Source organism: Acipenser ruthenus, chromosome 5 (assembly GCF_902713425.1).
Source record: "Acipenser ruthenus chromosome 5, fAciRut3.2 maternal haplotype, whole genome shotgun sequence".
Taxonomy (NCBI): Eukaryota; Metazoa; Chordata; class Actinopteri; order Acipenseriformes; family Acipenseridae; genus Acipenser; species Acipenser ruthenus.
In genome coordinates this window covers 54,763,543-55,041,380 of record NC_081193.1, presented here as the reverse complement: position 1 = coordinate 55,041,380, position 277,838 = coordinate 54,763,543, and the positions used below count along the sequence as shown (strand labels likewise).

At 41.0% G+C, this 277,838-nt stretch overlaps 2 protein-coding genes across 6 annotated transcripts; one reads left to right on the top strand and one right to left on the bottom strand.

Moving 5' to 3' along the window:
• Positions 1 to 47,336: 47,336 nt before the first annotated feature.
• LOC117403299 (pro-opiomelanocortin-like) lies at positions 47,337 to 54,353 on the top strand. The gene is made up of 3 exons (XM_034005350.3): positions 47,337 to 47,544; positions 52,442 to 52,596; positions 52,913 to 54,353. Exons 2-3 carry the CDS (start codon positions 52,468 to 52,470, stop codon positions 53,576 to 53,578), a joined length of 795 nt encoding a protein of 264 aa, XP_033861241.3. The 5' UTR covers positions 47,337 to 47,544; positions 52,442 to 52,467; the 3' UTR covers positions 53,579 to 54,353.
• Positions 54,354 to 55,492: 1,139 nt separating this feature from the next.
• LOC117402952 (protein EFR3 homolog B) lies at positions 55,493 to 270,448 on the bottom strand. 5 transcript variants are annotated; one of them, XM_059024327.1, is made up of 24 exons: positions 270,101 to 270,448; positions 269,493 to 269,658; positions 214,113 to 214,189; positions 213,470 to 213,597; positions 213,074 to 213,224; positions 202,265 to 202,386; positions 195,480 to 195,629; positions 182,474 to 182,608; positions 182,301 to 182,379; positions 181,648 to 181,783; positions 154,315 to 154,476; positions 141,383 to 141,494; positions 132,034 to 132,085; positions 125,787 to 125,959; positions 125,361 to 125,436; positions 111,111 to 111,272; positions 107,198 to 107,329; positions 106,639 to 106,706; positions 95,307 to 95,434; positions 94,689 to 94,780; positions 94,201 to 94,249; positions 86,065 to 86,171; positions 78,351 to 78,400; positions 55,493 to 69,837 (listed from the first exon to the last, which is right to left on the bottom strand). In XM_059024327.1, exons 2-24 carry the CDS (start codon positions 269,497 to 269,499, stop codon positions 69,732 to 69,734), a joined length of 2,454 nt encoding a protein of 817 aa, XP_058880310.1. In that variant the 5' UTR covers positions 269,500 to 269,658; positions 270,101 to 270,448; the 3' UTR covers positions 55,493 to 69,731. The 5 variants fall into 5 exon arrangements, with proteins under 5 accessions (XP_058880310.1, XP_033860566.1, XP_033860565.1 ...); XM_034004675.3 differs by having other exon boundaries at positions 269,493 to 269,595; XM_034004674.2 differs by having other exon boundaries at positions 269,493 to 269,595; positions 270,278 to 270,448.
• Between the last annotated feature and the right edge of the window lie 7,390 nt (positions 270,449 to 277,838).

Sequence of the window (277,838 nt, the reverse complement as noted above, 5' to 3'; positions counted from 1 at the left end):
AAAGAGACTTTGTTTTCTGTACTGTATACTTTCTAATCCTCTCAATGTCAGATTCAAATGGCAATTGAGCAGGTTTTCTGAGCTTTTCTTGTCTGCTTTTCACAACTGCATATTCAGCATCACCAAATACAAAGGGCCATCTCATATTTAGTATTGACACAAATTTATCAATTCCTTCAGCTTTCTGATCTTGATCTTCAATAAGGGACGTGGCTTTCATGATTTTGGCAGCTGTTTTCAACAGATAACCTATACTGAGTTTTAGGCCAGACTTAATTCCATCGTCTTCATTCAGAGTGAGTTCTGCAATTGCCTGTTCTAAAACTGGAAAATAGGATCTCTGTAACAAACATTCAGAAGAGCTTACTTGATTTCCCTCTTGGTGAGCGATGTTTTTGAAGGCAATATATAAGTTCCCAAGTCTTCTCATATCACTCATGGTAGATCTTTTTACTTCAGTTTTTTTTTAATCTTTTTTTCTGTGGAGTTTTTCGTATTGCTTTCTTCCAACTGTTTTTATCATGACATCATTCCTGCAGATCTCACCAACCTCATCATTTTGAAATCTTGATAGAATGCAATCTCTAAAACTTTGTTCATCTTTTGCAGTTGAAATCAATGACAATGGTATTGAAACCGCACCACTCTTTTCACTTTCCCCTTCATTACACCTCTCTTGATGGCGGTGAAAATACTCACGAGCAAAAAAACCTTTGCATTCGCCACACATTATCAAGTCAGAAATCCCCTGCTCTCTCTCTCTCTCGAATATATTTTACACCACCTTGTTTCGTTTGACTTTTGTTAAAGTTAAGCAATCAAAGGATCTATCTTTTTCTGGTTTTGGTAACTTGAGAGCAGCTGATACTTTTTCTTCATTTAGATTTTTGTTAGCTTTGACTGAAAAGATTCACAAAAGGGAACCTTCACTTTTTTTGTTAATGTTTGCTGAATATTTAGTGAAGTGGTACAACTGACTTGACAAATAGCTGTGTATTTCTTCAAATCTTGCATTTGAGGAACTTGGCTCTGGAAGAAAAACAAATCCAAATAATTAAATATATAAACTTTACACAATTTACATTTCTTTAAATTAAAACTAAAAAAACTATACAGCCCACCCTTGATATTAGTGTAAGGTCTGGGGTAGGCATTAAAATAAAGCACACAGTACAATACTAATACATGAGTTAACAAACTGCAGTTCAGGTTTTAGATATTTACAAATACTGTTTCGTCAATTATCATTCATTCATTCTGATAGGGATAGATGCACCCTATGGTAGATTTGCTATGCCTTGATATTGTGAGAAACACTGGCGATATGTAAGTGTGGCGATATAACACATACCTGAAATGTGTATGCTTAATTTGACTGATTAAGTGCATCTATGAAACCATTTTGCATTATGAAACAAAGTATCAGCTTTGTTTTTGCATGTTATTTTTCAGTCTATGCATGTTATGTAATATGTTGTTGCTTTATTATGAGGATGTCTCTGCTATAATGTATATCTTTCACCTGAACAATTATTAGAAATTACAGAAATCACTTTAGTTTTTTATATATACATTTTTTATAACTGGCCAAATACGTCTGTCTGCGACTATAATTGTGTAAATCATTGATTGTCAAAAAAAAAAAAAAAACTGATCAGAAAAAGACAAAACAAGACCGGTTGTGTTGAAAAATATTTAAATAAGTTAGACAATCAAAATTAATGTTGAACATTTGTGTCTAAAACGAATTACTGAACACAGGAAAGGGACTAGTATAATACTGATAATTTTACATACCAGTAACATCTGAGCATTTCTGCATGTGTAGTTTTTCCTTTTGCAGTGTTCTCCGCTTAAAAGAAATAGTCACAGTATGAACAAACTTTTTTATTTTTATAAGTCTCAAGAATAGTGTTTGTTTTTTTTCATTGGCAGACAATTAATATAAATTTAAAACGAAACAATACTACTATTGATAAAGAATATGGTTTAGATAATTATGAATATTTTCTGTATTTGACATTTTAACACACTTATTTCATTAAACTTAAAAATATATTAGACAAATTATTAAAGGGTATATCTATTGTTACTCATATTCAAAAACAGTAACTACAGCAGTTTGCCAAGTATGACTTATTATTATCATCATCATCATCATCATCATCATTATTATTAAAGTAGTAAAGGCACGGCAGTGAATGTCACTTTTCTAAGCCCCGCCCTTTTGATTGACTTGTGACCATAAGCCCTGCCCCTTTCACACAGTTTGATTGATGTATGACCCTAAGCCCTGCCCCTTTTCACACCTCTGAGATGTATGACCATTAAGCCTCCTTGCTTTTGAGTGATTTATGACCCGCCTCTTTTTTTCTGACATTAACCGGATAGCCATCAAAAATAGCTCTCCCTAAAAAATGGCATCTGTTGTGCTCTAGTTTATATACTATTACATATAAAAAAACAAGAAAAAAGAAAGTGAAAGTTGCAAGTGTGCATTTCTTTTCTTGACCATGTTCAAAATCCTCCATAATAATAACCAGGGTTATTGACAAACAGAAAGTCTCTAAACATATTAAGGAGTTTCATAATCAGTATATTATACACATATTATACTGAGAATTAACCCATAATGGTATGATGCAAATGTGTTGGGCCCTACATTTCTGTTGGTTTTCCAGGTCGTGGTAGGTATTGGTGTATTTCCATAATATACATGGTTCTATATAATGGTTGATATTAATATTACAATGTACTCTAAAAACGCTTTAAAGTTGTTTTTGAATCCAATAAATGTTAGCACAGGTTCGAATTGTAAAGGTTTTAGGGTTGTATGAGCCTAACCATAATGCACCGGGATCTGCATGATGGATTCTATTAATATTACAGAGAACTCTAAAAACCTATTTAATGTTATTTTAGAAGCTAAAGGATTTTACCACTACATTCTTTGGCTTAATATGATTATTTTAAGACCAAATAAGACGTGGTTAGGAATAAGGATAATCTTTTTATGTTAAAATGGTATAAATGCGGGAGGATAAGCCATTCCACATATTGCCATCTGGTGTTTGATTTTTAATATTGCAGCGTCCTCGAACTGATGTCAAAATATAGTCTAAAAGTCTAAAAAGTTATTTTAGATGTTGATAAAGGTTAGCACTACATTCTTTGGGTTAATACGATTATTTTAAGACCAAATAAGACGTGGTTAGGAATAAGGATAATCTTTTCTGTTAAAACCGTGTATATATATATATATATATATATATATATATATATATATATATATATATATATATAAAAAATACACTACCGGTCAAAAGTTTTAGAACACCTCAATTTTTCCAGTTTTTATTGAAATTTACGCAGTTTAATGTCTCAATGTACTCTGAAATTAAAGCATAGAACAAATAAACAATTGGAGATTAAAAAAGAAATCATGGAATCGTTTTGTTTAACAAAATTTAATCTAAATTTTTGACTCATCAAAGTAGCCACCTTTTGCAGATATAACAGCCGAACACACTCGTGGCATTCTTTCTACAATGGAAATCAAATATTGTTCGGAAAGTTCTTCCCAACACTGTTGCAGAAGTTCCCACAAATGTGTTGCACTTGTAGGTTGCTTTGCTTTCACCCTTCCGTCCAGTTCATCCCAAACAAGCTCGATGGGGTTTAAGTCTGGAGACTGTGCTGGCCATTCCATGATTTGAAGTCTACCGTCTTGTTCTTTTCTTCTAAGGTAGTTGTGACATAGCCTGGAGGTATGTTTTGGGTCATTATCTTGCTGTAGGATGAACCCCTGACCAACTAGGCGTATACCAGAGGGTAATGCATGGCGCTGCAAAATGCTGTGGTAGCAGTTTTGGTTCAGGGTGCCACTCACTCTGTGCAAGTCGCAGACTCTGGATCCAGCAAAAGAGCCCCAGACCATCACGCTTCCTCCTCCTCCTACTCGACAGCGTACAAAAACACTGCGTGATGAACCGAAGATTTCAAATTTTGATTCATCGGTCCATAAGACCTTCTTCCAGTCTTCAGTAGTCCACTGGCGGTGCTTCATGGCCCAGGCAAGCCTCTTTTTCTTATTTTGCCATCTTAGCAATGGCTTTCTTACTGCCACTCGACCTGTCAAACCTGCAGCTCGAAGTCTTCTCTTCACAGTTGAAACTGAAACTTGCTTACTTCGACCAGTGTTAAGCTGTGCTTGAAGCTGTTGTCCTGTGAGCCGCCTATCACGCAAGCTGTTGACTCTCAGAAACTTGTCTTCTGATTCTGTTGTGGCTTTGGGTCTGCCAGACCTCTTCCTGTCAGAGTTTCCTCCAGTTTCCAAGTGCCTTTTGATGGTGTAGGAAACTGTACTCACTAACACCTTGGCTTTCTTTGCAATTTCTCTAAAGGAAAGACCTACACTTTTAAGGGTTATAATGGTCTGTCTGTCTTCCTTTGTTAATTGCCTTTTCCTCGCCATTATGAGAGCAATATACTACTTCCTGCAGTACAATACTGTCCAAATAATGCTTAAGAGGGTGTAGTAACACAGTCTGTTCCAACACTGCTTTTATACAGACAGAGGGTTTGTAAGTAATCAACAAAAGTTGGGACACCTGTAGGAATTGTTAGCATCAACTTTCAAGGCTTAATTTACTTCCATTGCTGCAGAACAGCTGTAAGTTGTTAACCCATTACTTGTTCCCTGAAAAAGGCCTTTTTGTATAACTCTGAAATGTACATTATTTTTCAGTTTTTGGTAACCTAAACTTTTTTTTTTAACCTCTGGCAGTTTACCGCTTACCTTTGTACCATTTCAGGTTATTCACTGGACTTGAACTGCTTAAATTTCAATAAAAACTGGAAAAATGGGGTGTTCAAAAATTTTTAGTAGTAGTATATATATATATATATATATATATATATATATATATATATATATATATATATATATATATATTGTAGAAGGAATGAGGTATACAGAGGGTACAATAAAGTAAATGAAGTAAAAAGAACGGTTGTACCAAAACGAAAACGCTGTATAAATGGGAAGTATTAAGAAGAATGTGTTGCTGGTTGTTTTTAAATCCCGTTGTGAGAAGTAAGGGATAGAGTGAACTACAGAACCCATAATCATTAGCGTGACCAGTCAATGCGTACTGGGTAATTAGCGCAGGTTTAAATTGACTGGCGAAGCTAATGAGGGGGGGTCGTAGGAACGGTGGAGAGTTCCGTGTTGATTGTAGAGACGGCGAAAGTCTACAATATTAAAATTGTTGAAGTAGTTGGAGATGGCGTACGGTGGAAGATTTAAATTGAACAACGAAGCACAGTTCAGTTTATGAAGAAGGAAAGCTGTAAGCTTTCTTTTATTAACCTGAAGAGGCACTTCGGATTTATAAAAACAACCAGCAATTGAAACGTCTTTTAAAGTTGGACGAAGTACAGAGGCTTAAAGAAAGGGTATGTAAACCCAGGTTTTTGCATTGTTATTCATTCGCTGTTACCAGACAGACAGCCTGTGTTAATGTGTACAGGGAACTGGCGTTCTTTGTGGGACTGACTGATTGTTAAGATTCTTGCGGTGCACTAACAACACCGAGGACGCTGCTGGGAAGTACCACACTGCTTGTGCACACAGAAAGTGCGCGTCTGTTCTTGTGAGACGTGAAGTAACAGCGTGTTTAATTATTTTACTCAACGGAGTGGATTTACAATGCATATAAGTCAGTGACTGTTATATCTCTGAGCTACGGGGAACAAAGGCTGAGAGAAGCAGAGATTGGCGCACACGGTGTACAGTGGAAGAAAAAAACACCGTGTGCTTTATTTGAAGTACTGTTTTATTAGTTGTTAGGATTGGTCTCTGGACGGTATACTTTTTAACTTTAAGACCTGCAGCATATAAAGGACTTCCACCAAGTACCAGGAGGGGCAGTCGTATCCACCTTGCAGTACAGGACCTCTGTAACCCAGGAGCAGCAGAGCTGAACCAACGTACTCGCTGGAGGAGGGGTGGCCTGTCTGTGCACTGCCTCTAGAGGGGACTGGAGGAACTGTATGCAACGCAGGAATAAAGTAACTGTGGTTTATAAGGGTTGGGAGTGCCCACTAGAAAGCTGAACCTACTCACCTTGCAGTTCCACGCCAGGAGGTTTAAGTGGATGGTGAGCGACGGACCTGAGACAATCCTGAACTTTATTACGTGTATGATTTACTCCCTCAAGACTACAGGGACACTCTATGTTGTGTTGTGGATAACGCAGAAAGAGCAGCAGCACAATAAAAGTTACTGTAGTTTTGCATTTCCTGTGTGGCGTCCATCTGTTCACCCTGTTCTACACCTTCTGGCTATCCTACACATTACGTAACTAATACCAACCGGGTTACACTTGGTGGCAGCGGTGGGATTGCCAAAACTGCAGGATTCAACTACAGTACCCACCTGACCGAAGAACACCATTGAACATGGCAAACATGGACGTCTTGCTACAGACCATGATAAACATGGCCAGTGCGCAACAGGAAGCAAACCGGTTGCAGAATGAACAGATACATGAAGCAAGGGTAGAAAGAGTGGCTATTTTTCAACGGTTGGAACAAGTGGCTACAGCCCCTACTTCCTCTACTCCATCTGCAACCAATGCATCAATCAGGTCAACACATGTCCTGAACAAGATGACGAGCGGAGACGACATCGAGGCCTATCTCTTAGCCTTCGAGAGGACTGCAATCCGAGAGGGCTGGTCACGTGATAAGTGGGCCGGAATTGTCGCACCTTTTCTGGTTGGAGAGGCCCAAAAAGCTTACTTTGACCTGGCTCAAGAGGAAGCTGACAGTTACGACGTACTCAAAGCTGAGATCTTAGCCCGGGCTGGGATTACTACTGCTTTGAGAGCCCAAAAATATCACGCATGGAGCTTCAAGATGTCACTACCGCCAAGATCGCAAATGTTTGATCTCATCCACTTAGCCAAGCGGTGGCTAAAACCAGATGAGAACAGTAGTCACCAGGTTATTGATCTCCTGGTGATGGATCGATATCTCAGAGCCCTTCCATCGCCTATGAGAAAGTGGGTGGGCCAAGGAGATCCAACTACACTGAATGAGTTTATCTCATTGGTGGAACGCCAACTAGCGGCCGAAGAGTTGGTGCGCACAACTGCGAACCCCAGTCCTAAAACTTCAACACCTGACCCGGTGGAAAGGAAGCAGCGCGTCTACTTCAAGACGGGTAAGCCCTCTACAAGGGGTAATGAAGAGCGGCATACAGTCGTGAAGGGACAAATGCAGGGGGCGGGGCGTGGTATAACATGTAAACGAGAGGGAGTTGATTACTCTTTTTACAAATGTTATAAATGTAATGCAATGGGTCACATTGCTAGGCACTGTCCGCAGACGGAAGAGCCTATGCAGTGCAATATGGGGCATCACTTTTGTGGTAGCATTGTAATACCAGGGAAGCTGGAAGGCAAAGCTCCCTATGTAGCAGAAGTAGGTATAAATGGAACCATAGTTAACGCTCTCATTGATACTGGTAGCTCATTAACGTTAGTAGCAGCAGATTTAATAGCTACAAACCAATTGGACAATAATTTCACCATAGGTATTACATGTATACATGGGGATGTGAAATGTTACCCCACCACTCTGGCTACTGTGTTATTTCAAGGGCAAGTGTACACTCTGAGAGTGGGTGTGGTGCGCAGTTTACCCCATCGTGTAATCCTTGGTAGAGATTATCCAGGATTCAAAGACCTGGTAACCATAAAGAGGGAATTGGCATGCCCAAAGCTAAAAGGTACAGTAGGGAATACTACTGATGAGAGTCTAGTAACGTTGTTTCCATTTAGCGATGCATCCTTGTTTGAAGGGCCACGGCCCCATAAAATTTATAAGAGTCGTCGACAAAGACGCCTAGAAAAATGGAAAGTGTCACCAGGTAGAAATGTCTTGGTGGGAGAAGTTGGAAAAAGGGCGGGGAAAGGTGTAAGCACCCAGTGCTCCCCCAATGACATATTAGAGGAAACTGGTGAAGAGGTTGTGGAGATAAATGACGGTGGGGTAGATAATTGGTATGATACATTTTCTCCTTCAACCAGGAATTTTGGGCGGGATCAAGCGCAGGATCCCACGCTAATAAACATTAGAGAGAAAGTGGTTTCTATTAATGATGTGCCCGTGGAGAATGTAACTGTTAACCCACAAGAGCATTATCTCATTAAAAATGACTTGTTGTATAGGGTTACGGTAATTAATGGTAATCAAGTAGAACAGCTGTTGGTACCCAAGGCATATCGTTTACTGGTGTTAAAATTAGCACACAATCATTTGTTTGGTGCCCATTTGGGAAGTGAGAAAACATTACAACGTATAGTGCAAAGGTTCTATTGGCTAGGGATTAACAAAGAAGTAGAACGGTTTTGTAAATCCTGTCCTGAATGTCAAAGAGCTAGCCCCAGACCTAGTTTCAGAGCTCCTCTACAGCCTATGCCTATTATAGAGGTACCCTTCGAAAGGATAGCTATGGATCTGGTAGGTCCGCTGAATAAATCAGCTAGGGGACATGAATATGTTCTGGTAATTTTAGATTACGCCACTAGATACCCTGAAGCGATTCCTTTACGGAACATGGCATCAAAAACCATTGCCAAAGAGTTAATCCAGGTATTTTCTAGGGTGGGAATCCCCAAAGAGATCCTGACGGATCAAGGGACCCCGTTCGTCAGTAAACTGATGAAAGATTTGTGTAAATTGCTGCAAATAAAGCCGATTAAAACATCTGTTTACCATCCACAAACGGATGGATTAGTAGAACGTTTTAATAAAACCCTTAAATCAATGTTAAGGAAGGTGATATCCAAGGATGGGAAAGACTGGGATTTACTGTTACCCTACTTAATGTTTGCAGTTAGAGAAGTACCCCAATCTTCCACAGGCTTCTCGCCATTTGAATTGTTGTATGGGCGTCAACCACGGGGAATATTAGACGTTGCCAGGGAAACGTGGGAGGAGCAAAACAAAGTAGGTAAAAATATAGTGGACCACATTATCCAAATGCAGGACCGGATAGATAGGGTCACTCCCATTGTCACTAGTCACCTTAAACAGGCACAGAGGAAACAGGCAGTGCAGTATAACAAATTGGCTAAAGTTCGTCAGTTTAACCCTGGAGATAGAGTGATGGTGTTAGTCCCTACTCCAGAAAGTAAGCTCTTTACCCATTGGCAGGGACCTTATGAAATTATCGAGGCAGTGGGGCCAGTAAATTATAAGGTGCGCCAACATGATAAGCGTAAGAAGGAACAGCTATATCATGTTAATTTATTAAAGCCATGGGTAGATAGAGAAGCTTTAACAGTTGAAACTGGACAGGCAATTCGCAGTCCAGAGACACCCGTAGAAAATAATATGGAGAAAGGTGGTAAAGAGGGTCAAATAAACGTAGGACCGGACCTTGCAGAAAAACAGGTACAAGAAGTACGTAGAATGGTACAACGGCACAGTGAAGTGTTTTCCTTAACACCGGGCCGAACAAGTGTTATAGAGCATGACATTGTGACAGCCCCGGGTGTTAAAGTTAGAGTCAGACCATACCGCATACCGGAAGCAAAGAAAGCAGATGTTCTGAAAGAACTAGAGTTAATGAAAACCCTAGACGTAGTTGAAGAGTCGCATAGCCCATGGAGTAGCCCAATTGTCATGGTGGCTAAGCCCAATGGCACTTGGCGCTTTTGTAATGACTTCCGACAGTTAAACGCTGTATCAAAGTTTGATGCCTACCCCATGCCAAGGGTAGATGAGCTTATTGAGAGGCTAGGTAAGGCGAGGTATTTAACAACGTTGGACCTTACCAAAGGATATTGGCAAATCCCATTAACACCGGGTGCACGGGAGAAAACAGCTTTTTCCACACCGTGGGGATTGTACCAGTATAAGGTAATGCCTTTTGGGTTGCATGGCGCACCGGCATCGTTCCAACGCCTAATGGATAAAGTTCTAAGACCTCATTTAGAGTATGCCTCTGCGTATATTGATGACATTGTCGTGTTTACAGAGTCGTGGGAAGATCATTTAAAAAAGGTGGAAGCCGTTTTGGGTAGCTTAAGGGACGCAGGTTTAACAGCGAACCCTGAGAAGTGTTATGTAGGCTTGAAAGAAGCAAAATATTTAGGGTATGTGGTAGGTGGTGGTATTATCAAACCTCAGGTCAGTAAGGTAGAAGCCATAAAGAGCTGGCCAACCCCGCAAACGAAAAAACAAGTGAGGGCATTTTTAGGTTTGGCAGGGTATTACAGGAGGTTTGTACCTGACTTCTCAACCATTGCAGCACCACTAACTGATTTAACTAAAAAGTCAGCTTTGAATAAGGTTAACTGGACCACGGAGACGGAGGCAGCGTTCCGTGAGATCAGTAAAATATTGTGTAGTGAACCAGTATTAACGGTACCTGATTTTGCAAATAAATTTATCTTGCAGACAGATGCGTCTGAAATAGGACTAGGAGCAGTACTGTCGCAGATAAAGAATGGTGTAGAGCACCCAGTCATGTATTTAAGCAGGAAGCTCATGCCTAGAGAGACTCGTTATGCAGTAGTGGAAAAGGAGTGCTTGGCTGTGAAGTGGGCAATTGAGTCCTTAAAGTACTATTTGTTAGGACGAGAATTCATCTTAGTCACTGATCACTCGCCGCTGAAATGGATGAAGGAAAATAAAGAACGGAACGCGAGAGTGACTAGATGGTTTCTAGCTTTACAGCCTTACAAATTCACAATTGAACATCGTAGTGGTAAGCAGAATGCCAATGCTGATGGCCTCTCTAGAATACATTGTTGGGGTAGTAAGGTCGCTCGAACCGGTAGGTTAGAGCTGAGTGGGAGGATATGTAGAAGGAATGAGGTATACAGAGGGTACAATAAAGTAAATGAAGTAAAAAGAACGGTTGTACCAAAACGAAAACGCTGTATAAATGGGAAGTATTAAGAAGAATGTGTTGCTGGTTGTTTTTAAATCCCGTTGTGAGAAGTAAGGGATAGAGTGAACTACAGAACCCATAATCATTAGCGTGACCAGTCAATGCATACTGGGTAATTAGCGCAGGTTTAAATTGACTGGCGAAGCTAATGAGGGGGGGTCGTAGGAACGGTGGAGAGTTCCGTGTTGATTGTAGAGACGGCGAAAGTCTACAATATTAAAATTGTTGAAGTAGTTGGAGATGGCGTACGGTGGAAGATTTAAATTGAACAACGAAGCACAGTTCAGTTTATGAAGAAGGAAAGCTGTAAGCTTTCTTTTATTAACCTGAAGAGGCACTTCGGATTTATAAAAACAACCAGCAATTGAAACGTCTTTTAAAGTTGGACGAAGTACAGAGGCTTAAAGAAAGGGTATGTAAACCCAGGTTTTTGCATTGTTATTCATTCGCTGTTACCAGACAGACAGCCTGTGTTAATGTGTACAGGGAACTGGCGTTCTTTGTGGGACTGACTGATTGTTAAGATTCTTGCGGTGAACTAACAACACCGAGGACGCTGCTGGGAAGTACCACACTGCTTGTGCACACAGAAAGTGCGCGTCTGTTCTTGTGAGACGTGAAGTAACAGCGTGTTTAATTATTTTACTCAACGGAGTGGATTTACAATGCATATAAGTCAGTGACTGTTATATCTCTGAGCTACGGGGAACAAAGGCTGAGAGAAGCAGAGATTGGCGCACACGGTGTACAGTGGAAGAAAAAAACACCGTGTGCTTTATTTGAAGTACTGTTTTATTAGTTGTTAGGATTGGTCTCTGGACGGTATACTTTTTAACTTTAAGACCTGCAGCATATAAAGGACTTCCACCAAGTACCAGGAGGGGCAGTCGTGTCCACCTTGCAGTACAGGACCTCTGTAACCCAGGAGCAGCAGAGCTGAACCAACGTACTCGCTGGAGGAGGGGTGGCCTGTCTGTGCACTGCCTCTAGAGGGGACTGGAGGAACTGTATGCAACGCAGGAATAAAGTAACTGTGGTTTATAAGGGTTGGGAGTGCCCACTAGAAAGCTGAACCTACTCACCTTGCAGTTCCACGCCAGGAGGTTTAAGTGGATGGTGAGCGACGGACCTGAGACAATCCTGAACTTTATTACGTGTATGATTTACTCCCTCAAGACTACAGGGACACTCTATGTTGTGTTGTGGATAACGCAGAAAGAGCAGCAGCACAATAAAAGTTACTGTAGTTTTGCATTTCCTGTGTGGCGTCCATCTGTTCACCCTGTTCTACACCTTCTGGCTATCCTACACATTACGTAACTAATACCAACCGGGTTACAATATATATATATATATATATATATATATATATATATATATATATATATATATATATATATATATATATATATATGTCTTGAATAAAAAAAAATAAAAAATGTAATATTATAGGCTATTACATAGAAAAAAGATGTAATATTATAGGCTATTACATAGAAAAGAAAAAAGAAAGTGAAAGTTGTGTGTGTGCATTTCTTTTTTGACCATGTTCGAGACCCTGCATAACAATAACCGGGGTTATTGACAAACAGAGAATCCCTAAACATATGAAAGAGTTTCATAATCAGTATATTATACACATATTACACCATATTACACAAATTACACACATATTACACCAAAATTAACCCATAATGGTATGATGAAAATGTGCTGGGCCCCTACATTTCAGGGCAGAGTTCAGAGCTCAGGGCAGGAGCATCGCATCTCTTGTGGTGGCAAGAAGGCAGCTCTGACTCTCACAGGCGAGGGTACAGGAGCCTGATAAGGTCCCTTTGCTGGATGCTCCAATTTCACCGGGGCACACATTTGGTCCGGCGGTGGAGGAGATGCTGCAACGCTCCATCAAGGCGCGTGAGGTGTCGCAGCAGATGGCAAGGATGTGGCCAAATAAGCCGCTCCAGCCAAAGCGGCCACAGGAACACCAGTGGCGCAGGACACCGCCACAGCAGGAGGCGCAACCACGGGGTAATAAAGCCTCCCCTTCAGGTGCATCAGCGTGCGGCCAACTCGCGTTTGTAAGACTGCAGAGAGGAGGGTGGCGCCCTAGAGGAGGTAGCAGGCCACGCCCTCTTGGCTCTGGCCAGGCCCCTCGCGAACGATCGACTTGGGAAGTTTCAGAGATGATGCCATTTTCTACAGATTCTGATTGAGTTGACTGCTCGTCTGCTAAAACTGGAAGTCAGAAAAATTCCGTAAATATTTAAGAAATTAACACCCCCTTGAAAACTTGTACCTAAAATATTTACAGTTGGTTATGTATACTATAAAAATACATTCAATACCAACCGTAATATAAAACAAAATATGACGTATACTTTTGGTTGAAAAATGTATATTAGGGAGACTCTAATATCTGCATATGAAATGCTAGTGTATGGACTCATCACATGCTAGGATGAAAGAATTGACATGTGACCTAAGATCTAAATCAAATTGTATATACCCCTCAGAATTAGGATCAACTTAAAACATTCCCAAAATCATTCCAATAACTGTGAGTTATCAGTTTATGTTTTTTTTTCTGTAACTCTTTTTAAACTTTAAAAGGGACATCCATGACCATGAATGTTAATTAATGTACAGTTTGTATTTAAAATAAGAGAAGGTACAAAGTGTTTGATTTACTACTTGAAAGTGTAATTTGGACTAATTATCCTTAAACATTTGGATATGCATGGTCTCCCTCTCACAACATGAAGAAAACAAAATATCTATCTATCTATCTATCTATCTATCTATCTATATATATATCTATATCTATATCTCTCTCTCTCTATATATATATATATATATATATATATATATATATATATATATATATATATATATATATCTATATATATATATCCATTTAACTTGGTTCTGTTCTTATATATTGTGTTCAGCATTCAAAATATTGAAATGGACACTGAACACTCCAAAAATGACGGAAACTAAAAGTTTTTTCCTTGTGCTGCAATCACTTCTGATGCTTCAGAGATTACTTGTTGACTGTTGACTGCTTTTCTTATTTTAAAAAAAAAACATGTTAATCATCATAATATTTAAGTTGTCAAAAGAGAACAAGGGGCCGGATTAAATCAAATCTTTGACCCATCCGGTAACAGCACACTACAAACAAGTACTTGATAGCGGTTATATTTATGTGTGAAGAAACAAGCATCTAGCGAAAAATAAAGCTGCCACTGAGTACAGGTTTGTAGTTTTCTATTAGCAGGTGGGTCAAAGTTTTGATTTAATCCCAGCCCAGGTTATGGAGATCATTAGACATTAAATGAAAATCTCTGAATAAGAATAAAAAGACCTTTTAACCTCAAACTCTTAATGTTTCTTCAGCCTCTTAAATCTTACCATAATGTGCAATCAAGACTAAAAGGAATAATGCAATATCACATTTGGAGGAAACTATGTTTATTTTGTTCTTATCTAAATCCACTCACCTGTTGCATAACTTTCAAAAGGGTTTTGCTGGAAAATAAAAACTCTGAATTAGTTGTTTAAAAAGAAAAAAGCATTAAACAAAACTAAAGATGAAACTACTACTTCAGTTTATCACCACTTCTAAAATATAATTTTTCACACCCTTTTAAATGTCACACAAAAAAAATCCAATATAAACATACACATTTATCTTTGCTTAATGGTTATAAAAATTAAACCAACAGTGCAAGTCTTTTTCTTAAATATTTGAAAGTGCAACGATGTGTGTGCATCGTTTACTTTTAAGTATTTTAGTACAAGTAGTAATGTGATTTTCTATGTTTATATCACCTCAGCATTCTCAAATGTCATGGTATAATAATAATTTATGAATGCATAAATTACCTTTCTCCACCAATACTGGTGACTGGGTCCACCATAAATTGTATTCAATTTCTTCGCCTTTTTCAATATTTCTTGCCGCAAAGAATGCAGCATAAGGCACCCCATTCCACATTAACAAGTTTGACAACTACATTTGGGGATTGATGATTATCGTTAATTAGCCTGGCATAACTCCCATCGTCCACAGAAGCATCAATCGTAAAAATAAATAAAATGCAAAGTTTTCATTTTTTGCTAATAATATACCTTCATGTTGAACTATAATTAAAAAAGTTTGAATCTTTGGTTGTTTTTTTTTTCAGACATCTCTACAAAGGTTTAAAAACCGTCATATTTTGAAAATATAAATCTATTAATTTGAACATGTTCAAAAACATATTATACTTACCATCTGGTCCTCCTCCCTGACATTAACTCGAATACGTAAGAGTCATCCTCGAAGGAACACTATCCTTCATTTTTCCCGCGTAATAAAGTACATAGTCCCCTTGTTTGATCTCTTCTGTTGTGACAATTCCTCCTCCTTAAACAAAATATGGAATTAAACAATAGTAAATAATCAGTAGTCCTATTTAATTATAACTCAATTGAAAATAAAAACAACTAGCTAACATATTCAAGAATAATATAATCTGGAAATACAAATTCGGTAATATTAAAGTAGGACAAAGTATTATCCAAATGTGTATACATATTAGAATTGGATTGTATTACATGCATGTGTATTACATACTGTGGTAAAATGTTTTAGAATGGCTGAATAAATTAATATTTTTGTTTGTTACTGCACCATCAAATATAAATGCACAATTTATCTAGCTAAAGTTGTACGATGTCAGTACAAAAAATACTAATTAAATGTTTGTTGTAAATAAAGCACTTTTAGTTTTAAATGATATATTACATTGAGTCAAGCACAAGTTTTGACAAATTTGAAAACATTCTATATTTTAAAAACGTTGATGTCCCCACTCTTACACATAGTGGTTAGATAAACAGATGGATAATTCACAGATCTATCGGTGATTCTACAGGTTGAATTACATAATAGTAATATTCATATTTAGGCCTGGACCAAATCAAAACTTTGACCCATCCGCTAATCACAAATTATAATATAGTCCTTGATAGCGTTTTTTTTTTTTTTTTTTTAAATGAAGAACCATCTGACAAAATAAGAAATGCCACTGGGTACAGGTTTGTAATTTTTTATTAGCGGGTCGGTCCAGGCCTTCATATTATTAATAAACATTTAACCAACACCAGGACAAATAAAAAACAGACTTATCTTTCTTTCCACAGTTTTTTATTTCAAGGTTGTCAGGTTTATTTTTTTTTCCAGATGTCTTCTAAAAAGCACCTTTTCTTCCTTTTTGGTCTTTTCTATGAAATCATTTCTTTTAGTTCGACATTTTGACACTTTGCGCCTCTCCTCGTGCTCGCCATTCTTCTTCGTTTATGGCGCGATTTGAACAAAACGTCATAATATTGATGATTTGCACCTGATGTCACAAGTCATGTGCCAGCAACTTGTCGGCCATTTTGGACGTCAAAAACCTTCAGACGGCATATTGACAGCCCGTTTACCAGTGTTTTAAAAAACTAAAATAGGAGATGGTTGTAGCGTGTTGTGCTGTTGGATGCAGCAATAGACACAAAGCCAAAGCTGAATCTATCATTTTACCGCATACCAAAAGGTGCTGAGAGACGAGAAAGATGGATTACTGTCATCCATCGTAAAAACTGGAAGTCAACAACGTACAGTTGTTTATGCAGCGAATACTTCATAGCTGGTAAGATTCTGCTTTTCAAAAATATATAACAGTTATTTTGTAATTCAAATTAACCTCTATATATTTGTCAGAATCACGTTAAAAATAGATTAGAATTATTTATTTATTTATTTATTTATTTTGATGTGTAGGGTTCCCGCCAAGTCATGCTAACAGTGGGTCAGTTTTTTGTTGCTGAGTCGAAGTTTCTAGCGTTTATTATGTATATAAAATACTGTACACTTTGCAATCAAGTTGGTCTTATATAATGCGGTTATCATACTACAGTGTTTCCCCTAGCATTCGGGCACAATCCCGGGACACTTTGAGACAGAATGGGACTTTAAACTTGCTGCTATATTGAAATAAATTAACGTGTTAATTAGCCCTACACCTTTGCTAAAATGAATCCTATTGCTGAATTACTGTGCGCAACAAACAAGTCATTCTAATCAGTTCAACATACTGCCTCCGAACAGCTGAGCAACGTTACTGAGAGTAATTGTACGTTTTAGCGATTTATTATTAACAAACAGAAAGTAAGCGACTTTTACGTATCAGTGTCTGCAAATAAATAAATAAAATATTATTATTATAATTAATAATAATGAAATACATGAAAAGTAATATATTGTATTCATTATTATTATAATTATACAATTGTTTGCCGTGCATGGTAATTAAGCACCATCATTAATTTGATCGAAGGTATAGGAGCTAATTAACACGTTCTTTTCTCTCAGTTAAGTAGTCTTTTTAAAATCCTGTTCTGTCTCAAAGTGTCCTGGGATTGTGGGGCCAGGTGGCAACCCTATCAGTAAGCAATATTATTTTAAATTTGTATTTTAAATAAAGCGCACACCCTCAGAAAGGCGGGATTCTTACACAACAATGTCACCCTATAATTTGTATAACTTAAAAACATAACAAACTACAACAACAAAAACCTCTGAATTCTTCTTTGTAATTCTGGTCTTATATTTCCTTTGGTTATATTAGTGCTGTCACTGTCATTGCTAGTTTATCAAGTGAAATTGAGACGTGATTACCTTAGCCATGATAACATGACGGACGCGTCCCCCTGGTATTAGCCACTGATGCAAACATGTCACCCATCCTGATACGAAATACAGGTATGCATCAAGGCTTTTGTATGCCTTGAGATCTTGGCCGGTGTACGGGGAGATGTTGTTTATTACATAGTGATATATATCGTGAGGCGTGAAATCAGGCAGGGATGACCTGTCACATTTGACAACCTCAGAGAAGAGACCAGCTGGCAGCAAATACACATCATTTTGAAGCCCGGCGAGCAGAATTTTCTCGATGTATCTATCTCGATGTTCACCTCTGAGATGACTGACTTCATCGGACAATGTCAAGTATGGTTTTTCGGACTGCATGAGTTGAAAAATAAAGTGTTTTAAAAAAAAGTTCTACGTCTTCACAGGTTGTCAATAGGACGTCCAAAGCTTTTTGACGTCCAAAATGGCCGACCACACTTAGGTCACGTGATTTGGTGACGTATGTGCAAATCATCAATATCGGTGCGTTCACGGGAATCATTCTACGCAGACTCTATGCAGAATCTGACCAATTTAGCCAATGGATGCGTTCACGGAGATCCTTCTTTGATCATTGGCTAAACTGGTCAGATTCTGCACAGAATCTGCGCAGAATGATCCTCTTGAACGCACCCATCTTCTCAGCTGCAATCTGCAGTCCAGTGTGCGCTGGGTAATGTAGTTGTGTAACTTTCTCAACATGATCCATGGGAGGCTTGACTTTGTAGTAAATACAACACTTTCAAGCGCACATTAAATACAACACTTTCAAGGGCACATAGCCTATCCATATTTGTGATAACAATGGGCTCCTCAAAGGGTAATTTGCAGCGTACCAAAGTTAGTCCACTTGATGCGTCTAACTAGTGGATTAAACAGCTTAAACATGTTCTTTAAGCAAAGTAACACACTATGCAAGACTGAGAAGAGTCGAAGTCGTGCTGCTCATATTTATAGCCTTTGTTGTCTTGGCACATGCGCACTGATCGACTGATCACTGTGTTCGCTAACCAGCTGCGCTCCATCCAGACATTTTTAAGCCAATCATAGCCAGTCCTGGCTGACGGCAGGCTGCTACTGTGCATGTGCACAGCGGATTTGGGTACTCGCATTTTTGAGTGAGCCTGGCTTCAGCCCATTAAACAGATGGCATTGTTGATGTGCCAGTGATGTGCCAGTGTCACGTGAGAGGGGGAAATGAAATGCACATCACCCAGAAGGAAGTTTTACTTTGGGGTTAGTTTTGGGGGTATTGTGTATCATTGTGGAGTAGTGGTTAGGGCTCTGGACTCTTGACCAGAGGGTTGTGGGTTCAATCCCCAGTGGGGGACACTGCTGTTGTACCCTTGAGCAAGGTACTTTACCTAGATTGTTCCAGTAAAAACCCAACTGTATAAATGGGTAATTGTATGTAAAAAATAATGTGATATCTGTATAATGTGAAATAAATAATGATAATAATAATAACAAGAGACTGGGGGTTCGACGAGCAAGGGAACATTGTTAACCGGCTGCCCCTGGTTGGTCTGTATGGCTGGAGGATGTCCCATGTGAAACTCATCTGCTGTATGCGGTCTCTCTGTTCTGTACACCCTTTGCTCCCCTCTCTGGAAATGTCTAGGTGGACCCTATCCCTGTCTTACTCAGTTAGAAAAATATTTACTTTCACTGTTGGGACAGCTATGTACAGTCACATCGGGATGTTTGCATATGTAGCAATAAGTGTTTTGTGACACCATGTGTGTAGTTGGTTCCTGAGTATCTTCAGCTGTACTGGTTCTTATTTCTGTATGGAGTTTGTGTACAAGCAGGTCTGTGATACTGACCACTGGAGACATAATGAGCAACTTTGTATTTTTCATGTGTGTGCCGTCTAATGATTTCTATTTGTTCAACTTCTGAAGGTAGATTTTTGAGTTTACGGAATTCATTTACCATGTGTGTAATGAATGTTGTAAGTGGTTCATTGGATTTGTGCAGTTTTTCCAGAATATTTTAGTATGTGTTCCTGGTTATCTACAGGTAGAAAAGCTTGCTTGAAAATGTTTTCAAAGTGTTTCCAAGAGTTAACATGGCTTGACATTGCTTTAAACCACTTCTGGGGTTCTTTGCCCAAAAACCTAGTAAGTTCTCTCAGCAACTGAATATCCGTTAGACGTAGGGCAGTAGTATAAAGCTATACTAGATATCACCATGTTAATTTTTAACCAATGAGAATGCAGCATTTGGTTTTGACGGGTCCCCTTAGCCAATCAGAATCGACCGGAAGTCCCGCCTCCCAGTTCCGGCCATTTTAATGCAAATATGGAAATCCCCCCCTTCCTGTATGTAGTTTTTAATGCATTTTTGGAAACCATGTTCCATGATTGTAGTTTATCACATTAAAATGGGGAATTAAACAAAGGTTTGGGGTATTATTTTTAAATTTAAATGTATTTAAGAGTGAAATGGGTAAACGGGTATACAGTTTGTTATATTCTTTATTTCAGAAAAATAAATGGGTTGGTAAAAATGAGGAAAAAAATAAAACAAGACTTTTTAGAAAAATAAGTTTGAAAACAGGGGGTATACAGTTTTCTTTATTTCAGAAAAATAAATAGAATGGTAAAACAGGGGTAAAACAAAATAAAAATGAGTTTGAAAACAGGGTTATACAATTGCTTTATTTCAGAAAAATAAAATGAGCAGTAAAATGGGTGCAAACAAAAAGGTTTAAAGCGGTGAACAAATAAACTGGCTTGAAATAGGGCAATTAGTAAAAGGGAAAACTAAAAATGTATAAAGAGTTAAAAACCATAGGAAATATGGTAAAAGAGTTAAAAACCATAGGTAAATATGGTAAAAGAGTTAAAAACCATAGGTAAATATGGTAAAAGAGTTAAAAACCATAGGTAAATATGGTAAAAGAGTTAAAAACCATAGGTAAATATGGTAAAAGAGTTAAAAACCATAGGTAATATGGTAAAAACAGGGTTACAAGGCATGTACTTAAAAGCAGAGAAATGCTACATGGTACAGAGAACAGAGACGGGTGTTTGTTGAAAAAAGACTAAAAATGTGCTACACAGTTTAAAACACATACATAAATAAATTAACAAAACTAAATAAAATGGGAGAACCTGTATACACGGCTAAGCTAGCATTTTTAAAAAACCTTTACTGCCTTATTTATTTTAGACAGCTTTTGCGGGTCTGTGATTGATTCATCTTTAAATGAAGCACGTGTAACGAAACACAGGACTCTTCTGAACTGCGTTACAAAGTGCCTTGAGTTTAAAACATTTAAAAAACCAGTACAAAAGAATACAAACATTGACTATGCATTGTTGTGGCGATGTTAGACTTGTTACAATGTATTTGGTTAAAGAAAAAAACATTTTTTAAATAAAACGCTACAAACCTAAACGCGGCTGTGCTTGACGGTGTCTGGGGCAAAGAGAACGATTTAAGAAAAGATGCCCCAGCCTGGAACTAAGAGGCGTCGCTCAAAGATAAGAAACTAGGTGTGCCAGCACTGGCTAACAGCATCGCTGTTCCTCTGCTAAGGGGGGTCACCCAGTATAGAAGATAGTGGTCCAGAACCAACGGGGTAGGGGTGGGGGCCCCCTTGAAAATGTTTACCAAGCTGGCCAATTAGCAATAACTGCAGGGGGGCAGTGGGCCTCTGTTTTGGGTTATAAATATGCGCAAATTCTTAATGAAAAGTCTTGTACAAGATCAAACTACTCTTTTTTGCTGTTAGTCTGTAAGTGCTGTTGGCTCTATATTTTGTTTTAAATAATGGCTCTTCAAATGCAAAACACTAAAGAAAACATTGAAGTCCTGGCCGAGATCGAAGAGGAGACTGTGTATCAGACACCCGTGAAGAGTGAACCGGCGACTGATGACGACCAGGCGGATGTGGAGGTAAATATTTAACTTGTACATAGCCTTTAAACTATTTTAGAATGTTAAAATATATTGTGCATAGCCTTTAAAGTATTTTAGAATGTTAAAATGTATTGAGCATTTAATATTTTGTTGTTTGCATTGTTAGTGGGAACGCAGGGGACCCCTTGAACAGGAGGTGGTTGCTGCTGACTCAGAGGAGGTGATGAGTAACACCTCCGGAATCGAAATGCTTGATTCGACTTCCGACGAAGAGGGATCGGTGGTAAATATAAAATTATTACAACTTAAAATGGAGGGTTGATTTTGCCTAAATTTTTTAGTTATAGAGTGTTTTCTTTTTCTTATCCGAATAAATATGAGAACGACGCTGGAGTAACTGAAACAGCGGGCTGCACAACTCCTTCTAAAATGAACTTGTCATGTTTTTGTGCGTGTCTTGCTAGTAGCAAGGAGAACGATATGCCGAGTAGTTTTAAAAATGACTATGCTCCTGTACAATACATAATGACCAACACTGTAAATGCTGTTATAGGCTCTGTGTTATTAAAATGTGTAAAGGGCACTCTGGTTGATGACTGCTATGCTTGTGAAATTGATGAACTGGGGCAAAAGTACCACGCGTGTCTAAGCTTTGAAAATGATCAAGGAGATGTCTGTTCAACTGTGTCTATTATCTGTAACAAAATAAGCATCACACATCTGATGTCGACAATACTCTGCATAGCAAAAGCCAAGCGTGGTGTATATGTTACAGCCGAAACAGAAAAGGAAATTGTTAGACGTTTAAAAGCTATTAGGGCAGATCACCAGCCATTGGTGACTATTAAAAACCTTCTTGAAAATGCAGACAGTGAAATATTGGAAATGGCTAATCGTGTTGTTAAAAAGAAACATTACAAGATGTTTTACAAACGCAGTCGCAGATATTAGAAAATGATGTATAAACGCTTGTGTGTGCGTGTGTGTGTCCTGTTGTAACCTGTTACATTTTGCCCTATATTTACAGGATCAAGACAGGAGCCCTTTTCCTGAGAGAATAAGTGTACATACATTTCATGAATCTGTCCTGGAAGCTGTAATTACTAATCTAACGTGTAGTAAAATGGGTCGAAAAATGATCACATTGGAACCGTCGGCTGCCAAACATTTGGCCGATGTTGAAGCATTCATGCAAAATATACCAGAACTGATGCTGGATTTATATTTTTCAGAAGGGTCGATGAGAATGGCGGGTGGTGTTTTCATGAGGGTTCAGAGAATTTTGCGCCAATCATTTGGAAATGCAGTCCCAATTGTTACAGCAGGCACATTTTACTGCATGTTAGAAAGAATAGCTATGATCTGTGCTAAAGGTTACAAGGATGAATGCTTTGGAAGATAGTGCCTCATTTCTTTGTAAAGTGGCTGTTACTAATCAGGATTTTGTGGTGTCCCGTGTGAATATATAACAAGTATATGTATGGTTTAAAATGTCTTCAACATTATTGTTTAAAATAAAATAAAAGCATTGACAAAGAACAAATGTTATTGTATGTTTGTGTACAAAAATAAAATGTTTTAATCATTTACATTGCCTGCTATTTGTCTGTCCCTCCTTTATATATATCAACAAAGATTTGACTTTTGATGTGTTTTCAGAAACTACAAGAGCCGTTAGGACATATGCCATACAGAGAGGATATTATAAAACTATAAAGGACGTGTTAGATGAAATGAATGGATCTATCCTGTTAAGTCCAGGTTCACCCAAGGTGATGTTTAAATACAACCCCATCAGCAGAAGTGTGAGACTCGACGGCGATCAGACTATAATGTTTTTTACAAGGGGTGAACTAGCAAATGTGTTGGGGTTTGAAGCAAAAAGTCACCCCACCCAGCTAATGTTACTTCTGGTTTTAATACCATGTATGTATATACCGATATTATTGACCATCAGTTAGTTGCGGATGCATACGGCCCTCTGTTACGGTGTGTTATTTAAAGGGAGACGATGGCAAATTTATCACATCATTGTTTGACAAACCTCATTATGTCACAGTGAGTGCGCATCATTTTGGAACTGTATCAGTTGAAATAAAGTCAGACCAGAACAAGCACGTGTCATTTGCATTTGGGAAAGTTATTGTCAAGTTGCATTTTCGTCCGGTGAAAGCTACAAACTTTTAAAATGATGGTTGTAATTAAAACCTACGGAGACCCTGCTTTGTACAGAAATTATTACAAGAGCCAAGCGTGAAATAGTTTACTGCGTATTTGTTATTGTTTTTATATTTTAAAAACTTCGTGAGGATGCGTGGCTGATCAGCTACTGATTATTTAACTAGCTGACAGTCACGCATCCTTACTAAACTCGTGCAGACTGTGGCCGAGGGGTAATAAGATAATTATCAACTAGTTAACCCCTCGGCCAGAATATAAGAACCTGCAGCTGTCAGTGCTCGGGGGAGAGTGTAGGAGAGTACGGGGAGCGGAGAGAGCGAGGAGAGAGAAAACAAATTAAAAAACAACTGCTAAGTATCGTGCTGGTGGTAAAACCAGCACGCTTATTTGTTTATTTCTATTTGTTTGGCCAACGCGCCTTTTTGTTTTGTGTTTTGTTCTGTTTAAATCTTTTGGTTTATTTATTTAATAAAATGCTGATCGACGTTGCGTTCAGCTTCACCACCATCCATTCATTGTTTCTGTTACTTCCCGGTCCGTGACGTCACCACACACGCCACACAACAGCTGCTCGGTCTCACAGGGTTTCAGGGACTGCCTGTCATGTACGGGGCAGGTATTGGAGGTTTGTTTAGGGCACTGTTTAGGAAGGCTGTACCTTTTCTGAAGCGAGGGTTTGAAATTGTAAAGCCGCATGTGAAATCAGCTGATAGGAACATCTCCAAAGATGTGATGGGTCAGGTTACCAGCGCTGTAGTGAATAGGGCTATGGTACCCCAACAAGAAAGTTCGGGGGTAATGTTTATCAGAAGGGGAATCAGGAGAAAGAGAAAGACGTCACAGCCGCTGCTTAGGGGGCCACCTGCTCCTTGTAAAAGACGGTCGAGTAAAGGCAGAAACACTCATAAAAGCAAAAGAGGGTCTAAGAAGCGGACACGTATAGACAGAGCGGGGGTGATATTTTTTAACAATGGCATTTGTTCACTGATGTTCAGATGAATGTGTAAAATCAGAACGGGATATCTTTCAGATGGCCCCTACTCAAACTAGCATCAAAAAAAGTATTTACGTTGAAGTTCCACCACTTACAGCTCTTTCAGAAAATGCCCCTTTGGAATTTTACATAGCCGGGAATGGTGAAGATTATTTAGATTTAAATAACACTCTGCTGTACCTGAACTGTAAAATAGTTAAAGACGATGGGTCACACATTGCGGCGGATGAACGCGTGAGCCTGGTAAATTACCCCATAGCCTCTCTTTTTAGTCAAGTCGATATCACAGTGGGGGGACCGTCTTGTCAGTCAATCAAACAACAGTTATCTTTACAGGGCTTTTATAGAAGCTGTTCTTAATTACAGCAAAGATACTCTGAAAACACAATTTTCTACAGGTCTGTTTTACAAAGATACCCCAGGACATCACGAAATAACCACGCTGACCGGAGCCAGCAAAGGTTTTTAAAAAGGGCCACGCTGATTTGTTTTTTCAAGACAAACTAATGCTGAATGGTGTCGATATAAAAATTAAACTCACTCGTAATAGAGATTAATTTTGCTTAATGAGCAACGCAAACAAGCTGGTTATTCTCAATGCATTGTTGTTTGTTAAAAGAGTTATTGTGACCCCTGGCTGTATTGACAGCTAATGCCAAATATCCGATTGATCGGGTTCAAATGAAAGTATTTGATTTAGCCGCAGGCAGTCGTGTATGTAATCAGGAAAACCTGTTCTTGGGACAATTAGCAAAAGTCGTGGTAGTGGGCTTTGTTGACAACGAAGCATTCAGCGGGAGTTACACGCACAACCCCTTCAATTTTAAACATTACAACATACATTTTTTTGCTCTGTATGTTGACGGTGAGCAGCAACTGACTAAGCCTCTACAGCCTGATTTTCAAAATGGAAACTGTGTGTGTAAATACTTTCAACTTGTGGAAACAGCCGACAAGCGACTGAAAGACAAACCGCTGCTGGTGGATCGTGAAGAATTTGCAAAGGGGTATACATTATTTGCATTCAACCTAAGTCCCGACCAAGAATGCATGGGTCACTATTCCCTTATTAAAATAGGAAACCTCCGAGTCGAGTTACATTTTGAGGCACCATTACCCAACACCGTGAACATGATTATATATGCTATTTTTGATAATGTGTTGGAAATCAATATGAGACGCCAAGTCCTGTATGACTTTAGTTGAATCTTTTTAAAACAAGAAAAAAGAAAACGTGATTCGACCAACATGGACACGACACAGCTGGATAATATCTTATCAGCAGCAGCACCAACCAGAGAGACATTTTTAGGTGTATTTCCCTGCAACATGTTACCCAAAGATGAACAGACGCAAAGACCTTTGTGTATAGTGGTTAATACACCCCCCATAACTTACCTGGAGAGCACTGGCTAGCTATTTACTTGACAGACCATGGAAGTGCAGAATTTTTTGATTCCTGTTTTTTTGCCAGACAGTTTTTTCTTCCCAAAATCTATTATGACATTATTAAACACCAATGCAAAATGCATAGTCGATAACAGTGTTCAATTGCAAGATGTGTTGTCTGTTACATGCGGCCACCACTGTGTTTTTTATTTGCTGCAGAGATGTAAAGGAATGCCTTTTAAACATATTTTGGAACTTTATTCTGGAGATGTTACGTTAAATGAATGAATGGTTAAGCAATTTGTGCAAAACATGTCTAGACAGAGTCACACGCCTCAAAGCTTATTTAACCCTAGTGAATACGGGCATGCTCAGGCGTGTATTGGTTTTTGTGAATTTAAAGTGTGTCATGACTGTTAAACTTTATTTAAAATGTTAATAAAAAAAACACTTATTATATAGTGTTTACGGATGTTTATTAGTGCTATGAACACATGTATGGATAAATATTATTAATGTACATGAGGTTAAAAAAAAAACACTACACAAAAGCTATAATAATTCGAAATAGTTTTTATTACAATTTCAACATAAACAACCTAAATGCACGGCAAGCATATATAATATGTAACACTTTGTTACATTCACAACAATCTCATATTGCATTTACACATAAGAAACAGAAAATAGAAAAAACAAAACAAAAACATGCACATCCTTAAACAGATAGCCATCCAGGCCTTTTAAACAATTTATGTTTTTTAAAAGTTTCAACCCTATCGGCTGTATCATATACCATTGACATAGCGCCCAACTCTGAACTTACAGAGACTAACCCACTCATGCTAGGGTTGGTTTTAAGGTTTTCCAAAAGTTCTCTGTTTGTAGCATTGCCAAGAACTGAGATGGGTTCATTAATTTCAGCCATGGCTGCCATAAAGTCATTGTAACCTTTTGTTTTAGTGAACACTGCGTGTTTGTATTAGGGACCTAACTAAATCAATCATGTGTGATCCAGTAAGAGGCATGCCGTTGTATACAAATTCACCTTTATCATTCCAAGAGGCTGTAGAGTGGCTGTGAACCATTCTTTTCAATAATATTTCAACATTCTTTCTGTAACGCGGTGACACACTGTCTACAATGTCTAAATAAACAGCATCTGAGGCCTCTGCGTTATCAGCAGGCACGTTGGCAATCTGGTTAGTTTCAGCGGCTGTGCCCTGCTCGGGCATGTGCAGTGTCAAAGATTCCTTCTCAGATTCCCCGTCTTACAAAAGTTAAGTAACGTCGCAGTATCTGTTCATAACATAGCCTTTTCATATTCGCTATGATGTTTATTTTGCAGAATGTCTCTCATTTCCTCGTCCAGTTTGTGCGTTGCCGATTTATGAACGTCTGATCCATCGTCAGAACTCCCTCTAAGCATGTCTATTTGCCTTTGAGGAATAAGATACATTTTCTCAGAGTGCTCCAACATTTTAACCTTTTGAAAATAGACTACTAAGCAGCGGTACAGCCACCCTCAACAGGGAACCGATGGAACCTCCGGACTGCTTAATCAAAAGTCTTTTTCTTTTGGCCGACACTGTCTTGTTACTCAGCGCCTTTATAATCTTTCTTTTTTTCTTAAAACTTCCAAATTGTATAACTGTCAGTGGTATGTTACCTTTGAGCGTGTTCAGACAAATTTCAGTTATAGTGTCTATTAGGTCGTTAGAAGCAGTGCACAGAATGGCTTTCCTCTGCTGCGGTTTTGAGCTTATCAGTAGTTTTAACAGGGTTTAACACGTGAAGACATGGTTACTGTCGGATCATCATCAGTGAATCAACCGATAGTCATCGGGAGTATTAGCATTTAAATCAACAAATAAATAGCTGTAAGGCTTCTTACAGGCGTCTTCATAGGCTTCTAAGAAGAAGAGTGCATTTCTAGGGTACATTTGGCAAGCCAATAATGCAATCTGTAATTTATCTCAAGGATTTTTGAACAGAACCATGTATTTTGTGTTTAAAGTTATCGTTCTGCCTTTTTTTCCCTGACAAAAAACATTTTGTACTATGTACATAATCCTAAGGTTTCGGTGAATAACGTACTTTGTGAAAGCCTTTTCAATTTCGTTGCTGCTTCCATCAAATCATCCACAACAATCAGGTTCACTTTATGGGGAGGTCATCGTTAAATGTTTCTGGCAAACCCTCTATAAACTTAATACAAGGGAATTTTAACAACAAGTCTTTGTAGAGAGGTTGCCAGCAACTATTACACCACACAATATTATCAGGCTTGCAGATAACATATATTCACCTCTTTATAACAGCTGTTTTATATAATAGCTTTTTCCACAATTAGACGGCCCTGCCAATATGCGCAAAAAAGGATGTTTCGGTCTAATATCCATAGGGTAAAGATGTAAAGTTTTCTGTAAGCACCCTTTTATCATACACAACCTTGAACGTTTTTTTTTTAAAGACCTGGTTTCTAGACTCCACTTCTTTTTAACTCGAACTATCCCTTGCTGCTGCAAGTTGATTTCTTTCAAATTCCTCTCTGTTTCATATGCGTTTTTAGCAAAGTCAAAAACCAAATCTTTCAAACATTTAAAATTAATTTTCTTGCAGTTTTCAGCATTCAGAGTGATGCCTTTCACTTTTAAACATACGGATCCTCCTGAGAGTTTATAACCGTATGATTTTGGACCTGTCGCTGCAATCTCTGTAATAGACAGCTCTGCTGGCAGCTCGCTGCTCAGGTCACCTAGGTGATCACCCAACGGGGTTTCCATTGCCCTTCCCTGCTCACAAAAATTACAGAATCTGTGTCGTGATACAAACAGCGCTCTTTTAAGCCTTTCAAAAGATCGTACAATTCTAGTCTTGCATCGACAGTAGTAAAACTGGCAATGAAGATGTTGATGTTAGAATGTCTTGTATAATGGTCTGCAGTGTATTTCCCCGATACACATTTTGATTCGTCATCTATAAAATCACATGTTTAGATGACCAAAACCAACATTTAGATGACCAAAACCAACATCAAGAGAATAAAAGAAACAACACCCAGGACCCTATAAACAGTGCTGACCAGGCAGCAAAAAGGGAGGTCATGATTGTTGGGGACTCCATACTGAGTTCAGTTCGCAGTTTGGACCCCCTTACTACAACAGTGTGCTGCCTTCCAGGAGCCTCAGTCAAGCACATCACTGAGAATGTGGACAGGCTCCTAGAACGAACAGGAGATGACCCGTTAGTAGTCGTCCACATTGGTACAAACAACATTGGTAGAGACAGGCCAAGATCCCTGCAAAACAAATTCAGAGAGCTAGGAAGGAAATTAAAAGACAAGACCAAAACTGTGGTATTTTCTGGGATACTGCTGGCGCCTTGCAAAGGACAATATGGACAGCTGGAAATACAAAATCAAAATGCATGGCTGAAATCGTGGTGCACACAGGAAGGCTTCACCTTTCTTGAACATTGGAGCACTTTCTACAACAAGGACTATCTATACAGGTGGGACGGACTGCACTTAAACAGAAAGGGAACCAATCTACTCGGAGAAAGGATCCTTCAGGCGGTCCAGAAGCATTTAAACTAGAAAGGAAGGGGGGAGAAAACAAAAAAACTGAAGGGAGACCACATCAAAACAAGGGCAACAACTCAGGTAAGACCACTATTAAATGTATTTATCTTAATGCTAGAAGTCTCAGAAACAAAATGTTAGAACTTGAAGCTACTGCACTAACAAGTAACTACGATGTGATAGGTGTTACAGAAACTTGGTTGTCTGAGAGTGATGGAGATGAATATAATATTAGTGGGTACACACTGTATAGGAAAGACAGGCAGGACAGAAGAGGCGGAGGGGTAGCGCTATACATAAGAAATAGCCTTGAAGCCCAGGTGTTAAATCAGGACAAAGAAAACAATGCAGAATCAATATGGGTCAGAATAATGGACACAAATTCAAAGGGTATAATAATAGGAGCATGCTATAGACCGCCAAATTCAGACGCTGAGCAAAATAATCTGTTGTACAATGACATTCGAAATGCGTGTAGAAAAGGAGAAGCCATACTAATGGGGGATTTCAACTAACCCCATATAAAATGGGAAAACAAGATGGGGGGCATGACGGACGAAATTGCAATGGTGGAAATGACAAATGACTGCTTCCTAACGCAATTTGTCAAGGCACCGACTAGAGGGGAGGCATGCCTTGACTTAGTCTTTTCAAATAATGAAGACAGAATAACTAAAACAGAGGTCAGAGAGCCATTGGCAAACTCAGACCACAACATGGTCTCATTTGAAATATTTTTTAAAACCCCAAAAGTAATGACTAAAGCTAAGGTTTACAATTTTAGAAAAGCAAACTACGAAGGTATGAAACAGAGACTAATAGAAGTAGATTGGAGTAAAATAGAGAAAACATCCACAGAAAAAGGGTGGCTGTTTTTTAAAAATGTAGTACTAGAGGCACAAAACAATGACATCCCAAAAGTAGACAAATCTAAATCTAAAACAAAATGGCCAAAATGGTTTAATAGATCAATTAAAAAAAATATTCTGCTATTCCTAATCTACGTTAATGATTTAGACTCTGGTATAGTAAGCAAACTCATTAAATTTGCAGACGACACAAAAATAGGAGGAGTGGCAAACACTGTTGAAGCAGCAAAGGTCATTCAAAATGATCTAGACCGCATTCAAAATTGGGCAGACACATGGCAAATGAAATTTAATAGAGAAAAGTGTAAAGTATTGCATGCGGGCAATAAAAATGTGCATTATAAATATCATATGGAAGATAGTGAAATTGAAGAAGGGAACTATGAAAAAGACCTGGGAGTTTATGTTGACTCAGAAATGTCTTCATCTAGACAATGTGGGGAAGCTATAAAAAAGGCTAACAAGATGCTCGGATATATTGTGAGAAGTGTTGAATTTAAATCAAGGGAAGTAATGTTAAAACTCTACAATGCATTAGTAAGACCTCACCTAGAATATTGTGTTCAGTTCTGGTCACCTCGTTACAAAAAGGATATTGCTGCTCTAGAAAGAGTGCAAAGAAGAGCAACCAGAATTATCCCGGGTTTAAAAGGCATGTCGTATGCAGACAGGCTAAAAGAATTGAATCATTCAGTCTTGAACAAAGAAGACTACGCGGCGATCTGATTCAAACATTCAAAATCCTAAAAGGTATAGACAATGTCAACCAGGGGGACTTCTTTGACTTGAAAAAAGAAAAAAGGACCAGGGGTCATAAATGGAGATTAGATAAAGGGGCATTCATAACAGAAAATAGGAGGCACTTTTTTACACAGAGAATTGTGAGGGTCTGGAACCAACTCCCCAGTAATGTTGTTGAAGCTGACACCCTGGGATCCTTCAAGACGCTGATTGATGAGATTCTGGGATCAATAAGCTACTAACAACCAAACGAGCAAGATGGGCTGAATGGCCTCCTCTCGTTTGTAAACTTTCTTATGTTCTATGTTCTTATGTTGAAATTTGCTAGTATGGCACAAAAACATATTGAAACAATTGGTCTGGGTTTCCCACTATGGATGTGTTCAACAAATTGGATCTCTGGGCAAATTTCCCCCACAATACGTTGAGAAATAGTTTTGAAATGTGTCTTTTGGCCTGATTCTTGTTAATTTTATCAGCGCGCAAATGAACCCCCTCTTTTTCATAGTAATCAGCGATATAATGCTCTTGTTTTGCATTGTCAGTACACCATTCAGGGTAACCCGATGCTTCTTGCTTGCCTGAGATGTAATTTGATATACTCTGAAAACAGACTGCATGAGGTTTTCTCAAAATGCCAAACCTCAAAGATTTTTGCAACCCTGTAACCCTGCTCTAAAGTGACCATCAGCTCCGGAGTACACCAAATGCCTGTCAGCGCTCTGTCTTCATCACTGTGTGTGCAGGGGAGCTTTTGTCTCTCTGGTGTGCATGTGTGACACAGGGTGAAGAACAACTTCTTATCTATCCTTACAGGCAGAACTGGGAAGAAAAGACCCCGTGGTGGATACACTTTAACCTTAGCTAAACCAAAGTAATGACTCAGATCTTCAAAAACGTTGTCAATTATTTTAGGATATCCCACTGGGTATCGCTTGGTTTTGTTAACAAAAGGATATAAGCTGGTAAAATTGTAGTACTGAATTGCTTCACCAGGCTGTGGTTTGTAATACATAGAGATAGCATTTGTTCTACCACCAAACAGCGAATCTCTAGGGGACATGGGTTCGGGCAAACTGCTGTCTCTGAGAAAACCCTGAAGCTCCCGATCGGCAGCTAACATCGCTTTCCATTTGTACTCCCACAAAACTCGCACATCAAACCCTTGGAACTTTAGAAAATTTGCTTTTATCATCGTCTTTTTATAAAGCCAACCATATGTTGTACTTGTCACAGAATTGAAATCATTTTTGCAATAACAGTTTCCACATTCGTGGTAATAACAACCATTGTATTCAAAAGCAGTCTTTACACCGTTTATTACTGCATAGCCGTCTAGAAAATATGGACCAACCCTGAACTCACCACCGGGTTTCAACGCGTGCTGTATATTGATATGCTCTGTGTGTTCCACATACATTAACCATTGAATACTCGGTGTTGAAAACCTCTTTTGCTGTCTCTGGTAATTATATATATATACTGTATATTGTAGCGTGCACGGAGGAAGGCAGCAGTAGGCCTGGTAGGTGACGTAATCACACACAGAGACATAAGCTCGATATACGCTCCCTGCAAAAGAACCGGCTCTTTTGTACAGTGGTATCGGCGCTATGCTTTAGTGCGAGAGGTCCCGGGTTTGCGCCCGCCCTCCGCCTGTGTGTGGATTGCCTCGCCCTGTGTGTGCGCCTGCCTGCGGGAACCAAGATCGCTACAAAAAAAAAAAAAAAATATATATATATATATATATATATATATATATATATATATATATATATATATATATAATCAGACTTGTAGTCGAGTCCTTAACTTCGAGTCTCAAGTCTGAGTCCTTGAAACAAACTCAATGCGCTGAGTACCACTACACAGGTAAGATATTAAAGTTACTTTCACCTCTGACTATAGGATCTACTTTGACTTCAATTTGGGTAAAATCTGCCAATCTGACTTAGACATTGCCAGAACTGTATATATTCTGTGTTCTTAATTAGTGAATTTGTATTATTATTTTTATTATTTTTTCTGCAAAACAGAAATGTTATGTTTCACTTTCATTGCATTTGCACTTTTATTAAGTCTGTAATACAATGATGCATTTACAAGATTGTGCTTCAGTTCATTTGATTTCAGATCATGTATTTTTTATCTTTTCTCTTTTACACATAAACATTATGTTTATGTATTTCCCAGTGTTGTCTGGTGGCCAGAGTTTTTGGGTGTTCACACCTCAAATGCAAGTGAGGGTGTGTGGTCAGGGGGGCAACCTCAATGGTAGAAGCACTGTCCAGCCAGACGCGGCTATCAACCAGACTAAAAAAAATGATAATATAAAATATTATATAAATAAAACTAAAATAATACAAATATACTGTATATTTAACCCTTTGCAGTCCATTTATTAAGTGCGCGTCAATTTATTTTCACACACGCAGTTAATTTTAGACGCGCTGTTTAAAAGTATTTTTTTCCACAGTCAAACGGGTTTAAAAGGCCCTGCATATCAACAAAGCACTCACTAGACATCTCCAGCCCCGCCCCACCCTTTCGTTCGCTATCGCTTTCACATATGCTAAGAAATAAATAATAATAATAATAATAATAATAATAATAGTACATAGTGATCAATCATCTCCTGATCACTCGTTTTATCACCAAACTCCTCAATAATGCAATCCAAGTCATTATTTTATTGCTATAACATATCAAAAAAGCTCTGCAAATGTCCGTGATAGTCTCTGTGCGCTGATACAGTAACAGCCAGTTTGTTTCCTTATGACCGCCCATATGGGATGCCAGGGGCAAGTATGACTAATCATGAGATACGCCTTGCGTGCTGATCGCCTGATCACTGTGTGCTAACCGGCTGCGTTCTATCCAGATTTTTAAGCCAATCATAGCACATCACCCAGAAGAAAGGAAGCACAATTAATAAGAGACTGGGGTCCAGATATTTGAAAGGTTTGCACACCACACGTCGCAAATGGCCTTTATTCGTGAATGCACAAAATGTGCCATATTTGAAACTTCTTTTTGCGTGCCACAATCCGTTTTGCTCTGTGCACAAATATAATGTATGCATGGCACAATTTGGCAGGAGTGGCCTACAATTTGCGAGATCTTGCCATGTTTGAAATTATGCGCCAAGCACAAAACCAGTTTTGCAAGGCACAAAATAACGCTTTTAAAAAGCAAGTCTTAACTCGGCGCACATCACTCCAGCACTCACTCACCCAATCACTGAAGTGAAATGCAGGCACTTTCCGAGGTACTACAACAATGGAAAACACCCAGTGATCATACAAGGTTCCGTGCACATCTACATAATGGTTATATTCAAAAGAACGATTGTGATAGCAGCATCACTAGTTTTAATACATGTTTAAAAAATAAACAGGGAAGCTGCAATCATGATCGTTCTTTCGGACTGAAACAAAACTAATCACTTTCCCAAGCACGCTTTCTTGGTGCTGAAAGAATAACTCCCAGCACGGTATCACATGACATACCGTCGGTGTGTAACATAGACCGAGCCGGCAGATACTGAACAACTACCTGTATAATGCAGGAAAGCTTTACTTTAATAGACACATACAGCAGTATATCAACCCTAGATCGATCAAGCAACAGGTTGCACCTCCTTACCTTGCATTTACATAGATTTCAATATCAAAGACACTGCTTATACAGTAGTAGGCTAGGCTACTGATTACTGTATTGGTAAATTTTGTTGGGGTTTTGAATGTAAAATGTACAAAAGGTGCTCCTTATTCCACTGCCTGTTAAGCCTGTTTTATTTAAGTTGAATTAATTGCCCCCCAGGTTTGGACGGCGGCAGCTCCTCCCCCTCTGGCTCGGGCGGCGGCAGCTCCTCCTCCTCTGGCTCGGGCGACGGCAGCTCCTCCCCCTCTGGCTCGCGGGACGGCAGCTCCTCCCCCTCTGGCTCGCGGGACGGCAGCTCCTCCCCCTCTGGCTCGCGGGACGGCAGCTCCTCCCCCTCTGGCTCGCGGGACGGCAGCTCCTCCCCCTCTGGCTTGGGCGACGGCAGCTCCTCCCCCTCTGGCTCGCGGGACAGCAGCTCCTCCCCCTCTGGCTCGCGGGACGGCAGCTCCTCCCCCTCTGGCTCGCAGGACGGCAGCTCCTCCCCCTCTGGCTCGCAGGACGGCAGCTCCTCCCCCTCTGGCTCACGGGACGGCAGCTCCCACTTTTGTAGCAGCAGCTCCTGTGTCTGCCTCTCCATTTTCTTTGTCTGCTCCTCCTGAGCAGCGATGTTCTTATTAATCATTTCTATTAATTCTTTAAAATCCATTTTTGGGTCTCTAGGGGCGCCCACGCTCACTGCCACCATATGTAAATGACTAGCCCTCTCCGCGGTTCGTTGCCCCTTTAAAACACCGACCCAACACACAGAAATGGATTTTTGAAAGCGCGGTTGCGCAATTTTTAATAAACAATACAAAACAAAATAAACACCTAGCTCTTCTACGAGCACTAACTAACACACAGGAACACCCTGACTACAAGTGGGACAGCTAGGCTGTTTCCCCACCAAACAGTAAACAAAACCACACAGGTTTAATACAACACACTTTACCTCACGCCTGCTGGGAAGCAGAGTACCTCTTTCTGCCTCCTTCTACTCAGCAGCCCAGAGCAGACTGACTGCTCTCCTTATAAACCCTGCACCTGGCTCTAATTTACAATCATAGCCAGGTGCAGGTGATAATTAACAATAAAACAATTAACAGAAAAACAATTAAACAAGAAGCAAATTAACAAAATGTGCATACGCACATGTTTTCTGCGGGGAGGATATTAACTCCCTCCCTGCTGTGTTACAGTATAAATATATATATATATAGGGTGGGTAGCAGTGGGGTATACACCACCTGCGAGATCTACAGCCTTCTGAAAATCCCAGTGTGAAAGGTTTTCGTTGTTGGAAGTTTTCTTGCTAATTCGCTTGTTACAAAAAGTAAGTCTCTTGTGTTAAGAACCAGTTTAATTTATTTGCTGTTTTCGGTGCACTGCAGTAGTACTGTTTAATATTGTGAAAACATTCCGGTTTATTTGTTTAGTTATAGCAGAGAGTATAAACTCTGCATAAGAGAAAGTACACAGATCCCGTCTCTGGTCCTGGCGGGGCCGGCGCCTGTGATACAGTTTAGAGACGGGACACGTTTGATTTTTGTGAAAGTGTACTGTGTGGAATTTGGCAAACAAAACTCTCAGCCAACCGGACAGAATTTACAAACATTTATTTGGGATTGTGTACTGTGTGGAACTGGACAAACAAAACACACAGACAACGGGACAAAGTTTTTAGATCTCTGTTTATTGTTTAAACACACACCAGTTTTACTACTGTTGTTACCACTGTTCCACGATAGCAGGAGCTATCGTACTGTTTCAACGCACTCCAGTTTACTTACCTGGGATAAAGTTTCACCACGATAGCAGGAGCTATCGTATTGTTTCCACACTCTCAGTCAACTTGACTTTGGTTACTGACTGTTCTACGATAGCAGCAGCTATTGTACTGTTTCACCGTGCTCCAGCAGAGGGAGCCAGTTCCTGTAAACTTACATGTGTGCTCGCCATGCTCCAGCAAAGGGATCCAGTTCCAGTAAACTTACCTGTGTGCTGGCCGTGCTCCAGCAGAGGGAGCCAGTTCCAGCATACTTACCTGTGGGCATACTGTGTGCGCCAGCAGAGGGAGCCGTTGCCCACGATCTCACTTACCTGTACCAGGTACTCCATAAGGAGGAGCACCGCTTAACAAAGGGACAGCTGTCAAGAAACCATCCAGCACGACAAAGTATCTTCCTGGGGTAGGCCTAGACAGGGAAACAAAGTGAGACAGTTAGAGGCCCGTACAGGGCATGTTCATTGGGTGGTGGGAAACACAGCTTGTTTTGTATATTAATAAAGTTACTCACCGGTGTAATTACACGACTCCGTCCAGTTTCTGCCAGAAATACGGTGCCCTCGGGAGGGCATCTTTCACTTTATATATATATATATATATATATATATATATATATATATATATATATATATATATATATATATATATATATATATATATACAGTGCCTTGCAAAAGTATTCAGACCCCTGACCAAGTCTCTCATATTACTGAATTACAAATGGGACATTGAAATTTCGTTCTGTTTGATATTTTATTTTAAAACACTGAAACTCAAAATCAATTATTGTAAGGTGACATTGGTTTTATGTTGGGAAATATTTTTAAGAAAAATAAAAAACTGAAATATCTTGCTTGCATAAGTATTCAACCCCTGTGCTGTGGAAGCTCCCAGTTTACACCTATGAAAGAAAGTGCCCTAACAAGGACATTGGCCTCCACCTGTGAACTATTAAAGTTGCTGTCACATTTTCTGGATAAAAACCCCACTGTTGAAGGACCATTGGTCAGGCTGTGAATCTGAAGGAAAATGAAGACCAAAGAGCATTCTACAGAAGTTAGAGATAAAGTAATACAAATGCATAGATTAGGGAAAGGGTACAAAATAATATCCAAGTGTTTGGATATCCCAGTGAGCACAGTTGGATCAATAATCAGGAAGTGGAAGCTGCATCACACCACCCAGGCACTGCCAAGAAAAGGCCGTCCCTCAAAACTCAGCGCTCAAACAAGAAGGAGACTTGTGAAAGAAGCCACAGAGAGGCCAACAATCACTTTGAAGGAGCTACAGATTTCAGTGGCTGGGAGTGGAGTAATGGTGCACCAGTCAACCATATCAAGAGCTCTGCATAACACTGGCCTGTATGGGATGGTGGCAAGAAAGAAGCTGTTACTCAAAAAGTACCATCTGAAAGCACATCTGGAGTTTGCCAGAAAGCATGAGAGTGACCCAGCTGCGATGTGGTCAGATGAGACCAAGATAGAGCTTTTTGGCCAAAACTCAAAGCGCTATGTGTGGCGCAAACCTAACACTGCCCATGCCTCAAGACACACCATCCCTACAGTGAAGTATGGTGGTGGCAGCGTCATGCTGTGGGGATGCTTCTCATCAGCAGGGACTGGGCACCTTGTTAAAATTGAAGGAAGAATGGATGGAGCAAAATACAGGGAAATACTGCAAGAGGACTTGCTTCAGTCCGCTAAAAAACTGAAGCTTGGGAGTAAATTCACCTTTCAGCAGGACAATGATCCCAAGCTCAAGGCCAAAGCAACATTGGAGTGGCTCAAGAACAAAAAGGTGAATGTCCTACAGTGGCCCAGTCAAAGTCCTGATCTCAATCCCATTGAGAATCTGTGGCACTATTTGAAAATTGCGGTCCACAAGCGTCGTCCAACCAACCTGAACAACCTGGAGCAAATCTGCCAAGGAGAATGGGCCAAAATCACTCCAACACTGTGCAAAGCTGGTACATACTTACCCCATGGAAGGGGTTTTCAGCAGGAGTATGAGTAAGGGATACACATGTGCAGGCTGCATCCACAGGCAGCGATCTTGGCCGGCTCCATGCTGAGATTCCCGTCTTCGGAGCTTCCGCATTGAGTAGTTTTCATCATTATGGTTTTGTTTTACAGTCCACACTTCTGTAAATATGTTGATGTATAGTGTAAGGCACACTGGCTGATAGGCGCGTTTCTGTAAAATAAAGAGTGGAGTTTGATGCTACAGAGCTATTTTGTCTGTCTCCTTCATTTGACACTTATCCAGTTAGTTGCTACAATATATTTTTATTTAAGTTATATGTTGAATAGCCTACACTATCCTGTGGTCCATTGTTTCATTTCTCCATTTAGTAGCTTATTTACATATTTGTGGAGGTGGGCATGCAGCTTCGGGGGTGCCAATGCTACCGATGTGTGTTGAGCTTTGGTTCTGTATTCCATGTGCAGGTTACATTTGAGTGTAGACTCAACTGAGGAATATTGGTATGTACTGTACACCTATGATAGCTGCTTGGCAGGGTATTATTAACAATTCTGTGCATTCACGTGTAGCTCTTGTACATTTCTGCTATACTGGTAATGAATGTGCAGGTGGTTTTGGGAGGCACAAACACATTTGCGAATTGAGCAAAAAACTGCTATTTTCCAACTTCAAGCAACTGTTTTGACAGTAGGCAGTTTTTGACTGAATTTGCCAGGTGAATTCACTGACGTTTCTTGCAAACAGTGATGGCGTGTGCTGGGAACGAGTGGAGATTAGAAGCAAAGCACAGAATATTTAATCACGCAGCGAACTTCTGATATGAATTAAGAAGCTCTAAAAGTATGATTATAACTTACATGATTATTATTTTTCATTCGTTTTTGTTTTCAGTAAACTCAAAATTAAATTATGTATTTTTCAAGAATGCTGCTTTAGTAATGTATGCAGTGCTTAAAATTAGTATTAAGGATAACTAACTTGTTTACTATGCTGACATCATTTATTCCTTATAGAACTTAATCCAAAAGAGGTGTGTTTTCCAGTTGGATTTATGTGTGTGTGTGTGTGGGGGGGGGGGGGGGGGGGGTGTTATGCTGCAACCTAACTCGCTTCCAATTTCTTATTCTTACTATGATTGACTGCAAAGACAACAGGGCTAACCAGTGACTGGATAATGTTTAGTTGGGTGGGTTATTATTGTGCACATTTTCTAGTAACTGTACTATTATATTTGTCAGAACAGAATTGTTTTTTCCACACATGGTATTGCAGCCATGTGTTGCAAGTCCAATACATTGCTTTGCAGGCAGCTTGTTGTTTTGCAAAAACTCAATCAAGGCCTGTGTATTATTTGCGGTTGTGACTCCAGTCCAAGTCCGAGTCAAGAAAAATGCGACTCGAGTCCGACAATGGTCAACGGTGCTTTGGTCTGTTGATGGATGGACAACGACACCTTATGAGGACACTGAGGTTGTGTCCACAGTTGTTTTTTTGCATCATCAATTCTGATACTCATGTAAAAATTCTAGCATCTGATTGGCTGGTTCCATCCTGACTACCAACAAATCTGTTTTGAAAATGCAAAATTCGATGGGGGAATCTAGTGCATCTGCTGCCAAAGCAACAGTGCTTACAGTCTATAGGAACAGTAGAGGGGCTTGCAGTTTGGGAGTAAACTACAAGCAAATTGTAGTATGGGGGGTGGGCTTTAAATTTAGTTTTTTTACCACACGCATGTACAGTTGTAATTTCACGGGGCATGAGCTGTGGGGTGTAAGGATAGGGCAGAAGAAGCAGAATGGAGCAGTTAATAAAATAGAAAGTAGACGCTGATTAAAGGCAGTGATACCGACACATCCCAGGGGCAAAGGACCCAGCAACCGAAAACACATACAAGGGTTATGACTCAGGAAGACGCCCCTCGAGAGGAAGTCGGTCTTGGAAGACCGGGACACGAAAAGAGATGAGAGAGAGAGAGGTACCCAGCATCTGAGACTTCTGTAAAGGGGCGCTCGTTAAACCCCCGATTGGCCGAGACGTCACGCTGCCTGGGACCTGAAATAAGGACAAAGCATAGAGGTTAGTATGGGACTCGAGCACGAGTGGCCACGTCCTGAAAGAAGGCAGAATAGAACAGCGCCTCGAGTGAGGTAAGATAAGCGCAGGAGGTGACAGAATATGGCCAGGGGTCTGCTCTGACTCACATGGTGAAAACCCCCCTGAAGGTAAGGGAGGCAGATGCCTAGCCCTGAGGTCGGGGAAGTGAGACTCACTTACCCCCCAAAGGATGGACCCCCCGCACCCCACGAAATCTCCCACACAGTGAGACAAACAAAAGACAGCACATGCCAGCAAATAACAAACAAAATACCAGAAGGACAAACAGAGGAATGGTTAGTGTGTATATTAGTAGAATGTGACTATGTGTATATCCGACACTCAGTGGAGAGGAAAAAAAAAACTCTGAGACCGATTAGGGGAAATCCTCTGGTGGCCCCGGTGGACAGGAAGGACACTCTGGGCATACTAGCAATTTTAAAAATGAGCAGCAACTGTATGAGAGGAGGATGAATAAATGTAAGAATCTGCCGCAGAAGAGGACCAGCTCCCCACATTCATGATCTGGCTGTGATTGATGTTGGCCCTCGTGGCAGAGGGGGCTGTGGGGGGGGGGGGGGGGGGGGGGGGCATGGTCGTAGGGAGGAGAGGTGGGTTAAGAACCAGTGATGATAGGAGCAAGAGGAATCAATGAACAGAGGGTCCGAGGGGGGGGGGTGTAGAGTCGAGGAGGGAGGCCTGCTCTAGAGGGTGGAGAGGTGGGTTGAGACAACAAACTGCAGGAATGGATAGAAAAGCTGTAGTGTCCTGTAGGCTCTGTGGGATCGGGGGAGGGGCGTGTGATTGCAGGCGAGGAGTAAAGAGAGATTCCGCAGACAAGGCTTCGTGGTGGATTTAATAGAGCTAAAGTAAGGCAATCACTGACAACGGGAATGTCGATGTCTTGTCGAAGGAGCTTGAAAGTTTAGCGGAGGACCAGTCATTCTGATAAATTTGCAGACAAGTTGAGTAATGAAGCTGCGCTTTGGATGGCGCTGTTGCTGAGGTGGAGACTGGATGGAGCAGCAAAGACTAACGCTGGAGCTCTTGGAGACGAAAAGAGAAGCTGAATGAAAAGGATCACCTAAGCAGGTAGGAAAATGATTGATAATATCTTGCTAGCGCTGTGCAGAGAATGACCTGCAGCGAGCAAGGCAACGAAGTTTAGATATTAGCGATGAAGCACAAAATGACGGCATCTGAGCATTTGCTACAAAATTAAACACTAGATAGCAAAGGTGCAAGTGATCAGAGTTTAAATAGAAAATAGATACTAATTAACAGGAAGTTAGAAGCCCACAGCTCCACGCCCCCTGAACCACGCAAGCTAACATTTAAGTTTTTAAAAATGTATTTAGAATAGAAAGTCGCTAGAATGTCACCAGATTTTATTAAAGTAGCTAAATTAGCTACTGTCAGCTGTGACTTGTGTTCATTGACAGTCCGCCAATACTACCTTGCTACGGTTTATTTTTCTAATCGCAGTAGATTAGAAGGCACCTCTATATTTTTTACATCTAGTTATTAAAGTGGGCTCAGAAAACAAAAAAAGGACTCGGGGGACAGTAGTGCCACAGACTCTGACAGTAGACGTGTAGACATTCCCAAAGGAGAGACCTTGAAAGTGGAACTTAAAGAAACAGGCATTCTTTACAAATCAGAGGAGTTACAAGTAGACAGTACCAATACTATATGCAAGTTTTCAATGCTTCGCTCCATTTCTGATGGTAAAATTAAATCCTGATTCACACAGAACGACCATCTTGAAGCAGAAACACACAAGTGAAACAATGACAGGTTTGCTGTTTGAACACTTGTGCCGCTGTGGGTCTAATATTATGCCATGGTTTCATTTTGTAATTTTTTTTTTTTACAGTTGAGATGTATGTTTGGTCAAAATAAGTGTATTTTATATTAGCTAAAAATATATATCTTTTTTATTTATTCCTGAAAACCGTAGTGGCACGTGTGCTGTCAATTGCTCTCAACACATTGGTGAAACCAGAAATGTCATAGAAATTTGTTTTCAAGGGACTTCGGTGTTCGCCTCAAATGCATTGAGCACAACTGGCAACGCTTGTGAAAAAGTGGACTGGGAAGTGCCAGCAACAATTGCAACTGCTTAAAACATGTTTTCAAAAGTTCTTAACAAAATGATGCAATTGTAAGTGTTGCAATTGCCAGCCGCTTTAGTACATCTCATTATAATATTTGAGAACTCTCATTTGCACTATCTCTGCCCACTTTTTGCAAATTTATGCAGGAATGCCCATAATTACATATTCATCTAAGGTTGAACTGCAAAGAAAAACTGCTGCCGCAGAGCATTCCCTAAAAAGTAGAACAGCAATAGTTTGCAACTATTGCGACAGGCGCAATACTTAGTACATCTGCCCCTCTGATGTGAACTGAACTTTTTAGTCTAAAGGACTCATGCACACACAATGCTTTAACCCTTTGTTTTTTTAAAAGGGGGACATGCAACACTGTCATTTCAGTTTTGTTTTGCTTGTAAAAAAAACACACACACACACAAACACAACAACTTATCAAAAGCAATCCTAAGCAAAAAAGTTTGTTTTGTTTTTTTTCTTTTCACACAAAAAGAGGGATGTAGTGTTCACATGTCCACTCCAGAGTGGTGGACATGTGGTGTATGGAGGTATAGCACTCCCACTCTACCCACTGGGGTCATTCTACACTCTGATACCGAACCAGCAACACGTCTGCATTTGTATTTCTACCGTACTCCCAGTAAACTTACAGTTCAACCTAGCATGGTGTCCGTCTCATTCTCTGCAAATACAGAGCAACACACCACAGTCTGCATCTCAAAACTTAGTTCATAGTACAAATGCATTCAAGACCTATCATAAGAAAAAACAGCATGTATTAATGAATGCGGTAGCTGAATGCAAAAAGTCCCCACAAAAAGTTTGTTTCAGTTATTCAGCATATCCATATTGAAAATATGGTACAGGTACATAATTTTATTTCATTTTTTATAAACTGAAATTCATAAAACAAATTAATAATAATACATTTCTTCTTTGTAAATAATGTAAAATAATAATGAAAATACTTGGATTTCATCAATAAAAAGTTTACTTGTCTTGCAAGTCTATTTTCAACCCAGGGTCAACAGTTCAATTGCAGCAGGTGTTCAGGGACGTCAGAGATGGGAGAATCACCACCAATCAGGGGCTTGGCTTCCTGCGCAACCCATTTGCAACACTGCTGAAACAAACCAAGGGACGAGATGTTGCAACCATCAGGGGATGGAGAGTGGGAAGCTGTGACTGCTTGGGATTGTTGGCTGGTGCACCGGGGGTGTTCCCTGGACGCAGGGATAAGTAAAGGGCTGCTGCTGCTGCTGCTGAGACAGAGAGACAAGCTGGAGTGAGACAAAGAGCACAGAAAAAACAGCCAAGGAACCAGAGACTGCACTTTGTGGCTGTAGCACACAGTGTGTTTTTGGACTTTCTTTTCTTTTATTATTTGTCACAGTCTGGGTAGCACTATACTGCTCAGCTGTAGTTGTACCACTGGCTGGTAAAGCAGCACGCTTTTACCTACCCTGCGTAGTCCCGGCTTAACAAACCGTGAATTCGAGAACCTGCAAGCCAGAATGGACAAGCTTTTATGTACAGTAAACAAAAAATTGGACCTAAAAAGGAAAGGTCTTGTGGTAATTGCATTACAAATACAGTGATACATAAATAAACAACAAATACATGTTAAAACAAAAACTAAACTAATTATGAAGAGCTGTACCCTTGAGCAAGGTACTTTACCTAGATTGCTCCAGTAAAAACCCAACTGTATAAATGGGTAATTGTATGTAGAAATAATGTGTTAAAAAAAATGTAATTGTATGTAAAAATAATGTGATATCTTTGTGATACAATTGTAAGTCGCCCTGGATAAGGGTGTCTGCTAAGAAATAAATAATAACAATAATAGTGCAAAAGCTGAGTTGAGTGAATTTGTGACCTGAGCTGGAGTCACATCAATGTGAAATGCTTAGTGATGTAAGATTCTTATAAAGCATCCTAATAATAAATGCCACCACCATACTATCTATATTTAAAAATCTCATAATGTGTCAAAAATAATGTAATTGTATGTAAAAATAATGTGATATCTTGTAACAATTGTAATTCGCCCTGGATAAGGGCATCTGCTAAGAAATTAATAATAATAATAATAATAATAATAATAATAATAATAATAATAATAATAATAATAATAATTGAGTTTTACTACCTGTAAATGTTTCTTGAAATATGTAGCCCATTGATGAAATCTTAATATGTATATTTAAATTGTATTTATTTATTTGAAGGCTTTAAAATGTAGATTGTCAGTAATGTGCATGCCGGCTGTGCGGATAAATGCTATTCAAACTGAATTTCATGGGATTTGCAGCGAGTATTAATCAAATACCAACCTTGACACATGAAAAGTGTCTGTCAAAAAATAATAATATAAAAATGATGTCATGAAAAAAAGATTAGACATTGAAAGATGAAAACCTGCCTTAATAGAGTATTAATTAAAGCTCCAGCCCACTCTAACATGCAAGGCTAAGCAATGCTTTGTTATGAACCAACAAGCAGAGCAACAGTCCTAGTCCTACTTAAGATCCAAGGCTATCTGACACTTGTTGATCTCTTTCTCATCCATGTTCTATTACAACCAAATTGAAAATAACTTACAACATGATTCATGTATTTATTTCTCTGCTGTGCCTAAGTGATAAATAATGTGATATTAACTGTGCTTTACTGCTGTAAACTGTTTACAACACAATGTCAGATTCCTCTTTACTTATGCAAATGCAAGAGCAAAATATGATGGTTCTAGTCTGGCGTTAATGCTGGCATAAAGGCAGCAACAATGGTTTAGGTTCAGAGAGGTGTATAGAATCTTTTAAACAATCTTCCCTTTTTCTTTTAATGTTTATATATCTTCTTGTATATCTTCTACATGCATCAAAAGTTGATTTGTGTCTTAAAAGTATGTTCAGATCAATTTTACCAGTCACGTAACAGTATTCCCATACTTTACATTGTCATTTACCTGAGCACCCAAAACAGGATTCTTAATCAGGCAACAACGACATTATGATGTCACTGCCTGGATACCCTTTCAAAGTAAAGGAATACAATCGCTATGTAAACATGATATACAAACAACAAAATGGCAGGCCATTAACAACAATAAAAAGTACTAAACAAAGCAAACTAAGAACTATACAAGCTGACTAAATCTAAATGTGTTTGATAGTCATCTCTCACCAGACAAATTTCATTTTTACTAATTTAATTATATCAGTATTATAATTATTTGTTTTAATCAGATACCAACATTTCTAGTGTCTTCAGAGTACATATAAGGTGACAATATAGTTCACAGACTGCTAAAACAGCCGTTATCCAACCTTTTTAAAACACAAAAGAAACTCTGAGATTTTTAAATGTAGATAGTATGGTGGTGGCATTTATTATTAGGATGCTTTATAAGAATCTTACATCACTAAGCATTTCACATTGATGTGACTCCAGCTCAGGTCACAAATTCACTCAACTCAGCTTTTGCACTATTATTGTTATTATTTATTTCTTAGCAGACACCCTTATCCAGGGCGACTTACAATTGTATCACAAAGATATCACATTATTTTTACATACAATTACATTTTTTTTAACACATTATTTCTACATACAATTACCCATTTATACAGTTGGGTTTTTACTGGAGCAATCTAGGTAAAGTACTTTGCTCAAGAGTACATCAGCAGTGTCCCCCACCTGCGACTGAACAGAGCCCTAACCACTACTCCACACGGCTGCGCACTGCACTAGTTGCCCTTCACATGATTCAGTCTGATGCCAAACAATGGCAGACAATTATATTTTAACAGTATACGATGTGCCGTTAGGACAATAAAACCTTGTCTGTTAAATTCAATTTTCTCTTTGTTTTGCATCAGATCCAAACTCTTCACTTTTTTGCAGAAGTGAACAGTACAAAGCCACTTTCCATTGGAGTGTAGGTGGCACAGTGAGTGGAATACCTGGGTTTTATTTGGCACAACTGGTGGTTTTAAAGTGAAAAGCTACAGAAGTGCTTCCTCAAACCCTAAGGTAGTCTAGGCTTGTGAAACATTGTAGGGAAACTCACATTGCCAGTGCTTGTGATATCCTTGCTCTTTGGTTAAATACATTGACTCAATTAACCACACCGTTTAACACTGCAATGACAAGGTTTCACAACTTATATCAAAGGACCAGCTTGTCCCAGCAGAGCTGGGTTGAAATAACATAACATTCCTATTAAAACTGTAACCCTACCTGTTTACCTTTTAATAATTGTATGGAACAGGTAAAACATATGCCTAGCCTTTTCATTTGAAGACTACTTGCTAATCCCCCTATATCTATAAGCAGTGACGTAAAAAGCCTGAAATTTAAAGGATTTTAATCTTTTATTTTCCTGAACTTTATTGAGCATTCTACCCCTCCAGCCTCCCCACTGTCCTTGAAAGGTTGGTGCGGAAGGTTATCTGGATGTGGGGTTTCATTGAGTGAAGCAGCAGGTTGGTATAAAAGGAGTCACTTGAGAGCAGAGACCTGAATAAGAAGGAAGCAGTGATCAGAAATCTGAGCAGAGTCAGTAAGGAGAAGGCACTGGACCAAGTGACACTGCAGCAGGTGAGACACTCTTACCTGTCCTAAGCAAAATTATTTGTGTGTTGAGTTTAATAATTCTGAACTGCAATAAATTGTCCAGGATAGGGAGATGCAATTCTTACAAGAAAATGTAATGTACCTGAAATAAATCACATATGTATTTGATTTCAAATACATAGTTAATATACTGTATAATAGATATGTTGTAGTTTATATGGAAATATGATTGGTACATATCAATGGTATTATATTAAAATATTATTTTATCAAGACAATATCTTGCTGCAAAAGCAGACTATATTGTTTATGATTTTTTGGGGATCTTTGTTTATCAGAAATATGTTTTTGTGTTTTACTTGCCAGATTTATGTATTTATATAAAAAGTGTATTTCAGAGATATAATTTTGATATAATAGAATTATCTGAGAATTTTTCATCTTTCAGTTGTGTTGTGTAATTTTCTGGACTTAACAGTTAAATTGTCTTGTTTTAAAAGAGAAACAAATATGCAGATCTTACCTATGGAATAACACACAGTAAGTTATTTCATTCACCACACATTGGTGCAGTAACCAGTGGCCGGTTTCATATTAAAACACTATACATAGTATAATTAAGGATACAATTAAGGATACATTTACCTACATAAGATATTCATTTAAATGTCTGAGATATTTCTGCAGCACCCTTAAACTCAAGAAACACTCAAGGGCAAACTAAGGGGATCTGAGGGTGTCTTATGTCTATAAATGCCCAAAAACTAAACAAGGTGAAATCCACAAGGAAAATACAGTGTATTTATATATAAATATTATATAAATCTGATATTTCTGAAAGATTCTGAAAACATATATTTGGCCTAATATACAGCATTTCAATTATATTCTAAACACACTGTACATTATGACCTTTATATAGCTTAAATATGTTAAAACTATTTTCTAGAATTCCATTTCATTTTCTATGTATTTAATATCTACACAAGACATTATACAAGAGATTGTAACATTGTTGCTTGGTGAGACCCAACATGAATCAGAATATCATGGGTCTATTTGTGGTTAAGATCAAATTACAATTAACACCTGATTTGCAGTGACCTTCACTACATTGAACCATTTTTTAAATTATTATTTACATTTAGATGTAAAGTGTTTTTTTTGTAAATAAATAAATAAATAAATAAATAAATAAATAAATAAAACATATGTACTGCTGTATGCTATACATAAATGTAAAAGGCAGTATTATAACATATGTTTTGCAAGATGCAACATTACATAGAATAGACATGATCACATGAAAACATTACATTACATTAAGAGAAAAGTACTACCAAAAGTAAAACGTATATTGTTAATTCACAAGTTCCTCAGCTATTAACAATTGAAAACAGCATTCAAATCTATATATATGCAGCAAATAGCAGTTTAATTAAATTTTGTTGCTGTAATACTAATTCACTGCATGTTCATAAATGTAATTTGTTATTTGGGATAAGCAAAACGTTACTGGCCAGTGGGTTCTGTGTAATGCAACAACAAACCAGAATAGATTTAGTTTACTGTCCATGTGGAGCAGTATTATTAAAAATAATGTCAGTTAAATTGATCTGTGAAAGCAAGGCATTTTCCCCAAGTGTAGAGCTGGAAGCACAACCAGCAGTAACCTGAGCCACCAGCATTGAGATGTAGAGTATATTGCCCTCATCCGTCTCAAAGAGCCTGTAACTGATCAACTATTACATATGTACAAGAGGCAGAGTATTACAGGATTTTATAACCTTACCTGTTCCCTACACACAGACTGCTGAATCTATGCGCTCTGAAGTCTGAATTTTATCATTAGAATCTGGGACCCAATATATACTTTGGGGTTAAATCGATCATCCTATATTCAGCCAGGATAAGTCACAACTGGATTTTTAGAGCATTTTACAGCACTGAGAAATCACCTTGGACTGCATCAGCCATATGTGGATATCCCTGTGTTTAATACAATACTGGTAGATTTCCTGGTGCTGTAAAATGTTCAAAACAACACTAAAAAAAATCAACCTGCGTCTTATCCCGGCAGGTTATAGGTTGATCAAATCAAACTGTTAGTTACACACGCACAACAATACACAGGTTCACATTTAATTAATGAAAACTCTCAAATATGCTGAAAAACAAGTATAGAATACAGATTGCACTTTGCATAGATGCAAGGGATAATGTTTGGACCTGTTAGGCAAGATACAGGGAATATGAATAAAACCATCTCATAACAAAATGTCAATGTTTCAATATAATCCAGACAATAGCCAAGGCACGTCAGCACTGCGCTACTCCTTCTGATTAACTCTGTAACTAGGGGCTCAGTAAGTGGTGTTAGTGCCTGTTTTCGAAAAAGTTAAACTAGAAAAAAGATTTAGAATTTGGTTTAAATGTTCCTACATGCATCTGAATATTAGCTTTTCTATACCATTTACTTTTTCTATATCATTGGTGCGTTTACATGGGATCAATGTTGTTGCCTACCAATATTTTTACATTTAAATGTCAGATGTCTGTTCCAAAGCATAGCAAGTGTAGTGAATTATTGTGATGGAATGGTATAACACACATGGTAAAAACTGAATCAGCTTTATTGAGCAACAGTTGTATAAAGAAAATTCATAATTGTGGTAGTTTTGAGCTAGAGCCACTCGTGTATTACGGCTCAAAACCAACTCAAGACATATTATTGTGTGGTAATATATTCGGACCCATATATTATTCTCTATATATACAGCCAATTCTCGTTAATACAAATTTCAAGGGGCCAGGAAAAAAAAAAAAAGTTATTATCAGTAATTCGTATTATCAGGAGTCTAAGCCAAATGCATGCTGTCCATTACAGGAACACTGAGATCGAATTATTGTATATTTAAAAGTACTGTTGTAGCACTGTTGCTACATATGTGGGTGTAATTTTTCTTTTGTTACTTTTTGGGACTTCAATACTATTTTGTTGATTTATATTTTGTGTTGCATTGTTCATTCATTCCGTATATTCATTATCCTCTGTGTCAGTAATTGTTAATTTGTTGTGAATATATTCTAAGCTCTGTTGTGTATATTCATTTCTAATCTGTTTTCCTGGGTTTGTTTTCACTATTTTCTTCCTTTTCACTATGTCCCTAATTTAGTTGTTTTCTACTGTAATTGTTTAGTCTGATTCTCTTTGTCAAGCTTTGTGTTCCTTGGAATAAACCAGTGTTTGTGTAGTTAAATTGGCGCATTGTGACGACCCTGTTTTACTGTCAGTCACCCTTACTGAATTATTTAGTTTTAATTATTTGGCCAGTAGTATCTCCTAAGGGAGGACAGTACAGTTGCCTATCAACTGTGCAGGGTGACCGTTATGCTGTGCATTTTATTAAAAATACAGTTGGAAGTGAACTTTTAAAAAGTATACATTGCAAATGAACTGCACTTGCAATCTGCCTGTCCCATTCTGATCAGGGGCATTTTTAAACCCCTAAAGTAAAGGCGTCCTCAAGTTCAACATCAGGTATTGAGCAAATCGGACTTGCAGCCACAGTTTGCTGTTCATAGGCCTGTATTATTGTACCCCAGTTTTTCAGAAAGGTTGAGAAAGTATTTGTGGTAATGTTGAAATCTGCAGCAACATTTTTTTTTCTCTATGGCGGTGCATTATCCATCGTTTTCAACACCTGCCCTTTTGTCTGCAACGATATGATGTATGAGCACTATGGCAACTCAAAGTGCATCTGTAGTCCCAAAACAGCACTAAAATACACCACAGTGGCACTAATCTGAATGCAAGTTAATACATTTCCCAATATCCTTTACACTCAGCTGTTCAACCTAGAGCTATTCATTTAATTAACATTTGCCCTGGGAGGATTTCAAAACAATTCGCATGAACAGGAAATTTGTGTTAAATGAGTTTGTATTATAAGAAGAAATTTCAGTAAGAGACTGCTAAATTTGGCAAGGACCATGTACAAAATTCGTAGTATCAGGAAATTAATCTAATTCAAGTTCGCTTTAACGAGAATTGACTGTATATATATGTGTGTGTGTATATATATAATATATATTGTGGTGAAGTGGCGGGCGGTCAAGGCTGGTCAGCGGCGAGAATAGCAAACACAGAGAGAACTGGTTTTAAGAGCGTTTGCACACTTTATTCACAATAAAACAAAGATGTCACTGACTCTTTAAGAAAACAAACAAAACAAAAGTCCACCAAGGAGTACTAACTAAACTTTTATCAGTTCTATCTAATAATTGGATGGCTAGGCCGTTTATCGATTTCCCAAAACCACTTATTCACAAAGACAAGTTACACACAGGTCATTCACATTTATCTTTTCTTACTGTCACAGGTCTATCCACAGGCCTCTTACTCATAGGCAGACAGACCACAACCCACATTTCAGACCTGCTTATATAGCATGTGCCAGGGTTAATTGACAATCATTAGATCAATCCACACCTGGCCACATTCCACACTTTTCTAGTTTACAATTAAACAATTATCCAATTAAACTTTATTAATCCCCACACACACTCGTGTCTCTACTCTGCTACAATAATAATAATTTGGACCCGGTTGCCCACCCCCTCCCCAACTCCCATGTGTGTTTCTGAAGCTGATTGTGCAAAAGTACACCATGCTCTACTCACCAAAACTGCAAATTCATGGAGCCGCTGCCACTTCCACACCTTGGAGTTGGTTGCACTTCCAAATCATAAAGAAGTGGACCCGAGAGAAATCTCTCAAAAGAATTATGAATGAATATGACAGCTGTGATTTTCACTTCCTTGGTCAGCTTGACCTGGTGGATGAGAGTTCTAAATGAAGTGTTTCACTAACCCTTGTTACTCTGTGTTCCATGTTTTGTGTTGGCTTTTGTGAGGACAGATCATTTCAGAAGTTAGGTATTGAAGATGCTGCGTCCAGTTTGGGGCTGTGTTGTGGTTGTGCTGGGGGTGATGTGGTTCTACAGCAGTGGAGTGCAGAGTCAATGTTCGGAGCACAGTCAATGCAGAGACCTTTCCTCAGAGGAAAACATACTGGTGAGTAAAACCATACAGACTGGCAGAAATCTCCTGTTGCACTTTTTAACAGCATGTCCAAGCTTTTTGCCATTGCATGATATGCAACAGAACAAAAATGTATGGGGAACTGTCCTGGGAAACAATAATTTTGTTTGAATTCAATGTAGCTTTGAAAAGTGAGGAGCACTGACCACTCTTAAGCAGTGACAGAATTGTGCTGAAAGAAACAACAGAAAAAGAAGCAAACTCCAAACACAGTTCTATATACCCTTACATTTAATTTATATACACAAAAAATCCTCATTATCTCATTCTCCCCTCCCTTACTCCACAGGAATGTATACAAGCCTGTAAAGTCAACCTCTCTGCTAAGTCCCCCATCTTACCTGGAAATGAGCATCTCCAGCCTACCTCCGAGGATATTCAGAACTACATGATTAGACACTTTCGCTGGAACACATTCGGTCAGAGAATGAACGGCACACCTGGAGGCAGTAAGGGGGAGAGTGCCAGTACCATCCTTAACGTTCTCCTAGCAGCGTTATCCCAACCCACAGATGAAGTTGAGAGGGAATCTGAGGAGGCAGAAGGGCTGCAGCAGCACAGGCGGGATGACAAGAGGTCTTATTCCATGGAGCATTTCCGCTGGGGCAAACCTGTGGGTCGCAAGCGCCGTCCGGTGAAGGTGTACCCCAACGGAGTGGAAGAGGAGTCTGCTGAGAGCTATCCTGCCGAGATCCGCCGGGACTTGTCACTCAAGCTTGATTACCCCCAGGGAGAGGAGCTGGAGGAAGTGTTCGGAGGGGAGAATGACCTCCTTAACCTCCAGGAGAAGAATGGTGGCTCCTACAAGATGCATCACTTCCGTTGGAGTGGCCCACCCAAGGACAAGCGCTATGGGGGCTTCATGAAGTCTTGGGATGAGAGGAGCCAGAAGCCCTTACTGACTCTCTTCAAAAACGTCATGATCAAGGATGGCCATGAGAAAAAGGGCCAGTAAAGGGCTATGCACTTTGTTTCTTTCTCTCTCTCTCTCTCTCTTTCTCCTTTGTTGCACCGATCTCATAGGTAGTCAGCAGTTAGCAAGAGCATCCATGTTGGAAACAAAGCCTTCATTCATCATTTCTGACAAAATCCCCTGCTTACAATGTAGTCACCAATAAATGATGAATATTGTATATACAAAATAAATGCATTTGTGAGTAAGTGCCTAGTTTTGGGAGGGGAGCTACACGTAAAAAAGGAAGAGCTATTTTCTTATTTGTTGAACTGTACTATACTGTAAATGAATTAAACAAAAATGCAAGCTAACAAAAAGTATTTTTTTATTTCTATTCACTAATGGTGTTTCAGACCTACAGGTCTTAGCAAAGGGCCAACTCTGGCGCAAAGTATTCAACACACTGTAAAATATTGTATTCAATACAATTATATATTCACACACACACACACACACACACACACACACAGTCAGCACTCAGATATACAACACTCAGATACACGTCGCGTTTTACTATCCTTGTATTAAGAAACAAATCAATTCCCATTATATATGTAACAAATGAATGCACTTACCTGTCACACTCGATTTCCAACTCCAGCACCATCTTTCTGATACAAAGCCCATCTCTTCAATGTTACAATTTATTTGCAACACAGGCCGCATTTTTTTTTTTCTTTCATCTCTTGCATGCGCAAATCAGTCTGTCTTTATTGTGCAGTTCTGCAGCACTTCCTTCAGTTCCACCTGACGAAAATGCAGCAATAACAAAGAGAACAAGACCAGCTACTGTGATGTGAAACAGTTAATCATTAAACGGTTTTAGAAACTATGATGTCTTTTTTTTTATTGTGTAATGCTTAGTTGCTTTTGCGCATTTTCATTTGCAAGTGAACTGTGATATTAGGGACTTATCGAGCACTATATTCTGCAATTTTGAATACTGACTTTGGATACTGTTTTAATTATGGAAACTTTTTTTTATCTTTTGATAAAAATGGAATTGACTTTTACGTTTTATGCAGTTCTGTGGGTAACATTTTGATTTAATTTTGCTGTGGTGTCGTTAATGGGGAATTTTACATACTGCTACAATACTTATCGGATTTAAAAGTATGTACTGTATTACAGTCCACGTGTCTTTTGGCAAGTGATATTTTCAGAATCATATCGTTCTGAATTAAAATACCTCTGTTGAAAATATAGTACTGTACCAAAAACCAACTACAGTACATCTAAGTGGAAGCCTACTTCTTTTAAAACACAGTCCTTTCAGCTATGTATTTTTGACATTGTATCTTTTTTGTGTTCTCTGAAAAACAGACAAGAGTTGGAATGGACCAAAATGAAATAATCAGATATGCGTCACACTCTTTTAACCGTCACTGAAGTCTACATTTTATAGGGTTGGATATGTGAGTGCTGATTATATACTGTATAAAAATCCACTTATTTAAGCAACTATAGTATTTTAAATCTGAAGTAGCCTAGTCACTACCACATGTCTTTGTATCAGTCACAATAATTAAAGTTAGTACAATCTGTATAGCCACTTTTAATTGATTTACACACAGTCATCCCTATTTAAGAATCTGCTGTGTTCTGCAAGCCCTTGTGTTTTAATAAAAATCTCCTCAGAGGGGAAGCAGCAAGGTGTGGTTCAAGAAAAAGTTTAATACTCTACAAGGGGAAAAGTGTAATCATGTATTAATTACACCCGGCAAACTCCCCCCCCCCCCAAAAAAAAAAAAAACAGCCGCCAAACAATAGCAGACAAAATAAATAGCACACAGAGGATACACAGAGGCTTTCCAAAGAAAAGGCGATTGAATTGAAGAAATGCATGGATCAAAATGGAGGATGTTGACCAACAAATAGCACTGGCAAATAAAAAAAAAAACAGACGGTGCTTAGTTTCTTTTCTATACATCATATATATTTAATGGTTTACATTTTGTTTTCATTTGTAGTTGGTTGCCACAGGTGACAAAACAGAAAACAGAGTACTTAAATAAAAAGCAATTGGCACACTTACAATACAACCAGCAGACTAAAGCACAACAGAGTCAATAGTTTTTTAAGCCAACCAGGATAATTTACCTTTGCTGTTCACTCAGCAAATACAGCACCCATACCACAGACCCTCCTCACTGCCCCAGCAACAGTATTTTTATTACATTTTATTAACAAGCTGTCTGTTGCACAGCGTAGCACAGGGGACAGCAGAGTGGCATGGACATCGACAAGTGGGGTAGCTCTGACTAGTGATAGAGCAGAGGCAATAACCATGCCAAAAACTGAAGAGAGTGAGCCATTTGGATGGTATTCGAAGCATTTGCTGAATTTTATTTTATTATGGAATTTTCAACCATTTCGGTTCAGTTTGTACAAAAACTTTGTACAAAAAGTTTTCCAGACAAAGTGTTGAACTAGGGGGCATCCATAAACACGGTGGTCAACAAAATCAAGTATAGAAACGTTCTGGCAAATGCATTTATCAGTGTTGATAAATAAATCAGAACACCAACAAAGGCATTAGCCCAAATCTTTTTGTCTGTTGTGGAATTAACTACATAGTTTAAGCAAAATAAAATACCTAGGCTATTACCTTAGCGAACAGACATTAAATACAAAGAACATTTATAATAATCCATGACATACTAATAAGGGACCCACCATGACCAATATTGAACAAAAATGGCAAGTTGTGGTCTGCAGGAACATATATATTATACAGCAATGATGTATCATAAGTTATAGCATTTCACATTTTGTTAGTATTTGACCATTCCACCTTGGAACATGGCACAGGGTCTACCTGTCTAAAAATACAAATTGGAGCAAATTACATTATACTACACACATATATTTAGTGAAATGGGTGGTAAGGTAACTGACCATGGTAGAAAGTTGGGCTCTGGAGGATTTCTTTTAGTAACTAAACATTTGTTATTATATAAAAAAAAACAAAAAACAGGCATAATCCTGTGCAGAATCCGATTCTGGGGTGTTCCTGTGTCCAGGCACCTTTGTGACTCTGCCACAGGAACTCCCCAGAAGCAGTGCTAACTGTACTGACCCTCACCACTGCTGTTTAAGAAGCATAGAGATCAAAACTGAGAAGAAAACAAAACACAAAATAAACTCAAGAGCTGTCACTGATCCTATTAAAGCAAACAAGACAAGATTAGCTCACCACATAGAAAATGACTGCATTTAAATGTACTACAGTGAAAGTGCATTCCATTGGTACAATCTGCAAAAGGGTACAGCAGCAGAGTTTCTAACAAAATAATTAGCTACAGTACTTTTTATTCATTTGATGCAGGACAAAATAACATTGGAAAATGGAATTATACAAAAAACGACTATGGTTGTAGTTATCTTTTCATTGGGTGACTTATAAACTGCATTTGGTCGTGTGTCAATTGGAGTGAGAAAGACTCTGATCAAGATTATTTCATGAGTTAAAGTCAAAATTTGTACCAAATTAAAGATATAGCTGTAAATTAAAAATATATTGTTTTATTAACTTTTTGTCACATTATTTTTGAGTGACAATTGCCAATGAGTTTATTCTATTAATTGCATCATTAGAGTATACAGCTTAAACCTCCCTGTGTTGTTATTGTTGAGGTATAAAGCTCTACTCTTTTTGAAAAGCTCTTTTGAAGCGGGACAACAACTTTCTTTCACAATGAGAAAAGTCCTTTAGACTGCACTTTCATGCAATTGAACTGCAATTATTTTTTACATAGGTCGCAGTACAATTTCTGGTTCAATAATGTAGAAAGTGAAAAAAACAACCCACAAGGCAGACAGACAGACAAGCTACACAGCAAGTCACAATCTTAGATTGGGAGCAGTGTAGGGATGGGCATTTCCCTGTTGATAATTGAATACACATAATTTACTAAACGATTACACTGTTATGTTTTACATCAACATGCCACTGGCTAAAAATAATGCCTACATACACTACCAAAATTTAAGTAATACGTAAAAAAGTACTATTAATACACACATTAGTAAGGGCAAATCCCAACGTATGCATAATTTCCAAACAGCAATTAAAAGCAACATAATAACTTACAGATTATAATAGATCAATAAATGATGTCTTCATTGGACAACTACAAAATATAAATAAATGTTTACATCAAGTAACATATCATATTAAATACGGTATATACAGTGCCTATAGAAAGTCTACACCCCCTTGAACTTTTTTCACATTTTGTTGTGTCAGTGCCTCAGAGTTTCATGCATTTAAATGAGGATTTTTTTCCACTTATCTACACACCATACTCCACCATACACTGTTAAGGGGGAAAAAGTTTTTATTGAGAAAAAAATGATACATTAAAAATACAAAACATAATTGGATAAGTCTCCACCCTCCTGAGTTAATACTTGGTGGAAGCACCTTTGGCAGCAATTACAGCTGTGAGTCTGTTGGGATAGGTCTCTACCAACTTTGCACACCTAGATTTGGCAATATTTGACCATTCTTTACAAAACTGTTCAGCTCTGTCAAGTTCCTTGAGGAGCGTTTATGGACAGCAATCTTCAAGTCATGCCACAAATTTTCGATTGGATTTAGATCGGGGCTCTGACTGGGTCATTCAAGGACATTTACCTTTTTGTTCCTTAGCCACTCCAGTGTAGCTTTGGCTGTGTGCTTTGGGTCGTTGTCATGCTGAAAGGTGAACTTCCGTCCCAGTTTCAGCTTCTCTGTACTTTGCTCCATGCATTTTCCCTTCTATCCTGACAAGTGCCCCATGGTGTTCTTTGGGTGATGCGCTGTGTTGGGTTTGCGCGAAACATAATGCTTTGCATTTAGGCCAAAAAGCTCCATTTTAGTTTCGTCAGACCACAAAACATTTTGCCACATGGCTAAAGAATCTCCTGAGTGTTTTTTTTTGCATACTTCAAACGTGATTCAAGGTGGGCTTTCTTGAGTAATGGCTTCCTTTTTGCCACCCTACTATACAGGCCAGATTTGTGGAGTGCTTGGGATATTGTTGTCACATGCACACTTTGACCAGTCTTGGCCATAAAAGCCTGTAACTCTTGCAAAGTTGCCATTGGCCTCTTGGTAGCCTCTCTGATCAGTATCCTTCTTGCTCGGTCATCCAGTTTGGAGAGACGGCCTGATCTAGGCAGGGTCTTGGTGGGGCCATACACCTTCCACTTCTTAATAATCGTCTTGACCGTGCTCCAAGGGATATTCAAGGCCTTTGATATTTTTATATACCCATCCCCTGATCTGTGCCTTTAAACAACTTTGTCCTGGAGATCTTTTGAAAGTGCCTTGGTGCTCATTGTTGAGTCTTTGCTTTGAAATGCACTACCCAGCAGAGGGAACCTACAGGAACTGCTGAATTTATCCTGAAATCATGTGAATCACTACAATTTAACACAGATGGAGGCTACTTAACTTCGTGTGTGATTTTGAAGGCGATTGGTTACACCTGAGCTAATTTAGGATTGCTATTACAAGGGGGGTGGACACTTAGTGGTCCATTTATTCAGCGTGTCAGGTCCAGTTTATTTTAGACGCGCTGTTTAAAAGTATTTTTTTCACAGTAAAACAGGTTTAAAAGGCACTGCATATCAACAGGACACTCAATACTGCATCTCCAGCCCTGCCCCACCCCTTGTTCACTTTATTTTTTCACATACCTCTTCATAGTAGTGCATACCGATAAATCATCTCCTGATCACTTGTTTTATCACCAAACTCCTCAATAATGTGATCCAAGTCATTATTTTATTACTATAACATCTAAAAAAAGCTCTGCAAATGTCTGTGATATTCTTTCAGCGCTGGATGCAGAAGCAGCTATCTTGTTTGTTCATGTCCGTGTTATCTATGTGGTGTCGGGGCTATCTGTATTCATGAGATATGCCCCTTTTTTTCGGCTTCTCTCGGCTCCTATCGGTCTCACTAGGCCATTGAATGGTTTTCTCAGCTTTTTCTAAAGAAAAACACGAATAGAGACCTGTTTTTTACGTCTTTTTGATGATGTCGATGACATTGGACCGGAAAGGGAAAATTGCGATGTCGGACCAGGTCCGACATAGGACCGCAAACGGTTAATTAATTTTCTACAAATTTCTAGAATATTTTTTTCACTTGGAAGTTGTGGGGTAGGATGTGAAGATAAATGAAAAAACAAACTATTTTAATGCATTTTTAATTCCAGGCTACAAGGGAACAAAATGTGAAAATTTTGAAAGGGGGTGTAGACTGTCTATAGGCAATGTAGCTCATGGTGACATGGCAAATTTCTACACAGGTAAAACGTGCTGCTTTATCAGCCAGTGGTACAACTACAGCTGAGCAGCGTAGTGCTACTTGTGACAAAATAATACAAGAAAAGAAAAGAAAATCCAAAGCACATTGTTTTGGCCGTGTGCTACAGGAATCTACGTGCAGTCACTGGTCTTCTTTGACTGTTTTTTAGTCCCGCTTCCTTGGCTGATTCTCTCCAATCTTTCTCTATGTTCTTCTTACTCCAGCAGCAGCCTGTTTGTCTCAGAAGCCTGCTACTTATCCCCGCGTCCAGGACATGCCCCCCGTGCACCAGCCACCAATCCCAAGCATGCAGTTTCCCACTCTCGATCCCTTGATTGTTGCAACATCTTGTCCCCTGATTTGTGACAACAATGTTGCAACTGGGTCCCAGTCACACGGCAAGCCGATCCTCTGATTGGTGGCGATTGAACCTTTGACCCTGGTCACAGAACATGAACGTGGTTATAGCAAACCCAGGGCCTTAAAGTCCCTCGTTCCTGAGGGGACCAACTAAGTCCCAAAAACGACGTGGGGGTCTGCGTTGGCATCGGTTTGGTCTGTCGAGCAGGTGGTGGTCTGTTGAGTCCAGGTGGAGGGGGGCTGTCAGGCAGGGCAGGGACAGGGCTGAAGTGTGAAGGAGGTCGTCTGTGTCTTGCAGATGCCCAGCCATCGGCACATCTCTGCGAACACACGGGCGACCTGTGTACGGAACCCCCTCCACTCGGACGGCAATGTGGCCAAAGTCCCCCAAAGAGGTCTTCTCCACAACAACTGTAAGCCCTGTTGGAACTGTGGCGCTGTCAGCTACTTCTGGAGGGAGTGGAGCCCCACTCCCCCTGCATTATTGTCATGTTCCCCTAGCTGACAGTGGCTGTAGCAGTGGCGCTATGCAGTGCGATGCTGCTAGTGCCCTCAGTGGCTCCCCCGGCTTCCTGCTTCGACTCCGGAGTTCGTTGTGGAGCAGCCCGGGCTGTAGGTAATGTAGTCAATGCCCCATAGTCCAGCCTCTGCCCCAGTGCCAGGGTAAATAGACATGGCAAGGCCTCCTCTGTCAAGCCCGCCGCCAACTGGAAGGCTTTCTCCCCCTCAGCCCAGCCCCCCAACTGCGCAACTGGAAAGCCTCCCAGTCATTCTTGCCATTGAATTTGGGCGGCTTTACATGGATCCCTCCTCCGCTCCTGCCCATTTTTCCCACAGCCGTCGGCCCACAAGTCCCTCGACTTGCCAGCGGTACCCCAGGAGGACTCTCTCTTGTCCCGCCGCTCTTTGCAGGCGCCACCACTTCACCTCCACTCAGGTGCGGTCACTCCTCCGTCCCCAGTCGCTCCATACCAGCTGCCTTTGCTGTTCGCCTCCCCCTGGGTCCTGTTTCCCCCGTGGCTGCTTCTCGTTCGACCGCACTTTGGCAACCTGGTCTCTCAGCAATCCCGAGGTCACTTTCCCTTGGCCTCTCAGGCTGTCCCAGCTCGAGTGTTCCTCTCGTCCCTCGGTGCTGACTGTCCATGTCTGCTCACTCTCCGCGGCACCCGGCTCCCACTACAGCCGCATCCCTCTCATCACAGCCAGCTCCCGGAGATCACTCCATCCTGGCCTTTCAACCCTTTCTGGGACGGTGTCATCTCCATCCCCGCCCAGATCCTCATCACCATTTCCTGCAGTGTCCGGTCCATAATCCCACTTCTGTACACCAATGTAGTGTTGCGTGGAAATGAAAGCGGTTCACACAGGTTTTGAAAATTCTAGAATGCAGCAGTTCATTAAGCAGGGACTCTACACTTGACAGGTAAAGCGTGCTGCTTTCCCAGCCAGTAGTACAACTACAGCTCAGCAGCGTAGTGTTACTCAGACTGTGACAAAATAATAAAATTAAATAAAAGAAAGTCCTTGTGCTACAGCCAACTAAGTGCAGTCTCTGGTCGTCTGGCTGTTTTTTAGTCCCGCTTCTCTCCAATCTTTATCTATGTTCTTCTTATTCCAGCAACAGCTTGTTTGTCTCAGCAGCCCGTTACTTATCCCTGCATCCAGGCCACGCCCCCGGGTGCAACAGCCACCAATCCCAAGCATGCACGGTTTCCGCCAAGAAAGCAAAAAAGATGGCAACAAATGCAAAGCACTGCATTCTTCTGTTGAACTTACAGCTAAGGTACTGCACACAAGCCGGTGCTTTCTTGAAGTAAGTAAACTACATGAATTAAGTATTTAATTATTGTTTAATTTCTTTCTTTCCACTCTACCTGCATTTAATAAAGCTATAATTAGCAAAGTTAAACCATGACCGTTTCTTAATTAAATAATATTACGTGATGATGAAGAAATTAGCTGAAAGCTATAGCTACCGGTATACATTCCTTAAAGAAAACTGATCGCTTTACTGTGTAAAGGATGTAGTCACAACACTACACACCATTTTGTTTCATAAAGACATTAATTCTGTCTAGAGATTGTGTCTAACTAACCTACTTGACTTTTTTGAGGATACAACATAGACAATGGATAACTGTAAGCCAGAAAGCTTTTGAGAAAGTCCTGCATAAAAGATTAATTCTCAAACTGAACGCAGTAGGGATTCAAGGAAATGCATGCACATGGATTAGGGAGTGGTTAACATGTAGAAAACAGAAAGTACTGATTAGAGGAGAAACCTCAAAATGGAGCGAGGTAACCAATGGAGTACAACAGGGATCAGTATTAGGTCCTCTGCTATTCCTAATCTACATTAATGATTTAGATTATGGTATAGTAAGCAAACTTGTTAGATTTGCAGACGACACAAAAATAGGAGGAGTGGCAAACACCGTTGCAGCAGCAAAGGTCATTCAAAATGATCTAGACAGCATTCAGAACTGGGCAGACACATGGCAAATGACATTTAATAGAGAAAACTGTAAAGTATTGCATGCAGGCAATAAAAATGTGCATTATAAATATCATATGGGAGATACTGAAATTGAAGGAGGAATCTATGAAAAAGACCTTATGTTTATGTTGACTCAGAAATGTCTTCATCTAGACAATGTGGGGAAGCTTTAAGAAAAGCCAACAAAATGCTCGGATATATAGTGAGAAGTGTTGAATTTAAATCAAGGGAAGTAATGTTAAAACTCTACAATGCATTAGTAAGACCTCACCTAGAATATTGTGTTCAGTTCTGGTCATCTCGCTACAAAAAGGATATTGCTGCTCGAGAAAGAGTGCAAAGAAGAGTTCCGGGTTTAAAATGCATGTCCTATGCAGACAGGCTTAGATAATTTAATCTATTCAGCCTTGAACAAAGAAGACTATGCGACGATCTGATTCAAGCATTCAAAATTCTAAAAGGTATTGACAATGTCGACCCAAGGGACTTTTTCGACCTGAAAAAAGAAACAAGGACCAGGGGTCACAAGTGGAGGTTAGATAAAGAGGCATTCAGAACAGAAAATAGGAGGCACTTTTTTACACAGAGAATTGTGAGGGTCTGGAACCAACTCCCATGAAATGTTGTTGAAGCTGACAACCTGGGATCCTTCAAGAAGCTGCTTGATGAGATTCTGGGATCAATAAGCTACAAACAACCAAACGAGCAAGATGGGCCGAATGGCCTCCTCTCGTTTGTAAACTTTCTTATATTCTTATGTTCTATGTCAACACGCCTTTTTTTATCTAAGTGTTTAATATATTATCCTGGTTATTGTAATGCCAGTAAAACGCTAGACTACATTTGTTGAGTACTGTAAATAGGATACTCTCACGTGACATTGCTGGACTGTTTAATATTGGTTTATTGTTATTGTAATGCCAGCAATAAGCTAAACAGGTCTTTTTAAAACACCTTAATTTGTAGACTAAACTCTCACAACAGTGCTGGACATTTGTTTTTTGAACTGTTGCAATATAATTAAGTTTTCCTGCTTATTTCAATGCCAGCAATGAGTCAAATTTTATTTATAAATATTACAACATGTCTGAAGTGTCTTTAGGTGCTTTACTTACTATTACACTAACAAGAGTCTGATTGCAACTCTTGGCTTTAATAAAATAAAATAAAGCATTGTGGTAATATTTTTTAATTTACTTATTTTAACTATCAACATTATATTTATGTTCAAATGCAATGATTAATTATAAATACAACAGAACTTGCTATTCCCCAGAATGGAAAATCAGTAGCCTAAATTATTGTGCAACTATACTGTAATGTTAAACTAGCTGACTAGTATATTCTGCTTGAGTAGATTTGCAATAACTGTTTGTTTTTGTACAATAAAAAACCAATGGATGTTAACCTTTAATAAAATGCAATTTGTTTACCATTGTTCAAGACTTATCAGTGATATGTAATAATTTTTGAACAGTTTATTGGATCTCTTCATGTTCTGTTTGGTATTGGCTTGCTTATTAATAAGGTTGGGGCGATGCCTAATTTTTCACTATCGATATATCGCTCTCCAAAAAAGCTGCTGCATCTATTAATCGACATTATGAAGGGTAAAAACAAAAAAACGAAGTAATACATGTGGAGCTGTGGATTACTGTGTAATATTGCTAGTAACACTTTAAAAACTATTATGCATATTACATTGATTACATCAGTTTATGCATATACTCACAAAAAAATATATAACATTATTTTAATTATCGTTTTTTTATCTTGTTTATGTTGATTTGTACCAGTTGGGGGTCAAAGAAAAAAAAAAGTTGTTTAAATGCATCAGAGTAATCAAGAGAGAGAAAAAAAAAAATTAAAAAAGTTATCACTGTCAACAGCAGTTTAGTAACAAGAGTGTTGTCCATGGCCTATATTTGAATTGTGTTAAGGGACATGATAGTGTCCACATTCTGTTTTAATTTAGCAATGACTGGCACTTGCTTACAATCTGCCCAGCATTACTGAATACCTGCTCACTAGGGGCTGACGTTGCCGGGATGCTTAATACTTCTGACCAAAGATACAGCTTTTGGAACGACCTTGGTTGTTTTTCTTCATTTTTACTTGGGGGGGGGGGGGGGGGGGGGGGATTTTCTTTGAAGTTTTGTAGGGTGCCATGTCATTAAATGGTCACACAAATTAGTTGTCCAAGCATTACTTTATCTGCTTTACTTTCTTTAGAAAATAATTGCCAAACATTGGAAGGCATTGTAGCTCAGTCGACACAGTATTTGTAATCCTAGCACAACGCTCTTAACTTGCTCTGTTACTTTGAAGTCTCCTGCACAGATCCAATATCATCAGTAACAGGGGGATAGGGCAGGGGGAGAAGGTGAGCTCAATCACATGCAGATTCAGTGAGTCAGACCTGAGGGGAGCAGAGAAGCTCCACGCTTAATGCAAAAAATAATAACCGATTCCAAATGTAATAAAAAATAAAAGCTTTCCTTTGCTTAAACCCTTTACACAAAAACGAATCACAGGCTTGACTATCGATACACAAATCGATGCAACATCTCAGCCTTACTTATTAATATTAACCACAGCAGTTGAAGTATAAATAATTATACCATGACCGCAGATAATATAGCATTGTATATTATCTATTTTTTTTGTAAAATACTTCTTTTGTATTAATTAAATTGAACAATTAAATGTAGTTTTTAATACGGGCAATGGTGCATTTCAACCACCACCGTTACCCATAGTTACAGTATTGGTATCACCCTGCACTTAAGATTGCCTGTTTTTTAACTGTCAAGCGGCAGGCTTAGTGTGGTTAATGGGTCTATTCATACCATTTATATTTGTTGCAATACAAGATAGATTATACGATTAGTAATGTTTCTAAACAATTACACGTGCCCATCCCTAGTACAGCCCTAGGCCTGAAACTGAGTCACTGAGGCAATGTTTTCATAGGCACCATTTTAGGTAGACGCAGCATCACACCTTCACAATGCTGGTATTAATGCTGGTCTCCATGAGCAAATATTTTCTGAAACACAGATGGCTGACCAGCATGGTAAGTGTATAAGCAAATCCTATTACAGTGCACTCCTTTTATAAGAATCACATCTGTCCCGGTTGATTTGATTCTTATAAGTGGTTGATTCTTAAAAGCAGACCGATAGGATTACAATTAGCAAAAGCGTGCCTCCGCACATCAGCAGTTTAAATACAGTATACAAATGTCAATGGTGCTCAGTCACTGAGGAGTGTGTAAGCAGTGTGTAAGCAACTTGTTACATGATCATGATCATGTTTACTCAAGGCTGCAGAATCCTATTTTACTACAGTATACTTGAGAAGCGATCGTCTCGTGAGGGTGCCTAGTTTAACTGCTGTATGGTGTTACATGTAATGGCCTTTTGAATTAAAATGACATTACAGCACAGTATTTTACTATCAGGACTACCACTGCATTACAGCATCTGTGGCTTACTTATTTTCAGTAGTGATGCAAATCTCACAGTTTTAAACCAAGCAGAGATGCAAAGCTCTGCAATCCCCCTTCCTCTACATGCATATCACACTATAACACTGCTGTACTCAGTATGTATTCAATGAATGTGTATTCACTTTAATAAAATACATTTTCACTAACAGAGAACACACAAAATACCTGTACAATGCAGTCGCTCGTCTTTCTTTTTCCTGCCATGTCGACACACATAAACTGCACGACTTGCTTTTTTTCTACTAGGAGTCACTGCGGACCAGGGATTATACTGCACACGCTGTATCCGTGCCTAATCATGCGAGATGTGATCAAATTCAAAAACAGCTTTATTGGCTGTACACGTCATTGCACTTGATACAGTATCGTATTACATGCAGTCAGTTTGCCCTGAAATTATTCTTATAAGCGGATTGCTTCATTCTTACAAGCAGAGTATTTTAGCATGGTTAGTATAGGAATGATTTTGTCCCAGTGGTTTTGATCACTATATGTAGTTGATTCTTATATCAGTAATTCTTATAAATGGAGTGCACTGTACTGTATTTCAGTAGTTAAAACCCAACATTAACTTTTCCCTCAAACCTATTTAATGTATTCTTTAACAATGTAATCAAAGAGAATGCTCCTTTTGTTTAGAAACATCATTTAGACCAAGGAGTAGCTGAAAGGGCAAAGATGGGGAGAGGTGTTGGGTAGGGAATGCAACAAAACTGGTTACAGTATACTGTGGTAAGTTAAGGGAGCGTGACTTTGTTGCATGTTTGAGATGGTCTCTCGGAACTTCTATTATAGGGCAGGCAAAACAATTAGCAAATATATAACTAAGAAAATGTATATTTAACCATAACAATAGGATAGTTCAGATTTGTATACCCTTAGAAATGCTGACCCCTGGTTTTTATATGTACCCATTTGCCATTATGTTTCAGTAGTAGAGTACTATGAAAACAATGACTTGCAATCAGGCCTAGTTCTATACATGCCAGAGTGCCATTGTGATTCAGTGACAATCTGTTCATGCACATGCTAAACTTGGTGTGCAGGCTTAATGCTAGTTGTACAGTACAGTTCTGTGAAACATTTTCACATCTATTTCAGTGTCAGTATCAGTAACATTGCATCCATGGGAACATAGCCCATGAAGACAGCCAGTGGCACAGCTATCTCACTGCCCCCCAGTGCAAGAAAATCACCTCGTTGTTAACATTTCAAAAGTTTCAAAATATCTTTATTTTTTTAAAATGTACGCAAATGTTAAAATCTACATGTGAACGATGTATCAACCCCCCCGCCCGCCCCACACCACCCTGCCCCAAATAAAATACAAATAATGTTAAATGGCTTAAATATTAGTCATAAAAAAATTAAAATAATAATAATAATATTTTTAGGGCTTAATATTCAGTCGGCAATGGGGAGACAGCTTTAGCTTACATTGTTACGTTACATTCATAACATTCTAAACTCTAAACACTGAATACAATGAAAGTAAAAGAGGTACTTAAAATACTGAACTGTAACATTATCAGCAGCTAAAAGCAGAGAGATTCCACCCATAACCCATACTCTATCCTCCTGTACTGCCATCTGTCTCTCTCCATTTTCTTATTAATAGCACTAGCATACAAGTGCAGTTCTGTGAATTTACTGACGTGATGGTCCTTAATGAGTATGACCTTCTATGTTGTAACTAGGAGGATGAAGGTGTCTTCAATAACCTTTATCCGCAGTTGAAAAACACACACACTTACAGCTACAAATACAAAAACATAAAATCAGAAACATATACAAGAACAAGACACAGAAGCACTTGCTTACAGTGTATACTGCAGACTCACAAATATCCACAATCTCACACAGCCTGTTGCTTAAATTAAAGTACGATTCTAAAGCATTCTGAGGTTGCTTCTTTAAGTGGTTCAGAAGAACAATCAAGTTTTCCAAAAGTGATGCTCGGTAATGTTAAAGACTATAAAAACTGAAGAGAACTCTCACAGTCAAGTGTTTTGCATTAAAGGTTTTCTATTGTCTCTTGCACAAATTAAAACCTAAAATAAATGAGGATCGTCAGAGGTTATAATACCCAGACATGCACTCACTTGCATACCCAATGCACACAATTCATATGTACACTTCCATGCCCACTTGGCAGGAACACACCGGCACACAAATACATGCTCTTGAACAGATGTAAACATGCTTACTCACAACCACGCCAACATCTTTATGCAAAATGGCTTTCTTACAGTCCCTTCTAGCTCTTAAAAACTACCAATAAATCTGTATCAGGAAAGAAGCATTATTTGCATTATTACTTACTTGCATTTAACTAGGGTATGAACCCTAAAATATTACTCAAAGTATATTTAATCTATCCTTAAGTGTGAGCTGAACCAAGTGTTTTGGCATCTATCTGTTGCCATAGCATGGCACATTCTCTTAAAAGACTATCACAGAGCAGATGATAAGCGTTTACCTAATTACAAAGGTACAACTTATTGCCCAAAAGCACTGTCCTACAGGACTGCAGACCTTAAGTATGTGTGGCTGTACAATGTGACAATGAATTACAACATTTTGTTTTAAAGGACAGATTTACTCTGCCATTAGAAATGTGGCTGTTTCTTAGCTGTTGAGAGGGAGTGGACATTCTGTATGTCAGAGCCAATAGCTATACACAGTAAATACACAAATATAAGCATGACATACTGTACTTATGTACATAAAGACAGACATCTTATATACCTAAACTAATCTCAAGCCAACAGAGTTAAAATAGTCACCCAAGTAAGAAAGAAAATAGTGAATTATGGTTCTGGAAACCATAAATAAGAATATTAAAACACAATTACATAGCTAGTATCAAACCGATTATTGCCAAGCACCGTGAAACAACTGCCACTGTTTGTGAATGTGTGCAGATTGCCCGAAGTTACCCATCTACACACTCCCGGTTCTAAAATCTGAAGCCATTTCTCAAATTCTATGTATTGTATTCACATCTTTATACTTTATCCACCCAAACGAGAATTAACATAATGTAGTGCTTTCCGTAAAGTTCTTTGTTTTGCTATAAGCAGAATGAGTTCCTGTTGGTTCCAGGGCACAGTGTTTAGGATAGTGGCATTATCACATGCAGTCGAATGGCACTGTCACAAGTTACTTCACCGAGTCTTTGAATTAACTGCAGAGCTGGGACTTCTCTTTCTTCTGAGAGGAGCTGCAGCGATGGTTAAATTTGGATACAAGTGGGTACTATCCCCCAAAACTGAATTATGGAGCATTTAATGGAAAAGGCATCTTTCTTTTAAACATGTCAGGTAAACAACAACAGACAAAATAACTAGAACAGTGTTTGGACAGATGTTCATAAGATAAAATCGCTGCACCCCCTCCCCACACCTCCCTAACTTTGTCTCAGATTGTGTCATGTTGTCACATTGCTGTGGGAGGGTCCATCCTGTCCCGTCATGCAGGGCTGCTAGTAGACACAGAGGTCGGGGAACTTCATCTCATAGACGGGGACAGAGCGGCTCTGGGTCTGCCCATACCCTGCAGTGATGGTGCCTGATGGACTGGGAGGAGGCCTGGGGAAGAGGTGCAACAATCAGATTCAGTAGGAAACTTCAAGGGTCAATAAAACTTTCAAATGCTTTTCCAATGCTAATACTGTGCATTTACAGTGTTTAGTATTATTGTTCTGCTTATGCTTACAATACCTCCTTGTACATCGTGCTTAACATTGCTTTACAATGTTATAATATATTGTGCTATGTTAGAATTTCTTTTTGATCCTTGTGTTTCTCTCGGTAATGTGAGGAGAGAAATTCAAAGAATCTGAATATCACTCACCTTTATAATAGTTAGCGTTTAATCAATAAACTGTGTTCAGTTTATACATTATTAAACTGTATACAGAGCACAATTGGGTTGCGCAGGTTGTCCAGCAAACTTTACAGCATATACATTGTATAGATCGGTGGATTCCACTTTACATTTTAAATGGCAGTTAATATTAGTCTTGTCAATGTTAAAAAATGAATACAATAGAAAAAAACAATGAGATAATGTAAATACACTTTATAAAGACAAGGGAAATAATGTGGTCTAATTATTTGTGCACAACAATGCACAAAAAATGCTTTTTCAAATCATCTAAGATTCTGGTGTATATTTTCTATACACTGGTCAATGGGTTGGTTACCATGATCAGTCTAACTTGGTCCAATTGATCAGACCAGCTAAAAGAATTAACTGGATCTTTTGGTTAATACAGCTAAGGCCAAATCACCTAGAATGTTAGGATTGAGACATAATAAAAAAAATAAAATAAACTGTATAAACATAATTTAGATTATTAAGCGGTATGCAAGTCAATATGTTAACGTAACATTGTTGAGCAGGTTTCATTCTACTTTAGGAAGCAAAATTTGTTAATTCTATAGGGTGATGCAAAACTCTTGGCCGTAGCTGTACACTGCAATTGGGATTCATTTTGTTCGGTTCTTTGGGATTTTCAAGCCCTGAAGTTAATAGCTTGAAGTGGATGAAACCGCTTGTATGCTGCAAGTGACCCCAAGGGTTTATTCTGAATACCAAATCAAGTAGGCAAATCTTTCAGCTTGTGCATTTCACTTTATTTCTCCTCAGTTTTGAAGATATGGATGTTTATTGTGAATAGAATATTTAAATAAACATGTTTTTCACATGCCTAGATATCATTATTATCATAACCCAGGTTCCTGAAATAGAAATATAACCATTACTGTATGGGTGTTTACCTTGTGAAGGTATAGCGCCTGTGACGTAGTTATGCTCACCCCCGAGAGCATAAGAGGTCTGCAGACACAGGTACTAGTAATAATATTTCCTGCAAACATGTTGCAATCATGGACACAGTGACTTTGAAGTTTAATGGTTACATTTCTATTTCAGGGAACCAGGGTTAATGATAATAACCTAACGTTCCCCATAAAGTGCAAAATGTTACCATTACTGTATGGGTGAGTGTACCAAAGCCGTCGTAAGGGCAATATTGCTTAACGACTAGAATGCAACAAGGCTAAGCCGAAGGCTACCTTGAGTGATGCCATACGGAACCCCAGTAACAAGTAGCTAGGACTAAAAAATTGAGGGAGAAGCTCACCTCCTAGTTATGTTATAAGGCTCGACCCTGAAGCCGTCCTCAATACTTGAGTTCCAAAGCCACGGTTTTGTGGATCCATGACATTCAGGTCGATAGAACAAATGTCTCTGACAGATGCAATCTGGAACAAAGCCCACAAAGTTGCCATGCCCCTGGTGGAATGGGCAGTGAGCTTTTCTGCAGGGGGCAAGTTGGCTCACTCATAGGCAGTCATGACTGTGTCTATTATCCATTTTGATAGCCTCTGCTTAGACAGGGCTTGACCAGAGACAGACAAAAAACTGTTCAGACTGCCTCCAACTCTGTATCCTGTCAACATAATATGCTAGTGCCTGCACAGAGCAAAGCGTATGGAGCTGTCTCTCCCTGTCAGACTGGAAAGCAGGCAGATGGAAAGCCTCCAATTCCATAGACTGGTTGACATGGAATGCCAATATAGTTTACGGCAAAAAAGCAAGATTGGTACAAAGTGTTACCTTTGTCCTGGCTTCTGCAAAAATTAAGCAGCTTCATGAGTGCTTCAAGCACCACATTAAGTCTCCAGCGAGGAACAATAGCCACAAGCTCCTTCAAAAATTGCCCCGCTAGGAAGTGAACTCCTGGGGAGAATGAATAAATTTTGACAATGCAAGCTGACATTGCTGCCAGATAGACCTTTAATGTAGAGGGGGATTTCCCCCCGTCAAACAGGTCCTGCAAAAATTGTAGTATAACTGCCATGGGACAGGTCGTTGGGTCAAAACCCCGAGGCAGGCACCACACCTGAAAGACGCCCCACTTGTCCCCAGACTTGGAATGCATGGATTCTGCTATGGCATTCTGCAGGGTGCCAATAATTGTGTTAGAAAGTCCCAGACGGCTCAAATGCAGCCATTCAGGGGCCAGAACCAGAGCTGTAGGCTCAATGGGATGCCACAATGTCCTCCACGCCTGACTGAGTAGGTCGCAGCATTTTGGCATGCTCCACGGCTGGCCACTCAGGAGCTGTATCAGGGCTAAACACAGTCTCCCGGGCCAGGTCCTGCCTGATTTTCTCCAGACAAAGCAGGAGTTTGGCGAGCGGTGGGAAGGCATACAGCAGCTGCCTCGGCCACTGGTGTGCCAAGGCATCTATCGCAAGCAGGTCGTCGGCTCCTGTTATGAAGAACTAGAGGGTACAGTGGGTTGATTCCAGGGAGGCAAGAGATCTATCTCTGCTCTCCCGAATCTCTCCCAAATGAGGCTCACCACCTCGCCCAGTTTATCGCCCCGGGCAGGTGTACTGCCCGCAGTGACAGGTGATCATGTGCCCACAGTAAAAGCTTGCGGGCTACGCGATGGAAACTGGGAGACCTCAGGCTGCCCTGGTGGTTGTGGTTTAGCCTGAGACTTTGGCCTCTGTGCCTGGCGGCGGAACTTCCTAAAGCTGCCATGGTGCGCAGCCGCGGGTCGGTTATGAAAACCCCCTCTGGCTGCAGTTGCAGCCGGCTGTGCCGGTCTCTGAGGCTGCTGGGGTCTTGGGTGCCAGTTTATTGCTGGTTTGCGCACTGGGGGTGGCTGCTTGGGAAGCAGGCGCACCAGTTCCTTTCATGAACTTCCGTCCACAGGACCAAAAGTATGCCCAGGTGTAATAGGGGCGTCTAACAGCGGTGCTTTATCCCCATCAGATGTGCCTGGGAATGCCAAAGCTGCTGTCTTCACCAACTGCAGCTCCTCCAACTGCTGTGGTGAGTGTCTATGACTCAGAAAGAGCCTTCAACAAACAGGTCTGGTAGGCTGCCAGAATACTGTTGTAGTTCCCCAGCCTTGCGGCCAACGCACTGGCTGAGTAAGCCCGCTTCAAAATGACCTCTGAGACCCTACACTGCTTGTTAGGGCAGGTAGCGTCCTTGGTCAGATGCGCTAGTTTAGCCGCCTGCACCAGTGATGCAATTGCAGTATCTACGGGAGGAAATTGGCCCAAACCCAGCTTCTCCGCATGCACGCTGTACAACCCCTTGTCATGAATTTTCGCAACGTACTCTTTTTATTTATGTATACGCTCTGAGCACACTCTTAAACTCAGGGGAGACGTTCAGGAGGACATAAAGATGTTTCAGACTCCTGTAAGTGGATCGTTCATGCACTGGGCTTGCAACGTATCCAGATGACTTTTTAATAATAAAGAAAATCACTCATTTAATTTGAAGTTTTAACGAATCAGGGCAGTAGTAGTTCCCCTTCGGTTTATAAAATGCTTATGTTAAAAATTGGATTGGTTGGTTGCACAGACCACCGTAAATCCCAAGTAATAAGCAGTCCAGGTGATCTGGTGCCTTTACAAGTTTAACAGCATTAATACTTCAATATAGTAAGACAGATATGGTTAATTATATGCTTAGCCCTTAGGCTATGCATGCATAAAGCTAAAAACGCCCACCGCTAAATTCTAGAACGTTCAATATCTATATCTATATCTATATATCTATATATCTATATATATATATATATATATATATATATATATATATATATATATATATATATCACTCTCTTAAGACTAAAACATAATTCCTATACCTTATAGCAATGCATCAATATAAAAGAGATATTAAATTCAAATATATGCTTACGTTCCAGTATATGGGAGTGCAGTGTAGGATATATTGAAAAATAAGAACTGTCTTCAAAAGGCAGAGACATGTGAATATGACCAAACAGCAATCCGTTTTTCAGAGATCTTCAGAGCATGGACCACACAACTTGTAGTTAGCAAGTCGCGCGATACCTGACTAGGGTTTTACCTTGGTTTTTATAGGATTTTTCCCTCCATTGAATACATCAGAAGTCCCAATTAAATCTGATCATCAATCTGCCTTGATAGTTCCTATCTTTGAGTTAATGATATTTTGAAGGAGGATCCGGTCAACTCTGTTTTCAAAATTAACTGAATGTGAGCTCATGGTTCACTATCCTCCACCCCTCCTTTCCTTAAAAATTAGGTGAACTAGAGTCCATAGGGTCCTTTCTACCAAATACAATACAAGTATATGTGTATATATGAGAGATGTTTTTAATATGTAACACCAGATCTATTTAATGTTATTCACCTGGGTCAAAAAATATACTGTATGTTCCTCTTAGCCGCATCTTATGTTACCTTTTCAGTGTGTTGTCAATGTGTCAGTTTAACTTCATATACATATTGTGTGTTAACAAAGTATTTGACAAAGACTGCCTTTGAATAAGCATACAGTGGTCAGTTCAGTTATTTTCATTTAAATTCTAAACTATAATTAATATGTTAAGTATAACAGCCTTATTTAACTTGTACCATGGTTAGACCAAGCCTGACCTTTCTCTCTGTTTCTAAAAGTTGCTTGCTCAAGCAGGATTCAGACACCCTGTTTTCTTGCCAAGACTATTGTTTTAATTAATATGAAACTCCACTGTAAGCACTTTTCCAAATTCACCGCATGAAGTAATTTTGTGGCCTATTCAAGAGACACCTGGACTGGTATCTTTTCAGATAATACAAAAAAATGTACATCCTAACTTTTCATAACTAAGCTCTCATTATTTTCTTATAATATAAAGAGATACATACTCCTGTCTTTCTTAAAGCACCGTCCGTTGGTTATCATTCGAGGTTGGCAAATCCCGCTTTTAAGAGCCAACACCAAATCCTGCTTTGAGGTGCCAAAGACTAAGCTTTATTTTTTGAAGGTGCAATGCCCTTCCAGAATTATACAATGTGTCTGAGACAAACATCTAAATATTTCACTTTACAGTTTCCCTGTAAATAAATACCTTTGTTTCTTACTGCAGTAAAACCTTTATATAAGCTAAACATGTATATTCTTTGGTTTAATTGATATTGTAATGTCTAAATTACTTTTTGTTTAGTTGGAGAAACTGAACTAATTCTTAAATTGATTAAATGAAATGAACATTATCGCAAATGTGTCAACAATATGGTTGCAATATTGTCAACGCCATGCTTTACAATAAACTTTTACTGTGTTCTTTCAACAGTTTGTCTTTAAATGGCATTATAAAATGTATTTCTAATTAAGTTACTTCAGTATAACAGTGGCTCCTAGAAATTGTAATATTATTTTACTCCATTGATAAATCTTTCAAGATTTTAATGGAAGGTCCAGTTATTTATATCTAAATACAGGCTAGAATTAATATACCAGAATGCCATAGTGCTACAGTGACTGAACTAAGTCTGACCTTCTTCACTGTTCATACAAAATCCAGTCAAAGCAGGTTTTAAGACAACCTTTGCTTTTTGCCAATTTTAAGGTTGATTAATATGAAACACTATTGTAAGCATTTTTCAATACTCAATATCTATTTCAATCCAATATTTAACTTAACGTATTAACACGTCCTATGCTTTCCATTCCCATCTCTTCCTGCCAGGTTCTAATTCATTTCTGTTATAGATAGAAAATGATTATTGTAAGAAACTCCTATCTTCTGTTATCCAAAAGGTATTTCTGTTCGTTAATATTAATGAGATCGCTCATTATAGAGATGATCTTGGCTTTTAAATTGCTGACCATCAAAAAATCCCTGCTTCATCGGCCAAAACCAATGAGTCATCTTCAACACTGCTTTTACTACAAGCAGGTGAGAACGAGGTTAGTTGTATTCCTTCAGCAAGTTTACTGTTAGAGTTACAGTTTATACTTTAAATGATTTTATAACACGTAGTTCTAATTCAGATATGTCAATATAGCAATCTCTTATGAACTACAATTCTATTTTACTTCATTGATATACACAGAAGGCAAGAGGCTAATTTTTAATTGGCAGCAAATGCAACCTTTAATATTAAAACTTAGGACTGTTCATACATTTACTTAATGTTATTATATTAGGTTTCTTATTTATTTAAATACTTTTGTTTTTTCTTACTATAATCAAACCTAGTTCGATTGCTTCTAGCATATTAACTGTGCTCCATAGTTTCTGCCATTCTGCTCTCGCTGGATCAGAATGTTTTGAGACTCTGAGTCTAATTAAAAAAGATGCTGTTGCCTGATAAGGGAGGTTTGGAACTTTCAGCAGGTCAGTCTGACCTTCAATGCAATTAACTCCTTCCCACAGGCCTTACACAAATCTGCTAATAATATTTACTAATGGTTGTATATTCTTTAAAACACATTACAGTCATTACAATCAACCTGCTTCCAGTAGCTGTGACAGTCTTGGGTCAGTTTCTGCTCATAGGTGTGGATGACAATCTTTAAAAGCCTGATACCTGCAAAAACTTAAATCTTGTTAGCTGGGCTCCCATCTCTACATTCTCATTTCCATCGTCAGTGGGCAAAAACATTTTAACTGAATCTGGGTCCATCAAACAAAAGGGACGTGCCAGAACCGTCTGTGACAACCTCCACTGACCGGGAAACAGCCGGAGCTGTAGCCGGGTGACCCCAGGACAACTGGACTTCAAAGAGAAAGTCTGGGTGCACTGGGAGGAACGCAGGACAAGAAACAAGCTCATCTTCAAAGATGGACTGATTCCGTGCCTTATCTGCAGGCCAGGGCACTTGCAATCTTGCAGTGGCCCTCCTTACCAATGACAGAAGCTCTGCCAACAGGGAGAGACTAACTGCTGGTAATGGGCTGTCTGAGTCCACCTCCTCAGAGGGAGACCCCGGTTCGCCTACCTCCTCAAAGGCGGCGATGGACAGCATATCCTCTTGCTGCCAGTCCGTGCTTGGCACAGAGCCATCTGGAGAGGATGCAGCCACATCTAACAGATGATGGGGGAGATCCCTGTCCAAGTGGAATGGACATTGAGTCCACAGAACTGCGAGACATCAGTTTCCCCAGCGTGCATTTTGAAAACTTGCACAAAACTTGCAGAAGCTGTGGTCAGCGAGTTCCTGTTTTGCATGCTCTGACCCCAGACAGTAAGAGCACCTGCCATGCTTATCCTCTACTGGGAGACTGGCCTTGCACATGTCACAAGAATAAAACCTTGGCATGATGCAAATAGCAACGTGGTGTAAAACTGCTGCTTCCTTCTACACAAGCAGCAATGCCACTGCACAGTAATGTACAGAGTGTACAGTACTGTAGGCAACAGCACCATGCACAGTACTATAAAAACTGTAACAAGCTATTCAAAACTTGAACCAAGTCCTCTGGTACTGGACGAGGGATGGTGGGAACTGGACTGGGCACCGAGATAGAACCGAGCTGTACCGGGCCTCAGCCTCGGTACGGTACACGTGCGAGTGGCTTGATCCCTGGGAAGGGGCAACAATAGCCTCCGGCCTCACGCAGAAGGCCACTGCGGGATGTGACAAACAACAGGCTATGTGCACACAATTAAGGGTAACTAGAAAAACTAAAACAACATAAATAATTATTGCATTAGTGTAATACATAATCAGCGAAATATAGAAGCAGATAAAAAGTAACAAGTACTCATCTGTCTATGGCTCTACTCATCTAGGTTCAGTCCTGTGAAAGGAACAATGATGCTGGCGTGCCGTCTTCTTATGTCCTTGAGGGACGGGCATGACTGCGTCACAGGCACTGGTGCACAGCTTTGGAATAATTTATTTAGGTTCGGGATCTTCACGAGGTAAACACCCATACAGTAATGGTTACATTTCGTACTTAAAACGGAACCCCTTTCAAGGATATGAGTAATATAATCATACAGTTAACTCTATATGAAATGAGATGAGAATGAAAATGCACTCACTTTCAGTTTGTCTACATCTGTTGTCATGTCTTTGTGCACAGAATAACTGACTGTGTTACTGAAGTGTTAAAATTACAGTGTCACATTTCAGTTACCAGTACAATAAAAAAAGTACTGACTTTATATTAAGCTTGATCACAGCAATTTTAATGCCTTCGGTACACTTAAAGGTTTACATTGCATTGTTATGGTTTAGGTTACAGTATGTGGAATAAAGATTAATCAAGTCTCTAGAAAGTTGTTTATCTTCTTTAACCTACCTTATGGTTATCTCAAAGATTTGATTCAGCTTGCTTTGCAGTAAAGTCGCCTGAAATGAAAAGTGCAAGTTTCACTGTAATGACATTTTTTGGGAAAGTAACAGGGAAATAAAGAAGTTGTTAAAAAGATTTGTATTTGCTGTGTAAATAATCATGTGACACACAGGAGAATGGGACTGGAAGGGTGATCACATTTCCCAGCAACCTTCTCTTGTCTGCCATAAAAGACCATGATTATTTGCAAGCAGTGGCAGATATTCAGAAGAGAGGAGAGTTTTGCAAAGGCAGTTGCAGGGACTGTGCCTGCGAGTGAAATTTAAAACTTTATTTAAAAAAAAATATTGCAAGTGTTTTTCCCTCAGATGTGAGTAATAATTAAGTCCACCTACAAATGCAAATCACAACGTTGGGGAAAAATGTATTGCACATATCTGACATCACAGATACAATATTTCTGTCACATTTCATCAACGAAACCTCAGTCAGAACAGTGCCATTTTAATTGAGGTAATTTTAACAATTAGTTATAGTATTACACATTTCAAATGTAACACTTAGAAAATGGTTTGCGATTTTAGTTTAGCATTTCATATTGTTTGCTAAAAGTAATACAATTATACATTAAACACAATGTACTTTTTTTCCATAAATACAGATTGTGACAGTTTCTTTATTTACAATATAACTTTGAACATAGTTCTGGTTTCCTAACACTTTCTTTGGTGGATAAAGCACTATCGACAACAAAGGATGGGTTTTAACAGGACGGTATGTTTATTTGTTCCACAGTGTCCCTTTTCCAGTCGGAACATGGCTTCTTTTACAAACAATACAAAACAAAAATAAACTGTATCTCCTACTTTGGAGCGCTAACTAAACTTAACAGGATCCCTAACTTTTAGTCAGACCACTAAGCTGTCTTATTGCCGTCAAATATATATATAGAGTGCTCCCTCGCTATAAGGCTCTCGGTTATAATGCGCCTTGGATACAATGCTTCTACAGCATGTCCCCCAATTACCTATACTAGTGATTCATGCAATATTTCTACAGTAAATACAGTACCAGTGTTGTTCAAACTGTAAACAACTTCTCAGTATAGCTACCGTTTCTGTCTCTCCCTTTTGATACAGTATCTGAACTGAAGAAAAGCTGCGCCTGCACTTTATAACACAGACATCTTATTCGGCATTTGTTTTATCATTAAATAAATATTAGGCCTATTACGTGGTTATCTTTCCTAATGCATTTACTTTTTTTAGTTCTAATTCAGATATGTCTCCTCTCTGCGAGAGGAGCTGCGGCTTTCTCCGGGAGACAAGACGCTCCAGCTTCGCTTCAGCCTCGCTCCAGCAGCCGAACCCCTCTCCCGACCCGCTCTCCTTCTCGCACTTGGTTTGCTTGTCTGTCGCTTCGAACTCAAATCCTGACCGCCGTTTAGCCAGGCTATTTATAGTTTAAAAACTGCTAATTGTATGTAAAAATAATGTGATATCTGTATAATGTGAAATAATGTATAATGTGATATCTGTATAATGTGAAATAATGTATAATGTGATATCTTGTAACGATTGTAAGTCGCCCTGGATAAGGGCGTCTGCTAAGAAATAAATAATAATAATAATAATAATAATTAAAATGATCCATAAGTGGGAATGTTACCCTTTTTTTTGTAAAAAATATAGCGTTGATTACATGGTGCTTTTATGCATGGTAAATTCACGGAAAGTTATTAAAATTTTTTATTTTGTATTTTAGATGTATGTTGTTATGTGTTGTTGCAAACTTTAAATAACTTTAAATAACTAGTAGACTATAAATATATAACCTGCTTCAATATTTGACGTAGTTGTTAAATGGGATTAATTTATCCACAGGAATACTTCATACCACCCCCACCGCCCGACCCTGGCCCACCCTCTTTTAGAAAGGCTCCGGCACCGTTGGCTTAGATGTAGCGCTGGGCAGCGTCACCAGAAGGGAGGTTATCACCACAGATGCGTTCAGCCTTTAGGGTGCTGTGTGGCACGGCAGAGGAGCACAAGGGGTATGGAACCCCCAGTGGTAGGGTCTCCATATAAATATTTTGGAGCTGCAGGCAGTATTTCTAGCCTTGCAGAATTTTTTACAGGAGGTTCAAGTGAGACACGTGCTTGTCCGGACGGACAACACTACCGTGGTGGCTTATATAAACCACCAGGGCAGCCAGTCTGCATCTGGTAGCCCGCAAGCTGTTGCTCTGGGCGCACAATCACCTCCTCTCACTGTGAGCAGTACATCTGTCCGTGGTGAACCCCAGGAATCAACCCATTGTCCTCTCTGGTTCGCCATAACAGGAGCAGGGGACTCACTGGCAATAGATGCCTTGGCGCATCAGCAGCTGTATGCTTTTGCACTGCTCGCAATGCAAAAATGAAAAGATCAGGCAGGACCGGGCCAGGGTGCTATTATAGCCCCTTACTGGCTCAGGAGACTGTGGTTTTCAGCTGTGATACAGCTCCTGAGCGGCCAGCCGTGGAGCTTGTCAAAATGCTGCAACCTGCTCAGTCAGACGTGGGGGACGTTGTGGCATCCCGACCCGTCCAGCCTGTGGTTTTGGATCTGGGCCCTGAACGGCAACATTTGAGCCATCTGGAGTTATCTAATAGGGTCATTGACACCTTGCACAATGCCAGAGCGGCATCCACGCAGTATGGGTACAAGTGGGGTGCTTTTCAGACGTGATGCCTGCCTAAGGGTTTTGACCCCACTACCTGTCCCATGGCAGGACCTATCTGATGAGGGGAAATCCCCCTCTACATTAAAAGGTCTATTTGGCAGCTATTTCGGCTTGTCAGATTATTTCCATGGGGGAGCAATTTTTAAAGGGTGCTCGGCAGCTTTGGCCGCCTATGAAGGACATTGTCTCTCATTGGAGGCTTAATGTGGTGCTGGAAGCACCTATGAAACCCCCTTTGAGCCCTTGCATTCACCTGAGCTGAAATATTTATCATTCAAAAGCAGCTTTCTTGCTTGCAATCACATCCACTAAGCGGGTGGGTGAGATGCAAGCATTTGATTGTGAAAGCCTGGTTTGTTTTTGCTGAAGCCAGGACAAAGGTTACGCTTCGTAGCAATCCTGCTTTTTTGTCGAAAACCATCTCGGCATTCCACATTAACCAGACTGTGTAATTGGAGGTTTCCATCCGCCTCCTTTCCAGTCTGACAGGGAGCGACACCTCCATACACTTTGCCTGGTGCGGACAGAACACAGAGTTGGAGGCAGTCTGAACAATTTTTTGTCTGTTATGGGGCTAAGTTCCATGGAACTTAGCCCCATAACAGCAGAGGGTGTCTAAATGGATTACAGACACAGTCAAGACTGCCTATGACCAAGCCAACTTGCCCCCTCCAGAAAAGCTCACTGCCCATTCCACCAGGGGCATGGCAACTTCGTGGGCTTTGTTCCAGGGTGCATCTGTCAGGGACATTTGCAATGCAGCAGTGTGGTCTGCTCCCCATACTTTTACGCGGTTCTATCGACTGAATGTTGTGGATCCACAAAACCCTGGCTTTGGAACAAGAGTGTTAAGGGTAGCCTCAGTGTCGACCCTTACAACATAAACATTGAGGCGAGTTCTCCTTCAATTATTTAGCCCTAGCTACAGTGCCGTTAAAAAGTATTTGCCCCCTGTCCGATTTTCTGCATTTTTGCACATTTTTCACATTTTTCATTTTTTGGGGGGTTGTAGTAGTATATAGAGGGAGTCTGAGAGAAAAAATGACACCAAAGTTTGGTGCTTCTTTCATTTGTTTGGTGTGCAAGGTAATCAAACATGCAATCTTCAGGTGTGAAAAAGTTATTGCCCCCCCTAGTTAACTCAACCCAATTAAAGGGATAATTAGGGTCATCTGTTAGAGTACTTTGGTTAACAACCAGGCCTGATTTGGGCCAGCCCTGCCCAATATAAATCTGACTAACTTTGGCCCTTACCATCAGAGTGAAGTTGTCAGCACGGAGGTTCTAGAGGCACATCATGCCACGAACAAAAGAAATTCCTGAAGACCTCCGGAAAAAAGTTGTTGATGCCTATCAGTCTGGAAAGGGTTACAAAGCCATTTCTAAGGCTCTGGGGCTCCACTGAACCACAGTCAGAGCCATATTGTCCAAATGGAGAAAGCTTGGGACAGTAGTGAATCTTCACAGGAGTGGTCAGTGTTCATGACTCCACCATCAGAAAGACACTGGGCAAAAATGGGATTCATGGCAGAGTAGCAAGGCGGAAACCATTGCTCACTAAGAAGAACATGAATGCTCGTCTCAAGTTTGCCAAAAAGCACCTTGATGATCCTCAAGAGTTCTGGAACAATGTTCTATGGACAGATGAGTCAAAAGTGGAACTTTTTGGCCGACATGGGCCCCGTTATGTCTGGCGAAAACCAAGCACTGCATTCCACAGTAAGAACCTCGTTCAAGCATGGTGGTGGTAGTGTCATGGTTTGGGGATGCTTTGCTGCATCAGGACCTGGACGCCTTGCCATCATGGAAGGAACCATGAATTCTGCTCTGTATCAGATAATTCTACAGCAGAATGTCAGGCCATCCGTCCGTGAGCTGAAGCTGAAGCGCAGCTGGGTCATGCAGCAAGACAATGATCCGAAACACACAAGCAAGTCTACATCAGAATGGCTGAAGAACAAGAAATTTAAAGTTTTGGAATGGCCTAGTCAAAGTCCAGACCTAAACTCCATTGCGATGTTGTGGCAGGACCGGAAACAAGCAGTTCATGCTCGAAAACCCACAAATGTCACTGAGTTGAAGCAGTTCTGCATGGAGGAGTGGGCCAAAATTCCTCCGCGGCGCTGTGAGACTAATCAATAACTACAGGAAGCGTTTGGTTGCAGTTAGTGCTGCTAAAGGTGGCGTAACCAGTTATTGAGTCTAAGAGGGCGATTACTTTTTCACACGGGGGCATTGGGTGTTGCATAACTTTCTTTAATAAATAAATTAAATATGTATCAAATTTTTGTGTTATTTGTTCACTCAGGGTCCCTTTTATCTAATATTAGGTTTTGGTTGAAGATCTGATAACATTCAGTGTCAAAAATATGCAAAAATGCAGAAAATCAGACAGGGGGCAAATACTTTTTCACGGCACTGTACTTGTACTGGGGATCCTAATGGTAACGTGCAAGGTTGCCTTGGCCAAGCCTTGTGGCATTCCAATTGGCCTGCAATATTGCCTTGCGAAAGCTTACATTTTGTATTTGATAGGGAACGTTAAGTTATTATCATAACCCTCGTTCCCTGAAATAGAAATGTAACCATCAAGGTCACTGCATCCCATGATTGCAGCAGTCTTGAAAGAAGAATTATGCCTGCATCACAGGCACTACGTGCAGCTTTAATATATCTTATTCAGGTTATCACAGTCTTTAGGTTAAATACCAATGAGGTAATGGTTACATTTCTATTACAGGGAACCAGGGTTATGATAATAACCTAACGTCAAATTTCAAATTACAATATTTTTTATATTTATATCCCGTGGAGCAGTTGAAACGGCATTACGTTATCTGGGGAGTGGGTGAAAACCGGGCAAAGACAAAACTCCGGGCACTAAAACAGTGTAAACTATACTACAAGATTAATCAGCCTCTATATATTAATAAAGCATTTTATCATTATATGAGTTCATACTTCTTTAATCGTGAGGTATCACTGTTTTAGTGCCCAGTCCAGACAGGTTTGTCTTGGTCCGGGAGTATTTTGACTGATTACAAAATATGACTATAGTGACGGAGTAATCATGTGGTATAGTTTTTAAGATGTTTCACATTGTTTTAGTACCTCATCCGGGCAGTCTTGTCTTGGTTCGAAAGGATTTTAATGTATTCATTTTTAATATGTACACTATAGTGACAGAGTAATCATGTATTTGAAGGGGTTATTTTTTTTATTAATGCAACATTTTTTTTCTTTCAGGAAATGTGGATAATAAATTAGTGAAAATCTGATTGAATAGCACGATAGGACAGGTAATAATACAGAACATAAAGCTGTGCTAACACGTTTTGCATTGTTTAATGCCAAATCTTATTTTTCTCACCCTTGAATTTGTTTTTTGTTTTTCCCTTTCCAAAAAAATTGTCAGCTATTATTATAAATCTCCTTTTCAGTAAAGTTGCCCTTTCTATGCTTTTGAACACTTGGAGCCATCGTCACACCTCGTACGCAAATACTCTGCATCAGTTGGGTGTAGTCTAGTTGCGATTAATTTCATGTTAAATTTATTTAAAATGTATACATTTCTGCAGCCTTGTGATGCAAGCATTTTCCTCTTTTGAATTTCAGACTTGCTCATATAATATATGCAAAACATTTGCAATGCAAGTAGTGTTGCATAAATTCACAAATACCTGTCCCATAATCCCCAAAAAATGTCACCTTCCCCTTGACATGGGGTTCTTTCAAAAGCAAATATTTGAGGTAAGCCTAGTGAAAAACACAGCATTCAAGGGAAGATGTAATACATTTTTTAATCAGACAACTGTTTAATAAATTGTGGTAAAGGACACTCTTTACTGAAATCTTTATTCACAAAGAGGACTGAGTGTTTAAAGTGAACTGTTTTGCACTTCCATTAGTTACACATGTCTCTAATGTGCAGTATGCAAATAACAAACGTGTTTTTTTCAGTTCAAAACAAGATATTGGGTACTACAAAGGTTAAAGAAAGCTCTCAGTGTGCATGCCTTATTCTCAGATAATCTGTTAAACTTGCACTTGCACCAGGGTCATTTCACCTCAGCAGTGTCTTCTGGGTCAAAGCATGTTACTGGCTGAAAGCATGTCAGTCAATAGGGGGAGTGGCTGCTTGGTAAATGACAGGAAAGAAGCCGTTGAAGGGGTGGTGACAATTTTACCCTCCCACATGGAGTACTAAACTGTTTCTTCACGGTCCTAACTAAAATCGGACTGCTAAGCCATTTACCATTCATTAACTAATAGCACCAGGTGTACTACATCCTGGCTGTCTCCCATGGCATTCTGGGGGATGTAGTCCTTTAGCCTCTCTCAGACTACATTTTTCTCTCCTCCTCCCCATAGTCTGCCCTACCTTTGTATATTGAGGGAGAATAGGTGTTATTGTTTGGCAGCGTGGATGGGGTTAAAACCCCATCCCTGTAAACTCGTCTGGAATGTGACCATCTCTGGATTGAATAATTTAGTGTTAATTCGGTGATGGTCACATGTATAAAATCCCAGATTTTCTGTGTTCGAGGTGGGTTATGAAGTAGGAGTCTGTGGGAAGTCAGTGCATGTTAGTCACTGTAAGTACGAAATCAACTGTGTGTTATAAAACAAAGAGCTGTGTTTTGAAATGGGTAAACTGCATAGCGGTCCCATGCTAGTTAGTGGGAAGAAAAGTTTAGCTAAGGCTCCAAGTGGGAGCTAGGCTTTTGTGTTGTGTTTTGTTTATCTGTGTAAATAAAAGTGCACAAAAGTACTAAAACTGCAAGTTCTGTGTCTGTTACAATACATATACATATACACTACAATTTGTGTTTATTTGAGAACTTCACATTTGAGACATATATAACGAACTTAGGTGCCTAACAACATTATGGAATCCATTAACCACTGTGGTTAATGGATGGCAAACAGTAGTGAGTTACCGTGGCCATTACATGGCAATGGATTAGCTAGAATTGAGTACTACGGTATACTCACCCTGGCACCACAGTGGGCAGCTATCTCCTCAAAGGGAGCCTTTTGGAACTTCTCGACAACCTGTCGTCGGCGCTCTCTCTCCTGCTCCTCCATCCCCACACTGTCTACTGAGGGAGAGAGACACAATTACACATAACAGATAGGAGTGTACCGCTCCTAGAAGAAAACTATCAAAGTTTTCTATAAAACATGTAGTTAATATAAATATTTCTTCTTAAACAAAAAAAGACGCCTGGATCAGCATTAACCCCTTGACTACTAGTTGGCGTACCTGGCATGTATTTGAAAACGTTACTAAAAAGCAACAAATAAACATGCGATTGATAATCATAGCAAGTCGACATTGCGCAGCTGTTTCTCAAGGACCTGTGACAAAGAGCGAATTAATCTGAATCAACAATCTCCTTCTTGACCTGTGAGAGCACTGTACAGCATGAATTGCGTTCCCCGTACTGAATGTTTCGGCAGTTCATTCCGGGGGTAGTCGGAAGCCGGCCATTCAGGTAACGGATGGCGTCACGTTACAGGAGTCCCCGCCCTAGTACGGTAAGCAAAGTTTCATTCATGAATTGGAGGAGACGTGATTGAACTAGCTATCAGAGGGGGCGGGGCTGAGGGTACTTTAGGGAGACGTGACGCCATAATCGGTTCCTTTTTTTGTGGTTGATGGGAGGAAACGAGAACTGTTTTGAAGGAGAGTTAAGTGTTTTGTTTGTTTTGCAACCGTGTGTGTTTTGTCTTTGTCAGACTGATTAAGTATGGGTCTGGGAGCTGCAGCCTGAGGCCAGCGATTCACAGGGACTTCACTGCACCTGCACTTAACCAGAATCACTGTATCCAGCACCGCACCTGCACCCAAGCACGCGCTGTCCGGAGACGTGTCTGTGTTTGTGTTGTGTTTGTGTTTTTGGAATTATTATTTCGGGACTGCAACCCCTTGTTTTGGCGCTGGCAATACCCATTGCTGGGTAGAGCCAGCTTTTTAAACCCGTTTGGCGCTGGCAATACCCATTGCTGGGTAAAGCCAGTTTTATCATTTAAATACTGGTCAAGGAAAATAAAATAACTTGTACCGTGAACTTTGTGTTTGTCTTTGTCTGGAGGTCCTGTTCCAGGACCAAGAACGACTGGGAAAAGAAAAACAAAAGAACCTAAAGAAAAGAAAAGAAAAAATATCGATAGCGGGGAAACCTTGGTCAGACCCCATAAGTATATAGCAAGTAGGCTGAGGGAGTGGTCCAGTGTAGGATGGTGACCCGGGCCGTGAGGGTATTCAGGCCACGGACAACAGCACCCTCTGCGGGCTAAACTATGAAAAAACAAAAGTAATAAATAAAAATGGGCATCTGTGCGGTGTTGTCAAATACACTTCCGTCTCCCGTGTCAGTGAATACCCACACCCTTCCACAGACTGTGTATGAGGTTTCTTTGATAACAGTTGAGAAGCTGGAAGCTTTAATCAGTTCATACGTCAGGAAATGGTTGGGAGCTCCACGCTGCCTCGGCAGAGTGGGACTTTACGGTAAAGGAATACGGCAGCTACCAGCCTCTGCTCTAACCGAGGGGTTTAAGTAGACCAAGGTCCGACTAGAAATTACATTAGTAGATTCACGTGACAAATGAGTAAGGGAGGCAGCACCTGTGTTGAAAACTGGAAGCGGCAAAGAAAGCCGTGGAAGATGCAACAGCTGCCCTTAGAATTGGTGATATTATGGGTCAAGTTCATCATGGAAGAGGGGGTCTCAGTTCAGCTCCTCCTACATGGCACAAGACAACCCCAGCTCAACGGAGGAAGCTGGTAGTCAACGACGTCCAAATGCAGGAGGAGAGGATGAGGTGTGTAAAGGCCGTTTCCCAGGCCAAGCAGGGAGAATGAATGAGATGGGAGAGTGTGAAACAAGGCAAGATCGGCTGACAAGACATTTGGACAGTGGAACAGAGCAGGATCAGTTTCCTCATGAGATCAACATATGATGTTCTCCCATCACCACAGAATCTAAACCTCTGGGTGGGTGAGGATCCCTCATGATCTTTGTGTTCGTCACCTGCAACATTAAGGCACATTTTGACAGGATGTAAGGTGGGTCTTAGCCAAGGACGGTTTACTTGGCGCAATGACCAGGTGCTGCGATGTTTGGCCTTAGCATTGGAAGACAAGCGTAACATGACCAGTAAGTTGCCACCAGTTCCATCAAAGCATTACACACAAAAGACAAAATTCCTCCATCCAGGAGAGCAACCACCAAGAAAAGGTGTTAAAACCAATCCTCGCCCAGGACAACTGGAAGCTGCTAGAGACATTGTTGGTCAACGGCTTATTTTTCCACCTGAGATTGCCACCACTAACCTTCGACCAGATATTGTCTTGTGGTCTGGATCAGCACATCTTGTTCATCTGGTAGAGTTAATAGTGCCATGGGAGGATGCTGCGGATGAGGTTATGAGAGGAAGAAACTTCGGTATGCCCAACTAGCTGCTGAAGCGGAACAGCGAGGATGGAGAGTCCGGGTTTACCCAGTGGAGGTGGGTTGTCGAGGATTTGTGGCACACTCTTGTGAACAGGCTGGCTGTAGGGGTCAGGCCAGAAAGGAATACACAGACAGGCAGTAGTGGCAGGTGAAACTGAGATGCTGCGGCGCTCAGTGCGTTTAATAAACAAATAAATAAAAGACTTAGACAAAAACAGCACACAGCACTTTAGGCCAAAATAAATAGACAAACAAAACATACTAACACTAAATGAAACAGACACTAACAAACAGGGGACGAATGCTAAACAAACAAGTATCAAGCTGATCTAATTATGGCAACTGTAATTTTATTCTCCCGTTCTCTCGCCTAGAACACCCAAACCCGAGTAAGTGAAACACTGCATCTTTTATGCAGCTGTATCGAGGCTCGATTGCTAATCAATCATTCAATTTAGAATGTCGGTACATCTGCACGTGAACTACTTTGTGCACTTCCCCGTGCTCACATACAAATACCCCTTTTAATCTGCACGTGAAGTGATTGTGCCATCCTCGTGTCTAAATACAATTATATTTTAAATCACTTGTGCTACACAGACCCATTCATATCCCGTGCACCAACATCTATACACCAACATTAACACACCACACGCAACACATAACACAAAACACACACATGGGAGGGGCACACTGCCACAACTCTACAACCCGGTTTCTCAGAGATGTCGGGTTCAGTGGCCAAGAGTTGCATCACACAGTGAAGAACTTATCTGAAGCAGCAGAAAGGTGCAGCAACTGGCTGTGGTTGAGACGGAAAGATTCTGGCTGGGAATCTCAAGCACAATAGAAAGAAAGCAACGCTGATGTACGAGCAAGTAAGCTGGGATGAGCTGAGTGAGGGACAGAGGGGGGTGATGCTGGGATGCCAGAATCACTGTCGAGCCCTCGAGGTGTCGTGGGCTAGTCAACGAAACACAAAAGACAGAAGGTGTCCACTTGAAGACCCCAGAGATGTACCCTACTTAGCTCAATCTGATACGCTGGGGAGACCACACTGTGGTTGATCCCCGGAGCCAGCATCGCAGCCATTGTGTGTGCTGATGCGCTGGGGAGGCAAAATAAGCTGATCCCTGGAGCCAGCATTACACTTCAGCCATCAACACCAGGCAGAAGGATAGCTACATCATCAGATGGAAAGAAACGCAAATGGATGGAGATGCAGATGGATCACATTAGTTTACTGTAAAGCTATGTCTTAGTTGGTGCTTATCTTGGCGAGAGCCAAGTTCAAATCAGCATGAAGTTTTAACATCTTCTCTCATGTAATGGAAAATCATAAACGAAACTTCCCTTTGCAGCAAAGCTTGGACATCGGCACCAGAGAGGCGATGGAAGCCTCAACAGGCAAAGCTGGGTAAGACCTTATACAAACTGTGGGGCCTCGCAGCAACTCCGGCAAAAGGCACTGCTGCTGGATCATAACTTCAAAAGGTTTTCCATTTGCCCCACAACCCGATCAGTACTGCCAGAATGCCTGCTACGGTGGCTTCTGTCCCTTGGCGGAGGAGAGGGGGAGCTCTACGAGTCAGAGGATGAAGAGGAGGATCTAGAGGAGCATGCTTCATAGCTCCTGGTGTAACAGGGAGTGGGGACTGTCTTGGCCACACTGCAGGGGACGAATGGGGCGAGTCTGGATGCTGTTCCGTTGTCAGAGATGCAGAATGGTCCCTAGTGTCATCTTAACAAAATTAGCATTAGTCTTTAACTGCTCCCTCTGCATGCTCCCTTCCCAGGCAGTGGATGCACCTGTTGTGCATCTCCTATGCCGGAATGTTTCTCTTGCAACAGCACAAAGCTGAAATTTTGCAATGTATGATTACAAGAAACAGATAGCAACGCTGACTGGTGCTGAAAACTGAGTGCACAAGAATGGTGCAGAACCACACCAAACAGGGTCCCTGGTACCAATTCTGGTATGAACCAGATGACTGGTACCAACCTTGGTACCTACTTTGGTACCGGCTCTGGTACTGACCAGGTCACTGGTACGGGCTCTGGTACTGACTCTCGTACTGACCAGATCACTGGTATGGGCTCTGGTGGAGGCTCTGGTACCGAGCGGTCACTGGTACCGATTCTGGTTCTGACCAGGTCACTGGTACAGGCTCTGGTTACCAAAGAAGTGCCTTGGCACCGACCGTGGTACAGAACGAGTCACTGGTACAGACCGCGGTACCAAAAACATGACACTGGTACCGGCCCTGCACTAATAACGGCTCTTCACGAGAGTTGGCGTGCAGGTGAAGATCTGAAAGAGCCCCTGGCAACTGCAAGCATGCACTGTTAAACAGACAGGGGTTGCAGATCGCCTGCTAACTAGAAAAAATCTATTAGTCTTCGTTGGCAGTGATGCAAAAGCAGACACAGCAATGGCAAAGAGACACTCGGAATATTCTCTGGTAGAAAAAGATCCTGCCAATTCGACAGCACAGCGTAGCTAAAAAGCTGTCAACACTAGCAATTTTGAAATGAGAGAGAAAAAGTGACAATATCAACTTATTTCCTTAGTTTTAACTAAAAGTCAGAGCTCACTCCTTCCGCAGGCAGGCTGAAAGAAAAATGGCGCTGACCCTTACGCTACAGTCGTATTTATCTCCTGGGGGCGGAGACAACGTCTGATACATAAGGGCTCTTAAAAGAGCTTTGATATAAGTGCTCTGGTAATTCGGGCTATATTCGGTAATGGTTACATTTTGTACTTGAAAGGGAACAGCATTTTTTGAATACATACATTACATAAGTTGTTAACTGTGTTTTTCTTTCTGTGGCCAATAATTAGCTGTATATATGCAAAATTAGACAACATCCTACACTTTGGCCTTGACTTAAGTTTAGTGGCCTCGGTGCCCTCTACAAATTTATTAAACTGACGACCATTTTGGCCTTGCCCTTTTTGTTGCAAATTTAGAACCCTGGAACAATATGCTTTTTTTAAAAAAAAAAAAAACTAGAGACATTCAGTGCGTTTACATGACCATAAGAATTCTGATATCATAAGTCATGTAAACACGGTTTTCGGAAAATGTATCGGAATTTTCCGAAAGTCGGTTTTCGGAAAACAGAACCTAGAAATTTCCGATTAAATTCTGAAAACTAACAAAATGTAGATCATGTAAACACACTTTTCGGAAAACTTATTCCGATAGCGTACTGCACATGTGCAAACTTTGACCTTCATTCCTGCACGTGGTTTTAGAAAACAGAGAAAATAATAATAATCTGTAGTCTGCATTCATCCATTTATCTAGTTAGGGATAAAGTAATACATTTGTTAAAGTCTGTATGTATTTATTAATAGCCCATACTGAAGCAGCAAATATTTTCCGGTTTCAAAATGACGTGAGAATTTAAAATAATGTCTGCAAAAGAAACTGGTAATATAGAACAGGATGAGCTGTTGCAAAGGCTGATTGCACATTGTGGGGAATCTGAATAGAGGTATAGGATAGTAATCTTTGAATTTAAGACCTGACACTTCGATAAAGCACTATATTGGATTGGTCTCTGTTCTATCGCAGAAATGCCAGGTCTTCAAATCGTACTTAGGCTACTACAGTACTTTGCATGCGAAAATATCCTGCGTTTTCCGAAAACTTCAATCCATGTATACAGTTGAATTCTAATAAGATTTTCTATCGTTAATCATGTAATCATGGGACAGCAGTGTGGAGTAGTGGTTAGGGCTCTGGACTCTTGACCAGAGGGTCGTGGGTTCAATCCCAGGTGGGGGACACTGTTGCTGTACCCTTGAGCAAGGTACTTTACCGAGATTGCTCCAGTAAAAACCCTGTATAAATGGGTAACTGTATGTAAAAATAATGTGATATCTTGTAATAATTGTAAGTCGCCCTGGATAAGGGTGTCTGCTAAGAAATAAGTAATAAATAATAATAATAAACACAGAAAAGTGACGTTTTCGGAAAACACTTTGTCATGTAAACGTACTGACTGACATTCTCAGAACTCCTGAATAGATAGACATGTTGTTATTCTTCTTCTATTGCTGCGTATATAGAACATTGGCGGCATTAGGGATGGGTCGGTATACCTGTTTTTCAGTTTACCGCGGTTTAGGTACATTACGGTATTAATACCGTTCCTTTTATTCTAAACCGCAATTATCGTAATTCCTTTATACACCGGTTAACACATTTTTTCAACTGCAAACACGCTTCTTCTAAATCAAGCGATGGTACTTGCAGCCTTAGCAAAGTGTTTTTGTGAACTGATACTGTATTTTGATAATGGTTTTGAAGGAAACTGTCCACGACACAGAATACACGTCTACGGCGCATCTCCGAGATTATGTGCAGCACTGTACAGAACTGCGGAAATCTAACAACATGACCAATGTCTCAAATAAAATGAGCACAGATCCGTGACTGTAGCAGGATAGCCTACTTATTATCAACGTAGTTTTGTTTAAACAAGTTATAACAGTATTGCAATTTTCTTAGGTAAGTGAAGAAATCTTTTTTTACAAACTCCACATGTGTAATAATCATCGACGCTTACTTGTGCAATGTTGTGACGTGTAGCCATCAATCCAATAACACGTTTTAGTATTAAAATACATTCTTTTTTGCTATACATATTTTATTTATCCGGTTGAAACAATAAACAACTAATCTCTGCTCTGTGTTTGTGTTTTAAGCAATAAGACCGATCATTTCCAATTCTATTTACCATCAGCTAAACAAAGTATTTATTTATTTACTTATTTAGGTCTATTTAATTTTATACGTTAAAATGTTTTAACAAACTACAGCACCACTTCATTTTGAGCAAATAATAGATCTTAATGCTGGTAGTATAACATTGAGAGTGTACAACTTTATTATTTTTATTTATTTATTTATTTATTTTAATTCTGATTGTCTTTATAAAAAAGAAACGTACCAAGTCATTTGGCATAGTAAAATACTAAATACCAAATGTTTAAATCATTCCATGAAAGGAAGTGTGATTTGTTGGTTTTATTTTTGTGAATTACAGTAATTTAAGTGATTTACATGAGTCTTTCTTCATTTTTTAAGCCTTTATTTTATAGCTTGCATGATGTACTGTATATCGTGATATTAAGGTCACCACGGTGTTTTATTTAACGGTTATCATACCCTGCAAATTTTATACCGTCCCATCCCTAGGCGGCATTCTATGAAAGCATAACTTACATGTTCATAGGTCATGATTGTACATTACTGTGTGGGAATTACTAATATCTAATTCAAAGCACATTATGATTTTTATCTTGGTATCCAGACAAGCTTTTTAAAAAAAGCTTTAGGTCAGTCCTAAAAACAAAAAAATAGTTCCTCTGACTTGAAGTTTGCAGCATTTTAAGACCAGACCTAGATAAGGCAGGGTAGGCAGTCTGTCAGGGGAATGTGCAGATACTGATAGGTTAAGTAATTTTTTTGTTTAATGTCATTTTAATACACACTTTTGTTAATACACAATTGGAGCTATCAGTGTTCAGATATTAATATCCGTTTCAACATTTAGGGAATGGCTAGAAGTGCATATGCGTTCAAATGTGGCACTCATTGTTTAGGCCAAGCCTGCTCTTAACCTTCCTCTTTGTGGTATTTTCCAAAACACTCACCAATAGCTTTCTTCAGTGTTTCAAATGTAATCTCCTCAGCTGGAGTTCTCTGCAAAGAAACATAGATAAAGAAGTATGTCAGTAAAACCACTGGTGTAAATGTAAACTTAGAGATATCAATATCATCAAAAAGTACTGTAGATCATATTGGCCTAGTACATCTATAGTATTTGTGTAAGAATGTAAATGTGACATATGTTTGTATGGATGAATCCTTCATAAACACATCTTCCATGGGACACAATCATAACCTGAGAACATTTCACACATTTCCTCCATATTTTCAAAATATTCCCTTGAGTGGATTTATTAGCTTGGAAAACGACCAAAGTACTGGAAGACTACAGAACAAACGTGTCATGGATCTAATATGAGCTGGAATTTAGTGTATGTGACTAGAATGTTATAAAATTGTATTTTATAGTGAGAAATATACTGTATGGCATATGTGTGCAGCAGAGTAGATATTTCCAGGCGATCAGTATCACCTCCTCCTTCTCAGGACTGTTCCTGGACTCCACCTCAACTTGCAGGGAGATGGTCTCTCCGATACTCTTTCTCTTTGACAGACGGTCCTCTTCTAGACAATAGAAGACAAGGAGGCACGATAAAGATTTGGACACACACACACACACCCACACACACTCATACACACAGATACAGAATTCTACAACCCTTAATGTTCAGGCAGAAAATCAACAGTAGACCATGGGGAAGAGGATAGTCAGTACCTTGCTTCATTGATTAACAGACACCAGGGGCCATATTCAAAACAAAACATTGATAATACAAAGCTTCAAATACCATAAATAACTCAGGAGTTTAAATGAACAGCTCCTACATGCACCTTACTTGTCTGTAAAAGTAGCAGACAATTGCTTGTGTAACTGTTTTTCCTTCTACAAAAATGGTGCACATTTAACACTGGGCTAAATGTTTTATGAATACGGCCAGAGATAAGACAAAGACAGATGTTTTAGTAAATGCATTCCTAACTTTAAAGTTTGTGTGATTTTTTTTCTCTAACTAGTAAAACCTCTAAATTGGCAAAAAGAAGTACCCACAGCCTCCTACTCACACTTGTGCCGAGTAGAATTCTTGCCTACCTGTAAGCTGGGGTATGTATGGGGTAGCCAGCCTGTCTGCATTGTAGCCACTGCCTCCAAGCACCTCACTGATTTTGCTTTGCAGAAACAACACTTCTCCCTCAAGCTTCTCCAGAGTCTTGGGAACACTGAGAGATGGACCAAACACAACTGAAATTAATACTCAGCATGCAGAGTGATGAGCTCGTTAGTTGGCCATTTTGCTGCTGTCTGAATGGCCAACATGGGGAAAAAACATTCCCATTACTTTGTTTAGGCTCATAAATGCAGTTTTAACATGAAAATTATTTTAAGCATGTCTCCTCAGAGATTGTAATCAAAATATTCCCATCGAACATTACCTGATTGAAGGTATGTTTAGCCTAGCCCTCCTGATTGCTTAGGGGTCAATTTGCATGTGACCAAGGTGGCTCTGCTTGGGGTCAGGAAAACAGTGAGTCATAGGAAGAAACATTGCGCAGTCATGCTTGATGAGAATATTTTGCTTACAATTTCTGAGGAGAGGTGCTTTGAATAATTTTCATGCATATACCGTATTCCTTCGAATTTAAGTTGCACTTTTTAAAACAAAATTTTCTTCACAAATGGCCTGCATCTTAAATTTGAGTATAGTAATGCGCATTTTAAAAATCACCAACAAAAGACGTGACTGCCTGAGTACACAAAAAGCAACGTGACTGACTGCCCGAGAAAAGGCGAACAAAAACGATATTACCGGATCTCAAATCATTGATGACATATAGGCAGCCTTTTTCAAAGACGTTAGGAATTCGAAGACAAGCTTTTACAATTTCAGCGTTTCGTTATTAGACTCCGTTCTAACAAACAGTTCCAGCTTGTACAGATCGGAAATGCTGATCAGACCCCTGTATTTTTCTACTTGCTAAGCAATACCACAGTTCACAAAAAGGAAGAAAAACAAGTGCGAGTAATCACGACTAGAAATGAGCAGCAGCACATAATGTTCTGTGTCACAGCAGACAGCTGCAAACTGTCTCCATACGTCATCATTTAGGTTGTATTTTTGTAAATGCATCTTTATTTGAGGTATTATTTTTTCCTCAAATTGAGGGTGGGAAATTTGGGCTGCGTCTTAAATTCAGGGCATCCTAAATTCAAAGAAATACGGTATGAGCCTAAATAAATTATTAAGTACTAGGAATATTAAACAAAACGAAGGTAAGCTCTGTTTTGTTAAACTTCCACACCTATAAATATTCACTTTAAGTCATTGAGCTGACAGGTATAAATGTTATTTCTTTAACTGCCCCCATATATTGTCTCAAATTATTTTTTTTACAAGAACACACATCTCCTCAAGACAGATGTCGTCCTGCAATTCAATTAGGGAACATTTTTCCATAGTGGTGAATTGGGTGTGTGACAACTGTATAATGGTATGTACCCACTGAAACATCAACTAACTGTGGGGACACCTTCAGTAGACCTTCCCCTGAACATTGATAAGCTTTTTATTACCCCTTTTATTTAAGTTTCCCCCAATTTTTTGTGCCAGTATCCACGATCTCCATATCTCCAGGTAATAGGATCTTTGTGAAAATTAGCAATCATATTAGTCTGGTAAGAGATCTTTTTTTGTGTTCGTCTTACTACTGCAATATGTACAATGATTCAAACAGAAGTTTCAATATTTTCTTTTAGCCTTAATAGTGAATATTTAGCCAAATAAACTACCGGGATGACAAACTGTAAACTAGTTAGACTTTCTTTTTTAGCCAGGACACCAAGCACAGCTGGGTTTGTGACAATTTCAATACTAATATTACTGTGGGGAAAAAAATTCAAGTTTTGACAGAATCTTATTTAAGTTAAACTATTTGTTGCACCTTCAAGAACAGAATCAACATTGTAAAAATTGTAAAGACATTTTCTTTCTGCTTTTAAAATTTCTGTGTGGAATACATATACAAGATTACCAATTGAAAGGTTACATAATTGTGGAAAGGAAGCAGCAGCATAGTTTATAGATCCCATTGCAAACCCAAAAATTGAGACCTTAAAAACTCAGTTATAGAAGCCGGAAGAAAATGCATACATGGAGAATATCTCCATAACCACAGAGTGTCTAAGATGTATTCTTTACTAGAGAGTTTTCGTGTATTGCGCTCACGTGCACTCAACACAGCAGCTTGTAAAGTAAGGGATAACACACGACAGGGCGTGCGTTGTGTTGCATTAACATATGGTTGTAATTGGGATGGAGGCACAAAGTGAACAAAATTGATACAATTTAAAAAACTTTTTTTTTAAAAAAAACAACAATTTTATGTCCTTCCACTCTGGAGAAAAAATAGTCCCTCAAACAAGGTTCTATTTGTTGTAAACATTAAACTGGAAGTTTAACGTTTCCATTTATTGTAATTAATTCAAATGAATGAAGCCTCTGTGCTGGTCTCAATCGCTTCATAAACAGAGCTGACATAACCTGCAATGTCTGCCTTGTTAGTGACCAAGCATTTAAAAATGCCAATCATTTATTTTTGTTGATAAAGAAGATATACAGAAAACATAGCAAAGACAAAGTTCACTATCCACGCATTACAAAAATACATTATTGGCATTTTTAAATGCTTGCACTAACAGGCTATCTTTGTAGTTTATGTCAGCACTGTTTATGGAGTGACTGAGACTAGCACGGTTAACATAACAAAATTGAGTACTCTTGACCAGGCGAATTACGCACTAAAGCATATAATCTTTTTTTTTTCCTCTCGTTAAATTCATTATGAAAAGTAAACTGGAACTGTTCTTTAAAACTCCAATTTTAAAATAACTTCTCACAGAAACATGCCTACCCATCTGTGACAGAAAGACAATGATTCTTGGTGGTAAATCTCCCTCTCGACCTGTTAGGGCGCTAAGTAACGGGAACAGAGTACTCTGGACTGTTTGGCCTGACACTTCGTTCCGAGGGTTAAAAGGAAGTCGGTCATGTAGAAAAGAGACAGAGCTTTTGTACAGGGCAGCAGTGTGGAGTAGTGGTTAGGGCTCTGGACTTGACCGGAGGGTTGTGGGTTCAATCCCAGGTGGGGGACACTGCTGCTGTACCCTTGAGCAAGGTACTTTACCTAGATTGCTCCAGTAAAAACCCAACTGTATAAATGGATAATTGTATGTAAAAACATAGTGATATCTGTATAATGTGAAATAATGTATAATGTGATATCTTGTAATAACTGTAATAATTGTAAGTCGCCCTGGATAAGGGTGTCTGCTAAGAAATTAATAATAATAATAATAATAATAATAATAATAATAATAATAATAATACACTAACTCATGGACCCGGAGGGGAAATGATGTGGCAGCTGCAGATCATAAAAAGCAGCTGCAATCGTTTACTAAAGGGTCATGAGTGACGGTATAAATAGGGGTCGAAGCAATGTTATCTATTCCTTCGTTTTGGTTGTGTCATTTACCTGGAAGGACCTGTACTGTTGATGAAATAATCGTGAGTGTTTGTTTGTACTGTCTATTGTTGAGTGTATTCACTAGACGGTTAACACGTTCCGGAGCTGTCACCAGAGGCCAGCACAAACCCGGAACGGCACTTCATTTGTACCACTGTAAAGTTGTATTGCACCACAATCACTAATTCACGCACTAACCAGACTTGTGTATGTGTTTTGTGTTTTGTGTTTAATGTGGGGATACAAGAACGGGACTATTATTTCAGGACCAGCTTGGGGGATTATAAATGTAAGTAATACACTCCGCTGTATTACTTACCATCCTTATTATTTCCTGTTTATTTCGCTATCAGGCACTGGACAAAAACAACTAATAAAAACAAACCTTTTCATCTGGATTACAATTGTCTGTCTGTTTTTTAATCACCTGCACCTGTACACTATTAACCACTTTGCCACACCATCACATTAAAATAAAAAAGTCTACCGTTATTCTTATTATAGTGATTTTTTTTTAAATGTGCTTATTTTTCAGTAAGCTATACTCTTTATTGTGTGGTCCGCCAAGACAAAAAAAAATTCATGTGGTCCGCTAACAAAAAAGTTTGAGAGTCTATTACCTTTAGGCAGATCTGCCACTCGTGGGGGAGTCATGTCCCTGCTGAGTGAATCTGCGATATTGTTTTCGCATCCGGGTAAATAGGTTGCATGGATTGTAAAGTCCTGTGTTCTGCACCAATTCCAGATCTTCATGGATAGGAGGCAACGGTCCCAAGACTTTGTGCCCTCTTGGTGGTTGATGTATTTTACTGCCGTGGTGTTCTCAGTAAAAATCTTTATTTCGCTTCCTCTTAAAACTGGGCTGAAGTGTCAGTGCTAAAAAGATTGCCAGGAGCTCCAGATGATTTATGTGGCGGTATCTCTGTCCTGGTGTCCAGGTACCCTGAACCTACACCGCCGACAAGTATGCTCCCCACCCTCTCAGGAAGGCATCTGAAGACAAAGTGAAGGGGGATTAAGAGATACTCACCTGGGGTGAAAGTCACCATCAACTGCTTTCTGTTGCAGCTCCCGGGATGACCTTGATGTGAAGGGAATTTGGAAGGGAGGGGTTGAAGAAAGGAGACATCTTTGAGTATGTGCCATGTGTCCTAAAAACTGCTGGAACAGCAGCGCTGTTGGTCTGGCTCCTATTTTGAAGAGACTTGCCAGTTAACTAAATTGTGGTCACCCTCTTCTCTGTGAGGTACACTCTTCGTTAGTGAATTGAACTGGGACCCCAGAAAAACAAGAGATTGAGCTGGGGCAAGTGATGATTTTTCTTGATTGACCAGTAAGCCCAGGTTTTGAAAAAGTTGAAGAGTCTTGTCCCTGTGTTCTAAGGCTTTTTCCTTGGAGGGAGCTCTCAATAACCAATCGTCTAGATAGGGTAGATGTGAATGCCCATACCTCCAAGATGTGCTGCCACCTCTGTTATCACCTTGGTGAACACCTTGGGGGCTGTGGAAATCCCGAAAGGGACCACTCAGAACTGGGACTGATGGTCCTGGATGGAAAAACAGATCTATATCCGTTAGCTGTTGTGTATAGGGAGATGAAATGGTAATGGTGGCTACCATTTTGAACCTTTCTGACAGGATGTACTTATTATTATTATTATTATTATTATTATTATTATTATTATTATTATTATTATTATTAGTTATTTCTTAGCAGACGCCCTTATCCAGGGCGACTTACAATCGCAAGCAAATACAAATACATTCAAGTGTTTACAATACAAGTCATACAATAAGAGCAAGAAATACAATAATTTTTTTTCAAGTGTGACAAACCACAATTCAATAATACAGCAGATAATAGTGAAAGTTACATCAGGATATGATTAAATAGTGATAGTTACATCAGGATATGATTAAGTACACAATACTACAGGTTAAACACTTGGCAGATTACAATATTCTGAAGTACAGGATTAAATGTAGTAAAATAGGGGGCAGATAAGAGCAAAATAAAGCATATTTAAATGAAGGGTGTAGTGTCCCAGGATACAACAGAGGAGTTCTACAGGTGCTGTTTGAAGAGGTGAGTCTTAAGGAGGCGCCGGAATGTGGTCAGGGACTGGGCAGTCCTGACATCTGTAGGAAGGTCGTTCCACCACTGCGGAGCAAGGGTGGAGAAGGAGCGGGCTCTGGAGGCAGGGGAGCCTGGCGGAGGTAGAGCCAGTCTTCTAGTGCAGGCGGAGCGGAGAGGTCGAGTGGGGGTGTAGGGAGAGATGAGGGTCTGGAGGTAGCTGGGTGCAGTCTGGTCAAGGCATCTCTAGGCTAGTACAAGAGTCTTGAACTGGATGCGAGCGGTGATCGGGAGCCAGTGGAGTGAGCGGAGTAGCGTGGGCGAAGCGAGGCAGAGAGAACACCAGGCGGGCAGCAGAGTTCTGGATGAGCTGGAGCGGACGGGTGGCGGACGCAGGGAGGCCAGCCAGGAGGGAGTTGCAGTAGTCTAGGCGGGAGAGTATCAGGGCCTGGACCAGGAGCTGGGTAGCATAGTTGGTGAGGAAGGGTCGGATTCTTCGGATGTTGCTCAGGAAGAATCGGCAAGTGCGTGCCAGAGTGGAGATGTGCTGGGAATTATTCAGACCTCTGAGGTCTAGAATAGGTCTGAATTTCCCATTCTTTTTCTGAATTAAAAAGTATTTTGAGTAATAGCCCTGCCCTTGAGAAGATGAGGGGACCTGTTCTATGGCACGGGAAAGGAGCATGGATTTGACTTCTTGTTGTATTTTGGCCATGACCAGTCCATCACTATTTTGATGATGCCGGTTACTGGAGGATGAGGTTGGAATGGTATTTTGTAACTATTGTATGATCCCGAGGACCCAGAGATTGGATGTTATGTTTTGCCAGCTTGTTAAAAAATGAGAAACCCTCCCCCCTACTGGCAGACATAAGGGGGGAAAAGGCACTGGATGGTAAGTGTCAGGAAGTAGTAGAGGGCTTACCTCCTTCTCTGAAATGGCCACGTAAGGATCTGTAGGGCCTGGCTCTTTGATCATGACTCCCAAATGAGGAATGTTGTCTATTGAAAGAGCCTCTCCTAAATGGTGCGCCTCTCCTTCCTGTTGAACAGGATTGAATAGACTGTCTCGCTTCCTTCATCTGGGACAGAGCTTCCCTGAGTCCTGTGCCAAAGAGCAAGTCCCCCTAAAAAGGGTAGCTCCAGTATATTGGTCTGAGTATCTGGAGTTAGTGTTGATATCTTCATCTGGATACACATCTGAGCAGCCACTGCACTTGCCACAGCCCTGGTGCTGGTGTCAATAACATAACAGCCAACCTGAAGTTGTATCGTAGCAACATTATTGCCTTCTTCCGCTAACTGCATGGCCAGTTCAATATTCTCTGGGGTAGGTGACTGTAGGGCAGCAGACAACTAACCCCATAGCCTATGTTGGTATTTTGCAGCATACACTTGGTAAATGCTGACTCCCATACCACATGTTGAGGCTATGTAGCTCCCTCTCAGGAAGGTGTCCACCTTGTCTGCACGATCTGATGCTGCGTTTCTGGAAGATGTAGCCGCCCCAGGTGTAGCTAGGATGGTATCTAGCATAGGTGGTCTGAACAGATGATCTTTATGTCCGGCTGGCACTCTGTATAATTTATCTACTCTTTGGAGGCATGCTCTAGCAGATGCAGATCTCTCCCATATAGCCTCAATGGGCTTCCAGACAGCCTCATCGAAGGGGAACACTTCAAAGGCTTTTTTGTCCCTTGCATCAATGATGCTCAGGAAAACATCCTGCTTTGTAGTGGTCTGGATATTTATATTGAGAGAGGATGAAATCCTCCTCAAAACAGCATCAGCATTTGTATATACAGTATATTGGTGCAGGAAACTGCATACTCCTCTGCGTCCTCGTCAGGGGCAGAGCTGATGAAGTCATCCCCCACCAGGTTGGCCATCTCCACAGAGTAATGCTGACTGTACACCTCTATCGACGTTTGAGTACCAGACCCCGCTGCATATGTTACAGGCTGTGGAAGTTGAGCCTGTATAAGATTTTTAAATTCTCCCATCCACTAGAAGAACTTCTCTCTGGTCATAGGAGGCATTGTGCCCTGTGAAGGAGATGGCTGCGCCGCTCTGGTTGAAGTCTCCACAGTGGCTGCAGCTGGCTTTGGGCTGCCAGGTCTTTTTGTAGTCCTCGAGGAGGATGCAGCACGGAGTCTATCAGATCGCTGAGGCACTGACGATGGAGCTCTTCCCTTCTGTGTTGGAGTAATATACATTAGACAGAAATCCCTACTGCAAGACGGTTATAGTGGAGAACAACACAACGTATAAACAGAGGGCATGGAGAAGAGTAAAGATTTTGTTTTAAAGAAAAAGAAAAAAAAATAGCTGTCAAAGCAAAACGGAAGACAGATTACTATTACTTTTTCTCTTTTCCTTTCAAAACAAACAAACAAAAAAAAACGCACAAATGTGAACGCCAATACTGAGTCTGTACCCAAGCAATTGCAAGAGAAATCTGGACAACAATGCTCAATTGGAGGGGGGTGGTTATGTGGGGAAGGATACCTAATTTGGTGCCAAAGAGGATATAGATCTGTTTGTTCTCCTGACCCAAGCAAAATGGAGACCGGGAGTTCACTCTGTACACTCTGTGTGAAGTTCATTAGACGAGGTAAGAAATAATATTTGTATATATTAATTTTAATTTATACTGTCAGATGACAAGATTAAGAAACCAGACTGCATCAATTATGTCTGCACAGAGAGGTATTTTTTGATTGATTAAAACATTATCATCATCATTATTTTGCAAAACATTTCTGTGAAATTGATACATAGGGCCTGGGATGGGGTACTCCTCACCCCTGTGCATATTGTTTTGTATTTGTTGTTTTATTATGTTTGGCAGGATGAGCGAGGTGCCGTCCGCCATTGTTTGTTATTGTTTCGTATTTTAATACCTCGTGAGAATGCATGACTGTCAGCTAGTAATTATTGAATTAGCTGACAGTCACACATATTTATTAAACTCGTGCAGACCATGGCCGAGGGGTTAACAAGATAATTAATAGCCAGTTAATCCCTTGGTCATAATGTAAAGACCTGCAGCTTTGGCTCCACAGAGAGTGTTCAGGAGTGGAGAACGAGAGTAAGAGCGAGAGAGAGGAGGTACAATAATAATTAGAAGAAAACAATTGCTACTCATGCTGGAACAACCAGCACGATACTTGTTATAATGATTGTTTGTTTGTTTGTGTAGGCCCTCGTGCCTGTTGTTTTGTCAACGTTTGTCTAAACCTTTTTATTCTAAAATAAACACACCACAGTGCTTTTCATACCCCAATCTGTTATTGTTGTGTGAGCTGCTTCTTCAGGGTGTAGCGGACAGTGCAGTCAAGTCAGGTTTATTGCTGGATATTAATATGCACTGTTTAAACTTGTTTGAGAAAGTTGCATGTTGAGTTTTTTCTCTTCTCCCATCTCTTGGTCAAGTGAGACAGATGCAACTTTGTGAAGCTGAGTTGTAAACATTCCTTTGTGTAATCATGAACTGAAATCTGCACATTGACGCAGGTCTCTTCCCCCCTCAAGAAAGCAGAGGGGGGGTGGAGCGGAACTTTGGTTGAACTGTCAATCACAAGAGTGGCCCAGAGACAAACCAACCAGTGTTTAAGCATGTTGTGATTTTTATTGTAATGCATGCTGATGTATTTAAATAAGCATCCAGCTCAGAATAATCAGATGAGATGTATTTGCATGGTATTTACTAAGGGACGTTACCCCCACTGCATGATTCCTAGTCATCAATAAGTATGCAGGCACGATTTCAATCAATTAATCAACATGTTACTTAATGTATTTTATAGTACAGAAATAGGCAGCTATAACTATAACTAGAAGCAGCTTTCCTAGAACACTTGACAAAAAACTCAATATAACAAATGTAATATAAATGGAGGAAATAGAAGAGTATTTTATTTCAATGGAAATCTCAAACAGTAAAAAAAGATACTGACAGGCTGTGAAAATGTGAAATAGTAAAGAGTACCACTATGAAATGTACCTTTTCATGACTTCTGTCCGGACACTTGGCACTTCTTTTCTGGCACATTTAATAACAATGATCATTACGTGTTCTAATTCTGCAACTTTTCCACATAATGCCTGTTGATGCACAGTCCAGTGAAAGATTGGTACTTCTGCATTTCTTTCTTTAATTTTTTCCAGCACTCTGCTAGCCAGTCCACTCTTTTGTCCAATCATATATGGTGCACCCTCTGTTGTAATCCCAGTTAGTTTCTTCCAAAGTAATTCTACACTTTCCATGGCTTCATTGAAGCTAAAAAAAGGCCTTTCCTGTGGTTGTGTTGTTCATTGCATCCACAGCACTTTCATTTTTTCTTATTTTCAGAAAGACTCTGAAAATAAGAAAACTCAAAATAAGTTGCTTGTGTAACGTGTCATAGTGATGCTGTATGTTATAATCTTTCAGAACTGTTGCACTGCAAATCAGACATATTGCCTTGTTGTCACAATTATTAATTGAACAAATAATCATCTGGCTAACGATTTTGGAATCTTCTGTGACATCAACTACTTTTTGGCTACTGATTTTAAATTTTACACAAAGTAAAATAAATAGTTTAAATAAGCCTTCACTTCGCTATCCTAATCAAAATTATGTGTGCTGTGCACCATTTGATTGGCTATTTTACTACCTCTGTGAGCTGTGATTGGCTTAATGGGAATGTCACTCATGTTGAACACGCATGTTATATTAATGAGACGGGTTGTTTTAAAGAAGAATTCCAAAGCAATACAGTACATCAATGCTAAAAATTGCCCCTCAGGCTGTACGTTGGACAACCCCGCTTTAGAGTATTAACTATTTATTTTAAACTATGTCATTCAGCTTTCACTACAGTCTATTTAATAAACTGCAATTTATAACAAAAAAGCCCTGCTGAAGCTCACAGGGAATTATATTAAATTTCCCACAGAGGACAGGTTTACAGAATGTGTGCTATTGATTGTACTCACATAGCACTGTCACCCACGATCCATGGAGCTTGCGCTGCAGGGCGGCAATGTTGACAAGGAAGAGAATTGAGGCTACGTCTCATCAAACAGTATTTCTCGAGTAAGCAGAACAAAAAGAAAAATATACCTGTGGCAGGGCAGGGCCCTGCTTGTAAATAGTGTGGTTGATGTATTGCTGGTGGTGGTTGGCAGGGATGTGGTTAATTCCTATCCCTTTCAAAAACATGTGAAAATGTGGTTGGAGCCTTCATTGAATGATTAATCAGCCACATGGTATTTAAGAAGGGGAAACAGCCACATGGTATTTAAGGAGGGGAACATCCTTTTTTTTTAAAGTTGGTGTTTGGGCAAGTGTAACCTGTGGGTTAAAATTGTGTATTATTCGGTGGTAGTCAGTGAAGGCGAATGCCCAGTCTGACAGCACTGTTAGTATTTATTATTGTTTTGCTTAAACCTTTTATTTTGGCCCTTGTGCTAGTTACTTTGTTCCTGTGTTTTTGCTTATAATTTTTATTTGTGAAAAAAATACACTTTGGCAGTTCTTCAGCTCTGAGTCTACATCCTACCCCCTGACCACCTTAGACACCCAGCTATCCTGTCACAATGCCATTGCACAACATTACTTTTTTTTTTTTTTTTTTTTTTTTACATCGGACAAGGAATACATGTTAAAATTAAAAGGTAAGGAGTGCAGTAATAATAATAATAATAATAATAATAATAATAATAATAATAATAATAATAGTAAATGGGGCAGTAAATTTAGATTTATCGCTCACTACTTTATGTGTGCGCTAACTCCAAATTTAGTGCCCTGTTGTAAATGGGGCCCATAATCTCAATACCTGTGTTTCTCTATGAACACATCCTCTGGCAACAAATAGGGGACTTCCTTCTGACGCATCTCAATAACCTGTAGGCCAGAATGAACAAAATGATAGAGTTTCACATAAATAAGTTCTGCAATACTGTGGCGCCCTACATATACACACACACACACACACACATACATATATATATGGAGGCCTGAGCAAATTGTATGGTAAAGAAACATGTGGCTGGAGTGGAGTAAACTGGGGCCTTGACTGGTGGGTCAACTGCCACAGGTACTAATACTGTTTCTGTTTCGATCATTAAAATAAGCACAAATTAATTCAGTGACTTAGTTTCCTAGAAATATTCTGATAAAGTCTGATAAAATTAGAAACATTATAAACTGATTGTTTTGTGAACTCAATTCCCTCCAGTGTCTAAGATCTTATGTTTCCCATTTACTCGAAGCATACTGTGATTCAAATTGTTCACTCGATACATATTTTAAATACTTTCTGCATGCAATTGTGGTGTCCTAGTTAACATTTATTGTCAAATGATGTAGGTTCTGAATTGCTTTAAACTGCTCACCTCGTGGATGTGCTGGCAGAAGGCAGGAACAGTGGTTAGCTGGCTGATCAGGTTCAGGTAGGCGGCAGAGAGAGCGTGAACAGCACAGCGGTTAAACACTGGCAGGCCCTCGTCATTCATCAGGGCCAGCTCCTGGGGAGGAAATGATCTGACTGTATGAAAAAGTCTGAAAACAGTGAATTCAACATCATTCTCAGCTTAAATCAGATGCACCTGACTAACACAGGCAGAGAGACAGAGAGTCATATTCAGAAAGCATTTACCACTGTGCTAAATTTGCATTCTTTCTTTGACAGAACAAACTGTTACAGAACTAGCAAGAAACAGCTAAGGTGCATGTAGGGGCTCTTAAATGATTTCCCAAGTTATTTATTTGAATCTTTTAAACAGGTTGAAGATTATTTGAAGATTTTTTTTTTATGATAAAAAAATGGTGTTGACTTAGCATGGTGGTAAATGGTTTGTATGGAACAGAGGGTACCTAATGGGTATTTACCTCCTAAAGACCCAAAACCTGAATAAGATATAACAAAGCTGCTCATCTGAGCCTGTGACGCAGTCATGCCCACCACTGAGGGTATAAAGTACTGTGCGCACAGATCTCAGTGTCATTTTTCCTTCAAGACTGCTGCAATCATGGATGCAGCGACCTTGAAGGTTAATGGTTACATTTCTATTTCAGGGAACCAGGGTTATGATAATAACCTAACATTCCCTTTCAAGACCAAATTTTAACCATTACCGAATGGGTCAGTATACCTAAGCCATCGCAAAGGCAAGATTGCTGCACGACCGGAATGCTACAAGGCTAAGCTGAGGCTGGCCTGTGTGTTACCATTCAAAAATTGAGGGAGAAACTCACCTCTTAGCCTGTGTTGTAAGGACTGACTGAGAAGCCGCCCTTAACACTCTAGGGTTTTGAGGATCCAAGACATTAAGTCTGTAGAACCTTACATAGGGAGTAGCCCACACCGCTAAATTGCAAATGTCCTTGTGTGGCAAGGTGCCACGCCCCAGTGTGTATTTTTTGTGTTTTATGCTGTGTGTATGTATTGGTGCACGGTTACGTAGCACAGTTGATTTAACATGTATATTTGTATTTAGGCACAGGGAGTGCATAATTAGTCCATGTGCAGACTGTACCGAGATTCAAGTGAATGATTAGCAATCGAGTCTCGGCACAGCTGCATAAAAGAGTGAGTGCTTTTACGCACACAGGGTTAGTGTGTTTGGTGAGGAGAGAACGATAGTCGGGAGGACTGTTTTGTGTCCTGCATTTACTGTTTTTGTGTTTTGTGACTGGAAGATGAGTGGTACTACTGAGAGTACTGTGGTAAGGAGAACCACCACCAGTGGAAAGACTGCCCAGAGGTCCAAGATTGGTGTGGGCTATGTACACTGCACGGCCATGTATGGCAGAAGTGCCCGCAGCCCAATGGATTCCCCTGGGAGCTGGAGGAAGAGGAATAACTGCCAGTTCCAAGGAGGAAGGGAAGGAGTGTCCGTCCCCGGAAGAAGGGGAAGAAGCCAGTGCAAGCTTCAGTGCCCGTGAGGGAGGAGCCCAAGCATCCAGTGCCCATGAAGGAGAAGCACGAGCATCCAATGCCCTTGAGGGAGATCTTGGACTGGCTGGTGGACCCTAAGGGTAACTTTGAGGAGGCCCTCCCGTTGATGGTGAATATGCTGTGGGCCAGAGATGGGGTGCAATGGGAGGCCTGGGAATGACAACACCACCCAGAGTCCCTCCCAGACATCACAGCCATGGTATTCAGTTACCTGGTTGCTGATATGTGAGTATCCCCACTGCCTTCAGTCTCATCGGGAGAAGCCATGCCTACTCCAGATCAACAGGCAGTAGGCAGGTCCACGCCAGGGCCCAGAGGAGAGCCGCATCAGTCCCCCGCAACTGAAGGAGAGCCGCATCAGTCCCCCGGGACCGGAGGAGAGCCGCACCAGTCCCCAGCGACAGAAGGAGAGCCGCACCAGTCCCCAGTGACCGATGGAGAGCCGCACCAATCCCCAGCAACCGATGGAGAACCGCACCAGTCCCCTGCGACCGAAGGAGAGCCGCACCAAACCCCAGGAACAGAAGGAGAGCCTGCCAGTTGGAGACTACCCGCTGCTCCCACCTTCGCCGCCAGGAGACTTCCCGCTGCTCCCGTCTTCTCTGCCAGGGGGAGACTACCTGCTGCTCACACCTCCTGCGTGGGCTATTTTTCTGGGTACGTCGTCACAGAACCATGGTGTGAGGACGCAGCCACCTCTCTAAGAGAGGGTGATGGGAAGAGCGCTGTGCAGGAGTGAGGGATGCAGAGTGCTCTGTAGAGCTGCGGGAGAGACGTTTCTCCAGCGTGCACTTGGAGAAATGTGCACAAAACTTCACCAGATCCTCCTTTGAGTGCTCTGGCCCCAGGCAGGAAGAGCAGCTGCGGTGCTTGTCCTCAACAGGCAGACTGGCTGGTCGGTACCGGTTCAGTGACTTTAGTACCAGGTCGGTACAGTATGGTACCGGTGCGGTAACCTCGGTCCCGGTTCGGTACGGAACGGGGTTGGGAACGGAGCGGTTCCACCGGTTTGCAGTTACCGCGGGTAACACTTTACATGGATGCCCACCTGTGCTAGCTACTGGCAAAACCACTCAGTCAGTAATCACATAAAATGACCTAACAGCCCTCATAATGGTGATACAAAAGCTGCCACCAAAACAGCATCAAGATGCTGTGGTATAGATAGCAAGCAATCACAACCGAAGCAGCCACTTGGTCCTGCGCAGTGCTGCTGAATGCAGCAGCTGCTGAATGCAGCAGCTGCTGTCACAACATGTGTGCCGCAGCACACACTGCAGACAGGCCTGCCCTTAGTCTCTGTGAAAACAGAAAAACAGAATGAGAAAATAAATATTTTTCTCAACAAAATACATTAATAACAATTACTTTAATTATACAAACCGTCTTGTAATTTTGGCCAAAACGAGAATAAAATAACCCAGCCGGAGCTATAGCAGCCTGGGAGGAGAGCACAGAGTCAGCTGACATACGTTGCTTGATCCCTGGGAAGGAGCAACTCAAGCCGCTGGCTTCATGTGGGGCACAAGGCAGCAGCGGGATCTAACAGGCTGTAGTGCATAAATACGCGTAATTAGTAAAACTAATACAGCGATTATTTTTAATATTACATATAATTTGTATAAAAACACAATAAATGCAAAAATCTACAGCAGAAAAAGTAACAAATACTGAATAGGCTCTCCTGTCAGGTCAGTTCCTGAAAGGAAAAATGGTGCTGAGATCTGTGCGCACAGTCTTTTATACCCTTGGGTGGTGGGCATGATTGCGTCACAGACTTTGCTGAGCAGCTTTTTTATATCTTATTCAGGTTTCAGGGTCTTTAGTAGGTAAATACCCATTCGGTAATGGTTACATTTTGTACTTGAAAGGGCACTATACGGAACAATGTCAAGTAGCAAAACATTTTGACCTGTATCAGTGTTGTGTCATAATACTGCTGATAAAGGCATTGGCTGAAGCAAAAGAGAATTTTTAGAACAAAAACAGCGGGCAAGTGATAATCTTGCTAATACTAATAACAGGCAAGAAAATGTATTTTAAATTGTGGTGGCACAAATTTATGCAAACGCACCTGAGAGATTTTACTGCTATATAGTACAAATTATACTTTTGTTTTCCAGCTAATTAAAATGATTATTCAAATATTTGTTTGCATTTCAAAAGAATACTGAAAACATGAAAAACCTATGTCCCAGCACTCATTTTAAAGCCTTGGTTATTACTCCTATAAAATGATAAACATCTAGATAGACAGATAGTGCCTGTAACAGTGTCAGTCGGACCCTCAGAGAAATACAGACACACTACATGCAAGTCCACCACTACTCAAGCTAACAGAGACAGACCTGTAATGCCAGGGCCAGTCTGATCAGATCCACCACCACCTCCTCATTGGCGAGCTCCATGCTGATGACTGCCAGCAGGGCATAGAGAGCCTCGAAGTGTGGCCACTGGCTATTTTCTTCTTTACAAGCCAGGAAGATGTGCCGGTACAGCTGCTGGGAATGCTACACAAGAAAAGACACTACAATTAAGGGCATAGCAGCACTTTTTCTTTCTCTCTGATGGATGCTCTATGCCTGAGGTGATGTAGCACAAAACATCTTCCATGCAATATGTCTGTGGCTACTTGTCACAAAGACGGCCGGAGTGGGTGGCGTCAGACCAGAGCCAGGAAATAAACAACAGAGACTTGGGGTTTTGGTGAAGCTGAGCGCGTAATCGCGCTCAGCATTTAATAATTAACAGACAGAACAGAAAATAAAAGGTTTGAACACAAAACAGGACATGGCACTTTACGCCAAAATAAAACAGACAAACAAAACGCACTAACACTTAACAAACGGTGCACGGAGAGACAAACAAACACGGTGGGTACAACACTTATATTTACGTTTATTTATTTTAACTCCTCTCTCTCTCTCTCCCGTTCTCCACTCTCGAACACCCAACCCCGAGTGAAAGAAATGTGCATCTATATATACTGTTGTGCTGGGATTCAATTACTAATTAATTATTCACTTGAATCCCAGCACGTGAATTAATTCTGTGCAACCCCGTGCTCACATACTATACTTTAAATGCACATGCAGTGATGTGCAATCCCGTGCCTAAATACAAATATACAATTTAAATCACACGTGAAACACAGACCCGTTTATATCCCGTGTACCAATCTCTATACACCAACATTAACACACGCAACATACAACACATAACACACACATGCACACAGGGGCGGGGCACATTGCCACACTACTGTTGAAGCCATCAGTTGTAGATCACATATTTAATCTATTTTCCATAAGTTACTAAAGTCTTACTTCACCCCTCCCACCAAGAATATAACTATCATTACAGGTGTCAGCAAATGAAAAACCCTGGTTACTAAGACTATAACATATAGAACAGCAACTCAAATTTCCAGGCATAGTGTAATCAAAATTAGACCAGGTCAAGATTTAGCTTAAAATAGGTGTCAATACTGTGAAAGTGTGTCACAATGGTCTACAGTCACAGAGCGTACAATAATGTTGCATAAACGTTGATGCAACGTTTAATCAAATGTCCCCATTATGCAAGACATTCCAATAGCTCAGTCAATAAGGTGTTACTTATGTGACGAAGCAGGTCACCATTGGTAAAGTTGACTGGCAAAGGGATGATTAAATTAAGGCGAACGGTCTTTAATGGCAATACAATGGCACTATAATTGCAACAGACAGTAATGGCTCTGTATTAAAGGGATAACAGTTCCATTACAATGATACAGTGGTAGCCAAAAACAGCTATTTACCTGTCGCGATACTGTAGCAGTGAGATAACGTAGAAGTAATGCAGCTTTGCAATCGTGTTTTTTCTGACTACCAATAAATTAGCTGCACAAATTAGCTAAACAAAACAGCTGGGAAAGCCAAGGATAATTGTGCATTTTGTCTGGAGTTATGCTCTTATGTCAATTGATAAGTTATAGTTATTGAACTAAAATCAATATAGCAATAAATCAATAAGCCTACAGGATATGACCAGTCCAGCAAGAATCCTTAAAGAATCCTTATTATAATATTAATAGAAATATGCATTTATACCACCGGTACAGTACTTGCACACTTCCAACTATAATGATTCGCTACTCTGTATCAAACTATTATACAGTCCTGATAATTTTGTATTAGTTAATATATGCATGAAAAGGTGGAAAACTTAAAACAGAGCATTGAACTTAATAATGCACTGAAGTCCAATGATAATCGAAAGCACAACAGTTTATATTGTCTTAACATGTGTGGCAGAGTAGGGGGAGGAAAGAGGGAAAATGTAGTCCAGGGGTGTGATACAGGACTACATCAGAATGCCTTGGGGTTTGTAATTAGCCAGGGAAACACCTGGCCCTAATAGAATGATGGACACCTGCCTGTAGTTAAGAAGGCAGGTGTATATTAAGCAGGTCAAAAGGTTTTGTTAGAAGTCTGGGTAAAAACTGTGTGTAACATGTGTGGTCAGAGCTGTGTAAAATGTGTACTGTGTGCAACTTATTTTAGTAGCAAGTGGGCTTTGTTACTGGTAAACGGCTTAGCAGACTGGCTTATAATTTAGGAGTCTTGCAAAGTTTAGTTAGCATTCCTAGGTGGAGTTAGGCTTTTGTTTGGTTTTGTGTATTTTATTTTGTTCCAGTGTTTTATCTGTGTGAATAAAAGTGAGCAGAAAGCACTTAACTTGCAGTTCTTGTGTCTGGGTCAACTATTTAAAGGGCGCAAACCAGCCTTGACCTGGGGACTTTATCACATATGGAAGTGGCACAGATCTTGCTATGTAATCACGGTGTGGAAAATTGAAGTCATACTGTATATGTTCTGCACATTCGTCATAAAGCTGCATCCACACTGGACACGAATTGAAAACGATCCAAAAGACTGAAAATAAACACATGACCCCACCCATGCATTCCTATTGGACATACTAAAGATGGGCTGTCCCATTACAAAACAGGTCTTGTTTTGATAAAAGGTTACCTTGTAAAATATATAGATCAGTGTTATTGAACATCCCTATATATCCAACAGTTTTACTGTTATCATTATTAGTAGTAGTAATTGCACAGTTGGTTGTAGTAGTATTTTTTTTTTCTTTGTGGTAGTAGTTGTAGTCTGATTTGAAGCCTGGTACATCTGTCAAAAGACAGCTGCACTCGAGTCCAGGCTATTCCTTTGCCGACCGAGGACGGAAGCTCCCAGTGGGCAGCGCACAATTGGCCGAGCGCCGCCTGGGGGGGAGGGAGGGTTAGGTCGGCCAGGGTGTTCTCGGCTCACCACGCACCAGCGACCCCTGTAGTCTGGCTGGGCGCCTGCGGGCTTGCCTGTAAGCTGCCCAGAGCTGCGTTGTCCTCAGACGCTGTAGCTCTGGGTAGCTGCACGGTGAATCTGCAGTGTGAAAAAAAGCGGTCGGCTTGACGGCACACGCTTCGGAGGACAGCATGTGTTCATCTTCGCCCTCCCGAGTCAGCGCAGGGGTGGTAGCGGTGAGCCGACCGTAATAAATAATTGGCCATTCCAAATTGAGAGAAAATAATAAAAAATAATTGGCAACGACTAAATTAAAAAAAAAAAAAAAAAAAAAGCGATCGGCTTGTCTTCACCGCTCCCGAGTCAGCGGGTGGTAGCGGTGAGCTGAGCTAAACAAAAAGAATTGGACACTATTAAATTGGGGAGAAAAAAAACAAAGTGGCGATTACTAAATTTAAAAAACTGTGTGCAAATTATTTACAAAACAAGGCAGCAAACAGTATTTGGCAATTTACCAAATAGCATTCCAAAAAACATTTACTATGTTTTCTGTCTATGCCAAAGTAAACCAACAGGTTTTAATGCGCGTACACAAACTCAGGGTCGGTGAAAAAATTATTGTTTAATCTTTTTAAACAGTAGTGATTTTATTATCCCTTGCTTTCTTTTATTTAACATGGTTATCAGCTATTTTTTTTATCTGCAACTGAATCCATTCTTTCGTTAAGAGCTGAATTTGCTGTTTTAAACCCATAATAAAATGTGCATTGATCAGTTTCCATCAGTACCGTTCATTTGGTAATAGCATGGGCAAATCACACATGCCACAGAAAAAAAAAAAAAAAATATATATATATATATATATATATATATATATATATATATATTCTTCCATTCAGAACATGCTCACAAGATAGCAAACACTATTTGCATTTTGTCCATGTGATTAATTACACTATTATTAATGTATTTTTAAAATGTGAACTTTCTGTATTATAAATGAGATGTACTTTTAAAACATCAAAAGACATCTCAAAATAATGCAACATTCACCATGACACCGTACTTAACACTTTTTTAGGTGTGGTGTCTGCACATACGCAGAGAAGATTAAATTACTAGTCTGCGCAGTAGGTAGAAATATTTCGGGTGTGGGGTGGCTGACGATGGCATGGAAGGAATACTGAAACAACATAACAAGACCTTGTTTTTCTCCATGGATATTGTGGAGCAAAGCACCACTAAGTTAAAGTAAGTTATTATTATTATTATTATTTATTTCTTAGCAGACGCCCTTATCGAGGGCGACTTACAATCGTAAGCAAATACATTTCAAGTGTTACAGTACAAGTAATAATACAATAAGAGCAAGATAAATACAATGACTATGGTTCAAGCAAGTACAAGTGTGACAAAATACAATTCAATAATACAGCAGATAACAGTGATAGTTATATGATTAACTACAAAATACTACAGATTAAACACTTGGCAGATTGCAGTGCTCTGAAGTACAGGATTAAATGCAGTAAAATAGGGGGCAGATAAGAGCAAATAAAGCGCATTTAAGGAGGGGTGATAGTGTCCCAGGGGAAAAACAGAGGAGTTCTACAGGTGCTGTCTGAAGAGGTGAGTCTTAAGGAGGCGCCGGAATGTGGTCAGAGACTGGGCGGTCCTGACATCTGTAGGAAGGTCATTCCACCACTGTGGAGCGAGGGTGGAGAAGGAGCGGGCTCTGGAGGCAGGGGAGCGTAGAGGAGGTAGAGCCAGTCTTCCAGTGCAGGCGGAGCGGAAAGGTCGAGTGGGGGTGTAGGGAGAGATGAGGGTCTGGAGGTAGCTGGGTGCAGTCTGGTCAAGGCATCTGTAGGCTAGTACAAGAGTCTTGAACTGCATGCGAGCGGTGATCGGGAGCCAGTGGAGTGAGTGGAGTAGTGGAGTTGAGTGGGAGAAGCGAGGCAGAGAGAACACCAGGCGGGCAGCGGAGTTCTGGATGAGCTGGAGTGGACGGGTGGCGGACGCAGGGAGGCCAGCCAGGAGGGAGTTGCAGTAGTCTAGGCGGGAGAGTACCAAGGCCTGGACCAGGAGCTGGGTGGCGTAGTTGGTGAGGAAGGGTCAGATTCTTCGGATGTTGCTCAGGAAGAATCGGCAAGTGCGTGCCAGAGTGGAGATGTGCTGGGAATAAGAGAGGCAGGAGTCCAGGGTGACTCCGAGGTTCTTAGCAGAGGAAGAGGGAGAGAGTGTGGTAGATTCCAGAGGAACAGAGATAGAGAGATCAGAGGAGGGGGAGGGGGAGGGAAAGAAAAGGAGGTCAGATTTAGAGAGGTTGAGTTTGAGGTGATGCGAGTGCATCCAGGAGGAAATAGCAGACAGACAGGTAGAGATACGGGAGGGGATAGTGGAGTCAGAGGTGGGGAAGGAGAGGAAAATCTGAGCATCATCAGCATAGAAATGGTATGAGAAACCATAGGATGCGATGAGAGGGCCCAGGGAGCGGGTGTAGAGAGAGAACAGGAGAGGACCCAAGACTGACCCTTGGGGGACTCCTGTTAAGAGAAGGCTAGGTGTGGAGGTTGCTCCACGCCAGGTTACCTGGTAAGTGCGGTTGGAGAGGTAGGAGGAGAACCAGACCAGAGCAGTGCCAGAGATCCCCAGGTCAGCGAGAGATGATAGTAGAATAGAGTGATCAACAGTGTCAAAGGCAGCAGAGAGGTCGAGGAGAATTAGGACAGAGGAGAGAGAGGCAGCTCGGGCAGACTTTAGTGAGTTGGTGACAGACAGGAGGGTGGTTTCAGTGGAGTGAGCAGAGCGGAAGCCAGATTGGAGAGGGTCGAGCAGGGAGTGGTTGGACAGGAAAGCAGAGAGCTGGCGGTGTACAGTCCGCTCGAGGGTTTTGGAGAGGAAGGGTAGGAGGGAGACAGGATGGTAGATCTGGAGGGAGGTGGGGTCGAGGGTAGGTTTTTTGAGGAGGGGAGTGATAGAGGCTTTTTTGAAGGCAGAGGGAAAGAGACCAGAAAGGAGAGAGGTGTTGAGAAGGGAGGAGATGAAGGGAAGTAGAGCAGGAGCAGCAGCTTGAAAGAGGTGAGTGGGGAGCACACGTGGTGGGTTGGTGACCCTGGAGCAGGGAGGAGAGGTCAGAGTCTGAGAGAGGCGAGAAGGTGGAGAAGGAGGGTGAGTTAGTAGGGGATGCAGTGGGTGTAGGGGTTGGAGCAGGAGGGGGTGCGGGGGAGGGAGAGGTGTTAAAGAGTTTGCGGATATCTGAGATTTTAGAAGAGAAGGAGGAGGCAGTCATCAGGGGAGATAGAGGAGGGAGGAGGAGGGGGGGAGGGTTTAGGAGGGAGGAGAAGGTAGAGAATAGTTTACGTGGGTTGTTAGTGGAGGCTTGGATTACAGATTGGAAATAAGTACATTTAGCAGAGGAGAGAGTAGAGGAGAAGGAGGAGAGGAGAGTGAGGTAAAGGTCTAGGGCAGCAGGGAGTTTGGTTCTCTTCCATTTCTTTTCAGCAGATTGCAGTGTGATTCTTGCTGAGCGGAGGGCAGAGGAGAGCCAGGGTTGGGGAGGGGAGGGGCGAGCAGGTCGGGAGGTGGGGGGACAGAGGGAGTCGAGGGAGGAGGTGAGGGAGGAGAAGAGGGTGGAGGTAGCAGAGTCTACGGAGAGTTGTGAAAAGGAGTCGATAGGAGGGAGGTTATTGCTTTTCTTTCATAAATATCTGTTAATGTCTATATGTATATATGGTTGATATTGCAATTGCGTTATTACATTATTCTGTGTTTTGGAATACTTCTATACTATCGATATCGATATTGAAATACATGCACGATATCGATATATAATTTTCATATATAATTTTCATATCGTTGCCCAACCCTAATTCTTATTATGATTTATTTCTTAGCAGACACCCTTATCCAGGGCAACTTGCAACTGTTACAAATCACAGTACACAGTACACAGTATCACAGTACACAGTATCACATTATAAAATATCACATACAAGTTATCACACTGTAAAATATCACATTACAGAATATCATAATACAGGTAAGAGCAGTTATGAAAGTACAATAAGATCAAATTAAAGTAAGAGCAGAATACGTTTGGTTATTATCATAACCCTGGTTCCCTGAACTAGTAATGTATCCATTACATAATGGGTTAACTTTGTTTACCTGAAAATTCTGAGACTTACCAAAGCTGTCAAGCAGTGACCAGCAATGTCATCATACCAGTCTCCGCCCGTCCTGAGAGACACTGGGCTCTGTGATGATGTTTGAACAGCTTCAGTCAATTTTTTTCTTCTTCAGCCTGCTACATGTAATGTAAGCAGCGACCAAGAATGTAATGGATTGTGAACAGGCACAGTGCTTACAAAGGTACAACTTTTTTTTTTAAGTAACAAAAATGCTTATTCACCACCAAACATGAACTACTTTAGATGTGTAATGTGTTCATTGTTTTATTAACAATATTATGCTAGCCAATCAGAGTGCAGTGTCCTGACAGGAACATTTCGTGGTATCTTTGTAAGCACTGTGTGCAGCAGCTTGCTGTAGGAGTGACGTCAGGCCAGGAAATTAAACTAAAACACACAGCAACTGCGGGCAATACTGAGACACTGCGCTGCTCAGTGTTTTATTAACACACAGAAAATAAAAGGTTGAACAAAACAGCACACGGCACTTGAGGCCAAAATAAACAGACAAACAAAACTGACTAACACTAAACAAACAGTGGACTAACAGACAAACAAACACGGTGAGTCAGAACAAACAAGTATTGTGCTGGTCCTTCATTCTGAACCTCCCTCGGCTCAGAACAGGTTGACCTGCCTGAGGTCGAGGATTGATCTGAGGCCACCATTCCGCTTGGGCATGGATTAGAACCCATCCTCCAACTGGAGGAGGTGTACTATATGAATAGCCCGTTCTTGCAGCAGAACTGCTACTTTCTTAGACACCACAGCGGCATCCTGTGGGTCTGCGACTGATGCAGTCACGCCCTGAAAGGGAGGGTGACTGTGCTTGAACTGCAGTGAGTAGCCGGTCTGAAGTGTAGTAAGCATCCGGATGTCTGTGGTGCACAGACACCAATACTCCAGATGGCTCCCTGAGAAGGGGCTCTGGACCTGTGGCAGCAAACCCGTAGGGCCTCTGCTTGCTCACCTTGTGGCTTGGCCTGAGGCTCTTGCCTCTGCGACGGGGGGCGGTCTGGCCGCAGGGGCAGCTGGCTGTGCCGGTCCCTGAGGCTGCTGGCACAGGGATAAAAACCCAGGCCTTATGCAATAGCAAGCAATGTACCTTAAGAATGTACAATTGCTGCCTCAACTGCTAAAGACAGTAACAGGACTGTCAACAAGGCCTGCTTGGTACCACACTGGGATGTAAACTCTGGTCAGTAGCGGGCTGGAACCAGACAGAATGGAGCACACTGCTGCTCAACGCTACTCTATTCCCAGGTGCGTGGCTCTCCCTTGGCACAGAGCCATAGGGTGAGGACGCAGCCACCTCTTCTAAGAGAAGGTGATGGGGAAGCGCACTGTACAGGTGAGGGACGCAAAGCGCTCTGTAGAGCTGCAGGAGAAAAGTTTCTCCATCGTACACTTGGAGAATGCACACAAAACTCTCAAAAATTCGTTTTACCAGTGCTTCCTCTGCGTGCTGCTGCTTCAGGCAGGAAGAGCATCTGCTTGTTCACAGGCAGGCTGGCCTTGCATATGTCACAGGGATAAACCCAGTCATTATGCAATTAGTAAGCAATATACTGTAAGAATGTACAGTTGCTGCCTCAGCTTGCTAAAAACAGCAACTGGACTGTCAACAAGATTGGGGATTGAAAAACCTCGGTCAGTAGCAGGTCGGAACCGGGACTGTACCTGAACGGTATGGGTCAGTTGGTACTGGTTTGGTGCCTGAAGCACCAGGTTGGTACAGTAGTGTACAGTACTGTTGCTGCCCTCAAGGGGGCGTCTGCTCAAGCAGCAACGCCGCAGATCTGTAGACCAGAGCACCTGCAAGACCGCAGTGACCTTTTGATCAATGGCATAAGCTCTACCGTTAGAGGAAGAACTTAAAGTCCATAGCTCACATAGAAAATAATGTTTTGGCTTTCGGGCAGCACTTAGGTTATTTTCATAATGGGCAAGAAATTACATCTCACTGGTCAAGATCAAGATCAATAATTCCGGAAAACACCAACCACGCACTGAAGATGCACGAGGTTGGCGTGACGTCACTAGAAGAAAACATGCCGCAGAGATACTGGTATACAATGACTTCAGATTGTGACAAATTGAACAATCTTTATGACAATTAGAACAGGGAGAGTGAGGGTTCAAATGGAGTAAATTGTGAAGAAGAAGAAGAAGAAGTAGTAGTAGTAGTAGTGGCTGTAGGCCCGATTCCTTACCAATTTGAACCTCCAGCAATGGAAAATAGCGATCCTTGCATCGGGAACACAAGGGATATGCCCCCGTGTCAGCGGGCTGGCAATGCTGATTGGTATGAGGATATATTCTGTACAGCTCCCCCCGGCTATTGCAGTTAACTTATGTGTACTTTGATCTGTGTATCATGTTTTGTATCTGGCAATTAAAGCACTGATTTCCAAAATGAAAGCATTGTTTATATAGACAAATTAAATAAGGTCCTTGTTAACTGCACGTAGTGTGAAAAGCTATTCATTACTTAAGTGCTTACAGTAGTGTGTGTGTTTATGAAACCCATGACTACTATTATTATATTATTATTACTTATAAGAGCAATAGTTTGTATAGTGGTGGTGGTAGCCTACTCTGCTTATTTAATTTTTTACCTTATTACCTTGATAACATATTATTATTGTACATTTTGTAAGTGTGTTAATTTATTTTTATTTTTATTTTTTTTTGGGGGGGGGGGGAGGTAATTAAAAAAAAAAAAAAAAGTTACATGAGGGCCGCACAGATTCTTTAGCATATCAACATTATAACCTTTTAAAGATAACACTGTAAATCCAAAGCTTACCTAAAAAGCTGGATGAGCAGAATCATTCATTTACGATTTCTGCATCAGAAATATTGAACTTGAAGTGGGCTGACGAGCTGGTTGATTTTACTTTCACAAATACTTTTTTATATGCAACGCATTCCTGTGCACCTATCTGACGTGAGGTCGAAGTGGAGACTGAAATGTATTCTGAGAGTAATTTAACTGACAACGACAAAAAAAAAAAAAAAAACAACTCTTCATGTTACTATTTTCATTAACAAAGCTGTCAGATGCTCGCCGCAAATCACGGAATTGGACGTCTCATGAAAAGCTTTCCTTTTAATTTGGACAAACTTGACCCAAAGTCGTATTTTAGCAGGATCATTTGGAAATAAGTGCACTATGTCTACTCTAAGTGGCGTTACCACAAAACACTATAGCACAGAGTTTAACCACCACTAAAATAGGCCTATTATTTTTACTGTTTTAGTAACAACATAACGTATAATAAATAAATATTAGGCCTAATAAAAGATGAATAACAATAAGTAGTATAAGTAAGTCGGCTAAATAATTTAATAAGTACAATATATACCTCTAGAAGTCTGTCAAACAAGCTGGATACAGTGCAATATTGTGTTTACATTTGTGCTTTGTTTTCCTCTAGTGACGTCACAGGTGTTACAATTTGGATTCAGACTTTTTTGGCGGAAGCACTCAAAACAGGCTTCACCATTGTAATTTTCTTACAATTAAAGAGCAAAAGTATAAATGATTGTGACAGAAATACAATGATTCTTGATTGTAAATCTCCCTCCCGAACCGTGAGGTCGCTAAGCAGCGAGAACAGAGTTCTTTGGACGGCCTGGTCTGACAGTTATTTCCCAGGGTTGGGAAGTCGGCCAGTCTGGATGAAGGCGAGACTCCGTTGTAAGAATGCATTGACCTGGAAGGGAAACGACATGGCAGCTGCAGATTGGAGAGGCAGTTGCACTCGTTTACTAAGAGGTCATGTGTGACAGCATAAAAGGGGACGGAGAATCGCAATCTGTTCTTTCGCTTTGGTTTGTATTTTAAACCTGAAAGGACCCGAGAAGAGAGCAGTGATTATACGTATCGTGAATGTTTTGTTTGTTTGTCTATAATTGTCTTGTTTGTTATTATTAGACAACTGACACCTTCCGGAGCTGTCGCCAAGGGCCAGCACCAAAACCCGGAACAGCACTGCACTATTGTCACTGTTATAAACCTGTATCACCCACCACGAGCACTACTGCACGCACCAAGGACTGGTGACCGTGTTAGTATATTGTGGGATGGATATTTGTGTTTATTATTTGGGACTGTAACCCTGTTGTTATTTACTCTGTGCTCTACACATTGTTGTGTATTGCCAGGGATTATTATTTGGTCACCAGACCTGGATATGAATAAAAACTGTTTCCAAACCGGATTTCAAAACCTCTCCGTCGCTTAATTATGCACTGCATCACTCCTGCACCTGTACCATGTGCAACCATTTTGCCACAATTATGAAATAGGTGGCATATGGGCTTTAACCGCAGGGGATGCGCCATCTGAATCCACGTACTCAGACAGGAACGCCAGCTCCTAGAGACGCAGAGCACCTTGGAGGAATGCGTCCAAAACTCGCAGACAGCTGTCAACAAGGCCTGCTTGGTACCAGACAGACAGGCTGACCTTGCATGTGTCACACGAATAACCCCAGGTATAAATCAAATAGCAAGAAATGTACAGTAAAAAATGTACAGTTGCTGCCTCAGCTTGTTAAAGACAGTAACTGGACTGTCAACAACGCCTGCTTGGTACTAGATAGGCAAGCTGCCTTTGCACGTGTCATACAAATAAAACCCAGGCATAATGCAAATAGCAAGCAATGCACAGTAAGAAAGGAATGCTATTTGGTACCGGTTCGGTGCCTGCAAATGGGTGTTACACCTCCTCTCGCCCCCCCTGCCATTCTAGACCACCAAGTATTTGTATTTTTCAAGTTAAGGTTGAGTATATAATTTTATTTTCTATACTATTCTATACTGTGCTTTTTTAAAATGTGGTTAGAAATAATTAAATAAGTTTAAGGATCATTCAACCAAATAAAAACATTATTAAGCCGCACTGAAAGGTGAACAAATATAAAATAAAACTCAAAAGAAATGTAAAAATGTGTTATGTTTTGTCATCTATAATAAATAGCTTTACAGGAAACACGTTAATTCCGCAAAAAAAGAAAAGTCGAGTCAGATACACTTCAAAATTCTTAAAGCCTATCCTCCCTCACGAATGACAGACTTTCCTCGTATATATTGTGGCAATCCCAGGGGTGAGGTAATCAATGGGAGGTATGTGCGGGCAGACATTTTGTCGGGGTTGTGTCCTCACACAAAATGGCCGAACACTGAACACAAAATGGCCGACAGTCACAAAATGGCAGACAGGGAAAACTACCCGGAGACAGGTGTCTTGGGAGGAATGTGATGAGGTGCTAATGGATTGTTAATGGGTCGTTGATAGGGCAATCAACCCTCAACCACCTGTATTTAAAGGGCAGCTAAAACCTCATTAAGGGTGTGTGTGTTTTGAGGTGAGACAGCTTTTGCTGGATCGGTTTAAGAGAAGGAGAGATTATTGAACAAAGAAACTATTAAATACCTGTGCATGACTTGGACTGTTTGGACTACTCTGCTGGCAGTGAGACCGTTTGTATGATAACCTGCTTTGTGTACTGAACTTTGCAACCCAACTCAACAACCCATCTGCCTGGGACCAGGGAGACAATAAACCAACAGGCACTGTCCTGATTAACTGTGATACCATTGTGTGTTGCTTCTGTTCTCTGACTGAAGTGTGCTTAGACTTTACAGATCAATACTCATTTACACCGGATTATGATAAGGAAACATTAAAAGGTAAAATGAAAAAGAAAAAAAAACATATAGCTATCTGTTTGTATGAAATAAAATGCTCTCTCACAAAAGGAGACAAATAAATATATAGCATTTAAATACAAAAACTAGTAACTTTAGTAAAATTAGTCAGAGCTGCGAGCTTTTAGACACTGCTCGCTCCCTCATTCCTCTCTGTCCACAACAAACAAGGCAGACTGTCTCCGCCTCCTCCACACTCCCATTGGCCAGAATCACAGCTGTCTCAACTCCCATTGTCCAGGCAGCGTTTCAGCAGCCTCTTCTGAAGCCTTTAGTACAGTGTCAGTATTCCCTGCTTGCTAGCAATGGAATAAATAAAAAAAAAATTCTTTCCTCTACTCCCGCTTAAATTCCAGAAGCGTCTGGCCGGCTCATTGCACAATGGGATATGTCTAGGATCAAGTGGAGTTTACATTCAAACAACCAAGACCTTTTCTTTCATGATTTACAGTTTAATAAATGTATACGTTTAAACATTCAAAATTTCCATCCCTATTATGTCCCTGAATGACTGCAAAAAAATAGAAATAAGTGCTGATTGATAAACAAGTCAACTCCTCAATATATACTAATGGAGTCGATGATATACTGATATCTCTTTTAAAGGAATTGCAGGTTTTGAAATTAGCACCCGCCAAACGTGGAGGCGGCTAAATTTCACATACTAACCTACCCCAGTGGTGCATCCTTTTGTTTATTTATTTATTTTGGTGCCCAAGGATGCGGGAAGTGCTGGCGGTGCGGTCGAGCTCACAACTGTTCTCTTGTTAACGTATGAGCAGTGAGCATGGTTGATCTGCACTGCCTTTAATATTGCCATTAATCAACTGTTTCAACAAATTAGCACTGCCATGTGGGGCCTGGCATCTAGTGTTTCAACCAATTAGCACTAAGCATTTCCATGTTAAGTCTCGTAGCAGCTGGTTTCGCTGTGATAACTGATCTCAGCAATGTTTGATGACAAAAACGTGAAAAACATTCTCCGTAGCATCAACCACATTATAACACTGTGTACATGTTATTGTTTGTGTTTGTTTAACACATCCCTTTGCAATTGTAGGTACTATACAGCATTGTGCACATATGCCATTGGAACTGGTTCTGCCATTTGGTGCTACTTGTGTTTGTACGTAACAACTGCTCAGTTGGTATATATTCTACATTTTATGCTGAAACACCTGCCCAACTGTGGGTTTACTATTACAAAAAAGTGAAAAAGATTTAGGTAAAAATTTGGTTTCCCAGAGCTTCTTAGCAAAAACAAGCTGGTCTCTTTGCCCTCCAACTTTTAAACAAAGTTAGGCACCCATGGGTGCTTCTAGGGTTTCTTCAGAGTAATACACAGCCCAGTGGTGTTTTTTTAACAATTAACAATGCGCATACAGTAGAAACAATGAGAACATACCTTTTTCATGAAGAGGTTGTCTTGTCTGGAGCACTTGTCTACCTTTAACTTGAGCACAGATATATCAGAGATAATGCTGCAGAAAAACAAATATTTAAGATTTTAAAGAAGTAATACCATAGAATAAATGCAGAAATTAATCATAATTTAAACACTATAGGAGATAAACTATAAGAAGTTAATTAGGCAAACAATCACAGTCATTAGTTATTCTACTCAAATTCCTTCAACTTAAATACTGCAGTAAATATACACTGCATATAGTACAGTAAATCACCATGATAAATTAACCTTGATGTCACAAAACAAGATTGGGATAACTACAGAGGAAAACCTACTATAGTATAGATATAATTACAACCTGAAACCAAATGGGTTACTCCAAGTAATAAAGAACAGAAAAATAGGAGTTTCTCCTGGAAGTACTTGATGGTTGGGAACTTGGTCCGGTTGTCATGGCGATCAATGAGGCTGACCAGAATCTCCAGTACCAGAAGGCGTATTTCTGCATCCTCCATGAGTGTGATTGAGAGCAGGGGGTCGAGGAAAGAGCTAGGCAGTGCTGTGAGCATGTTGGTGGTCTGGAACCCTGTGGTCACCTGAAAACAGAGTTTTGCTTACAGAAGCTGTGGTCATGTTCCACTGCTTTACAAGGTTACAAACTTTAAAAGGCTTGACTTGATGCTCAGATTAATTATGAGCATAAGAGTAGAACATTCCTCTTTAGTGTTTAAGAAGAAGAATATCAGGTGACTAGCCTGAGAAACCCAGAAATGTATATTGCTTACAGATCTTTTTTTCTGGTTTTACTATAGGACATGACAGTTGATCCTTATGTTATCATCCTACATATTTTATCAATGTTACATTTGGTATGAAAATTCACACAAACAAATGTTTTCTTGAAAATGTAGCTTATTAACATGTGTTTTAGTCGCCCCTTATAAGAACATAAGAAAGTTTACAAACGAGATGAGGCCATTCAGCCCGTCTTGCTCGTTTGGTTGTTAGTAGCTTATTGATCCCAGAATCTCATCAAGCAGCTTATTGAGGGATACCAGGGTGTCAGCTTCAACAACATTAGTAGGGAGTTGGTTCCAGACCCTCACAATTCTCTGTGTAAAAGTGCCTCCTATTTTCTGTTCTGAATGCCCCTTTATCTAATCTCCATTTGTGACCCTTTGGTCCTTGTTTCTTTTTTCAGGTCAAAAAAGTCCCCTGGGTCGACATTGTCTATACCTTTTAGGATTTTGAATGCTTGAATCGGACCGCGTAGTCTTCTTTGTTCAAGACTGAATAGATTCAATTCTTTTAGCCTACGACATGCCTTTTAAACCCGGGATAATTCTGGTTGCTCTACTTTGCACTCTTTCTAGAGCAGCAATATCCTTTTTGTAACGAGATGACCAGAACTGATTCTAGGTGAGGTCTTACTAATGCATTGTAAAGTTTTAACATTACTTCCCTTGATTTAAATTCAACACTTCTCACAATATATCCGAGCATCGCATGTGAAAGACAAAGATTACCTGTAATATGGTTTCTTCGTAGGATGATGAACTCCACACAGTGTGAACTCCTGGTCTCTATGCTGCTTGGTCAGGAGGAATAAACTGTTCTCTTACCCATAAATCACTGATACAAATTTCAAAAATAAGAACAGTAAAGAAAAAAAAGGGGAAAGGATGGTGGGATATAGGTGTGAGGAGTTCATCCTACGAAGAAACCATATTACAGGTACTCTTTGTCTTATCTCGTCTGATGAACTCCACACAGTGTGAATCTATACCAAAGCATTTAAGGAAATAGGGCGGTTGGTAGGAGTTAGTAGAGGAAGACACGGAATACATAGAGTGAAAAAAAGACTTATTACAGTTGTAGCGCTAACAAGGTCTCAGAGGAGGCCCAGGTAACAGCGTGGCAGAAGTCCTGTATTGGGCATATTTTAGTTTTGCCCATATATTAACCCTACCTTGCCCATATATTAACCCTACCTTACCCCATGGGTTTTGATGGATACTGAAAATGGTTTCCTTCCAAAGATGCAACAGAACTTGATGCAGGATGATGCAAATTAAATGTGTCTGTTTGGAGATAGTTCTGCCCTGGTTTTGTGATCCCTCTACTGAGATCACAGTCACTAGAAATGCAGTGCCAGTTCTCTTTCATGTAGCCAAGGTCTGAACTGAGGTAACCTAAATAGTTAAATACCATCTGAGGCTCCCCTGAGGCATGATGTGTTTCCTTGGGGTCTTAGGTAGTAGCCCCACCAAACACTCTAGCCCCTCTAGGGTGGGACCTACAGAGTGACATTCCCACCTATGTATCGTGTTGGAGAGTGCAGCACTGTGAACATTGATGGCAGGTAGGTAGAACCTCTGTGAAACAGGTAGCTTGAGGTATGATAATAAATAGATTTTGGATCGCACCTGAGGATGACTTCTTTCCATTCATCTGCCTTTAATTTAAAATGTGTTTATTTATTTTTCTTGACCACGTAGGGTTTGTACTTGTTCAGATAACTATAGCTCTTTAGTAGTTACCCTTCAGTCTTCAGGCAGCTAACATCAATCGCAAAGTATTGTTGAAAACATCGTCCTGTTGTTCTGGACAGCAGATCGCTGCTCCACTGTAGGTGCAGAGCACTACTTCTGTTATTTCCAGGATCTCAGAAATCCAAAACCTTTGGCCCAATGGGGAGCTAAGAACAAGACTGGCTCCTTTGCAACTTACTATCCAAATATAGTTGGCCTATTGTCAGGGATGAGTATGCCTACATATGCCAGTCGACAAAGAAATGGATTGGATTGTGTGCCATGGCTGATCCCCGCTGAAAACTGGAGCAATTAAAGTGGTTGATGTTGTTCCTCTGTAGTGAGAGAGAAAAAATACTCTTGTAAACTAGTAGTTGAATAGGCCCTGAAGCACCTGGTGGATCTGTTACTAGTGGGGTATCCTCTGTGCCGAGTATATTTGGGATGTTATTGTTGGGTCCAGCAAGTAGGTTGTCTGTATTGTGGTGCTTATTGATTGAAGTATGCTCTTGTTTTAACTGGGCAAATGGTTTTCAGCGCACGGCAGATTGATGGAAGTCAGGATGATCTTAGTGAAGGTGTTATTATTTAGCAGATTTAGCAGATTACTTTATCCAAGGCGATTTACAGAGACTAGGGTGTGTGAACTGTGCATCAGCTGCAGAATCACTTACAATTACGTCTCACCCGAAAGACAGAGCACAAGGAGGTTAGGTGACTTGCTCAGGGTCACATAGTGAGTCAGTGGCTGAGGTGGGATTTGAACCGGGGACCTCCTGGTTACAAGCCCTTTTCTTTAACCACTGGACCACACAGCCTCCTATATATAGTTGGTGTAGATGTCTGCCCGGCCCCCAGTTTGTGTTGACATTCGGTGACCTACCATATAGTTGTTAACATACCTGTTGCATGTGGAGATGGTGCAATCTTCTCCAGATAGGTGTCAATCCACTCTCAGGTGGTGTAGCCAGAAATAACTTCAGTTTTGGCTGTTAAGTAGAACTTACACCTTAAGATATTAAGGAAAATGTCCTCATGTGTTTAGATCTGGCTATTGAAATTGAGACAATGAAATCCTTCTTAAAACAGTATAAGCATATCTGTATGCAATGATTTATGTTATTATTATTTCACTTGGCAGGCGCCTTAACAAGGTGACTTATAAAAGTTACAGGCAATATATGTGTTTCGCCTTTAAAGTTGAGAGGATGAAAATCCCTTCTAAATAGCATCAGCATGTAACAAACCTCCTTAATGTAACCACTAAACACTTAGGCCATAAGCGTATACTGACCCCATAATGAAACATTCGCTATTCAGGACTCATCAAGTAATAGGGTACAGCATTACATACAGTAGAATATACTTATCCAGGATCTGTTTATTGTAAGTAAGCCTAGGATGTATCTTGGTAACCATATAAGCACAGACAAAAGAAATCTGTATATCAGCAAAGCACTGTATCAAACACTTGCACAGCAAAGGCACCCTATGCAGAAAGTGTAAATAATTTTAATTGCCATTAATGTGTATTCACATAGAAATACTGTATATAATCAAACCCAGCAGGTTAGCATGATACAGCCATTCACCATGGAACATGTTGCACAGTTTATAAAAAACAATACATAAATATATACACGCACCCAACTTTGCAGGTATGTATGTGTATATATCATCATCATCATACTTACATGTTGCATTCTTGTATATGGTGCTGATCAAGTCTCTGTATGTTTTCTCAATTCCTTGTTTTTTCAGAGAGCTTAATACAGATCTTGTGTAAACAGAGTCAAAGGCTTTTTCATAGTCGATGAATCCCAAGCAAAGTGGTAGTTCGTACTCGTTGCTAGTTTGAATCACTTGCCCTGCAACTTGAAGATGATTGTGCGAAATCCACTCCTGAATACTGCTTGCTCATTTGATTGTGCCGAGTCAAACTTATCTTGAAGTCTGTTGTTGAGTATCTTGGTAAAAATGTTGTAGATTACAGGAAGTAAGCTAATAGGTCTGTAGTTCTTGAGGTCTTCTTTATCTTCTTTCTTATGTAAAAGTATCACCAATGCATTGTTCCAGTCATTTTGCACTTTCTTTTTCTTAAAACAATCTATAAAAATACACAACAGTATTTTTGTCAGTTTTTCACCTCCTTCTTTCACGATGTCAATCGTTATGCCGTCTTCTCCGGGTTCCTTTCCTGTCTTCATATGTTTGATAGCATGTTTCACTTCTTCCGGTAGAATGTCTGTAACTTCTTGCTCGGGTTGTGTTCTTTACATCTCATCTCCTCCATTTGCTATGTTGCTCTTTTCATCTTGATATCATTTTCTGTAAAAGTCTTCGACTCTCTTCAAAATCAATTTGCGTTTCTTGATGACAGTCTCGTTCTCTTGTATGATTGCTAAAATCTTGTCTCTTGCGTGATCTTCTGGTCGCATTTTGTACTCTGTGTTCCAGCGATGTTTTTCGCTGTTTCTGCAATTACTTGCATCACTTCCTCATAGATTTTGTTTACCTCGATTGCTTCTTTTTTGCAGATCTCGAAGAGCGCAGAATCTATTCTTCAGTTCCAGTTGAAACACCAGGCTTTGCTTCTGGAGCATTTCTACGTTGATTGTGTTGGATTCCGTCATCACGAGTTTCACTCTCTCCAGTGCTGTGCTAAGGTGTATTTTGCATGTTACAAGTCTGTGGTCACTTCCTGTGTTAAAATTGTTTAGTACTGATACATTTTGTACGGTGTGCTTCTTGTTGGCGAGTATGTAGTCAATTTCATTCTTCACACCGTTGGGTCCTCTCCATGTCATTTTCCTGATGGGTTTCTTCTGGAAGAAGGTGTTCATGATGAATGAATAAGTTCTTGTTCTCTGCAAATTCGACTAGTCTGTCATCCCTCTCGTTCCTGTTGCCATGTCCAAATTTGCTGACCGAATTCTCGTCTTTTTGCTGGGCTCCTATTTTGGCGTTTAAGTCACCGATGACTAACTTATAGTGGCTCTTCCTATTTTCGTGTAGTTCTTGTACATCTTCTGACTTTTTCATCTGAATAGCTTCAAATTCACTTCATACAACAGAAACAGCTTGATTCTTCATCCAGGAGTATTCAAATCGGTTGAACTACTGTGATTGGACACAGGTGTGCTCTATTTATATTATGTGCCTTGTTTAGGCAATTTGTTGTACCTTAGCTAATTTGGGTTTGCTATGACAAAGGGTGTGAAGACTTATGCAATCAAGTTTTTTTTTTATTTTTAATAACTTTTCAAATATTTTTATAATTGTTCTTTGAAAGTGTAGATGATGTTGTGTGAAACAAACTCCTACTTTAATGCAGTTTGAATTGTATTTTTTAGGCATCAGAATGTGAAAAATGTTCAAGATACTGTATATATATATATATATATATATATATATATATATATATATATATATATATATATATATATATAAAACACTTTGAAAACAAAACAATGAACAAAAACGCAAGTGCCTTTTCTACCTCTGTACCCAAGCGAGGACAAATCTGGACAATCATTGGTGATGACGTGGGCTTTTATGGGGGAAGTGACATAGACTTTGGCGCCAAAAAAGTTTAGATCAATGATCTCTGGGTAAGAGATCAGCTTATTCCTCCTGACCAAGCAACATGGAGACCAGGAGTTTACACTGTGTGGAGTTCTTCAGACAATGTAAGAAATGGTATTCTTCCAGTGCAGCGCTTGCTACTAAAGGGCTTTTTATCTTCAGTCTGAATGAACAGAGATTTTATTTCTTTACATCCAGAAAGCGTTCAGCATATTCCTCTCTCAGGGGGTACTCAGTTAAACATGAAAAATGGAAATAGGTAATATTTATTAAAAACTACAATTGTACTAACGTCTGAAAAAGCTGAAAACTTTCAACCCTGTGTAAAAGATGTGTTAGGAGACATTCACCTGCCGCCATACCTGTATTTTACACAAAGTATCCATATATGCCTTATAATACCCGTGTCTTGTACTAAACAATTTCCTTAACAAGTTTTATTACAAGTGGTTCTCTAAATATTTGTATATAAAACTCTAAAGTGCAACAACCGCAATTTACCCTGTCCTTCCACAGCGAGGGACAATAGATAGTGAGGGAGAGCTGTTTACTACCTGCAGCAGGGACTTGAGCAGCATCATCTGGATCATCCTGCTCCCCTCGAACCTGCAATTCATCAGGAGGGGGGGATAAGAGGACGAAGCTCTCAAAAGCACAAAAAATACAGGCTATTAGAATTAGGGCTGTAAGGTTTTGAACGTTTAAACGGCAAACGTGGATTAAAAATATTTTCGTTTAAAATGTCTCCTGCTTTACTGTCAAAAATAGTAAGGTGTAAGGGTCATAATAATAATAATAATAATAATAATAATAATAATAATAATAATAATTGTATTTTGTACAGCGCCAGGGGCGTTTCTTTACAATATTTGCCAGAAGCCCCGATGACTATTGAGACCCAGTGTGTAACATCACTGACATCTTCAGATGCAAGTCACTAACATACAACCTTATAGCATTAACATAACTAAATTGCTGCATTCCAGGAACATCGTTAATAGGTTGTGTCAGTGGGTATTAAGTAACAGTTTTATTTTATAACAAAATGCCTCTGTATTGCACACCCCCAAAGTATAAAGCAAAATAAACAAGGATATGCAAAACGTTAGAAAATGAACAAGCAGAAGAACGAATCTGCATTGAAAAACTGAATTGCATCTACCACTGTTAATAATAATAAAAACAATTAAATCCAATATAAAGACCACATCCACTGTATTATTATTCATAACTCGTCGTTTACAAAAGGCCCGTGATTACTGGAAGTTTTACAGGGACAAAAATAAAAATACAAAAAAACATACTAAAGGAAAATTAAAGGCATATTAAAAACATTGTCCAAACAGAAGTTAAACAATTGGAAAGGCAAGTTTAAAAAATGTTTTGAGACGGCTTTTGAAAATATTCAAGGGCTCAGATTCCCTGATCACTTTTGGAAGAGCATGGAAAATGTGAGGTAACTTTTCATTGGATCATTTAGTACACATACTATTTTCTTTAAATTCTTTGGCTCTTATTTAATTTCTAAAGAACTGATTGGCCCAAATTTGTACGTCTAGTAAAAATAGTATGTGCAGTTAACAAAACAGAACACGTAGTGTATCGCAGTACTAAACGTAGTAATTTATTTGAAACGTATACTAACAACACACATTTTTGACATAGGTGGCCTTCCATACCTCACGGCTCCATTCACACCACAAAGTAAAACACTAACACATTAGAAAAGAAAAACATGCAGCTACTATTTATTTATTTATAAAAAGAACGGCGAAGAAGATGTCTATTAGAAAGTGCTTACACTGTTTTATTTGTCCATATTTTATTGTGTGTGTTCAACAGGTCAACTTATAATTATTCAAGGGAGCTGATCTGAGAAGCCGTGAAAGACAGGGACGCTGGGAAATGAAGTCTTTATTTTTTCACGTTAATGCACAAGCGTCGTTGTGAAGGGGAGGGACGCTGGGAACTAGTAAATGGTGCTGCCCCCATTTATTTGAGAGATCTATTGATCACCTGGTCATAGGTTTAGCTTTCACATTATTCCAGCCTCTCAGCTCACCACACTGCTATTACCTAAAAAGCCCCAATCTTTTCTGTGTACTTAATAAAAATAAAAAAGAGAACAATAATAACAGCAGCAGAGGTGAATGGAGAGCAGTGGCTGTTATTGTAGTCATTAATAGTGTGAAAGCATCACAGTGAAAGCCTTGACTGACCCCAAATCGAAGCATGCATTAGCTCCCTTCCAGTGAATAGCATTTACATCCGCCAGGAAGACTCATCAACCTCTATTTCAGCCAAAATCTCTTCCCTCCTATTGTGCCGCTCTGCCCCCTCCCCCACTCAATCTGTCATTTCAGCTGTTGCTATTCACTAATGGAAACTGTTGTGCAGTGTGACTTAGGCTTGCTATTCATCCTCAAGGCCAGCTGCCTTTATTTCTGTAAAGTTGATAAATATAGACTTCCTGAACATTAATTAATAGACAAGGCTGAGTACAAAGCAAAGTACAGGAGCTACCCTCTGGCATTCAACTTGTTTTTTCCCCCTTGTTGAGAATACTCATATAGAAAAATAAAGGAAGCTATTTTACACTCTGCTCCTGTCTTTTAAGTTGATTCACATCATTCAGTGCATCTTTCATCTTGTTGTTTGGCAAAGTGGTTGGAGCAGAGGGACTATGAGGCAAATGTGGCATAGTGGATAGAACCGAGGGACTGAGAGGTATTGTGGCCTAATGCAGTGGTTTTCAGCCTGTGGTCTGTGTACCAGTACTGGTACGTGACAGGCTTGCAACTGGTACACACTGGCAGTTGTTCTTTATGATGCTATGACTCCTCAACCACAATACTCCCTCAATCACACCTACATCGTAATGTGTCAATCTGTTTGTACCACTGCATCACAGAGAAATGAGAACGTATGATGCAGGGCTCCAGACTGCGACAATAATGTTTGCAAATGCGACAACAACAAAAAACAGTTTTTTCGGGGTTAGCACAGAAATGCTGCCTCTCCCTTTAAAAGCATGTGTCAATATTTATGAATGTGACGTGATGTCGGTCTGTATTATAAAATAAATAAATAAATAAATATATATCATGTTTTAATAAACTGAAGGGCGGTAACAATTTGATTGAATGCAAATGCTTGTAAGTGCAGAGAGGTATTGTATTAACACCAGCAGAACATGGGAACCCCAGTTTCTTGAAACAGTTGTGATGGTGACTAAATGTGTGTGAGTACTGTTGTCTAAAAATTTAGTTTAAAAAGAATGGTTGCATTTAAGAAATTTAGAACAAGAACAGCGAAAAACACAAACAAAAATACACGTAAGGTTTGTGTGTTGTACACATGCCATTAACAAAATGCCCTGGAATCTTAAAATAAAGAAAATAATTAATGAAGGGCTGTAATGCAGCAAAAAGCTCAACAATTAAACGCAAAACAAAGTGAAAAGGTTGCCATAACAACCTGAAAAAAGTTATGCTTGTGAATCAAACGTTATCTTTCACCAGTCAAATTGTAGAGTGCCTAAATAAAGCTTTAAGTCAACACAAACTGATTTTTTTCATCTGTTGCATCTTGTATCCCAGATATAATAGATTTAGTTACATTGTTTACCGTCAGGAGTTTAAGGATGATTTAATTTTGTAGCAGATTCCCCAGTTAGATAGATGATGAGCTGATAATATCTCTTCAGCCAAAGAAGAAGGCACGGTAATTTAAGTACCGTTACCATAAAGTAATGTAAAGTGTGCTTTGTACTAAAGCAGGATCAATTGTTGCAGGGAAAACAACGTTTATTTCTCAAACTGACCATTTTAAGAAATGTGAAAGTAGAATGCACATAAAATACTGTACTAATTAGGAATTGTACTGCTGAGAAAAAAAAAATCAAGGGAATTAAAAATGAAATGTACTGCAGCTTACTTGATTGCAGTAAAACAAAAAAAATGCCATTCACCAAATGTAGCTCAGATTGTGCTAATGAAAATATCTAAAATATATGACAATGTGCTTGCTGTGGTGTATTTAATATCGTAAATACAGCAGAACAAACTCACTGCAATTGAGTTTTTTTACTGAAAAATAAACATCAACATGTAAATCATAAGAGGTGTCGTGTTACATGCTGTCAGATCAGGACTTCACTAACACTGAGCATGGGAGCTGCAACATGCTATTTCCATATTACAACTTGACACAATTAAAGGTGCTGTCACCAATTCCATACACAACACTTGAAAATATTGAACAATCGGCATAATCGTTTCAGAGAAGAAGTCGTTTCAATATTTTTGACAAATCCAATATGGCCACCAAACAACGTGACCGATCGACTTCTCTTGAACAACTGTAAATCTAGGCCATGAGGGTAGTATGTGCACCAAGTTTCAGATCTCTGCTGTAAACCGGTTCGGAGAAGATTTTTTTAAATTGTCCAAAATTCTTGGAAAATCCAATATGGCTGCCACACCATGTGACCTATGACCTTCATTTTCATTCTGACACAACTCCCTTTAGGTGCCTACCAGCCTACCAAGTTTCGTGAGTTTCCGTGCAACGGTGTTGATTTTAGAGATTTTTTGAAAAGAGCGGAAGAAAAAAAATAAAAATCCTAACAGAAACAATAGGCTTCCGTGATCGTGATTATAGCAGCGGTTTTTAAGTATTCTGTAAATACTTAGTCTAATAGTTAAAGTACAATGTGGGGCTGTCAGGTCTTGTTTTCAAAGAATATCGGCACTGACATTTATATACAAGCCAATAGAATACAGTGTATACATGTATGTATGTATGTATGTATGTATGTATGTATGTATGTGCATTTTAATAGAGAGAGAGAGAAAAAATAGTCTCCAGTCATATGTGGTTTTCACGATCACGTTCTAGCCAAAATTGTAGATATTATTATTGCCATAGCCTTTCATTCGCCACATTGCCACTGTACTTTAAGCATACATGCATCCCTTCCTGCGATGTCATCGCGCAGTGTGTTCCGGGCTTAAGGTTACAAATTGTTAAAACAAGTGAACAAATCTCATTCATAACCACAAGTATATAAGTCTAAAATATTTCTATAACTACAAATAATTAAGTATCTAGGTCAGTGGTTCTCAATTTGTGGTCAGCGGACCACTGGTGGTCTGCCGGCTCCCTTCAGGTGGTCCATGGAAACGTTACATAATTACGGAAAGGAAGCAGCAGCATAGTTTATAGATCCCATTGCAAACCCAGAAATTGAGACCTTAAAAATGTATCTACAGAAGCAAGAAGAAAATGCATAAATTTAGAATATCTCCAAGTTAAAAAATGTCTAAACTCTCCATCATATATAGTTTTGAAGTGTCTAAGATGTATTCTTTACTAGGGAGTTTTTGTGTATTGCGCTCACGTGCACTCAACACAGCATCTTGTAAAGTAAGGGATAACACACGACAGGGCATGCGTTGGGTTGCATTAACATACGGCTGTAGTTGGGTTAGGGGCCTGAAGCGAAGCAACACAATGCACAAGCCCTGAGTATTATCCCGATTATAAAATTGATACAGTAAAAAATAAAAAGTGTTTTTATTTTTCAAGAAAACAAAGAGTTTGATTATATATCCTTCCACTTTGGAGACAAAATAGTCAGTCAAACAAGGTCATATTTGTAGTAAACATTAAACTGGAGGTTTTCAATGTTTCCATTTATTGTAATTATAAAATTAATGAAGCCACCGTGCTGGTCTCAATAGCTCGCTAAACAGAGCTCACATAACCTGCAATGTTAGTCTTGTTAGTGACCTAGCATTTAAAAATACCAGTCGTGTATTGTACAGTACTATATAACTACACAGTAAAAAAATCCTCAACAGCCAATCAGCGTGCAGCATCCATACAATCCAAATTCTGCTGTAATTATCAATTAAAAAAACAATAATAATCCCCCCCCCCCCCCGGGTAAATTCGTACTATGAAAAGTAAACTAGAAGCATTCTTTAAAACTCCAATTTTAAAATCACTTTGCTTACAGAAACAGGCCCATCCATCGCATTAAATCAAATAAAGGTAAGTCTACGGTTATTCTTAGTATTATAATGATTTTTTTATGTGCTTATTTTTCAGTCAGCTATGTTTATTGTGTGGTCCGCCGAGATCCCACAAAAATTCAGGTGGTCCACAAACAAAAAAAAGTTTGAGAAGCACTGCTTGTTAAGATATTAACATTATTTCATAAATCAACATAATTTCGAAAAAATGAAGTTAGCATTATTATTAAATAATGAGATAGGCATAACGACCTCATGAAAATGCGTTAACACTAGTTATCAATTACGAACTTTTGAAAATCCTGCATGAAGTACCTTTTGAAACATGCAACATTTTTAGAGGTGCAGTTGGCACCCTAATTTCGTATTCGATTATCATATAGGACCGCCACCTGAACTGGATTAGTTTGAGCAGACAGTTGAATTATGTACAGATAATTCACACGTGCACAACAATCGTTTTGACGCAAGGAAGACATAAACTAGTGATGTCCCAGTGGAAAAGGACATTAAAACATCAAAGGACTGTGAGTTTAAAAAAAGGCAAGATACACAAATGATCTCATGAAAGTGGCTATTTAGCAGAGTGAAAAAGATTATAAATATCCAGGCAAAACTGAACATTTTGCGCTCCACATCGAATTCTAAACAAGGTGCTGTTAATCTGCTAAGCGAAGCTGCAACTCCTGGACTCTGCCTGAAAACAGAACCAAGAAGAGGAAGCAAGCGAGTCACTACCACAAGCAACGAGACTGAGGCCTGGCTGGAGGACTGCAGTAAAACTTACAGCGACTGTTATCAGACACCTAAAACCACTGTATCCAAAAGAAACTGTGCCCTGCTACCTGCGTAGCTAAAAGATTCAGCGAAGAGGACAGAGCGGACGGGCGCTGTTGTGGATCCTATACCGAGGACTGAAGACTTTGTTGCAGCTGTTTGTTGATTCTATCGAGAATTGAAAGCTTTGTTGCAGAGATTGATCCAACGTGGGATTGAAGACTTTGTTGCTGAGAGGAGAGCCTATTCTACTGGACACTTCAACCGATTGAGTTTCCAAACCAATGGACCAAAGGTCTAAGCTTCAAGGAACCACTGGGTATAATTCCAGTTGCATTTTCCTTTCATGGAACTAAATTAATTAATTGTAACGCATTCACATAGAATTGAATTGTTAATTATTTAGTTTGCACACTTTGCATGTGAATTAACTTTTAGTGAAACTTGATGAAGTAACTATAAGTAATCTACCTCATATTGTTGTATGAAGAATTTATTTAAAAGTAAGCTTGCTCGAGCTGCTGCTTTGTGTGTGAGGAGACAGGCGGTGACATATTTCAGTTGCCTACTAGCCAGCATGAGTGCAGTGAGAGTTTTGAATTGTGTTTTGTGCTTAGAGACTAAGAGATTTACTTTCTGACTTTTCTGATTTCTGTTTAATATTTGTGTGCTTAGTAAAATACTACTGTTGATTAAACATTCCATGTGTCTGCGCGTGAATATCAAGTCAATTAAATATTATTAATAAGAGAACTAATCAACCCAGATAAACATTAAATTATAAATTATTGAATTGTTCCTACAATCCTAGCAACGTGCTAATTTACCATACTAGCACTAGAAGTGCACTCACAATCAGTGGCGACGCGTAGGTGGGGCACGCCTGGTCACGTGCCCCCCCCCCCCCCCCCCGAGATTTCTGCCAGGCAGTGGCTTAGCCACTGCGTTAGGATCGTTCACACTGAAACGTGTAAGAAATAAAGAAATTGCATTATTGTTATATTTTTCACTTCCCATTATAGTCTATGCAGGGTGGACGCGGCACAGGCGGCGCTGATTTTTCTTTTCGCTTACGGAGCAAACTTTTTATTTACCGCGTTGCTGTCAGCCAATGAGAATACATAAGCAAGCTGCACCACACACAGATGCATGTAACATATAGGCTATGACTGTATATGCTATGTAGCCTAACTACTACACACCTAGATGGGGTTGAGGACATCTACTATGGAATCAGTAGCCTATGTATTTACGTACAATGCACTCACCTAACGACATATCTTACTGCCAGCTGACCTCTCTAGCGGCCAGCCTATTAAATAAGATTATCATTTTTCACGGATTGTGCAGCCAGCTTCATCAAGGGACGGTAACCAAGTCCATCCAGGTCTTGGAGATGGAGTGGTAAATGTACAACCTATTATTAATTGAATAACTAAAGAAATAAATTAGAATGAAAACAGTTCTGGACGCTGCTGAGAGAGAAACGGCAAAACTATTTAATTTTCTGAGTTTGGTTACCTATTCGTTTTCATTCTGATTATTTGTTTAGGCTACAGCACATCCATCAGCTCAACAAAGCCTGATTGGCTAGCGAATGTCAGTGCAGTGCGATACCATAAAAAATGAGTGGTTGGCTTTGCTGTCAATCAATCCAAGTTTTTCAGCTGTTTGTGCATTTATTTATTTATTTATTTATTTATTTTTTGTTTTTTTAAAGGCGCTGTAGTTATACAATGTAGTTAATGCAACTGTGTGCACAAGTCCCTCCTCCCCCGAACCTCCAGAAGATTAGGTACCACCGGCAGTCCTGCGTCAGTCAAACAGTAATTAAATTAGTCAGGATTTGTGAAATTAAATAAAATGGTTTGCTTTGCTTTGAACACCAAATGTCAGTTAACAAAAATGAACAACCATAAGTACGAATTAAATTATATATTATATTAAAAATTCAAGTACTTTGCTTTGTATTTCCTTTTTTGTTTTTAATCGGAAGTGTTCTAAACTGAATCTTTTTTTTTTTTGCACAACAGTGTATTTGGTTATTGGATCTTCTGTTAAAAATAAAAAAAAAAGATTGTTCTTTATTTTTCGAAAATAAAATGTCAATGCACTAATAAGAAATCAGGTTGCCAATTGCACCACTGTGACTACTCACCTTAAAAAAGTTACCATTTCCACCCTCTCCCGAAAAAAATATCCAGGCTACGCCACTGTTGCCAGGGTTTATTATTTAAAAATACGTAAGTGCGCAGTTTATTTCAAACTTTCAAAACTTAATAACATTACCAAAGAGTGTATAAGACCCTTTACCGTTATATTTGTTCTCGTGTGAGACTTTCACTTTTTCAGTCAGTGAAAATATATGCTAAAAACAGAGTGAATTTGAGCCCTGTTAAAATGGCAAAAAGACAGCTACGTTTGTAGTTTTTCTGCAACAAAAAAGCTAAACCACCAATGCCAGAGACATCAACAGAAACCGAACCTGACTCTTCTGTAGTTCAGAATATTATTAACAGCACGAGAGTATGACGATACTTCCATTTCAAACGCTCAGGTTAGTGCAGGTGCAGCTGTCTGTCGATAAGAGACCCTTGCCTGTAAAGCGTTGTTTGCAGCTCTCTTGATTGTGACAATCTGGCGTAGAACTGTGTGATGAAAGATCTGGTAATGTTAGAAAGTTAGCTTAATGTTTACATAAAAATGGTTAAAATCGGGCATCAGGTTTGAGTACAGTTTTTTTTGGGGGGGGGGGGGGGCTGTGCCTCACCAGTTTTTCAAGCTACGAGTCGCCAGTGCTCACAATCAAGGTTTTAATGCAAACCGGCAACAGGAAACTTAAAGCTGGGTACTAATTCGATGCATCGATTCACCAAAATGTAATCGAAGTTCGGTAAAATTTAAGGACAGATGATCAATAATCGATGCATCGATTAATTGTTGCACCCCTAAACATTTGATTGCATATAAGAATATAAGAATATATATATATAGTTAGCTTCCCCACATATTAAAGTCAGGAGCCGCTACTGTTTCCAAGGCAATTACAAACAGCATGCGTCTTCAGAACAGCGTGAGCAGCTCTTACCCTGATTTGGCAGAACCCAGAGCGGGATGGACCTCAGGCAGAGGAATCTTCCCCATGATAAACAGCATCACCTCAGACCTCTGGTAGGTGGGAAGAGTGTTGGCAAAAGACCCTGGAGACAGGGAGAGAAATGTTGAGAATAAGGCAGAGATGAATGGAGGGTAATGGGGAAGAAATGGACAGTTAGAGATAAATCTTTTGGTTTATTTATTTAATAAAACACTGAGGACCGTTGCGTTCAGTTTCACCCACCATTCATTGTTTTGGTTTGTGTTCCTGGTCTGTGACGTCACCACCCACACGCCACTCAACAACTCGGTCACAAGAGGCTCTGGACTCTTGACCGGAGGGTTGTGGGTTCAATCCCCAGTGGGGGACACTGCTGTTGTACCCTTGAGCAAGGTACTTTACCTAGATTGCTCCAGTAAAAACCCAACTGTATAAATGGGTAATTGTATGTAAAATAATGTGATATCTGTATAATGTGAAATAATGTATAATGTGATATCTTGTAACAAAGTCGCCCCGGATAAGGGCGTCTGCTAAGAAATAAATAATAATAAAAATAATAACCTTGGTTCCCTGAAATAGAAATGTAACCATTACATAATGGATATTTAACATAAAGACTGATAACCTGAATAAGATATATCAAAGCTGCACGACAGTGCCTGTGATGCAGTTGTTCCCACCCCCAAGAGCACAAGACTGCAGACACAAACATTGTCATCATTTTTCCTTCAAGACTTCTGCAATATAGACACAGTGACCTTGAAGGTTAATGGTTACATTTCTATTTCAGGGAACATCATAACGCTGGTTCCCTGAAATAGGAATATTAACCATTACAAATGGGTGTTTCCTTTTAAAGACACCCAAACTGAAAACTCTATACCAAAGACTCTCGCTAGAGCAGGGTGGCAGCAATGTCATTTTCTTCCAGTCGTGTCATTTTCCTTTGCGGTCCTATGTCGGACTATGTCCGGCATTACAATTTTCCCTTTCCGGTCCAATGTCGTTCCAATTCTCCGGAAAAAGCCGAGAAAACCATTCAATGGCCGAGTGAGACCGATAGGAGCCGAAAAAATAAATAAATAAATAAAAAATAAAGGCCCGGATCTGAGCAATACACATAGCCCCGGCACCACAGAGATAACACAGATATAAACAAACAAGATAGGTGCTTCTGCATCCAGTGCTCAAAGAATATCACAGACATTTGCAGAGCTTTTTGAGATATTATAGTAATAAAATAATGACTTGGATCGCATTATTGAGGAGTTTGGTGATAAAACGAGTGATCAGGAGATCATTTATCGGTATGCACGACTATGAAGAGGTATGTGAAAAATACAGCGAACAAGGGGTGGGGCAGGGCTGGAGATGCAGTACTGAGTGTCCTGTTGATATGCAGTGCCTTTTAAAGGTTTTACTGTTTTACTGTGACTTTTAAACAGCGCATCTAAAATAAACTGCACGTGTGAAAATAAACTGGTCCTGACGCGCCTGAGACATGCTGAATAAATGGACCACTAAGGGTTAACCATTACAAATGGGTGAGTATACCCAAGCTGTCGCAAGGACATGGCATACAAACCAATTGCAAGCTAGGACCGCTTGTGTACCAGTAATGTTCCATCCTGGAAAAAATATATATATGAATAAAAAACATTAAGATGGACTCATCTCTAATGTTATATCGTGAGGGTTGACTGGCAAGCCGCCCTCAGTACTCTTGTGCCAAATCAAGGATTCTGTGGGTCCACGACATTCAGCCGATAGAATCTGGCAAATGTATGGGAGGAAGCCCACACACTGCTGCACTGCATATATCCTGGATAGAAGCACCGTGGAACAATGTCCATGAAGTCGCCTGACCCCTGGTGGAATGGCTGGTGAACTTCTCAGGCAGGGGCAGATTGGCCAATTTGTACACAGTCTGTACTGTGCCTGCTAACCATTTCGACAGATGCTGTTTAGACAGAGCCTGTCCCAAACAAACAGTTGTTCCAACTGCCTCTAACTTTTAGTCTTCTCCACATAATATGCTAACGCCTGCACTGGGCAAAGCAAATGGAGCTGGTGCACCTTGTCAGACTGGAAAGGAGGTGAACGGAAAGCCTCCAATTCCACTGACTTATTAATGTGGAAAACCAAGATGGTCTTCGGCAGGAAAGCTGGGTTAGTATGAAGGGTGTCCTTCGTTCTGGCCTCTGAAAAAAATAATACAAGCTTTCCAAATTGAAAATGCTTGCATTTCACTCACCCGTTTAGCGGAGGTGATTGCAAGCAAAAAAGCTGTCTTGAAAGACAAACATTTCAGCTCAGCTGAATGCATGGGCTCAAATGGAAGTTTTGTCAATGCATTAAGCACTACATTTAACCTCCAGCGAGGAACTAAATCCTTCACCGGGGGCCTAAGCCGCCGGGTGCCTTTCAATACCACTGTTGTCTGTGCGGACGAGCATGTGTCTCGCCTGATCCTGCTCCAAAAATTCCTGCAATGACAGGTAAACTGCCTACAATTCCAAAACATTGATATGGCAACCCTTCCACAGGTGTTGCCACACACCTTGCACGTCCTGGCCCTCCCACAGTCCGCCCCAACCTGAGTTGGACGCGTCTGTGGTGATGACCTCTCTACTGGTGATGCTGCCCAGCGCTACAGATAAACCGGCTGTTTCCACCAAGAGAGCGCCTATAGACAGTGATCTGACACTGTCACAAGCTTGTTGTGGTTCAACACCAGTTGGCGAACCGTGCGGTTGAACCAGAGCTACAGAGGGCGTATATGTAGAACACCCAGTGGGAAGGTATTCAATGCTGCTGCCATCATACCCAGAAGCCTCTGGAAAACCACTACTGGAAGTACCCTGCCGAGTTGAAACAACTCGAGGCAGGCGGTTACTCTCTCCATTCTGTCCTCCGACAGGGTGGCCACGTTGAGCTCCAAGTCTAAGCGCACCCTCAGATATGTGACTATCGGGGCGGGCGCTAGTCGACTCTTTGTATTGTTCAATTTCAGACCTAGCCGATGTAGGTGGTTGGTGACGAGTTTTGTGTGCTTGTGCACTTGTGCTGGAGACCCTGTGCAGATAAGCCAGTCGATCTGAGGCCGCCATCCCATTTTTGCACTAGAAAATACCTGAAATAGGACCCCCCGGTGCTCTCAGAGGGGTCTGCTATTCAAATGGCACCTTTCTGCAGCATGACTGCTACCTCCTGTGTCATCTGAGTGACCGCTTTGGGGTCTGTGAGAGATGTTCTTGTCACACCCTGGAATGGTGGGGGGCCGTGCTGGAATTGGAGAGACTAGCCAGTTTGCACCATCTTGAGAACCCAGGGGTCCATGGTGTACTGGTTCCAGTAGTCCAGGTGTCTGCTGGAGAAGGAGTCCTGGGCTTGTAGCAGCAATATCCTAGGGCTGGTGCTTTGCTTGCGGTGCAACCTTTGTCTGTTTTCTAGGCACAGGGCGCTTTAAAGCGGGCCTCCCCCTGTGGAAAGTGGTAGCAGGCTGTCTCCGGATGGGGCCGCCCAAAGAGACAGCAGCCTGTGGCGCTGGTTTCTTCTGAGTTGTGGCCTAGGGTGCCACTGTGCTGCAGGCTTGCGTGGTGGCGGTGGGCATTTTGGCAAAAGGCGCACCAACTCCTGGTGGATTCCCTTGCACGCTGCAACTGCTGTAGCATTCGTCTACAGCCGGACCAAAAGTGTGACCCGGGCTGATGGGAGCGTCCAGCAAAGCGGTCTTTTCTCCATCCAGCACTCGTGCCTGGGAGAGCCAAAGCTGTCTGAGTGCAGCCATCAACGCTGCCAGGTTCCTGCCTATTGCTTGTCCACTAAGCTTGGACAGCCTGAGTAGGTCCCTTGAAATGAAGCGCAACTCTTCCAACTGGAGAGACAAGGGCTGTGGGTCTCAGCAGTGGCCCCGATAAGGTGAGCTTGGTAAGCTAAAAGGATGCTGTTGTAGCTTTTCAGTATACTAGAGAAAGCGCTAGCTGTGTAGGCTTTCGTTATTATTATTATTTTATTATTATTTGTTTATTTAGCAGACGCCTTTATCCAAGGCGACTTACAGAGACTAGGGTGTGTGAACTATGCATCAGCTGCAGAATCACTTACAACTACATGCCAACTCGGTGCCGACACAGTACTCTCAGTGTCGACTTGATGCACTTGGTACCGAAGCAGTAACCTTGAACTCGCAAGCGAGATCGGGGGCGATAAATCACAGATACTGCAAGTGGCACGTTAGCAGGGATGCCCATTTGCAAGTCAGCCATTGGCTAAATTGCGTAGTCAGTGCGAACACCAAACCAGCAGCAGCCTGCACCGAAACAGTAACCTCGGTCCCTAAGGATCGCAGTTACTGCATGTGGTGAATCAACAGGGGTGCCGACCTGCAAGTCAGTCACTGGCTAATTCTAAATTTGCGCACTAAAATAGAAAAAGCCTGCTTCAAAAAACCTTTGTAATAGTACAGCATAAGCGAGTTATTCTATGATCCCGGGGAGGAACGGCTAATCGAGCCACAGGCTTCCCATGGCACACAAGGCCACGATGGGACTAACCTAGCACAGACTAAAACAGAAATATTGCTCAAAATAATGTTATACTTCAGCGATTCTGTAATATATAATATATAGCACTAAACAAGTTAAAAGCACTAATAATAGGTATATAGAGAAGAAAGATACACTTATCTGCTCTCAGGACTAATAGGCATGGCTGAAAAAAGAAAATGACATTGCTGGAAGGGCGCGCTACTATTTTGTGGTTGCAGGGCGGAGCGACACCCTGCTCTAAGCGAGTCTTTGGTATAGAGTTTTCAGTTTGGGTGTCTTAACAGGAAAAACCCATTAGTAATGGTTAATATTCCCTACTTGAAAGAGAACCAGAGTTATGATAATAATCTACCATTCCCTATCAAGTACGAAATGTAACCATTACCTAAATAGGTAGAAATACCAAAGCTGTCGCAAGGCAATATTGCCGACCAACTGGAATGCCACAAGGCTAAGCCAAAGGCTACCTTGCGTGTTACCATTAGGAATCCCAGTACAAGTAGTTAGGGGTAAAAAATTGAGGGAGAAACTCACCTCTATGTCTATTTGTAAGGGTTGACCTGGAAGCTGCCAGTTTTGTGGATTCAGGGTTTTGTGGATTCACAAGTCTGTAGAACCTAGAAAAGGTATGGGGAGTAGCCAACACCACTGCACTGCAAATGTCACAGACAGATACACCCTGGAATAAAGTTACCATGCCCCTGAAGGAATGGGCAATGAGCTTTCTGGAGGGGGCAAGTTGGCCAGCTCATAGGCAGTCCTGCATGTGTCTGCTATCCATTTGGACAGCCTCTGCCTAGACAGGACTTGACCATGGGACTTGGTCCCAAAGCAGACAACACATCGTCCAGACTGCCTCTAACTGTTTGTCCTGTCAACATGCACTTTGTGAAAATGCGTGGCGCCAGAGAGAGGGGCCCACACTGAGCAGAGTGCTTGGAGCTGCAGCTCCCTGTCAGACTGGAAGGAGGTGGAAAGAAGCCTCCAGTTCCACAGACTGGTTGACATCGAATGTAGAGATAGTGTTCGGCAAAAGGCAGGATCGGTACAGAGTGTAACCCTGCATCTCGCTCACCCACTTTGCGAAGGTAATAACTAGCAAACAGTCGCATGACCAATAACATTCCAGCTCAGCTGAATGCATGGGCTCAAATGGAGGCTTCAAGAGTGCACAGAGAACCATGTTTAACCTCCAGTGAGGAACAAAGCCGCCGAACCACTTTCAACATCCACCCCCACCTCCCCCCAGGAAGCTGAGCTCAATTTTACACGGCAAGCCGAATGGCTGCCAGATAGACCTTTAATGTAGAGGGGATAAAACACAGGCATTATGCAAATGGTACTAGACATGTACCGCAATGGTACGGGGTCGTTTTGGTACTGGTTCTGTGCCTGTAGCACCGGGTAGGTACATTAGTGCGCAATGGGTGTTCCACATCCCCTGTGCCCCCATGCCATTCTAGACTGTGCCCCAGCCGAGGCTGGACACGTCTGCAGTGTACAGTACTGTAAAAACTACTGCCTCAGTAACAACAAACCCACTGTCTCAGACAGCACATGCAGCAATGCAGTTGTACAGTATGTTACAGGCAGAAGTACTGGAAAAAAAGATTAAAACGGCGAGTCAAGACTCGAACCAAGTCCGCTGCTACCGGACCAGGGGTGGTACCACTGTTTAAACTGAGCAGGTGCCTTTTTAACCGAGTCTGAACGGTGATGAACCGAAGTGGAACCGAACAGACAAATCAAATCGGTACGGTGCACACGGTACGGTACCCACGGCAAGGTGCACACGGTACGCTACACACAGTATGGTAACCTCATTCGCTGTAAACAGGGTTCGTACGGGACTTGGAAAAAAAAACCTTGAAAAGCCTTGGATTTTCACTTGGTAGTATTCAAGGCCTTGAAAAGCCTTTAAATTTGTTTTTTTGGACTGGCCTGGAAAAACCTTGAAAATGGTGGAACCGTTGTTCCACAGTGTTTTAGTTCCGTCTTTCTAAACTGTTCTCGTTATATCTGTAATCTAGATGGAGACGTGCATGCAGTGGTCAAGTTCTTGTAGTGCAGATTTCCGCAGTTCTGCACAGATCTGCCCAGTTCTGCACAGATCTGCCCAGTTCTGCCCAGAATCATGGAGATGCACGTTCTTCGAGGGCTGCTGCGTGACGTCACTCAACTCCACCTGCAGAAATCCTGTGCAGATTCTGCACAGCCCAGTGCAGCTTTGAAAAGCTGACAATGCAGAGATCACGAGTGACCTGCTAATCATAATGCAAATAACCACTAAAACTACTGCTGCCCCTTGTTAGCGGAGGCAACTGACATCTTATTATACAATGAAGCTACAATGAAATAAATACATACATTATTTAAACAAACATAATGTACTAAATCTGTGATAAGTCACGTATGTTACAATAAAGTTAATGTTCATCAATTACATCAATCTGACTCTGTATAGGTAGTTAATCCAGACAAATGCAAATAGACGTTTATAAATGTGTGCTGTGCTGCAAGGTTTTGGAGAAGGCATTTCTCTAAAAGCTGTGTGTGATGTCAGACATACAGCAGCCTCGAGCAGACAGCAATCTTTGGTATACAAGAACGCAACCATTGTCTCTTCGTGGATTCAGTCTGATTTTTTTTTTTAATTACTTTATAATACAATATTTTAATTATCTGTATTTATACAATTTAGTATTTTAATTGATTTTTTACTGAATGCATTATTTTAATAACATATTTTAACCTTTAGGCTTTTGTATCGTCCGTAAGTAATACTATACTAGCTAGCTAAGTTTGACTGAGTTATAGTATGCGTTGAGTGCATACATTGGTTATTTAATGTCTGACTCTGGGTTATTTTAACACATAAATAACATAAATAAGAAAGCTTCAGAAAGTATTTATAATGTCTTTCGATCAGCACGAGTTTACTGTTCAACTCTTTTATGTAGAATATAATATTACATACAAGTATAATTTTTTTCCCCCTCCTGAGCTGGTATGTATAGTGCCTTGCATAAGTATTCACCCCCCTTGTAGTGTTTTTTTTTGTAGTGTTACAACTAATTAAAATGGATTTAATTGGGATTTTTACCATTTGATTTACACAACATACTTAACACTTTGAAGGTGCAAAATATTTTTTATTGTGACACAAAAGTTAATTAAACAAAAAAAAAAACATTTGTTGGTTGCATAAATATTCACCCCCCTGAGTCAATATTTGGTAGAAGCACCTTTGGCAGCAGTTACAGCTGTGAGTCTTTTTGGGTAAGTCTCTACCAGCTTTGCACATCTGGATCCTGCAATTTTTGCCCATTCTTCTTGGCAAAATTGCTCAAGCTCTGTCAAGTTGGATGGGGACCGTTGGTGAACAGCAATTTTCAAGTCTTGCCACAGATTCTCAATCGGATTGCGGTCTGAGCTTTGACTGGGCCATTCTAAGACATTCAGGTTCTTGTTTTTAAACCACTCCAGTGTAGCTTTGGCTGTGTGTTTAGGGTCATTGTCCTGCTGGAAGGTGAACCTCTGCCCCAGTCCCAGGTCTCTTGCAGACTGAAACAGGTTTTCCTCTAGAATTTCCCTGTATTTGGCGCCATCCATCTTGCCCTCAATCCTGACCAGTTTCCCAGTCCCTGCCGATGAAAAGCATCCCCATAACATGATGCTGCCACCACCATGCTTCACCGTGGGGATGGTGTTCTCAGGGTGATGAGCAGTGTTGGCTTTACGCCACACATAGCGTTTTGCGCTAAGGTCAAAAAGTTCAATTTTGGTCTCATCAGACCAGAGAACCTTTTTCCACATGTTTGCTGTGTCTCCCACATGCCTTTTGGCAAAATCCAAACAGGATTTGATATGGGTTTTTTTCAGCAATGGCTTTCTTCTCGCCACTCTTCTATAAAGCCCAGCTTTGTGGAGCGTCCGGGTTATAGTTGTCCCATGGACGGTTTCTCCAGCTCCTTCAGAGTTACCATTGGCCTCTTGGTTGCTTCTCTGACTAATGCCCTCCTTACCTGGTCACTGAGTTTTGGTGGACGGCCTTCTCTAGGCAGAGTCGCGGTTGTGCCATATTCTTTTCATTTTTTAATAATGGATTTAATGGTGCTCCGGGGGATGTTCAAAGTTTGGGATATTTTTTATAACCCAACTCTGATTGGTGCTTCTCCAGAACTTTATCCCGGACTTGTTTTGATAGCTACTTGGTCTTCATGATGCCGTTTGTTTAGATATGTTCTCTAACAAACTCTGGGGCCTTCCAGAAACAGGTGTATTTAATCTGAGATCACGTGACACTTTAATTGCACCCAGGTGGACTCCATTCAGCTAATTATGTGACTTCTGAAGGCAATTTGTTGCACCAGAGCTTATTTAGGGGTGTCACAGCAAAGGGGGTGAATACTTATGCAATCAAGACTTTTCAGTTTTTTATTTGTAAATCATTTTGAAAAATATGTAGATTTTTTTCCCCATTTCGACATTATGGACTATTTTGTGTTGATCAGTGACAAAAAATCCTAATTAAATCCATTTTAATCCCAGGTTGTAACACTACAAAATGTGGAAAAATCCAAGGGCGGTGAATACTTATGCAAGGCACTGTATATTAGCTACATTAGCTACTGTACCTTATCATACCTTGTAGGGACCGATGTATAAATTAATTAGATACTTGAAAATGTCAGACTCAATGACTGTGCTCACTGTGTGCAAGAAGACATGACACATGTCTGTTTACATAACATTTCTTCAGGTTTATTGAAGTCTTTTTAATATATGCATTCTCAAAATCCACCTCTATTCCATTTTTGGGGATTTTAAACAAAGACATTATTTTGTATCTTACCTACATGGTGAGATGTTATAGTAATAAAATAATGACTTGGATTGCATTATTGAGGAGTTTGGTGATAAAACGAGTGATCAGGAGATGATTGATCGGTATGTATGACTATTATTATTATTATTTATTTCCTACATAGGTGAAAGCTATAGCGAACGAAAGGGTGGGGCGGGGCTGGAGATGCCTAGTGAGTGCTTTGTTGATATGCAGGGCCATTTAAACCCGTTTGACTGTGAAAAAAAATACTTTTAAACAGCGCGTCTAAAATTAACTGCACGTGTGAAAATAAATTAGACCTGGCGTGCCTGACGCGCATTTAATAAATGGACCGCAAAGGGTTAATAATTGTCTTGACCATGCTCCAAGGGATATTCAAGGTCATTGATATTTTTTTTTATACCCGGAGTTCTTTTGAAAGCACCTTGGTGTTCATGGTTGAGTCTTTGCTTTGAAATGCACTATCCTGAAATCATGTGAATCATACAATTTAACACAGGTGGAGGCCACTTAACTTGGTGTGTGATTTTGAAGGCGATTGGTTACACCTGAGCTAATTTAGGGTTGCTATTACAAGGTGGGTGGACACTTATCCAATCAAGCTATTTCAGTTTTTATTTTTAATTAATTTTCTACATATTTCTAGAATATTTCTTTCATTTGGAAGTTGTGGGGTAGGATGTGTAGATAAATGAAATATATATATATATACAGTACTGTGCAAAAGTTTTAGGCAGGTGTGAAAAAATGCTGTAAAGTAAGAATGCTTTCAAAAATAGACATGTTAATAGATTATATTTATCAATTAACTAAATGCAAAGTGAGTGAACAGAAGAAAAATCTAAATCAAATCCATATTTGGTGTGACCACCCTTTGCCTTCAAAACAGCATCAATTCTTCTAGGTACACTTGCACAAAGTCAGGGATTTTGTAAGCATATAGTCAGGTGTATGATTAAACAATTATACCAAACAGGTGTTAATGATCATCAATTCATTATGTAGGTTGAAACACAATCATTAACCGAAACAGAAACAGCTGTGTAGGAGGAATAAAACTGGGTGAGGAACAGCCAAACTCAGCTAACAAGGTGAGGTTGCTGAAGACAGTTTACTGTCAAAAGTCATACACCATGGCAAGACTGAGCACAGCAACAAGACACAAGGTAGTTATACTGCATCAGCAAGGTCTCTCCCAGGCAGAAATTTCAAGATGTGCTGTCCAAGCTCTTTTGAAGAAGCACAAAGAAATGGGCAACGTTGAGGACCGTAGACGCAGTGGTCGGCCAAGGAAACTTACTGCAGCAGATGAAAGACACATCATGCTTACTTCCCTTCGCAATCGGAAGATGTCCAGCAGTGCCATCAGCTCAGAATTGGCAGAAAACAGTGGGACCCTGGTACACCCATCTACTGTCCGGAGAAGTCTGGTCAGAAGTGGCCTTCATGGAAGACTTGCGGCCAAAAAGCCATACCTCCGACGTGGAAACAAGGCCAAGCGACTCAACTATGCACGAAAACACAGGAACTGGGGTGCAGAAAAATGGCAGCAGGTGCTCTGGACTGATGAGTCAAAATGTGAAATATTTGGCTGTAGCAGAAGGCAGTTTGTTCGTCGAAGGGCTGGAGAGCGGTACACGAATGAGTGTCTGCAGGCAACAGTGAAGCATGGTGGAGGTTCCTTGCAAGTTTGGGGCTGCATTTCTGCAAATGGAGTTGGGGATTTGGTCAGAATTAATGGTCTCCTCAATGCTGAGAAGTACAGGCAGATACTTATCCATCATGCAATACCATCAGGGAGGCATCTGATTGGCCCCAAATTTATTCTGCAGCATGACAACGACCCCAAACATACAGCGAAAGTCATTAAGAACTATCTTCAGCGTAAAGAAGAACAAGGAGTCCTGGAAGTGATGGTATGGCCCCCACAGAGCCCTGATCTCAACATCATCGAGTCTGTCTGGGATTACATGAAGAGAGAGAAGCAACTGAGGCTGCCTAAATCCACAGAAGAACTGTGGTTAGTTCTCCAAGATGTTTGGGCCAACCTACCTGCCGATGTCCTTCAAAAACTGTGTGCAAGTGTACCTAGAAGAATTGATGCTGTTTTTGAAGGCAAAGGGTGGTCACACCAAATATTGATTTGATGTAGATTTTTCTTCTGTTCACTCACTTTGCATTTTGTTAATTGATAAATATAAACTATTAACATGTCTATTTTTGAAAGCATTCTTACTTTACAGCATTTTTTCACACCTGCCTAAAACTTTTGTACAGTACTGTATATATATATATATATATATATATATATATATATATATATATATATATATTTTTTTTTTTTTTTTTTTTTTTTTAATGCATTTTAATTCCAGGCTATGAGGCAACAAAAGGTGAACATTTTGAAAGGGAGTGTAGACTTTCTATAGGCACTGTATATAGCTTCTGGCTAGCCAACACAGCCCTAAGACTGGAGGAAGCCCGCTGTCAGAGCCCTGACAGCCTTCGCAATGGCACTGCAAGCAGAAACAAGAGTGGCAACGAAACACTGCGGGAAGCACTGCGAACAGTCAGACCAGAAGCAGAGCTGAGCCCAGCAACTGCTAGTGAATTGGCAAAAGATAACCTTGTTTGTACCAGCGGGAACGGCAGCAGGTCTGGATCTAGTTACCACAGCAGCGATCTATAGGGATCCCCACCTATAGCGCTCTTGGAGCCCTATTAGAGCCCTAACAGTCTTCACAATAGTTCTGCAAGCAGAACTAATATGTCAACGAGACACTGTGAGAGAAGCTGAAAGCAGCTTAGTGTGAAGCAAACGTCTCGGTCCAACGCAGGACTGCTGAGCCCAAAAAAAAAGAAAAACACACGAGAAACAAATTCTCACGCAACACAGTAACAACTCGATTACCACTAATTTAGTAACATTTTCCTAACAAAACACGAAATGTTATTTTTAAACTTCAGACTAAGCTTGCAGCCTGAGAGAGAATACAAGTAGTCGACTTAAGGTTGTTCGATCCCAGGAAGGGGCGATGGAGCCACTGGCTTCATGCGGGGCACAAGGCCGCTGTGGGACTAACGAAAACCATGGCTGAGTGCACAATACATGTAATTAGTAAGTAGTAAGTACAATAAGCATCTACAATAAATTGCATTAATTAGTGTAATTACACAAGCGAATAAGCAGATATAAGTAATGCAGCAGTGTGGAGTAGTGGTTAGGGCTCTGGACTCCTGACCGGAGGGTTGTGGGTTCAATCCCACGTAGATCTCTACCGCTTTCAGGTCAGTGAAAGGAAAAATTCTGACAATGTCTGTGTCTGCAGTCTTTTGTGCTTTTGGGGGTGGGTACGACTGCATCACAGGCACTGTTGTTCAGCTTTGAAATATCTCATTCAGGTTATCACTGTCTTTAGGTTAAATATCCATTAGGTAATGGTTACATTTCTAGTTCAGGGAAACTATGAAGGGTGTGATAGAAAGTGGAGTGTAGAGACTTGTGTTGTTTATAGACTCACCGATGGTTTTGATGACAGCCTCCTGGAACTGGCGCTCTTCGTGTTCCTTGATAATCTTGGAGCCGATATTAATGCAGGAGTCATAGGAGCCAGTGAGCTCGTAGTCTATACTCAGCCTGAGCTGTCTGAGCAAAGTGTTGAACACCTCCAGCACAGTGGGGCCTGGAAAGAAGCAGGGAGAGAGAGTCATAAAGAGAGACAGTTAGACAGAAGAAACAAAGACAGGAAGAAAATGGAAGCATACAGTTGTGGGACATATTCCCTGAATATGATAATACATGAACTTGTATTAATTATATAACTGGACTAATTAATGAAACTGCTGTGTCTTAGGAAAAAGAGTGAACTGCTGTGTCTTAAGAAAAAGGGCCCTTTGGTTCATGGCAGACATACTGAACTATGTGATCTACTGGGCAGCAGTGTAGAGTAGTGGTTAGGGCTCTGGACTCTTGACCGGAGGGTCGTGGATTCAATCCCAGGTGGGGGACACTACTGCTGTACCCTTGAGCAAGGTACTTTACCTAGATTGCTCCAGTAAAAACCCAACTGTATAAATGGGTATGTAAAAAATAATGTGTAAAAAATAATGTAATTGTATGTAAAAATAATGTGATATCTTGTAATACCTGTAAGTCGACCAGGATAAAGGCGTCGGCTAAGAAATAAATAACAATAATAATAATTAGAGGACCGGCACCTGAACTGGATTAGGCTGAGCGGACAATTGAATTATGAACAGATAATTGACACGTGCAACAACAATTGTTTTGACGCAAGGAAGACATAAACTAGTGGTGTCCCAGTGGAAAAGGACATTAAAACATCAAAGGACTGTGAGTTTAAAAAAAGGCAAGTAACACAAATGATCTCATGGAAGTGGCTATCTAGCAGAGTGAAAACGATTATAAATACCCAAGCCAAACAGAACATTTTGCGCTCCACATCGAATGCTAAACAAGGTGCTGTCACTCTGATAAGCAAAGCTGCAACTCCAGGACTCTGTCTGAAAACGGAACCAAGACGGGACTCTGCCTGAAAACAGCCCCAAGACGAGGAAGCAAGCTGCAAGCAAGTCACATACCATAAGCAACGAGACTGAGGCCCGGCTGGAGGACAGCCGTAAAACTTACAGCGACTGTTACCAGAGAAACCAGTCTGGGTCTGTTGTACACCTAAAACCACAGTATCCAAAATAAACTGTGCCCTGCTACCTGCGTAGCTAAAAGATTCAGCGAAGAGGACAGAGCGGATGGGCGCTGTTGTGGATCCTATACCGAGGACTGAAGATTTTGTTGCAGCTGTTTGCTGATTATATCGAGAATTGAAAGCTTTGTTGCTGAGTTGATCCAATGTGGGATTGAAGACTTCTTTGCGGAGAGGAGGGTTTTTGTACTGGACACTTCAACCGATTGAGTTTCCAAACCAGCAGACCAAAAGTCTAAGCTTCAAGGAACCGTTGATTATAACTCCAGTTGCATTTTCCTTTCATGGAACTAAATTAATTGTAACACATTCACACTTAATTCAACTGTTAATTATTTAGTTTGTCCACTTTGCGTGTGAAATAACTTTTTGTGAAACTTGATGAAGTAACTAGAAGTAATGTACCTCATATTGTTATATGATGAATTTCTTTAAAAGTAAACTTCCCATATACTTAATCTAGATATCATTAATAAGCTCAATGTGATATTGAGGCTGTGATTGTATGTGGGCTTGTGTGTGTGTAAGCAAGCTACTACATCACAGCTTGCTTGAGTGCTGCTGGTGTGTGAGGAGACAGGCGGTGTCATATTTCAATTGCCTGCTAGTCAAGTTAAGGCAGTGAGAGTTTTGAATTGTGTTTTGTGCTTAGAGACTAAAGGGGCGTTCACACCGGATGCGGCGTGCATGCCGCCTGTTTTCTGTTTATTATTTGTGTGCTAAATAAAATACTACTATTAATTGAAAATTCCTTGTCTGCGCGTGCATGTGTGTTCATAGTAAATCCTCGATCTTTGTAACACGTCAATTAAATATTGTTAGTAAGAGAACTAATCAACCCAGATAAATATTAATCAATGATTGAATTGTTCCTACACAGTGTTGCCCTTGAGTATTGCATCCCCTTTCCGACCGCTCTTAGCAGGTTCAGGTGTGTGGAATTTGGCACTAGATTTACATGGCTCATTTTTTTTTTCTTTATTCTGGCTTTTTGCTAAATCCAAAGTTGAAAAGACTCTGGCATGGTTAAAACTAGTTATTTCCTAATGATTTATGTGATCTGTTATTATCCAGCACACTTTTAAAAATAAGGAATAAATAATAAACCAAGCAGCCTTATAAAGACACATGGGAATACGAACCATTCGCATTACTGGCAGTCTGTAGTTTTTATAGGGCACGATATACAATGCTTTGCTGGAGAGAAGGACAAATATTGTGTCAATTGGAGAGCCCCTGAGTTATATTTTTATACCTATGGGAGCTTCAGTTTGGCGTAGACATATAGTGTCAGATAAAATGCCAGAGTACCATGCCCTGTAAAAATGGAACGAAAAATATTTTTCTTCACTAGACTTCAGAATAATAGATAGGCCATTAATTACATTAAAATGAAAAAGAAAACTGTATATTGATCTCAATAAATGGGGCCTGTCTTTCAATAACAGGTTCAACCATAGGCTAGCTTTTTCCACATCTCTGTCTAAAAAAAAAAAGAGAAATTGAGATAAAATGCACTGTTGACACAATTGTTTGCATAATATCACAACATCTACGGTAAATGCATTATTTTGCAGACATGGCACAAGGGTACTGCAATTACTCAGATGCTGAGTTTTTTAAAAGTAATAAAATGACAATACGTAAATATGTAACTTGTAAAAAGTGTCTATAACAGGGGAGGTCTGTGATGACTATCTGGCGTATTCGTGGTTCTGCAGGAAGAGGGCAGCAGCCTCGGAAGATCCGCCTGTCAGTCATGGTGATGACACGGAGAGGTGGGGAAGAGGGTGTGTTGGTTTTCCCTCTCTCTGAGTGGCTGAGAGGAGGGCCTTGGGGGATTGCTCAGCCCATAAGAACTGCGCTTGGTTGTGCATTCCGGTGGCCATGACAGGGGAAGCCCAGTGACGCTAGCTGAGGAGGCGAGCGTATATAAACACCAGGCAGGAACGCCAGATATAGAAGCAAGAAGAATAAAATCAGGCAAGCACGGCTGAGGAAGACAGTCAGCCTGAAATAAACCATTTATTAAAATATATGGTTACATACCCGAGGGGACGTGTGTAGTGATAGGGGAACCTTGGCCACCCTAGTGTATAGTGCACAGCGAAGCGTAGGACGGAGACCCGAGCTGACCGGCATAGCGGCAGTGGGGGCACTGCATAAGCAGCACTTTCGTTTTATAGTTTTATTACTGTGTTTTATTTTCCTTTTTCATTTCGCCTTTGGTTTTCATTATTATTCTTGAGCACCTGTGAGTGCGCCTGCAATTACCTGTGTTGGTAACCTGTGGTCCTGATTACCGTTGTTGGTATACAGGCCACAGATAACAGCGCCCTCTGTGGGCTAAAATAAATCAAACAGAAAAGAAATAAAACTGGGCACCTGGGCGGTGTTTGCAAATACAATCTTCTGTCTCCCATGTTAGTGAATACCCTCACCCTTCCAGTGTCTGATTCATAAAATTGCAATAAACTGAAACATGGATTATTTTTCACTATATTCTCTATCGGTTGCCAGCTGTAAGATTTTTCTTTTACCGTGTGAAATGGCTAAATCGGAAGTGAGTATTAATAATCATATATTTAAATTAGGGTTGTCAATTAATCGCAGTTAACTTCTGCGATTAACGCGTTAATTTATTTGGAGATTAATTTTTTTAAAGCACGTTAATCACACTCGTCTGACCCTCTTAGCATTCCGTAAAGTTATTTTTGGCATCATTTTGTTCCTTAATATGTCTAGATTCCATTTCTGTCTTTTGCCAAGCTGAATAATTGTCAGTTTAGATGCAAAACAACCTATTTTGGACCTTTCCTTACTGCGCTTCAGACAGTAGAATGTCATCATTGCAGATAATCAAACCAACCTTAACTCGTAACGCTGCTTAAATATAAATATACTACAGAAAGTTGTATTTAAATATTTTTTGACGTTTACTTTTTTAAACTTATTTTTGTATTAATACACCAGGCTTTTATCAGCATCTAGTTTGTTTGTGCACGGCGCTGATTGCTTCCTGACTTCCCCTGGTAACAGAGGGGAGGGGAAGTGTGTGCAGAAAAAAAGAAAAATGAATCCCTCTTTGAAATAAGTGTCTCTTTCTGTCACAGCTGATGTGAGGCAGTGATATGCGACATAACAAAAGAATCGTACCAAACGTAGCATCTCCTGTTTTATACAGAATATTCTTCTCATTAGTGAAATTCGACTCCTATTGCAGGTCCTTTTTTAAAATACATACGTATATATTTACATATCGATGAATAAAAACGTTTTTGGTATATTAAAGCTGAGAGTCTATACATTATCGGGACTTGAAATTCATCTCAACCTGACAAACACTGTCGCCAAAAGAAATAATAGTCATGTATAATAATGTACACATGTGTGTGTTTATATATACAGTTTTTAACATGGTTTAAATGACATTAAAACACTGAATGCTCATACCTATAGATTGATTAAAGATTGATAAAGTGCACTCCGTTTATAAGAATCACATCCGTCCCGGATTATTTGATTTTTATAAGCGGTTGATTCTTAAGCGGACCGATATGATTACAATTAGCAAAAACATGCCTCCACACATCAGCAGTTTAAATACAGTATACAAATGTCAATGGTGCTCAATCACTGAGGAGTGTGTAAGCAGTGTGTTTACTCAAGTCTGCAGAATCCTATTCTACTACAGTGTACTTGAGAAGTGATTGTCTCGTGAGGGTGCCTAGTTTAGCTGCCGTGTGGTGTTACATGTAATGGCCTTTGAATTAAAATGACATTACAGTACAGTATTTTACTGTACAGCCCTAGGCCTGAAACTGAGTCACTGAGGCAATGTTTTCATAGGCACCATTTTAGGTAGACGCAGCATCATACCTTCACAATGCTAGTATTAATGCTGGTCTCCATGAGCAAATATTTTCTGAAACACAGATGGCTGACCAGCATGGTAAGTGTATAAGCAAATCCTATTACAGTGCACTCCTTTTATAAGAATCACATCTGTCCCGGTTGATTCTTAAAAGCAGACCGATAGGATTACAATTAGCAAAAGCGTGCCTCCGCACATCAGCAGTTTAAATACAGTATACAAATGTCAATGGTGCTCAATCACTGAGGAGTGTGTAAGCAGTGTGTAAGCAACTTGTTACATGATCATGATTATGTTTACTCAAGGCTGCAGAATCCTATTTTACTACAGTATACTTGAGAAGCGATCGTCTCGTGAGGGTGCCTAGTTTAACTGCCGTGTGGTGTTACATGTAATGGTCTTTGAATTAAAATGACATTACAGTACTTTACTATCAGGACTACCACTGCATTTAAGCATCTGTGGCTTACTTATTTTTAGTTGTGATGCAAATCTCACAGTTTTAAACCAAGCAGAGATGCAAAGCTCTGCAATCCCCCTTCCTCTACATGCATATCACACTATAACACTGCTGTACTCAGTATGTATTCAATGAATGTGTATTCAAATTTAAAAAAAAAGCTTTATTGGCTGAACACGTCATTGCACTTGATACAGTATTGTCAGTTTGCCCCGAAATGATTCTTATAAGCGGATTGCTTGATTCTTACAAGCAGAGTATTTTAGCATGGTTAGTATAGGAATGATTTCTCCTATACATGAGGGTTAGTATAGGAATGATTTCTCCTATACATGAGATGTTTCCAAAAACAAAACATATTTTCTCATGCATCACCCAGAGACATCTTTAGAAAAATCTGAAGGCAACACCAAAAATAAACAAAGCAAGTAACTGGGTAAACAATGTCATTTCGGATTTTGTAAGGGATTTCGGGGGGGGGGGGGGGGGGGGGGCTGGTGTTCAATTCGGCACCCTGAAATTAAATAAAATCAGGTTGGGCTTTTTAGGAGGGATGGTGTCCATTTAAGCGAGTCAGGTAATGGTATATTCCTAAGAAACCTCCAGCATGGAATCAAAGACCATATGTAAATGATTCTCCTTTCCCCATCCCATTCCCACCATTCATTGCTTTATTGTTTGTTTTTTTAATTGTTTTTTTTTTTTTAAGTCTCTTATTCTTTAATGTGATCAATTTACTCTCAGGTTCAGGTGTGTTTCTTTGGTCATAGTTGTCTATCAAATAAATACAATAACATGACATCTACTGTACAGCTTGATTTTCAAAAGTGGTCTATAAAAAAGAATCACATATTGGTTGGTATTGAACCACTGATTAAAATCATGCTGGTACACTGTATGGTCTCTCTTCCTCACTATATATGTCTATCTTGGTTGGTATTGAACTATTGTAGTTCAAGACAACCAAGACAGACATATATAGTGAGGAAGCGAGATCATACAGTATATATGTGTACCGTATATCTACATGATTTTAAATCGTGATAAATCACTTTAGTTCAATATACTGTATCTCTTTCTTGTTATATGTCTTACATGGTTGTTGTACTAAAGGAATTTACCTTTTTTAAAATCATGCTGATATACACTAGCCTACATATACTGTATGATCTCTCTTTCTTACAATAGCTATCTTGGTTGGTATTGAACTACAGGTATTTACCACGGTTTAGCAAATATGTTAACTCTTTAGTTTTTAACTAATTAATGTATTGTTTCTTCTCAAACTTGTAACTGATTATACAATGTATGTAAAAATAAATTAAACAACAAAGTGCATAATATAAAATAAAAAGACTGTATAAGCAACATTTTTCAAGAACATCATGTGATTGATGTGCACCATGGCCTAGTTAGTAATCGCAGCATGGAGCTTAATTTTTTCCATGACTGAAGCTCATGCTTTAACTTCGCTTTAAAATCGCTCGCATACCTGTCCATACAGTAGTGCTTCCCAAAACAAGAACACCTTCAGAGATGCAAAATAACGTTAAATATGTAACACATTTTGCTAGTAAACGTTTGTTACACAAACAGAAATACACATTAATATCACAGGCTACTTACAAATTTGATTTTAAATTATGTATGTTGCTAATATTGTAACACAGCAGGGAGGGGGTTAAAGCCTCCCTGAGTGGAAAACATGTGCAGAATGCACATTTGTTTAGTTTAATTGTTTTGGTTTATCGTTGAATTTGATTTGTTAATTGTTTTATTATTAATTATCCCCTGCACCTGGTAGCTATTGTTAAATTAAAACCAGGTGCAGGGTATTTAAGAGAGGCAGCTAGTCTGTTCTAGGCTGCTGAGGAGAAGGAGGCAGAAAGGTGTGCTCTGCTTCCTGGCAGTCATGAGTGAAAAAGTAAGTGCGGTATCAAACCAGTGTGTTTTGTAAGGACGGGGAAACAGCGTAGCTGTCCCGTGTTAGGGACCATGATCCAGCAAGGAGGGACCCAAACGGCTTGCTAGGGGCGACCGACGCGTAGGCCTGTACCCTGGACGGTGCAGCAACAGGCAGAGGTGTGAGCCACAGGACCGGCGCAACGACCTCTGAGACTCCAGGGGGAACACAGCGGGAGGAAGGGGGAACGCCAGTGACGTCACACGACCGCGTCCTGACGTCTGAGGTTTCAGGGGGAGCGGAGCAAGGGACCAGGTGAGCAACTGTGCCTGGTGGTGCCCCGACCTGGGCACTAGGTCGAGCACAGGGAGGTCCATGCATTCCGGCATGGTGTCCACGAGCACGGAGCAAGGGACCGTACCCACCAGCGCCGGACTGCTTTGCTGGGGTGGAGGTCGGGGTTGTGGTGGTGCTGGGCACTTTAGCTCCTCTTCCTCATTCAGCTGCAGCTCCTGCTGCAGCTCAGGCAGCTCCTCCCCCTCTGGCTCGGGCGGCGGCAGCTCCTCCCCTCTGGGCTCTGGAAGCGGCGGCTCCTCCCCTCTGGGCTCTGGAAGCGGCGGCTCCTCCCCTCTGGGCTCTGGAGACAGCGGGGCTTCTCCCTTGGGCGCTGGAGACAGCGGGGCTTCTCTTGACCTCAACCATCTCTGGAACATTAGCTCCAGCTCCGTTGGTTCTGGGTCCCGAAGTCCCCGCTCCTGTCTCCGTTTTCTGTTCAGTTCCTCCTGAACAGCGGTGGCCGCTTTCATTGCCCGGATCATCTCGTGCAGCGCTTCCATTTTTTTATTTATTTATTTTACTGTGCTGGGTCAGTAGGGCGCGTTTCATGCCCGCATTCTCCACCACATGTGACCCAGCAGACAGAAATGGAGTTTTCAGCGCGGTTGCGCTATTTTTAATAAACACAAAAATCAAACAAAACACACAAAATAAACACCTAGCTCTGTACGAGCACTAACTAACACACAGGAACACCCTGGCTAACACAGGACAGCTACGCTGTTTCCCCGTCCTTACAAAACACACTGGTTTGATACCGCACTTACTTTTTCACTCATGACTGCCAGGAAGCAGAGCACACCTTTCTGCCTCCTTCTCCTCAGCAGCCTAGAACAGACTAGCTGCCTCTCTTAAATACCCTGCACCTGGTTTTAATTTAACAATAGCTACCAGGTGCAGGGGATAATTAATAATAAAACAATTAACAAATCAAATTCAACGATAAACCAAAACAATTAAACTAAACAAATGTGCATTCTGCACATGTTTTCCACTCAGGGAGGCTTTAACCCCCTCCCTGCTGTGTTACAATATATATATACATTATGGCGATATTCACATTCCCTTATCTAGCGTCATACTGTCGAAGACATCCGATCTACTCATTTACATAAATTATACTTACAAAATTCATTTTAAATTATTGTTTGTTTGTTAATATATCCAATCAACTTATTTCCTGGGCTCGATCTACTTATTTACCAGCCTAAGCTCGTAGACATTAGAAACAATGGAACCTCCCCTTAATTCTACAGCTTGATCAACTTATTTCCTAGAACACTGGCATGCTTTGCGGCAAACGGGAGATAATTTTGGGGGTTTGGTAACTGGCGGTTATCTTGGCTCAAAGGGCATCATAGCAGGGTGCCACGAGCCAGAATGGAAGCTCATTAGGAGAAATGGGAGACAGCTGTTTTTACTTAGTATCAGCTGCAGAGAGTATAAAAAAGACACACAAGAGAGAGAACTGTTGGGTGTGTGGACAGGAGAGGGTGACCTGTAAAGGTGAGCGTTGTCCTGGGTTTACTGAAAAAACAAACAAAAAAAAACTATATAAAATATAAAAAATAAAAGAGACTTTGTTCGGTAAGCAGCTTAGCTGCCTGACTTCTAGTTATGGATGGCACCCCAAAACACTTCACATTACAAATAAACACAATACACAATAATACAATATAATATATACAATAAAATATCAAAAAACATCCAAAAACAAAATAAATGTAAAAAAATACATAAACAAAACTCTAAAATAGGCCATCCCAATCTACAAAAAGGCCTCTGTGTAAAGATTTAAGCTTTCACTTAAATGCATTTATTGAGTCAGCATTACGGATTTCAATTGAAAGACTAAAGGCTCTTCCACCACAAGAGCTACGTTTTATCATTGTAGTCACCAGAAGCCCAGTATCAGCAGATCTCAACTGGTGTCCAGGGACATAAGGTAAAAGCATATCATTAATTTAAGCAGGGCCATTTCCAGAGCCTTAAATGTCATTAATAAAATTTTAAAAATAACTTGTACTTCACCCGAAACCAATGCAAGCGGGCAAGAACAGGTGTAATATGTTTAAATCTTTTTGTACTGTCAGAATTTGTGCAGCTGTATTCTGAACCTGTTGTAAGTGATTGATTAGTTTACAAAGCAGACCAGCCAATAGAATTAAAATTTCTATGTCATATTCTGCAAGATACAAACGGATTTGAGCTATATCCCGCAAATAATAATAAGCAGACTTCACTACAGTTGAAACGTGATGCTGAAAACTAAGAGTAGAATTAAATAAAACTCCAAGACTTTTCACAGCTTTTGAAGGGCTGATGGGGGAACTGCCAAGGGTCATTGGTTGTTGGATTTTATTTAATGCTGTCTTAGAGCCAATTAAAAGCAATTCAGTTTTATTTACATTTAACTGCAAAAAAATTGACATCCAAGCCCCTATTTTGTCAAGGCAAGTTGACAGTTTGATAGTTTTTTTTTTTTTTTTTTTCTGTGTGCTGACAATAAAATTCCAGGTACCGCCCTGGTTAAAATTACAGTTACGCCTGTGTGTCAAATACTTCTGTCCGAGAAGACTGTGGAAAAGATCCCTCAGACAGCATTTCAGAACCACACACTGTTACAATATCTATTGTGATTATGAATATATACCAAACGTTAATTTAGATGCTTTAGGACCCTGGGGATTAAGAGACGACACACCATCTTGGTGAAACTGAAGTTACCAGGAGGCCATCTTGGTAAAGGCCTCCTATATTGGTTAATTTATTATTCAATTTAAGGTAATGAGAAAATACTAATCAGCTGTGACTGATTAAGTTTGTGAATAAAAATACCACAAAGGGAATGTTCTGGTTGCTGGGGTATGAAGTAGAGAAAGAGGACGAAACTGAGCAGTGGAAAGGTGTGTTTGAAAAGAAGGATTTTCTCTTAACGAAACAAAGGTACGAATTCTGACAAAACTGCTGGATTGTGATTAGGATTGGTTTAACTGTAGAGTTGGTTTGAACAGGGGAACAGGCTTACCCTGCCCTGCATTAGATAGGGGTACCAGTATCCTGTTTAGTTAGTGCCCAAAGAAGGGCTAGGTTTTGTTTTGTGTTTTGTTTGTTTTCTGCACTCAATTTGTTAATAAACTTACGCCACGGCGTTTAAAGAGTACTTCCAGTGTACCGTGTGTAATTAAAGGGACAGACACTAACCTGAAAAACAACACCCCGGTAAAACTGGGAAATGTGTAGATTTACCAGCTCTGCGGTCAATGCATTGAATAAACTTAATGAACACAACAAACAGCACGATTACCAAAAACATTTAAAAAAAAAGTAGCCTAACATACTGAAATTTAGGTAGCTGCACAAATATGCACTCAAACTCTATTTAAAACTAGAAGTTGCAAGCAACCTGACGGCTTCCAATGCATTCTTGTTCCTATCTGTGCTCCATAGTAACTGCACTCTCTAAGCAGTTATAAGCCACTTTTGCATTTGACTTTAAGGAGAGGTCAAAAGTCACAGTCAGACATTTTTTAAGAGCATATATGGGTTCTTATATGTGTTCCATAGTAACCATGACCCTATCTGCACTCTGTAAGGAGTTATAAGCTAGTTTTGCATTTCACCTTAAGGACAGGTCAGAGGTCACAGTCAAGGCATTTTTTGAATAGAGCATACATGGGTTCATTTGTGTATTCTATAGTAACGATGACACTGTCTAAACTCTCAAAGAAGTTCTAAACAAGTTTTACATTTGAGCTTTAGCAAGGTAATATGTGCAAATATGTGCAATTTCACCATAGCTGAAATTTGATTGGCTCACGGCAGCCATGTTTTTTACGCAGCGAGTTGCTTTGCTAGACTTGATAGACAAGCTTGCCAAGGCTATGTATGCAAAGTTTCACTTAAATCGGCATAACTGTTTTAGAGAAAAAGAGGTTTGAATATTTTTGACAAATCCAATATGGCTGCTGAACCATGTGACCAATCGACTTGTGTTGAACAAATCTAAATTTAGGCCATAAGGGTAGTATGTGCCCCAAGTTTCACATCTGTACCATAAAAGGTTTTGGAGAAGAAGATTTTGTTAAATTGGCCAATATTCGTGAAAAATCCAAATCCATACGGCTGCCAAACGATGTGACCGATCAACTTCTTGAACAACCATAAATCTAGGCCATGAGGGGAGTATGTGCAAGTTTCAGATCTCTGCTCTAAACCAGTTCGGAGAAGAAGACTCCCTTAATAACATTCCTTTTACTGAGTGAGATACATATTCAAATGCATTTGGTAAACCAATGGTCTTGGACAGATATGTGGCAATGAGGCGGGTCTTGGGGTATTGCTGGCCCCTATAAAATAATATTCTGCTATTCCCTCAGCTCTGCCCTTTTAATAGACGTAGGGACACTCTGGTCCAGAACTGTGACACGGCCGGGAAGGAAAATGCAAAAAGAAAAAGAAAAGAACACAACGAAAGAGAATAGTGGTAGCAGGGAAAACCGTGGGCAGACCCCATAAGTATTTTTAGCAGGCTGAGGGAGCGGCAAGAGTAGGACGGAGACCCGGGCCGTGCGTATAGCGACGGTCGGGGTGAAGCTGCCGAGTGCAGCACCTTTTATTTGTAGTTTGGATTACTGTGTTTTATTTTCCTTTTTCCTTTCGCCTTTTGCTTATTTTTTTGTTGAACACCTGTGAGTGCACCTGCATCTAATCTGTACCGCCTCTGGTATTACTGTGGTTCTGTCTACCATCGTTGGTAGGCAGACCACAGTCCACAGCGCCCTCTGCGGGCTGAAAAGTGGAATTACCTTAATAAAACTGGGCACCTGTGCGGTGGTGTTTCAAGTTCACCTTTGTCTCCCCTGTGTCAGTGAATTACCCACCACCCTTCCACACCCACGATAAAACAAGTTTTTTTTTTTTTTATAAGATCGAGAATTAGTCTGAGACCGCCATCCCGTTTTGGCACTAGAAAATACCTGGAATAGAACCCCCCGTTGCTGTTGGAGGGGTCTACTATGCAAATGGACCGTTTCTGCTACCTCCTGTGTTACCTGAGTAACACAGGAGGGTCTGTGACAGATGTTCTTGTCATATCCCGGAATGGAGGGGGGGCCGTGCTGGAATTGGAGAGAGTAGCCAGTTTGCACCATGTTGAGAACCCAGGGGTCCAGGTGTCTGCTGGAGAAGGAGCCTTGGGCTTGTGGCAGCAATGTCCTACAGCTGGTGCTTTTCCTGCGGCGCAACCTTTGTCTGTTGTCTAGGCACAGGGCACTTAAAAGCGGGCCTCCCCCTGTGGAAACTGGTAGCAGGCTGTCTCCGGACGGGCCAGGCCGAAGAGGTAGCAGCCTGTGGTGCTGGTTTCTTCTGCAGTTGTGGCCTAGGGTGCCACTGTGCTGCAGGCTTGCTCGGTGGCAGTGGGTGTTTTTGCAGAAGGCGCACCAACTCCCTGGTGGATTCCCTTACACGCTGCAACTGCTGTAGTATTTCGTCTTCCCCCGGACCAAAAGTGTGACCCGGGGTGATGGGAGCGTCCAGCAAAGCGTTCTTATCTCCATCCAGCACTCGTGCCTGGGAAAGCCAAAGCTGTCTGCATGCAGCCATCAACGCTGCCAGGTTCCTGTCTATTGCTTGTCCACTAAGCTTAGACAACCTGAGCAGGTTCCTTGAAATAAAGTGCAACTCGTCTAACTGGAGAGACAAGGGCTTGTGGGTCTCAGCAGTGGCCCCGATAAGGTAAGCTTGGTAAGCTACAAGAATGCTGTTGTAGCTTTCCAGTATACTAGAGAAAGCGCTAGCTGTGTAGGCCTTCTTTAGAATGACCTCAGTCACTCTACATTGCTTGTTCGGGCATGCTGCATCCTTGGAAAGTAAGGACAAGTTAGCAGGCTGAACAAGTGCAGTAATAGGGGCCTCTACTGGCGGAATGTGAGTAAGACCCAGCTTGTCCGCATCAGAAACTCTGTAAAGCGAGTTCATTGAACGGGAATCCGCCACACTCGTAGCCAGGTGTTCCCAGGTGGACTGTAACTCGTACAGGAAGTCCGGGTGAACCGGAGGGGCAGCAGGGGTAACTGTCGGCTGCTCATCATAAATAAAGTGCTTTTCAGTCTGTACTTCAGGCCAGGGCACCTGTAACACTGCAGTCACCTGCTGCATGAAGGGCATAAGCTCGGCCGAAAGCGAGAGCTGTGCCACTGGCATGTCAGACTCTGCATCATCTGATAGGAGGACCAGCTGATCATCTACTGCCTCTGAGGCAGCTCAGCAAGGATTGCTTGCTGGCTTGAAACAGCCTCCTAGATCTTGTCGATCTACCTACTGCCTGCCGAATGTGATCGGTGGGCTTTTTTTCTCCTCCGCTTTGGAGGGGGGGAAGGTGAGGGGGGAACTGTAGGAAGATGGCGAGGAATGAGAGGTAGAGTTAGATATAGGTCTCTTTCTAGCTTGACTCCTACCCTCTCTCTGGACATGGCCAGCTTCACTGGTTGAGTGCGGCGATGCCGAGTACTGCGCAGGCATGAGGGATCGTTCCCTAGAGTGACGTGCTACTCCGTTCTCGAGAGTGCGTTTCTTGAACGATGCACAGATATCACACAAAGTGATGTCTGTCAAAGCCTTCTGTGCATGTTCGGGTCTGAGGCACACAATGCACTTCATGTGACCATCCTGTGCAGGCAGCTTGGCCTTGCAAGAGGTACATGCATGGAACCCAGACATGTTAACGTTGCTGTGCAATAGTGTGCAATACACTAAAAAGTGCACTTTTTTATTATTATTATATTTTTTTATTTTATTATTACTTTTTTGTGTACTGTATATTAGTACCTGCACACTGCACTTGGTGCTCAGTACTGACACGCAGTGCCGACACTAGCATTAGGCACACGGTACCGACACTCAGTGCCGATACGGTGCACTCGGTACAGACGCTTGGTACCGAAGCAGTAACCTTGAACTCGTAAGCGAGATCGGGGGCGATAAATCACAGTTACCGCAAGTGTCACATTAGCAGGGATGCCCACATGCAAGTCAGCCACTGGCTAAACTGCATAGTCAGTGCAAACACCAAACCAGCAGCAGCTTGCACAAAAACAGTAACCTCAGTCCCTAAGGATCGGGGGCGACCAGTCGCAGTTACTGTATGTGGTGAATAAACAGGGGTACCTACCTGCGAGTCAGCCACTGGATAATTCTAAATTTGTGCACAAAAATAGAAAAAGCCTGCTTCAAAAAGCCTTTGTAATAGTACTGCAGAAGCAGTACTAAAACAGCATCAAGCTGCTAGTAGGAACACCTACAAGCTGCTCGGAATTTCACAGAAAAGCATATAAACACACAGGTGGAATGAAAACTAAACCACATGGTCCACAAAATATTGTTATATTTATCTAAATGTAATAAATACACTATACATTTTAAGAAAAATAAATATTATATACTCCGCAGGAGCAAGTTAGTCTAATGTACTATGATCCTGGGGAGGAACTGCTAATCGAGCCGCAGGCTTCCCACAGCACAAAAGGCCACGGTGGGACTAACCTAGCATAGACTAAAACAACAAAAATATAGCTCGAAATAATGTTATACTTCAGCGATTCTGTAATATAATATATAGCACTAAAACAAGCCAAAAAAACCCAGTTATAATAGGTATATAGAGAAGAAAGATACACTTACCTGCTCTCAGCAGTAATCAGCATTGCTGAAAAAAGAAAATGGCGTTGCTGGAAGGGCGTGCTGTTATTTTGTGGTTGTGAGGCGGAGTCACAGCAGCGTCACCCTGCTCTAGCGAGTGTCTTTGGTATAGAGTTTTCAATTCGGGTGTCTTAAAGGGAAACATCTACTTGAAAGGAAACCCTACTACTGAAACAGGCTTGCACAGGGTGCATTAGAGGTAGGGTCTGAGAAGCCGCTGCCCTCAAGCCCAAAAGTTCTGGAACGTCATTACCATGAGCGCTCTTTTGAGCTGAATAGCTCTAACAGGCAGCTATTCTCTGCACGCTGCCGTCTGACAAGAGTGGACAGTATGGACCCGAAGTCCAAGCACACTCCTAGAGAGGAGGCTGTCTGAGAAGGTGTGAGCTGGCTCTTTGCAGATTCACTGTAAGTCCTAACTGTAGAAGGTGGCCGATGAACAGTTACATGTGACCGTATGTCTGAGCCGGAGACTGGGCAAAACTAACCAGTCGTCTAATAATAGAGTATTCTGATACCTTTTAATGGGGCAGGAGTAGCTTCTCTGTGCCTCGAAAAAGGCATGGGGAGCTAGAGAGAGGCCAAATGGTAAAACTTGAACTCATACGCTGTTCCCTAAAAGCTAACCACAGGTACTCAAGTGTGCCAGTTTTTATGGGGATATGGATATAGGCATCTTTGAGGTCCACCTTGGTGAACCAATTGCCTGGCCTGAATGACTGCAACTAGCTGATGCATCATCACATTTTGAACCTTTGGCTCAAAACAGGTTGACCTGCATGAGTTCGAGCATTAGTCTGAGGCCACCATCCGGCTTGGGCATGGAGTAGAACCCGTCCTCCAATTGGAGGGGGTGTACCATGTTAAATCACCCATTTTTGCAGCACAGCTGCTACCATTTGAGACACCACAGCAGTGTCCTGTGGGTCCGTAGCTGATGCTGCAGTCATGCCCCGAAAGGGAGGGGGATCGTGCTTAAACTGCAGTGAGTAGCTGGTCTGAACAGTAGTAAACACCCAGATGTCTGTGGTGCACTGACACCAATACTCCAGATGGCTCCCTGAGAAGGGGCCCTGGACCTGTGGCAGCAAACCCCTGGGGCCGCTGCTCACCTTGTGCTTGGCCTGAGGCTCGTGCCTCTGTGCTGGGAGGTGGTCTTGCCGCAGGTGCAGCTGGCTGTGCTGGTCCCTGAAGTTGCTGGCACAGGTATAAAAACCCAGGCATATGCAATAGCAAGCAATGTACAGTTATAATGTACAGTTGCTGCCTCAGCTGCTAAAGACAGTAACAGAACTATCAACAAGGCCTGTTTGGGACCAGACAGGGATGGGAACACTGGTCAGTAGCGGGCCGGAACCAAACAGAATGGAGCAAACTTTGTCCCCATCAGGCACGCCTGCCTGTGGGAAACTGCTGCCCAGAGCTTCTCTATTCCTGGGTGTGTGACTCTCACTTGGCACAGAACCTTGCGGTGAGGACACAGCCACCTCTCTATGAGAGGGTGATGGGGAAGAGTGCTGTACAACAGACAGATTTAACGATCACCAAAATAGTAATGCTCATGTTTCTGCAGCAGGGAAGCTTTCTGCTTACAAAGATTCCCAATAGACTGGTAGCGTTGCTTCTAAAATAAATTCGGAACATTGCAGGCAAGTTGAGGAAAACAGGCAATGCTTAAAAGCTGTGTGTCAAAGTATAATTTTCTGTGGACGAGTCGGTATTGCACTGCGTGGCCATGATGAGAGTGCAGGGTCTTCTAATCGTGGGAATTTTTTAGAGTTAATGGAACTGAGAACAACCGACAACCTTATTACTGATGGCTTTTTTAAAAAGCGGGAGAAATCCTTTAGTTACGTTCAGGGCAAACATCAGAATGAGCTGATTTCACTAATGAAAGACCAAATAAGTTAAATCACACAACATATACGGAATGCAGGCATGTTTGCTTTAATCGCTGATGAAACACAGGATATAAGTAGACATGAACAGGTTGCAGTTGTCCTCAGATACGTTGGCAGTGAGTTTGAAGTGCAGGAATCCTTTGTCGACTTCTACCGAACTACAAAAACAGACGCGAATCATTGATGCTGCTCCTGAAAAGCACGCTGTCAATTCTTGATCTTGATATAGACAAGCTAAGAGCCCAGTGTTACGATGGTGCAGCAAATATGAGGGGGACTTATAGTGGAGTTGCCTCTCGTATTTTAAAAGATAACCTGTTAGCAATGTACGTGCACTGTTACACGCATATTCTCAATCTCTGCATTGTGGGTGTATGTAGCAGCGTCCCAGCAATTCGGCACATGATGAGCAATGTGTCTTCGCTACACACCTTTATTGAGGGGTCAGCTAAACGCCATGCCATCTTTGAAGCTTTACAGAAGGAACTTTATGGGCAGGCTACAACTTTAAAATCCCTCGGTGATACAAGATGGAGCTGTCGTTCTGAACCGCTGAAAAGCCTTCTCGATAATTTAGATCAAGTTGTTGCTGTTTTGGCTGAAATTGAGGGAGCACTCTGTAGAGCTGCAGGAGAAACGTTTCTCCAACGTACGCTTGGAGAATGTACACAAAACTCACAGAATGTGGTTTACTAGTGCCTCCTTTGCGTGCTGCTGCCTCAGGCAGGAAGAGCATCTGCTTGCCCACAGGCAGGCTGGCCTTGCATGTGTCACAGGGATAAAACCCAAGTATTATGCAAATAGCAAGCAATGTACCAAAATAATGTACAGTTGCTGCCTCAGCTTGTTAAAGACTTGCATGACAAGTTTGGTACCTGTAGCACAGGGTAGGTACATTTGTGCACAATGAGGGTTACACATCCCTTACACCCCCTCTGCCATTCTGCTGAAGCAGCAACGTCGCTGTGTAACAGGGTGGGAGCTGCAGCTCCTATATGCAGTACTTACTGTAACAGGACTGGTGCAGTGTACAGTACTTGTAACAAAAACCCTGCTGTCTCAGACAACACAAGCAGCAATGCCGCTGTACAGTATGTTACAGGCAAGATTATAATTTAAAAAAAATATTTAAAAAAAACTGCGCGAGTCAAACTCAAGCCGGGTTCGTTGCTCTTAAGTAACTGCATGGTGCCCAAGCACTAGTGCAACGGTACGGAGCACGGTGCAAGGTACAATGGTATGGTGCAAACGGTACGGTACGGTGCACAGTACACTACCGTTACGTTAACCTTGTTCACAAGAACGGTGGTAGATCAGTGACCTACAGTTACCGAAGAAGCACAATACAGGGATGTCCACCTGTACAGCTTCGGGCTTAACGCAGCACAGCCCTAAGACTGGAGGAAGTCTGCTCTCACTGACAGTCTTCGCAATGGTACTGCAGGCAGTCAGACCCGAAGCAGCACTGAGCCCATCGACTGCTCGGTAACCTTGTTCGTTGTATGGAAAAGACCTGTAAAGGAAGTACTATTATTTAAACCATGAGTGTTTTTCGTGTTGTTTTGTCGGTCTATTAATAAGTGTATTTGTCATTGTTAGAAGGCTAAACTGTCCAGGAGCTGTCGCTAATCAGACAGCATCAACCCCGGACTGCCCTATTGTTTCACTGTTGCTGTATAATTCACCACTTACACAAGGAGCACTTACTGTTGGGATTTGTGACCGTGTCTGTGTATAGTGTGTGTCATTATTATTTCACGACTGAACCCTGTGGTTTTACTGACTTTAACCATTGCTGTGTACAGTCAGTATTATTATTTAAGCAAATAATGAAGCTCAGTTTTTCACCATTGAAATGTTGTTGGATTGTTGTTACTGAGCACTGCATCACCTCTACACCTGCACACTGCAAACCACTTTGCCACACCCTGGTAGAATGGGCAGTGAGTTTTTTTGGAGGGAGCAAGTTGGCTCGTTTATATGCAGTCTGAACCGTATCTATGATCCATCTTGATAGCCTCTGTTTAGACAGAGCTTCCCCATAGGACTTAGCCTCATAACAGATAAAAAAAACTGCTCAGACTGTCTCCAACTTTTGGTTTTGTCCACATAATATGCTAGTGCCCACACCAGGCAAAGTGTATGGAGCTGCTGCTCTCTATCAGACTGGAAAGGAGGTGGATGAAAAGCCTCAAGCTCTACCATCTGATTCATGTGGAATGCTGAGATGTTTTTTGGCAAAAAAGCAGGATTAGTGCGAAGTGTGACTTTCGCCTTTGCAACTGAAAAAGCTTGCATCTCATTCACCCGCTTAGCAGATGTAATAGCGAGCAAGAAAGCCACTTTCATTGATAAATATTTCAGCTCCGCTGAATGCAATGGCTTAAAAGGGAGGCTTCATAAGCACTTCTAACACCACATTAAGCCTCCAATGAGGGACAATGTCCTTCATAGGCAGCCGAAGCCGTCGAGCACCCTTTAAAATTGCCCGGCCAGGAAATGAGCTCCTGGGGAGACTGAATCAATTTTAATATGACAAGCCAAAATGGATTTCCCCTCATCAAATAGGTCCTGTAAAAATTGCAGTATAACTGCTATGGGACAGGTTGTAGGGTCTAATCCCTTAGGCAGGCACCACATTTGAAAAACACCCAACTTGTACCCATATGGGAACGTGTGGATTGCGCTCTGGCATTCTGTAGAGTGTCAATGACTCTATTAGAAAGCCCCAGACAGCTCAAATGGTGCCGTTCAGGGCCCAGACCCAGAGCTACAGGCTCGATGGGTTGGTATGCCATAAGGTCCCCCGTGCCTGACTGAGCAGGTCACGGCACTTGGGCAGTCTCCACGGCTGGCCGCTCAGGAGCTGCATCAGTTTTAAGACCAATCTCCTGGGACAATAAGGGGCTACTAGGAGCACCTTGGCTTGGCCCTGCCTGATTTTCTGCAGACATAACGGGAGTAAGGCGAGCGGTGGGAAGGTATATAACAGCTGCCTCTGCCATTTGTAATACCCGCAGTGAAAGGAGGTTCTAGTGTGCCCAGAGCAAAAGCTTGAGGGCCACACGATGGAGGATGACCTGAGGCTGGTTATTATTATTTTATTATTATTTATTTCTTAGCAGACGCCCTTATACAGGGTAACTTACAATTGTTACAAGATATCACATTATTTTTACATACAATTACATTATTTTTTTACATACAATTACCCATTTATATAGTTGGGTTTTTACAAGGGTACAGCAGCAGTGTCCCCCACCGGGGATTGAACCCACGACCCTCCGGGCAAGAGTCCAGAGCCCTAACCACTACTCCACACTGCTGCCCATATAACATAAAAATAAAATCATACCATTAGCGTGCACCAGGAAAATGTTATTGAATGACGCATTATATAGAAACCGGAACTATGAACATGCTGTATTGCTGATTTCATAATTCATTTTGAATAATCTTTGAATCTGTATGCAAGAACTGCACTTAAAAAACACATCCCTTTTTCAGTTGTAAGTCACCACTATTGTGCTGTCTGTATGGACAAGCACATGTCTCCCTCGAACCTTCTGCAAAAAATGATGAAAGGCTAAGTAAACTGCCTGCAGCTCTAAAACATTTATGTGGAGACCCTGCCCCCCCTGCCATTCCACACAGCACCCCAACCCAGGCTGGACGTGTCTGTGGTGACGACCTCCCTTCTGGTGACACTGCCCAGCACTACGCTAAGGCATAGATGGGCAGGCTGTTTCCACCTAGAGCGTGCCTTTAGACAGTGGCAAGACACTGTGAATAGGTGGTCGCGGTTCAATGCGGGCTGAAAAACCCTTCTGTTGAACCAGGCCTGCAGGGTGCATGCACAGGAGACTCAAAGGTAGGGTCTGAGAAGCTGCTGCCATCAACCCCAGAAGTTTCTGGAACTTCACTAGCATGAGCACTCTGTTGAGCTAAAATAGCTCTAAATAGGTGGCTATTCTCTGCTCTCTGCTGTCCAACAGAAAGGACAGCATGGACCTGGAGACCAAGCACAGATGTGAGCTGGATTTTCACATGATTCACCGTAGGACCCAACCTGGTTGGTGACAAGTTCCATGTGGGCGCCTGCCTGTGCTGGAGACTGGGCACAAATGAGCCAGTCGTCCAAATAATTGAGGCCTCTGATGCCTTTGAGTCTCAATAGGGCCAGAATAGCATCCATGTAGTTCGAAAAGGCACAGGGAGCTAGAGAGAGGCCAAATGACAAGACCCGCAACTCGTACGCTGTTCCCTGAAAGGCGATCCGCAGATACTTTTATGGTTTTATGGGGATATGGAAATAGGTATCTTAAGGTCCACTGTGGTGAACCAGTTGCCTGGCCTGATTGACTGTAACAGCTGTTGCATTGTCAACATTTTGAACCTCCTTTGGCTCAGATACAGGTTGACCTGTCTGAGGTCGAGGCCATCATCCCACCTGGGCACCAGGAAGTACCTTCCACCAACTGGAGGGGGTCTATCATGCAAATAGCCAGTTTTTGCAGCAGAGCTGCTACTTGCTGAGACACCACTGCGGCGTTCTGTGGGTCAGTGACTGAAGTTATAATCACGACCCGAAAGGGAAGTGAACCATGCTTGAACTACAGGGAGTAACCGGTCTGAATGGTAGTAAGCACCCAGATATCCGTGGTGCGTTGCCGCCAATACTCCAGGTGGCTCCCTGAAAAGGGGTCCTGGGCCTGTGACAGCAAACCCCTAGGGCTGCTGCACAGCTTGTGGTTTGGCCTGAGGCTTCTGCCTCTGTGCGGGTGGTGGAACCTATACGGCTCTTTAGTGCTTTCGTCACTGACACTCACTTACGTAGAGATGGCTGCTACCTGGTTGCAAACAACATAGCTCTCTCAATGTTTTCGGCACTCAATTTTTTTTAAAGGGGAAGAAAAACTAATTAAAAAGGGAGAACTCTCTCAAATCAGGGAAATTGCAATCATTCTTATATGATGGTACACTTGGTGTCTTGGAAGCCAAAGTTAATGACAGTATGAAGGCTAAAACTTACAATGTTGAGGTAAGTTTCCTGCTAAATTGACTCTCAGACTTTATCGTTTGATATAAAATGATAAAAAAAAAAGATTTTTAAACAAGAATAATAATAGTAGTAGGTAATATCAATGAAAAAGAAGTGGAATAGCTGACACCAATTTATTATTCTGCTTTACATTTTAAAACAGTTTCACTTCATTGTTCTCCGTACGGACACATTACCTCAGAATACTGTAAATGTACTATCACCTATTTTGTTTAAATAAAAAGCAAAAGCCTTTTTTAACAGCTTATTTTTCCACCTGAGATTGCCCCCACTAACCTTTGACCAGATATTGTCTTGCTGTCTGGATCAGCACGCCTTGTTCACCTGGTAGAGTTAACAGTGCCATGGGAGGACGCTGTGGATGAGGCATATGAGAGGAAGAAACTTTGGTATGCTCAACTAGCTGCTGAAGTGGAACAGTGAGGATGGAGAAGTCCGGGTTTACCCAGTGGTGGTGGGTTGTCGAGGATTTGTGGCACACTCTACAACCCGGTTTCTCAGAGATGTCGGATTCAGCGGCCAAAAGTTGCGTCGCACAGTGAAGAACTTATCTGAAGCAGCAGAGAGGAGCAGCAACTAGCTGTGGTTGAGACGGAAAGATTCTGGCTAGGGATCTCAAGCACAATAGAAAGAAAGAAATACTGATGTACAGGTAAGTAAGCTTTGCTGAGTTGAGTGGGGGACGGAGGGGGGTGATTCTGGAACACCAGAATCACTGTCGAGCCCTCTTGAGGTGTCGTGGGCTAGTCGACAAAACACAGAGGACAGAAGGTGCCCACTTGAAGACACCAGAGATGTACCCTACTTAGCCCAATCCAGACGGTTGTCATGCTGATGCGCTGGGGAGATCGCAATGTGGTTGAAGAATCTTTTTTCTCCTTCATTTGTTAAACGACTATTGTATTGAAATGCTGCCTCCCAGTAATTAAGTAACAGTTAATTTAGCAAATGTTTAACACTTTCTATACATGTTCATTTGTTTTAATTTAATTTGCAAATGGAAAATCTTGTTCTTGTTGAGTTCAAAAATAGTTGGCCAGTTCTCTTTTCTTCCATCCTTAGTGACAACTACATAACCTGGACCACTTCTACACCATCTTTCCACCTTGCCTCCTCATAGAATATAAATAATGTAGTTTTATATTTGTACTGTTGTCCTGCAGTGTTCGTCACACGGAACTAAACAATGAGTTAATGTTACAAAACGAGAAAGAGACAGCTTGATAGAAACCTGTCGTTTGGCTATCATCCTCTAACAATAACAAGGGTGTTTCTGCTTTCAAAAAGTGCCGTACCAATGCTACTACTACTAGTTGTAGTAATACAGTAATATAATAATAACAATGAACATGAACACCACCTCTTGCAGCAGGCGCAGTGGGAGGCTGCTGGGGACTAGGACGCCAGTTTGCTGCTGGTTTCCGCACTGGGGGTGATCGGTTGTGAAGCAAGCGCACCAGCTCCTTTGTGGATTCCCACGGGCGGTGAGAGCACTGCAGCATCTCGTCCACCGCGGGACAGAAGGTATGCCCTGGTGTAATAGGAGAATCCAAAAGCTGTGCTTTGTCCCTGTTTCTAACTACAGCCTGTCCGTTCAGTTTTGACATACGCCGCATGTTCTTATTAACCAGGCGCAGCTTATCCAGCTGTTGTGGTGAGGGCCTCTGACTGTCAGAGAGGGACCTCAGCAAATAGGACTGCTAGGCTACCAGAATACTATTAAAGTTGCCCATCCATGCGGCGAACACACTGGCTGAATAAGCATGCTTGAGAATCACCGCCGAGACCCGGCACTGTTTGTTGGGGCAGATTAGGTGCTAATTAGGTGCCTGTACCAGCGCTGTAATTGAAGCCTCTACCGGATCATGCACCCTATATAGGCTGTCCATAGACCAGGAAAATTGCAGGAACTGTAGCCAGGTGACCCCAGGACAGGATCTCAAAAAGAAAGTCCGGGTGCACTGGGGGGGGGGGGGCGGGGGACACGGGACAGGTGGTAGGCTCATCATCAAAGATAGACTGCCTTGTCTCACCTTCTGTAGGCCAGGGCACTTGCAAGACTACAGTGGCCCTCTTGATTAGTGATAGAAGCTCCACCGACAGGGAGAGCTTAACTGCAGGGGACTCCATGTCCTCAGATGTGAACACCTGCTCCTGTTTGCCCACCTCCTCAGAGGCGGCGATGGACAGCATGTCATCCTGCTGCCAATCTGTGCTTATATCCCCCTGGGACCCCAAGGGGACAGGCGGGGCGGGTGTCCCGCCGAACGTTCATGCTTTAACTCTGTGAGCATTGTTCCTTGGTGGGAAACTGCTGCCCAGAGCTTCTACATCTGCTCCAAGTCCGCTGATTGCTTGGAACGGCGACTTCTCCCTCTTTCTCGGAGGAGAAGGAGAGGCAAAGGAGGATGAGGAAGACCGTGACGATGGCTTCCTACGTGGGCTACTTTCCCGGATGCGTCGTCCGCTCTCCCATTGCACAGAGCCAGGGGGTGAGGATGCAGCCATTTTTCTAACAGAGGGTGACGGGGAAGAGCGCTGTGCAGGAGTGAGGGACGCAGAGCGCTCTGTAGAGTTGTGGGAGAGCTGTTTCTCCAGCGTGCACTTGCAGAAATGTGCACAAAACTTGCAGAAACTGCAGTTCACCAGTGCCGCCTTTGCGTGCTCTGGCCCCAGGCAGGAAGAGCATCTGTGGTGCTTGTCTTCAACAGGCAGACTGGCTTGCATGTCTCGCAGGGATAAACCCAGGCATTATGCAAGTAGCAATGTAGTGTACTGTACAGGGATGCCCACCTATGCAAGCTACTGGCAAAGCCACTCAATCATTAACTCACACGAGACTGAGGGAAGCCTGCTTGTTAGAATGAACTAACAGCCCTTGTAAAGGTGATGCAAAAGCTGTCACCAAAACGGCATCAGGACACTGTGGGAGAGATTGCAAGCAACCACAACCAAAGCAGCCTCTTGGTCTTGTGCAGCGCTGCTGACTCTCACTACACGTGTGCTGCAGCATGTAATGCAGACAATCCTGCGCTTAGTCTCTGTGAAAACAGAAAAACGCAATGAGAAAAGATAAATATTTCTCTCATATAAAATACAGTAAAAACAATTACTTTTACAAACCGTCTCGTAAGCCAAAACGAGAATAAACTAACTCCAGCCAGAGCTATTTTAGCCTGGGGGAAGAGCACAAAGTCAGCCGACTTACGATGCTTGATCCCTGGTAAGGGGCGACTCAAGCTGCCATCTTCACGTGGGGCAAAAGGTTGCGCAGTGGGACGTAACAAACAGGCTGTAGTACACAAATACACGTAATTAGTGAAACTAACACAGTAATTATTTTTAATGTCACATACTGTATATTTTGTGTAAAAATATAATAAATGCAAAAATCTATAGAAGAAAAACAAGTACTTATATGAACAGGCTCTCCTGTCAGGTCAGTTCTTGGAAGGAAAAATGGCACCGAGTTCTGCGAGCGCTATCATTTTGTGCCCTTGGGGATGGGGCATGACTGCGTCACAGGTTCTGTGAGCAGCTTTGATGTTTTATACAGGTTTTGGGTCTTTAGGAGGTAAATAACCATTCGGTAATGGTTACATTTCATAATTGAAAGGGAACCTCCTGGACATCTCAACTGATGGCAGACTTGAGATCGAGTTTTAATAAAAGCAGATGGCTGAGTTTTGAGTCCAAAGGCAAACAGAGTTCCCCGAATTGTCAGACAGAGCTGTCAAGGTTTTGATGCCGTTTGCTACAAGTTACCTGTAGGTTTGTGTAGAAAACAACTTGCGACTCAAACTATAACCAGTCATTCCAAACATTGTGCGCATATGCACAAACAAACAACTGCATCAATCACATTAATGGTGTGTAGTATCACTATATTAAGCTGTACTATACTTGTTTAAGTTGAGCAAAGCATACATTGAAACTAAAAGTGGTAATTATATGTGTTGTATTATTATAGTCATTTATATTGTATGAATTATATTGTTTATGTGTATTAATGTGTATTATTAAAGCATATATTAAAAATAACATTAAAATATAAACCTGTATGCTAAGGGTATGCAGACAGTTGATTGGTCTGGAAGGGGGTACGCAACAATCAAAAGTTTGGGAACTGCTGACTAGGTAACTAAATCACCATCAAAAAAAATAAATAAAAAACTGTCACATTGCAGGCAGTCTTAAAAAGAGCGGCCAAGGATTGGATTGGATGGGTATGGGGACTGCTCCCTTAACCCTGACCAGGATGCCCCCTCCAGACTGGTTTGACGTGTAGAGGAGCTTACACAACCCACTTCTCTATGAATACTTCACTATCTAATGCATTTCATGAACCAAAACATGAAGGTATTAATATATTTATTTTTTAACCAACCAGCAAATTGTTTTCAATAACTACATTATATGTTATTCTATGTATTAAATTAGAATGCAAGTGCTACAGCTCCCTCTAGTGACAACACTTTTAGCTGCCAGCTCCTGCACTCGTGTCTGTCTATTTCCTCACTGTTAGCCTCAATAACACTGCAAAGCTGCGGGAGTGAAAAGAAAAAAGTTTCTATCAATTATGGTATACACATAATCAGAATGGTTAAACAAATAATCCATTAAATTGTTTATTTAATTTTTACTGACGCTAACACACAACCTAACACATTACTCTGCTATTAACTTGCCGAGCAGGTTGATACGGTTTTGCAGCCTACTTATTATTGGGCCAGTTAAAATTGTATCCTGGCCAGTAAAAAAAAGTTTAAATGATGTTACTGCACTGATGAAGGCCAGTAAAAACACTACCTCAGTGGCCCAAGGGGCCAGTACTAAAAAATCTAAATGTAGAGCCCTGCAATCTTTATTGTTCGCGGACTGTTTAAGATTACTTACCTACAGAGCCACTGGCTGCAATAACAGCTGCCTCAGACAGTACCTCCACTATCCCAGCACGTACTGTGGCAGCATTCTTGCTGTTTGCATCAAGGTGTCCCAGGAGCTGCTGAATGACCAAGTGGGAATGCTGGGACTGAAACAAGTGAGACAGGAAAAAAAGCTGAGGGTTAGACTGAGGAGTCTGCCAAAAAAACTGCACCATTTTACTTATCTAATGCCTCAGGAAAGATGCTTCCAAAGTGCTCTAGAAATATATATTTTTTTTTAAAAATCAATCAACACACACAAAACAGTAAACAAAAATCAGCTATTAAAAACCTCAACTTACACCCAGTTTAGCTGTCGATTTTAACTGAGGGCAGCACAGTTCCATAGACTAACAAAAAAAGACTTATCACCCACCAAGCTTCAGTACCAAATCAGCAAAATCCTTACTCGCAAAAATTTTAATCCACTATAATACACACTGAAATTGCCTGATACGCTCCATATTTTGGTTGTAGTTTGTTATCAACCTGGTATCATCCTTGACCCATTTGCCACACAACCTACAAAAACAGAACCATAAAATGGCTGAACACAAATGACTAAGATTACTAGAATAATTACAGCATTAATTGCCTAATTGGAAACAGACAGGGGTGTCTCACCTGTATGGAATACATGATGATTTTAAAGCAGCGGACAGCAAAAACTTTGCCCTCCCACAGTGAGTGATTATCCAAGTGCCTGAAACAGAATACAGAAACATTTGATACCCTCTTGCACTATGCAGAGCAGGAAATACAGTACATTCCTATCTCCCTACAGCCAGCTCACTCACATGAGGACAGGTTTGACGGCGTTCTTGATGTTCCCGTAGGCTGCACGGCCCAACAGCTCCCGGAAACACCTCTCCGTCAGCTCAGCTGGGCTCTCCTTCTCCTTCTCTGAGGACTGCAGGGGAGAAGGGGAGCGGCTGCAGAGACAGAGGAAAGAGAAACTTTAGATGCAAGTTTATAAACTTAATTCTTAAACATTTTTTTTTATTAACAATAATCAACAGTGTCATTTTATACAAACACTTGAAGTAGATCAAATAGATTATTTCTGAGAATATTATCAGGTATTTCCACTGCATTTTATGGATTACCCTGCCTTTACTGTTATGATCTGGTACATGCAAGCAGACTGTCAATCTCACAGCCGGCCTATGTTTGAGTGTGTGTACTTGTATGAGTGTGTATGATCCCTGCAACTCTCAGGGTTCTGTCTGCATCAGTGTGTGTCAATGTGATCCCCTGTTCAGTGCCTGTCGTATGTCCTTGTAAAATTTGACTGCAATATTGCAGTTTAGAGTTTGCAGATTTCACCTGAACTGAACTTCCCTCCAAGTCAATCAAATCAACTAGTTGATTAAACAAACTGGTTTAACTTTGTTGACCCCCACCCCCCTCAAAAAAAAAAGAAATAGGGGAAGTTGAAAGCAAAATAATTGAAAAATAAACAAGCCAGGCTACTATAAAGATCAAACCAATCAAACATCTATAAAATACATACAGCCATGTATGCACTGTAGGAAGGAAAATAAATAAAAATAAATAAACAAAAGAACAGTGCTGAAGTCCAGTATAACTGTGGCGCACTGGTACTCACAGTGGCAACCCACAAAATCGGTCGAATTCGAGGCATTCAGTAACGCAAACCTTTAATGCAGAATTACTGTATCAAGCACGAGAAGCACGAAAAGGCTGCAAGCCAGAATTATATTGTTTCTCAGGGATCCAAGTTAAGTTACTTATTAATACGACTACTGTCGCTGGTCGGGAATCAAGCCATCAGCTAAGTGTGCTTACCAGGGTAAGTGTGTGTATAGGGTGGCTAGCCATGGTTCTGAATTCATCCTGTCCATATTTCATTGTGGCATGTTTTTATTTATTTTACTTTGATTTTTAAATCCGTCTTGTGATTTGTTAAAACACCATCATGTGGCAGATTATAATTTGCACTATAGCCCAAGAAATCCTTAACGGTAAATATTCATAGCAACAGTACATATACTTGAATTCTTCCATAGCAATAGTACATATTCTCATAGCAACTGCTCTGACATGAAGTGTTCACCTTTCACATAAAAGAAAAAACATGGCGGAAGCACGTTTCCCTCAGCTTTCTGAAGCTTTTACAAGGTTAGAAACTAACAAAATTGTGGTACTAGTCCAAAGTACCTATTAAAACTTACTAGTCCTGACATAAATTTACTAGTCCTTATGTGAAGTGCTTAAGTTGGAATCAACAACAAAAATGCTAGGCTTAAATTTGATTTTCCTAAAAAATAAACACTGTTATAAATTTAGATTAAAAAAACAGATACAAAAAACATTAATGCTCATTCCCAGAAACAGCAGATCAGTCTCTCCATCTCAGGTACAGAATGAGCAGCAAACTCCACAGAGTCTCCATCATCGGGTACAGGAGCAGCAAGCTCCACACAGTCTCCATCATCAGGTACATCATCCACACAGTCTCCATCATCAGGTATAGAATGAGTAGCAAGTTCCACACAGTCTCCATCATCAAGTATAGAAGAAGCAGTAAGCTCCACACAGTCTCCATTCGTACAGAGCATGACCTTAGTCCATGCTTTTGCCACTGAAAATGCCTGCATCTCACTCATGCGTCTAGTGGAGGTATTGGCAAGTAAAAACACTGCCTTCAGAGACAGGTATTTAAGCTCTGTAGAATGTAGAGGTTCATAGGGTGGTTTCGTGAGTGCACGCAGCACCACATTTAACCACCACTGAGGAACTTTGTCCTTCAAAAAGGAGGCCGAAGCCTCTGCGCCTCTTTCAGAAACTGGCCAACCAGAAAGTGAGCCCCTGGAGACTACGGAGGCGTCCGTGGTGATCACCTCTTGCCCAACGCCACACCTAGACAGGTGAGCTGGCTGTTTCCACCATGGGAGGACCTCCATACAGAGTCAGGACACCGACAGGTGGAGATGTAGATGCAAGAGGGGATGATTCACCCTGCGAGTGAACCACGCTTGGAGAGGGCGCATGCAGAGAAGACCCAATGGAAGGGTCTGGGATTATTATTTATTTCTTAGCAGACGCCTTTATCCAGGGTGACTTACAATTGTTACAAGGTATCACATTATTTTTACATACAATTACCCATTTATACAGTTGGGTTTTTACTGGAGCAATCTAGGTAAAGTACCTTGCTCAAGGGTACAGCAGCAGTGTCTCCACCTGGGACACTGAACCCACAACTCTCGGGGCAAGAGTCCAGAGCCCTAACCACTAATCCACACTGCTTCCCCCGCTCCACAGTGTGGAGTAGTGGATGCTGCTGCCATCAGGCCCAGAAGCCTCTGGAAGGTGATGGCCTCCCGTGATGGAAGTAGGCGTCTTTCAGGTCCACTGTAGTGAAGAACAGATTTAGCTGTCTGAGGTCGAGAATGGGTAGTAGGCCACCGTCCCTTTTTGGTACCAGGAAGTACCTGGAATAAAACCATGACTCCAGGTCGGAGGGGTCTATTACCTGAATAGCCCTTCTTTGTAACAGGGTCCTCATCTCTTGAGGGTTACAGACAGAAGTCGTAACCACTCTTCTGTCTGGAGCCGAGCTGTACTGTGGTGAGCACCCAGATGTCTGTGGTTCTTGATCGCCAGTAATCCAGTTGCTGAACCACTGGTGGTTTTGCTGTTGCTTTTTGTGTATAAAGTGGTCGGCAGTATTGGCGACAGTGCCCCCTCTGTGTCTGGCCGCCCCTATGGTGGGGAGCCCCCTGACTTGAAGGCACTGCTGGCCATTGAGTCTGGGGCTGCTGAGCCCTAGGACGCCAAGGCGCCATTTGCTTCCTGGCTTGAGGAGCCTTTCTGTGCAGCAAGTGAACCAGCTCTTTGGTGGATTCGCACGCCTTCTGGAAGCTCAGCAAAAGTTCATCCACTGCTGGACCGAACGTATGGCCTGGTGTGAACAGGGCATCCAAAAAGGGTGCTGCGAGGACTCGGCCAAGAGACTGTCCATTGTATTTGGATAGCTGCAGCAGATGGTCAGTGATCAGGTTCAGATCCTCTAGCGTCCAATGGGATGGTCTGTGATTCACTGACAAGAAGTAGAAGCATCAATAAAAATGTCCAAGGTGTAATTCTGTATAGATTTTTTTATTTTATTATTTTTTTTTTATTTAGTAGTCAGCAATTGATTTTTACCCAATTTTTCTCCCAATTTGAAACAGCCAATTGTATTATTTTAGGCTCAGCTCACCGCTACCACCTCCGCGCTGACTCGGGCGCAGCAAATACGAACACACGCTGTCCTCCGAAAAGTGTGCTGTCAGCAGACCGCTTTTTTTCACTCTACAGGCCCGCCATGCATAAACCTCAGCGTCGGAGGACAACACAGCTCTGGGCAGCTTACAGACAAGCCCACAGGCCCCCGGCCAGTCTACAGGGGTCGCTGGTGCACGGTGAGCCGACGACACCCTGGCCAACCTAAGCACTCCCCACCTGGGTGACGCTCAGCCAACTGTGTGCCGTCCCTTGAGAGCTCTTGTCCACAGTCGGCAGTGGAATAGCCTGGACTTGAACCGGCAACCTCCGGGCTATAGGGTGCATCCTGCGTTCCACGCGGAGCACTTTTACTGGATGCACCACTTGGGAGCCCCCAATTCTGTATAAAATTCTGATATGGAATTATGATGTAAAATACAGGCTAGTTAGCACAAAATAACATTATTTGTTTAATATCATATGGCAACAACTAGTTCCTACCTTTCTTTGTACTTCTCTAATACTTGTTTTGCTGCCTTAAGTTCTGTGTATGTCATATATAATGGCATCTCTGTACTGGAAAGCTTCTGTGACCTTTGACAAGCAATCAACAACATCCCACAGGAAATGCAGGAAGTATAAACTGCTATCCAGGGATCTTAAGGAAATTATCTCTGTCTCTCATTCTTTTCACAACACCACTTTTGGCACCCAACATGACGGCAGCACCGTCTGTACCCATAGACACAAACTTGTTTCTCTATGATTCACAGGGGTTTTCTGTGAGCAGACTGCAAATTGCTTCTGTGACGTTTCCTGCATTTGCCTTCCCCAATAAAGTCTGTGTGGACGATGGTATTTGCAGGGAGAGAGACTCAGACACAGAAAGCTGCAAGTTAAATGTGCAAATGCAGTTTATTTACACAAATAACACAGACAAAACACTAAACAATACACACTTGACAAAACAAAATGGTTTACACAGCACAGACCTCCACCTTTATCACCAACATTAATTCTCTAATTCTTACTAACACCCGTGAACACCTATTTTATATACCTGTGGCTGAAGCCTAATTAATCATTAATCATTTATTCAATTGTCAACTCCAGCAACATTTCCACGTTTTTTGATGGGGATACATTTAACCTCCCTCCCTGCCAACCCAATATTTCCCAAACAAACACACATTGCCACAGTGGACAACATCGTTGACAGTATACTTCACGTAGCCTCAGTAATGGAGCTACCTGTAGAACCGTCTGAGATAACCAACAAATATTTTGCAGTTGCCATTCTGGTTAACTGGGCTTGACACTGGGTCCTCACAACAGCGTGTATAAACTCCTGTGCCTGTTTGTAATTTCTATAGGTTTTCCCCACATTTAATCCTTTTGCCTTATCCAGGTCACACATCCATTCAAAATCAGAATACGGTTGTGCATGCTGAGCTGTTGCTTTAAAATCAGAGGTGTTCATGGTGTGTAGTAATTGTTCCGCTTTTGATGTGCCTTGTTTGGCTGTCTTCGCCTTCATCAGTTTCACAGTTATGATGACTACTTGATTTTTCATGCGCTTTAAATCAACTCCATCTTAAAATTACATGACCCAGTCACAAATGTGCTACTCTGGCTTTTGTCATACTGGACCCAAGCCTTGCAGTACATCTTATTTTCTGAAGTCATATACTGTAGCCAATCAAATTGTGAAAGCCAGGTTACTTGAAAGTGCTCTGCCTCTTTTCTCTGTCATATTCCTGGTGTTGTTTGCAAATTACCTGTTCAGTCTTTTTTTTCTTTTCTTCAGGGGTGGGGGGGGGCAGGTCACAACCCAGTAAAAACATCCACATTTTTGTAAAAGGACTTTACACTTACTTCAAATATGCAACATGTTCAAGTAAAATCGAACGGCCAATAAACTTCGCACCCCACGCACAGGGAGAACGCAAACGCACAACGTCATTAAGTGGGTTTGCATTGCAGGGGAGATGAGGGGAGGTTTCAGGTCTGAGCGACTGTTTTGACGGAATTCAGTCTACAGACGGAACACTTTCACCCATGCCATATCCCCCTTGGGGACAATAGTTTTCCACTATATGCCTTAACTCCAGTCCATATTTGTACAGTATTGTAGAGTTGCACACTCACACCGGTATTTCAGGTTCTCGAAAGCAGCGGTTTATTAAACAGGGTCTCTACTGTACAAGTGACCCTAAAACCCCTTCTTTCTTGTACAAGGTGCTAGCTCCTTTTGAATGGAAGGCTTATGCTGCAGAAGTGTATGGTCCTTCAATAGAACCAACGTCATTTGTTGGGGCGGCTCCATTGAAAGATAGTGAATTCTGGCCAACTCAGATATTTTGGATGGAAGGAATACCTAATAAAATAGCCCTCTATGGTCCAATTGAAATCCATGAACATAATAGTTATCTGTCCAGAATCATTGCTCTGGGAAACTCTCTCTGAAAAGGGGAAGAGGCAGGCACATACCCAGCTTAAAGTGTGGATGTCAGAAGTCTAGGACTAGGCTGCCACAAGCAGAACCAAAAACATGTCCTGCTTGTACTTGCATGGTAAAACATTGCAAAATCATGTTTGAATGCAATGATGTACAAGGATTATCATTCTCTCATTTGAATGTTGAACCATACAGGATTTCATGTTCAGATATTTGCTCATAATTGAAATATTTGTTCGTTTTTCAAAAAGTAATAAAAACCATTATACTGCTCTGCACACAGGCAGAGACAGCATAACAGCAGCGTAGGGGCGTGGCCATGGCCCCTGTGTGTGTGCAGCTTTATTTTACAACAAGACCTTTACAATATGTAACACGTTAAAATAGAAAAATATCCCAGGAGTAGAGAATACGTGTGCGTTTACTTGTGCCTTTTGTAAACAAACAAAAACTGAAATTTTATTTTAACACTTCAAATAAAACAAAACGTGGAAATGACGTTGTAAAGTGAAGGGGAAAAAAACCTCACAAAAACGTGGAAATGACGTTGTAAAGTGAAGGGGAAAAAAAACTCACCGTTTTGGTTCTCGTTTATTACATTCCACATAACAGAAAGTCGCAACAAAAAATATATAATATATACAATCTATAAAAAAATCACTACACACATAGACTGAATAACCCAAACTGTAGGCCTATATTTAAATCAGAAAGTATTTATTGAAACCACCTTGTGTAACTAATGCAATTCCTGTCGAAATGTATTTTGTTTTATCCTTAAGTTCTACAAGAATGCCACCGGCTCTGTATTTGCTCTAAAGCCCTTTTGTGGGGACATTGTGGCAAGAAAACCAAGGTAGTGTTAATCATTTGAAACTGTGTTTTTCTTTTACTCTGACATGCACTGTTTCAAACTGTATCTAAAAAGATAACTTTAAAGCAGCCTTCCTACATATTGGTTCTTTCATAACACAACCTCATACTCAGTAACAGGGTGGACATGTTCAAATACATTCATATACATGTGTACTGCACTTTTTATTTCTCATCTAATTTTGTTTAAAAGTGATACTTGTGTTACAAGGTGCTAGAACATGGATATTAAATACACATAAAAGCTAATGATTAATTATTTGATTTACCACATAAATTAGTCCTTGCCTGGTATGACTTCGCAGTAAGCTCACTGTTGATCAAAACTCAAATCCTTTAAATTTAGTCTATGTCCAACATTTGAAACTCACTTGACTACTTGCAGGCACATAAATATGCGATTTCCAGTTAATACAACTGATATTATAAAGATTAACAAATTTAAAAAGTGAGTGATGATACCATTTTATTGCTCATGTAACAGGACGGACACAGAGCCCTTATTATTGAAACAACTGTTTAATTTCAAAATATAAATTCTTTCCAGTAAGTCTTGCAACAAATTAATAAACAACCACCCGATCTGACTGGAATCAGTTGATTGAATGGGACATTAGCAAGGAAAATCATCCCATAGGAATGGGCCAGTAGGTACCTCGTAGCCTCCCAACAGGTACAGTAGGTTGGGATGAAGAGCTTTAATGGACGTCGGATGTAGTAGCCGCGAGAGGGAGCTAAAAAGCGGTGTTGAAATAAGTTAAAAATTACTTTAATAGTAAGGTTTAGGGGTTGAGATTAGGTTTAGGGGTATAGATTAGGTTAGTTGTAGCAATGAGTTGTATACATTTGTCCTGCTTTTACGTAATCATTGTTTACTTTTATGAAAACTCTCAATGTCTCATTTCCGATCTGCCGAAAGTGCAGATTTATGCCCAAGACGTCCACACAGAAAAGCAAACAGTACACCATACGCAACAAAATTGTCTCTGTTATCTAAATAAGGTATAATCTTCAGTATTTTACAAAAAATAACTTTATCGTGGTTAGGGCTCTGGGGAACATTGCTGCTGTACCCTTGAGCAAGGTACTTCACCTAGATCGCTCCAGTAAAAACCCAACTGTATAAATTGGTAATCGTAAAAATAATGTGATACCTTGTAACAATTGTAAGTCGCCCTGGATAAGGGTGTCGGCTAAGAAATAAATAATAATAATAATAATAATAATAATAATAATAATAATAATAATAATAATAATACACCTGCCTTCCACTAAGGGCTCTAAAGCAAATACAGAGCCAACCATATGTGTCATCTAAGCATTTGATATGCCATCAGTACAGTTAACCAGGTTTTGTTTCGTTGGTGCAAATGAAGTTGTACGAAATTATCCTCATGTCTTCAGTTGTTCACTGAGATTTTGGTAACTAACAAATCATACATCTATAAAGACAGTGATTTAAAAAATAAAACAAAAAAATAAAACCTGTGCCACAATATCGTTGAATCCTGCATTGTATGACCTTATAAATTATAAGGTTGCAACCACAACCAAGCTGTTTTGAAAATGACAGCCAATTCCACCACGGTACCACAACATTTAAAAGATTCATTCAACGTGTTATAATAACTGGTTTGTTCATAAATATGTCCCCTTGCACCCTGCCTTTTCACTGTAAATGCTGTACAATTTTGAAGAAATTAACTGAGAAGTAATAACAGAATAAGGGACATCAACCAACAAGGTTTAGAAATAAAATACGATGGGTTTGTTTTATTTTGTTTTATTAAACAGAGGCATTAGTTAGCCATGTGTGTTTATAGCATATTGTGTTAAAGCACACGTTTCAGTAGTAACACAGGAGAAGTACACAAGGTAGTGATAATCTATTATAAAAAGAAAACAGATACATTAATGTACCTCAAGACTGTATTTCTCTATTATTCGTACTGATAAAACAAGGAAGACATTACGTGGATTATGGTAATGTTATAGATAGCTATTTGTTCCTGTGCATTTTTTTTTTTCAGTCAGAATTGATAAAGTGATAATTATCTACCTATTATGTGCTCATTTTTTAGCGTGGGTGAAACCAGGGTTAACATTATAACAAAATAACATTAAATTAGCATTTTATAGACACTGAATAAACTTAATATCATGTAAAATGCTACTGCACAAAAAAACTAGTAGCAAATTTAGAGTGTTGGGTAGCAAAATGCTACCAAATATACGTTAACCTCGAGCCTTGATATACAGTCTATATAAAAATCACTACACCACATTTTCAGGAAGTTGGGTATTGCAGACCTGTCAACTCTCCCGTATTCACCGGGAGTCTCCTGTATTTTGGACCCTTCTCCCAGGCATCTCCCGGGACAGTTTTTCTCCCGTAATTTGCTCAAAACTCTACTGTTAAACCCCCTTATGTCAGCAAACCTTTAATGTCTGGCCAGTGTGTGGTTGCTGCAATCCCTGTCTGTACTTTGGAGGGTTTAGGACCCAGGGGAGCTCTATGGCAGGTATGCATTCAGTGTACCAGTCAAGTTCACATACTTAACCATGCACTCCCGTCCTCGGTCAGCAAAGGAATAGCCTGGACTCTGACTCGTGACATCCAGACTATAGAGCGCATCCTGCACTCCACGTGGAGTGCCTTTACTGGATGCGCCACTCGGGAGCCCCTCATTTTCCATTTTTTGAAAACTGGTTGCACAAATTCTGGTGAGACGGTAAATAAATGCAAGGTATTTTTGTCATTTGTAGCAAATACAAACATCTGATCTTTGTATCCAAGTACATGTAAAACAATATTCGTTCGGATATTCGGATATTTGTCCCAACACTACTTTCAAAATGATTTATTTGTTTTTGACTGTTGAATAGCACTGATATATGATAACATTGAATTGAATCAACAATGAATATTGTCTAAAGATTGAATCATATGCCGAATTAATCAATCATATGTATTACCAGAATTCGATGATTACTATAAAATATACATACATATATATATATATATATATATATATATATATATATATATATATATATATTCAGTGTAACTTTTGATTTCACTTGATATGAATGTAGTTTTGAATGTAAGATAGAAGGATATTGTGGTAACACCCTAGATCATTTATAGTAAAATATTGTTTATACATAACTAAAGGTTAGTATCCAAAATCATGTTTACTTGTCTCCGATGGCTTAAAGATTAATGTTACAATTACTTTATCACAAAAAAAAAAAATGTTCTCAGTCCTCATATTTGAGGGCTCACTGAATTATCACCACAGTAGGCATACAATATTGAGGGAAGCCTGCTTGTTAGAGTCCTAACAGCCTTCGTAATGGCACCAAGGCAGCAACCAGAAAATACACAAAAGAGAAAGAACTCACAGAAAACACTAACAATACAATTATGCTTCAAACAGCCTGTGAGGAGAGCACAAGTCAGCCGAGTCAAGTTGATCTGTGGCAAGGGGCGACAGAACCACCGGCTCCACGTGGGGCACAAAGCCGCTGGGGGACGTAACAAGCAACAGGCTGCTTGCAAAATTACGTGTGATTAGACAAACTAATAACAATATGAATAATTATCGCCTTAACACTAGCACCGCCATAGCCGCTTTTTCGAACGGCTTTTGCAATTCAAATTTAAATATCTCCGCGTATGTGAATATCTCGTGCATGTCTGTTCTTAAGTGTTACTAAATATTTGAATTAAATACCCATAACATGTTTCAGCTGCAGAATCGTAAAAATGAGTAAGTTATAAGCACTTGCTTCTTCAACAGCCAGACCCGCAGCTTATGTGGCATACTGGAATCAATACAATATAGCCGAAAATTTAGTCTGGGCTTAAAATCAACGTCATTGTGTAATAACGTATTATAATCCTGTTGAGTGCTTGAAACACTGATGAAAGTCATTCTATACATCATATATTATTATTATTATTTACACTACATTTCTCAGGCTGAACGACTGTGCCACCCTGAGTGTGACGGTGCAAAAAAATTAAATTGCGTATTCTAAGCTCTGCACAGATCAGTGACCATCGGGACTGATGCTAAACGAAAGCCAGAGATTGTTGCATTTTACAACGCAATGAAGTACGGTGTGGATATACTGGATCAAATGGCACGGCTGTATTCTGTCAAAGGTGGTACTCGCAGGTGGCCTGTGTCTGTTTTTTATAATGTTTTGGGCCTGGCAGCCATCAACGCTTTGGTTTTGTACAAGGAGTGCACCGGCAACACAATCACTCGGAGGGACATCATTTTGCAGCTAGCCCTGGAGCTACGGCAGAAACATTTTGATAAGAGAAACGAAAGCCTGCTGGCAAATGCCCCTCAACCTTCAGCCAGCACTGCGCCCACTGGCACAAGGAATAAAAGACAATGCCAGGTTGCTAAATGCAATAAAAACTTTTGATGTCTGTGCCCGTTATGAAAAGGCAAGTCTGTGGCAAATGCACTGGTACAGATGAAAAGCGTGTTGTCTGCGTAGATTGCATTTCGAAAGCTGTAATAGAACTCTGAAAAGACAGACAGCCTTTGAACTCTGTTTCACTCAAAGCGCTTTCACGTTGAATAAGTTCCGTTATTTTCATTTTATGCTATTTTTATAACTAGTTATTTATGTTTTTTAATTGTATATGTGCATACAGCTTTCTACACCTGTTTACACAGAAGTTTATTGCGTAAAGTTGATTTTATTAGTTTTTTATGTTAATGTACAGTGCCGAGAAAAAGTCTGTGAACCCCTTAGGATTTTCACATATTTCAAACCTAAAATGTTATTAGATCTTAATCTAAGTCCTAATAATAGATAAAGATAACCTGATTAAACAAAAGTTCTACCTTTGACTCGTCTGTACAGAGAACATTGTTGAACATTGTTCCAGAAGTCTTGTGGATCATCTCTGTGCTCTTTGGTGAACTTCAGATGGGCAGCAATGTTCTTTTTAGAGAGCAGTGGTTTCCTCCTGGCTATCCTTCCATTCTTGTTCAGTCTTTTTCTGATAGTTGAGTCATGAACACTCACATTAACCAAGGCGAGTGTGGCCTGCAGATTCTTGGATGTTACTCTGGGGTTCTTTGTGACTTCCTTGATGATTTTCCGGCTTGTTCTTGGAAAGATTTTGGTAGGAAGAACGCTCCTGGGTCTGTCTGACAGTGGATTGGTGGAGCCCCAAATCCTTAGAAATGGTTTTGTAACCCTTTCTAGACTGATGAGCATCAATGACTGTTTTTCTGAGATCCTCAGAGATTTATTTTGATCATGGCATGACGTGTTTCCACACACCTGTATGGTGAAGACCAAACTCACAAAGTTTCTGATCTTTATATAGGGTGCGGCCTCCCAAACACACCCCTGAAGATCTACCTAATTATTTAAACACCTGATTCTAATTATCCCCTTAATTGAGCAGATAAAACCAGGGGTTCACTTACTTTTTCACATACCCTGGATCTTAATTACTCATTGTTTGTCTAATTCATACATAATTTTGTTTCAAAAGACATGGAATTGGTTAATATAAACCCCCTGGATATTTAAGAAGGCTATCATGGTAAAACTATTGAATTTCCCTAATTATCATTGGGGTTTACAAACTTTTTCTCAGCACTCTATATGTGCTCTTTTTGGAAAAAATAAGAAAAAAGTTAAATTTTCAATGTAAATAGTGTTTCTGCTCTGAAAATGTTATGTATGATGTTCATAAATAAAAATATTAAGTTGTATCTGATTGTTTGTTTTTCATTTTTATATCAAAGCTGTTTTAAAATGGAGCCGCACATTTTGCGGGTGTGGCGGTTGTATGTAGTCCAAAATCTCAGCGGTTCTAACGTTAATAGTGTAATGCACAATTAGCAATAATAAGCAGATAAAAGTAACAAGTACTCATCCATCTATGGCTCTCCCGTCAGGTTCCGTGGAAAGGAAAAAGGATGACAAGATCTGTGTGTGCAGTCCCTATATGCCCTCGGAGACAGGCATGACTGCTTCACAGGCTCTGACGAGCAGCTTATATATATTAGTCAGGTCCTGGGTCTTTAGGAGATAAATAACCATTAGGTAATGGTTACATTTCATACTTGATAGGGAACTATATTATAACAGTCGCCTTACCAAATAAATGCCTTAAGATTTTTTTTTTTTTTTTTTAATGAAAGTGAATTAGTTTTTAATAGTAAAATGTGCTGTACTCTACTCTCTACAGTCACCTGTCAGTCCCCTCTCCCTGCTGCAGGTTGAAGAGCAGTGATGGAACGATCTTGTCCATGTGTTGAGGGTCCCAGATGTTGGCCTGCAGCTCGTCATTGACAGTCTTCCGCACTACACCCTGCAGGCCTTTGATCCCAGCCATCCGGATCCTGGGGGAAGAAAGACAGAGGAACCTATTAGGAAAAAAAAGTCACAAATCCTAAATGCTTCCCTAGTGGAATTATTCCAGGGTGTCCGTTTTCTGGAATAGAAAAAAAAATGAATTTGACAGCCAGAAGCTACTGAACAAAAGGTATATTAGGAGTTTATCTTATTTATATTAGTTTACATTCATGCCTGGAATCTTCACTGGACTATATCAGGTAGTAAATATCACACACTCTAAAGTGACGCAGTCACACTGTGTGGCAAAGTGGTTTGCAGTGCGCAGGTGTAGTGGTGATGTGATTACGAAACATAAGTCAGACAACAAAGTTCACGGTCCAAACAATATGTTTATTTATAATCTCCATCTGGCGACCACAAAGAATTATCCCAGGCAATACACCGCAATGTGTATTGCACTGTTCTAAACGATGGGTTTTCAGTCCCAAATAATAAACACTGAACACAGTAGAACACACACGATCACAAGTTCACAGTGAGTGCTAAAGTGCTCGTGGTGAAATACAATTTATACATGCACAGTTGTGAAGTGTTGTCCAGGTTTAGTGCTGGCCTGTAGCGACAGCGCCGGATCGTGTTAGCCGTCTAAACAAATAGTACAATTAGACTCGACAAACAAACAAAATACTCATGGTTAAATCACAGTTATCCTTTCTCAGTTTCAGCTTAACCATAACAAAAAGAACAAATCACCTAGCCACGTCCCCTATTGTACCGTCAGTCACGCCCCCTTGGTTAGCGAGTGCAACCATTTCTCCTCCAATCCACGGTTGCCACATCACTTTCCGCCCCCTTTCTAGATGGCCGACTTCCACCTAACCCTTGGAATGAATTGTCAGATCATCCAACAGAAATTAGCATAACTGGGGTTTCAAAACCACAACTTATACTGTAACTCCTCCCTCTGAACTCAAGGAGAGGCTTGACTCTCTCTGATACAGGGGCCCGTTTCATAAAAGCGATGTGCGCTGAACCGGATTATAATTTCGGTTTCATAAAAAAACTTTCACAGGGCTGTGACATCGCCTATTTTGACTGAAACTTGTGATAGCCAGACAGCAACCGCAAGTAGCAATTTTCGTCGCAAATCCTGTTTTAGCACACACCATACCGCTCATACAACAAGCTGACTGTCGATATGGCAGAAAAATCAGACGAGAAAGAGTATTTACAGACTGGTCAAATCCTTGATGCATATACAATTGCCAAGAAGGGAGATAACTAATCTTAGGGTGGCCAAACGTATTTTTATATTTAAACAGAAAAAAATCTAAATGGATTTTATGAAATCAGTTTAAACCTAACTTAAGGCTCATTCACACTGGGTGCGGCACGGATGGTGCGGGCGGCAAGCAGTGCGAATATTGTCTCAGGGCAGCACATGGGGCAAGATTACATATTTTAGCAGAGGGAGCGGGAAAAAATGTACCCAATCGATAAATTCAAAACCTATTTTATGTCTGGCAGTACAAGGTCGTGAGGAGAGACACGTTGCCCTCTACATAATTAGATAGTAACTCGTCTAAAAATAATGTTAAACAGTCTAAAAAATAAGAGTTGTTTTTAATTGGTTATTTAAACCATTTAAAAACATTTTAATAATAATTGATGTGGGGATCGTGGGTTTGTATGTAAATCATTGCTGTAGGGAGGTCTCAGGGTAGCTTCAGCTTTTATTGTTTTTTTTCTTTATTTCATATATACATACAATTAAACAACAAAAAAATAACACAAGTTAAAGGAAAATAAGTGTGCAATATTGGCACTTGCCCAGTGTGATGCACTGTTTTATCTAAATGTGCACAAGCTCCTTCAAATCTTAGTTACCCTACCAGTTTCAACAGCATGTGCATAATATGATCACTGAAAACCGAACAGTCGGGCTTGCACTTCTCCACATTCACCGGGATATTCCAGGGAATAGGATGAAGTGATTGACAGACTCATAACTAGCGCTTGAACTTAGTGCTTTACAGTGTTTGTCCAACAAGACTGTTTTATTCCTGCCAAAAGTACTTGCCTTTTAATCTATGTTGTGCCAATTAAAACAATAAAAACAGATTCTTTTTTCAACAAATGTAATCAATAAATTGATTAAAAATGAGATATATTTCAATCAGCCTTTCTTTTTCACTCCAGCAGACAAATGGCTGCCCTTTAGTAAGAGCAGTGGCGGCTGGTTGAATTGGTTTTCTGGTTGAATTGGTTTTCGGTGTTTGGTAGAGTACTGTACACCCAGATTATGCTGTCCATCGCTTCAAGTTAAAATTGATAGATATCTTACTCGCAAAAGAAAAACAAAGGATGAAAACTTCAGAAAGTGCAAAGTCATGGAAAGTTATACAGTCAATTTGAATAATTCTATGCTGGCTTTAATAAAAAGTTACATTAGATATTATAGTCTTTCCTCGAGGTTAATATTTGTCATGTTGAACATTTTAAATGGCTCACAATTATGCTAAAATGGGAAGTAAATAGTAACGTGACAAACATTTACAGTGCAGACTATTTTAGATTCCAGAGATTCCCAAATACTGTATTTTGATTCTGTGCATCCAAAGACATGTAGTTAAAAGTTTTAAGAATTACTGTTTGTTATTCTGTCCTAAATCAGCACCGTCAGTCCCAAACTGTTGTGAAATAAATTATATAAATATTAAATAAATGTGAAAAAAAAAAATGTTAATCAGATATTTCTTGCAACTGTGTTGTCAGTCAATAGAGCGAAAATTGTGAGTGGGTATTTGAGCTGAAACCTCCAGACAGAAGGGATACATTTGTAAAAACAAGAATGAAAACCCCTGGCCTAAGCATTTCTTAATTGTTGTTGTGGGGGAGGAAGAGCACTGTGTCTGTGGGGAGGACTTGTTCCCCAGCGGGGTGGTGTTGTAGCCCCGTGGGGCGACCTGCCGTCTGCGACTGTCAGTGTTGGCGAGTCTCCACTGCTCTAGTCACGCTCACCGAGCATTGCAGCAGTGGAAGACAAGATCGAAAATAAAAAGCACTCTTTTTACAAGAACCGTTTTGGACAATCAATTATTTTTTGCAACTGTTGCATTTGGAAAATCTATCGGATGGGAGGTACAGATTATTAACCCATGCAAAGACGGAAGCGACCACTTTTTTTAATAAGTGCTAAAGGTTTGTTGTACGGTTAAGTACATTATTTTACATGCATACAGCCTCTGTCTGTAATACATACACCACAGAACTACAAATGTGAAAATCAAAATCAATTTGAGTGTTTTTGATCCCCTGTATCCTGGGCCTCCATGTACTGCACCCCCAGAGGATGGAGGAGATGAGCTGAAACCGCTTGCTTCTGTGTTCCCATTGGTTGATACGACGCGGCAACTGAAAAGTTTGCATGGGAGTTCAAATCAATTTTCGCGCCGCCGCCCCGCATCCTGTGTGAACACTTAAGGTTAACTATAATGGGAAACGAAAAAAAATACAAAATAAAAACCGCCCTCGCCACGTTAGTGTGAACAACCATTTAAAGATATCTGAAACAAAAACTTTAAAACAAGTTTTTTAAACCATTAAAAAAAGACTTTTAAAATGTGCAAAAAGCAGTTCATTATTGACCCTGAAATCCATCTTGGATTTACTGTGCACGCTGAACTAACTGAGTTTCAATAGTAAAAATACTTATATTATATTAAAATAACATCCCAATTCAAATACAAATTTTACATGTGCTGCACTTTGTAATCTGTGCGATTTATTAGATCAATAAATTTACCATAGTTGGATCTCTAATACCAATTTTGTCCCCTGCTGTGAATGAGCACCTGCACATATGCAGGAAAGGTTTTAATTCCATAATATCCAAGTGATCTCAGATGCCAAAATGTCTGTGAAACCTGGGTCTCAAAGCACTGTTTCTCCTCAACTGAGTGGGTGATACCTGGAGATTTGGAAAAATAAATGAACTAGTAATTGCTGTAAAACGTGTGTTCAATGCCTGCCCTGCCTGCAAAGCACGGTACCGTCAATCACTGCAGGAAAAGGGGAAAGCGCCTGCCATTCCACCTTCCCTGGTAATCACTGTCGTTCCTCCTTCACCGGTAATCACTGACATTCCACCTTCCCTGGTAATCACTGCCGTTCCACCTTCACCGGTAATCACTGCCGTTCCACCTTCCCTGGTAATCACTGCCGTTCCTCCTTCACCGGTAATCACTGCCGTTCCTCCTTCACCGGTAATCACTGCCGTTCCTCCTTCACCGGTAATCACTGCCGTTCCTCCTTCACCGGTAATCACTGCCGTTCCACCTTCACCGGTAATCACTGCCGTTCCACCTTCACCGGTAATCACTGCCGTTCCACCTTCACCGGTAATCACTGCCGTTCCTCCTTCACCGGTAATCACTGCCGTTCCTCCTTCACCGGTAATCACTGCCGTTCCTCCTTCACCGGTAATCACTGCCGTTCCACCTTCACCGGTAATCACTGCCGTTCCTCCTTCACCGGTAATCACTGCCGTTCCACCTTCACCGGTAATCACTGCCGTTCCTCCTTCACCGGTAATCACTGCCGTTCCTCCTTCACCGGTAATCACTGCCGTTCCACCTTCACCGGTAATCACTGCCGTTCCTCCTTCGCCGGTAATCACTGCCGTTCCTCCTTCACCGGTAATCACTGCCGTTCCTCCTTCACCGGTAATCACTGCCGTCCCATCTTCACCGGTAATCACTGCCGTTCCTCCTTCACCGGTAATCACTGCCGTTCCTCCTTCACCGGTAATCACTGCCGTTCCACCTTCACCGGTAATCACTGCCGTTCCACCTTCACCGGTAATCACTGTCATTCCACCTTCACCGGTAATCACTGCCGTTCCACCTTCACCGGTAATCACACGGTGGAACAGCTGGTTTGAAGCTGTCCATTTTCATGCCAGCCAAGGATTATGTGGATTTTTTTAGGAGGAGTGTGAGCGAAGCAGTAGCTCATCTATTGAAGATGTGATCACCTTAAGTAAATCAACAGAAATAAAAGCAGATGTTGCAGCAATAGAAGTTTTTGCACCAAGAATAATGGCAACTCTCACTGCTTACAGAAAAACAGAAATCAGATCACATAAGGTGGCAAATGATTTGGCCGATCTTGCCAGTTGGGCAAAGTCTTTCAGTGACAAGACTGACAATGTGCTAGCTAAGAAAGCCCTCCACGAAAACAGCGATAAAATCTAAACCTACATGACTGGATCTGCACGATTCTGTCAACCCGCTGCCAATTTCTTCAAAGCCTGCCAAGTGTTTGATCCCAATCAAGCCAAACATCTTGACCTTGGACAACACATTAGCAAAAGCGGAGTTTAGTTACAGCAGTGTAGTTTCTGAAATTAAATGCCTTAACATTGTGGAATTTTGGGTTGATTTAAAAGATTGCTTTCCAAATCTGGAGTTTATCGATGCCAGCTAACAGTGCTGACTGCGAGAGATCATTTTCGTCTTACAAAGACATCTTTCGAGATGACAGATGTTCAATCAAAGAAGACAACCTGGCGATGTACAACATTCTGTTTCAGAATCAAGGAAAACTCTAACTGTAAGTAAATTGATATTTTACACTCTAACAATAATTCTTGTCAGTAGTCAAAATTATATTATAACATTTAATAAGTAATTTAAAATCCTCTTTGATGTAGCAAAAACAACATTGCGTGTGTACATTTCCGTGATTTATTGTGTCTGTGAATTTTGCTAAAATTCCCTGTGCCAAAATAGTAGCCTTACTTATCAGGTGTACACAGTTCTAAATTTAACTTCAAGGGACCTTTAAAACCTTTAAAACTATGTTTGAACATGAATGAATCCTAGTTAACAATCTCCCTCTCAACCTGTGAAGGCATGGTATAACAGGAACAGTGTGCTCCGGACTGGATGGTTTGACAGTGGAGGCACGGAGACACAGAAGTGCAGTGGAACACGCCAGCACGGCGCTCAGTATTTATTAACACATAAACAAAAAAAACAAACACTAATGTCATGTAACGCTACCAACAATCACACAGAGGGTGGTAAAATAGAACACAATGCAACAAACTACACAATGCAACAAACTATAAATCAAAGTTGCCGTGAAAACGGCTGGCTTGCAGCAGCCCCGATCACAGTGATCTTACGTTTAGTGGCCTCTACAAATGTATTGAACTGAATGCCATTTTGGCCTTGCTCTTTCTTTTGCCCATTTAGAGCCCTGCAACATTCACAATGTATTTGCAAATTGAAATCTGGAATTCTGAAGGATACAAACAGACAATGTACTGTAAATCTGCAAAACACATGTGTGTGTGTTGTATCAAAAAAATATTGCACTGAAATGTTACATCATATTGCACATATATGTTACATTCAACTATTTTACAAGAAGGATAACTTGTTTCGTCAAGCAACCGAAGAAAGATTTTTCAAATTAAAATAAAAAATACATGTTTTAAAATTAAAAGGTCTAGAAAACTGAAAATTATAAAGGGGAAGTTGATTTGCTAATATGTTTTTTTAAAGCCTAGGTTATTACCTTAGTCAGAAATTAAGCCAATCAAACTAAAGCTCAGTGGTTTGGGCCACCTTGTTTTTCCAGCCTGAACCCCCCTCCCCCACCCCCCACTCACTTTGTGCGGATGTCAGGGTCCTCGTAACTAGAGTGGCACATCTCACTGAATCGGGATACAAAGAAATCATAGCTCCGGTGGTAGGAGGGTGTGTCCTCTTCAATATTGGCAAACTTCACAAACTAGAAGGGGAGGAAACATGCAATTAGCTATGAAGGCTCACATATGCCATTTAAAAAAAGTACATGTTCGAGCAAACATTTATTTTCATTAAAAAAAAAAAAAAAAAATCACATCTGGCACCATAAAGCAGTGGTTCCCAACCTTTGGGCGTGCAGACCCCATCTGAAACTCTGAGAATTTTGAGGACCACCATGTACTACTATCACAGTGACACACAGCCGTTACACAAGGAAATTCTATTAATTTTGCTTTCCACTATAGTGCGGCAATTGATAACAATGCCATACAGGAAACTGATTAACTTACCTAATGAGATGTCACAGCCTGAATGTCCGGTTGGAGTGGTGACAGTTTTAGCCTTAAATCTGGTTCCACATCCAGCCTACTCTAGTACTTTGATTTCAACCCAACAAGCGCAGAAAATCCACTTTCACAAGAGTACGTGGTGGCAAACGGCATCAGGTACTTCACTGCCTTGTGAGACAGTTCCGGGTACTCAGACTGAACGTTTAACCAGAAGTCAGTCAGTTTTAGTTGCGTGAAGACAAACTTTAAAGAGCTGTCACATAGCTCTGTTAGGCTGCCTTCCTCCTTTGATGTCAAGTTTGTGTGCATTTCACTGTCAACGTTCACAAATGGGTTTCTAATGCACTCAGGAGTCGGGGGCACTGTGTTTAGTTTCTAAGTTTCTCCAGTGATGGTGTTATTCTGCCGTCCTTAACAATTAAACGTCTCTCTTCTTGGGATCTTACTGTAAAACTTATTTTCCTCAGGTTGCGTATAATATCAGATTCAACTAAAGCCACTATTGAAAAATCACACAAATTCTAACTTCTCCAAATCCAGTAGGTGCCTCACCAGAGAGGTTTGTGCGTCACGCAGCAGTGTGGCAGCACTACACTGTTCCAGCTTCCTGGTGTTGCGCTTTCGCTACTGGTGAAAGTGAGTTGAGACTTTTAAATAATGTCACTAGCACTTCTGTGGATTTACATGTATTTAATATATACATGCTTAACTGTGCTTAAATGTCTTTATATTTCTTAATTAAATAAAAATATGCTTAAGGTTTTTTTGGCCTCGGCTGATGAGTCGCTTCTGTTAGAAGGGTTGTTTCTAACATGCAAAGATTTGCAGCGTGTGACGGGATTTAGCTACCTTGAGCAATACCAGGGGACAACTCACCTCTAATTATGTTGTAAGGGTCGACCCTGAAGTCCCCCTCAATACTCGAGTTCCAAAGCCAGGGTTTTGGGTATCCATGACATTCAGTCGATAGAACCTTGTAAAAGTATGGGGAGTAGCCCACACCGATGCATTGCAAATGTCCCTGATAGATGCACCCTGGAACAAAGCCCACAAAACTGCCATGCCCCTGGTGGAATGGCAGTGAGCTTTTCTGGAGGGGGCAAGTTGGCTCGCTCATAGACAGTCTTGACTGTGTCTGCTATCCATGTACATAGCCTCTGCTTAGACAGGGCATTACCATGCGTCCGTGGTGATGACCTCCCTCCTGGAGACGCTGCCCAGCGTTATGCCTGGGCGTAGATGGGGAGGCTGTGTCCATTAAGAGAGCGCCTTTAGACAATGGCGAGACACTGTCACTAGGGGGCCACGGTGTAATGCGGGCTGAAAAACCCTGCTGTTGAACCAGGCTTGGAGAGGGCGCATGCACAGGAGATCCAAAGGAAGGGTCTGAGAAGCTGCTGCCAACATCCCAGAAGTCTCTGGAACGTCACTACTGTAAGCGCTCTGTTGAGCTGAGTCCAAGCACACTCCCAGATAGAAGGCTGTCTGCATAGGTGTGAGCTGGCTCTTTACATGATTCACTGACAGGCCCAACCGAAGAAGGTCGTCGGTGACGAGTTCTGTGTGAGCCTCTGCCTGTGCTGGAGACGGAGTACAAATGAGCAGTTGTCCAGGTAATTGAGCACTCTGATGCCTCTGAGTCTCAATGGGGCCAGAATAGCTTCCATGCACTTCGAACAAAGAGGCCAAATGGCAGTACACGGAACTCGTACGGTGTTCCTTGAAAAGCGAACCACAGGTACCTGTGCCCTGGTCTTATGTGGATGTGAAAATATGCATTTTTTAGGTCCACCATGGTGCTAGTCTCTGAGGCTGCTGGGGCCTTGGGTGCTAGTTTGCCGCTGGTTAGCGCACTGGGTGGCCGCTTGGGAAGCAGACGCACCAGTTCCTTTGTGGACTCCCGAGAGCAATGAGAGCGCTGCAGCATCTCATCCACCGCAGGACCAAAGATATGCCAAGGTGTAATGAGGGGGTCTAACGTTGGTGCTTTATCCCCATCAGACACTCTTGCATGGGAAAGCCAAAGCTGTCATCTTGCAGCTATCGGAGCAGCAAGATTACTGCCCACAGCTTTGAGATACAGAGCAAATTTGTACTCACCAACCACAGCTCCTCCAGCTCCTATGGTGAAGGTCTATGACTCTCAGAAAGAGCCTTCAACAAACAGGTCTGGTAAGCTACCACTATACTGTTGTAGTTACCCAGCCTTGTGGCAAACGCACCAACTGAGTAAGCCCTCTTCAAAATGATGTCTAGATACCCTGCACTGCTTGTTAGGGCAGGTAGCGTCTTTGATCAGAAGCGCTAGTTTAGGTGCCTGCACCAGAGAGGCAGTTGCAGTGTCTATAGGAGGAAATTGGCCGAAACCCAGCTTCTCTGCATCATGCATGCTGTACAACACCCCCAGCGCCTGGGAAACAGCCGGAACTGTAGCCGTGTGACCCCAGGACAATTGGATTTCATAGAGAAAATCAGAGTGCACTGGGGAGGGGGGGGGGGGGCGGCGGCGGGGGCATGAGAAAAAACAGGCTCATCTTCAAACATGGACGGCTTCTGTGCCTCATCTGCAGGCCAGGGCACATGCAATCTTGCAGTGGCCCTCCTAACCAATGACAGAAGCTCTGGGAGCCGACAGGGAGAGACTAACTGTCAGTAATAGGCAGTCTGACACAACAGCTCAGCAAGCACTGTGCCCTGATGGGAAACAGCTACCAATGGTTTCTCCATTTGTACGGAGTCTGCCAATACCTTAGACCAGTGACTCTTTCTCTTCCTTGGAGAAGCACAGGATGATGAAAAAGACCACAAAGACGGCTTCTTACATGGGTTCTTGCCCCGGGCAATCTTTCCGCTCACCCTTGACACAGAGCCATCTGGAGAGGTCACGGCCACGTCTTTAAATGATGATGGGGGAGATCCCTGTCCAAGTGGAATGGACATGGAGTCCATTGGAATGGGGAAACATTCGTTTCCCCAGAGTGCGTTTTGAAAACCTCGCACAAACCTTGCAGAAGCTGTGGTCAGCGAGTTCCTGTTTTGCATGCTCTGACCCCAGACAGTAAGAGCACCTGCCATGCTTATCCTCTACTGGGAGACTGGCCTTGCACATGTCACAAGAATAAAACCCCAGCATGATGCAAACAGCAACGCAGTGTAAAAAACTGCTGCCTCAGTCTACACAAGCAGCAATGCCGCTGCACAGTAATGTACAGAGAATGTACAGAGATGTAACCGAGATATAACCAAGTTTGGCCTCGGTACGGTACCCTCGGTATGGTACACGTTGATTTGTTGCTTGTAAAACCAGTCATTATGTTTCTGTGTACGACAGCCACAAAAACTGGTACTTCATCTCTGCAAAAGCAGAGGTGTAGCTCCCTTTCAACTGGTGGCACGAAAAGAACAGACAGTTATTTTATAGTAGAGATAGTTAATATGTTACTATGTTAAAATATATCCAGACCAGTAGAGAAAGCTACCATGCTGTATAGCCTATTGTATAAACTCAATCTGTGGAGAATGGTAGAGATATCTGTGTGTGAATGTGAGAGCGTGAGAGAGTCAGTCGACAGTAAGTAAAGGACAAACACCTGCGGGTTCAGGTCGGGTCGCGGGTAAGACAACAGTGTTGCAGTGGGTTATGGGTTTGGGTCGGGTCCTGTAGTAGCGGGTCCAGGTCGGAAGTGGATCATAAAAACCTGTGCAATACTCTGAGTTACGTTAAAACAAAACAAATAATCAGTCTGGTATTTAACAAATTCCCTGCATTCGAACCAATTATTGACTCCAGCAAATGCAAATACAGAAGATCTATCTAAAATTATATATATATATATATATATATATATATATATATATATATATATATATATATATATATATATATATGAGGTCGGCACAAGTAGAAAATCTGGAACCAGGTACCCATTGTGAAAAATACCCGGGTACCCGGATGTTTTTTGGGTAATGTTTAAAAAAATAAATAAAAAAATAAAAATTATATTATATATATATATATATATATATATATATATATATATATATATATATATTAATGTTTTAAGTGCATGATACACATTTATATACTATAAAGTACACACACATTTAGTCCCTTCAGATCTGTAGACTAGTGTAACCTTTTTCAGTACTGTAAACATCAAAATAATAATAATAATAATAATAATAATAATAATAATAATAATAATAATAATAATAATAATAATAATACCTTCACTGCTTGTAAAGACGCCGACATATCGGAATTTTGTTAATCGCATTTTTCTTTTGAAACTTCTCCAATCACATGAAAATAATGTGGTATTTTCCTCATCTTAGTTTGACAAGTTTTCAAACTGTCTGAATCTGTGATACTGGCGGGGTATGGGATTTGTAGTTTTTAATGTATGATTAACATTAGGCAGTGGACACCAAAAAACATTCCCAGAGTAAACATTACAATTGAGCTATGAGAGTTAGAACTGTGATTTTTTTTTTTTTTTTTTTAATGCTTTCAGCTAAAAAATAAAAAAAAACATTTATTTTTTATAGTCAACCTTTAGGAATTTCTAGTGGCTCACATGTGCCTAAATTAAAATGTACGTTCGCACAAGAAAATTTCTTGTTGCATACGCGACCAAATTAATCACACTGTAGAGCCCTGTTATGTTTTGTTTCTGATTAAGTTCCTGAGAATAGTTGTCACAGTTATTATCATTGAGGTGTACTTGCCGCTTGCTGTGTGTTATTGTTTTCTGTAAAACATTGATATCCTGTCAGTTAAGAAAAGGCTTAATACAAAATTGTTTTAACGTTGTCTTTATTATGCCAGTCAGTGACCCGCACTTACAACTATACTGAGCATCAAAAGAAACGTATCACTTATATAAGAACATAAGAAAGTTTACAAACGAGAGGAGGCCATTCGGCCCATCTTGCTTGTTTGGTTGTTAGTAGCTTATTGATCACAGAATCTCATCAAGCAGCTTCTTGAAGGATCCCAGGGTGTCAGCTTCAACAATATTTGAGCATCAAAAGAAATGTATCAGTTATATTTGAGCATCAAAAGAAATGTATCAGTTATATTTGAGCATCAAAAGAAACATATCACTTATATTTGGATAAAATTCACTAGATGTGATAGAAAAATGACAGACTGTTTTAGAGCAGGTGCAGTGACTTTTTACTGTGCTGATTAACAGTTGACATTTTACTGTCTAAAGTTATGGGGGGACGGGGGATACTGTGAAAGTCACAGGCTAGTAGCGTGTGGCACTGTTGGAAGCAATACAAGCAGTACATCTGCGACGCATGCTTTGCACCAGGTTTCGGATGTTGTCTTGAATCCTGGCCCATTCCTCTTGTAGTGCCTGGAGAAGCACCTGCCTGTTCAGTGGTCTCCGAGCCCTTGAAGCCACACTTCTCCCAGTTCAGGCCTTTCATTGACAGAGTGTGTCTGGTTATACCATCTCGTCAGGTTTGAAATTGCTGGCTGTGAGCACCCAAGACGGTGCGCCATAGTACGCTGCCCTAGTCCTGCCTCCAACATGCTTTTTGCACGAAGGCGCTGCTCTTTTGACAGACGTGGCATATAGGTGTTTTTCTGTGGTTTTCTTTATTGCTTTTATTCAAGCTTGCAACTCAACAGCTGAAATCACTCCATATCCAGTGTCCAATAAACTGTCTCACTAATTAGGTGATTAAGTGCATATGCTTCAGTCATAGTCATTTAAGTGTGTCATGGTCAAGGATGAATGATCGAGTGATTAAAAAGAAACCAAAAACATTCAGTCAATGTCCATCGTTTATCTACCTTCTTTTTTTCGAAAATAAATGTGTTATAATAGTGATAAGTTTCTTTTGATGCTCAGTATATTTTGTCATATATTCTACATTTTTCTTTAAATTCTCAAATTAATAAATCGAAACACGCGCAGTAAAAAGAGGCCCGTGTGGAATCAGGTAACTCAGTTTTCAGGTACCAGTGCCGACCTCCTATATATATATATATATATATATATATATATATATATATATATATATATATATATATGTGTATTTTAATATAAAAACGTATTTTTTAAAACGAATGCTATGCATGCGCAGTTGTATGATTTTGTAACAGTTTTTGTGTAGTTCTGACTGGACCTGTAACAATACACTAATAAACTTTATGAAAACAACAGCATGATTACCAAAAACATTTTTAAAAAAGGTGCATAACATACTGAAATTTACCTGGCTGCACAAATATGCACAAATGACAAATTCATATGACAAATGCTCCACCAAGACTGCCCAGAAGGACATTACCTGGGTGTGGCGTCCCATTTCCTGACACTTGTGATTTTTTTTTTTAAATGTATTTGTGTAATGTTATGTCTGGGTTATTGTTTTGTTTCCCTTGCTTTTTCATTATATTTTTTTGATAGCCAAATGAGCCAGGGTGCACTTGTTCTTCAAAACAACCTAAAAACTTAGTGTAAACCCACTTTAAGAAAGCTGCACTATATCAGTCCTATTTATGCACTCATTTGGGGGACTACTCCAGCTGTCACACCTTTCCTTTAATTCTGTTTTCAAAGCAAAGGGCAAGACAAAAGGTTGAGCGAATTAATTATAATTAGCTAAAAAGAACAGGGGTAGAACAACAAAGAGACCACGTGCTCTCACTCCCCAAACCAAAGCACACAGCCTGGAGGAAAATTGGAGAAATAATATTACAAAAGACAGTGATGAACACATTTTTAACAAAAAGAACCAGTAAAAGGACTGTAAATTAAATGTTCAAATTTAAAATAGTTTAAAATTCCTGGTCTTGTAAATGGCCAGTTTATGGACCCAAGAGGAGATTCCCCAGGCGGTCTCTCGTCTTGGTGGAGCCATAAACTGGGTGGCGTACAGGGATCACCTCGACAGTCAAAGATCCTTTTCAGGTTATTCTCGAGGGGAGGCTGAGGAAGGTCCCATGCCTTTGGTTCTATAAGCAGGACCTGAGAGCTGGGGGTGGGGAGTGATGTTGGCTCTCCGGTCCTAAGGACCCCCTCGCTTTGCATTCCTGGATCACGTGGTGGGCCGCCCTGGCGAGCGTCTTGAGTCAGCCAGTCTAATCACTAGTGATCCAGGAGATCCCAGACTCTGGTCACTCCGGCTGAGACTATCTGCTTCCACACTGCAAAGGATACCAACACCTGCGCACAAAGATGGGGGTTGTCCAGTAGGGGCTACGGAATGGTTCCCCCTCGGTCAGTCTTGGCTCCTGATAACATGCTCCAGGTTTGTAGCAGGTCCTCATCGGAGATCGATCCAGAACAACTGCCGGTCATATTCCAGGCTGCACAGCTGGTGCAAGAGGAGAGAGGCCTGCACACACCATTGCGGGACCGGGTCTGTGTACAGGCATCTCTGCAGGGTCTGTTGACAGACTCAGGGTCGGTACCTCGTTCCCTGTTCGGAGGGTACCGGGTTGGGAACGAAGCGGGTCAGTGACCTACAGGCTCACACTGTTCATGTTACCGCAAGAAGCACTATACAAGGATGCCCACCTATATAGCTTCTGGCAAACCCAAACAGTCCAAACGAATACAAGACAGGGAAGCCTCAGGGAGGTCAGTCGATGCCAGAAAATTGACGCGACCAGTTGGTTAATCACCAGAACCCTGCCCCTGAAGTAAAGCAGTTTCAGCAGACCTAACCAGGACCTCAGTCTTGCAGCAACTTTATCCTCCAACTCCTCCCAGTTGGCTGCGATGAGCTCTCCGCTGGGCTCAGGTGGACTGCCAGGTATGATGCTGCTCATGCTCTACTGGAAGTGTTGGAGCATGGCAGATGGGAGTCCACCTGCCAGGTTCTAATAACAACCTAGAGCATTTATTCCAGTTGATCCTGGCAGAGTAAACACTGGCAGCTCTGCATCCTATCCAGATCAACCGGATCATAGGTCACTAGGAGCATGTAAATCGGCATAAGCCAAGAGGACCACCCTAGTGTCTGGTCCACCTAGCACCATCCCCGTGAATCACCTTTGCAGGGTGTAGAACAGACCGGAAGAAGGCATCCTTGACGTACTCCACTCTTGAAAGCGAGGGATGCCGTCAGGAACCATTTAACATTCAAAAGTCACTCAGCAGAGGCATACAGCATTTGGAAGAGCCAGACGAATCACGGCCCAAATCTAAATGCTTGCAAGGTTCCAAAGAGATAATCGTGATTCACCCGATTGAATGTCTTCTCTTGATCGAGAGACAGGTAGATGTTATTGAAGATGTTAACGATGCCTCGGTCCATCTACCAGCACAGACTTGAGTATCAGAAAAGCAACTTTGGACAGCAGTGAGACCAGGCGCCAGTTTTTGAGGCAGCACAGCTCCCCTTTATTGGGCAGCAAAATAATCACTGCCCTTCTCATTGAAAGGGGCATCTATCCAGTCTCATAGGTTTCTGCCAGGACCTGCACAAAGACAGGCCTCAGCAAATTCCAAAACTTTTTGTAAAACTCCATGGTCAGCCCTTGATTTGGGAGGTTCGGACAAGGGCTCAGCATATGTTGCGAAACCAGAAGGTTTCAGTTTGGGCCCCTCTTCAGAGGATCAAGGAACGGTCTCAGGTCCATCCCCATACCTTGTAGGGAGGGGATCTACCTCCAGGGCACCACCTTCTGGTCTGTCAGTGGCGATAACTGGAATAGGCTCCACAATCTCTGTGGTGCCCAAAACTGCCTTAGGGGGTGTTTCTGTGTCCCCCTCCACGGGCAGCACAAGGTTCAGGACCCTTGCCGCTAGAGGGGGAAAACTGAGGCGGCAGTTGTTATGTAAGCCCCTCCTGTTCCCCCTCAGTGACCCCAACTGGAATCGGAACCTCAGTGGTGAGTTTGGTACCGGTTTCTTGGCACCTTTCTTGCAACAGGGAGGGGATCCACCTCAAGGGCACCACTTCCTTCTGCTAGGCACCAGTGACGGTCACTTGCATGGGTATTCATGTTTTCAGTGGAGCCTGGAACTGCCTACGGGGATGTGTCCTTTCCCCTCTCCACAGCTGCACAAGGGTCAGACCCCTGTCACTGCTAGAGGGGGGAAGCTGAGGCAGTTGTTGCTCTGTGGGCCCCTCCTTTGCCCACTCAGTGACCCCCACTGCTGCTGGGCCCACAGTGGTGGGATCGGGACCGGTTCTCTTGCACTTAGTGCTGCTAAGGAAGGCACGCTGGCAGCCTGCCGTCTTCCTCCTCCACCTTGGAGAGCCGAGCCTCTGCCTTCCTCTTCCCCCGTATGCCACTGGAGAGATGACAGGAGGGATTTCGTCCCTGACGGTACGGCCACTTCAGGGACTCCCTGCTGCATTAATGAATGCAGCGACCTTGAAGGTTAATGGTTACATTTCTATTTCAGGGAACCAGGGTTATGATAATGCTTCATGCTTGTCGTTTATAGGCCATGGGACCTGTAAGACTTCAGTAGCCGTCTTAGCGGCATAAACTCTGCTGACAATGACAAATGCGCTACTGGGGTTGCGCTATCTGTCTCCCTCCTCAGAGGGGAACTCTTGATCAGCCATCTCATCCGAGGTAGTGATAGACCGCAGATCCTCTTGCTGCCATACTAAGTGTGCTACTCCCTGTTGCTCTACCAGCACAGAGGGAGCAGGTGGAGCAGTGCCCTCACGCAACAGCTCAGCTAACACGTTGCCCTGTTGGGAGACCACCTTCCTTCATGCATTTCTCTTGCTTTTCCCTAGCCCTCAGGGGAGGATATAACCCTCTCTATTTGAGTCGAAGATGGAGGGGAGCCTTGTCCAGGAATGGACGAAGATCCTCTACGGAGCTGTGAGATACTCATTTCTCCAGCGTGCGCTTTGTAAAAGACGCACAAAAACAAATAAAATGCAGCCACAAAATCGTTGTAATGCGTCAGTGGCAAGTGACCAGATCCGCTGCTAACCAGGGGAGGTACTGTTTAGTATTGGTTACTTTTAAATACCTACACTGTGCCTAGGTACTAGTTCAGTACTGTATAGAATTTTTTTTAAATACAGACACATGGCACAACACACAAGTAGCCGACTTAAGGTGTTCGATCCCAGGGAATGGGCAGCGGACCTGCTGGCTTCGAGCAGAGCACAAAGCTACTGAGGGACTCACAAAAAGCCATGGCTGAGTGCACAATACGTGAAAGTAAATTACTATAACACGGAAATTAAAATCACATTAATAATGTATACACAATAAAAAAGCAGATAAGTATTTTATTCAACACTTATCTGTTCTGCCACCGCATGCAGCTTTGGAATATCTATTCAGGTTAGATGGATAATATCCATGAGGTAATGGTTACATTTCGTACTTGATAGGGAATCCCTCCTGCTCTTGCAAACAAGCATTGCCACACTCACCGAGTTGGTGCCCAGGATCTGCAGGTTTGGTTTATCAGCTTCCAGCAGCTTACGCACCATCTTCAGAAAGCTCTCTACAAACAGGTTGATACTCTGGCAGTGGCATGCCATTAACAGCTGGTCCAGAGCTTCCATAGCGATGCAGACATACCTGTCAGAGGTGGCAAGGACAGACTTACCAATGCTCTGTTAACACAGTCAGGTTACCGAGTAAGTGCTATTTAATTTGACAACATAATAGTAATAGCACAATTTAAATCACTATTAACTACTAAAACCCCTTCTGTTTTTATTTTTGAACAGGGGTGAGGATAAAGAATGAATATGAAATCTAATATGTCAGGAGCAGGAGGAACACAGTTTGATGGCACTGTAAACTAAAAAGGGATTGCTCACCCATATCTATGTCTTGCTACATCCCGGGACAGTCTTTCGGAGAGGTAGGCTCCTATGCGGTCCAGTTTCTCTGGAGCAGACAGAGCATAAAAGGTCAGCTTCTCCATGTTGGCTTTAACAAGACCATCCTGTATGCAGAGAGCAAGAATTAGAGGGTGACAGGAGAGTGATAAACAGCCACAATGATGAAACAGTTTCATTTTTGTTTTGTTAACACCAGTGCAAAGTTTGTCTCCATTATTTCAACAAAAAGAAAATGCATATGAATCTTATACAATCTATAAACAACTCATAATGTTAATTTAACTGCTTCTAGTTTCTTTTCTTAATAGTGTAACAACATTTTCATTGTTTTTCTCCTGAAAAACAGAAAAAATCATATCCAAAAGGTAAATGATGCAACCTTAATTAAATTCTTATGTGGCTTAATTTCTTATTTCTTATTCACAACCCCCGATCCTTATAACCTCTTGGTACAATATTATATGTTGTGGTCTGATTTTTCCAAATGAATCAGAAGTGCATTTTCATTTGGAAAAATGTGTTTTTCCTCTGGCTAAAAAAGCAAGGTGTATTCAGTTTTCAGAATGTGTTTGATTTAAGTGAACCAAGGTCAATTTCCTTGAATGAACTGTGGACTCACCTCGGGGTCCTCAGGGAAGATGTTGTCCACTAGTCTCTTGTATCGGGGTCTTAGGGCCCCACAGCACCCACACACTCCTGGGAAAACAAAGCACAATTGCATTGCATGACTCACGCTGATATAATGTGATATCTGTATAATGTGAAATAATGTATAATGTGATATCTTGTAACAATTGTAAGTCTGCTAAGAAATAAATAATAATAATAATAATAATAATAATAATAATAATAATAATAATAATAATAATAATAATAATAATAATAGGCCGCGCCATTGCGTCAATGCCCCCCTGAAATAAAAAAATAAAAAATGTGCCGCTGAAATTCTCTTAACGCGCCCGTGTGTCCCCCTTCCCAGACCAGACGCAATACTAATACGCAGTAAATTAATGCATTTTGTATTACCATGACATGTGTGACGACAGGCTAATCTTTTTTACTTGTTTGTTTACACTTGTGTTTCATCATTAAACTCATGTGCTTTTATTCTCCAGTCCAGCAGAATACGATCACACCCTCCATGGCTACAGTCAGTTTCACAGGAAAGCCTGGACGACAACAGGCTTGTTAACAACGTGGCCCGGCGCAAATAGTATCCCTGTTAAACCCCACCATTACTTCTAGAAGAATAAGTAATCAACTTCGGCATTGACTTTTGAAATGCAGGCTATTATATTTGTGCTTAAAAATACTGTGTGCAGTAGATTTGCGAAACAAAAACCGCATCATTATATATACAGTGTATGTATGACATCACTGTATATACATCTTGCACTGAGAAAACACCACTGCAATCGGAATAAAGTAAATTATTATGTAAATACACTTCACGTGCAGTCACGGTTTTGGTAAGTAGCATTTTCAAAACCATACCATTATGTGTAGTATTAAAAAAAATATAGCAAATCCATAAAACCAACGAAATATATTGTATATTTGACATTTTATTTTTAGTATTCTGTGTAACACGGGTCATCGTTTAACCTTGAAAAAAATTAAATCCAGTACCTGAAGCAGATAGATATACGCGTTTATCATATCAACAACATATCAACGTGTGTTGTAAAAATAAAGCAACATTTGTTTTGAAAACTGTCCAAAATATTTACTTGGGGGCTAAGAATGAAAAAAATGTAACAAAAAAAAAGCTATTTTTATATGGAAATTGTCAAAATAAAGGGGACGCTGGAAGGTAAGAATTTAGCAGTCAGGACCATGGCATTTTAATACTATTACTATTAAACTGTATAGTAATGTGGTTTCTTCTAGCAGTTTTCAAACTGGGATACGCGAGAAAAATTCTGAAATGGCAGACAACGCATTTTATTTAGTACCACTTGCCAATCTATTGCAAACTTTTATCATGTAATCAACGTTTAATCGCTAACACCAGACTGCTGTGCTGTAACAGAGCGTTCAGTGCACACATGGCTAACTTACATATTAAATATGTACGTTATAAATAAACCCTGTTATTTAAATGTCATATAAACAGTTGGGCGGTTACTGCAGTCTGTCTTTGGGATAAAATAAATACATATTTTTAAAAAACTAAAAGCCTAGTTCTTAAACTCATTTTATTTCCTGTGTGCGTTCATGCCTGCAATTCGATATATATATATATATATATATATATATATATATATATATATATATATATAGATAGATAGATAGATAGATAGATAAATAGATAATTTTTTTTCAATGACCCGATTAAAGTTTATTGTAACTTAGTACTATTGGTTCGTTTCAAAATACAGAAAACCGAGGTATTGCCATGTGGTCTAATTTGACAAGCCGTTACGTCTGGTGTGAGAGTTTTTAGCTTTCAATCCAGTGAACAAATATGGATTGTTTGCTCAATACTAGTACATTTCTAGCAAAGGGCGATCAAGACGAAATACCATCAGAGATTAAAAACGCCAAAATGTCTAGCGACTGAAGCTCTGTCCAATTTCCCTGCCATCATCAGTGATTTGTATGGTAACAATCAGATACATCCATCACATACTAGGTAAGCGTTTTATTATTGTTTTTTAATTAGCATCAGTACTGTACATTTTAGTCACCAAGAATTAAAAAATGCCAATGTTTTCAAAATGAGGTCAGCTGTGGTGAGCCCTGGATAGAGAACCTTTCTTTGTCACCTTTTCTGTGATTTTATTATCAATAAAAATACATGATTGCCATTTGCTATCATGGAATAGTTCTATGTTATTTCTGAGTGATTTGAGGCTAGCACGGAGGCTTCGTTGATTTTAATTAATTAATATTTACAATAAAATGATGTTTCCAACAACTAGAAACCTGTCTAAGGGACTATTTTTAGCCAAAAGTAAATATAATATATATTTTTTCTTTTATAATACTGTAACGTTTATAATTGTATCCATCACACACTGCAAGGCTTGTGCGTTTTGTTGTATCATGTTATTGTACAGACCTTTTTTCTGTTTTCATTTTATGACTATCTCAGTGGACTACATTTTTTGGAAAAGGGCACGCAGCTTAAAAAGATTGAAAACCCCTGTTCTAATGTGATTTGGTACAATGAATATCCTCTACTCAGTGATACACCAGCATCACTGTGACACATTTCCCAATATTGTCCCCAAAAGTGACAGTGAGTATTGTAGAGACACCTTGGTTGTATCTACAGCTTTACAGTTTTATTTTTTATTCAGAAACAAAAGGTCAGTAAACTCTGCTGGCATATTTAAAAACAAACAAAAATAAGAAATGGTGGTTGGGTCTGAATCAAACATATTGACCCCCTCACTGAAGAAAATGTCCCCCTAAAATTTTGAGAGGGGGCCACATTTGACCCTCAGTCTGTAAGTCCTGGAGCAAACACTGCATTAGATTTCTGTGGTAAAGGAAACTATAAAGTGCAGCTGAGCAAGAATACAGTCGTCAACCATCACAGGCAACTACATATCTTATTACAAATCATGTTGTCACTACAAGGCAATTAGAAAATACATTTCCTTTAACCACTGGAAGATTTCCTTTAACCTGATTGGTCAATAGGAGGTTGTTCAATCTCTGGTAAAGGACCCTGAATGTTATCGTTCAAACTATGTTTAATCACTGTTCCAAATTAATCAGCTGGAAAATATGTAAATAAAGTATTAATTTATATATTTTACTCTTTTTCTGCTTGATTAAAATCTCAGTGAGTACACACCCTCTGAACGTTATCTGTCAATGTAGACTACCGTCCTCGCTGTCCTATATGTTCAATCTATTTAAATGTAGTATAGCAAATAAAAATTAATTAATAATAGACACTAGTGTTTGCTGTCAGCGACAATACAGTACCCACAATAGCATCTGGTCTCCGGTTTAAATGACGAGTTGAAGAAATCAAAACAACTGGATGCTTTCAGCATAACACAGTAACAACACAGGACGGTGCTCTCTTCTCTTACAAATCCAGGAAGGAGGCTGTAAATAAACTTGTTTAACACACTGTGAACAAGTTACTGAACAAACAACACAATCAGCATTAACACATGTAGATACTAGATATTTTTAATTACTAACTTTTTTTTATTTTATTTTGCCAATACATTTTAGGACCTAACGGTAATTTAAATACTGAAACTTACACGAAAAAATAAAAACTTTGCTGACCATAGATGAAATTCTGAGCAAACTGCATTATTCATGGAATATTAAGGAAAACTTTGATTTCATTAGCAACAAAAACTAAAACCATTTTCTAATAGCAATAGAATACGGTAAAGCCCTCTTTGGGCTATTGCTTAATTAGATCTCCAAACATTTTCCTTGATAAGATGCCATCAGAGTATTTATATATTTTCTCCACACTCAGACCTAGATTCATTTTCCATGTACAGAACCTGTACATGGACCTGTACAGAACCTGTAAAATTGAAAGCATTTCAATTTTGAACTAACAGATATCATATTTTAGTATGGATATGAATCTACAGTACAACCAAATTGTTTAAAAAAATGGTGAAGTAGTTTTGCACGGATCACCAGATTTCATTAATTAAAATCAGCTGCTAGTAGTTTAACAAATGATTATCAATGGTGATAAACTGTTTCAAACATTTTATAAACATGTTTATAAAATAATTTTAAGAGTATATTGTAGCGATCTCAGTTAATGCAGGCAGGCGCATCACACAGGGCGAGGCAATCCACACACAGACGGAGGGCGGGCGCAAACCTGGGACCTCTCGCACTAAAGCATAGCGCCGATACCGCTGCCCAAAACAGCCGGCTCCTGGTGGGCTCCCGAGTGGCGCATCCAGTAAAGGCGCTCCGTGTGGAGTGCAGGATGTGCCCTATAGTCTGGACGTCACGGGTTCGAGTCCAGGCTATTCCTTTGCTGACCAAGGATGGGAGCTGCCAGGGGGCGGCGCTCAATTGGCCGAGCGTCGCCCGAGGGGAGGGAGGGAGGGTTAGGTCACCAGGGTGTCCTCGGCTCACCGTGCACCAGCGACCCCTGTAGTTTGGCCGGGCGCCTGAGTGCTTGCCTGTAAGCTGCCCGAGAACTGCGTTGTCCTCAGACACTATAGCTCTTGGGTGGCTGCATGGTGAGTCCACTGTGTGAAAAAAGCGGTCGGCTGACGGCACACGCTTCGGAGGACAGCGAGTTTTCGGCTTCGCCCTCCCGAGTCAGCGCAGGGGTGGTAGCGGTGAGCTGAGCCTAAAAATAATTGGCCATTTCAAATCGGGAAGAAAATAATAAAAAAATAATTGGCAACGACTAAATTATATAAAAAAAAAAAAAAAAAAAAAAAAAGAGCCGGCTTCTTTGTACTGCGGTTTTGGCGCTATGCTTTAGTGCAAAAGGTCCCGGGTTCGCGCCCGCCCTCCGCCTCTTTGTGGATTGCCTCGCCTGTGTGATGCACCTGCCTGCGTTAACCAAGATCACTACAATATATTACATTTGGCAGTAACAGCTTGTTAAGGGGACAGTCTGGGGCTACACAGAATGTATTTGACATGTAACATTCACATTGAAAAACCCATAAAAACCTTTAACATTTATTTATTTTATTTTATTTAAGTGTGAGAACAAGGCATTTGAGCAGCTATTTTTTTTTTTTTAATAAAGCTTTCCAGAACCAATATTACCGCAATTCCACCAGAATAAAAAAGGGAATAAAAACAACCTAATAATCCCAGTAAGTCAGCTAGCCTGCAGCCCCCACCCTGTCAGTAATGATCGCCTTCACAGAGCTCCAGGATAGTTTTACTAACAACACAAACACCCAGAGAGGCCGTTATTTGAAACACAATAACACACTGTGTGACAGCAAGCTGTAATAAAGGTTTATTTATGCTTTAAGTATGCATTATTCTTTATTTGAATGCTTACACTCTGGGATAACACTGAAGGGCAACAGATGGGAACCGACCTTGGGGGCAACATGCTTATTGGTTTGTAACATCCCACTTGCAAAAATAAGGCAAGGTATCTGCTGCCACTAGCCGACAGTCATTCTACTGCAGGGGTCTCCAACCCTGGTCCAGGAGAGCTACTGTGGCTGCTGGTTTTCATTTCAACCAATCTCTCAGTTACTTAATTGAAGCAATTATTAGCTTAATTAGTCAAGATTAACACGTGTTTCTGAACTTTAGTCACTGATGATGTAGACACCTATAAAACCTGCTGGATAGGGGCTCTCCAGCACCAGGGCTGGAGACCGCTGTTCTACAGCATAATATTCACCCTTCATGTAAATGTGCTTTATTTTGCTCTTATCTGCCCCTATTTTACTGCATTTAATCCTGTACTTCAGAATACTGTAATCTGCCAAGTGCTTAACCTGTAGTACTTTGTATTTAATCATATCCTGAACTAACTCCACTATTTAATCATACCCTGATGTAACTATCACTATTATCTGCTGTATTATTGAATTGTGGTTGTCACACTTATACTTTGCTTGAACAAAAGTTATTGTATTTCTTGCTCTTATTGTATTACTTGTATTGTAACACTTGAAATGTATTTGCTTACGATTGTAAGTCGCCCTGGATAAGGGCGTCTGCTAAGAAATAAATAATAATAATAATAATAATAATAATAATAATAATATGATTGACTATTAAATGTGTATTTTACTCTAAAAATAATCAAGACAAGGGGCTCCCGAGTGGCGCATCCAGTAAAAGCACTCGCTAGAGTGCAGGATGCGCTCTATAGTCTGGACGTCGCCGGTTCGAGTCCAGGCTATTCCACAGCCGACCGTGGACGGGAGCTCCCAGGGGGCAGCGCTCAATTGGCCGAGCGTCGTCCAGGGGGAGGGAGGGTTAGGTCGGCCAGGGTGTCCTCGGCTCACTGCGCACCAGCGACCCCTGTAGTCTGGCTGGGCGCCTGCGGGCTTGCCTGTAAGCTGCCCAGAGCTGCGTTGTCCTCCGACGCTGTAGCTCTGAGGCGGCTGCACGGTGAGTCTGCAGAGTGTAAAGAAGTGGGCGGCTGACGGCACATGCTTCGGAGGACAGTGTGTGTTCATCTTCGCCCCTCCCGAGTCAGCGCAGGGGTGGTAGCGGTGAGCTGAGCCTGAAAATAATTGGGCATTTCAAATTGGGGAGAAAATAATAAAAACTAATTGGCAACGACTAAATTTAAAAAAAATAAAAAAATAAAATAATAATCAAGACAAATGTTTACCATTCAAGTACTGTAAAACAGTAGAACAGAGTCCAACTGGGTTTAACTAGAGTAAGACTGTAAACTAATGTATTTCTGTCCATATTCCTTAAAAAAAAAAAAAAAAAAGCTCCTCCCAGATAATAAAACATTCCACTAACAGTTGCAGACATCCCTCTTTGCTTTAACTTTAGTAGTGTTTAGCAGAAATTAGTTGAAGTGTTGACATTTTTCACTGAACCACAATATTAGTAAAGCATGTGCAATATTTCTGCATTATTTCTGCAAGTCAATGGGGATTTTTTGTGCCTCCCACACCTCCACTGGAAATGAAGTCTACAGCAAGTTTGCACACATGTTCTTTGTTTGTTTCATTTAGTGGTCAAGGCGTGTAAGATGTTTAATTCATTTTTTTTTTTTTTTTATTCTGGTGCATTGTGTTATTGGTTCTGGAAAGCTATGTTATATATACTCAAATATCTTGTTCTCAAACAAACAAAAAAAAAAAAAAAAGAAAGAAAAATCGCCAAAAATAGTCTCAATGCATCTACAGTATATTGGTGATGTTTTAGTGGGGGGTTCATTGTGAATGTTATAGGTTAAATACATTTACATGTGTAGCCCCAGACTGTCCCCTTAACAAGCTGTCCCTCTGTCACAAGTAATATATACTCAAACAATTATTTTGTAAACATTTCGTTGTGGTTTATTGTAACCAAGGCTTTATAAAATGTTTGAAATCATTTATCATTAATAATTGTTTGTTGAACTAGAAACGACCAATTTAATCAATTAAATCTGATCATCAGTGCAAAACTACTCGACCATTTATAACCAGATTTTTAAAAACTATTAACTGTATTTGGTTGTGCTGTAGACTCACATCCTCCACTGTGACAAGTAATAAAATATGCTCAAAAAATGTGTTCCTAAACATTTTGTGGTGGTTTACTGCAACCAGAGATTTATAAAATGTTCTAAACAGTTTATCAACATCAACAGATTTTACAATCCACTCTTAAAGGGAATACTGATAGGTATGACAGTTTACTTCTGTTGTGCTTATCTTTGTTTTGTGCACAATTCACCTTTTCTTGAATGTAACGTTTAGTATTACTTCTTGTTTGAACATTAAAATCATTATAGCTCCCTTGTATTTAAACACCAAGTTGTCTTTACGATGCATATAAAAGTGCAGTTTCTTCCTCTGGCGTAATTTCCTCAATGCAGATCTTGTTCTGTCCAGACCAGAGTGACATGTGGAGCTCTGGAGGAACGCATCCCATTTGACAAGAAATACAAGCACTAATGTATCACTATTGTAGAATAATTTGTTTCCACTTTTATTTTATATAGCACACAGACGTAGTTATTGTTTCCATATACTGTATACTCTACTGTGTAATTGTAAGGTCATTGTTATGGAGATAAATAGCTTGACAAGTAGGCTTTATTTTTATTTTATTAGTGTGTAGTGTTTTTTGTTCCTTGCATGCAAGCCAAAAAAGTGTTTCAATGTATTTGTAAACTACAAGAGGTCTGTGATTTTTATGTAGGCTACACCTTATTTATCCTATTTCTTCAAATGGTTTATTGTGTGAATATTTTCTTCCAATATATATTATTATTTGTGGTTTACAAAATCCTATGCACACACAAATCATATAGACTATAAGACAGAGTAATGGTGTACAATAGTTTCTAAGACATTTCACATCATTTTAGTTTTGTTGTTCTACGGCTTTCACCCTCTCCCTCCAGTAAATTAGCATGTCCAGCTGCTGTCTTCGATGAATAAAGTTACTTGTGGCCACTTACTTGTAACTAGTGGGTCCTCAATCACAAAAGTAAGAACTGTAGAACGGGGCTATTTGAGAATCGCAGGGCTATTTGGAAAGAGTGCTAAAAAAATATACTAGGTGGTGCTGTAGGCTATCCACTGATGCTGCTCCAACAAAACATGCATGGATTCATGGTAGGACTTCCGGTGGCTTCCACCCAAGATGGCGGCTTAGTTTGAGAGCTCCCACACTCATCGCCCGATTTATTAAATATATACTTATTATTTCAGTGAAGGGCACGTTTTGCTACTAGCATTACACAATGGAGACACCAGAGAAAAGGGATTCATCAGCCATGGACCTGAATACACCCAACTATGAAAGCCAAGAGTAAAAAAAGCCAGAAAGCAGCTACTTACCTTTGAGTGCGCAGCACGGAATGCGACTGAGCCCAGCCGCGAGGATCCACGGGGTCAGACGCTGCCCTGGCTAACAGAGTCCCAGCTTCATTCGCTGAGAGATTTTATTGTGGAATGCATCAGGGAGTGTTTAAAAAGCGAAATTACTGCTGAGATTAAAACGGTTTGTACCGAAATTAAGTCCATCCAGTCTCGGCTGCAGCAAACCGAGGAGAAGATTTCCGTTACTTTCTCCACTGTTGACAAGCAAAATAAGCGCGTAGATATTCTCCAGGCTGCCCAGCGCCAAAACCGGGCTAGCATTAAAGAATCTGAAACGGAGATTGCCTTGCTTAAATCTCGACTGGCTGAGTTAGAGGATAGAAACCGCCGATCGAATTTGCGGATCGTGGGCTTGCCAGAGGGTACCGAGGGGGGGGGGGACCGAGGGGGGGGACCCTATTGACTTCCTGCAAAAATCCCTACCAATGTGGCTTCCATCTTTGACTGGGCCTATTGAAATTGAGAGGGCCCATCGTATCTATGATGGATCTAGCGCTCGCAGAGACAGGCTTCGCACCTTCATTTTTAAATTACTTCGCTACACTGATCGGCAGCTCATTCTTAGGGCTGCCAGAAATGTAGCTACACCACCCCGGCTAGACGGAAGCTCTCTACTTTTCTTCCCTGATTACTCCGCCTTTACTGCCCAGCGAAGAAAATGTTTCGCCCCGGTTCAGAAATCTCTCAGGCAGCTTGGAGTCCAGAACTTCTTGTTATACCCGGCAAAACTGAAGATCATTCACAACGGCCAACCCAGTATGTTTGACTCAGCGAAGGAAGCGGAAAGATTCGTCTTGGGATTATCTAATACTCAATCTATGGACTAAATCTGCCGCATTATTTCAAACACCAGAAATGTGTTTTTTTTTTGTTTGTTTTGTTTTTTCTCGCTTTTGGAAAACAATACTGCTCTAATATGGTTAACTGAACCCTACAGCACGGGATCTGCTTAATCGGGACTGTATGTAAGTTACATCCACATGGTAGTATATGTTGGGGTGTAATTGTTTTTGTATTACAGTACATCTATCCATATATTGGGATGGGGTTAGTTATGCACTGTCATTTAATTTAATTGTATTGCAATACAGACATCCTGATTTTCTTTTCTACGTTGTATTAACCTATTGCATATTGTATAATACACAAGTGCATTATGTTTTGGGTTTTTGGGTGTGGGTTTTGCATCTTGGTTCGAAACCACGGAAGCTAATATTTTTTGTTTTTGTTCTGGCAATGAGGGTCACGGCAGCGCTATGAGCTGCTGCTTCTCTCAGCTAGTCAGTTTTGTTAAAATAGTTCTGTGTTTGTTTTTGTATATCAGATTACATTTATTAGGCAATCGCTTGGGAGCACATTGTTATACCAGTGTAGGGCTATTTAAAACATTTTTTTATTTTCGTTTTATTTGATCTGTCCGATGCTAATTCCAGGATATGTTTACTTCTTTCATTGCTGTCTGTTAACTATGCAATCTCTGTTATACACGCTCAGTACACATGGGAGGAGTGGCCCCGTACTGCCTATTTTAAACCTCCATAATGGCTAATTATAATTATATGTCCTGGAACGTGCGTGGTCTTAACTCACCCATTAAAAGAGCCAAATGTTTAGATTTTTTACATCGTAAAAACGTTACAATTGCATTAATTCAGGAGACCCATCTCAAATCTGCTGATGTCAATAGATTTCAAAATAAACACTATAAAGTAATTGCTCACTCCTGCGCCTTGAATAAAACAAAAGGGGTACTAATTGTGGTTAACAGAAAGATAAATATTACCATTAATAGTTCAAGCAATGATACTGAAGGCCGTTTCTGTCAAGTAATAGCAACACTTAACAGTGTTAAACTGTGCTTAGCATCAGTTTATGCACCCAATGTTTTCGATCCTCGATTTTTTGAGAACATCAGGGTTAAGCTATCATCACTCCCAGATTGTGCACTTATTGTTGGGGGGGGATTTTAATTTGACTTTCAATCCAGCTCTTGATACTTCATCACAGGGCACTGCCCTGTCTCTTACCTCTGCCTCTAAATACTTTCAAAACTTTGCACAAGACTTAAATGTACATGATGCTTGGCGTCTGAGAAACAATGGTGTTAAAGATTTCACATTCTTTTCGCATAGACACAAAATATACTCTCGCATCGACTACATTTTTATCTCCCCAATTATTATGCATAATATTATTTCCACAGATATATTGCCAATTCTTATTTCTGATCATGCTCCGGTTTTGTATTCATTTGACTTGGTCCCAGGAATTAAGTGTGCTAAACGCTGGCGTTTTAACTCATTTTTACTTCAGAATGAAGCTTTCTTAAAACATCTCACAGAGAGTTTGAGAGATTTCCTAGAAATCAACCGTAATACTGCAACCAACCCACATTCATTATTGGAGGTTACTAAATGCTTTATTAGGGGCTGCTGTACAGCCTTTTCTTCTAACTTGAATAAAACACGAAACAAAGACATCCTCCACCTTAAAGACTGAATTCAAAAATCTTACTAGTAGCAGAGCAGAGTTTCTAGTACACAAAACAAGACAGCTCTATTATGAGCACGCAGAGCGTCCTAGCAGATTACTTGCATTGCAATTAAAACAATCCGAACACTTGGCTTCTATTGAGGCAATCAGGGACAGCAATAATGTTGTACTTTCTAAACCACAGCAGATTAGCAAAGTCTTTCAAGATTATTATTCTCAACTTTACACTTCTGAAGCTGGTGCAGATTTGGCAAAAATTGAGGATTTTTTAAATCCATTGGAATTGCCTCAATTAACTGCTGAACAGGCGGAGCACTTGGACGCTCCTTTAACGTTGCAAGAATTAGAGGCAGCAGCTCGATCCATGCAGAAGCGAAAGTCGCCTGGGTTGGATGGCATTCCACCTGAGTTATTGCTGGCAGTATGGGATCGAGTTGGTTCATTAATACTCCATTCTATAAATTTTTCACTGCAAACTGACTCTTTCCATAGAGATCAGAAATCGGCTTTGATTTCGTTGCTTGTTAAAAAAGGAAAAGACCCTTTAGACAGTGCCGGCTACAGGCCCCTTTCACTTTTAAATTCAGATCTAAAATTGTTTGCTAAAGCTCTTTCTAGGCGGTTGGAAAAATATGTGTGTAACTGTGACAGAGATTGAATGACTCTTGGTGTTAGATCTCCCTCTCGACCTGTGAGGGCACGGTGCAAGAGGAACAGAGTACCCTTAATTAAATGGCACGACAATTTATTCCGTAGGGTAGGTGGAAGTCGGTCATTTAGGAAGGGGGCAGAGCTACGGCACCCAAGCTCATTGACCCGGACGGTAAGCGACGTGGCATCCGAGGACTGGAGGAGCGGATGCGCTCGTTAACCTCAGGGTCAGGGGCGAGGGTATAAATAGGGGGCATGGCTTGAGTGATCTGTTCCTTTGCATATGGTTAAGTTAAATAACCGAGAAGGAGCCCGTACTGTGAAAAACCGTGAGTGTTTTCGTGTCTGTGTATTAACACTGTGTGTCTTGTGTGTTATTAGTCACTGAAGATTACTGAGCACGATCCGGAGCTGCAGCCGCAGGCCAGCAAAAACCCGGACTTCACCATTCACCTTTTCCACTATCGGAACTGTCTTTGTTTTCACCACTAGCACTAGAATCACGCACTGTCTAATTGTGTCTGTGTTTTGTGTGGGTGACGGAACGGGACTTTGGGTTACGGGTCAAACCCGTGGGATTACAAACCGAAGCGATACACGCCGCTGTATCACTTCCAACACTGTTATTATTTGCAGGTTTGCCTTAAGGCTCTGGACATTTATTAAATTAAATAAACACCCTTGCACCTGTACAAACGTTGTCACCTGCACGTCTTTACCACTTTGCCACAGTAACCTAATACATCATGATCACACCGGGTTTTTAAAGAGCCGCCTTGCTTCAGACAACATACGGCGTCTTTTTCATATTATAGGCCAAGCCCCCCATCAACCCGCCTCTTGTGCTGTATTTTCTTTGGATGCCGAGAAGGCATTTGATCGCCTGGAATGGAACTATCTGTGGGCAGTTCTAGAACGCTTTGGCTTCGGCCATTCTTTTATCAATATGATCCGCACTTTATACAGCAATCCTACTGCATGTGTGCAGACCGGGTCAATGTTATCCCCTCAGTTTGCACTCGGCAGAGGTACCCGACAGGGCTGCCCATTGTCACCATTATTATTTGTCCTTTCCTTAGAACCATTGGCGCAAGCTATTAGACAAAGTAACAATATAGCTCCCATTACTGTACAGGGCTCCAAACACCATATATCACTCTATGCTGATGACATTTTATTGTTTCTATCTGATATTTCTGATTCAGTCCCTAACGCACTGCATTTAATTAATCATTTTGGTAAACTCTCTGGATTTAAAATAAACTGATCTATGTCTGTTTATATGCCTTTGAATCGTATCGCCACAACAACCCCTCTTCCCCCTCATATCTCTATTCGGCCGCAGCTCACAGGCTTTACATATTTGGGCATTAAGATATCCCCAAATTTCCAGCAGATTCGTAAAGAAAATATGCTTGAAGTTCTAAATAAAATCAAAACAGATTTGACTAGATGGTCTCCATTACAGGTTTCATTACATGGTAGGATTTCTGTTATAAAAATGAATATACTGCCTCGTATTAATTTCCTATTTTCTATGATCCCCATTTCATTACCACAAAAGTACCTTGAACAAATAAATTCTATTATAACTGGTTTTATTTGGAAGGATAGGTAACCAAGGATTCGGTTGACTACTTTGCAGCGCCATAAAACATTGGGCGGCCTGGCAGTACCCAATTTTAAATATTACTACTGGGCTTTTCAGCTAAGGGTATTTAAAACGTGGCTAGATTCAGGGTCTACAGCTTCTTGGCGACCAATTGAGGAAGCCTTAGTTAAGCCAATCAGACTCCAGGATCTTCTATTTTCCGCTCCTAAGGACAGGGCTATTTCTCTTCGAATGGGTCCAATCATTGCAAACTCATTAGATATTTGGAAGAAAGTTAACCGATTTCTTGGCAGCCCCTCAAAACTTCATAAGCTTTCACCTATATGGAACAATCCCTTTTTACTTACAGGCTCTCTGCCTTTTACTTATCCACCCTGGTCCTCCAGACATATTCATATTCTTAGTGATATCTTTGATGATAATGGCCTTCGCATGTTCCAGGACCTTAAGGATAATCACTCGCTCTCTGGTTTTACATATTTCATGTACCTCAGACTCCGCTCAGCCCTTCGCGCCTATGGGGTGCCATTGGACTCTATGTTACCTAGCCACCCTGTGACTAATGTATTTGCTTCAACAGTCACCTCAAGAGGCTTAGTTTCTTCTTTATATCACTTTTTTCTTTCTTTTAAAAATAGCTCCCTTCCAGTTACCTTAATATGGGATAGAGAGCTTGAAAAACTGGGCGGTAGTCCTGATTGGGAAGCAGTATGGGACAATGTCTTTTCGTCCTCAAAAAATCTAGCACACCAGCTAATTCACTTTAAACTAGCACATAGAATATATGCTACACCATACCGACAATTCCAGATGAAGATCGTTTCAGATCCTCTCTGCCATAAATGCACTCGGGGTGTGGCCGGAACGTATCTACATATGTTCTGGGAATGTCCTGAAATTGAATGCTTATGGAAATATGTGGCCACTGTGCTTTCTGACGTGATTGGTGTGAAAGTGCCACTGAGTCCCCGACTGCTCCTTCTCAGCGATGACTCCCAAATGAATATTAGCCTTCAGACACGACAGCTCTTGTTGGCTGGACTAACAGCAGCTAAAGTCAATCCTACGAGGTTGGGTGGATACAGAGGTACCCTTAGATTGTGTCTGGTTGCACTCATTTGCAGATATTGTGTTGGTGGAGAGAAGTACAGCTAGATTACATCATGCCAGTGTAAAAACTGTAACGGCATGGACAGATGTCTTTTCTTATCTCAGAAGTTTATTTTAATTAGGCCCTAGGCCCTAACCCCTCCCCCCCTTTTTTATTTTTATTTTTATTTTATTTTATTTTATTTATATATTTATTTTTATTTTATTTATTTATTTTACTTGTTTTAGAGCTCCCAATTGTTAGTTTGTATTCATGTGTACTATGCCCAACTGTTTTACTTTCTTGTTATGGAAAACAAATAAAAAACAATTGTTCAAAAAAAAAAAACTTGCATGGATTCATAACCAATATGTCTGCTCCCTAGAGCAACATCGTTTTTGAAGTTTGAGCAAACATTTGCTGCTCAGGAGGTATGTAAGTGATTTATGTGAAAATGTGTCCCAATATATGGTAGTCGAACTTCCGTTTATATAGAAAATACAATAAATCTGGTAATTTTTTTTAATGATACCATGAAATAGTAAAGGTTTTGCTTGATAAGTGGACATGTTATTTGTCTAAAAAAGCCATGTATTTTATAGGCTATAATGGTGAATGTGAAGCAGGTTTATTATGGACAATGGGTAGGGGTTATTTAGCACACCAAAAAAAATAAAAAATAATTACTGGCATATGCGCGTGAAATACATGCATACAGACAGATGCAAGTAATGCTTATAATGTACCACAGGTAATCTGAACGAATGGTGTTGTTTTTTACCTCACAGTTGCAGACTGCCAGTGAAAGCTGGTGCATCACTACCAACAAAGGTACTCCAATGCCCGTCATGGCAAGCAGTACACACCATACAAATCGTACAGTGAAGCTAACCTGTCGGAAGCGAAAAGGAAAATAAAGGCAGGGCAGATGAGTTTACGAGAGGCGTCAGAAAAGTACGCTGTACCAATAAGCCGACGAAGCCGCAATCAGAACATGACTCAGAAGACAGCCGGCCACCCAACACTGTTCACGCATGACGAAGAGCAACTATTTGTCAACCACCTGAATGTGCTGTCAGAATGGTCGTTCCCATTTGACACCGTTGACCTTAGGCTGATGGCGAAAAGGTACCTGGACCGCCAGGGCCGCCACTGTCCACAACATGAAGACAACCACCCTGGGAAGGATTGGGCGTGCAATTTTTTTAAAGGCAACAAGCAGGTTCTTTCACAGCGACTGTCAGCAAACATCAGCACAAAGCGGGCTGCCCTTACAAATGAAACCATCAGTTCATTTTTCAGTAATCCCAAGGAGGTTCTGGACGGTGTCCCACCAACAAACATCATCAATATAACGAAACAAACTTGACGGACGACCCAGGTACCAAAAAATGTATTGCTAAACGTGGCTGTCACTACCCTGAACGAGTAGCACAAAGACCTAAATCAGCATTATGTATTCTGGTACTGCGGCTGGGCATCTCCTCCTGTCATACGTCGCTTATAATCTCCAAATGGACAACAGTAGCAATACCAAAAACAATGGTAACAATAGTACCGGTACCAGTACCAGTACTGTGTCAAGTGTCATCGTAGAAATGCTCAGCAAAATGCACCATGAGGATATTGGTAACACCGGTCGAGGGAAAAGAAGAAAAATGTTGCCCATGGAACCAGGGAAAAGTGTGACTGCAGGTGACCTCCTTCCCCTGGCAACATCCACCCCGGCATGCAAACGTCCCCAAAAAGTGGTCCACTCACCTGATGTCACCTCAAGTTCTGATGAGGAAAGTTCTACAGCTTCATTGGCCAACTGTTCTGAGAGTTCCAGTGTTTCCAAGGAGGACGAGATTTTATCACTAGATGAAGATGCTGACTAGGAACCAGAAGCCAGCGCAAAACCTGGTATTAACGACTCTGTCGTTGTTGAATACGCTACGAAAAAGATGAAGCGTCATTGGCGTCATTACTCACCTGGATGATCCCAACTCTGATTTTCCATTTCATATCAAGTTCCTTAGGCGAGTGAAAGGCGCAACTGACAAGTTCATGGAGCAGGAACCGCCAGATGAGGATAATGTGTCCGAGGACCTGATTCTAATGGTTCTGCACAAACCATCCTTGTGTGGAAGTGGACACCAAGTCACTGTCGATTTTCAGATGACTTAAGTGTATTCAAGTTGGAGTAGGCTGGATTTCCTTATGTTGCTGTTCGATTTCATAAAAATTTCTAAAAACGCTTTTATTCCAAATAACCTCCCTCATAAGCCAAATTAAGTTTTTTGTATGTATTTCACGTTTTACTAAATAGCCCCGACCAACTAGGTAATTTGGGACAGCTGCACTTTCACTAGGGGAACAGTTGCTTAGGACCCTTCCAAAACATTAGTCAAACTTGCTTTAACATTGATAATATGGTAATGGTACCTATTACTCATTTCACTAAAAACAGACCAAATAGCCCCGTTCTACGGAATGTGAAAAAACATGAAAAGGGTGCATGTACTGGTTAAAATATTTATCGGATAACAGCCAAATCAATTTGAAATGTCTACATCAGCGGTTCTCAAAAGAGTGTATAACTGCAGGCCGGAGGTGTGCTCTATGACGGTGTCTCTGTGAGAGAACCGCAAAGATATTCTATTTAACAAGATACTCGAAAATCGGCTGATTTTCAATGGAGACTTCCGTCTCGCTGCGCGCAAAGCATTGTGGTATATACAGAGAGTGCAGCAGAATTTTTTCTATGGAGAGTCAATGGAGGCATAAGAAATTTTGCTGGTTTGTGCTGGTTTTCGCAGTGTTAAAAAAATGCATCAAACTTTTGAAGTAGAATTTACTATTAAATACGGGTGCTTAATAGAATAGAAGAATATTATTCTTGGAGAAACCATTTTTATTCAAATAACTCACTATTCAATGGTACAATTAACAGATCATAGTTTATATTTACAAAAATGCAATAATTTTATTGTATTCATTTAATACACACATTGCAATATATATTTTTAATAAAACAAAAAGAAGCATATTCATTAAATAATTTAACAGTCCGGTAACACTGGTTACTTTAGAAATACATAACATTACAACAAAAAATATTATCAAGACACAGCAATATAGTACAGTAAACAAACTACTGGTAGCTACTTGGACAAAGTAGGTAAAAAGGTTATGTTCATTCTTATATTTGTTATTAAATGATTTCACAAATAATGAACATACACAAAAACAGTAATAAAATATATCTGATATGACATAGCTTTTAAATTTCCCGTTACCCGCTTCCGAAAGCTGTCAACAGATATTATCATCGATGACATGTGCGATCAGCCATAACTGTATTTACTGCGCATGCGCCGCGGAACAGGACAGTGCTCAGAAAACAGCATTTTTCATAATAATTACGTATTGTCATAATTTGCTAATGTTGCCGGTTTCTTCAAAAGACCTTGGACAAATGGGAAATCTACTTCAAAAGTTTGATGCATTTTTTTAACATTGCGAAAACCAGCACAAACCAGCAAAATTTCTTCCGCCTCCATTGACTCTCCATAGAAAAAATTCTGCCAAGCTCTCTGTATATTATACAATGCTTTGCGTGCAGTGAGACGGAACTAAAGACAAAGTCAAGTACCTTGTTAAATAGAATATCTTTGGTGCAGCGTAAAGGAATATCCCCTAGAAAGTGTCCTGAGGGCATCAGGTGATTCCAGGGCAGTTGCCAAGCACTCCCCCCATTCACTTCCAGAGCTCGGCAACCAGTAATGTAATAATCTCCCAGTAATGTAATAATCTTCAATAATGTATTTGTTGCCTATAATGTAATTATCACCAAATAATGTAATAACACAACAAGAAATTTCTGCCCGATAATGTAATCATTTTTCACTGATAATGTAATAACTCTGACCTGCCTGATAATGTAATACACTTCTAACTGATAATGTAATAAATTACTTAGTCACTCAATTTACCTTTTGTGAGATATAAACGACAGCAATATCAACAACAGTAGTCATATAAAACCAAAAGAGACACTTTCATTAGTGCCTGTATGCACTAGGTATTTTATAGGACTGAATATGCAACGTAAGCAAAGGGCATAATAATAGGAGCATGCTATAGACCGCCAAATTCAGACGCTGAGCAAAATAATCTGTTGTACAATGACATTCGAAATGCGTGTAGAAAAGGAGAATCCATACTAATGGGGGATTTCAACTTCCCCTCTATAAAATGGGAAAACCCAATGGGGGGCACAATGGACGAAATTGAAATGGTGGAAATTACAAATGACTGCTTCCTAACGCAATTTGTCAAGGCACCGACTAGAGGGGAGGCATGCCTTGATTTAGTCTTTTCAAATAATGAAGACAGAATAACTAAAACAGAGGTCAGAGAGCCATTGGCAAACTCAGACCACAACATGGTCTCATCTGAAATATTTTTTAAAACCCCAAAAGTAATGACTAAAGCTAAGGTTTACAATTTTAGAAAAGCAAACTACGAAGGAATGAAACAGAGACTAATAGAAGTAGATTGGAGTAAAATAGAGAAAACATCCACAGAAAAAGGGTGGCTGTTTTTAAAAAATGTAGTACTAGAGGCACAATACAATTACATACCAAAAGTAGACAAATCTAAATCTAAAACAAAATGGCCAAAATGGTTTAATAGATCAATTTAAAAAAATATTCAGCGAAAAAAGGCACTTTACAGAGCGTTTAAAAAGGACCAAAAACAAAGCACACAGAAAGAGTACTTGGAGCTGCAAACACAAGTCAAAAAGGAAGTTAGAAAGGCCAAGAGAGAGATAGAAATCAATATTGCTGAGGGGGCTAAAACCAATTCCAAAATGTTTTTCCAATATTATAACAGCAAGAGAACATTCAAAGAGGAGGTTAAATGTCTAAGAGACACAAATGGCAAAATCATAGATGAAGAAAAAAAAATAGCAAATATATTAAATGATTACTTTTCACAGGTTTTTTACAAAGGAGAACACGGACAACATGCCCCACATGTCGAGCTGTTCCTATCCAATTTTAAATAACTTTAGCATAACAGAGGCAGAAGTGTTAAAGGGACTAGGAGCTCTTAAAATAAACAAATCCCCTGGGCCAGATGAGATCCTCCCAATAGTACTCCAAGAAATGAAAGAAGTTATTTACAAACCGCTAACCAAGATCATGCAACAGTCTCTTGACACAGGGGTTGTACCGATAGACTGGAAAATAGCAAACGTAATACTGATCCACAAAAAGGGAGACAAAACCGAACCAGGTAACTACAGACCAGTAAGCCTGACTTCTATTGTATGTAAACTTATGGAAACTATAATAAGATCCAAAATGGAAAATTACCTATATGGTAACAATATCCTGGGAGACAGCCAGCATGGTTTTAGGAAAGGGAGATCATGTCTAACTAACCTACTTGACTTTTTTGAGGATGCAACATTGAAAATGGATAACTGCAAAGCATACGACATGGTCTATTTAGATTTCCAGAAAGCTTTTGACAAAGTCCCGCATAAAAGATTAATTCTCAAACTGAACGCAGTAGGGATTCAAGGAAATGCATGCACATGGATTAGGGAGTGGTTAACAGGTAGAAAACAGAAAGTACTGATTAGAGGAGAAACCTCAAAATGGAGTGAGGTAACCAGTGGTGTACCACAGGGATCAGTATTAGGTCCTCTGCTATTCCTAATCTACATTAATGATTTAGATTCTGGTATAGTAAGCAAACTTGTTAAATTTGCAGATGACACAAAAATAGGAGGAGTAGCAAACACTGTTGCAGCAGCAAAGGTCATTAAAAATGATCTAGACAGCATTCAGAACTGGGCAGACACATGGCAAATGAAATTTAATAGAGAAAAGTGTAAAGTATTGCATGCAGGCAATAAAAATGTGCATTATAAATATCATATGGGAGATATTGAAATTGAAGAAGGGAACTATGAAAAAGACTTAGGAGTTTATGTTGACTCAGAAATGTCTTCATCTAGACAATGTGGGGAAGCTATAAAAAAGGCTAACAAGATGCTCGGATATATTGTGAGAAGTGTTGAATTTAAATCAAGGGAACTAATGTTAAAACTCTACAATGCATTAGTAAGACCTCACCTAGAATATTGTGTTCAGTTCTGGTCACCTCGTTACAAAAAGGATATTGCTGCTCTAGAAAGAGTGCAAAAAAGAGCCACCAGAATTATCCCGGGTTTAAAAGGCATGTCGTATGCAGACAGGCTAAAAGAATTGAATCTATTCAGTCTTGAACAAAGAAGACTACACAGTCTGATTCAAACATTCAAAATCCTAAAAGGTACAGACAATGTCAACCCGGGGGACTTCTTTGACTTGAAAAAAGAAAAAAGGACCAGAGGTCACAAATGGAGATTAGATAAAGGGGCATTCAGAACAGAAAATAGGAGGCACTTTTTTACACAGAGAATTGTGAGGGTCTGGAACCAACTCCCCAGTAATGTTGTTGAAGATGACACCCTGGGATCCTTCAAGAAGCTGCTTGATGAGATTCTGGGATCAATAAGATACTAACAACCAAACGAGCAAGATGGGCTGAATGGCCTCCTCTTGTTTGTAAACTTTCTTATGTTCTTATGTAATTTTTACACATTATTAAAGATAAACAAACCGACAGTTAATCTGAAGGCCACAGATACCGTCTTAATAAATTCTTTGAATTACTGCAGGGCGCAAGTCTTCCCTGTTACTTTATAAACTTTCATATATTAAAGTAATGTATCACTTTTATTAAGTTTGCAAACTAATTGAAAACTTTACCTGTGTATGTATGTGTATTATTGATTGTAATGATATGATTGTTGGGATGGATATGTATTTTTTAATATATAGCCTTAACAAGGGGTTTAGAAGTTAAAAAGCTTGTTCAGTCTCCCTGGGGGGTTGAGATTAAAGACGAGATGGAATTGAAAGTAACACTTTGCTTTGTTGTTGCTTTAGTTTGCTACATTGTTGCTTTAGTTTGTTACGTTGTTGCTTTAGTTTGTTACATTGATGCTTTAGTGTGCTACATTGTTGCTTTAGTTTGTTACATTGATGCTTTAGTTTGTTACATTGTTGCTTTAGCGTGCTACATTGTTGCTTATTATAACTAAGCGTAGGTTATAGCAGGCAACCTAACAACCTAACTTGACGTAACATTCTGCTTATTCAAATTAGCTTTATCCATTAATTTTCTTTTTTTTCTTCATTTGTCGGTAGTTTGCAAGCTCAATAATCAGACTGTCTCTGATATAATGCAAATAAAGATCCTCGTTTAATTTAACTATGGTGTTGGAGTGTTCATGTTTCACAAGGGAAAATAGAACGGTCTACTTAAATTCTAAACTTTTCCGAAGCATAGGAAATACTTTGCAACCATTCTGAACTAGCACGCAAAACAAATAATAAATCTATAACCAGGCTTCTCTACTGGCAGCTCTGCTGCATCAAAAGGACATTCCTTTCAACTTCTAGTCATACCTTGGCTATGCGTTTACTGTACTACAGTGGCTCTCAAAAGTATTCACCCCCCTTGGACTTTTCCACATTTTATTGTGTTACAACATGGAATCAAAATGGATTTGAATTAGGAGTTTTTGCCACTGATCAACACAAAAAAAGTCCATAATGTTAAAGTGAAAAATAAAATCTACAAATTGTTCTAAATTATTTACAAATATAAAACAGAAAATAATTGATTGCATAAGTATTCACTCCCTTTGCTATGACACACCTAAATAAGCTCTGGTGCAACCAATTGTCTTTAGAAGTCACATAATTAGTTGAATGGCGTCCACCTGTGTGCAATTAAGGTGTTTCACATGATTTCAGGTTAAATACACCTGTACACACAGTTGGTTACTACATTTCCTAACAAAAACTACATCATGAAGACGAAGGAACATTCAATGCAAATCCGGAATAAGGTTCTTCCAAAGCAACAATCAGGGGTAGGATATAAGAACATTTCCAAGGCATTGAATATCCCCCGGAGCACAGTAAAGTCCATTATTAAGAAATGGAGAGAATATGGCACAACTGTGAATCTGACTAGAACAGGCCGTCCTCAAAAACTGAGTATCCGGGCGAGAAGGGCACTAGTCAGGGAGGCCACCAAGAGGCCTATGGCAACTCTAAAGGAGTTACAGTCTTCCACGGCTGAGCTGGGACTCACTGTGCATACGGCCACAATAGCCCGGGTGCGTCACAAAACTGGCCTTTATGGGAGAGTGGCAAAAAGGAAGCCATTGTTGAAAAAACTCACATCAAATCTCGGCTAGAGTTTGCCAGAAGGCATGTAGGAGACTCTGAGACCAAGTGTAAGAAGATTATATGGTCTGATGAGACCAAAATAGAGCTTTTTGGCCTCAACGCTAAGCGCTATGTTTGGCGCAAGCCTAACACTGCGCATCATCCTGAGAACACCATCCCTACCGTGAAGTATGGTGGTGGCAGCATCATGCTATGGGGATGCTTCTCTGCGTCAGGGCCTGGAAAGCTCGTGAAGATAGAGGGCAAAATGGATGCAGCAAAGTACAGAGAAATCCTGGAGGAAAACCTGCTAAAGTCTGCAAGAGACCAGGGACTTGGGAGAAGATTCATCTTCCAGCAGGAAAATGACCCCAAACATACAGCCAAAGCCACACTGGAGTGGCTTAAAAACAAAAAGGTCAATGTCCTGGAGTGGCCCAGTCAAAGCCCGGACCTCAATCCAATTGAGAATATGTGGAAAGAGTTGAAAATTGCTGTTCACCAAAGGTTCCCATCCAACTGGACAGAGCTTGAGCAATTTTGCAAAGAAGAATGGGCAAAAATTGCAGTGTCCAGATGTGCAAAGCTGGTAAAGACTTATCCAAATAGACTCATGGCTGTAATTGCTGCCAAAGGTGCCTCTACCAAACATTGACTCAAGGGGGTGAATACTTATGCAATCAATTATTTTCTGTTTTGTATTTGTAATTAATTTTGAACAATTTGTAGATTTTATTGTTCACATTGACATTATGGACTTTTTTGTGTTGATCAGTGTCAAAAACTCCTAATTCAATCCATTTTGATTCCATGTTGTAACACAATAAAATGTGGAGAAGTCCAAGGGGGTTGAATACTTTTGAGAGCCACTGTATGTGAATCTGTATTGGAGTTAACTGCAAGGTTGAAAGGCATTATCAGCAGATCTGAAACAATGTATCAGTTGGATTGCCTGAGAACGCTAGCTTGAAACATTGTAACGAATTGAAATACAGCACTAAACTTAATAGGTTGTGAAATGCGTTAAAGAAAAGTACTTGCTCTAGTTTCTGAAACAATTATTATTTTAATACTTTAATGCCCCAAAACAGTAATGAGGGAAGCTACTTTATATAACTAGATTCTGTGCCTGGCACAAAACACTTTTCTGTTTCTTTCTTGTCCTGCTACACACATACAATGTACTACTTATGAAAAACTTTGAATTAGTTGGCAAATGGGCATTATATGATTAAGGATAGTGTAAGGGGGTGGGGGTGGGGGGGTGCTTTTGCCTAATCCCAGCACAGCATTAAAAATTAAATAGATTATTAATAAATCAAAGCTTTTTTTATATTTATTTTAATTGTTTCCTAATCGTTTCAATGATTTAAAAAGTAGGATCCATTACTCTATGAATGCATAATGCCTAGATTGCTTGAATAAAATCCCTTCTAACTAGTTTCAAGACTTTGCAATTTGTTTTAACAATCTTAATAATTTTGTCAATATAGATTGAAGCTGCGCACGCAAGGGGCACAGTTCACTAAAAAGCTAATTGTTCACTAAAAGCTAAAAAAATAGTAAAGACAGCGATTTCCTACTGCTTTGAACCGCAACAATTGTCTGTCTCGTTACATCCTGGAAACCTTGCAGCTCAGCGCTACAATATGTAAATAAATCCTGTTCGCCTGCGGGGCGTATCAACTTCAACCTCCGTCTCTATCTCCTGCCTGTCACTCAGCAGTGAATGCACGCATCCACGCGGCAGACGGCTACTCTGTCACAAGCACTAATACCCCGGCAGATGGCGCCAATTGGGTGAGTACCCTCCCAAGACGACTAGCAGCATAATAGCTAATTTGCTGCTGTCCCTTTAAAAAAGCATGTAGTTGTGGAATACAGTACACAAAGCTGTAAAACTTTGACCTTTACAGCTGTCGGATGTTGAATAAATTGTTGACTGTGGATGTTGCTTGTGGATACATAACTGGATCAAATCAGTGCACTTATTTGTGTTAATTGTGTTAAATATTTGCATGTGTTGTATTGGGGTTTTGTTATTCACGTGTGTTGTTGTATTGGTGCTTTGTTAATTATTATTATTATTATTATTATTATTATTATTATTATTATTATTATTATTATTATTATATTTATTTATTTATTTATTTATTTATTTATTTATTTTGTATTTATTTCTTAGCAGACGCCCTTATCCAGGGCGACTTACAGCCGTAAACAAAAATACATTTCAAAATGGTGGGATTAATTAAAACATGCGTAAGGAATTCATGTTTTTCATTCGGTACATGTAAGATTAACGCAATGTCAGTGGTTTCTCATTGATAAAAACCAAGTGGTTTCATAACAGAGCACCTAAGTAATCAGGGTTCAACTTTGCCCCCTCCTCCCCAAGATTTTGCTGAAATGACGCCACTGCCTGTATCTTTCTAAACAGCCATTGAATCGGCGTTATCAAGACACAGCAGACCCATTGGAATGGTCTGTGTGGTCCCCCATGAGTAACACATGGGGTCCGTTAGGTGATCACCAACACATTGAAAGGTGATGATAGGGTTGCCCAGCCTCATGAGAGAAACGTTAACAGATTGACGTTTCTACATTTCTCCTTTCTGGTGGAAAAAAACGTTACGTGGGTAACGTTTTCACTTTCAACCACAGTGCTTCACGGCAGCTTTTGTCGAAATTCTTTTTTTATATTTATTTTCTGTGAACATTAGTTTATGGATAATCATGTTTGCTTTTAAACCAATTAAATTGTTACAAAACAATTACTATTATTTAGTCCATTCGTTTTAATTCCGTACATGGTCTTGTAGTAATGCTAAAATATACACTGCCTTTTTTTTCTTTATATATTTACGGGAAACCTCTCAATATAATTTTAGGTAATGACATGTCAGCACTGTACTTGCATCCAGAGCGCGTCTGCCGATGAAAATAAAAATACGGCTAAAAACAAAACAGTATTCGGTTCAACAGAGACAGTCAGTAGTTTAAAAACAAATAAGTTAAATCCTCCGTGTCTATCTGTGTAGTTTGAATTTTGAATGTGCTGCCCCAGCTTGCTCTGTGACGCTCAGCCAATAGGCAGGGACGGGACGTTGAAAAGAATTGTGGGATATGTGGGAGCGAGTCATAGAAGCAAAGGTATATTTCAAGGTTTTAAAACGACATATCCCACAATTCTCTTCAACGTCCCGTGTTCTTCCTAAGCGCCTACCTCCACCACACAAACCTGCAACACAGTGGCACATTAAGTCCTAGTTTCAGAAGAAACTGGAGCAACAGGTGGCTTCCACATCAGGTGGACCCACCTGGGGACAGCCCACTACCGCTTTTCGTGGGGGCAAGGGTGCTTTCAAGCACCCTGTGCCAAGACAACAGGCACAGACTGCGGAACAGCCGAAACAGCCCTAGGATATTGCTGCCACAAGTCCAGGGCTCGTTCTCCAAAAGCCACTTGGACTACTAGAACCAGTGCACCACAGACTCCTGGGTGCTCAATACTGTGCAAACTGGTTACTCACTTCAATTCCAACATGGCCCCCCTCCATTTTGGGAAGTGACGATAACAACTGTCACAGACCCACAAGTCGTCACTCAGGTGGCGCAGGAGGTAGCAGTCATGCTGCAAAAGCGGGACATTTCCATAGTAGACCCACCAAACAAGAACAGAGGGTTCTATTCCAGGTATTTTCTGGTGCCAAAACGGGATGGCAGCCTCAGACCAATCCTGGACCTGTATCTGAGTCGGGCCAAGCGATTGGTTCACCATGGTGGACCTAAAGGACGCCTTTTTCCACATCCCCATAAAACCAGCGGACAAGAAATACCTGAGGTTCACTTTTCGGGGAACAGTGTACCAGTTCTGCGTTCTGCCGTTCGGCCTCTCTCTGGCTCCACACGTTTTTACAAAATGCATGGAAGCTATATTGGCCCTGTTGAGACTCAGAGGCATCAGAGTCCTCAACTATCTGGACAACCGGCTCATTTGCACCAGGTCTCCAGTACAAGTGCATAAACAAGCGCATCGCCAACCATCTAAATCGGTTAGGTCTGAAAGTGAACTATGCAAAGAGCCAACTGACACCCGCCCAGATAGTTACCTATCTGGGGGTGCATTTGGACTCAGGGCTCATGTTGGCTACCCTGTCAGATGACAGATTGCAGAGAGTAACCGCCTGCCTATAGTAGTTTCAGCTTGGCAGGGCATTACCAGTAGTGGCTTTCCAGAGGCTTCTGGGCTTGATGGCAGCAGCATCCAATATCCTTCCATGGGGTCTTCTGCATATGCGCCCCCTGCAGGTTTGGTTCAACCACACGGCTGGTCAGCCAGTTGAACCGCAAACTCCTATTGACAGTGTCCAATCGCTGTCTTCAGGCACTCTCTTGGTGGAGACAGTCGGCCCATCTACGCCTAAGCATAGCGCTAGGTTGCATCACCAGGAGAGAGGTCATCACCACAAGCGCATCCAACTCAGGCTGGGGCGGTGTGGGAGGGCTGATGCGTACAGGGTGTTGGAACTGCAGGCAGTGTACTTGTCCTTGCAGGAATTTCTGGAGCAGGTCTGGGGGAGACACATGCTTGTCTGTATGGACAACACGTCTGTGGTGTCCTACATAAACCACCAGGGTGGTGTGCGGTCACCCAGTCTCCACCATGTGCCCACAGCAAAAGATTGTGGGCCACAAGTGAACCTCCTCTCACTCTGGACAGTTCACCTGCCAGGAGTGATCCACTGGGCTGCTGACCTCCTCTCGAGGGGGGTCCCCAGTGGAGTACCCATCAAGCCTGCAGCTCTGGGTTTGGCCCCTGAACGGCTGCATTTGAGCCATCTGGGGCTATCGAACAGGGTGATCGACACCCTACAAAATGCTAGGGCAGCCTCCAACCGTTCCCAGCATGGGTACAAGTGGGGAGTGTTCCAGGTGTGGTGCCTGTCGCGTGGTTTCAAACGCATGACATGCCCTGTGGCAGTTATACTGCAATTTTTACAGGACCTTTTTGTGGTCCAGTGGTTAAAGAAAAGGGCTTGTAACCAGGAGGTCCCCAGTTCAAATCCCACCTCAGCCACTGACTCATTGTGAGACCCTAAGCAAGTCACTTAACCTCCTTGTGCTCCGTCTTTCGGGTGAGACGTAGTTGTAAGTGACTTTGCAGCTGATGCATAGTTCACACACCCTAGTCTCTGTAAGTCACCTTGGATAAAGGCATCTGCTAAATAAACAAATAATAATAATAATGATGAGGGGAAATCTCCCTCTACTCTAAAGGTCTATTTGGCAGCTTTTTTGGTGTTCCATGTAAAAATCATTTCCTGGCGGGGAAATTTTTGAAAGGCACACGGAGGCTTAGGCCACCGGTGAAGGATTTACTACCTCGTTGGAGCTTAAATGTATATTCCCTACTTGAAAGGGAACGTTAGGTTATTATAATAAGCCTGGTTCCCTGAAATAGGAATATTAACTATTAACTTCTGGGTCGCGGTGTTCATGGTCGCAGTTCTCTAAGGAAAATGACGATGTCACCAGGGCGCATAGCTGCTTTATTGCTGCGGGGGCAGAGCAGCAGCTACATCACCTTGCTCTGACGAGAGTCTTTGGTATAAAAGTTTTAGGTTCGGATGTCTTAAAGGGGACACACCCATTTGTAAAAGTTGACATTCGTATTTTAAGGAACCAGGGTTATGATAATAACCTAATGTTCAGATCTATTTGTTTTAACTGCTTTATTGTTATGTTTGAATGATTTGTCTCTTTTTGCTATTGATTTTATAATCTTTTAATATTGTTTCTTGCTGCCTTCTTTTGCCAGGACCCCCTTGGAAAATGAGATGTACTGTTTCAGTGACAGCTTATTTTGGAAACAAAGTTGATCCAAAAACCATCAGAGCAAAAGAAATAACCGGCCTGATAGTGGATGTTGTCACACAAGATATCAGACCTGTTTGTATAGTAGAGGGAGTTGCGTTTAAAAATCTGACTGAGAATCTTGCTCCGGGCTATGAAATGCCCTGTTGAAAAGACAATCTCCAAATTCATTACTCTGGATCACGAACGTGCAAAGGAAAAGCTTTGACAGGATTTAAGTCAGGAGTGTAATTCAATGTCCATCACTACCGATGTATGGACAAGCATGACGCACGAAGTGTTTTTAACAGTCACCTGCCGTTACATTAAGCAAAACTGGGAACTCGAGTCAAAAGTATTAACAACACGAAAATTACACGAGACACACACAGCTGTGAATTTAGCAGAAGCGATCAATCAGATAAACACAGAGTTTGAAGGGGCTACAAAAGTAATAGCTTGTGTTCATGACAACGCGGCCAACATGTGCAGAGCAATCTTTTCTGCAAGCGAGCATGCTGTGTTACTTTTTAGTAGCGTGGCAAGTGTGAGCTGTGCAGGGCACAATACAAATCTCTGCATTCAGAAAAGCTTGGAGGATGTACGACAAGTCCATACGTTAGTGGCAGCAGCAAAAAGAGTGAGATGGCAATAAGCGATTTAAATAGGAAACAAACAGAAATGCCGAACACAGAAAAAGCACCACTCAAGTTAATACAGGACGTACAAACAAGGTGGAACACAGTTTATTATATGTTTGAACGCCTCCTTGAATTAAAATGGCCAGTTATTGCTGTTTTGTCAAACCCAGATTTGACCAAAAAGTCTGACGCAGCTAATTTAGATCTCACGACTGAGCAGTGGAAGCCAATGGCAGAGATACTACCTCTACTACAGCCAATCGAACTGACTACAGTACTTTTGAGTGCAGAGAAAAACATTATGGCTAGCTCTTTGTACCCACTTGCAACAGGGATAAAACACAGATTGCCTTAAGTTCCTGATGAAGAGGAGACACTGTCTTCTTTAATCAACTAATTTGCTAATTCCAGTTAAACAGAGTTTGAGAGATAAGCTACCACGTAATTTGTCTCGACGAGTAATGAGGTTATGCCACTGCGTTTTGTGTACTTTCTTGACCCCACGATTTCGCCATCTGGATTTCCTATCCGAACAGGCCAAAGCCCGTGTGTCTGAAGCAGTCTTCCAAACTAGTGAGGCTGGTGGAGGACAACCTCGAAAATGACGGAAATCGTGCCAGTACAAGTGAGTGCAGCACAGAGGACTTTACCTGTTAAAAAGAAAACGAAGACCGAACAAGCAATTGAATTGTTACTTCGTGGACGGCAACAAACACACACTACTTCCAAGGAAACCTTAATCCAACAAGAGATGACGAGATGACGAGAGATCCCCTGATTTGGTGGAAAAATAACCAGACACGCTTTCTCAACCAAGAAGCCTTGGCAAAGAGCATGTTAAATATCCCTGCAACATCGGTCCTGAGCGAGCGTGTGTTCAGCAAAGCAGGGATGCTTGTGAACAAACTGTTCTTCTTTAAAACCAGAGAATGTGGATGCCATAATATTTCTGAATAAAAACAGAAAATAAGCTCTGGAGAGAGCACAGACTTTGTTACGCTGAACTTGTAAATAGTTATTCTTGTGTTCCCCGTGGGAGTTTTTTTTTCCTCTAATCTGGTTGCTGTCAAGACATCTTAATTTAAGACAGTAATATTTTTAATGTTTTACTAACTTTTTGTGGGGAACCTCGCCGACAGTGTGACCAGACATAAATAATTATAAATGTGTAGTTTTAAGTTTAACTGGAGAAACATTTACTTTTCGTGATTAGATTTGATGAAAATATATGTACGTACTATTTACACGTTTCTTTGGCATTATGAAAAAAACGATGCATCGGGTCTTTATGAAAACGATGCAAAGTAAAAAAAAAAAACACTATCGTCCCAGCCCTAGTGGGGTGTTTCCCATTGGTTGTTCTCGTTCTAAGACGTCCCATTTTTCTCAATTGGTCCGCTGTTTCGCCCCATCGGCTGGATTTATGAGGTGTCCTGTTCTCTCTCAGTAGTGTCAAGGCATTAATTCTTTTGAAAGACACCGCTGGCGCCACAGGATTTATTCTATGATGGTGAAGATAAACCACTTGTACAGTATTTTAGTTTACGACTCTTTTTAAAATCATTCTTTGTCAGTGGAGGAGTTTGTGGCAAGAAACCAAGTAGACACAGAGAATGGCTTAGGACCCCCCCTCTGTATATTACAATTCTGTTAATTTCATAAACAGAATAATATTAGGACCCACTCTGATGCTACACCCCAAAGCAGAAATGTCTTCTCTGATTTACTAATCACTGAACTGAGAGCATTGCTGTGTTACAAGATAAAAGACACAAACAACTTTGAATACAACACACAGTGAGTTCCTCACTTACAATAGAACAATCATGTATCCTCTGTCTATGTTATTATTCCTAAAAACAATATCAATACTTTAGTCAATAAAAGGAGAATATTTTCTTACTTAAGAAATACAGAATACACTAGCCATTGCCACAGTTTTTTTTTTATAGGTTTAAAAAAAAAAAAAAACTCCATTTAGTATGATTAGGGTTTCTGATTTTCGGTTTTACCTGATAAAAAACGATAAAACACACCCGATACAGAAAAAATGAAAATCGGTGTATATCTAATAAACACCAGAAAAACAGTGGAAATGGCTACTCAATTCACATTGACTTGACCCCTTTCCCATGAAAAATAAATAAATAAAATAACCTACACATTTTTGTTTTAAAAATACTTTTCCAGTGCAGTTGGGCAATGTCCTTCCTTCCTGACTTCGCATTGATTCATTCTGAATACTTTAAACTCACCCCAACTACTGAGTCACAGCACATTTCTACATTTCTATTGGAAACTCTGCTTGCAAGATTTAAAATGAGATTACAATTTAATACAGAGCACTGTTCTTGCTCGTGAGATTTAAAGCTATATTCCAGTTCGATATGGAGTATTTACACGCTCGTGGAATTTCAAATTGTGACGAAATATAAAAAAATATACATATATATTTTACATATACATATTGTGACAAAAAAAACACCCAAGAATTTTGGAAAGTAACCAAAAATAATTGCATATAGTATATAGAAAGCGAAAGCCCAGAATAAAACCGATTGACATAAAAATAGGCACAGAAAAATGTAATTAATAAAAACAGAAGCCCTAAGTATAATCAAATGTAGATTGCTGTAATTGTTGTCTGCTGGTATTGAAAAAAAAAGTTAACTTTGTAGTTGTAAATGGTTAGGGGGCAAATCATAGGGGTGTGTGATAGGGTGGACGAGAGGTGACGTCAGGCCAGAAGCACAAACCAAAAAACTGACACCAGGAAGTAGCAGTTTAAAAAGACGCTGCGCGTCGTTTATTCAAATACAAAGATAAAATAAAAGGTTTAAACAGAAACACTTTGCTCACAGAGCAAAATTAAATAATTAAACAAAACCAATCACAAACACAAAAACTCAATATTGAGGTCCGGCTGGGCAGCAGCCTTCACAGAACCTATAGGTTTTAGTTTCGTTTTTTAAATTAATCTCTCTCGCTCCTCGCTTGCTCCCGTTCCTCCTCTTGAACACCCACCCGGAACATGGAGAGCTGCAGGCTTTTTATAACGTGGCCGAGGGGTTTAACTAGCTGGCAATTATTCTATTACCCCTTGGCCACAATCTGCACAAGTTTCTTTAATCATTCCCGGCAGAGGACGAGCACCAATCTCGCCTCTGCCAGAACACGTTCCAAACCAAACCAAAACAATAAAAACACACGGCACTTCGCTGTCATATTTATAAAATAAACCATAACAATAATCATAATAATAATAATAATGATACCACCACAAAACAAATACAAAACACTGAAGGACGGCACCTCGCTCGTCCTATATAATAAATACATAAATCATAAAACAAATACAAAATAACACAAATGAGACACGGGCGGAGGGGGAGACCCCATTCTAAAATAAACAAATACCGCCCTGCTACAAATACATTTAAATAGCAGGGCTTTCTACCGCCCTGCTACAGGGTGTAATGATAATTATGTATACAGCTTCTGTTTTTCTTTTTTTATTTAATTTTTCTGTGCTTTTTATATACTGTATGAAATTATTGTTTTCGGTTACTTTCATTTTTTTCTATCACAATATGTATAGTAAATCAACATTAGTTTGCACACTTCAATTGTACCTTCTTTCCTTTGCTGTCTTCTGCAACAAAATCCTTAAGGTCATGGGCATATTCTTCTGAGTTTTTTTTTTGTGGTCAAATTTGTATTCTTCTGGGGTTTTTGTGTGTTTAGGCATTTTTCTTACAATTTTGCCACAATTTGCAATTCTGTTTTAAATACTCCCTACCATACTGGAATATAGCTTTAAATCTCGCAAGCAAGAACATCTCGTTTTAAATCTCGCAAGCATGTTATAATCCTCCAATAGACATGTAGGAATTTGCTGCAAAGTTGGGTGGGTTTAAAGTATTCAGAACAATCAATGTGAGATACTGCACTGGGAAGGTTTTTTTTTTTTTTGGTAGGTTTTTTATTTATTATTTTCACGGGGAAAGGGGTCAAGTCAACGTGAATTAAATAACCATTTCTAGTGTTTTTCCGGTGTTTATTGGATATACAATGATTTAATTTTTTTTTTTTTTTTGTATCAGGTGTGTTTTATCTGTTTTTATCGAATAAAAACCAAAAAAATCAAAAATCCTTATGTATCAGTGAATTGTGATTCTTCCTTTACACAAAGTATGATATTGTAATTGAGGTGTATATCGTTTGTATTGTGAGACATGACAAAAGCAGAAAATAGCTACTTTATATACCAAATTTATGAATGATGAATAAATGAGATTTACAGTTGTTACAACCCTACGAATCAAGATAGCACATTTTGAATTGGACACTCAAACCTCAGCTTTTGCCAACACATCCCAGAATGGCATTTGAATTTTCTTGAAATTCTGATTTAAAGCTCTGTGGGGGACATTGTCAGCAGTGAATCCTGTAATATATTCAGTTGACCTTGTTTTATATGTACTACCTCTTCTCGTGAGTAGCATTTGAGTGGGAAACAAAACCATAAATCTCACCCAAAGTGAGTTAGAAAATATCTCACACCATAGGAGACATCAGTACTACAGAATAATACAAATAATCAGGAATTATTCAGAGAGCAGAAAATAAATCTGGTCTGTGAACTCTACAGTAACTGGACCATTTACACTAAGGCCCTCTCCACACTACATAACTGATCTCGAGAACCATACTCGAAAACGTTTTAATTAATCCAGCTCAAAGCGTCCACACTAAAGTACTACGTTTAGTCAGGTTCAATGTGTAAAAACACTATTAAACTAGTTTGGTTACAGTTCTTAGCAGCACAATGGACCATGTGACTTAACATGACATTATCCCACCATGCACTGTATTTTATGCTTACAACCTGGCAAATATGGAGCCCGTGCCCACGGAGCACTTCTTAGTATGAACGTTATGGCTTTGTTTCTTAAAAAGACAAGGTACATTTTATCATAATGTGTGCGTTTTGTTTTGAACTCTGAAGTTCTTTGACCGATTTCATTGCAGTATTGATAGACGTTCGACTCCTTCAGGTGTCTTTTGAGTACTTTATTTGTAATGTCCACGCGCCAAAAGAAAGCATTTTGGGACATTGGAGGATACACAAAAAATATAGTTCAGTATTACACAGGGGTGCAAATCGTTTGGAAAATTGATGCTAAACTCTTTTGAAAGTATTAAGGCGCCTGATTACAGCGTCCACATTTTTGACAAACCGCATTACCTGATGCAATTTAATTCAGAACCAAACGACTACCCGCTGAGGGGTACTGTACAAATAAACTCTACATTGCCAAAACAGTGTTCCCCTTTCAGTAATTCACAAAGCAAATTGATAACATATCAATGAAATTAAAGACATTGGGCTATATATACTAATATTACTTATGTGTTCGTAAATAATTCTTAGCCTCCGTCCTTTGTAAAATTTTTGCGTGCAATGTACTAAACAGTTCTTTTTCGTGAACAACTACCGTACGTTTACGAACAGCAGAAATTATTGCTCATTATACAGGAGAGATTAGATTTTGCATCTCATTATAAATAGATTTGCAACACCAAAAGCTTTTGAACTTCCTTCTGGTAAAAAGATAAATGAGTGGTATAGTGAACAGAAAGAAGTAGTAGGCAAATATAACAGGATCGAGCTATGGCTTCTGCAGACTCAGACCTTCTCTGTAAAAAATGCTGTATTTTTACATGGAATTTACTGTAATATTTACATGCATTTCAGTTTCTTAAATGAAAGTAAAACTCATTCAGTATTACTGTAAAATACTTTATAAAAAAAAAAAAAAAACATACATTTTATGGAATACCTAAACGATGTACAAATACAATTTATTTACAAAATGATAAATTCAGTTAAATGAAAGATAAAAAAAAACAAACTTTAAAACTGAACAAACTGCAATTTTATCGACACAAAACAGTAATGTTAAGGCATTTAGCCGTTATTTAACCAAACAACCTATAAATTAATCTATTTAATAGTCATATCTGAGATAACATCTAAAAAATAGAAACAATGTTTAACTTCTTACAAATTTAAATAAAAATTGTGATTTTTTTTAAAAATGCACCTTCATTTATACAAGCTACATTTGGAAGTCAATATTGTGTTCCATCTATTGGGAAAACAGCTTCTATAACTGCGAGTGAAAACAGTTTTTAATAATGGCTATATATAGATATATAAATATTAAAACAATCGCATTTTCTTTCTTAAAGTTATTTTTAATACATCTGTTAAACAAATATAATTCACTCTTATAAAGCGTCTAAACTGTAGAATTTAACGGGAAGATCAGGTCACAGGGGTTCTGTTTACCACACAGTCATACACTAAATGAATATAAAACAAACAATCTCAGAATGCAGTGTGTGGATGTTGAACTGATGTTTTACCTTCCAAACATTAACTATGTGTTAACCCGATTTAAATAAAAATAAAATAAAAAAACATTTAAAAACCTAGAGGGTCTGGTAAAACTTTCACTAATGGCTTTGCTTACAAAGGCACAAGCGCCATGTTTACACATGGGTCACCCCTTTTTTCCTGAGTAGGGTAAGCGTACCAATTAAGCCCACCAAATCTAGTTTGCTCCATTTTTTTAATATATTGCTCACTGTTTATTTCAGTAAATTGTGTTAAAAATGTATTATTAATCTCTCATTTAATGTTTCCATAGTTACCTTAAATATATTTTATTTTTGAGAAAGATGTATCTTTCAAAATATGAGCAAAGTCTGGACTGGGCTTAATGGGTACATTATGTACCATTTAAACCCATGTGTGTTCTAAATAAGCCCAGTTCTTTATTTTTATTTTTTAAAGGTTCAATTGCATTACATTTTTATATTTTCCCACATCAAATTTATTCAGGAACATTTAGCTTTGTAAACTGCATATAAGTACTCTTTTGCCATTACAAACAAATGTCATATCCAGTGCAAATTTGCCAAATAGTCATATTTAATAGGAACCTCAATAAAAAAAAAAAATGATAATGAACACAATTCATTAAAACATCACATTTCATCCGGTCATACTAAAATAACAGATATTTAGCTAGAACATTTCCATATACAGTCATATATGTAACCATTTAGTCATATGAAAAACATTTCCAACAATGTCATATACAGCCAAATAAGTAACTAACTAATCACTTTTAATAAGAAACCAATCAAAAAAAAAGAACAGTTAACCCAATGGTCATGTTTGTTATTTTGCGAGGACATTTCCAACGAAGTTCAACAATAAAGTAAAACATCAAATCTGGAAATCTATGAAAAGGCAACTGCAAAATAATTTTAAGACGCTTCATCACTCTTATCTGTGTACCTAGTTTGTTCTAGTTTAGTTGTGCTCAATTATTTTTTTGGGCATATGTCAGTTCTTTATTTTCTGTGTTCTCCAGTCTTTCTCGCTTATGTTTTGTCATTCAATTTTCATTCCTTCATGGCTTTTTTTCTCATTTGGAGACTCAATTTCCAGTTTTCAGTTTTTGTACAGGAACTCAATTTCATTGTGATTTTTTACATGGAATGGCCCAGCGCCTTCCAGTTCTGCCTTGCAGAGGATACATTTCCTTTCTACATCTTCTTTTTGGGGTCTCTTTCTGTCACTTTCATTCAACCTAGTCATGGCTTGATCCGTGGTTAATGATTCTCCATATTTCATTATATTGACTTGCTGTTTCTTTGTGTTTCCTTGTTTCTTTTCTGGTAGAATGTGCTTCAGAAAGAAATCTTTGATGCCTGTGTTGCCTGATGTGTTGATTTAACTTGATGGGCATTCAGAAGGTGATGGCAAAGACAGGGGAGATGTTCTTTCTTGAGGAAAGGCAACTTCAGTGTTGGTGATGTTCAGAATACTTGAGCAAGGTTCATTTTCAACACTCAGTATGATCTGTGATGTGGAGTAATCTCCCCCATCAGGTACTGTGGAGGCGCAGGAAGGCAATTGTGGGGAGAGACCTAGAGCAGGTGAATGAGGAGCACTGAGTTCGGCTGAACAGGGTGGGTCTGTTGGTGCAGCAGAGAAAGGTTTGACAAAGTCCTGCATAAAAGATTAATTCTCAAACTGAACGCAGTAGGGATTCAAGGAAATGCATGCACATGGATTAGGGAGTGTTTAACATGTAGAAAACAGAAAGTACTGATTAGAGGAGAAACCTCAAAATGGAGTGAGGTAACCAGTGATGTACCACAGGGATCAGTATTAGGTCCTCTGCTATTCCTAATCTACATTAATGGTTTAGGTTCTGGTATAGTAAGCAAACTTGTCATTCAAAATGATCTAGACAGCATTCAGAACTGGGCAGACACATGGCAAATTACATTTAATAGAGAAAAGTGTAAAGTATTGCACGCAAGCAATAAAAATGTGCATTATATCATATGGGAGTGTCACAAGGCTGGCTGGTAGTGACACGTCAGACCCGGAAGAAAACACACAAACAGACGGTGGTGATGAGTGAAACTGAGTGCAATGGCTGCACTCAGTGTTTAATAACCAATAAATAAAAAGGTTGAACAAACAGAAAACAGGACACGGCACTTGCGGCCAAAATAAACAGGTAAACAAAACGAACTAACACACAAAACAAGTGGACGAACGTTAACAAGTACCGTGCTGGCACTTCCAGCACGTTGTAGCAGTTGTTATCTAAACTCTAGCTTTTATTTCTCCTTCTCTCTCACCCGTTCTCCACTCACGAACACCCAACCCCGAGTGAGTGAAAACATGCTGCTTTTATGCAGTTGTACCGAGACTCGATTGCTAGTCAATCATTCAATTGGAATCTCAGTACAACTGCACGTGAATTAATTAAAGTGCACTCCCGTGACCACACATTACATTTTAACCAGCACGTGAAGTGATTTGTGCCATCCTCGTGCCTAAATACAAATCTACATTTTTAAATACACGTGAAACACAGACTCGTTTATATCCCGTGTACCATCTCTATACACCAACATTTACACGCAACACGTAACATACAACATATAACACAAACTACGCACAAGGGCGTGGCCACATTGCCACAGGAAGATACTGAAATTGAAGAAGGGATCAATGAAAAAGACCTAGGAGTTTATGTTGACTCAGAAATGTCTTAATCTAGACAAAGTGGGGAAGCTATAAAAAAGGCCAACAAGATGCTTGGATATATTGTGAGAAGTGTTGAATTTAAATCAAGGGAAGTAATGTTAAAACTTTACAATGCATTAGTAAGACCTCACCTAGAATATTGTGTTCAAAGAAGAGCCACCAGAATTATCCCGGGTTTAAAAGGCATGTCGTATGCAGGCAGGCTTAAAGAATTGAATCTATTCAGTCTTGAACAAAGACGACTACGCAGTGATCTGATTCAAGCATTCAAAATCCTAAAAGGTATAGACAATGTCGACGTAGGGAACTTTTTTGACCTGAAAAAAAACAAGGACCAGGGGTCACAAATGGAGATTAGATAAAGGGGCATTCAGAACAGAAAATAGGAGGCACTTTTTTACACAGAGAATTGTGAGGATCTGGAACCAACTCCCCAGTAATGTTGTTGAAGCTGACACCCTGGGATCCTTCAAGAAGCTGCTTGATGAGATTCTGGGATCAATAAGCTATTAACAACCAAACGAGCAAGATGGGCTGAATGGCCTCCTCTCGTTTGTAAACTTTCTTATGTTCTTATGTATGTAGTGCTCTGACATAGCTCTGTCCATGCAGTCTGGGTTAAGAGGATATATCCCAGTGCTTTTGAAGCCACTTAACATGTTTTGTGGTTTCAGAGTCACACCAAGCACATCCTTCAGCTTTGATGGGAAGTCTTCTTTTCTGATTTTGTCCCGACCGACACGAGTATGGCATTGAAGTTTCTTCCTCCACTGTTTCTTGACCTCTCCAAACACAGCTTTGTCCAGGGGCTGTAAAACATGTATTAGATAATAGGGGGGCCTCAAAAAAACCACATTGTTTTCCTTTGCCTTCATGGCAAGGTTCAGGGACACGTGATGCATGTCCATCAAAAATGAGGATGCGTGGGAAACCTCAGGTCTGATCACTTGGAGGACTCTGTCAGAAAAACATTTTCAAAATAGTCCTCAAACAGCGACCTCTCCATCCAGCCATGATCAGACACAGCATACCTTGCCCTTTCAGGACCATCCTGGCACCATGTGCTGTAAAGGTGTTTGCCTTTGTAGACAATGTACAGAGGCAGACTCTTTCCTGCTGCATTGCCAGTCATGCACACCGTAATCTGCTCTCTTCCACTACCTCCAGTGATCTGGTATACATTCTTTGATCCTCTAGGAGCAAGGACTTTGTCAGAGGCAGGATCTGTGATGAACTCAGTCTCGTCTACATTGTAGATATTTTGTGGTTTATCTTGGACATAGCTTTGTATCATTGCCTTTGTAAGGATCTCATCAAACCAAGGCGCCAAGATGGTAGGATCTGATGATGCCTTGGCTCTTGCTTGAAAATTGCTCCGATTTTCTAACGGAGAGCTCTGGGTGATCTTTCATGAACCTTCCATACCATTTCCTGCCAGGTCTATTGTTTGAAAATGGGGTTTCTAATTGGTTGGTCCTGACATATTCTTCAACCTGATCGAGTAGATCATCTTTGGTAAATCCCCAACCCCACTGAGCAAGTACCTACAAAAATGAGAAAATTAGGCCTATATATGATATTGCATTCACAATTTAGTACTGAACTTAAACTATCATATTGCTGGTGGACCATTTTGACCTGCAAGAGTAGTTATTTCCTACCTGGAGACACCCTGATATGTCCTGCTCTACTGCTGCAGTGAGACAGATTCCCTGTCCTTGATGTACCTCAACCTTGACCTTCTTGTACACTCTCTGTCTAAGTGATTTTCTATCAACTCCAAACTTTTTTGCTAGCACTGACAGATTCCTGATGGCGCCTTCCTGGTATAGTTGGTATGCCTCCAACATGCGTGGGCATGCACTATAGTTTCTACGCATTTGACTCATCCTGCTATCCTAAATCTGAAATACAAATAATTGTGCACATTTTACTTCTAATAGCTGACAAAAACCCTTTCATATCTGTATGATCAACTTTCTGGGCTTAACCCTTTGCGGTCCTATGTCGGACCTGGTCCGACATTGCAATTATTCCTATCCGGTCCAATGTCGGACTCTGTCCGACATCATCAAAAAGATGCAAAAAAACAGGTTTCTAGTCGTTTTTTCTCCGGAAAATGCAGAGAGAACCATTCAATGGCCGAGTGGGAGTGACAGGAGCCGAGAAAAGCAGAAAAAAAAGGGCGTATCTCATGAATAGTCATACTTGCCCCTGGCATCTGATAATGGAGGCCATAAGGAAACAAGCTGCCTGTGACTGCATCAGCACTCAGAGAATATCACTGACATTTGCAGAGCTTTTTTCAGATGTTATAGTAATAAAATAATGACTTGGATCGCATTATTGAGGCGTTTGGTGATAAATCGAGTGATCAGGAGATGATTGATCGGTATGTACGACTATTATTATTATTATTTATATCTTAGCATATGTGAAAGCTATAGCGAACGAAAGGGTAGGGCGGGGCTGGAGGTGCCTAGTGAGTGCTTTGTTGATATGCAGGGCCTTTTAAACCCGTTTGACTGTGGGAAAAAAAAATACTTTTAAAATTAACTGAGCGTGTGAAAATAAATTTGACCTGACGCGCCTGACACGCACTTAATAAATGGACTGCAAAGGGTTAATAGGTGTTCACTGGGCTTAATGGGTACAATGGTAGTTAATGATATTAAAGATGGAATTACAACTCCACAAATAAAACTAAACTAAACTAATTATTTGGGGTATAAATATGTTTTATGTTAAAAATCTCTCTGAATTTGGTTTGAGCGTCACGGCGGGATGTCAAGTGCTGATCTGTCCAACACCATACTAAAGCAATGGCAGTGATACAGACGGCAAAATGCCTCATGTGCTGCACTGCGCCTGTTTGTCCTGGGCTTAAGAGGGCTCGTTTCATAAGAGTTCTGCGTTTGCGATCACTCTTTTGGACTGCGTTGAGAAACATCAGTAACTACGGTAATCAACTTTAAAAGCACAGTGACCAATTACGTAATTACATACAATGGCATGTGTTCCAAGGAAAGCCAATTTATTTCAGAATAAATTGATACAATTAGTGAAATGGATGCTCAACATAAATACGTTCTGTTCAGCAAGCTGTCAGGAAGTTTAGTCACAAAGAAAAGAAAAAAGTGGCAGATCACAGATGCAGTAAACACTGTTGGGAGGGGAGCAGAGAACAAGAAATAAATGGATAGATCTAGTGAGCAGAATGAAATGAAAAGGAAAAAAGGAAAAGAAGGCAGCTGAAAAATACCTCAAATGAGGAGAAAAAAATGGTCTAAATAAATCCTATTCGTCTGCGGGGTGTATAAACTTCAACCTCTGTCTCTATCTCCTGCCTGTCACTCACCAATGAATGCATGCACTGACATGGCTACTCTGTCACAAGCATTATCTTTCTAAACAAGGTATTTAGAGGAGCTCCTTAATAAAAGCTGAATCTCAAAACAATAATTGTGTAAATACAGTAATTGTTACAGCTGTGTATAATGGTATTTAAAACAGGATTCATTTTCCGACTTTTTACATATCCGTCCTTACTCTGGTCCCGCCGGATTACTGTATTATTATCTTTTTACCCACGGTCTCCCAAAATCCATCCATCACCAATATCTCCACTGGCAAAGCGATAATCTACTTTACAATTAATTTATACTCCCAGGGTATCGCATCCATGACAGATATTTTGGCATCTGCAATAATATCTGCCCCACAATAATACAAACACGGTCACCAGTCCTGGGTGCGTGCAGTAGTGCTCGTGGTGGGTGATACAGTTTATTTCGTGACAGTGGTGAAGTGTTGTTCCGGCTTTGTGCTGGCCCAAGGCGACAGCTCCGGAAACGTGTTAGCTGTCTGGTGATTCACAAACAAGACAATTACTAACAGACAGAACAAATAAACAAAACACTCACAAAACTGCTACGTTCTCTGGGGTCTCTCACAGTCCTTCTAGGTTAAAATAAAAAACCAACACAAAGGAACAGATTGCGATTCTTTTATGCCGTCACACATGACCCCTTGGTAAACGAGTGCAACTGCCTCTCCAATCTGCGGCTGCCACGTCGTTTCCCTTCCAGGTCAATGCGTTCTTGCAACGGAGTCTCACCTTCATCCAGACTGGCCGACTTCCCGACCCTGGGAAAAAATTGTCAGACCAGCCCATCCAAAGAACTCTGTTCTCGCTGCTTAGCGCCCTCACAGGTAGGGAGGGAGATTTACAACCAAGAACCATTGTATTTCTGTCACATACGCCTCGGATGGGCCGACTATGGTAGGACGGAACCGGAAGTCAGCCATCTTGGGGAAGAGGCGTAGCTGTAAGACTGCTGAACGGCTCTACTGTGGTCAGCTGTGTTGCGTGCAGTGATTGGATGGAGCGTGGCGCCATACTGATCACAGGGAGAAGTTTAGCTGTACAAAGGGGACACAGCTACGCGAGTACGCCCCCTTACGCTGAAATGTGACCCAGCTGGAGTGCTGCTTTGTTTTTGTATTTTTGCAGAGGGTGACCACGGGAGCTGAAGCTATAGAGCCAACACGACCCCTGGAGCACCTGCACTGTCACCTCAACACACACTGGATACAGCACCATGGAGCACAAACCCCTGAACCCTGGACACTATATTTATTGTTTTATTGTTCAAGCCCGGATTCAAGTCCCCAATACCACTGATGGAAGAGGGGATCATTTATGGTAAATAAACCTGGAACTATTGTAAATACACCTTCTGTTTGGACCTTATATTCTTACCCACACCACTCACAACCCGATAGGCTCATTCACAACAGGGGACAAAACTGGTATTCGAGATCCATCTATGGCAAATGTATTGATCTAATAAAATCACACAGATTACAAAATGCACCACTGTCCATTTTCTTCTATTTTAAGGGGCTGCACACTGGGAAAGCTCCAGGCAGTGACAACCAGCCTGTGGAATTCTTTAAAGCTTTTTGGAAAAAGTTAGGCTAAGATCTCCTGCAGGTGCTGGAGGAGAGTACCAGAGAGGGGGAGCTGCCCCTTAGCTGGTGGTGTGCTGTACTCACTGCTGCCCAAGAAGGGCGACCTCTTCTGCATCAAAAGCAGTGGCCACCAGGCTGAGGACTGTGATGGGGGAAATAGTGCACCCTGACCAGACATACTGTCTGCCAAATAGGTCTATTTTTTAAAACATTTTCCTTGTTAGAGATGTAATGGAGGCCTCTAGGCTGTTTGGTTTTGATGCAGGTATGATTTTGGCAAAACTTTAAAAAGCTTTTGGATTTGATCCAGTTTTTACAGCCCAAATTGTGCTCTTCTATAGCAACATCTTTAATGTCCTCAGTGTTAATGGGGCATTGAGCTGTCCATTTCCAGTGAGCTGGGGGGTGCGTCAGGGATGTCCCCTGTGGTACCCCATTGCCCCATCGAATCAACGAAGGTGGAGGAGTACGCAGATGACATCACTGTCTTCATTACTGGACAGCAGGGCATGCAGAACCTGCACTGCTGTTAGGAGGTCTTCAAGAGAGCATCTTTGGCCCGGATCAACTGTGCCAAGAGCAGCGCTAGTCTGCTGGGCTGCTGGCAGGGTCAGAACCCCCCTGTAATGCCGGGGGGACTGCAGTGGAGGTGTGGGGCAGTGAAATGTCTGGGCGTGTTCTTGGGGACAGACAGAGCAACATCCCTGATGAACTGTGTGGGGGTGGTGGAGAAGGTGAAGAGCGGGCTGCAGAGGTGTTTGCTCCCCCAGCTCTCCTCGAGAGGCAGAGCATTGATAATTAATAACCTTGTGGCCTCCATGCTGTGGCACTGTATGGCCTGTGTGGTGCCACCTGCTCCGCTGCTCAGGGAGCTACAGAGCGAGTTGGTGCAGTTCTGGGACGGGCTTCGGGAGGAGGGGGAGCAGGGCCTGATTGATCTGGCCAGCAGGGTGGCAGTTTTCCGGCTGCAGGCCTGGCAGAATTACTGTACTCCACAGAGCCGCTGAGTTGGAGGCCCTGGGCCTTTGCTTTCTTAAGACAAGTGTAAGGATTATTGCCCACATTGTCAAACAGGTAACACAGCAGTAACGATCCCTGATGTGGTATGGAACAGAAAAGCAAGAGCACTTAAGTTTTTTTTAAAATCGTTCTTCCTGCAGATTTAGAGGGCAGATCTCAAACCCCAATGCACTAGAGCGGACATTTTGAAAAGAGTGGACATTTTGAAAAGAGCTTTGAAACAGACTTTAAAGTTATAAGTGTAAAAAGTTGCTAGGATGTTAACAATGAAAATAAATTACAGGTACGTTATTTAAACAATTGTAGCAACATGTGAGGACAAAACGCTATATTTTTCGATGGAGCTGTGGACAGTGTGTACCGGTGCCTGGAGGCCCTGGTTAGTTTTCCAGCCCTGATCCTGGAGGTGCTGGACTCACCTAGCTTTGTCTCCATACTGGTGAGGGCAGGAGTGACCGAACTTAGAGCCTCGGAATGGTTGGCTGGAGCAGCCTTGAGGACGTGGCACCTCGGCTGGGGCTGTGCTTGGTGCGAGTGGTGGGAGCATTCCTGGATCAGCTCCGCTCAACACTCAGCCCAGACTGTGCGTAGGCTGGATGGGGAGGAGTTGTGCTTCACTGATTCAGAGGAACCTTTCCCCTCGCCAATGGTGACTCCCACATCAGATACTCAGCCCAGACCAGGGACGCTGCTGGACCCTGCCAGGCTCAGTAGTTTCTCCTTCTCTGTGGCCGAGAAGAGAAGCCTGTATGTGGTGTGTGTGAAGGCAAGGCATACTCCGGCCCTGCAGGGGCTCCCAGACACACACAAGCTCCCTATTCCTAAGAGATCTGGAGATTTGCAGTGGAGGATATTCCACACCATCATTGCCGTCAACTCTTTTACCAGTGTAATAACCCCTGGAGCACCAGACACCTGTCCTTTCTGTGGGGTGAGGGAGACTGTGTTCCATGCCTATGGCCTGTCCCCGCCTACAGCCCCTGTTCACACTGCTAGCCATTTTATTTCAAAGACTCTCCCTGAGTTTCAGTGAAACAGTTTTTAATATGGGAGTGCAGTACAGGTAGAACAGGAGATTTTGATGTAAATTTGCAAATTTCATTTTGGGACAGTGTCACAAAGACGGCCGGAGTGGGTGGTGTCAGACCAGAGCCAGGAAGTAACACACAGAGACTTGGAGTTTTGGTGAGGCTGAGCGCGTGATCGCACTCAGCATTTAATAATTAACAGACAGAACAGAAAATAAAAGGTTTTAAACACAAAACAGGACACGGCGCTTGCGCCAAAATAAATAGACAAACAAAACGTACTAAACACTTAACAAACGGTGCACGGAGAGACAAACAAACACGGTGAGTACAAACACTTATAGATTTCACTTTACTTTCCTTTACTACTTTCCTCCTTCTCCTCACCCGTTCTCCACTCTCGAACACCCAACCACCAGTGAGTGAAAACATGCAGCTTTTATGCAGTTGTACCGAGACTCGATTGCTAGTCAATCATTCAATTGGAATCTCGGTACAACTGCACGTGAATTAATTAAAGTGCAATTCCCTGTGCTCACATATTATTACTTTTTACTTGCACGTGATGTGATGTGCCATCCCCGTGCATAATACAAATATACAATTTACACACACGTGAAACACAGACCCGCTTATATCCTGTGTACCAATGCCTATTCACCAACATTCACACGCACGCAACATACAACACATAATAAGCACACAGGGGCGGGGCACATTGCCACAGACAGGCTAAATTGTCTATTTTTAAAAAAGCATAAAAAGGAAAGTGGCTGGCAATGATAACATCAATCTGTTCAGCATTGCAGTGTATCTGTATTGCTAGCCACTGGCATTAGGCTGGAACACAGTTTCTATAATATGAAGAACAACACAGATACATTTGAATGTGTATGGTATGTAGACAATGCTCTGTGGGAGCTGCAAAATAATGATATTCCTGCTGTTTCAATGTTTTTAATTGCACGTTTAGCACTTTCTTGTGGATTGTTGTTTATATATTGATTATATATTGTAGGGGATAGAATGTTTCGATTTGAGAAAATGTGCTTTTTTTGCATTCTGTTATTGAACTTTTCTTGAATATATTTAAATAACACACTCTCTCTGTCTCTTCAAATGTACAGTTAGTGTGAAGAAACGGCAATGGCAAGAAATGAAAAAAAAAGTTACAAAAATTAAATGCAGTGTCAACTTTATGTACTATTTATTTCAGGAATAAACAAAACAACATTTAACTTGCACTGCTCTTTGGTATCCTTTGTTTTGTAGTTAATTCACTGGGGTAAAAGTAAAGCCTACACAACATATTCTTTACTCCTGGGATATTTTTCTACTTTAACATGTTACATATTGTTAATATTTAAATTACGAGCGAATATTAAAAAACATGAACATCCTGTGTACGTCCCAGCACTAAAATGAAACCCTATTTTGCTCCACATATGCTCTGTTTATTGTATAAATTTATAATTTTTCCCAAATCCAAAAGCATAAGTTAATGGAGCTGGGTATGCAGTGCAAATAAATACATTTTATCTTGCACTGGTAATAAACAATGCAGTGCTTTGGTTCAAAAGTGCATCTTAATAAAATAGAATTAACCTTATTCTTTCCTGCCTATTGTTACTATATTATAAAAAAATTAGATATCACAAAAGAACACACCATTCTCAGATCTCCATCACCTTACAATCACTGAATACTAAAACACTTAATGGTTAAACACTCTCTTCAAGCTTTTGATAAATGCCACCCTGCACCTTAAAATGCAATCAAGTGACGCATTAGAAAATTAATTTACAAAATTTAGATACAAGTCCCTAATCCCACCCCAGAGCTCTGTTGTCAATGCTTGGTAGCTTACCCGTGCCAACATGGTGGTCAAGAAGAGCACTGCAGTCCATTGCGGTAGAACTTCAAAAATAACCTGGCTGATTTATTCACTCAGCCTCGGCTCAGCATCTCCATACACACAGTATACAGCAATGCTCCCCAGCCTGTTCTCAGCTGTGTGCTGGAGCTTTCTCTGGAGTCAGGGCCAGCTCTGACACTTCTGTCATTGTTTGCTGTGCTGCACAACAGAGACTTGCATATAGCTTGCCCTCTCTCTCTTTTTCTCATTAAAGCAGGCCCACTCTCTCTCTCTCTCTCTCTCATCTATTTGTCATTCATGGCCACACAGCCCTGCAAGAGATGCTGTTTTGAGACACTAGCAGCACTGCTCCCCCCGAACATGAGTCACACACAGAGCCTCAAGGCCAATCCGGAGGCAGCCCTGATCTGAATCTCAAAAACCCAAGAAGCTCTGTGCAAAGCCTTTTCTTACCGGATTATAGACAGACACAGCTGCAGGGATCCTGACACAGACAGAGACACTCGAAGACACACCTACAGCTCACCACAAAACACTGAGACACAATAAGGCACAAACAAATTGTACACATGCATATACACATGTTTCGTATGTTGTACAGAGACATAGCATAAATAAATAGGTATCATTTTACTGTAACGTATACACTAATACATCATTGGGAAAGGTGGCAATGGGATGGGAACCATTTTTTCAATACATTGCTGTGCCTGTAATTTTCTTTGGGTGTCCACTTCTTTCAAGCATTTATCAGCTACAGCTTCTAGGCTTGTGTCCAGCAGCTGCGAGCAGTACTTTGACTTCATCAGAGGGATTGTTGAGTGAAAATGCTAGATTAGCCACTAATTAATATGACAAAGACCAAAATACACAATTTCTGGTAGTTTAACAAACGATCTGAGAAAAAAACAAAAGCACTTTCAGTTGAATTTGTAATGTGAAAGATCATTTGTTAAACTACCAGAAATTGTGTATTGTGTATTAATTAGTGGCTAATCTAGCATTTTCACTCAACAATCCCTCTGATGAAGTCAAAGTACTGCTCGCAGCTGCTGGACACAAACCTAGAAGCTGTAGCTGATAAATTCATGGCAGAATTCCAAACTTTAGTGAATTGAGTGACTGCACTGAATGGTGGTAGATGTTATGTTGTTGTCCCTGGTTGAACACCAGGAGCTTGTTTCTGTATTGCGAGATCATAAGTCATAAGTCATGATAGGTTTGACAAGTTATCACCTGCTAGAGGGCCACAACATGAGATCAAACTAAAAACAAAAAAAAAAGTAGATAGATTATAGCAGCTTGCAAGTACGAAAAAACACCGGCACGAAAAAAGGCCACCTCACCCTGGTCCACACTCAGCAGAAAAAGAGAAGGTCATTGGAATATTGAGGACGTCTGTCACATATCCTCTCTCTTCCAACGGTTCACTCCAATTTCTTGATCAGAAATCATGTGAAAGATACTGCGCACACATCTTCTGCGCCCTCTGTTGCTGTAACTGTCTCATGTCTTCAATACACAGCATAAATTAGAACAGCCATGTTTCTTCAATGAGGGAAATGACTGTTCCTCCTGTTGTATTTATATGCCAGATAAATTGGTGTCAGTATAATATGACAGGTAATACGATTGAGTCGTGTGAGCAACGTTATATAGAAAGGCTACTCCTTGTATATTCTGCTCCCGACATCATACTAGCCTGATATGACATCGTATTGGTATATAGGAACGAGCCCCAATTTTTAGTTTTGGAGTACATTTACCTGTATTGTGCAAGTGTATGTAAGGTGTTTTCTTCTAAAAATGAGTGCATGTGGCTAAAACGGTTTCGACATAGCCACACTTCTGTTCTGTTCCACAATTTCTGTTCCATTTCTGTTCCACTATTCCATAATGAAATACAAGTGTTAGTGTAATGCCATTAAGAAGCAAATGGCACCCATGACTCCACTGCCATTACACTGACACTTCAGAACCACTGTATTTTTTTTAGTTAGCGGTGGAAAATGGTGTAAAAGTGTGCCTGGGGGACTTACAACAGCGACACAAGGTACCCAGAACGTTTGGAAGGGGAAATATATTTTATTCCTTTCCTAATGCCAAAGACAAACTTTGAAAAATGTGTGCTTTGGATCAAGATTTGCGGGAGACCGCAAGATCATCTGCACATAGAACGCATCAGTAAAGACACCTATGCCTGCTTTCAAAAGGTACTCAAACTGCCAAGACTTTATTGTTTTCCTAAACCCTGGAGTGTTGTTTGAATGCTATATGTGCACTTTGTGCACTTTACCTGCTGTTGTGGTCTCGGTCTTTCAAAGGCTTGTTTTAGTAAAAGTTTAGTAACAGTTATAACTAAAAATATATCTCAGTCCTGATCTGACAGCATGTACTGTAACAGACAGCGCTTATGATTACATGTTTATTTTTCAGTAAAAACAAGTTTAAATTGCAGTGAATTGGTTCTGATATTAAATACTAAATGTTTACACAACACTCAAACACGTTTGGTCACCGTCACAACTGTTGCATGAAACTGGGTTTACTGTATTCTGCTGGTGTTAATACAAGCATTTGTATTCAGTGAAATTGTTGTTGTTATTATTATTATTATTATTATTATTATTATTATTATTATTATTAGTGTATTTGTTACCATCCTTCTCCCACTTCAGTTTATTAAAGCATGTGATTGGTTTTTATTCCCCAGACCGACGTCTAAGCACATTCATAAATACTGACACATGCTTTTAAAGGGAGAGACAGCATTTTTGCGTTACAAGTGCCAAGTACAAGGGCAGCAGTGTGGAGTAGTGGTTAGGGCTCTGGACTCTTGACCGGAGGGTTGTGGGTTCAATCCCCAGTGGGGGACACTGCTGTTGTACCCTTGAGCAAGGTACTTTACCTAGATTGCTCCAGTAAAAACCCAACTGTATAAATGGGTAATTGTATGATAATAATGTGATATCTGTATAATGTGAAATAATGTATAATGTGATATCTTGTAACAATTGTAAGTCGCCCTGGATAAGGGCGTCTGCTAAGAAATAAATAATAATAATAAAATAATAATACACCTAACCCCGAAAAAACGGTTTACAATTATTATTTATTTATTTAGGTCGCATTTGCAACCATTTTAGTCTGGAGCCCTGCAAATTCAAGCCTTACACATTTTACACACAGCATGACTCGTATCAAAATGCTTGGCATACAATATTTTTGTTTTATGTGTTGAGAATGGTATTGACCTCCAAGTACAATGAGTACCTAGGGAAGAAAACACCAAAGCTGATTATATCAGCACTATAATCAATTGGGATGATTGGGGAATATCTACAGAGATTTTCAACTATTTCAATGAGGATATGGGGTCCTTACACTATTGATCGTTTTGCAAGTAAACACAATAAAAAAGTACAACGGTTGAATAGCAGATTTTGGTGTGCTAGCACTGCAGCAGTAGACGCCTTCACACAAGACTGGAGCAATGACAATAACTGGACTGTTCCCCCTATTCCTGTTATTAACAGAGTTCTGCACCACTTGCAGAGCAACAGAGCTAATGGAACCGTAGTCATACGCAAATGGGAGTCAGCACCATTCTGACCTTGTTTGTGCTACAATAATGGACAATTCAGAAAAGAAACAGTTGACCTTCATACCCTGTCTGAGGACTATCATAACTTTTCTTCTGGCATTCACCACAAAGTAATGTCCAGAAATATTTCCTGTAAATTTGATTTCATTGCCCTGAGATTTGTACATAAAACCCTATGAAATTATTTAATTATTAAATAAAGTCAACATAGTTCAAGTAAAAGTAATACTTGTGCGTTTGACGTACGTTTTTGTCATCTTAATCCTGAGACAGTACTAATATTATAATTTTGTTTTCAGCCGCAGAAGTTTCATCATACATGGAAGGACTGCTGGACAAAGATTCTTTAATCTCGCTTTGTTGATGCCCTCTTTTCTGGAAAAATCTAAATCCGAATCTACCAATGTAAAATACAAGTCTGGTTTTCAGAAATGGATTAACTGGGCAATGACCAGTGGCGTGCCATCAGGACCTTCAAGGTATTCTCTGCTGACCAGACAGTGCCAAGTAAACCGTCAGTCAAATGACATTACGTTGCCTCACTCACTTGCGTACAGTGTGCTTGCTTATACTATGAAACATACTACTCTAATTATTAGTTGTTCATTTGTCTGACGCCTTTATCCAAGATGACTTACAGGGTTTACTAGAGGTTTTTTAAGAGTCTAGGGGTTTCCTGAAGGGGATGTGATCAGCCAATACAGGAGGCTGTGTGGTCCAGTGGTTAAAGAAACGGGCTTGTAACCAGGAGCAAGTCACTTAACCTCCTTGTGCTCCATCTTTCAGGTGAGACGTTGTTGTAAGACGACTCTGCTACCCCAGTCCATTTTGTCACGGCACGCCACTAGCAATGACTCATAATGTACATTATCTTCCAGCAGAACACTCCTTCATATCTGTCTTTCTATTTCAGTTATCAAAAACAGGGATTTCTATTGCTTCAATCAATTAAATCGTGTACTGGACATTGCACATGCATAATCTGGCAGGATTTGAGAGCCCGTTCTTAAATGCATCAGCAAAGCTGGCATTTGAAGCCATGAAGCGTGTTGCTGCTAAGCCAGTAGTAAAAAAAAAAACTGCCAGTTAAAGCCAGTATACCAGTATACTAGAGAAGATTGCCATAAAGGTAGTTGATTCAAATCTGCTTCCTTGAGGTCAGCATGCATGTTTTTACTGAGTTATGCAGCTTTTCTCAGGGTCTAAGAAACTTTACAATTAAAGTTTTCGGACATAAAGTTTTTTAGTTCACATGCAGAAATTACAGTAAGGAGGAGCAAAATCGATCAGTATAGGAATGGGCAAGTCATAACGGTTGCGGCTACTGGCAAGGTAGCTTGTCCGGTTACTATGCTGCAGAGGTATCTCTTCTCCTCAGGTTCAGAATTTCAGTCTGAGGATTTTATTTTCAGGGCACTGGCAAAATCTAAGAAGGGCCATGTGCTTCGCAAAACAATGAACCCACTGTCCTATTCTAGGGTCAGGGAGATATTTAAGTATGTCATATCCCCCTTTGTACATGACGTAAATGCTTACGGGCTGCACAGCTTTAGGGCATGCGGTGCGTCTGTGGCAGCCAACGCAGGGGTACCAGATAAGACTATTCAAGAAGCATGGGAGGTGGAAGTCAGAAAGTGACAAAGACAGCTATGTGCAGGATGAATCGGCAACATTATTGTCCGTTACGCAAAGCATAGGCCTTTGATAGCTACGTTAGTGCCTATCTTTGTAGTTTCAGGGAAGTCCACCTAAGGCGGACTTCCAACTGTATTACGTGTGTCTGTGTGATTAGTTAAGAAATACGCTGAGTGACAGTTCTTCTTGACTATTGCAGTAAACTAATTCTTAACGGTTTGCAGGTGTTGATAAAGGTGGTAAGTCTAATTGAGGGTAGGAGTATTAAGGTGTGTCAAGGTGTTAATTGAAGCGTATTATAAGGCACAGCAACTAGGGGTTCTGTTCAGTTGCCTTAGCTATCAGAGCATATATAAGTTACGAATAACATAACACTTTATCATATATGTTTAATGTTCTCTGTTGTCATTCAATTCACAGGTTACGTGGTTGCACAAATCCTTGTACATCTTACAATCCAAAAAGTCGACCTAAGGCGGACTTCCAACTGTACTACGTGTGTCTGTGTGATTAGTTAAGAATGAGATGTACCTGTGCTGGCCCTGTGGGCATAAAGTGAATAAACTAAGCTAAACTAAACTAAACTAACAAACTAGTTTCTAGTCAGTTAACGCCCTCTAGCGGTTAACAAAACTGCATATTGCAGTAACTTCAGTTTTACCGCAGAGAGTACTTCACCGTATTTCAACATTTTTATAGCTGGCTTTGGCTACCATTGTAAGTGCTTATTGGTTGATCAACAAGAGTAGACTAGTAGTGCAACATGAAAACAGTGGTATGGAGTATTTTCTTTAGTGCAAAGAAACTATATGAATATTTTTACGAACATTGCTGCTCATGAATTTGAAGGCAAAAATATACGTTTGTGTCCACCATAAATTACACAGTTGATAGATAGTAGAAATACATATCACAACATGCCTTGCACAGCTTTACTACCTTAAAATGGCAAGTGATGTGTGGGATTAACATAAAAAACAGGATCAATGAAGTGCTACTTCAGATATGGCAAGTGACTCGGGATACATATACAGATACTGTATGTCACTCAAAAATGCTTCACGCTTTCCAAACACTGGCCAAACTTCCTATTTTCTGTTATTAGGAGAGTAATAAAATGAAACAAAAAAACAAAACAAAAAATCACTGTTTTGCTTTTCTTTGTACAACTCCCCCTTTTCCACATTTATTTTATGAAGAGTTTATCGTTTATTTTCACAAACGATGAACATGTGTCTTTTGCCACTTTGTTTATTGTGCAGAAACTACAGTGGCAGGGATTTTTAAAAAATGTGATGCCTACTTTTGTACTGTTTCTACCTGAAATTCACATAAGAAAAAATGTATAACTTTAACGACTGCTTTATATTTAATTCAGTGGGGCAAAGTACAGCCTTCACAACCTATTCTGGAATATTACAGTAACAACATACAGAAATATTGTCTCCCAAAATTACCCTGTGACACCTGACAAAACGGTATTTCCCAAGCCTTATATTTAAAGGCACAGTTTTCAATGCCTGTGTGAACAGTTTGAATCTGAAACAACACAATTAATAAGAAGATTGTAACTTCACTTTGCTATGAATTTATGATGTGCTGGTCCTCAGGCAGGATATACCATGTTATGGTGTGGGGGGGGGGGGGGAGTCTGGGAATCGCTGCAGTAGAACATACCTGTCTCAGTGAGCGATTCAGGGACACACAGACCGTACCTCTCATTGAGTGAGCGAGTAAGGGGGACACCAACTGCATTGCGGCATATTGCAAAATGATTTGTACTGGACATAACAGAATGTACAACACACAAACACAACAGAAAACAGCCAACAGCTTATTTCAGCAAAACTGTTATTCTAAACATGCCCATTTTCTGAAACAGATTTCTTGCTGCAATATACAGAAATATATTATCTACCCTCAGGTTGTGCACATTTGCACAGAATCTGCAGTCACTGTGGATTGCTTAGGTTTGCAGCTTGACTCCAATTGTGCATTTCTGTCTAATTCTGCAAACAGTATCACAGAAACAAAACATTTTCATATAGATTCTAAACCCAGTTTTCACCAGAAAACAAATATATCTAGTTGTTATCTTGTGACAAAAAAGTGTTGCTCTCTCCTAATTAAAGATGGTTTATAGAGCAGCATGATAATTACCGTTAATCCTCTCTAATGGTTTTTCAGCTGCCCTAAGGTTTTTTGTCTAGCTTCCAAAATGCTCATACAGGGGTATGATTTAAAGCTACAGGATTAAATTTCATGTTCAGGTTTCCACTAAAATAGAATTCATTGGTGTCTGTTTATTAACTCTTACTAGTGTGCATACTATTTGAGAATCAGTGTGTTATGGTGGCCAGCAGTGGTGCCGAGAGTGCTTCCATCTACCTTTGGGTAATGTAAACAAACTGGTCTATTAACAAGGTATTCCAATATAGCAGTGCACAAACTATGAAGGAACATAGGGAACTGACTCAAATTAATATATAAATGAAAAAAGTCAGTATTGGCTTTGCCCCGTAATATCGTGAATCTCCTCCAGTTGTCTACACACAGAATCATTATGCCCCCAAAAATGTAAATGTGTACCTGTCATGGTTAATTTGTCCCACCAGACGTCGCTGTTTCACTGCAGGTCCAGCTGCGGGACGCGGGTCGTGGTGAATCGGTTCTTCCTATGAACTGCTGTCCTCTGTCAGAAAGAGTGACATCAGGAAAACGTCAGGACTCAAAAAGGCCTACAAGCTTACCAAGCCTAAAGCGAGAAATAACTGTATAAATTAAAACCGGTCTATAAATATTTATTAACCATATTATATATTAATAAAATAAACGCCCTTAGATGTTTTGAAAGAAGCTATTATTTGCAGGCTGTTTGCGTCCGCATTTCGTGATTTTCCCGTTATCTACAGTTCCCAAGATGAAAGACATACTTTACACTAGTTACATTAGCAGATTAGTTCGCTTTGTACGCAGGGCTCTTACATAACAAATACTTAAAAATAATCATAATAATTCAGACAAAGAACCATAAACATAAATACACCATGGATCCAACTACAGCAGGTCCTCAGTAACCCAATACCGCTATCTTGAGTCACAATGAAAAAATAGCGAAACTGAAAAAATAAATAATAATAATAATAATAATAATAAAAAGAATCAGCAAAATAAAATAAAATAATCGTAAACTATACCTTCCGAAAGTCAGTCCACAATTTACTGGCATTTAATGCTAATTATTTACAGTATAGAATATGTTTGGGTTTTTTTGTATTTTTTTTTATTTATTTGTATTTTAATTTTTCCATGACTGAGCTCGGCAGTAGTAAAGCGGTGACAGAGAATTTCAGTGAATACAAAATGAATCCGACCTCACAATTCCCCGGTTCTCTTCATCTCATGTCTAGGAGGTTTGAATTGATTTTCTTTCAGCAGTACTTGGTCTCTCTACTGTAGTATTCCAATGCGGTTCCCTTTGTAGTGGGTATTTAGCCGCTGAATGGCATCCGCAATCAGGCAGCCTGCCTGTTTATACCGCCCCTCCACACTCCGAACCCTGAGGTTAGGATTCATCCTGTGTCTGTTTTTAATTTCCATAGTACCTAGTTCAGTGTGTTTTTGTTTATTATGAGAATTATAAGTGGTATATATTTTAATATCCCCCCCCCCCCACACACACACACATTTAGGCAATAGTTTAACATTTTACAATGTATACTGCAACTGAACTGAAGAAGGGATGTGTTTTTTAAGTGCAGTTCTTGCATACAGATTCAAAGACTATTCAAAATTAATTATGAAAAAAGCAATGCAGCATGTTCATAGTTCCGGTTTCTATATAATGCGTCATTCATTCCAGATGCATGCTAATGGTATGATTTTATTTTTATATAAAGGGGTTATGCGTCAGTCTTTAAACATTGAGGCAATTTGAGACATATGTATCCACGTTATATCCGAAAACTTATATCCAAAAATATTTCTTTTTCGTATTTTAACCACAGAATATTGTAGCGAGCACAGGGATTAACGGAGACACGCACACAATAGCTCTTTTAGGTAATGCAGTTTATTAAGCAGCTAACAGCACGTCAGCGCCCTCCTCAAACACACACACACAGCCCTTCCCCACCCCAGAGCACTACTCTGCCTCTCAGGGTGACATTCACATATTTAACAAATAACACAGGAAGGGTAATAACAATTACAGGGAAATGCATGAAACAGTACTGGAACTTTTACAGGAACAACAAATAAACACAACAACAATAATTCCGTTTCTCCCCTACCATAGTTCGTACTCCCAGCATCCTCTGCTGCACATTAACCAAATGTAGGGGGACTGGCTCCGGGCACAGCGCCCTATTCGCCGACAGGTGGCAACGGCGAGTCAGTCCAGCCGTGCCCGTTACACAGCCCCCATCTTAGGGCCGAACGTCCCGTCGGCCCAACACTTAATGTCTCACAAAGTCAGAGAGTCCCGGGGGTGGTCGACGGATACGCTGGCCGCGCTGGAGCACAGGTGCAGCGGGCTGGGAGTCAGCTGGAGCCGGAATGCTCCTACCTGGGCCACCAGCTGGTGAACTATTCGGTTGTTGCAAGGGGGAAGCGCTTCCCCTGTCCTGGGAGCTGGCCTCCGGGCTGGCTGCAGGGACAACCGAGTTTGTTCCGGGGCGGTAGGGGGCCAAGCGGTCTTGGTGGAGCACAACCGCCCGGCTACGGGTCCGCAGCCGCACTCGATAAGTCACCTCGGAGAGCCTCTCCAGAACAACACAGGGGCCCTCCCAGTTACTGGCCAGCTTGGGGCAGAGTCCCTTTCTTCGCCGGGGGCAGTGAACCCAGACCTGCTCCACAGCTTGAAATCCCCGGCCCTTGCAGTGAGTATCGTATGCCCGTTTCTGACGCTGGCCAGCCGAGGTGAGGTGCTTCCGAGCGTAAGCATGGGCAGTGTCCAATCGGTCCTGTAGCTGCTGGAGGTATTCCGGGCCGGCAGGTTCCGGAGTGTGGAGCTGAGGTGGCCGGCCGAACACAAGGTCCACTGGGGTGCGGAGCTCTCTCCCAAACATAAGAGCCGCTGGCGTGCACCCTATAGATTCATGCACTGCAGTCCGGTAGGCCATTAGGACCAAGGGCAAGCATTGATCCCAGTCACGCTGGTGCTGGGAGGTCCACATGGTCAGCTGGGTGGCAAGGGTGCGGTTAAACCGCTCCACCAATCCATCGCTCTGTGAGTGTAGTGGGGTCGTCCTGGTTTTCTTAATACCCAGCCGCCTGCACACCTCACCAAACACCTGCGCTTCAAAGTTACGCCCCTGGTCACTGTGTAGCTCCTCGGGAACCCCAAACCGGCAGAACATGCCTTCCAGCAGTGCCTCCGCGCAGGTAGTCGCGCTCTGATCGGGGACTGCGTACGCCTCGGGCCATTTAGTAAAGTAATCCATGGCCACCAGGACGTACCGGTTGCCCCCCTCCGTCCGTGGAAACGGCCCTAAGATGTCCACACCGACTCGCTCTAATGGTGCCCCCACCTGGTACTGCTGGAGCGGGGCATGAGAGCGGTCCAAGGGGCCCTTCCGGGCGGTGCACTGGTCACAGCGTCGCACATAAGTCTCCACATCACGTCGGCACCGTCCCCAGTAGAACCGCTCCCGAAGCCGACCCAGGGTCTTGGCAACGCCGAAGTGTCCAGTGGCTGGTCCGCCATGCACGGCTCGCAGGACGGTCTCTCGGAGAGCTTGAGGAACCACCACTTGTAGCCGCTTGCGCCCTGTCGCAGGGTCTGTCCAGGCACGGTACAGCACACTTTCCCGGAGGCTCAAACATTCCCATTGCGCCAACAGCGCTTTTACCTCCGGGGAGAGGGCTGACACCGCACGTCTGGCTGGGCGCTGACCCGCCGATAACCAGCGGATCAGCGGTGCCAGCTCAGCGTCCAGACCCTGCTGACGCTGGATCTCCCCCGCTGGCAACTCAAGGGGGGTCTCCACAGCTACAGTGGCAGCACTTACTCGCTCCTCCACGGATCGCTGCGCCTCTTGCTCCTCCAGTGCTTACAGTCCTCAGAGAAGCAGGGGCGACGGGACAGGGCATCTGCATTATTGTGTAGGCGGCCAGCCCGGTGCTGGACGGAGTAGTCATACCCTTGCAGTGTCTCTATCCAGCGAGCCACCTGTCCTTCGGGCTCGCGGAAGTTGAGCAGCCACCGCAGGGAGGCATGATCCGTGCGCAGCTTGAATCTTCGCCCGTAGAGATAGGGACGAAAGTGGTGCACGGCCCGTACTACAGCCAACAGTTCCCGGCGAGTCACACAATAGTTCCGCTCTGTTTTACTAAGAGCCTGGCTGTAGTACGCGACCACTTGTTCCCCGTCCGGGCCTTCCTGGGCTAGCACTGCTCCGATCCCCACATCGCTCGCGTCCGTGTCCAGGATGAACGGTTTTTGGGGGTCAGGGAACGCCAAGACTGGGGCCTTCGCAAGGGCCTCTCGCAATTCCCCAAAGGCAGCTGCGCAGTCGGTGTCCCAGCTGAACCGGCCCCCTTTCTCGGTCAGGCGGTGCAGGGGCCTGGCGATCTGAGCAAAGTCCTTCACAAAGCGGCGGTAATAAGACGCCAGGCCCAGAAAGCTACGCACCTCTGTCACAGTCCTGGGGACCGGCCAGTCCTTTACAGCAGTCACTTTAGCAGGGTCTGTGGCAATGCCGTCTGCCCCGACAACATGTCCGAGGAAGTGTGTTTCTCTTCTCAGCAGGTTGCACTTCCCAGGGTGAAGTTTCAAGCCAGCTCCACGGATGCACTCGAACACAGTCTGCAAGTTCTGCAGTGCCGCCGAAAAGGTGGTGGCGTGCACCAGTAAGTCATCCAGGTATACAACACAATGGGTCCATGGAACTCCGGTGAGCACCCGCTCCATCAGGCGCTCGAACGTTGCTGGGGCATTGCACAGTCCAAAGGGCATCACTGAAAACTGCCACAGACCCTGGCCAATGGAGAATGCAGTTTTCTGTCGTGCCTCAGGGGCCAGCTCAACCTGCCAGTATCCGCTGCGCAGGTCGAGGGAGCTGAACCAGCGGGAGCCTGCGATGTAGTCCAGAGCTTCATCGATTCTGGGAAGGGGGTACGAGTCCTTGTGGGTCACTGCATTCAGTTTGCGATAATCCACACAGAACCGCAGTGACCCGTCTTTTTTTTTTACTAGCAGGGCTGGCGCGGCCCAGGGGCTAGCCGATGGTTCAATTACCCCGGCGGCGGCCATTTCCAGAATCATGCCCTCGGCCGCTTTCCGCTTTGCCAAGGGTAGCCGCCGTGGCCGCTCCCGGATCGGAGCCGCGTCTCCCGTGTTAATGCTGTGCTGAACTAATCCAGTCCGCCCACAGTCCTCAATGTTTGCAGCAAAAATGTCCAAGTACCCCCTTAATAGTTCCCATAACTGGTCCTGCTGGCCCTGAGATAGACCCTCCTTACTCCTCTGCCACAGCGCTTTCACCGCATCAGTTATCCTGCAGTCCTGTGTTCCACCAGTTGTGGTTGCGGGGGGCGGTGAACGTTCTGCAGGGGAGGGGGCGGAGACAGTTGAAGCCCTTGCAAACTCTGCTTCTGGGAGAGGCCGGGTCCTGCCCCTCCGCGTCCGACGAACCTCCTTGGTCTGACTATGCCGCACGGTGGTTCTGGTGCGGCGTTGCTCCCCTTCCTTCTCCCGACCCGGAATCAGGCGCAGTTGGCTCTGGCCAAGGCACAGGGTTCCCTCAGCCAAGTCGATGGTGGCTCCTACTTTGTTCAGGAGGTCCAAGCCCAGAATGCAGCGATCCTGTATCTCCGCCAGCCAGAATTCGTGTTGGATCGTGCAGTCTCCGAGCTGGATCTCCAGACGCCATCGTCCCAGCATGGACGCGACCTGGCCGGTGACAGTGCGGAGGCAAACCTTGGTGGGCGTCCAGCCTCCCAGCAATCCGTCACTTTCTCTGGGGAGGACCCCGGGCCGCAGGATGGAGATGGTGGAGCCCGTGTCGACCAAGGCCTTGCACTGCACCCCATTTAGGAGGCAGGGTGCATGCAGACTGTTGCCCTGGCCAACACGGCCCACCATTGCCACCGCGTCGTTCTCATTGTCTCGATGGGTGGGGGAAGGAAGGTGAAGGAGCGGCGGGCCCCCGTTTACGCCGCTCCTTTTTCGTTTCCCGCCGACGACGTCTCTTGTTCAGACGGTACTGGGTGACGGCGGCGGCGGCATTGTGCATGCAGGTGACCCGGGCTTCCGCAGTTCCAGCAGCGCCTTACAGACGTGGTCTGCCTGACAGTGGCGGTATCCTCGTCTCCATCGCTATCTTCCTTTCCTCTGACCGCGCGGACTTTGGGGATCCGGACTCGCTCGCCCTCCTCGAGCACGGCCTCAATCCTTAGGGCATGGGTTAAAGCCTGCTCTAGGGAGGTTGGGGCAACGAGCCGAACCTGTTGTCTGAGCGCGGTGGGGTTCAGGCCACGGATGAACGCCTCCATCGCCAGGTCTTCTTGTACAGCCGGAGGTAACCCAGGATACCCCCTCCGTGCCAAGTATTTAGTGTCCGCGGCCAGTATCCCGAGTTTCTCGCCACTGGCTCTCTTGCGCGTGGCGAGGCGATCGCGCAGGCTGACGGCTGACTCCACTTGTCCAAAGCGGCGCTGGAGAGCCGTGGATAGGGTATGGAAGTCACACGGCTCCTCTGGGTCTAAATCGAGCAATGCTTGCATCGCCTTCCCTTCCAGTGCTGCCGCCAGCTGCCCCGCCTGTTCTTCTATTCTCCAGTTGTTTGCCAAGGCTGCGAGGCGGAACTTTGCTTGGTAGGCTTCCCAGGGCGCAGTCCTGTCATAGCGGCCTGCCTTGACAGTACTCTTGTTGGCAGGTTGCGCTGTTTCCACCGAGGCAGGGGGCTGGGGCCACACAGGCTGATAAGGGTTCACGCCACTTTGGTTCCGTTCTCGGCCGTCCTCTTCCCCGCCACCGGCGTGCTCGTAGCCTCTCCTGGAGTAGCCCGCTCGGCTAGCCTCGTCTAGGCTGCTGCTCCCGAGGCATCCCGCCTGGTTGCTGTCCTCGGCGTCTCTCCGGGGGTGGCGCGCTTGGCTGCCAGCTTCTTTTTGCTGCAGCAAGAGTTCGCCGCCGTGGGTCTTCTGAAGCGCGAGTCTTGCTTCTCCGCGTCGCCGCTGGGTGTTCTGCATCCATCCCGTCAGCTGGGCGATCTGTTGCTCCATTCTCTGGATCTCTTCGTCCATCTTCCAGCTGCGGATTAAGTGCGTGTCATCCATCCCGCTTCTAACACCAGTGTAGCGAGCACAGGGATTAACGGAGACACGCACACAATAGCTCTTTTAGGTAATGCAGTTTATTAAGCAGCTAACAGCACATCAGCGCCCTCCTCGAACACACACACACACACACACACAGCCCTTCCCCACACCCAGAGCACTACTCTGCCTCTCAGGGTGACATTCACATATTTAACAAATAACACAGGAAGGGTAATAACAATTACAGGGAAATGCATGAAACAGTACAGGAACTTTTACAGGAACAACAAATAAACACAACAACAATAATTCAGTTTCTCCCCTACCATAGTTCGTACTCCCAGCATCCTCTGCTGCACATTAACCAAATGTAGGGGGACTGGCTCCGGGCACAGCGCCCTATTCGCCGACAGGTGGCAACGGCGAGTCAGTCCAGCCGTGCCCGTTACAATATTATTTTACAGTGCTGTAATTTATTGTTATTTAATTGTATGCATAAATCAAAGTGTGTATATGAAGACAAAAAATGCTGCTTTATCAGCCGTATTCCTATTTGCTTTGTTCCTGCAACTTTACCCTCTTTAAATTAAGGAAGATCCTATTGACACCATCGAGTCAGAGGGCAGAACATCTATAGACACCCCTGTGGCAATAGACAAGAATGCTATTGACACCCGTATCAAAAGTCAAGAATGCAGATAGAGAAGAATTTTGTTAGTAGGGTCTTTTATTTGTATAGCCAGTTCTAGAAAATGCTAGTACCTTTTGGCGGCATTTGGAGATGCATGTACCTCTGGCACAATGTCAATTCAAAAGTCATCTGCATTATACCAAATAAAATTGTAATGTTTTGACAGTCCGATATTTCTTTCTTTTGTAATATTCAAACCCATTTATTTCATTATTCACTTAAGATGTATAGTCCCCCCTTTGATTGAAGTGGATTGAATATTTTTAGCAGGATTCTCAACTGAGCACCATATTACACTTGTTCCCAATCAGGTGCATGCAGTTCTCCATGTGATTTTTTTTTTCAATCCATTGTGTCCGATCATTACACCACCCCCCTCACATGTATAATACATATCTGATGTGTTTAATGCATCTGAAAATAAAATAAAAATCCTTTACAAAATTAAAATGCAAGGTCCTCAAATGAGGACACTGGTAGCCTGCAGTCTGCATTCTTCTGGTCCTTGTGTAGATTTTATATCTCAAAATATCGTCGTCCAGGATAGCGCTGTGGACCCAGATGTTACCAGCAGGAAAGGAGACGCAGAGACAAGAAGCTGCAGTTTCAGCGATGTTGTGCACATATATTAACACAAATATAACAAAAAACAGGAGCAAACAAAAAAAGTCACGAGGGCCAACATAAATGTTAATGAAAACATAATTACCTGCTGTTCAAAAGTAAAGGTTTCAGATTGTTTAGAGCCTTTACTGGGCTCTATTTTTATTTTTATTTATTTATTTATTTATTTATTTATTTATTATATATATATATATATATATATATATATATATATATATATATATATATATATATATAAACAAAAACAACCCTCACAAGTCAAACAAACAAACCATTTATATACATGTGGCGATTCCTCAATTAGCACTTAATGATCTAATTAGGGAATGGCCACATTACACATGTGGGTCCTGGCAGGG

What these genes read in the sequence shown, in the direction of transcription:
- LOC117403299 (XM_034005350.3), top strand. Translation starts at nt 52,468, where the DNA reads ATGCTGCGTCCAGTTTGGGGCTGTGTTGTGGTTGTGCTGGGGGTGATG. An exon ending in CCTCAGAGGAAAACATACTG is followed by an intron (nt 52,597 to 52,912) that starts GTGAGTAAAACC and finishes CTTACTCCACAG; the next exon opens with GAATGTATACAAGCCTGTAA.
- LOC117402952 (XM_034004670.2), bottom strand. Translation starts at nt 261,695, where the DNA reads ATGGACTGCAGTGCTCTTCTTGACCACCATGTTGGCACGG. An exon ending in TCTGCCAGCACATCCACGAG is followed by an intron (nt 106,707 to 107,197) that starts GTGAGCAGTTTA and finishes TCTGGCCTACAG; the next exon opens with GTTATTGAGATGCGTCAGAA. An exon ending in ATACATACCCCAGCTTACAG is followed by an intron (nt 94,781 to 95,306) that starts GTAGGCAAGAAT and finishes TCTATTGTCTAG; the next exon opens with AAGAGGACCGTCTGTCAAAG.